Source organism: Drosophila obscura, unplaced genomic scaffold, assembly GCF_018151105.1.
Source record: "Drosophila obscura isolate BZ-5 IFL unplaced genomic scaffold, ASM1815110v1 contig_37, whole genome shotgun sequence".
Lineage (NCBI taxonomy): Eukaryota > Metazoa > Arthropoda > Insecta > Diptera > Drosophilidae > Drosophila > Drosophila obscura.
Window position 1 is genome coordinate 2,163,416 of NW_024542825.1, and position 270,972 is coordinate 2,434,387.

The 270,972-nt window shown below is 47.0% G+C and overlaps 40 protein-coding genes and 1 non-coding gene across 52 annotated transcripts in view; 19 read left to right on the forward strand and 22 right to left on the reverse strand.

Annotated features, from left to right (window-relative positions):
• Positions 1-2,761: 2,761 nt before the first annotated feature.
• Positions 2,762-3,363, reverse strand: LOC111073495. Its single transcript, XM_022365824.2, has one exon. It carries the CDS (start codon positions 3,248-3,250, stop codon positions 2,828-2,830), a length of 423 nt encoding a protein of 140 aa, XP_022221516.2. The 5' UTR covers positions 3,251-3,363; the 3' UTR covers positions 2,762-2,827.
• Positions 3,364-14,021: 10,658 nt separating this feature from the next.
• Positions 14,022-26,758, forward strand: LOC111073494 (homeobox protein goosecoid). The gene is made up of 3 exons (XM_022365823.2): positions 14,022-14,959; positions 15,669-16,048; positions 26,370-26,758. The coding sequence occupies exons 1-3, from the start codon at positions 14,263-14,265 to the stop codon at positions 26,658-26,660; spliced, it is 1,368 nt and encodes a 455-aa protein (XP_022221515.2). The 5' UTR covers positions 14,022-14,262; the 3' UTR covers positions 26,661-26,758.
• A 4,664-nt stretch (positions 26,759-31,422) lies between these two features.
• On the reverse strand, positions 31,423-36,189 carry LOC111073515. Its single transcript, XM_022365850.2, has 4 exons — positions 35,380-36,189; positions 32,931-34,635; positions 31,599-32,868; positions 31,423-31,547 (listed from the first exon to the last, which is right to left on the reverse strand). Exons 1-4 carry the CDS (start codon positions 35,831-35,833, stop codon positions 31,506-31,508), a joined length of 3,471 nt encoding a protein of 1,156 aa, XP_022221542.2. The 5' UTR covers positions 35,834-36,189; the 3' UTR covers positions 31,423-31,505.
• A 6,756-nt stretch (positions 36,190-42,945) lies between these two features.
• LOC111073479 (mastermind-like domain-containing protein 1) lies at positions 42,946-45,206 on the reverse strand. Its single transcript, XM_022365791.2, has 3 exons — positions 44,920-45,206; positions 44,583-44,851; positions 42,946-44,503 (listed from the first exon to the last, which is right to left on the reverse strand). Exons 1-3 carry the CDS (start codon positions 44,958-44,960, stop codon positions 43,596-43,598), a joined length of 1,218 nt encoding a protein of 405 aa, XP_022221483.2. The 5' UTR covers positions 44,961-45,206; the 3' UTR covers positions 42,946-43,595.
• Positions 45,207-46,359: 1,153 nt separating this feature from the next.
• Positions 46,360-47,295, forward strand: LOC111073510 (the record flags this gene model as incomplete). Its single annotated transcript, XM_022365844.2, has 3 exons — positions 46,360-46,521; positions 46,587-46,916; positions 46,984-47,295. Coding segments are annotated over 3 exons (750 nt in total), but the record flags the coding sequence as incomplete, so codon positions are not given.
• A 336-nt stretch (positions 47,296-47,631) lies between these two features.
• Positions 47,632-48,492, reverse strand: LOC111081252. The gene is made up of 3 exons (XM_022377257.2): positions 48,288-48,492; positions 47,910-48,220; positions 47,632-47,848 (listed from the first exon to the last, which is right to left on the reverse strand). The coding sequence occupies exons 1-3, from the start codon at positions 48,343-48,345 to the stop codon at positions 47,756-47,758; spliced, it is 462 nt and encodes a 153-aa protein (XP_022232949.1). The 5' UTR covers positions 48,346-48,492; the 3' UTR covers positions 47,632-47,755.
• A 215-nt stretch (positions 48,493-48,707) lies between these two features.
• LOC111081250 (inositol polyphosphate multikinase IPK2) lies at positions 48,708-50,070 on the forward strand. The gene has a single exon (XM_022377256.2). The coding sequence runs from the start codon at positions 48,913-48,915 to the stop codon at positions 49,912-49,914; it is 1,002 nt and encodes a 333-aa protein (XP_022232948.2). The 5' UTR covers positions 48,708-48,912; the 3' UTR covers positions 49,915-50,070.
• LOC111081249 (splicing factor 3B subunit 1) lies at positions 50,071-54,476 on the reverse strand. Its single transcript, XM_022377255.2, has 3 exons — positions 54,367-54,476; positions 53,495-54,189; positions 50,071-53,432 (listed from the first exon to the last, which is right to left on the reverse strand). Exons 1-3 carry the CDS (start codon positions 54,461-54,463, stop codon positions 50,130-50,132), a joined length of 4,095 nt encoding a protein of 1,364 aa, XP_022232947.2. The 5' UTR covers positions 54,464-54,476; the 3' UTR covers positions 50,071-50,129.
• Positions 54,477-54,984: 508 nt separating this feature from the next.
• Positions 54,985-56,799, forward strand: LOC111081262 (protein Notchless). Its single transcript, XM_022377270.2, has 4 exons — positions 54,985-56,012; positions 56,082-56,432; positions 56,493-56,619; positions 56,691-56,799. The coding sequence occupies exons 1-4, from the start codon at positions 55,034-55,036 to the stop codon at positions 56,701-56,703; spliced, it is 1,470 nt and encodes a 489-aa protein (XP_022232962.2). The 5' UTR covers positions 54,985-55,033; the 3' UTR covers positions 56,704-56,799.
• On the reverse strand, positions 56,648-58,981 carry LOC111081261 (pseudouridine-metabolizing bifunctional protein C1861.05). Its single transcript, XM_022377269.2, has 2 exons — positions 58,946-58,981; positions 56,648-58,883 (listed from the first exon to the last, which is right to left on the reverse strand). Exons 1-2 carry the CDS (start codon positions 58,964-58,966, stop codon positions 56,790-56,792), a joined length of 2,115 nt encoding a protein of 704 aa, XP_022232961.2. The 5' UTR covers positions 58,967-58,981; the 3' UTR covers positions 56,648-56,789.
• On the reverse strand, positions 58,952-60,892 carry LOC121404728 (nuclear pore complex protein Nup98-Nup96-like). Its single transcript, XM_041594878.1, has 5 exons — positions 60,792-60,892; positions 60,233-60,555; positions 59,880-60,193; positions 59,507-59,734; positions 58,952-59,434 (listed from the first exon to the last, which is right to left on the reverse strand). Exons 2-5 carry the CDS (start codon positions 60,451-60,453, stop codon positions 59,046-59,048), a joined length of 1,152 nt encoding a protein of 383 aa, XP_041450812.1. The 5' UTR covers positions 60,454-60,555; positions 60,792-60,892; the 3' UTR covers positions 58,952-59,045.
• Positions 60,893-61,879: 987 nt separating this feature from the next.
• LOC111081265 lies at positions 61,880-63,174 on the forward strand. The gene is made up of 3 exons (XM_022377274.2): positions 61,880-62,468; positions 62,536-62,828; positions 62,888-63,174. The coding sequence occupies exons 1-3, from the start codon at positions 62,399-62,401 to the stop codon at positions 63,059-63,061; spliced, it is 537 nt and encodes a 178-aa protein (XP_022232966.2). The 5' UTR covers positions 61,880-62,398; the 3' UTR covers positions 63,062-63,174.
• A 566-nt stretch (positions 63,175-63,740) lies between these two features.
• On the forward strand, positions 63,741-66,660 carry LOC111081259 (pollen-specific leucine-rich repeat extensin-like protein 1). 2 transcript variants are annotated; one of them, XM_041594808.1, is made up of 2 exons: positions 63,741-63,851; positions 63,924-66,660. In XM_041594808.1, the coding sequence occupies exon 2, from the start codon at positions 63,948-63,950 to the stop codon at positions 66,456-66,458; it is 2,511 nt and encodes an 836-aa protein (XP_041450742.1). In that variant the 5' UTR covers positions 63,741-63,851; positions 63,924-63,947; the 3' UTR covers positions 66,459-66,660. The 2 variants fall into 2 exon arrangements, with proteins under 2 accessions (XP_041450742.1, XP_041450741.1); XM_041594807.1 differs by having other exon boundaries at positions 63,927-66,660.
• On the reverse strand, positions 66,577-67,365 carry LOC111081263 (translocator protein). Its single transcript, XM_022377271.2, has 2 exons — positions 66,954-67,365; positions 66,577-66,891 (listed from the first exon to the last, which is right to left on the reverse strand). The coding sequence occupies exons 1-2, from the start codon at positions 67,296-67,298 to the stop codon at positions 66,676-66,678; spliced, it is 561 nt and encodes a 186-aa protein (XP_022232963.2). The 5' UTR covers positions 67,299-67,365; the 3' UTR covers positions 66,577-66,675.
• A 200-nt stretch (positions 67,366-67,565) lies between these two features.
• LOC111081253 (intraflagellar transport protein 140 homolog) lies at positions 67,566-73,313 on the forward strand. Its single transcript, XM_022377258.2, has 6 exons — positions 67,566-68,278; positions 68,333-68,931; positions 68,986-69,146; positions 69,211-71,393; positions 71,457-72,567; positions 72,627-73,313. Exons 1-6 carry the CDS (start codon positions 68,132-68,134, stop codon positions 72,953-72,955), a joined length of 4,530 nt encoding a protein of 1,509 aa, XP_022232950.2. The 5' UTR covers positions 67,566-68,131; the 3' UTR covers positions 72,956-73,313.
• A 1,717-nt stretch (positions 73,314-75,030) lies between these two features.
• On the forward strand, positions 75,031-80,083 carry LOC111080014 (DNA-binding protein D-ETS-6). Its single transcript, XM_022375378.2, has 3 exons — positions 75,031-76,273; positions 79,240-79,480; positions 79,551-80,083. Exons 1-3 carry the CDS (start codon positions 75,520-75,522, stop codon positions 80,071-80,073), a joined length of 1,518 nt encoding a protein of 505 aa, XP_022231070.2. The 5' UTR covers positions 75,031-75,519; the 3' UTR covers positions 80,074-80,083.
• Positions 77,957-78,773, forward strand: LOC111081256. Its single transcript, XM_022377264.2, has one exon. The coding sequence runs from the start codon at positions 78,388-78,390 to the stop codon at positions 78,712-78,714; it is 327 nt and encodes a 108-aa protein (XP_022232956.2). The 5' UTR covers positions 77,957-78,387; the 3' UTR covers positions 78,715-78,773.
• Positions 80,084-80,442: 359 nt separating the features above from the next.
• On the reverse strand, positions 80,443-82,606 carry LOC111080015 (neuronal acetylcholine receptor subunit alpha-5). 4 transcript variants are annotated; one of them, XM_022375381.2, is made up of 5 exons: positions 82,579-82,606; positions 81,994-82,143; positions 81,710-81,927; positions 81,016-81,646; positions 80,443-80,930 (listed from the first exon to the last, which is right to left on the reverse strand). In XM_022375381.2, exons 1-5 carry the CDS (start codon positions 82,589-82,591, stop codon positions 80,551-80,553), a joined length of 1,392 nt encoding a protein of 463 aa, XP_022231073.2. In that variant the 5' UTR covers positions 82,592-82,606; the 3' UTR covers positions 80,443-80,550. The 4 variants fall into 4 exon arrangements, with proteins under 4 accessions (XP_022231073.2, XP_022231075.2, XP_022231074.2 ...); XM_022375383.2 differs by lacking the exon at positions 82,579-82,606 and adding an exon at positions 82,461-82,554 and having other exon boundaries at positions 81,994-82,154; XM_022375382.2 differs by lacking the exon at positions 82,579-82,606 and adding an exon at positions 82,365-82,551 and having other exon boundaries at positions 81,994-82,154.
• A 483-nt stretch (positions 82,607-83,089) lies between these two features.
• Positions 83,090-84,855, forward strand: LOC111080017 (minor histocompatibility antigen H13). The gene is made up of 3 exons (XM_022375385.2): positions 83,090-83,369; positions 83,436-84,286; positions 84,352-84,855. The coding sequence occupies exons 1-3, from the start codon at positions 83,163-83,165 to the stop codon at positions 84,461-84,463; spliced, it is 1,170 nt and encodes a 389-aa protein (XP_022231077.2). The 5' UTR covers positions 83,090-83,162; the 3' UTR covers positions 84,464-84,855.
• On the reverse strand, positions 84,834-86,240 carry LOC111080018 (oocyte zinc finger protein XlCOF6.1-like). Its single transcript, XM_041594802.1, has one exon. The coding sequence runs from the start codon at positions 86,186-86,188 to the stop codon at positions 85,106-85,108; it is 1,083 nt and encodes a 360-aa protein (XP_041450736.1). The 5' UTR covers positions 86,189-86,240; the 3' UTR covers positions 84,834-85,105.
• Positions 86,241-87,196: 956 nt separating this feature from the next.
• On the reverse strand, positions 87,197-88,920 carry LOC111080012 (gastrula zinc finger protein XlCGF52.1-like). Its single transcript, XM_022375376.2, has 2 exons — positions 88,863-88,920; positions 87,197-88,791 (listed from the first exon to the last, which is right to left on the reverse strand). Coding segments are annotated over exons 1-2 (1,254 nt in total). The 5' UTR covers positions 88,865-88,920; the 3' UTR covers positions 87,197-87,539.
• Positions 88,921-89,810: 890 nt separating this feature from the next.
• On the forward strand, positions 89,811-90,857 carry LOC111080010 (SUMO-conjugating enzyme UBC9-B). The gene is made up of 2 exons (XM_022375375.2): positions 89,811-89,956; positions 90,034-90,857. The coding sequence occupies exon 2, from the start codon at positions 90,126-90,128 to the stop codon at positions 90,603-90,605; it is 480 nt and encodes a 159-aa protein (XP_022231067.1). The 5' UTR covers positions 89,811-89,956; positions 90,034-90,125; the 3' UTR covers positions 90,606-90,857.
• Positions 90,858-92,453: 1,596 nt separating this feature from the next.
• Positions 92,454-171,687, reverse strand: LOC111080009 (zinc finger protein ush). Of its 4 annotated transcripts, none has more exons than XM_022375369.2 (8): positions 116,577-116,730; positions 115,387-115,431; positions 95,881-96,923; positions 95,384-95,820; positions 95,059-95,316; positions 93,569-94,991; positions 93,343-93,479; positions 92,454-93,267 (listed from the first exon to the last, which is right to left on the reverse strand). In XM_022375369.2, exons 1-8 carry the CDS (start codon positions 116,644-116,646, stop codon positions 92,790-92,792), a joined length of 3,891 nt encoding a protein of 1,296 aa, XP_022231061.2. In that variant the 5' UTR covers positions 116,647-116,730; the 3' UTR covers positions 92,454-92,789. The 4 variants fall into 4 exon arrangements, with proteins under 4 accessions (XP_022231061.2, XP_022231063.2, XP_041450743.1 ...); XM_022375371.2 differs by lacking the exon at positions 116,577-116,730 and adding an exon at positions 170,368-171,687 and having other exon boundaries at positions 92,455-93,267; XM_041594809.1 differs by lacking the exon at positions 116,577-116,730 and adding an exon at positions 149,536-149,724 and having other exon boundaries at positions 92,455-93,267.
• Trnae-cuc lies at positions 125,328-125,399 on the reverse strand. The gene has a single exon. It is a non-coding gene; the product is annotated as a tRNA-Glu (tRNA).
• A 3,139-nt stretch (positions 171,688-174,826) lies between the features above and the next one.
• Positions 174,827-176,445, reverse strand: LOC111075002 (protein arginine N-methyltransferase 1-B-like). The gene is made up of 2 exons (XM_022368043.2): positions 175,905-176,445; positions 174,827-175,837 (listed from the first exon to the last, which is right to left on the reverse strand). Exons 1-2 carry the CDS (start codon positions 176,297-176,299, stop codon positions 175,105-175,107), a joined length of 1,128 nt encoding a protein of 375 aa, XP_022223735.2. The 5' UTR covers positions 176,300-176,445; the 3' UTR covers positions 174,827-175,104.
• A 9,367-nt stretch (positions 176,446-185,812) lies between these two features.
• LOC111074993 (Krueppel-like factor 1) lies at positions 185,813-189,494 on the forward strand. Its single transcript, XM_022368032.2, has 2 exons — positions 185,813-186,192; positions 187,548-189,494. Exons 1-2 carry the CDS (start codon positions 186,109-186,111, stop codon positions 188,856-188,858), a joined length of 1,395 nt encoding a protein of 464 aa, XP_022223724.2. The 5' UTR covers positions 185,813-186,108; the 3' UTR covers positions 188,859-189,494.
• Positions 189,495-189,561: 67 nt separating this feature from the next.
• LOC111074990 (mediator of RNA polymerase II transcription subunit 15) lies at positions 189,562-192,947 on the reverse strand. The gene is made up of 5 exons (XM_022368028.2): positions 192,784-192,947; positions 191,949-192,726; positions 191,137-191,893; positions 190,936-191,078; positions 189,562-190,871 (listed from the first exon to the last, which is right to left on the reverse strand). Exons 1-5 carry the CDS (start codon positions 192,834-192,836, stop codon positions 190,305-190,307), a joined length of 2,298 nt encoding a protein of 765 aa, XP_022223720.2. The 5' UTR covers positions 192,837-192,947; the 3' UTR covers positions 189,562-190,304.
• Positions 192,948-193,369: 422 nt separating this feature from the next.
• LOC111074988 lies at positions 193,370-208,521 on the forward strand. Of its 2 annotated transcripts, none has more exons than XM_022368025.2 (2): positions 193,370-194,291; positions 201,867-208,521. In XM_022368025.2, the coding sequence occupies exon 2, from the start codon at positions 201,878-201,880 to the stop codon at positions 206,966-206,968; it is 5,091 nt and encodes a 1,696-aa protein (XP_022223717.2). In that variant the 5' UTR covers positions 193,370-194,291; positions 201,867-201,877; the 3' UTR covers positions 206,969-208,521. The 2 variants fall into 2 exon arrangements, with proteins under 2 accessions (XP_022223717.2, XP_022223716.2); XM_022368024.2 differs by having other exon boundaries at positions 201,870-208,521.
• A 1,230-nt stretch (positions 208,522-209,751) lies between these two features.
• LOC111074991 lies at positions 209,752-213,136 on the reverse strand. Of its 2 annotated transcripts, none has more exons than XM_022368029.2 (7): positions 212,767-213,136; positions 212,330-212,467; positions 211,895-212,262; positions 211,698-211,825; positions 211,234-211,620; positions 211,015-211,177; positions 209,752-210,930 (listed from the first exon to the last, which is right to left on the reverse strand). In XM_022368029.2, the coding sequence occupies exons 1-7, from the start codon at positions 212,791-212,793 to the stop codon at positions 210,093-210,095; spliced, it is 2,049 nt and encodes a 682-aa protein (XP_022223721.2). In that variant the 5' UTR covers positions 212,794-213,136; the 3' UTR covers positions 209,752-210,092. The 2 variants fall into 2 exon arrangements, with proteins under 2 accessions (XP_022223721.2, XP_022223722.2); XM_022368030.2 differs by having other exon boundaries at positions 211,234-211,602; positions 212,767-213,135.
• On the forward strand, positions 212,739-214,306 carry LOC111081512. The gene is made up of 2 exons (XM_022377593.2): positions 212,739-212,980; positions 213,055-214,306. The coding sequence occupies exon 2, from the start codon at positions 213,318-213,320 to the stop codon at positions 214,173-214,175; it is 858 nt and encodes a 285-aa protein (XP_022233285.2). The 5' UTR covers positions 212,739-212,980; positions 213,055-213,317; the 3' UTR covers positions 214,176-214,306.
• Positions 214,307-214,483: 177 nt separating this feature from the next.
• Positions 214,484-216,023, reverse strand: LOC111074994 (dnaJ homolog shv). Its single transcript, XM_022368033.2, has 2 exons — positions 214,873-216,023; positions 214,484-214,807 (listed from the first exon to the last, which is right to left on the reverse strand). Exons 1-2 carry the CDS (start codon positions 215,882-215,884, stop codon positions 214,752-214,754), a joined length of 1,068 nt encoding a protein of 355 aa, XP_022223725.1. The 5' UTR covers positions 215,885-216,023; the 3' UTR covers positions 214,484-214,751.
• A 771-nt stretch (positions 216,024-216,794) lies between these two features.
• On the forward strand, positions 216,795-220,574 carry LOC111074992 (protein croquemort). Of its 2 annotated transcripts, XM_041594800.1 has the most exons (6): positions 216,795-217,008; positions 217,095-217,232; positions 218,514-218,724; positions 218,786-219,888; positions 219,951-220,041; positions 220,111-220,574. In XM_041594800.1, the coding sequence occupies exons 3-6, from the start codon at positions 218,596-218,598 to the stop codon at positions 220,255-220,257; spliced, it is 1,470 nt and encodes a 489-aa protein (XP_041450734.1). In that variant the 5' UTR covers positions 216,795-217,008; positions 217,095-217,232; positions 218,514-218,595; the 3' UTR covers positions 220,258-220,574. The 2 variants fall into 2 exon arrangements, with proteins under 2 accessions (XP_041450734.1, XP_022223723.2); XM_022368031.2 differs by lacking the exons at positions 216,795-217,008; positions 217,095-217,232 and adding an exon at positions 218,025-218,120.
• Positions 220,575-220,744: 170 nt separating this feature from the next.
• LOC111074989 (protein expanded) lies at positions 220,745-242,615 on the reverse strand. The gene is made up of 7 exons (XM_022368027.2): positions 241,635-242,615; positions 233,933-234,070; positions 233,699-233,847; positions 226,682-226,761; positions 224,729-226,616; positions 222,900-224,666; positions 220,745-222,816 (listed from the first exon to the last, which is right to left on the reverse strand). The coding sequence occupies exons 2-7, from the start codon at positions 234,022-234,024 to the stop codon at positions 222,161-222,163; spliced, it is 4,632 nt and encodes a 1,543-aa protein (XP_022223719.2). The 5' UTR covers positions 234,025-234,070; positions 241,635-242,615; the 3' UTR covers positions 220,745-222,160.
• A 10,353-nt stretch (positions 242,616-252,968) lies between these two features.
• On the forward strand, positions 252,969-254,952 carry LOC111074987 (tetratricopeptide repeat protein 8). Its single transcript, XM_041594828.1, has 4 exons — positions 252,969-253,290; positions 253,331-253,512; positions 253,579-254,633; positions 254,700-254,952. Exons 1-4 carry the CDS (start codon positions 253,115-253,117, stop codon positions 254,916-254,918), a joined length of 1,632 nt encoding a protein of 543 aa, XP_041450762.1. The 5' UTR covers positions 252,969-253,114; the 3' UTR covers positions 254,919-254,952.
• A 47-nt stretch (positions 254,953-254,999) lies between these two features.
• Positions 255,000-255,614, reverse strand: LOC111075007 (ADP-ribosylation factor-like protein 16). Its single transcript, XM_022368048.2, has one exon. It carries the CDS (start codon positions 255,605-255,607, stop codon positions 255,020-255,022), a length of 588 nt encoding a protein of 195 aa, XP_022223740.2. The 5' UTR covers positions 255,608-255,614; the 3' UTR covers positions 255,000-255,019.
• A 654-nt stretch (positions 255,615-256,268) lies between these two features.
• On the forward strand, positions 256,269-256,845 carry LOC111074995. Its single transcript, XM_022368035.2, has one exon. The coding sequence runs from the start codon at positions 256,355-256,357 to the stop codon at positions 256,796-256,798; it is 444 nt and encodes a 147-aa protein (XP_022223727.2). The 5' UTR covers positions 256,269-256,354; the 3' UTR covers positions 256,799-256,845.
• A 3-nt stretch (positions 256,846-256,848) lies between these two features.
• LOC111074996 (60S acidic ribosomal protein P1) lies at positions 256,849-257,616 on the reverse strand. The gene is made up of 2 exons (XM_022368036.2): positions 257,419-257,616; positions 256,849-257,263 (listed from the first exon to the last, which is right to left on the reverse strand). The coding sequence occupies exons 1-2, from the start codon at positions 257,488-257,490 to the stop codon at positions 256,997-256,999; spliced, it is 339 nt and encodes a 112-aa protein (XP_022223728.2). The 5' UTR covers positions 257,491-257,616; the 3' UTR covers positions 256,849-256,996.
• Positions 257,617-257,984: 368 nt separating this feature from the next.
• LOC111075012 (ribonuclease H2 subunit A) lies at positions 257,985-259,110 on the forward strand. The gene has a single exon (XM_022368055.2). The coding sequence runs from the start codon at positions 258,027-258,029 to the stop codon at positions 259,056-259,058; it is 1,032 nt and encodes a 343-aa protein (XP_022223747.1). The 5' UTR covers positions 257,985-258,026; the 3' UTR covers positions 259,059-259,110.
• On the reverse strand, positions 259,095-262,642 carry LOC111075011 (F-box-like/WD repeat-containing protein ebi). Its single transcript, XM_022368054.2, has 3 exons — positions 262,209-262,642; positions 260,950-262,133; positions 259,095-260,893 (listed from the first exon to the last, which is right to left on the reverse strand). Exons 1-3 carry the CDS (start codon positions 262,264-262,266, stop codon positions 260,048-260,050), a joined length of 2,088 nt encoding a protein of 695 aa, XP_022223746.2. The 5' UTR covers positions 262,267-262,642; the 3' UTR covers positions 259,095-260,047.
• A 329-nt stretch (positions 262,643-262,971) lies between these two features.
• LOC111075010 (AP-2 complex subunit alpha) lies at positions 262,972-268,598 on the forward strand. 2 transcript variants are annotated; one of them, XM_022368052.2, is made up of 8 exons: positions 262,972-263,313; positions 263,905-264,212; positions 264,845-265,056; positions 265,133-266,178; positions 266,240-267,164; positions 267,249-267,532; positions 267,604-267,808; positions 267,880-268,598. In XM_022368052.2, the coding sequence occupies exons 2-8, from the start codon at positions 264,149-264,151 to the stop codon at positions 267,955-267,957; spliced, it is 2,814 nt and encodes a 937-aa protein (XP_022223744.1). In that variant the 5' UTR covers positions 262,972-263,313; positions 263,905-264,148; the 3' UTR covers positions 267,958-268,598. The 2 variants fall into 2 exon arrangements, with proteins under 2 accessions (XP_022223744.1, XP_022223745.1); XM_022368053.2 differs by having other exon boundaries at positions 262,972-263,292.
• A 1,537-nt stretch (positions 268,599-270,135) lies between these two features.
• The window catches only part of LOC111075009 (DNA-directed RNA polymerase I subunit RPA2), a 5,945-nt gene continuing 5,108 nt past the window's right edge, over positions 270,136-270,972 (reverse strand). The window contains exon 4 of the mRNA XM_022368050.2: positions 270,136-270,972. This exon is cut by the window's right edge and continues 1,210 nt beyond it. Coding sequence (XP_022223742.2) covers positions 270,383-270,972 — 590 coding nt within the window. The 3' untranslated portion in view covers positions 270,136-270,382.

Sequence of the window (270,972 nt, forward strand, 5' to 3'; positions counted from 1 at the left end):
GTAATTCATGTTTAATAAATATTTATTTATATATGTACATATTTCTCTCTCTCACACTGCACGGTTAATCTTGCAAGACCTCCTTCTCGTGTGTTTAGAATTAATCTACAAATTGCGCTGCTGATCCGGTAAAGAAAAGGCAACCCAAGGGCACTGATATTGCAGTCTCTCCCATTGGGAAGTCGCAACTGCCTTAAACACCGTATCCTTGATGATAGATTAAAAGATGATATATGATCAAAAGCCTTCAAAGTATGCCCCAACTGTTCCGCCGAACAACACACCAAATATCAACCCCCCAATTCCACTTCTGTTTTCCATGAGATCTTTTCAAACTTCTCCATCATCTCCCACACTCTCTCTCTCTCTCTCCATTTACACCTTGCTACCTATTAGCGTTCCTTGTTAGCCGCCATTCTCTGTGGATTCTGTGACAGCAGCTGCCTGCCCTCTCCCTCTCCTCCCACAATGCGATATACTCGCATCTATGCACTCATATATTTATGCTGCCACATATCGTACGAATACGAATACAAATACGACTACGACTACGAATTCGAGTATGTGGCCGTGTGGCTCTTAGTTTATTTATTTATTTATTTTTTGTTTTTTTGTCAAATGCCGCCTGCGGTGTTTCCATGTTGCTTCTGTTTCTGTTTTGGGTCTTGGACTCCAATTCCGATTTCGGTTCCTTTTCCTCCCTGCTGTTGGGATGCCAGTGCTGCAGTGCTGCAGTGTGGTGCAGTGTGGTGCAGTGGTGCACTTGTCCAGCGTCCCAGTCCAAGAGCTTTGTTTCTGTGTGTGTGTGTGTGTGTTTGGCCCCTTTTTCACGGTGTTTTTGCGCGGTGTGTGTTTACTTGGTCCCCCCAATCTGCAATATGTTTATGCATTTCTTGCGGTCGCTTTGGCGGCCCAACAATGGCTTCTAGCCTTTTGCCTCTGGAATGTGGCTCCATTAAATTGTGCGGCCTAATACACGATTTGTTGGCTGCACCACCACCACCACCACCACCACCACCACCACCACCACAGTTGTTGTGCTGTTGTTGCTGCTGTTGCTGCTGCTGTTGTTGCTGCTGTTGCTGCTGCTGTTGTTGCTGCTGTTGTTGTTGCTGCTGTTGTTGCTGCTGCTGTTGTTCTTGCTGCCGTTTTGTTTGTTGTCGCTGTTGATTAGCAATTTAATTGATTTGTAGGCAACAATTTGTCTGCCACTTCAGTGGCTTTACAGTGTGGCCTCCAAAGCTCCAAACCGGCTGCCACACATGCCTCATAAAATATTCATATCCCAAGATGTTGTTGGGGGTGTTGCGCATAGCTCACATTACGCTCCAAACGTTCGGTTCGTTTTGTCTCGATATTCCACGCCACAATCTCATGCAAATCTCTCGGCAATAAAACATGGCGGCAGTGCACACCGAGACAGACAGCCAGACAGCCAGAGAGAGATGGAGAGACACGTTGAAGCATGCAACAGGTGTGCAGGCGGGGCCCTTTTGGTTCGTCACAAGCTATGTGCAAAAAAAGGTAAGGCAGCCGCATTGTATTCACATCAAAATGTATCCCTTTGGCAGCGTAGTTCTAGGAGTCAATGATTTTAGTCGCATAGCTTGATGTCGAGCCATTCGAGGGTTTTTTGCAGCATTCGCGCACTCACAGCAGCGTGAAACGCACCTCTAAAAGGCACTAAGCATTCTCTCACTCTCTCACTCTCTCTTTCGCTCGGTTCTCTTGGGTTTTTGCTTTGTTTTTGCGCTTCTGCTGCTCATCTCGCTGGCTGGCTGGCTGTCTGCTGGTTATTAGCCACACATTCAACAGATACACCCATTTAATTAGAGGCTTCTGCTTCACACACTCTGCTCGTTGACGTCGGCGTGGCATGCCACAGGGCAGCCATTTTGTGCTGCTTTACTGCGGCTTCTGTTGTCGCTCTCCTCTGCCTTTTTGTTCTGCTTTTTGTGGGTGGAGCAATACTTTCTTTTCTTTCTAGTGAAAATCTCAATTCCGATTTGACTAAAGTTTTTTTTTTATCGCTGAATGTGAATGTGCCCCAACCCCTGCGCCTGCGCCTGCCCCAGCCACTGCCCCATGCCACTGTTCCCATTCCCGTTCCAGTTCCCGTTGCTGACTGCATCTCTGCAGCTTATTAGCTGCCGCCGCCGCGCTTTGCTTTGGCTCTAGCTCTGACTTTGGCTTCGCTACGGCTGCAGGTGGCCGGCCGCCATTTGGGCCATGATTTATGCAGTGGCAAGGCATTAGAAAGGTCGTTCGCTTGCTCGCAGTTGTCGTCGCTTGTCGTCCGTCGTGATCCAATGGCCGTGACCAAAGAGTAGGAGGCGCAATCCGCAATCCAACGACTGCGACTGCTGCTGCTGCTGGAGAGGATTACACAGCCAAAACCCATTTGCACTGTCCTCTCAGCGTCTGCGGACGTCAGCGATGTCTTAATTAGGTTTTCGCCCGAAAAAAAAATGCCAAGACCACGCCCACACACTCCGCTGACCCACTAATGTTGCCTTTGTGGCACTCGGCTTTGTTAGTCATGCCCCAATTTTGTGGCATTTCTTGCAGCGGATCATAAATGGCCACACATTTGTCTTGGCCACGTTAATGTGCGTCTCCCTTTCGGCCCAAACGAGAACATCTTCATTAGCGTGTGAGTGAGAGAGTCAGAGAGCGAGAGAGGGGGAGCTGGCGAGTGGAGTTCCTGGAAGAAAGTACAGTTGTGCCTGCGACTGACACACTCCCGGGGCAGCTTGCTGTATGCGGTTTTCGGGGGCAGCCTTTACTGGGCGTGTAAAAAATGGTTACAAAAATTCTTAGCCTAAACTTAATCTAAGGTCGAGTCCGGTATGGCAGTCGCTGCGGCGGCAGCTCGTCGTTGTTTCAGCTCCTGCTGATGCCTGAGTGTCACCTCCAGAAATTTCAAATACTCCTCGTCAATGGGTGTCGCCGTCGCCGTGGCCTGCTCCTCCTCGGCTTCGGAGGCGGAGCTCTCCTCGCAATCCGCCGGCTGCGCATGTTGCTCATGTTGCTGGCACAGACGCTGCACCTGCATGTGGTGCCACTGGAAGAGTCGCCTGTACGTGTTGCTCCACATCTCGGCCGCTGCTGCCGTGCCCTGTTCGATGCCTCCTCCCATGATTGATGCCGCCGCTTGTCTGGCTGCGGCCTGTTTCTGTTTTTGCTTGCGTCCGCGTCGGCTGCGCTGGCTGCTGCGTGATCGGCTTCTCTTCCTGACCATCTCCTGCATGGACGCTGCTTCGTTAATCCTGCCAAAGCATTCGTTGCACAAATTTTATTTCTATTTTTCCGACAATCAAAAACAAAGCAAAACAATAATAAACAGCGCTGCCAGAGCGCAGTGAAACAGCTGACGTGTAAGGCGTTGCCAGAGAGGGCGACAGAGCAAACACACAGATGGCGCTGTGGAAACTATGCAGACCAAGTGAACAGTAGAGGGCGCCACTTTGACGGCCTCAGAGCTGCTAAATGGCGGCAAGATGGCGCATTTAATTTGTGTTGGTGTAGAGTCGTATGTAGAAAACGTGTAGAATTTACAAGAATGTTTTAAAAACCAGAAACAAAATTTAAAATTTAAAAATATCAAAAAATAATTTACAATAAAAAAATTAATAAAAAAAAATAATAATATGAAAAATAAATAATAATAAAAATAAATTAAAATCATTACTACAAAATAATTTTAAAAATTTAATTACATTTTTATTTTTATTAGCAGTAGCAGAATGATTATGGTAAAACTTTTGGGTTTAAATTGGGGGTATCAAGAAGCGGAAAAAACTCATTTAGAAGCCATAAAACTGCTAATGAAAACATGAGCAACCACAAAGCATCCAAAATAGCTTAAAAATAAAATAATTTTACATCAAATAATAATAATAATTATTGTTATATTTTCATTGAAATGAGCCAATCAATCCAAATGCTCGCGACAACCCCTTTTCAGCGACCATCGCTATGCCTCAATGACTTCAATTTACTTTTGCTGCTTTCCGAGCACTCCTTGGCACTCTTTGGCACTCTTTGGCAAAAGGGCAAACTCCAAATCCAAAGCCAAAGCCAATCCCAATGCCAGAACCAGAGCTACAGCTAGAGCCAGAGCCAAAGTCCAACGTGCATCAAAATGTTTTGTTTTTCTTGCAAATTCAAATCCCGTGCTTATAAATTTCGGTCGATCGGTCTCAAAGGAGCAGAAGGAGTATAGCTGTAGCCGCAGGACCTTCCCAAAGCGAAATGGGAACTGGAAAACTGGACTATGGATTAGGGCGGATCAATTTGGTTTGTGGTGCGAATGCAAATTGGCCAGCGGTACGGTTTAAATGAGGCTCAACAAAAGGCGGAAGCAGTGCATTGAGTGCATCCCATCCTGCTGTGCCGGAACAACAAATGAACAAGGAACAGAGCGAGAGCAGCAGCGGATCGATGTCCATCATTTACCTGCATGGAAATTGGGTTTACACCTTCTATGGCCAATATGTTCATAAAACAATTTAGAGATTTACAAGGGGATCAACTTGAATGTGGTTCAGCGGCAGCAGGACACGCTCCCTGTATCTCTCTCTCTCTGGCTGTATCCTTTGTATCTCCATCTCCATCTGCATATTGTAGCTCTCTGCTCGCTGCTCCGACGAGTGGGTGGGTGTGGGTGTGTTTGTGTTGCGGTTTAAGTGAGACGCAAAAAAAAGGCGCGTGGTTATGGATATCATCATCAATCCTCAATCCTCCCTACCTCCCATCAGAGTGGTAGAGCACTTCATATGTGTTTTCTTTGCGTTCGAGGGGTGGGTGGGGGGTATGGGTCCTTCAGGGGCATTTTCATTCTCGATAAAGTAATATGCGCTCTCTGATAATATGAAAAAATATCCTACGGCCAGGATTTGCACGCACTTATTCCCTTTTAATGGACTTGGACACACACACAGCGCAACAGCCTGGGATTTATTTTGCATATTTTTTTTGTTGTTTTGTTTTGCGTATGTTGGCCCCAAAAAAACAGGTTTTTCACTTCTTAATATATAACTACTTTATTTTGGGGCAGCTCCTGGCTGTCTTTTATTTCATGCCAACAGTAGGCCCCACCATCCTGATTCTGTCATTACCAAGATGATTTTTGGGAAGATTTCTGTGATAGTTTGGAGCAAGTATGGATGGAACTTGATAGCTAAATAGATCAACTAGATATAATTTGAAGGATACTACGAGATAATACCGAAAATACCAGGAAAATACCAGAAAATACTGGAAAATACCAAAAAGTACTGGAAATAATACCAGAAAATACTAAAACTAGATTTAGACGCATACAAAGATAATGCTAGACACATACTTTAAAAAAGTCCAAAAAGATTTAAGGAAAAATAAGATAAAATAGTCTAAAAAACTAGAAAAAAATACCACAAAAATACTATAAATATACCAGAACTAGACATATGCATAACCTACTTTTTGGGCGCACTACTGAATCCCACAAGCCCAGAAGAGCCGCCTCGCACCACGGGGCGCAGAAGGATTGGTCCTCACTTGAGCGACATTAGGGACAATTTGCATTTTGCTGGCCATGCAAATGGATCGTGAAGACAGGACGACAATCAGTAGAAGTGCAGCACACACAGGTACATACATACATCAGCACACCGCCCGCTCTCTCTGCGGGATATCTGCGTGGGATTATAATTCTTAAGCACGGGATCAGAGCAAAGCAAAGCAAAGCCCCTTTTGCGGCGGCAAAAGGGTGCACGGATGCGGCAGAACAATGGGCTGGGATGGGTCGCGGTGCCGCGGCAAGAGGCAGGGATGCAGGAGGCAGGACAAGTTAGTAACTCTCATTACTTTAAATGGATTTCAATTAAGTTGCAAATTGATCTCGCAAACAATTGAGTCCCGTCGAGGCGTTTGAGTGGGTGCTTTAGCTCAGCCCAAAAATGGGTTGGGAGAATGCGAAGGAGGCTGGCAGGAGGTTCAGGGTACGGCGCGAGTCCTAAGCCCAACAAAAGGGCTGTAACTGTATGTATGGCCTGCCTGCTGCCGTTGATCGCTGCTGCTGCTGCTGCTGCTCCTTGTCGCTTTTTGGTGGCTGCTTTAGGACCTGCTGCTGTTGCTGCTGCTGCTGCTCTTTTCCATTCATCTGCTGCTCGGGATTCCATCTGTAAGCGATACGCGGCGAGTGGCAGCTGCTGCCCCCGCGCGCACCCACCCGCTTGCTCCATTTTCTCAATGACTGGCAGTTTTCCCAGTGCCAGTGCCAGTACCAGTGCCAGTGCCAGTGCCAGCCAAGTGGCATAGGTCCTGCCGCTGACAGGATAACGAGATTTTTCAAGTGGCCCTCCACTTCACACCCTTTTCTGATGCGCGATACGCGGCTGCCCGGCCGGGGGCGGAGGCAGGGGCAGACCGCACAAATCAATCTAATTCCAGTTCCAAGTTCCACTTTCGTGTCCTTTGTCGTCGTCCTGTCCAGGGCTTGGCCAGAGTCTTAGCAGATTTCTCTCGCAATTAGTTGGCAGGAAATGCAAGGGAAAATGCGGCGTAAAAAACGATTTTCCAAGAGCTTGAACACAAACAGAAGGATCGCAAAGGATCAGAGAGAGGATCACAGGTTGCAAAAAAATATTAAAAGATCTGAGGATTGCAGGAGGAGGAGGAGGAGGAGGAGTAGGAGGATCACAGGTCCCTCAGAGTCGAAGCAATCAAATGCGCATCAGCAATCATCGCCAAAAGAGAGAGAGGGAACGAGAGAGAAAGAGTGAGAGAGAGAGAGAGAGAGAGACTGAGAGTGAGAGCAGAGTATCCTTTTCTTTTCTCTCTGGCGAGGCGTGTGAAGAGGGACACAAAAAAAAAAGTGAGCAGAAAAAAACAAGGGACATGCTGGAGGAGGTGGGGGGGTTGGTTGGTTGCTCTCTCTCTCGCTTTCTTCTGTTTTGCCATAGAACATGGCTTATCCCCGGCTGAGCCTTGTTGCAACGATTTGTTGCATTGGTCAATTGAATGGCGGCCAAGGCAGTGGCCGTGGCAGTGGCAGTGGCAGGGGAGAAACGATCAACGACAGCAGGATCCAGATTCCAGTAGGCCGGAGAACCTTTGTTTAGGCTGTGTTTTTTAGGGGCCCCGGCAAATACACAGAACACGGGGATAACAGCAGGAAAAACACACACACACACACACACAGCAAAAGAAAGAGAGAAAGGAGAAGAGAAAAACAAATAGAGCCACACACGAGGCAGAAGGCAGCAAGCAGCAGCAGCAGCAGAGCCTTTTGGACCGAAACGGGAGCTGCTACTGCCTCGCCTGCTATATGCCAGATATTCCTGGGGCATTTCTTTGCTTCCCTCCTTCAAACAATCCTTTCATTACTCGTCCGTTTCTGTCGTGTGTTTGTTTGCCAATTTGTGTTTGGCTTTGTCTGAGAGGTGACGGAAAATGTCGAAACAAGAGGCAAAACAGCAGCAGCAGAAACAGCAGGAAGAGCGGCAACCCAGGAGCAGCAGCAGGACCTACACAGAGTCCTGGGCCTTGATTCTGATTTGTGAGATTTGTCAAGAAAGAGTTACAGCAAACAGCAGGCCAGAAAGGGACAAAAAAACGGCAGAAAAAACAGAGACAGAAAGCAATGGCAAGAGACAGGACAGGGGGGCAGACAGAGAAAGAAAGCAGCGCAAAAAGAGACAGAGAAAAAGCAGGGGAAAATGAGAGAAAGAGAGGGAGAGAGAGAGAGAGAGAGCTTGAGAGTCTCGTCGCTCATTCTAATTAATTGAGTCGAAGTAATTTTCGGGTAAAGTGGCCAAAAGTTATGCCTTTTCAATTTTCTTTTTGTTTGGTGCGTAGCAATGTGTTTTCCCTTCCATTTCCACTCGACAAATATTTGTGTGGCCGTTCGGCGGCGGCAAGTCCTTACTGCTGCTGCTGCTGCTTGCTTGCCACACAAAACATCCTTCGGGGCACATAATTTAAATTTTTAATTACGCATCAAATCAACACGCAAAAATTATGACAGGCCAGGCACACCCCCACGCCCAACACAGCCCAGAAAAGCCCCGGATACTGAAACCGCCCATGAAAAACCACACAAACAAGAGCCCAGCACATGCTGAAAGATGTTTCCCATTAGCTACCACCACCCCTTGTGCCCCTTGTGCACATTGTTGCATGCCCATTGGAAGGGGGATTACTTACAATGCGAACTTTGGTAGATAGAACTTTGCAGATAGATAAATTTGGAATGACTTTAGCTCATACATGAGAATGTTGTCAAATGCTTTTTGTAGACAGTGTAAAATATTGATAGTGTGCGAGTAGCACATGATTCAGTTGAGAGAGATGAGATAATTTTTTGCTTAGTGTGCACTCATGCAGGGCTCAAGGTTTCAATGGGGAAACTAAAATCAGTATTACATATACATAAATTGATATAGAAAGATATACGTTATTCTCTGAATTTTTAAAGATATATTTTCTCTTGAAAATATAATTATAATCTATTTTCCCCTTTTTGTTTTTGTTAAAAATACTTTATATTTTAAATATTTTAAATAATTACCTAATTGAACCTATAGCATAAAGCCCCAAAGAATATAGTATATAAAAAAAAGGACAAAAATTGGGGAAATTATATGCACACATATTTATTTGATTTATCTCAAAATATTCAATTGGTTTTTATAAACCCTTAAAAGGGCTTAAATTATATTATTACTTACCCCTATCGCACTTCCTTTAGTGAGCTTCCAATGCACCGAATCACTAAAGTCAGCTCCCAGATATTACCGATTTTGGAGCATTCGAAAAATCTATGGAGAAACAAAAACTAAAATGTACCTTAAGTTTTCAATAGGCAAACTAAAATCAATCAATAGAGCTAAAAACTGTAACAAATCGATGCTCCAAAATAATTCAAACTTGTAAATTAATTCCAGGAATACAGCTTAACAAGCTTTTCAGACATTTACAGTGTTTACCATAAATGAAGTCGCTTTTTCTTAAATATGAAGCGCATAATCGATGCAAAACCGTCTCTAAAATTTAGAAGTTTCCCTCAGAGTCACAGATTTAATTAAACCCATGCATTTATACAGTCTTTTCAATCAATATTTCTCTGAATAAAATATCTAATCATCGCACATTAATCGCTTAGATCCTTTAAAGGAAGAACAACATAATCAGGCCCTGTTCCCCCCTGTAGATAATTTCGCTTGTGGCTCTCTGACCTGTCTCTGAATGATTTCTCACTTTTGTGTGCGGGTTTTGTGTTTTGATCTGTCATCTTTTATGGCTCTGGGAGCCCCCTTTCTTCCCCTTCCCAAAGCGTATCCCTAGTTCTGGAATCCTTGAATTCTGCCTCAAAAGCCGTTGCACAAATACAGAGAGCGGGAGAAGGAAAGAGAATTGCTGACCAAAGTGTGGCGTTGTTTACGCAAATATAAGCCCAGGGCCCAACACAGGGAATTCATCCATAGATCCCATACATTCAGATTTCAGCAGGGATTCGAAGGCAGATATGTGGAAAAGTGCAGCTGCTGCCGCTGCTGCTGTTTCTCTCTTTAGTTTGCTCTCCCTCTTGCTCTACCTCACTCGCTCCTCAGCTCTCCCTCTATGCCTCTCTCTCTCTAGCTCATTCTCACTCCCCTTTATTTTGATCGTTTTGGTCGACCATTTTGGTATTTGGCCCTCACGCCCCGCTTCCTTTTTCCACCGTCATTCATCCATCGGTTTTATTGCACCTTTTGTTCGTGTCTTCTTTCTCTCTCTTTGTCTCTCTCTCTAGCCGTCTCTCTCTGTGCCTCGTAATCGAAGCAATTTGCACGCTTTACGCATATCGCAAGATTAAACTTATCCCCGAATATCCCTGAATATCCCTGGAATCCTCGTCGAATCCCTGATCCCCTGACATGATCCCTTGATGCTTGCTTCGTTCTCCACTGTTGCTGCCCACAGAATGAGGCAACATTGTGCCGTGGCATAAAACGATATTTGGATTAAACATTTAATTGAGGATTCAGCCAGCAGCGGCGGCAGCAGCCAGAAACCGGTGTGACCATACGATCTCTCCAGCCTCTGGGTCTATCAGGGGGGTTGCTGCTGGCAAGGATTACCACCGTATGGTTGGAATGGTGTATGTTGAATGCCACATGCCTTGCCCCGCGGCTTCATTAACATATCAATGTCAGCGGCAGGCTCTCCTGCTGCTGCTGCTGCTGCTGCTGCCTCTGCCTCATGGAATCCTTGAATCGCAATCTGATTTCTGGGTTCCGGATTCCGGGAGCTGATTTCTGATTTCGATTTCTGGCTTCTTGTGGAAATTCGCTTAAATTTTTAACAAGACAAATACCCAAAGCACATGCCGCACTCTCACACTCTCTCTCTCTTGCCCCCCGCCACACCACTCTTCTGCTCTTCTAGGAAGCAAACAGAAAGAGAAGGCAACAAAAGCGCCAGAGAAAAGAGAGAGAGAGAGAGAGAGATGGAGCAAAGGAAAAGGAAACTTTTCTAATTTTGCACAACTGTGGAAAATGTGGCCCGCAGGGCGTGGAATGAAATGCGGTGGCGAGAGAAAATCGTGTGGCATGGAGGGAAAATCGAATAAAAATCGACAACAACAAAAAAAAAAAAACTGAAGAATGAAGAAAAAGTTGAAGAGCTGCTCCTGCCCCTGCCCCTGCCCCATCCCACACTGCCCCACGCGGCACCACACTTCCGTGGTTGTGGTTCAAATGGAAAAGTAGAAAAACCTTTTATTCCACAATGTTTGCTTAGTCCTTTTGCCAATTGAACTTTTTCCCGAATCGAAGAGCCAATCGACGAAAGAATCGAAGCAAGAAAAGGCCAGAGAGGGGGAGAGAGGGGGAGGGAGCAAGGGCAGAGTTGAAACACAATACTTAAACGCGAAAGTTAATTTAATTTTTTATTTAAAATTCAATCTACAAACTAAAACAAAAAGTGCACACAACAAAAACCCCCAACCCAGCCCTCCCAACCAGCAAAAAGTGTGCAAAAAATCAGTGCAGAAAGAGAGAAGTAAAGAACAAAAATACTGAATGCTGTAGGAAGTAGGAAGTAGTGCAGGATACATGTAGGAGGTCGAGAAGCTGGCCCACGTGGAGCACAACTTTAAAGCTTAGTCGAGACGTAAAGATTTGTTTGAATACTTCCCTAGAGATCATTCTCTACAAATCATTCCCTAAAGATCGTTCTCTAGAGATTGTTCTCATAGTAATTTATTAATAGAATTTGTTTGAATAGCTCTCTAGAGATCATTCTCTTTAGATTGCTCTCATAGTAAATTAATATAGAAATGTATTACAAAAATCATCCTTGAACAGAGTTCTGTGGCTTAGAAATTCCAATCATAATTGAAAGTCGAATAGATTTTCATTACCAATGATATAAGTGTGATGATGAGACCTATATTATAATTTCATATATTTAAGCTGGTATATTTATACTGAAAAAACTCTTTTCCCTTTTCACACCAACTTTAATGATTCAATACCTTAAAATATTGAAATAAGGTATTAATTCCCCAAGGAAACTCTACAAAAATTATTGAATCATTTTTAAAATTTTTTGGACTTCTTGCAAATTCTAAAATATCGTATGATTATTCATATTTCTTGCCATGTTATTATCCTTTTATTTCAGGTCTTAGAACGGTTTTAGCTTCAAAAATAATTTTGTAATTCTTCGGCTTGTACTCTTTTCGTACTCTCTCTCTCATGCTATGTGGAATCCGCACATCTTATGATAGCTTTCCCATATTCACTTATTCTGCAGCATAATTTCAACTAATCGTAACAAATATCGTCTGACTTTATCCCACAGTATCCAATGGTTTCCTTAGCTTCCAGGCAGCTTTCCATCCTGTTTTCTTTCGCTTTTCCCGTCGGGAATTATTCCACGCTACATGTAAGAAGTTCAGTGCAAGGGCAAATAGTGGACACACAAAGGGGTAGGATCAGGGGGGGGATACAAGGTCCAATGCATGTCCTGGCGCTGCTGCTGCTGTGCCCTGGTTTTGTTCTTGGCTGCTGGCTGCTTAATTATTCAATAATTTCTAAAAGCATTTGGCAACAGTGGACGACATCAGGCCATCATCATCCTTTCATCCTTTTACGTGGAGCTCATGTGGGGCTCACCTCACTCGCTGTGGCCCCTGTAATCAGTAGGATAACACACACACACACACACACACACACATGCAGATCCCCCATCTCTCATTCCCACGATGCTCTTTTTCACTCCTTCCTCAATCCAATCTGTGACATTTGTTGTTGTGGGTTGGGGCAGGGGGCCAAACTGTACGCTTCATTCGCTTCATACATTTCCTGGGTATGTGTGTGTGGGTGTGCCAGAGTTGCCACCTCACCCTTGGAGCTGTTGCATTTATCATTAGCCGAAAGCTTAGCTTTTGTTTTGCCTGCATTTTCGAAAAGCTGGCGACGACAACGTCGACAACGACGTTGACGATGACGACCCTAGGGGCGCCATTGGGGATTTTGCACTTTTGTGCCCTTTGTTTGATGTGGAAACTTTAGATTAAAATATTTTCATATGCACAAATACACAGCACACACACACCAGAGCAAGAGAGTCACAGAGCAAGAGAATGCGAGCAAGAGAGTCGCCAAAAAGATGATTAGGGCGAGGGAGTGGACGTAGACTTACAGCACCCACACTTCTTCGTCTTGCCTTTGCCTTTCCCTCCCTCCTTCCTTTCTTCGCTTGCCTGCTCACGAAGTGTCTCGCTGTTCCCAGAGCTTCGCTTCGCTTCGGCTTCGGTTTTGCGCCGCTCGAGGATTGAGCGCATAATGATGTTTATGTGTTGCCAAAAACATAAAAGCATTAATTTAGTCATTATCTTCTTAAGATATGGCGCGCTATATCAGAGGGTAGAGCAGCAGCAGCAGAGCAGAGCAAAAGCAGCAGCAGCAGGAGAGCAGAGCAGAGGCGTTGCTCCACTCCTCCTTCGCTTCAAGCTTATTCTCCCTCATTCTCCTGATTTTCCACATTATCAAAGGCAACATTTTTATGCATCAAGCACCCACTGAACAGGATGAGCAAACGGCATGGACACTATATAGCCATCACACTCTATCGCACTCTCTCACTCTCTCGCACTCTCTCACTCTCGCGCACACACTCACATGACAGTCCACCGCTGTGCGGAAGAGTGGGTGGCCGCGGGGTCTGTCAGTGATGACTTTATCTGTATAAATAACTGTCAAAAGCAAAAAGCAAAAAAAAAAGAAGAGAATAAAAGAAAGAAGAGAAAAGAAAGGAAACAGCAGCAGCAGCAGCGACGCCCGCACCAGGCTACAAAAGAAGAGCAGTGTGTGTGGGGGGTTGGGGATTGGGAGTGGGAGTGGGGTTGCATGCGACAGCTGAGAATTATCTCCGCGCCAAGCGCCATCTTTTGGCCCCCCTCTGTCAAGGCAACGGTAAACGGGTAAATGAGTAAAGAGAGCAGCAAGCAGCAGCACAAACAACCACCACCACCACCGCTACGAGAGAGTGAGAGAGGGAGAGAGCGAGCGCGCTCTGCTCTCTCATTTCAATATGGTTTTTCGACATGGAAAGCCAAAGCCCAAAACAAGTGGGAGGCGTGGCCTGTGCTCTGCTCTCATTGGCTGTGGAAGGCACGAAAATGTCTGGCTGCCAGAGAGACAGACGACCGCAACTGCACGAGTGTGCATGTGTGTGTGTGTGTGTGTGTGTGTGTGTGTGTGAGTTGCTCTGCTTGACTGCTGCTGTGTGCTGTCGTTGCGCGCAACGTCACAGACGACGACTCATAACGGTTTCGCACTTCGAGCGGACAAGAAGGGTTCCCACAGAGCACAGCATCCGCATCCGCATTCGCATTCGCATCCGCTTTAAACAGAATCCGCATTTTCGCGTGTGTGGGTTTTCCCAGTGACAAAGAGAGATCGAGATCTTCTGTGTGTGTACACCCTCCCCACCCCCCACCGAAAAGTGCTTGTTCTAGTGTAATTAATTTTTGCTGCTGCAGACCGTAACGGAAAATCCATCAAAATTCTGTCCTCACTGTGGACCCCAGCGTCGGCTTCGCAACTGGCGGGCGGCGGCAGCGGCGCAACCAACGGCGGAGGCAGTGGCAGTGGCAGCAGCAGCACCACCATCGATCCTCATCATCATCATCACAGCGTTGTGGCCTCCTCGAAGGCCAAGTTCAAGATCACCGTCGTGTCCACGCCCAGCCCCTCGCCACCGCCCACTCCCCCCACACACGGCGGGATGGTGGAGACGAATTCACCGCCGGCGGGCTACACCCTCAAGCGGTGTCCCAGCGATCTGTCGGACGTACAGCAGCCGCCGCGCCAGATCTCTCGCTCCCCGGGGAATGTCAGCAGCAATGCCGCCTATCACCTGACCACCGCCATGCTCCTCAACTCGCAGCAGTGCGGTTACCTCGGCCAGCGGCTGCAATCGGTGCTCCAGCAGCAACAGCAGCAGCAGCACCAGAACCTCCATCAAACGCAGTCGCAGTCGCAGACGCCATCCTCGGACGATGGCAGCCAGTCGGGCGTCACCATACTGGATGAGGAGCGGACGCGCGGGCTGCCAGTGGGCGCCACGGCAGCGTCCGCGGCGGCAGCCTCCCTCTTCACCATCGACAGCATTTTGGGCTCGCGCAGCGTCAATGCCCAGCAGCAGGGCAGCTCCTCCTCGCACTCCCACTCCAGCAGCGGTGGCTGCCACAACAACAACCACCACAACAATCACAGCGGCAGCAATGGTTTGGGTTTGGGAGCTCTCAAGCGGAGCACCGAATCGCCCGCCTCACCCAACTCCAATTCGAGTTCGAGTGCCGCCGCCAGCCCGATACGACCGCAGCGGGTTCCTGCCATGTTGCAGCATCCTGGCCTGCATTTGGGGCACCTGGCGGCGGCGGCAGCAAGCGGTTTTGCGGCCTCGCCATCGGATTTTCTAGGTAAGCTTCCCCTTTGAATCACCCCCCGCCCTCCCCCATGCCACAGCACCACGTCTATTGGCATTGATGCGGCTTCCGCTTGAGCCGGGAAAACACCTTAAGGGAAAAGCCACTCAGCCACTCAGAGCAAAAAAAAAAAGAAAACCCTCCTTATGGGTGGGTGGGTAATGGTGGGGGTGAATCCTGCTGAATCGTGAATGGCATTATTCATAATTAGGCAATGATCCGGAAAAGATGATTCCGCATTCCGTGTTCCGAGAGAGGATTTGCATTGGCAGATTGTTGCCTCTCAGATTCCCGGGGATCGGGGATTGAGGCTGTGGGCTGGGGGGGGTGTGGCGTGGGAGCTGCGACTTATGTCAGAGAGTGGATCTGCTTCTCGTATGCCCAGCGTATGATTATTTTTATGCACGAGTCTCTTGTAAATCATTCAAAGGACTCTGTGCCCCGCAGGACATGAATATTAACAAACAAAAAAAAAGGGAAAATGGGTGGGAAACCTTTTCTTTTGCTTTTTTTTTGTGGGGTAACCGGAAACGGAAGCCACACACGCAACATGGCCGTCGTCGTCGTCGTTTGGTTATGCGCATTTTTAAGGATTGAAGGATGCTCCTCGATCTCTCCCATTTCTCGTGATGGTTTTTCCTGTGCTGGTTTTTTTTTTGTGCTGGCAAAATAATGAATTTTCGTATTTGTTTTCTTTTTGCAGTGGCATACCCCAATTTCTATCCAAATTATATGCATGCCGCAGCCGTTGCCCACGTTGCCGCCGCCCAGATGCAGGCGCATGTCAGTGGACACGGCGCTGCGGCCGCTGCTGCTGCCGCTGGTCTTGCCGGCCATGGCCATCACCCGCACCACCATTCGCATCACTCGCATCCGCACCACATGGGCCACCATCACGGCCAGCACCATCTGAGCCACCTGGGGCACGGGCCGCCGCCCAAGCGCAAGCGTCGGCATCGCACCATCTTCACGGAGGAGCAGCTGGAGCAACTGGAGGCCACGTTCGACAAGACCCACTATCCGGATGTGGTGCTGCGCGAGCAACTGGCTCTCAAAGTGGATCTCAAGGAGGAGCGTGTTGAGGTGAGTCTTTAAAGCTGAATTTTGCCATCTCAAGTGGGGCATTACACAAATGGCAGTGCATAGAGGGGGGAAGAAGGGGAAATTCCTAAGGAATGTCTCGCTAAAAAATGTCTTGCTGAGAAAACTTATAAGTGCGGCTATTAGCGGACTTTTGAGGAAGGTATGGGATGGATTATGGGCTACAAATCTAGAAATAACTTTCTCTAGGCAGCCAATGTCGAGGCAATGGAGTTAGTTTGCTATGAAAGAATACTTCTATATGTATATGTAAGATATTATAGTAATTTCTTGTCGAAACACAGCTGCTAACATCCCATCTTTAATGTATTCTTAGCAAGGGTGTTTGGGTAATTAAACTTTTTGTATATAAAGAAAATAGTATTTAAATTTTAATCTGGATTTAGAAGAGTTTTATGATTTATGAGTTTACAAAAAAAAAATGATGCGTGAATTCTTAGGAATTCTGATAATTCGCAACTGATTTTACATGATATTCCAAGTATACTTATTTTCTTATTATTTATTTATTTATTTTCTCTAACTTTATTTGCCTCTGTGTTCTTTTGAAGGCACCTTTAGTAGTCACTATTAATTTTGCGCCATAAATATCCTTAGCCCTGTCGATTCACAGTCATTTCTATATGTTTTTTTCTCTAGTTTTTCTGATGGAAATTCTGCCATTTCTGCCTATCAAATTTGCATAAAATTCGTTCATTTTTCTGTTTAATCAAATTTGCTTTTGCCAGTGCCGCCTCTCCTCCTTTTTCCTTCGGATCTCGGTGCTTCTCTTGTGCGCCTTTGTCTGCTTCTGCAACATATTTATTCTCTGGCATTCACTCATCTCTCGCTGGGTCTCCAATTTCACGCTCATTTTAATTCCCCGCGTGAAACCAATTGAATGCTGCCCCTGCCACACATCCTCACATCCATCTGCATCGCAATCTCTCTCTCTCTCTCGCTCTCTGCTTTTCTGTGAATATCTCGTATCTCTCTGGTATATATCTCCCCTGATATCAGCAGTTCCCTTGTGAAATATTTCGTGTTTATTTAGTTGTCAGAAGGCGGCAGCGGGGCAACATTTGCGGGGCTTCCTTCGACACACACACAGGAAAACCAAAACAATGCCAAGGAATCACTTAATTTGGGTAATGGGAACACACACACACACACAGAGAGCGAGGAGAGAGGAGAGGAGGTCCTTGCAACAGGATAAACGCTGGATGGGATTGTTGGACGCAGCCCAGGCGGGCCCGAGCCCTCGTATTTTCCGAGGTTATGCCGTATCATTGCCAATGTAAATACCGCGGATTCTGTCTCCCTCTCTCTCTCTCTCTCTCTCTCGCTCTTTCTCTGAGGAAAAGCCTACCCCCGGGGGCATGCTTAGGCGGAACATCCCCCTTCGTTTTTGGCAGGAGGCAAATCTGTGCTCTTGCTGCATGTTGCTTGCTGCGGCAATTTGTGTGTGTGTGTGTGTGTGTGTGATTCAAAGTCCATTAGTGTCGAGGGTCGGCGGCGGTTGGGAAACCCAACAAAATAGCAAACAAACAAACAAAACGACGACGAAAAGTTGACAATTTAATTTGTAAGTAATTTTATGGGACCAGATAATAGAGACCCACCCCCCACCCACCCCAACCACCCTTCCCCGCGCGTTATACGATTTTTTGTCGCAGTTAATTTTCGTGTGGAAAAGTGTCTTTGATTTGATAAGGATTTATGCCGCTTCTCCGCCCACACTCCGTTGTGCTGCTGCTGCTGTTTTGTGTTACCCAGGAAATATGTTTGGTTGCGGGTCAAAGTTTTTGTTTAATCTACGTAAAGGGTAGCCCTTGCTGCTTCCTGCTGCCTGGCTGCCTGCTGCTCCCTCACCTGCAGCGGCAGGAAGCAGGAGGGAAGGCTTACAAGTGCGACATTTGTTGACATTTGCGTGTGCCGTGCAGCAGCAGGGAGTGGGGTGCCTGTTTAGACTTGAGCTTAAGACAACTTAGGCAACATTCTACACCCCTCCCAGCCCAGCCAAAAGGATAATGGATAATGAGCAGGAAAGTATATCCTGGGGACAAATTGACACGACGCCTGCCATTAGGCGACAAATTTAACCCGCGGCACTGCGGACACAGACACAGATTCCTAAGCGGATTAGGACGCAGGTTGTTGCTTAGAGAGAGGTGGAGATATCTAGACGTTAGAGGGGGAGCGGGAGGGCATAGATTTCTCTCTTAACTAATTGAAATCGCTAGAAGCACAAAACTTGCTGCCTCATTGGGGAGGGGGGGGAGGCAGCGGCAGCAGGGCGCTGGGGGAGGAGGAGGCGACTAATTAACATACAACACACAAACAAAAGAGAGACTTCAAATCTGTCTCTGACAGCAGAGAGAGAGAGAGAAGAGAAGCCAAACGAAATCCATAACCAAATCTTGTGCTCAGTCATCGTCGCGTCATTGACTTAAGCAGCATAATCAACTTGAGAGATACAGCTGCCACAGTGCCACCACACAGTGCTTCGCCTGCTCCATCTGCTGCCCCATCTCCTGCCCCATCTCCTGCCCCATCTTGCTGCTGGTGCTGGCCAGCTACTGTTTAGCATATTTGCATGCCAAGTGTTGCCACTCGAAAAAAAAGCGTCTCTGTGCACCCTGCCTCTGCCTCTACTGCCTCCTCTTCTCTCTCACTCTACGCCCATGCTTTTGGGGGTACCGTCTCTGTCTCTCTAAGACCCCAAGCGAACCCACCATAAGTGGCAATAATTATTGAAAATCTTGGCCAACACAAACAGCAGCAATAACAAAGAGAAAACAGACAACAAATACAACAAAAACAAAACTATGCCCACCTTATATGGAAAATGAAGGGCTATATGACATGGATGATCAATTATGGCTGCTGCGGATTTAGGCAATGAAATTCATATTTTAAAACGGAAAAAAAAAGTATTTGATATATTTTTGGGCATATGATATTTGTGTTCAATTTGTGTTTGCAATGCAATCTTTTAATTTGGAAACTGTGCATAACAATTTTCATCAACATATTTCATCTGTGCGCCAAGTTACGATGGAACATTTTCAGCAAAACTTATTTCCTGTGCCACCTCCTCATCACAGAATTACGGCATAAAAAGTTTCATGAATAAATCTCCAACCAAAACCAAGTTCCCATAGACTTCTGCCATGCCCTCTAGAGAGCGAGAGAGAGCCTTGACGGCTTCCCATCGAACGAGAGACGATCATCATCATCATCGCGGTAGCAGCATTTAAATGATCTGCTTATTTTGACTTCATCATTTACAATTATTATTTTTATTTAGACACTCGAGATCGACAGAGAGACGAGCTACGAGACCCTACCGGTCGGGTAAAACAGTAGCTCACACACACACACGTATCTGTCTCTCTCTCACTCACTCATTAACATACTCTCGCACTCTTTTAATCACTCACACTCTTTTGCACATTCACGAGAGCAAACAAACGGGATTCCAATGCGACCCGCAAACAAAAGCCTTTTCCAGACATGCTGCTGTCTCGCTTTGTCTTTGGCTGCGGTCGCGTTGCTATCTCACTCTCATTTAAATTTATGCTCTCAGCATAGCTGCAAGGTATGCTAATGCTAGGTGAGGTTTGCCCAATGATCGTACATAATGCTGCTTACCTATATGTATGTATGTATTTTTCCATTTCATTTCGTTTCTTAGTTTCGAACAGAAAGTACATAAAATTAGCTCCATCTCTCTTGGTCTGGCCTAACCTGCTACTTAGCATTCCTTGTGCTCATCGCTCCCACTCCCACTCCCTCTCCCTGTTTTTTTTTTATTTTGCTTATCGACGTCGTCGTCTGTGGTGCGTGCAAGTCAAATACGCCTAATCCCGCAGCTCAAGTGATTGAGGTGATTCCGTTTTTCTGATCGGCTACTGCTTCGGCTACTACTCCGCCACCCGCTGCTCTACCACTTATAATACTTCTTCGTCTGCACAGTCTCGGGCCGAATCAACAACAACTTTGGGAGGGAGAGCGAGACAGAGGCCGTCTTCAAGCGCTGGGCAAATATTTGTCTTTGTTCGTCGCCAAGAAATTAGTAATCATCTCCAGGCTTGGCATAATTTGTGCTGCTACTGCTGCTGCTGCTGCTGCTCTCTCGAGTCTCGCTCTCTGTCCTTCCTCTCTATAAATATTGATGTTACCCTCTCCCTCGCACTGGCTCTCAAATGGGAAAGGAAAGGGTCACAGCACACAAGTGCTGGCAAGAAGAAGAAGATGAGGCAGCCCAGCAGAAGAATGTGCCCACTCATCGCGCCTTCTCCTACTCTTCTACTCTCCTACTCACCACTCTGCTTCCATTGTGAACTCTGATCTTTATTGTGTGGCCAGGACTGTAAAAGGTCTTGTCACCACTTCTCTCTCTCTCTCTCTCTCTCTCTCTTGCGCCGGACCCTTTTTAAGGATGAGATGATCTGTTTGCCGCTTTTGATGTTGCACAATTGAGAGTGAGTGGCTTGCAGGGCCACCTGCGTGGCAATTAACTAAAATATTATTATTGTCTCTCTCTCCTTAGACATAATAATAAACACGCCCCCGCAATGAAACGGCAATGAGCTGGAATCAGCAGATTTTCGTTAATTTTTCCGAGAGTGAATTCTCCTCTGTGTCAGCATAGGTCGCCCCAGGGCACAGGGAACAGCGGGGTATATGTACATCCCATCCATCAGGCAGAAAACATGTGTTATGGGGTCAGAAACCACCACCACCACCACCACCCACTCAAATGCCACACCACTCACCACCCCACTCATCCACTCAAACGCTGCCCACTTTTCTGCCCGCAAAATCTCACACCCCCTCCCTCGCACGCTCTGATTGTGTGGCGGCTGTTGTTGTTATAATTTTTCATAATTTTCCATTATTCAAACACTTGAGGATGTGCGGATGAGGAGGGTTACCGTTGCCACAACTCTCTCTGGGGGATACTTTTTCTGCCCGCAAAGTGCGTTTCTTGCCCCTGGCAGGGGTGGTGGTGTGTGCTGCCCCCTGTTTGCTTTACAGTTTTGACTGTCGAAGCGTATAACCTTCGACAAATATTATCACTGGAAGAGAAAATTGCCCTCGAAGCTGCATAAATTTACGCCAAAGCAACAAAAAAAAAAAACCTCACTTAGAGTGAAGTAGGGCGAAGGATAATCAGGGGGTGGGCGGTGGGGTCGCAGGAACAGGTGCACCAAGGTGGCCTCCAAGCCACTAAGCTCTTAAAAGGTCCAGCATTTGGAGCGTGTCAGCGATTAGAAGCAACAAAATCTTACAATTTATTTAAATTTCTTCTACATATTTTTTTTTGGTTGAAAATTTATTAATTTTGATGGTTTTTCTTGAGCGGAAACTCTGACATTTTGAGAGGCTTTTTAAATGTATTTATGAGAGAGATTTTGTAAGATTGATTCAAAGAGACAGAAAAACATGCACGCATCCGCGAGCAGAAATTGGACGCCTCCTTCGCAATCGTTAGCAATATTAGACTATTTAAATTAACACAATTATAATATAACACAATGCGATGGTCGGCAATACATACATCTAGCGAAGAGCTCTCAATGTTTCTATGGATTCACATGATCCAGCCGTTCTTCCTTTACTTGCTCTCCACCCGGCGAGGAGTCCTAAGGCACATTTGCAGCACCCAAACGCACTTGCTGCTAAAAAAACGCATTCGTTGATTCTTTCTAACACTTTAACACTTCTATGCCATCTACGCACAGTTTTTGATTTATTATTAACTATTACACAGTTTAATCACAAGAAAAAAAAGTTCACGAGCACTTTTCACGCAAAACATTCCCGCCGCTGTGTCTGTTTTCCCACTCTTTTTTTGGACTAACGCGTTCTTCTAATCCCTTTGGCGTGGGTGGTATTTTTTGAAGCTTACGCTAACGCGATCGTTCTGTTTTTTTTTTTATCTGCTGAAGAGAGAGTCGCTTGTCAGCTGTCATTTTAAAGCTGAGAGAATTTACGTTGCTCTCTTTCTCAGCAAGTAAGTGCCAACACGTATGTAAGAGCAGCGGCGGCGGCGGCGGCGGTGCATGGTTGCGCTTTGCTTTAATTAGTGCACATGCACTTAACCCTTCACTGGCACGCACTCCTCGTACCCCTGCTCTCCTCTCCGCTCCTTACCATTGCTGCGACAAAGGCAAAGGGAATGTGCGTAACGAGCAATTTTCATGGCTGCGCGATTTTAATCCAACAACAGTCGCTGAAGGGTGGAATGGAGGGAGGGCGAGATGTGGATTGATGGCATGGCATGGCAAGCGCAGGAGGCACCACTCTTTGGTTGGTGACGAAGTTTCCGACCGACTTGTGTTGCCAATTTTCACTAATTAGAGCCGTCGGACTGGCAAAAGGCAGCCGCCATTTTGTGTTGCCTCCAGCAGCGTGCGAGAGGGGGCCTTTCCTCACCGCACAAACACTCTTCGTGTAGAGTGTGCATCTCTCCCACCCACGCACGCACTCGCTCTCTCTCTCTCTGTCTCTTGCGCTCTCCCTTTTTGGCTGCAGTAATTTTTAGTATTTTTTGCCATTTGCGATATTTTTGGCGCTGGGGACATTTTTGTGGCTGTAAAAACATACTGGAAATATTAGGCAGAGAGAGAGAGAGAGAGAGCGAGCGTGTGTAGCAGGTGCAGCTGCAGCGATTAACGAAGCGCAAAGTTATCATAGCATCATGCAACTCAGTAACTACATTGTTGCAACATTTCATGCCGGACTGCATCATTTTTGGGTTTGTAATCCAACAGTCAGCAACGGCACTGCTGACTCTTGCTGTCTCCCTTCCACGCTGCAATAACACAGATGATGGACGATGGTCAGGAGTCCCACCGTCTATCTGCTCTCCTCTCCTCTCGCCGATCTCTTTTCGTTTCTCTGTTAACTCCCCCCTGTGGGCGCAAGCGTCTGGCCGAGGGACGAGCGTAAAGCGCTTTTGTAGTTAATTAAAAATCAACTGCCGTCGGTCTGTTTGTTCAATGGATTTCATGCACGTTTCCAATGTCTGTGCCCACACACACACACACACTGCCCCATGCCCCATGCCCCATGCCCCCCTTCACCAAGCAACACTAAAGCTACCGCACAGAGCAGCTTGCCACACGGCAGGATTTCAGGCCGTATCAGCGATTTATGCGCTTTTGGATGAAAAATCTGTGGAAATATTTGCCGTGGCTCTGCCGCTGTGGCGTGTAACGGTGGCACACGCCTCCAAGGCGTGCCAAGTCCCTGGCGCCATTTTGTTGCCCATCAATCAGCCACAGTCGCAGTGGCAGCCCCCTCCCCACCCACCGCACCGCACCGCAACGCTCCTGTCTCCATCTTTTTTGCGGCTTTGTTTATTTAATTTTCACCGAAAAATTTTCACTGCGATTTTTGGCACAGCAGCACGAAAGCGGTAAAAAAGGCGCCCGCGGCCCGTTGCCAAAATTGTTGTGCGTTAGTCAGATTTTAAACGGATGGAGAGGCGCACACACACACACACACACACACACTCTCCTGAGGGGGTGGGGGATCACCACTCTACGGTCGAGTGGGCGGCCGTATGTTGGCCGTACAAATTACGGGATTAGCAGTGAGAGCGCGCGCGTTTTTTGCCGCACACGCCATAAAAGCCCGCATCCCGCAGTGCCCCTTGGGCTATATAGTTCCACCGGATTAGGGTTCAATGCGGTTGGTTGGCTAACAATTTAATTAAAATATGCAACTTTAATAATGCGCAAATCCCAAAAATGCAATCAACCAGACTTTTGGGGGGCGGCAAAAAACGCCTGTGCGGTTTTTTCAGACCGTTTTTTTTTTCTCTTTTGACGTATTTTTAGATTTTATGGATTAAAATGGTTGCATAGCTAATTAGTCGGGCATTGTATACATACATACATACATATATGTATGTGTTGACATAATTAAGCTGACTAAATCACAAATTCATTGGCTGCAGCCATGCCCCAAAACCCTGCCCTGCCCTGCCCAGCGCCTACAGGCGCACAAAACGCGCGCGTTTTCAGTGTATGTTTTGTTGTTTTAATAACTTAAGCTCATAAAATTATGAAAATTATGAAAATAAATAACTAAAACACACACACACAAAAACATGCAGAATTAAAAGAGTAGATGTGCTAGCGGGGGGTACGAGTACTGTCAAAAATCTAATTAAATTAGAGTGGAAAAAAAAAATGTGATATATATTTGAAATATATAAAACGACAACTACCTGACATCTGCAACGAGGCGGAAACGGACATCAAACAATGAGCGTTAATCAGGGCTGCCAACTGGCTTCAAAGGTTGCCACGGGAATGGCAGCGTCGCCATTTTGTGGCACAAACCATTTCATCATCAACCATCCATCCATCCTAAGCAAATAAGCCAGCGAGGAAGAGCGAGAGAGGAGCGACCTCCTGCCTGGTTCTGGTGCTTGGAGCAGCTGCAGAAATTTACACAAATTTTATGCAAACTTAAATGAAAATGAGCTCAAGAGAACAGTGGGAGGGGCAGTGGGAGGGGAATCTGTAGTTAAGTTTAGCCGCCACAGACGCCACTTCAGTGTCATTGGCCCTTGCCGCTTGCCACATCCGTTTCCGGCTTTGCTGCTTTGCTGCTTTGCTGCTTTTCCGCTTCCCTTTCGTTGTTATTTCAACAAATTCAGTCGATTTGCTGCATAAACATTTCCATTTCCATTTCCCTGCCACACAAAAAAAGTTTTCCCCTGGAATGATAACATTGTGGAAAATCAACTTCTCTCCGAGCGACTGCTAATTGTTCTAATTAAACTTTTGCCCTGGCCCACGCAATTTTCACGTCGGCAAAATTGAGTTTTTGCCCAACAATATTCACAGTATTTATTCAACAAATAATCAACAAACAAACAAACAAACAAACAGACAAATAAACAAATAGGGGTTGCAAAATGTTTTACCATTGCATTCGGATTGGGCAAAACGGACAGAGGCAGAGCAGGAGAGCAGCAGAGCAGTAGAGTGAGCGAGCGAGGGAGAGTGGGGGCAAAGGGCTGGGTGGTAAGCGTAGAAAAGAGAGAGAAGACCCCGCCTACGGTTGGACAGGAGATTGGGCTGTGGGAGTGAGTGGGGGAGTGGGTGCGGGTGTTGGTGTGTGTGTTGGTAGGGGGGCTAATGACAAGACACAGTTGATGATGATATAGCGCTGTCCACAAGGGTGATTACACAACACAGATACCATCCCCAACATCCCCTCATACCCACTCTCTCTCGCTCTCACTCTCTCCTGGGTGGAAGTTAACCCCTAAGCCACTTCGCAGCCGCCTTTTGTTTTAATTAACTAAGTAGCAGGAGGCCGGTAAATGGGTGGAAGGTGGGGGCGGAAATGGATGTAAGAGGGGGCAGGAAGTGGGATGTAAGAGGTGGCGGAAAAGGGATGTAAGAGGTGGCGGAAAATGGATGAGTGGGTGGGCTAAGAGTGTAGCGAAAGAAACATTCCCGGGGGTTTGTGGGTGTGGCCAAAGCCTAATTAAAAAGCGCCCCAAAAAAAAAGCGAAAACCAGCAAAATGCAGAAACTAAAGACAAAGTAAAGAAAAAGCGTAAGCGAGACTGAGAGAAATGCTCTGTTCATTATACCCATTGCTACTCATTGTTTTTACTCACAGAAAAAATATATAAAATTTATTTGGATGTTTAATTCAAAAAAGAAGTTATGAGAAGCTCCCTTCCCACTTTCCCTACAGCCCCAACAATTCCCCTTTTTGCTACCCTAAATATGAAGAAGTTTTCTACTGCTTTTCGCTTGCCTAAAAACCTGAATGAGAAATAAACACCCTCTCCCAGCACTCTCAGCACCCTGTCCATTTGACTTGACTTTTCCACGCCAGAAAGACCCTCTTCTCTTCCCACATTTTCCTTTTGCTCCACACAATTAATTACAATTACAATAAGTCATCTAATTAAGCGCCTGACTGAGGGTGGGTGGGGGTTTGGCTCTGGCCCTGGCCCTGGCCCTGGCCCTGGCAACTGTCCAAAGATAAAAACCCCTCTTCCGTGGGGAAGCCATAGAAAAGATGGAGAGCGAAAAAATTACTTAAAATATTTATGGAAAAAGAATCCACCGAACGGTGGAAGGTGGGAAGGGGCAGAGCAGAGGCAGAAGGAGAGCAGAAATTACGAGCAAAACGGATGAAAGTGTTTTTGAAGCCCCGCGCTCAGTCAAAAGTAACCATGGCAGCGAATCCACCTCCACCCAAGCCCACCCAAGCCACCCAATCCACCCACTGAATTCCATCAACTAAATCCACGTTTTTCTCGCTCTTGTTTCTTGCAGGTGTGGTTCAAGAATCGTCGGGCCAAGTGGCGCAAACAGAAACGGGAGGAGCAGGAGCGCCTACGCAAGCTGCAGGAGGAGCAATGTGGCAGCACCACCAACAATACCACAGGCAGTGGTGGCACCGCCAACAGCAGCAGCACCACTGGCTCGCCGCCTGGTGGCCCCAAGCAGCAGCAGCAGCAGCAGCATCCCGGCGTCGAGCACTATGCCGCCCAAATGGTGCACATCAAAAGCGATCCCAATGGCTACAGCGATGCGGACGAGTCCTCCGATCTGGAGGTGGCCTAAATCGTGGCCAAACACCCACAACACCCACTGTACATATAGATATAGCTCTAAGATCTAGTAATATGTTGCTAGTGCTTTTGTTTTGTATATAGAAAAATGTGAAGATTTTTTAAGTATTTTTTGTTACTAAGTTCTTAAGCGAAAAAAAACGAGAAAGCGAAGTGGTTGGAGTATTAGCAAAGTATCCTAAAATATATATATATATATAGTAAAATCTGTACAGTCACTAAATTATATAGAATATATATATAAATATATGTAGATGTCTGAGTGTGAGATTGGTGTTTACCGCGAATGAATGGATTTTGTCGTAATTGTTTGCTGTGTCCTGTAATTGCATCTAAAGATTAAAAAAAAAAACTCTCGATAAAAATAAAGAAAAAACACCACGATAAACGATTACATGATATACATAAATAATGAAAATGGAAGCAAGTGTAATAATTCCTCCAACGATTAATTCTAATGTTAAACCTAACTTATTGAAACACACACACACACACACACACGAACACACACAACCTAAAGAGAAAAACCTAAAATAAATCCCCCAGAAAACTCGCCAAAAATTCAAAAAGAAAAATGATTGTTAAAGTTTATTTTGTTTTGGGGTTTTGGCAAAAACTTTCATCGATAAGTGGGAAGACCCAGAGAGAGGTTTTCACACCTGCTGAGGTTTCAGAGCATCAGGGCAGCCAGGTAATAGGAGACACCCAGAGCGAAGAATGGTCATCCTTCGATGGACACTTCAATGGTTTCGCCTCCAATCAATTTGCAGACAAGCCAAAAACACACACACAAAGCAAATGGAAATGATGGAAGGGCAGCTGGCAAAATTCTATTTGTGTCTTCTCTTGGGGGCGAAAATGGTAGCTGTATATGTGTATCTGCATGTCGTCTCTTGGCATTTGTTGGAAATTTTCATTTGGGAGCAAAATAAAAGAGATTCAACACTTTCTTACACTTGGGGAAAAGTTGAAGAGATTTTGGTAACCTCTTTTTCGTCAGAAGAGTTTTAGTGCCTCATCAATAAAATGAACCGCTGCCAGATTGGGATCCATGGATCACGGAACTTCTAGGCCTCTACATGGGATTAGTGCCAAGAAGGGAAACACTCAGGGAAGTCAACTGAGCCTGTCCAAACTGAATGGCATCAAGCAGATGCATAATTCACGTTAGATTGATGGAATTTTTACGATTTTTTGGAGACTTTCTTTAGCAACATTTCCCTCGAAATACCATACGTCTATAATTTTCTGTCAGTGCACTAGTTCCACTTGGTTGACTTGTTACAGCAGCTTGTCCACACCCCTTTGCAATCGCACTGACAAAATTGTCCTGTGGCCAAATGCTTTGGACTCTGTGTCGTTGTGTCCTTTTTTACTTGTTTTTCACTCAATTTTTGTTCTGTGTGTTGTTTGTATTTTATTTTTGGCAAAGTTTCCATCTTGTTATTTTCCTTTTGGCCATTGCAGTGGAGTACAAAAGAGCCCAAAGAGCGAGCCCAATCGATGGTCAAAAATTCAAATTCAAATTTATTCTCTATCCTGCGACTTGAGTCTGAGGCTGTGGGGGCTCTCTCCTTTTTCTCTATCTACAATATCGCCTGCTGTTTGCCACCATTTTCTCTTTTGGCCAGTTGCTGTTTTGTGCCCTGTCATTGCCCTGTTTCGCTGTGTATTTGCATAGGCCTATGCCTAAATATACCCTCGCCGTCCTATCCTATCCACTCTTTATGCCCTTCCTTCTGATATGATCTCGAATTACTACCCGCAATCTGCAATACCCGAATCATCGAATCCCGGGGATCGGGCCTATGTTCGTCCTCTGTTTGCGCTCCGTTAATAGTTCGTGTAAAAATCTACAAATATTTGCACTCTATTAATTTTTCTGATTTCTTTTCTTTCTTTCCTTCTTTTTTTTTTTTTGGTGTGTTCCCATTCTCGTATTTCTTTTGTTTTTCTAGTGCACGCTTCGCATAATTTTATTTTTTTTTTATGTCGTTCAACACGAAATTTAATATAGACTTCCCCCCCTCCCATCCATCCATTTGACTCTTCCCCTGACTTTCCTCTTATTTACACGCAGCACAAACAGAGCAAAAGTTGTTCTCGCTCTTTTTAAAATAAAAATTATACATTTAAGCGTTAAGTACAGTGTGGCACATAGCTGTAAGGTCGAGAAAACAACTCGAAAAAATGTAGAAAAATGTAGAAAAATGTGTGTGTTGCAAGGGAAAATGGTTTCCATATATTTTTGTGTGTTCTCATCCCACTGACTTTTCCATATAACTCTGTCACTCTGTCACTTAGCTTATACGCTTGAAACGCACTGTATACATATGTAATGTATATGAATACACTTTTTTCATACATACATACATATATATATTTTTTTTACAACCGCTTTTTGACGCGTGTGTGTATGTGTGTGTGTGTGTGTAGCACATGCAATATTTACCCATTAAATTTGCCTTTAATTAAATGAACTCCCCCCTTCCGCTTCGCTGCTACAGCTCCTCACCCTTTTACACCTTTTTTTTTCTGACTTTTTTCGGTTCCAAAAAGGGAAATGGCGTCGGAGCAGGAGAGGCAGAGTAGGGGGGCCCACATTTCGTTTGTTGAAATAAAAATATTGTTAATTGCAATTTATTCACATGAACACCTCCTCTGGGATCGAAACGGAAACGGAAATGGCAGCAGCAACAAGCAACAGCAGCAGCAGGCGGCTGAGGAGAGGAGAGCAATGGGGAAACGGAAGGAGTAATTTGCAGTCACATTCGATTTTAATATTTCATTATTTAATATTGTCCCCGGCCGGAGGTGGGGCATCGAATGCATATGCATAATGAATAACTCATTGGGAATCCAATGAGAAGACTCATGAATGCTGCTCTACCCCCACCCCCTTCCCAGCCATGACTAATGTGAAATTATTTGGGGAAATGTATTACGTATAGAGATGGAATTATGATGGATATTTCTGCTTTTTTCATATATTGTTTGTTTGTTACACGTTATGTTGGCGCGGAAATATGTCACACAATGCCACAAACAAGGTGATCCAAAATGCAGACAAATTTTATCTAGCCCTAATCTTGGCTGCGAGGTTATCCAGAGGCCTTCCAACTAGAACCCCACACAGCAGAGCGGCATAATCCTTAGCAATATGGGTACGGTACGATACGGTTTCCAGGGTACTCGGACACCTCAACACTCAAATTAAAGACTATCTGGGCTGGGCGCAGGGCTGACGTTGACCCATGCTATTGGGCCCCGAGGGCACGAACCTGGTCTGGTCGTAGATTAGCAGGCGGAGCAGGTGAGTTTAATCCATAAAATGTGCGATTATTGCGTTTATGCGGCCCGCGGCGTATTCGATATAAAATATAAACAAACGTTAGAGAAATTACAGCACAAAAGCCGAGCAAGGAGCAGGCAGCAGGCAGCAGGCAGGACGCCGTGTCCTTATGCCAAACGTACGACACACACACACACACATGTACCGTGTGCTCTGCCCTTCTGTGCTCTCTCATGTCTTCCCTTATTTGACTATCGATTAAAGTTTGTGGTCCTTGTGCACACAGTCGCCGGGGGGGGGGGGCGGTCGAGTGCTCGCAATAATACCGAAGAAAAGATTTTCGATTAATTTTAAATGTGACAGGACAAGCAGAAGGAGCGGGCGCCAGCAGCAGGTTGGTTGGTAATGGGAATGGGAATGGAATTGGCAGACAACCCCTTGGAATGCAGCAATCCCATAGCGAAATATCCACTGCGCCTCGGTGCGTCCTCCTCATAACGTGAGGATTATCCAATGGCAACCAGTCGGATGTCGGATGTCAACCCCCGTCCGGGGATAATGAAGTTTTTTTTTTTTTTGGGCCAGTGTCTGGGGCGTGGTATCTCTGCGGCCAGTCCACGTACACCCACCCACCCGCTGGGGCATCCACCTCAGCCGTCAATTAGCTCATTGTCATCGCAAAATGGCTGACAGCAGGCAGCAGGACACAGGAGGATGTGGATATGCCCACGCAGAGGCAGCAGCATTAGGTGGCCCTTGGCCTCTGAAAATCCACAAGGAGCTTGCCAAGGTGTTAAGCCAGCTGAGCCGCGGCCCACACGCCTGGGCGCGGCACACCCTACCTACTCCTGCAGCTTTCCTTTCCGTAGTGCTCTTCGTCGTGAATTCCGACTCGAGCAGGATGCAGCTTTGCAGAGTCCGCCGGAAGAGTCTTAGGCATTCAAGGGACCATAACTTGATTAAATCACTTCCGGATTTAAGCTTAAATGGAATGGTTTTTGATTGATAAAAAAACATCAACGATCCCATGGACATCTCAAGAGTCAGTCAGCCGCGCCTCAATTGCAGTGTGGGTTAAACAAAAATGTGGCAGGTCCGTACGGAAGAGTAGAAAAAATATATATTTATAATATAATAAAGAAATATATTTCGGTGATAATTTCTGTGGCATGCACAACTTAAATATTAATTTAAATGCGAGAAAATATAAAATATATAATGCCTATATCCGAGTGTATCAGCCACATTGCCCCCCCCCCTGCCGCGCCCCGCCCCCCGCCGCCCCGGCCGGCGCCCCGAGCCAGGCTGGCCAAGGCCCCCGAGCTCATGGGGCCCCCGGGCGGGTGTCGGGGGTTGCCGCAACAACCCGTGCGCTCGGGTGAGCGTGGGGTCGCCAACACTACTATATAACTACTTATTTATTGTACGGGACCATAATCCAATAAAACAAAAAAAAATTGTATATGGAAGATAGTTTTGGTTAATTTAAGGACCAACTTTCTGACTGATCATCGCTCTCTCCCTTGCTCTCATCCACGAATGATTCTAATGGATGAAAATCAAATACTTTTTATCGTTGGCAGTCATCTGAAAGCACAAATTGATAATTTTTGGATGCGGTATAAACCTTTAGCTTACCTCGTCTACTAAGCCATTAGGTGAATGGTTAATCTGCATCTCCAATGGACCTTGAGTTGAGGGATCTCTCACCGATTTTAGTATGTCCAGTGAACTTTTCACGAAGCCAGGAAACGAGTAGCAGTATTCATTTCCCAAATTAATATGTTTAAGTTTTCGACACTCTCGAAAGATGTCAAGCAGATGCCCAGAAATATTTAAAAATGTATGTTGCGAAGTGATTTCCAGACTCTCGAGATTAGTCATTTTAGGCAGGAGCGAGTAGATTTCCTCATCTTTGAATGCACACTTTAGGCTTGTGATTGAATCCACCTGCACGAGTTGGAGGGCCTCTTCAAGGCCGATGGAAGTGTTCTCCACAACCAAATTCTTTAATTTGGTTGAATGCTTCAGTGAAAGTGCCCGGAAGAGCCTTTCTAGAGAACCTTCTTCGGGGCTAGAGGAGATTGTCAGCTCTTCGAGGTGCAAGGATTCGGCCAATCCCTCAATGCCCTGGGTATCTTTGATTGGGAGCTTCAGGGACTTTAGTTTCGGAATTCGAAGAACAAGACTTAATGCGGTAGCTGATTCCTGATCGACTGCCGGACCATCGATAGTCAATTTCTGAATATTTGATTCGCCAGAAGATGCAAAAGCAGTGAGCAGATCTACCAGAGAGGCTTCACCTTTGCCAGTTCTTATGCCCAGATGCTCGATGCAGTTTCGCTGTGACAATACATCGACACCCTCTGTGCTGCAGAATGCGCACTCGAGTCGCTTCAGGGAACTTATAGCGCATACTTCCTTTACCTCTAGGGGGGTGAGACTTTCGCCCCTCACAGCCAGATGTTCTAGTGTGGGGCACTCTCTGGCGGCGAGCATGCCAAGAAGGTTCTTCAGGGAGCCCACTCGATGGGAGCCAACAACCAGCACTGCCAGCTGGGGAAGCTGAGCCAGCTGTTCTATTTCCATGTCCTGAACTTGGGGGGATAGCCCGCAGGCCAGGGATCGGAGAGACTTCATTCTACTCACTTCCCTCAGCTCTTCATTGCACATTTCGTAAGGATTGTCCAATCTGAGTTCCTGCAGAGTCTGGCCTTGATACGTGGCCAGCTGTCCGAAGAAATTAAGCATGGCGCCATCTTCGAAGACGCCAGAAATAATAACTTGCCGCAAATTCTGCAGGCTAGCCAGGGGACTTAGTCCCATGCCGTTGGGTAAGCCATTGCCTAACCTGACATTAAATGGAGAAACACTCAATTTCCCAGTGAACTTATCGAACGTGATTTTTCTAAGGGATAAATGGAGAGAATAGAATAGAATTTGCGTTCGAATTAAGATTTTTTTACAAACCTGCTGCCAGTTCTCTCTTCAAAAACATTGAAATCGCTTAAATGGAGTAAATGCTGGAAACTTTGTCTATCGGAGAGACAGCCCGTGAAGCACTTCCAGGAAGTAATCTTGGCCAATTCCGTAGTCTCACTCAAGTCCAGCGAGCTGTCGCGTATGCACAGACTCTGTAGATCGTGTTTAGTTCTCAACGCTAGGGCGGCAAAGAATTCTCTCAATGAGCCAGCTGCATGGTATCCTTTTATTTCCATATGGCTTACAGATTCAAGGCGGGCTAAAGATTCGATCGCGAGGTTATTTCGTTTAAAAAAATCCATTTCTACGTGCAGCTTATTGCTTTCCCGATTGAACGATATTCTCTCGTTCTCGATGTATATATCTATCGTATCTTGGCAGCCCTGCAACATTTCGATGACGATTTTAGACGATTTTTCGTCGACGTGGCCGGAGTGGTCTGGCTTACACTCTATATGAATTTCAGCTAACTTTTTGCAGGACTTTGTAACTGTAAGGACACCAGGCAATATCTTGTCTAACATTTCACTGGCATAAAGGTACAACTTTTCGAGTTTGGTTAGTTGGGACAGAAGCTGAATGTCCAGAGGATCAGCCAACTGACACTCCAAAGTTCGCAAAGAACTCAGGCGGGCCAGCTCCTTTGCCTCCACGGAAGTAATTACTTTCTTCAAACACAATTTATGTAGTGTCTGCGACTCCCTCGAAGCCAGAGCCGACAGGAGGCACCTGAGGGATCCTGGGCATGAGGGCACAGCTGTAATGGTCAATGCTTCGAGCACGGGTAGCTGCGCCAGGAGCTCAGCATTTTGTGTTTCGAAAAATCCACAATTCAATCGCTTCAGAGATACGATTTCAGATACTGCGGCGCTTTCCTCTGCCGTGATATTTCCCAACGATAAGTCAGTCAATGTGGGTGCGTTCCTGAATCCATTGAGAACCGGCTTAAGTGAAACAACTTGGGGCGATCTGTAAATCTTAAGCAAAGTAAAACCTGTCAGAGTCAAAAGGGGACTGAAGTCGCAGGCATTCGCATTCGCATTCGCATTCTCCTCTCTCATATCAAGCGTAAGTTCTCCACTTGGTCCGTATGTAATTGACGAATTGTTTAGCTCAATCCTCATTTTCCCCTTGGACTTCACTAGAAGGCTGAGAACTTGCTCCGATATTGCCCTAGAATCGTGTTTGGACAGTATCTTCAAGTGGCTGAGATGGGGCAGTTGGCACAACTGGCCAATGCTCTGGGGATCGTCAAATCCACACTCCACTTGAGTTAATGTATCAATCTGGGCCATGGCCTGCGTTTCATTGTGGTCCAGTGGTGCTTCGTATATGGACAAGCCACTAAGGACTTTGCTCTGATTGGCGGCCAATCCTTGCAGCAAAGGCTGAAGAGTGCCCTTCTCGTGCACGCCTGATATTTCCATGATTTCCAGTCTGGGAATCTTAGCCAAGGGCCTGTATTCGCTTGCATCGCAGTCGGGTCTCATTTTGAAGGCGAGTTCTTCCAGCTGTTCGCAATGCTCAGCTATCGCGGCCAGCCGCTTTCCGCCCGTTTCATTATTCATAAACGACAAAATGCGCAAGTTTTTGTTCATGCGGCAGATCTCAATCAAATCATCAATATCCATCCGAATATCTAAATAAAGTTTCTCGAGGCTTTTAAGTCTTCCCAGGCCCTCTAGGGTGTAGCCTGAAAATAAACAAATTTTTTTGTTACAAATGTAAACGAGAAGGAACGTGTGAGTCGCTTCTGGGGACGCGACTCTACTATTACCGTACTTAGTCAGTATACACATTTTTGAGCGAATGATTTTTTAGAAATTAAAAAAAAAAAAAAAAATTTTACATATTACATTTTCCATTCATATTCTACATCTCCAATGTATAGGGTTATACGCATACTCTAACGCGGTAGAGTTGTGCGAGCGAGAAGGAAAAGGGGTTGCACGGTGCGTGGCAGGAGGGGGCAGAGGAAGCAACTGAAAATTAATTTGTTCAGGCAAAAGATCTATCGATCAATTTGGCGCAGTAGGTCTGGGCAAGTAAGCGGGGGAACCAACAGAAAAGTTTCTTCATATCTGGCTATAATTGTGCCTGCCATCAGATTTTCAGTCCTTTGGGGGGCGGAAGGGGGTATGTCATTCTGAAATACACTTTTTAGGTGTGATATCGTAGTCTGGAAACCAAATTTGGTTGCCCTAGCTCTTATAGTCTTTGGTCCAGGCGTCAGGGCAGCGGACAGACAGACATCACATATCGACTCGGCTTTTGATGCTGATCAAGAATATATATACTTTATGGGGAAACGTTTCCTTCTTTGCGTTGCACACTTCTAATTTTACCACAAATCTAATATACCCCTTAAATCTTTTTTGAGTACGGGTATAACAATGTAGAGTCTTAGAATCTAGAGTCTTGTACGAATAATACTCACCCCGCACATCAATACACAACCTTTTCAGATTTGGCTTGTTTTGGAGTTGACCTATCACGGTTTGAAACGTTTCCAAGTGATCCCTGTGGAATGATTCGGGAGCGTAAAGCAATAAGATACCGGTCGAACGCCTGATGGCGTGGCTGAGGAAGGCCCAATAGGTTTCCTTGTCTTTTGCTGACTTTGCCTTCAGCCGGTTATACAACTTTTCAAAGTCGATGTGAATTATGCTGATCTTAAGGGACACAAACTTCGAAATCTTATTAAATAGATGCAGATCCCATTCAGAGAGCATATGGAGAATAGGCTCGCAGCAAGCGGTAAAGCTAATGAGATCATCATACTTGATGTCGTCAGTGGCATCTGGTCGGTCTCTCTCGCAGTTCTTTTTTATGTACTTAAATATTTCATAGAAGCACTCGATTGGCAATATTAAAATGCTAACTTGGCTCATTTTAATTTAATCACAGCGTTTGATTTGTTACAATAACAAAATATTATTTTTTTCCATTCAGGCGGTTATTAATATTTTATCTTTGTATTCGTTTTTTTGTTTCGCTGGAAAAGCTTTTACTTGTTTAGTGAGTGATTCATGCATATGCACGATTCGATTTTTTCAAATTTAATTTATTATATTATAATTTAGAATTAAAATTTATTAGTTAAATGTCGTATTAATTGCATGTTATATTAATATAACAAACAAAAAAATAATAAATTAATAATTGCACTTCAATGAACGGTTTTACATATAAAAACTATTCGGATAATTTACACGACTCTCTAGCACATCAACGCTCTGCTCTCTGGAATGGAACTGCAGTTTCTGCTGCCAGCGCAAAAAAACTGTCCTTTGGGCTTATAGAAGCTTTCTATACTCTCTTTCTTGCGTGCAAAGATAGTCTTTATCTGTATGCTTATCTTATCACACTTTCGGCCGACAAGGGCCGCGACTCTACTTTTATACACGGTATGCAGTCAGTATATACATATGTATGTATGTACACATACATATGTATGTGAGCTTATGATTGATGTAACCTTTACAATCTATATATTTTGAAGCACCGCATGCTCTTTGTACTCATTGTACATGCAACGACACGAGCAATTTCGGGAGCAATGACTTCAACGAAATCGAAAGGGAACGTTGTGAGTCGCGCGCATATGTCGCGGCTCTACTTTTATATCCGGTACTCAGACAGTATAGCTTATGATCTTTGTAGAATTTTAAAATATTCGATCTGTTCACCTCCGCCAGAGGGCTCACACTGCACGAGGCAGAGTATGTGAGCGAGGGAATGAATGAGTAAGCGCTGCTGCGCTGGAAATGTTATAGTCGTTGAGAACTAGGCGAATGACACGACTGACGGACAGACAGTTTTTTTTTAATTTTTAAGTTTTTCATTTTTGCTTTTCTCATTTTTTATTTTTTTTTTTATTTTTTATTAGAATATATAAAAATTACACCCATACCTAAGAGATACAGAGATGTTACAGATATTACAAATTTTCGCCCCATATCCCTGACACCGTTCCTGGCCAAAACTGGTAACGGTATCATAAACAACGAGAAGGAACGTGTGAGTCGCTTCTGGGGACGCGACTCTTACGACCCGTACTCAGTCAGCATATACATTTTTAAGCATATAATTATTTACAACTTAAAAAAAAAAATTTTTTTTGCTACATCTGTTATCTACATCTACATATATTATGTATATTATACATCTAACATGTATATTCTACATGTACCATTTAGATTCTACATCTCCTCCGCTAGGGTTGCTCGCGCACTGAACGCGGCAGAGTGTGCGAGCGAGAAGGAAAATGAGTTGCGTTGTCGTGGGCGGGAGGGGGAGGGGAAGCAACTGAAAATTAATTTCTTCATTCTGGCTATAATTATGATCCGATCTGATTCAGATTCGGCAATCTGGTAGATATGGGCATTCTCTACGATACTGCGGTTTTAGTTTTATCGTATCTTTAAAACTGTGCCTGCCACATATTTTCGTCCTTTGTGTGGGCGGAAGGGGGCGGGGCGAAATCTTGAAATACACTTGTAGCAGTGTGATATCACATGAGTCTGGAAACCAAATTTGGTTTCTCTAGCTCTTATAGTCTCTGAGATCCAGGCGCTCATCAAGACGGACGGACGGACAGACGGACGGACAGACGGACATGGCTATATAGGCTCGGCTATTGATGCTGATCAAGAATATATATACTTTATGGGGTCGGAAACGTTTCCTTCTCTGCGTTGCACACATCCACTTTTACCACAAATCTAATAGGAGGATTACGCATCATGTGCAATAGCATTGATGCATTTAGAACTCTGAGAAAATTCTTCGATGATGAAAGCACGAACATTCCGTCATACACTTACCAGCTTGGGTCCGAACGCGGCTACAGGGTCGTCATTCGCGATCTTCATCACTCCACTGGCACAGCTTACATTACAGAACTACTAACAGCATCAGGTCACGCTGTGAAGTTCATAAATGTGCTCAAGCGGAGACACACTGGTCAGGCAATGAACCTGTTTGAGGTTGAGTTGGTTCCCAAGGAGAATAATGTGGAGATTCTTAAGCTGACCAATATGGGCGGACAACGGGTACGCGTCGAAGTTAAAAGACGATCCAATGTTGTCGTCCAATGCCATAGATGCCAGCGTATAGGGCATACGCAAGCATATTGCAGGAGTGAGTTTGTCTGCGTAAAGTGCGGACTGGGTCATAAAACGGTTTTATGTGAGAAATCTGCCCTTGTGCCTGCCAAATGTGCAAACTGCAAAGGCGCCCATGCGGCCAGCTACAGAGGTTGCATTGCCTTCAAAAATGCAGAAAGCAGAAGAGCGCCAACTGAGGTACAGCGCGCCAATAAGCTGCTGGCTGGACTAGGCATGCCGGTGCTACCTCTGCCCTCAACTCGCCACAGAAGCCGACAACGCCAGCCTAGTGGCCATCGCCAAAAAAGTCGCCAGCGCTCTGAAGCAGGGCCTGCTCCAACTGTCAACCAGCATAGCTATGCAGATGTGGCCAGAGGAAGTCGCCAAGTAAATGTAGCAGCAATCCAACAGCAGCAACGTCGATCCCGCTCCAGAGCACAACATGTATCCATTGCCCGTAGACAGCAGTCAGTCAATAGACAGCAGTCGACTAATCGTAGCCAAAGCAGAGCAAACCATGCTAATTTAAACACCATCAGCCATAAATTGGATCAGCTTATCTCACTCCTTCTTGCAAAACATCAAGGGCAAAATAGATCCCCCTCTGTCTCTCTGCAACCTAGATCCAATTTGGAAGCAAGAATGGCATCGCTGGAGAACATGCTAAGCGTTCTCATTGCTCGCCTTCCTGCCGAGTTACGAGTCAATGACCCTCAAAATGCCTAACAAGACCCAGGAAATTAGGATAGCGTTCTGGAATGCAGCAGGCCTGTCCAATAAACACATGGAAGTCGAAGCCTTTCTATCCAATCAGCGTATTGATATACTTTTGTTGTGCGAAACACATATAAATACTAACACAGATATCAATATAGACGGATACCATCTTTACACCGCTAATCACCCATCAAATCGCCGGCAAGGTGGAGCAGCTGTTCTCGTAAGGAAGTGATTGCACTCCAGCTTGCTCCCTTGCTCGGAAGATCGTCTCCAGATAGCTGCCATCTCACTGCCCAGACCAAAGGGTGGCCCACTGAGAGTTGCTGCCATATATTGCCCACCCACATACGAGTGGACTGAGGTCCAGTTCAAAGAGCTGTTTGATTCTTTGGGTAGAGTTTTTATTATTGCTGGTGATTGGAACGCCAAAAGCCAATGGTGGGAGGAATGCTTGGTCCTGCAGGCGTGGCACTGTGCTTTCTGAGAAGCGTTCAGGGTAGTGGTCGAAATATCCTGGCCACTGGATCCCCAACTCACCTTTTCCCAACAATCGGAGGCATACACCATCTGCAATTGACTTTGGGGCTGTACCAAGGTATTCGCTCCAACCTTCTTCAAATCGTCTGCGGCTCCAGAACGAGGATCCGACCACGTCACTCAAAAAATCATCAGACTCCTCCAAAGACCTGAAGCTGGAAAAGGAAAAGTTTTATTAGCAAAAAGTGCCAATATCAGAAGGTACCAAAACTCACTTGATCAATACCCCTTAACTCTTTTTTGAGTACGGGTATAAAAAAAAACTGGAAAAATACATGCATATATCCGTGCAAAAAGATGTGCTACCCTACAGGTCATAAGCATATCAAAGATTGAATCAGCAGCGGTGTGCATAAATGATGTAAACATCATTCGCGTCGGTGGATTTTAGCAATGCGTACAACTGTGTCAACATAAATTTCTTAAAAAAAGTTTATGGAAAATGAAATGATTCATGATACCTTATAAGCTGATAGGCTTCCTCGCATGATTAGGTTCCTCAAACAGGTGGATTACCTTATAAGCTGATAGGCTTCCTCATTTGTCCTTAATTAAGTGATTTGTATAATAACTAATTTGATTTTCACATACCCAAAAACACTTTTAGATAAACAACACACTGAAATATATGTACGTATGAACAAACCTGAAGAAAAATCAATTTTATTTGCTTAAGATGCAATCACGCTAGCTCTTAAAATAATTCTTTCTACATGCAATAGCCACGAAGAGCCACAGCCAAAATGAAAGCCTGCTGCGAGCCATAACGAATCGAGCACTTAATAGGGAGCTTCTGTATTTTCGTGCAAATGCTATTTATAAGCATTAGTGATCGTAACTTGATTGGATTAGTAAGCCGTAAATGACCAACCTTCGCCAACAGCCTAATGTTGCTCCATTCCCATCTCTTGTTAGAATACATGTATGTCGGTAAGACAGTACTTCTTTTTATTTGCAACAGCTGCTTGCAAAATAATAAGTTACTGTATACAATATCAAAGCTAGTAACAAAGGCAGTAGTGATAACTTGTTAATCTAAGAGAGAAAATGTCGATTCAATGAAATATGTATCAGTGGAAAGCAGGATGATCTCAGTCCGATTGATGAGACATCGGAAGGAAAATAAACAACTTGCTGATCAGACATGAGCTGATGAGAGAACTGCTGAAGAAACAACAGCCCAGTGCTGAATTGGAGCTACAGCCAAGTGTTGACTTGGATCTATATACCGGAGGAGTCTTGGAGCTACAGACCAGATGAATTGGCTGCTCAGTGCCACAGGTCTTATGCCTCAAACCTGCCTTGTTCAAGTTGTTGGTGTTCGTGGTGGCGCGGGTACGTCTGTATTGGCCTAGCAAGGTGCAGGAGGAGTTAATTGTGAAGCAGGATAATCTCAGTCCGATTGATGAGACAACGGAAAAAATAAACAACTTGCTGATCAGACATGAGCTGATGAGAGAACTGCTGAAGAAACAACAGCCCAGTGCTGAATTGGAGCTACAGCCAAGTGTTGACTTGGATCTATATACCGGAGGAGTCTTGGAGCTACAGACCACAGGAATTGGCTGCTCAGTGCCACAGGTCATTGTCAGTAACCCTTTGGAGCTCCCGCGTAGCGGCAGTTCGCCGTATTAATGAACTAAATGTGCCACCGAAAGAAGGACGTACGCGAGTACGGTCTCAGGCTGCGGTAAAAGTTTAGCCGTGGTGCAGATGACCGCACCACAGATGCAACAGCAACACCAGCAGAAGCAGGCGCTGCCACCAAACGATTCCTACGAGTTTTTCTTGGTTATTAAGGCAGAAAGGCATAATATCAGATAACAAAATGGAAGTGAATGCCATTTTTATTTTCAGCTACCCAAAACGAGGCAAAACCCCAGCTGAGATATGTAACAAGCGGCGAACAAATTTCGACTGAACAATGAAATCAGTCGGGTCGAGCCTTTTATAGCTTTTGGTTTGGGGCGCCCAGCTGTCGCTGTCAGTGCTGACAGAATAACAGTGTAAATAAAAAGCTAGATTTGAAAAAAAAATATGCCAAAAATGGCTAAAGCCGAAAACTAATAAGCTACAAATTAAGCTTAGCCCCTACAGATGGTTAGTGCCTAAATACACCAAAAAACAAAGAAACCTAATACAATTGTCAACTTAAAAATTTTTCTCTAGGCAGCTAAATTTTTCACTTTTGATATTAAATTTAAATAAAATCACTTATTTTAGGGATTTTGCTTATTCAAATTTTTTATGCAACCAAACAATAGGGCGTTAGACCTACCAAACTTGTTCATTTATGAACAAGGTTGCTATACATTTAATGCTTAAACAAGCCTCATTTAAAATAAAAAAAAAGCTAAATTTCATTTTAAAAATTCTAAATTTAGCCTGAAATAAGTAAAATGGCAGCACTGGTCCCCGTCTCACTAGAATTGGACCAGACTTGAAAAAACATGCAGTGCGAGCGAGAGAAATATATACACATACAAATGCACCTTGAATCGACTGTGTGTGCTGGCGTACCAGCACTAACACAACTTTATCGTTCTATCTCTGTCTTGCCTTAGCTGCTGCGGTGCGCTGTCGTTGATCTGGTGGCAGCGCAGCAGCAGAGATTTCATACTTTCAGTCAGCTGTGCGTCTGGTGTGTCATGCTGACTCTGTCTTGCACACGTGCGGTACACGAACTGCGACAGTATGTAACGAATATTATAGTCCCGATAGAAGCAATATGTAAATATAAATATTATAATATACAAATAGATAAAAAGTTTATAAATATATACATATTTACTACGTAAATACATATACATATGTATGTATGCACCTTTAAATCAAAACTAATTTTTTCGATGATTTTTGCAATATATATATATTTTTTTTTTTTGTATAATTCATCCCTTATTATTTCTATCTATGACAATTAATAAACTTTCAATAACTTGGCAACTTATTTGTTTTTTTTTAGTACTGGTGAGCGATACATGATACTATACATTCCTTACTATCGCGCCTTTATAAATATAATCGGCTCAGATCTTTCCCGACATTGGCTTCGAAGTTCCAAGCTTCACGTCGTAAAACCGAAGCTGAATTGATCTAAGTTCATAATTTTGTATTATCTTATCTAACCGATACGTACACCAAAGTTTTCCAAAAGCTATGCAGCACGTATAAATACAATGGAGCGTACTATTTTTACGCTCTACGTATTTCTGAAAGTAAATGTAAACATCAAAATCACTTATCATTTGCATTCCCTTAGAACTATCGCATGAAATCCTCCATCACAAATGCCTGATCAAGTTTCGCTACCTCCGCTTTGGGGATTTCTACTGGAGCAACATCACTTAAAGCCACTCACACCACACCCCTTGCAGCGCTGCCACCCTCTGCGAGCCCACTTGCAGCTTTCCGCTTTGCTCCTCCCGTAAGCTTTGCTACGCTAAGCACAGAAGAGACTCCAGAGAGGAGGGTTTCAGGGTCTCTTCCCACAGCTAAGACTGCTTAGGGCCTGCAGTAGAGTGGCGCAGGGAGCCCCACTAATAATGGTAAATGGAAATTACTGGCAACAGAGCAATGAATGTGTTGCAGGGGGGGGACAGCACAGAGGAGCGGAGCGGAGCGGCACGGCAATTGTTAAAAAGCAAAGCAAATGTTATTGCCGAACAAACAGCAAGTGAAACCCGAAATCCATTCAAATCGCACAATTAGTTTGCCTCTAATCCGAGCCACAAATATAAGGTGGAGGAGTCGCTCTGGTTTTGGGCTGCGGCAAGGGGCGGGGGTTGGGGTTTGTGGTTGTTCCATTGTTTGGCACACACAAACGCATGTGCCGCATGTAGGGGAATCCATAGAAGCTACCATAGTAGAGCCTGCCCCCCGAAAAAGGTAGTCAAGGACTCTCGTCTCGAAATATTTCACGTTCTGTTTCTTTTATATTTCAGGACGGAGGGGGGGAAACAAAGGCGATAAGCAGGTGATGTACACTCCAAAAAAACCTTGCCCAAATATTGATACATACAAATATTATTTTTGCTACAAAAATTTTCAGCTTCATAAGGTTTTTTCGTTGATTTTCTGTGAGTGTACCTCCTCCACTTTCTGTTGGTTCGGGAACTTAGCTATCGACTTATGCGACTAGAACATTGACTAGAAAACAAGAATATATAACTAGAACTAGAGCGGCTCTCACTGCTCTCTCTCTGCTCCACTCTCGAACGGTAAGATTAAGTTTAAGTTTAGGTTTTAGATTAGATTTAGCTATGCATTTGATTCGCCTAAATTGGATTCACAGGATATCGCTGGCCCCCGCCTCATGCTGATGCTGATGATGATGATGTTGTTGATGATGTTGGTGCTGATGATGATGATGATGATGCTGATGCAGCTGCTCAACCAGATCGGCTATGCCCTCCACACCAACGCTCAGCGAGGGCAGCGTCTTGTCCAGCACCAGCAGCGATGGCGGCGGCGATGAACCCTTGGGCATGGAATCACCGTCACTGACTTGGTGGTGGGAGAGCAGCGAGCAGGAGAGGCCGCCACCGAACGAGGCCATGCCCAGGCCACTATTCGAACTAATTCCGTCGAGGCACAGCGATTGCAGGCCATTGGAATCGCCGGAGCTGAGGTGGTGTGGCGGCGCGTGACTCACATAGGGCGCGATCTGTGGCAGCGGCAGCGGCGACTGCTCCATGCTGAGTATGCAGTCCGCCTTGAAGCTGTCGATGGTGAACTGATCCACGCTGAGGAACTTCATCTCGTCGTAGGCGGAGGACCCGTCAGCCATGTCCAGGTCCAGGGAGCAGCCAGCAAACTCCAGTCCTTCGTCCTGCTCCTGCTGCTGTTGCTGTTGAGAATTCTGATGCTGCTGCTGCTGCTGTTGGTGCTCATGATGATGATGATGATGTTGATGTTGATGCTGCTGAGGCGGGTGCTGATGCTGCTGCTGCTGCTCGGAGTCCATCTGCGGATGCGTTTGCGTCTGTTGCTGCTGCGGCGGATATGTGGACCACTCCATGGACAAGCCACTGCCGCCACGTTCCAGGCCCAGGTGATCGATATTCAGATTGAGGAATATATTGGGCGAGAGCCGTGACGGCGACAGGGCGCCCGTGCCATAGGGCGCCTTCAGCTCGTTGTCCAGCGAATTGGATGACTGCGGCGGTGTGTCCGGCAGCAGAGTACCACCAGCACCTACACAGCGAGAGAGAGAGAGCGGAAAGAGATTAATAGCTGGAGTATAAACGAAGAATCTTAGGGGATTGATGCCCACCCAATGCACTGTCCAATTGACCCAGAACCGCCGCACTGTCATCGTAGGCCACATCCAGATCCAGTGAACCTTCTTTGTAGTCGCCCAGGCTGCCGCCGATCTTCTCCTGCTTGCGCCACTTGGCCCTGCGATTCTGGAACCACACCTGCACACGCGCCTCCGTCAGATCGATGCGCACCGCCAGCTCCTCGCGAAAGAACACATCCGGATAGTGGGTGCGCTGAAAGGCGCGCTCCAGCTCCTGCAGTTGCAACGTATTGAAGGTGGTTCTATGGATCAACGACAGTTAGAAGAGAGGATTGAATTCGCTCTGTAGATCAGCTGGTGAGTGCCCTACCTGTATCTCCTCTGCTTGCGCTTCATTGTGCCTTTTTCCATGCGAATCCTGAGTGGGTTCGGTATGTGGAGAATTCTACGAGTGTCTGCCGTGGCTCGACCGTGTGTCTCCCCTGGCTCCTTCGCCTCCTGCTATTGTGCCTGTGTCCGCTGGTTCGGTGGGTCGGTCTTCAAGCGAGTCTTGACATAGTCGCAATGTGTCTGTTTTTTTTCGTATTCTATTTTTTAACGATTTTCGTCGACACTTTGAGGGCTTCCCGCTACCTTTTGCCACCTCTCTCGCACCCACTCGCTTTTCCGCCTCAACAAATTCCGCAGCGGAAAAACTGTACAACAATAACAACAAGAGAGAAGTTTTCCCAAGAGATAATATCTCTAGGAAGATGGAAGCACGAGTAACGGAAGCTGCTGCTGCCTGCCTGCCTGCCCTGCCTGCAGCTCCTCCTCCACTTTACAGTTTGAGAGTAGGCGGCTGTCAAACTGTATGTGTGTGTGTGCGTGTCAAACTGTAGGCCCGAGCGACGTTCTTACCACGACGACGCGTATTCAACTGAGCGGGATAGCCGGAATGGAGTCCAATGCGTGCCGCTCGACGTCGGAGGGGAAGCCCTAAAAGTGGGTACCCATTCGCCTGTGCACCCTACGCCCCACGCGGACTGTCTGACCCGTGGCAGCCGTGGTAGTTGCCAGAAGAAGTCGCTCTAGCCGGACCCTGCACCTGCATAGACCAGTGAGACAGCAGACAGTGCAGAGATAGACAGGCGGAGAGAGTAAGTGAGCTCATAGCTGGAAGATGACGACACAAGCAGGAACCAAAGCATCTCCCACATGGGGAGGAATATTTAAGGGTAAGGCTGGGATTTAGGGGTAAGTAAAAGACAGAAAGAATTCTATTTGTGCTAGGAATAAAATCATTTGGGATATTTCTAAGCTGAGAGAGAACTTAAAGCGCAGAAAGCTGAATGTCTTAGGGATCACTGAGTGGCCGGGAAAATCCTCCACAATTTGAATACAAAAATTCACAGGGAAATTCTACCTAAAACCGCACACCCCCTCCACTCATATTTCGTAGTCGATTTGTAGCCACCCCACCACCCTGGCACTCTCGCGGCGACAAGTGTTGGGTGGGGTTGGTTGGAGAGTGCGAACCGACAGCCGACCTTTTGCCTGGGCATACGTACATATGTCTGGGTCAGTGGGCTTCCTTTAGCGCCACCCCCACTCCACACGCCACACGCCACAGCACTTGAGGCCTTAAAGCCATTTTGGCCATTGAATGGCAGTGGAGTATAAATAGCCAAAGGATTCAACCCCATCAGCCGCCCAGTGACCACTCTCGAGTCCCAGTCCCAGTCCCACGCCCGACTCCAGTCCATTGTTATAGTGTCAACAGTTGTGTTGGGTCATTGTTACGCCGTCCAGGTGACGGGACCATAATGGATGCTTCGCTTGCGACACACACCCACAAAAGGTAATCCGAGAGCCATTCCATTCCGTGCCATTCGCCATTGTCCAGTGGCATATAAAAGAGCAGGGATTCCTTGCTGGGAGCCGCACAAGGAGTTCAGCTCTGCACAGGCACGGATCCAGCAGGATGCTCTGGGTGAGTCCCGAGGCGACAGCTCACAGCTGAAGAAAGATTTGCTTGAGGGGTTTTGTCTTTCGCAGTTTCCCGTTTCGATAGCGGCGCTGGCGCTGCTCTGCCTGGCCAGTGGTGGTGGAGGAGTCGGAATCGGAGTCGCAGGCAGTCGCTATGGCAGCGACGATGGTGGCGGCTACGAGGATATGGAGGAACAGGAGCAGCCGGATCGCAGTACTTCCAAGATGCTCAGCGCCCTGTTCGGATTCGGCCAGGCAACGCCCCATCCCACAGAGACAGCGGCGGCCATGCCCCATCAGCTGCAGCTGCCGGCAATGTACTACGACGATTTCTACGAGGATCTGCTGACCACCAAGCGCAACGATGTCCATCATGCCGGCTGCGATTGCAAAGTTACGGTTTGTTGCGCGCCCCGAATCATCCAGCGCGCGGATAATCACAGTCTCTGTCCGTCCCCTGCTCTAGAACGTACTGCTCGACCTGGGCACCATGCACTTTCCGCGCTATCTGATGAACGCCGTGTGCGAGTCGCGTCCCGCACAGGATGCCAAGTGCACACACGGCTCCAATTGCAGGCCACTGGAGTACAAGGTGAAGGTGCTGACCCAGGCCACGGTGCCGGATCGTGCCGCTGCCTGGATGAACAAGGAGAGGAGTGCGGCTCAGATGTGGCAGTTCGAGACGGTCACCGTCACCGCCGGCTGCTTCTGTGCCAAGTTGTGAGTTGTCTGACGGATTAGTCGTATATTAATTAAAGCGCCAAAAAGACGCCCATAGTTGTCTTTATTGCTTGGGTTGGAGATTCGAAAGGGGAAACAGATTTTTATAGCTATAATAAGGCATTTTCTCGGGTTCTATCTAAGATATGCTAGTGTTTGTCTCATTACTATATGATATGGGGTCAAAAAGTGTATCAGAAATCGTAAAAAACTGCTCAAAATACATGAGAAGTGTGGTTAAATGTGGATTATAAGGGAATCCCATTCAAGATTAGCTTCGCTTGAACTTTATAAAATACTTATTGAGCTTATTCGAACTTTTCTTTGCTGCTTTTCTTACTCGTTAAGAACGCAAGGGTTTTTGTATAAAATGTGTAAAATATTCCATGGGGAAATTGATTCCCCCTTTTGAGTCAAAGGCACTTTTAAAATCTACTACATAAATGGACGGCAAACGTTTACAGTTCTACCTGCAGTTCTAACGTATGTGGAGGTTGAATAAGCGATTCCTTGTTCAGCTAAGAGCGTGAAATGTGCCAAGAACCCAGGCCCAGCAGCGTCATGAGCAGGGTCAGACCCACGGCTTGTCGTTGTCCAGCCGGAGCGCCACTCTGCAAGTAAGATGGGTTAGATTGGAGGCACTAGCCAAGCCTCTACGGAGAGTACACTCACAATCACAAAATAGTTGCAGCGATCGCCCGGACAGCACTCGTTGCACGCCCAATCCTCGTACCAGATGTGGGTGCAGTAGAGCTGCATGTAGCGCTTCCGCTTGGACTGGCACTGCTCCTTGGTCATGCAGCGCTTGGACACATAATATTGCTTGAGTGCGCCCTCGGAGAAGTATGGCTGGCTGCCCCAGCGAATCTCTGTGCCACAGACATTCTCATAGGATTCGCAGGTCTTGATCGTGTTGAGGCACTTTTCCGTGTTGCCCGTCTGATTGGAGCACACATAGCACTCCAGGCCAGCCACAAAACTCACTAGATATTGTCCGGGGTATTATAAAGCATTAATTGAGGTGTGGCCCGTAAAACTCGAAAGACTCACCTTGCGTGCACAGATAAACAGCTGCTAGGGCCAGCACGGCAATCTCCCAGGATTTCATTATGGGCCGTCGTGCAATCTCAGTCGCAGTGGAGTGGATAAACAGCAGCAGCAGCAGCAGATAACAAATGCGGTAAATAAAGATGAATAATTGACAAACAAAACCACTCCCAAAGCATCAGCAACAAATTAGAAGACGCGTGAGTTTTACAACCCTAGCTGTTTGCACTGTTTGAAAGTTTCGCAACACTGCAACAGTGAAATAGTGCTGGCAATCACAAAAGAAACATTGCACTGAAAAATGGCTAAATATTTATATTAAGTAAATGCAATTTATACCCTATATTATATAGTTAGTAGTTGAGACCATACTTAGCGAGCATTATGCATATAAACCCTATCGATCTGGATGTTTATTAATCCATAATTTTGAAGACACGCTATTTCTGACTGGAAAAAGCCAAATCTAACAGGAAAAAATCCAATCGGCCATCACCGATTCAGCGTTAACCGCGCAACCATTTTAATCTTTTCCTGCGCAAAATTTCTGAACATTCTGTTTGCTGCTGCTGTTGCTTCTGTCTGCCACCCATCGCCTGGACAGACAACCCCAGATACCACACAAAACATGGCCAGAAAGGATCAGGAAGCTGTGCAGCTGCCCAGGCCAGCGCTGCCCGTGGGATTTCGCCAATTTGCCACACAGGTGGCCGGACACACATTTGAGGCGACGAATGCCGCCGCCGTGGGTCTGCTGCAGGACTCTGTTGCAGGATGCGTGCTGAAGCCGCTGGGCAAGCCCGAGTGTGAAGTGCGGGAACTCAACTTTTATGAGTCATTGGCATCGGCGGCGGCGGCGGCGTCGGTGACGGGAGCCATGGCCGAAGCGCCAGGTGATAATGACCTTGCCGCCCTCGGTCGTCACGTCCCGCGTTTTTACGGCCATCTCAAACTGGTTGTGAATCAGCGCGAGCACACATTTGTCAGGCTGGAAGACCTCACGCGCGGCATGCAGCAGCCGTGCGTCATGGACGTGAAGATGGGTCGCCGCACCTGGGATCCCCTGTCCTCGCCGCACAAGCGCCAGGTGGAGGAGCAAAAGTATGTGATATGCAAGCAGAAGCTTGGCCTCTGCCTGCCCGGTTTCCTGGTCTACCTGCCAGCGGAGGTGCCCGGCCAGACGGTGCTCATGCGGCATGGCAAGGACTACGGCAAGAGCCTGGATGTGGCCGGCTTCCGGCAGACCATGGGCATCTTCTTCAATGCCAGCACCAGTGACTCCAAGACGCGAGCTGCCGGCTCGGAGATTCTGCTGCGTGAGGTGCTGCGACAGCTGCAGGAGATCCTCGCCTGGTTCAAGCGCCAGCGTTTACTTCACTTCTATGCCAGCTCCCTGCTCATCTGCTACGACTATGCACGACTCGGCGCCCAGCCGCCACCGTCCCCGCCTTTGCTCAATGGCCATCATCATGGCCATAATCATTGCTCCGACGATCCCTCCGAGTGGATACGCGTGCGTATGATTGACTTTGCTCACGTGTATCCGGCGGAGGATGGCCAGCCCGATGAGAACTACATGTTCGGACTGCAGAGCCTCATCGAGGTGGTCCAATCCATACTCTACCGATAGCCAAGTAGAGACCAAGACCAAGGAGCCGCAGCCTCCACCAAACTACTCCACACATTTGTATTATTGCGTAAGCCAAAAGATTAGTCCACACAGTAGGACCCTAAAGAAGGGAATATGGGAGCTACTCCAAAACGTAGAATAAAACCCGGTTTTGTACAATTTGTGTATATATTTTGTTTGTGTGTCTGCCGATCCTAGTGCTAGCCGGGCATACCTTAGAGCATGTAATCCATTTCGTAACGCTCGTACTGATTCTTCGGATCGTTGGTGATCCTTGGATAGCCCGCAATGAGGGCATCCTGCCCGCCGATATACAGCGAATTGTAGATCTTCCAGTAGACATCGCGCACCTTGCGTGCGGGATGGAAGAGCCCCTGGAGCGTGTACTGCAGTATCTTGATGGAGCCCAGCGACACCCTCAGTCCGTCCACCGAGTCCATGAAGGCCTGCACCAGATGCGGCGACGTCTCGAAGATATTCGGCCACACATAGTTCAGCAGATGCGTGAGGGCGTCCTCGCAGCCAAAGCCATAGACCCCCAGGGACATGTGCTTGATGGCCGAGCAGGCTGTCTGGCGATGCACCAGATCGCGGTCCATCAGTGCATCCTCCAGCAGCGGACAGACGGCGTATATGTAGTCCTTGCCCATCTCCCCAATGTACTCGAAGAGGAAGGCCAGCGACTTGAGCACACCGTTCTGCACGTTCAGCTCGGGCACTCGGTACTCGTTCATCAAGGCGGGCAGGACAGTGAAGGGGCGACAGGTCTCGGCCACAATGGCAATGGCCACGGTGGTGCACACACGATTCTGTCGCTCCTGCACCTTCAGATTGTTCAGCAGCGTGGCCAGCACATCGTGTGGGCCGATGGCCTTGGCAATGTAACCAAAAGTGTTGACTGTCGCCCGCCGAATGGCCTTCTTGTGGGCCTTGAGCAGCTCCAGCAGCTCGAAGCAGATGCGCATCCACTCGCGGGCCGACACATACTCGGGTCCGCGATCGGCAATGCGACCGACCAGATCGATGCAGTTCTCCTGCACCTTCTCGTGTCGATTCTTCAGGATGGGTGTAAGGCGGGGCAGGAGATCCTTGATGGGCGGCGTCATCTTGGTCATGCCAATGACATTTACGATGGCCTTCAGTGCGCCCAGGATGCTGCCCAACACCTCCGGATACTCCTCGCCCAGATACTCGTACAAAACGACACCGAGATGGCCCATCAGCTTCTCCTCCTGGCAGGTCTTCATCACCACAGCGATCCGCGAGATGAGATCCGCTGCCTGCTGGCGCACCTTCGCCGATTTGTTGTTCAGTCGCCACAGAATGGTGCCGCAGATCTGCGGCAGATACGGCTTGACGCGCTTGCCCAGCTGATTGACAATGGTGCCGAAGCCATTCAGCATGACCACATCCTCGGTGGTCTGCTCCTGGAAGGCGTACAGAATGCCGTCGATGAGCTGCTCCTCGAGGCGCGAATCAATGTCCGCTGCACCCAGATTGCCCATGATCTTCTCCACCGTTTCCATAACCATTTTGCGGTATTGCTCGTTTTCGTCCTTTAGGTCATCCACCACGCGATTGATGATCTCGGAGGCGCCCACCTTGTTGGCTATCTCGACGGTGGTGTCCACCAGCTGGCGATAGTTGCGTCTGTCCAGGGCCATGCGATGGTTCCAGAAGAACTTGAAAAAGTGCGGCAGGATCTCCTCCTTGATGTACTGCGGCTCCACGCCGTCGGTGGCGCAGCACTGCTTCACCACCTTGAGGACGATCTTCTTCATCTCCTCGTCGGGCGACTGAAACTCTCGAATGAGAATCAGCATCACCTCGCGCGTATAGTAGTTGGCGTACTCGGCGTCCATCAGCGGAATCAGGTAGCCAATGGCCTTCAGGAAGGCGGCCAATCCCTTGCCGCGATGCGTGCGGATGCCCTTCCACAGGGGCTTCAGCACCGAATCGAACGACTCAATGCCGTAGGGCGTGGCAGCCTCTGCGAGCGCCGCAATGGCCAAAGCGGTGATGGTGCGCACCTTCTGCTGCTCATCCACCAGCCCGTGCTCGATGATCTCCACGAGAGCTTTGAGATGCGGCAGAATGGCGCAGCCCATGAGGATTGCAATCTGCTGGACAATCTTGATGCCCGTGTGGCGGGCCTGCCACGATTTCTTGGACTTGCAAACGGCCTTCAAGAAGGGCAGCAGCGAGGGTATGCCCAGAGCCGAAGCCACCACCGCAAAGGCACGCGCTGTCGTATTTCTCACGTACTCGTCAATGTTGTCAATGTCCGGACGCATTGTGGAGATCATGGTGGCCAGGCCGGCGGCCTTGGCCAGATTGGAGATGATCTCGCGGCCCTCAATGCGGGCATAGTGATCCTCGTCGATCAGCAGCGGCTCAATCACAACCAGAATCTTGTGCACATACGGACGCACCAGATCGTCCAGCTTGTACAGCACACGATCAATGACTTTCACCAGCAAGTGACGCTCCTGATCCTCCAGCGTGGGCGACATGAGCAGCGGCAGGATCTGATTGAAGAGCGGCCCCGCACCGAATTCGCGCGCCTTGTCCGTAATCTGGCGCAGGGCGGACTTGCGCATGGGCGGCGATCCGTTCTTGATGGTCAGCAGCAGCTTCATAATTTTGCGCTCCTTCAGCTCCTCGGGCGACAGCGAGTCCTCGTTGACGTCCACCAGCAGCTTGTCGAAATACTGCGCATCTTCGGGCTTCATAAAGGGCAGATTCTGCCCCTTTGGCTGATTATCCATGAATTTGGCATTCTTGTCCTCCACCTGAATGAAGAAGCCCGCCGGGGTGCCAGCGATGGGCGTGGGTGTGGCCATCAGCTTGCGGCCGGGCGTCCGCACTGGCACATAGCCGGCGGGTGGCGGCAGTATCTTGTAGCCGGGCGGGAACATCTGATCGAGCTCCTCGTCGGTGTAGGGCCTGTTCCGCTCGTCGATCTCCTTCTCCCAGCGATAGGCCTGCAGCTGTTCGGGCGTCATGGCGGCCAGCGCACCAGCTGTGGGCGTGGCCATGGCCATGGCCTTCACACCCACCGGAGTGCTGCCGCCGGGTGTGAGCATCGGTGTGGCATGGCCGGGTGTGGCATGCGGCGTCATGCTGGGCGTCATGTTCGGTGTCATGGCGCTGGCATTTGTCGGCGTTATAGCGGGCGTGGCATTCGATGGGGTCTCGTCCCATCTGGAGCGACGCTTCGAGGCGCCCGGAGTCGACTCAATGGAGATGCTCTCGCCGCCGGCACCGCTGCCCGTGCGATCTGGCTTGGGGGTCTCGGCCCAGCCACTGTGTCCGGGCGTCTCGCGCTCCGTTTTTGGCGTCTCATCCCAGCGGTTGCGTCGCGCCGACTTCTCGTGGCCAGGTGTCTCATGTCCCGGTGTCATGGCATGTGCCGGTGTGGCATCCCAGATGCGTGTGCCCAGTCCCGGTGTGGCGCCGGGCGTCTCGCTACCCTTGTGGCCGGGAGTCTCATCCCAGCGATGATCTCCGGGTGTTTTCTGCAACGAAAACAGAGATTGAAAAGTGCTCTAAATGGATGCTGCATCCCAGCTATACTCACATCCTCCCAGGTGGGTGTGGCTGCACTGCTTGGTGTGGCCGCCACCTTGGCCGGTATGAAGCTATCGCTGACCGTCTGATCCCAGCGGCCACGCTTCCGTGAGCTGCTATCTTTGGAGGAGCTGTCGCCGTTCGACGATGATGATTGCGATGATGCGGAAGATTTCACCAGCGTACCGTCCTTGGATTTCTCCATGATGCGGCGCCGCAGCTCGGTCTCCTCGCCCTTGAGCATCTGCTCCCGCATGATGTCTGTGTAGGTACGGGAGCCCACATCCGGGGTCTTGCCGCCATCGGCAAAGGGATCGGCGCGCTCTGGCGAGATGATAATGCGACGCCGCTTCTGCCTGTACTCATCCTCACGATCGGCAATGGTCGGATGCCGTCGATCCGCAAATGGATCCACATCCTCCTTGCCCTGGGTGACATCCTTCAGCACCGAAATGGGCGCCGTGTATGTGGTGCGTTTCTGTGGCACTGGGAAGCCATCGTCCTCGTCCTCATCGCCCTCGTCATTGGCGGCGATCGATGTGTTGTAGCCCTCATAGCGGCCCTTGCCCTTGGCCGCCTCCTCGTCGTACAAATCGGTGTCGAAGAATCCGCCGCTGTCCAACAGTCCCACGCCCTCCGCTGCTGCAGTGGTCTTGGCCAGCTCCGTTTTCTTCTCCTGTATAACAGAGATTTGCGCCTCGATGTCTGAAATGGGTCACAAAGAATGTTGATGAAATAATTGATTTTCGTATGAGGGGAGGGAGGGCAAACCAAACCGGGTGCACTTTTGTGGGCCGTTTTAGGGGCTCCGCACGCAGGATTCTAGTGTTCCCATCTTCTATGACCTGCAGGAGAGCTAATTAGTTGCTTGCTTTGGCTCACCTTCATGTGTTCGCGGAATATTTTCCATTTTTAACAACAAATTGTAAAGACGCGTACATGCAGGGTGAAGATTTATCGAAACATACCGATTTACCATAAATCAGTGATGAGAGAAAAAACTTAGCCCACTAAACCCCCCTCTATTTAAACAGGCTAACAACTAGAGTTAAATCGCGGGAAATAACACTGTTGTACATATTTCTTGTCCATCCATCCTTTTGAAGTACAATACAAGATATCTTTCACCTGAACTGGGCATATATTTTTAAAGTTTCCAAATTCTCGTGAGGTATATTTAAATACCCACTGGTCGACAATGGGCTAATCGTTCCTTGTTCATAATTGAAAACCATATTTCTCGATTTTGATAGTCCGTTTAATATATCAAGCTAGATAGGACCCTCAGAACTGAAAACATAATTTTATTCGATGGATGAATCAATTTTTCACAAAACTGACTAAGTTTAAGAACTTCTTTTCATTGGATTGTTTATAAAATATGCCTTAAGCAGAAAAGGTTGTAAGTGTGTATGGGAAATATAAGGGAAATTTTTTCGATGAAAATCCGTCACGATTGCCGATTGCCGATGAATGGATTGGTTTGGGTTTTTTTTCGCGTTTATCCACACTAGTCCGCGGCACGTGTTTTATTGTTGTTATTCGTAAAATGTTTGCTAAAAAACCGAAAATAAGCGTGGAAGTGGACACGGAGGTGGAGGCCACACCACAGACAATACAGGCACGTCTGATATCCGACACAGGCGAGGAGGCAGGACCGCCCATAGACCTGCCGGCGGGCATAACGACGCAACAATTGGGTCTCATCTGCAATGCGCTTCTGAAGAACGAGGAGGCGACACCTTATCTGTTCTTTGTGGGCGAGGATGAGATCAAGAAGAGCCTCGAGGACACCCTCGACCTGGGCACAGTGGACACAGAGAATGTGATTGACATTGTCTACCAGCCACAGGCCGTGTTCAAGGTTCGTCCAGTCACCCGATGCACCAGCTCCATGCCCGGCCATGCCGAGGCGGTGGTCTCGCTAAACTTCAGTCCGGATGGCGCTCATCTGGCCAGCGGCAGCGGTGACACCACAGTCCGCCTGTGGGATCTGACCACGGAGACGCCACACTTCACGTGCAGCGGCCACAAGCAATGGGTGCTGTGCGTCGCCTGGGCACCGGATGGCAAGCGCCTGGCCAGTGCCTGCAAGGCGGGCAAAATCATCATCTGGGATCCGGAGACGGGCCAGCAGGTGGGACGCACACTGGCAGGCCACAGGAAGCACATCAATTGCCTCGCCTGGGAGCCATTCCATCAGAATCCCGAATGCCGCAAGCTCGCATCCGCCAGCAGCGACGGCGACTGCCGCATCTGGGATGTGAAACTGGGCTCGTGTCTGCTCAACATTGCCGGACACACGAATGCCGTGACTGCGGTACGCTGGGGCGGCGCTGGGCTCATCTACACCTCGTCCAAGGATCGCAGCATCAAGATGTGGCGCGCTGCCGATGGCATCTTGTGCCGCACCTTCACCGGCCATGCCCATTGGGTGAACAATATTGCCCTGAGCACGGACTATGTGCTGCGCACGGGACCCTTCCACCCGGTCAAGGATCGCACCAAGTCCTACCTGAGCATGACACGTAAGAAATATCCCTTCAGACTCTCCATTCTGCAGCATTTTTTATGGCCTTTCCTCTTTTAATATACAGCGGAGGAGCTGCAGGCCTCGGCCCTGAAACGCTACCAGGCTGTGTGTCCCGATGAGGTGGAGTCCCTGGTATCCTGCTCGGATGACAACACCCTCTATCTGTGGCGCAACAACACAAACAAGTGCGTGGAGCGCATGACTGGCCACCAGAATGTCGTCAACGATGTCAAGTACTCGCCGGATGTGAAGCTCATTGCCTCGGCCTCCTTCGACAAGTCTGTGCGCCTGTGGCGTGCCTCCGATGGCCAGTACATGGCCACATTCCGCGGTCATGTGCAGGCCGTCTATACCATAGCCTGGTCAGCGGATTCCCGTCTGATATGCTCCGGCAGCAGAGATTCCACACTGAAGGGTAGGGCAGAGCTCCTAGAGGTGGCTTGGCTGTCAGTTTTCACCCTTCTCTTTCTTGCAGTTTGGAGCGTACAAACGAAAAAGCTGGCCCAGGAGCTGCCTGGACATGCGGACGAGGTTTTCGGCGTAGACTGGGCGCCGGATGGCTCTCGGGTGGCCTCTGGCGGCAAGGATAAGGTGATCAAGCTGTAAGTTTAATTAATCCAATTAATTTCTGGGCTACAAACATTCAACAATTCTTTTTAATTTCCACTTGCAGCTGGGCCTACTAGGAGCATCGCATCGTCTGTTGTACACTTTAGGAAACTACTTGGGGAGGGAGAGAAATAAAGCTAAGGTCCTGAGTATAAATGCGCCTCTAAATGCTCTGCTGCTGCAGCGTCTTCAGTGTCTGCTTGTAGCGATCCTCGAAGGCATTCGCATTGCTGAAGTATGTCGCTGGCACTGCCGATTCGGATTGCAGGGCCCGCTCGGCCGCCACAAAGCCCGCTGCCACGCACTCGTCCAGGATGCGTCCCTGCAGCAGGGCAGTGATGAAGCCAGCACAAAAGCTGTCCCCAGCGCCCGATACATTCACAATGTTGGGCACTATGGGTGCAGCATAGAAGCGGGTGGTGTGTGGCGGCACCTTGGACGCTGTCGCATCGAGCAGGCAACTCGCATCCGTTTCGGCATCCGACCGACAGCTGAGCAGCACCCCATGATCACCCAGCGTGGCAATGATGCAGTTGAAGCGCGATTCAATCTTTTGCAGCAGCTCCTTGGTCTGCTGCAGCAGCTGCACACGATCCACTTTGGTGTCGGGCTGCCAGTCGACCGTTTGGCCAGTGATTGCCTCCACAATGGTCTTCAGTTCGTGCAGATTGGGTTTGATCAGGCGAATGTGCTGCGTGAGGTCGGATGGCAGGTGGAAGGGCTTCCCGGCGATGAACATGTCGGTGGGTTCAAAGAAAACAGGCAGCTGATACTGCTGCGCCTGCTGCAGAATGCACTCCATGGCCTGCTCCGATATGTTGCTGTCCATGATGAGCAGCGGAGCGTCGCGGAAGAGATGCTGGTGCGCCCGAAGCGTCTCCGGGGTGATGGAGCACTGGTGGATCTCCATGTTGCCCAGTATCAGTTTGCAGTCGCCAAACTTGTCGAAGATCAGCGAGCACAGCGAGGTGGCCTGACTCTCGTCCTGGATCATGCCACGCTGCAGCGGCTTGGGCATCAGATGGAGCAACGTTTGGCCCATCTGGTCCTTGCCGACGGCGGATATGAGATTCACATTGCCGTACAGCTTGTAGATGCCCTCGGCTATGTTGCGTCCCACGCCGCCAGCCGCCTGCTTGGCCACCGCCGAGTAGGTGGCTCCGTCCAGTTTCATGTCCCGCTTCTGATCGTCCACCGTGAAGGAGAGATCCAGAATGGAGGCGCCCACAACGAGGGGTTTCTTTAGATGATCTTTGCCCTCGCTCTGCCTCCTGGCTGGACCGCCCGCCAAGGCGGCTGCAATCTGGGCCGCCACCTTGGCGTTGTTCTTGATCAGCGCAATGTTTGCCTGCAGACTGCTGCCCCGGGTGATCTTTGCTATGGCCGCCAGCAGGAATGGCGTCACCTCCTTGCCCGACACGCCCTGAGTCAGCGCCTGAACAACAGCAGCTTTGATGGCAGCCTCCATCTGGCTCTTGTCTGCCGCAAATTCCTCCGGAATGGGCACTCCGATTAGCACCCCCGACTGCAGTTTTAGCTCCCGCCAGGAGCGGAGCAGATCGGCGGCCTCCTGGGGCGTGGCTAGATCGTAGGCAGCCTTGCAGCCACTATCACGGGTGTAAAAGTCCGGAAAGACGCCGCCGGGACTGTCGTAGCTGGCCACGCACACGCCCTGCGTCTCCAAATACTCGAGGGTGCGCGGAATATCCAGTATGGACTTGACGCCGCTGCAAACCACAGCCACCGGCGTGCGTCCCAGTTCGGTTAGGTCCGCAGAGACATCCATGGAGACGTGGCCCTCACGATGAACGCCACCAATGCCGCCGGTGGCAAACACCTTGATGCCCACACGATGGGCGACTATCATTGTGGCAGCCACCGTTGTGCCGCCGCTTTGTGCCCTGGCCACGACGTAGGGCAGGTCGCGGCGAGAGCATTTGATCACCTCATCCCGCGGTTTCTTGGCCAGTGCCGTGAGTTCCTCCTGTGTCAGGCCCACCCGGATGCAGCCATCAATGATGCCGATGGTGGCGGGAATGGCTCCGTGTTGGCGCACCTGTTCCTCCACCTGCAGCGCCGTTGTCACGTTTTCTGGCATCGGCATTCCGTGTGTTATGATCGTCGACTCCAGAGCCACCACTGGCTGGTCATGCCGCAGGGCATACTGTATCTCTGGATGCAGCACAATGTGCTGGTAATGCTTGGTACGAACGAATTTGGCGGCGGGAAGGAGATATCTTCGTAAAAACATTGAGCCCTTGAAATAGAAATGATTACTATTGCACGACAGTACAGTATGACCAAATAATCAGCAAACACCAAACCGGGGCTAGGCCGCATAAAAATACCGAAAATACCAAAAAGCAGTTTTCTGTCAAAGGACGAATTGGCGAAGAAGAAGAGTGCGCGCGCGGATGTGTCACTGGACGAGGAACCGGCCGCGGAACCTTGTGCCGCATATCCTCGGGTACACGCTGGGCCGCAACGAATGGAGCGTCATCTTGTCATCGTCCTCGTCCAGGCCGTACTTGGAGAAGTGCTTCACACAAAACACCCAACTGCCAGTCTCTGGGCGATACTCGACGAAGCGCGTATCGTTTGCATAGCAGGCGCAACGCAGATGTCCCTCCCAATTCATTTCGATCAGACGCTGCGCATCCTTCACAACAAGCACAGGCTGGGTCTGGGTCTTGTTCACGGGCCATACCTGCTCGAGGGTGACTTGTGCCTCACGATTCAGGCCTTGGTTGATAGGCGGCCTCTTCTCATCGTCAGGATAAATGATGATCCCCTTGTTACGGAAGTAAACTGCAGAGAGAGAGCGAGAATAGTTCTTGGCGGATGATGCTTGTCTGGCCTGGCTCCTCCCCAATCACTTACCAATCTCATCCAGATTCAGTCCAGCCACGTCCATTTCCATGGCAAAGAACACAGTGCCATAGCCCTCGCGTCCAATGGTGAAATTGGGCACCACACAGGACCCATCCTCGGCCAGGTAGGACTTGAGATCATCCAGCGAGGGTATCGTGTAGTAGCCCACGCGTCGCAACACTATCCCTGTGGGATGTGGCGCATAGTCTGACGCCCCATAGCGCCTCAATGGCCAGTCTGGAGCGATTCACTACAGTCTCCTGCGAGAGGGCCGCCTGCTGCTGCTGCTGCGATGCGAAGGTATCCCGCTTGGCAATGGCGCTGGTTTGCGACTTATCCGTATCCTGCCGATGTTGGTCTCTGCTGTCCCTGGAAGAGAAACCGCTGCTGCTGCTACTGCTCGCCGTCTCTGTGGGACTTTCGGACTTTTGGTGGTGACGTCCCAAAGCCGCTTGGAGCCTTTGGCGACCGTTGCTGTTCACCGAAGATTTGGAGTTTGGGATATCGGCGGCCTTGTCCTTTTTTTTCTCTCTTGTTTTCCTGTTGGTGAACCAGGTATAGAACCTATCACACCACTTTTCCTCTTGCTCCAGCGGAAAAACCCTTCGCATGTTGGCTTCTAAATATCTGGCGTCTCCCAGCGTCATGTGAATGTTATTATGTACAAAGTACTCTCCCACAAGCGTTACGAGCTTCCTCTGTTGCGTCCCTTTGAGCTTTACGTTTTTGCGCTTCTTTTTTAGCAGCGCCTGGCCCGCATTTCCACTGTTTAGGAGGATGCCGTACACGTTTATAACCGTAGTCACTGTGGACGGGCATGATGCGGCGTCCTGTTGCGAAATGTGGTCGGACTCATCCGAATCTCCACTGCTCGACGTCACATCGAAGTCGTCGTCGCTACTTACATTCTTGGTCATGGTCAACATGGTCGTTACCTGTGGCGGCGGCCTGGTCATCCAACCAAGACAACGTATATCCTTTTACTCATTATTACAGCTGTTGGTGCGTCGCGTCCACACACACACACGTATATGCTCAAAATGTGATGCCGGCTGTTGCTACAGGTAAGGTATTTACTGGTACTATATCGTTACTAACTAAGTTAACGGTACGTAGATACTACATGGTGCGTAGTTAGTTTAGGCGTTTAAGCGAGTTTCAGTGAGAGAGTTTAAGCCGATTTGGCGCGCGTCCGCGAACGCACACACACATACACACACGTAACTATGCTAATATGTCGGTCTGTTGCTCCACTTAACTGCAGGTAAGGTAACTACTGTTACTAGATACTTACTAACTAAGTTAACGTTACGTTACGTAGTTTCTTTACGTAGTTAGTTTCAGCGTTTAAGCTAGTTTAAGCGCTTTGGCGCGCCGCGTCATCACACACACACAACCCATATTATAACGGATCTTTCACTAGGGCTGGATCGTTGCCGAAACGATAGTATCGATATAAATTTAGAAATTAGATTTATATAAATTGCAATTGAGATGGATCTCATGAGATGAGCTAGTTATAGCTAGACTATAACTATAACTATAGCTTCTGATAAGGATTGGTAAGGACCTCAACTGGACGTAAACGTACAACAATCGATAGTATTGTGTTCGTATCGATAGCATAGCTAGGGCTGCAAAAACTGCAAAACGGACGCTACGCGACGCTACGAGAGCCCGCTACCCGGCTACCGGCTACTAGGACTTGCCACTGACAGGACTTCCAGGACTACACACTACACTGCACAGGACAAGATGGATACGAGCAAGGCTGGAGCCAGTGCCACTGCTGCGACCAGCAATGCGTCAGCCCAGTACCAGGAACAAGCTGTGGGCCCTGTGCGACCTAGCCGGATGAAGAAACTAGCATATCCGAAGAAGCCGGACCAATACACAAACCGCCGCCCCGTTTGTCCCATGTTTTACCTCTTCAAATCATTTAGTCAAGTGGAATTTAACACATTCGTGCGGTAAGTTGTTTGAACCTTATTATGTAAACAATCCAATGAAAAAGTGTTCTGAAAACTAGCAAATCCTGAACAAAATTAATTGAGGAGTCGGATAAAATTATGTGTGTAGGGCTGAGAGTCCCAACTAGCTAGTAATATTAAACGGAATATCAAAATCCAGGAATATCAATGTTGAATGTTTTGAAAAAAACATTCAATACTATCGTAAAAGTATCGGGCTCAAATAATAATTAAAAAACCATTGAAACCTTTTAGGAACTTGTCCACCTGTCGATTTGTTTACAAATTTGTCTTCGTATTTTATAGCAGATAATCCAAACATATCAAAAGCGCAACGACTGAAGCTCGATACTATCATGATAGTTTTCAAACCATCGATAGTAGAGGCTAGCAGCAAAATATCGATACTATCGATAGTTCCCTCTTTGGTTTGAGAAATTTTTTATAACAAAAATAGAAAATAATGCCCCAAAAGCGCTCAAAACCAAGCAACACATACTAACAAATCAATATCTGGACTCATAAACTAACTAAGAGACGTCAGCGCAGTTGCGGGACACGTACAAATCGAAATTCAGCCTCTTAAATTACGGCCCCGTCTGTGTGTGTGTGCTGTTTTCTCACACACAATTTGCGCTGAGGCAGCAGCTGTAATTCTTTGCAATTAGCAACAAAACAGTAGCACAGCAGCAACAACAGGGAATCGCATTTCCCAGCTCCAACGACGACGGCAGCACTGACATCCACAAAGCAAGCCCCAACTGGACTGCATGCCCGACTTTCTGCCCAAAAATTCTTTTCTTGTAGGGCATTTTCGTGATTTCTGCATCCGGTCACATTAATAAAAATTAGCGCGATTTTCTTTGAAAATATTTGTTTATTTTCTTTTGTTTCTCAAATTAAACTTGAATCACATTCCGAATCTGTTAAAATGCATTTCTACGAGAGCGCCTACGATCTCAAGTTCTTCAACTATACCGCTGACCAGATATCGTCCGAACGTAAGTGCAAGATTGGAGCAAGTCATGTTTGGCGTCCCTCAGGCCTTTCTTTTCCCTCTGCAAACAGGCGAGCATCTGGTGCAAAGCATCATTGGCAAGGCCATTGAAAATGCTATTAAAAAGATAGAAACGCCGGCCACCTCGGCACTGCTGAGCTCGCAGAAGGATGCGGTGATGTGTCGCGTGCAGGCTGTCTCCAAGAAGAGCATGAAATCTCTACGTGAGCTGGACAAGAAATACTTTCACATTCCGCCGCATGTGCTGCAGGCACAGGACTTTCACTTGGAGCATCAATACACTGCTCTGGATGAGGAGAAAAAGAACGCACAGCTGGAGCAGCTGAAGATGCGCTTTCGCGAGGTGAGCACGAGAATTTATCCGCTTATTTGTTTCTCTTAAACGAACTCGAATGATTTCAGAATCTGATCACGCTGGCCAAATTAGAGGCGGAGGGCAAGCACTATGCTTCTGTGGCACATATTGTGGAGCAGGAAGCGGACATGCACAAGCAGGTATACGAAGAATGTCCCTCCGTAAATGTCTACAAGCTGACCAAATTTGCCACACGCGTGGCCACCATCGACACCGTTTGAAATGGCTCTGAAATTTGATATAACATTTCCCTGTAATTTTTCTATTACACCACCCGAAATTGTATGAATTGTAAATAAGAATAATAGGAATAGAGGAGAATATTTGCAGGAGAGAAAATTGTCATGAGATGAGCCTTTAATTTGTACAGACTGAAGTCTTTCCGCACCAATGCATGCGGCATGCCACAGACAGACGCAGCGTGCTCCTGCGTCAGTACGGTGCCTGCAGTTTGGTAATGGTAATGTTTTTCGCAGTGAGAGAGTAGAGTGAGTGAGTGAGTTCGTTCGTTCGTTCTGCTGCTGCTGCAAGTGACAGAAGTTCGCCGTCTATTTTCGACACACACATTCGGGAGGGAGGTGTCCCATCCCGCCGCATATGCCACATCCCATGCACAGTTCAACAGCCGCTTTGGCAGCCACACGCCGAGCATTTTCCTGCATAAACTAAAACATCGGCCCACAGGCACGGCACACAGTGTGTGTGTGTGTGTGTGAAGGAAATGGTGAAGCTATTTATACATTTTGGGGGTACATTTTTCTTGTTTTCCTCTTGCGAAAATATGCAAAAAAAAAAAAAAAGAGAAAAGAAAAGCAAAGACGAGACCTGCGAATCTTTGCGCGTTATTAATAAAAGCAGCGCTGCCGCTGCCGCTGCCGCTGCTGCTTCGGTTGGCTCTTTCGAGTGGATGAATCGTCGTGGATCTTCTGGCTGTTGCCTGGCTGCTGCTGCATTCGTGATTTTGCCCGTGGAGTTGCACATCGTCTCTGTATCTCTTTGGTCCTAACTGAGGTAAGTTCTGTCGCCATTTTATGTAATATTTGTATGTAACCCTTTGCCTCTCTATCTATTCGACTCGTCCAGCAGTAATCTAAGGTATATATCGCCATGAATGTGGAGAAACTGAAGCGCCTGCAGGCCCAGGTGCGCATCGGTGGCAAGGGCACACCGAGGCGCAAGAAGAAGGTCATGCACCAGACGGCGGCCACCGATGACAAGAAGCTGCAGAGCTCACTGAAGAAGCTCTCGGTGAGCACCATACCCGGCATCGAGGAGGTCAACATCATCAAGGACGACCTGACCGTGATTCACTTCAACAATCCCAAGGCCCAGGCCTCACTCTCGGCCAACACTTTCGCCGTCACCGGCCATGGCGAGACCAAGAAGGTTGTCGAAATGCTGCCAGATATTCTGCCACAGTTGGGGCAGGAGACGATCGTCCAATTGCGCATGTATGCCAATGCCATGTCGAATAATGCCAAGCCAGAGGCAGCTACAGCTGCAGGAGATGGTAAACCCAGCACCGCCGACGAGGATGATGATGTGCCCTTGCTGGTGGAGGACTTTGATGAGGTGGCCAAGCTAGAAGCCACCAAGCAGGAGCAGGAACAGGCAAAGAAACCCGCACAGGAAAACAAACCGAAGGACAAGCAGGAGGCCAAGCAGCAGCAGCAGCCCAAGAAGGAGGATCGCAAGAAGCAGGAGCAGAAACAACAGAAACCAGCGGAGGCTGCCAAACCCAAGGAAAAACAAGACAACAAGAAGACACCAGCCAAGGCACAGACCCAGGCACAGGTACAGACACAGGATAAAGATGTAAAGAAGAACGAGCCACAGGCCAACAAAGAGAAACCCAACAAGAACAAAGCGGAGGCTAAGCCCCAGGCAGCGCCTCCTTCTGCTAAGGATAAGAAGCAGGATGCCCCGAAGCCAATAGGGGAACAGAAAATTGAACAACCAAAGCCAGCTGAAGCAAAGATTGAGCAGCCCAAGCCAACGGAGCAAAAGGTGGAGCAGCCAAAGCCAACTGAACAAAAGGTTGAGCAGCCAAAGCAGACGGAAGCAAAGATTGAACAGCCCAAGCCAACGGAGCAGAAGGTGGAGCAGCCCAAGCCAACGGAGCAGAAGGTGGAGCAGCCCAAGCCAACGGAGCAGAAGGTGGAGCAGCCCAAGCCAACGGAGCAAAAAGTTGAAGCCAAACCAGCAACCGCAACACCGCCAAAGACGACTGCTACAGAGGCACCAGCCAAGCCACGGACACCACCCGCTGTCCAAACTTTGGCACAGATTGTGGCCGCTGAGCCGACAAAGCAGCCGTCGCCTCCAGTCGAAGCAGCCGCTGCTCCAAAGATCGAGGAAAAGAAAGAGCCGCAAAAGAGCGAGCCTGCACCTGCACCTGCTCCTGCTCCACTGCAGCAGGCAGTGGCAGTGCCTGTGCCAGTCAAAGTGGAACCGACCATAGCTCCGCCGGTTACAACTGTGGAGACCGAGAAGAAGCCAGAGGCCAAGCAAGCCAGTCCCCAGAAGAGCGCACCCAAGAGCCCAGAAACCGAGAAGCCAAAGCAGGCCAGTCCACCAAAGAGTACAACAGAGAAGCAGCCCAAACAGGCAGCATCGCCACAGAAGCAAAAGACGCCGCCGCCAGCAAAACAAGTGACGCCACCCGCAGAAGCAAAGTCTGCCTCGGATGTGGTCCAAGTCAAGGCAGTCGAGCCACTGGCAGCTGCACCAACAGCCATCGCCATAGCGGCGACTGAGAAGAAACCAGAGCCACCAAAGGATGCCCCAAAGGCAGCGTCGCCAAAGCAAAAGACCCCGCCGCCAGCAGCCAAGCAAGTAACACCACCCGCTGAGCAGAAGGCAGCGGTTCAGAGCAAACCAGATGTGGCCACAGCTCCCGCACCACAAACTGCGGTGGCTGCCACTCCAACAGCTGCTGCACCAGCTCCTGCAACGGCTCCTGCAGCTGCTCCCACACCGTCTGCTGCAGTGGCTCCGCCGTCGCCAGAGGCACCCTCACCGATGGTTCCAGCTACACCACCATCGACGCCCTCCTCAGCTCCACCATCGGCAGCCGCTGTTACTCCACCATCGCCGGCCACAGTTACGCCCCCATCGCCGGTTGCAGTTGCTCCGCCACAGAAGCAGCAAGCGGCAGCAGCAGCCAATGGCAAGAAACAGGAAGCGGCCCAGAAGCCAAAACAGCAACCAGCCAAGCCACAGCCCCAGTCTCAAGGTCAGCCATCTCAGGGTCAGGGTCAGAAGCAGGCAGCTGGCAATAAACCACAACAACAGCATCAGCAGCAGCAAAAGCAGGCAGCTCCCAAGCCGACGGTGGCGCCCAAACCAGCACAGACCCCCGGTAAGCCAGCGGCCCCAAAGACTGCCAGTCCGGCCAACCAACAGCAGCAGCAGCAACAGGGCAAAGGTAACAAGGCGTCGCCTCCCAAGCAGGCAGCGCCGGCTGCAGCACAGCAACAGAAACCAACCAACAATGCGCCCTCCGCGAAGGCCACGCCCGTGCCAAAGGCAGCCGCAGCACCCAAAGCTGCCACCCCGAAGGCCGGTACCCCGCCCGCACCAACTGCCGCTGCTCCAGCACCAGGAGGCTCCAATTAGTGCATCATTTTCGCTTTCTTTCAATCGGCTCCCTTGCATTTTGAATTTACCGCGCATTTTTCACACACAATTAGAACAGTTATCAGTTATCGATATGCCAAGAAAAACAGCTAATGCATCCCTGGTACTAACAATTTCATTTATTTTTGTGCAATTACATTTTCAATAAAAACAATTACAAATCACAAACAACAATCCAGTGTGAAGCCACCACGACCTAGTTCGACTTGGCATGAGAAGAGGTCGTGGGCTTCTCCTCCTCCCCAGCATCCTTCTCGGGATTAAGCTTCCACATCGCGTAGTTCAGAGCCGTGGCGAAGCCCAGCCAGGCCACATAGGGGACAAAGAGCAATCCGGCGACCTTGTTGACACGGTAAAAGAGTATGCCACAAGCGCTGGCAGTGGTCGTCAGAGCGATGATATCAATAAGCCCCTGAAGCATGAAATGGATTAGAGATAAAACAACTTCAAAATGATAAATCTGATGACACTCACGCCCTTGATGTTGTGCTGGCCAAAGAAGATCGGTGTCCAGGCCCAGTTCAGAGCCAACTGGGTGCCATAGGCAATCAGGGGCAGGCGCGCCTCCTCGCCACCAAATCCGCCGCCATCCCGCCACACCAAGTAGGAGCCATAGCCCATGCCAGCGTACAGCGATGTCCACATCGGGGCAAAAACCCAGTTGGGCGGCCTGAACGATGGAAAGTTCAGGTTTACATACCAATTTTTGAGATTCCTCCGAGTCAGCTGCCCGTTAACAATGCCGCCCACATTGGGCAGGATTACGGCTCCAGCGATTCTCAGAATCTTTCCTGCGAGCGCTTCTTGATTATCGGCCATATCCAAAGAGTTCACAAAATGCGAATGATACGCAGTAGCAGCGCGAAAAGCGCTTGGAGTTGTTTGCCGGTGATTTCATTTGCACATACGTACATACATATCTATATATGGGTGACATACGTGCGTATGTACGTGAAACTATTTAGTGCCGCCTGTACACCCAGCAAACCAAAACCTCGAAAAATATATCGAAGAAAAAACGCTGCATTTGGATTCATTTTTAAATTAAAAATTGTAGTAATGGTTTGTAATCTAATGAGGTATACATTTTAGAATATAATTTTTGTTGTCCTCAATTCTTTCGTTTCTCTGCTTTCTATCCTGCGCATATTGCGAGACTCTCGCAAAAGTCTCGTTCGCTGGTTTGCTGGGTAATCACGCAATTGCACTAGTGTGTGCATTTGCTTGTAGTCTGAGTCAGCGAATATTAAAATGCAGGTACGGGCCGTTAATTCTCTCTCTTTGTTTGCATGACGTCTGGAAGCAGCTTTTGGTGCCAACTGAGGCACTGCCTTACCTTCACTTGGATATAACTTACGCTGAATAGTCATGGAATAGTCAACATGCATACAAGGGGTTTTATCATTAGCAAACAAATTCCAAGGTGATTAAATGCAACTACATAAATAATCCACTTATCTGGCCTCTCATTTATTTGTTTTGTTGGTACTTTTGCGCGCTCCTAAAAGTGCCAGCGACCCTGTCCTTTCCAGGGCTGGCAAATAACCGTTAGCCTGTTAAAATCAAATGCAACCATGGCAACCGTTGCCCAGCGGCGCCACTTTTCGTTTTGTTGTGGTTTTGTGTGCCGCAGTTGAGAGGAAAATTGCGAAATGACGCTGTACTTTGACACTAAAATTGAGTTCTTGGACTCGGATGCAGTGAGCACCATCAGCAGTTGGCATCCTAATGAGCCGCTCTTTGCCGTGGCCTCTTTCAGCCCGGATCGAGGCGGTTCCGTCACCATATTTGCAGATACCGTGAGTTTTTCCGTCTTTGCATAGTTTAGTATCTCATTTGAGACTTATTTTTAGGGTGAACCGCAAAGAGATGTAACCTATCCGGTGCATGCCACGTCGCAGGCCACAGCCCTGTGCTGGCATCCGGAGAAGGCGCTGCTGGCCAGCGGCTGGGAGCACGGTGACATACACGTTTGGTTTGCCGGCCATCGGGAGTTTGCCAGCGTCAATGCACCCCACAAGGCGGCCATTGTGCTGCTGCAATTCAGCGAGCAGGGCGGACGCATGGTCACGGCGGATGCCATGGGTCTAGTCACCGGCTGGCGCTGCGATGGACAGTATCAGTTCCTGACCATGTTCTCGCACGATCTGCGGGAGGTGCTGCTGTTGGTCTGCTTTCGACGCACCGTGGAGAGCGAGGTGCGTGAGGAGATGGCAAATCTGGCCAAGGCGGCGGTGGCCGGCGATGAGAATGCCTTGGACACGCTCACAAACTGGCGGCCACGCACCGCTGCCCGTGGCCTGACCCATTCGGGAGTTCGGGACAATCATTGCTTCTATGGCTGCACACAAGGAGGCGTGGTCTACTACATCAATCAGGGCGGCGCCTGCGTCGAGGTGATGAAGTGCGGCTCTCTGCCGCCCATAGTCCAGATGCTCTGGCATCCCAAAAAGTAAGAAAAATCCAAAGAAAAGTTGTGGGAAATCTCATCCGTTTGCTGTTTTAGGGATGCAGTCATCTGTCTGATGGAGGACTTGACTGTGGTTCTGTTCCTGGTCGAGTCCACGGGCATTCTCACGGAACTGGATCGAGTGAAGATGAGCGGACGTGGTGGCGGCAGGCAGGGTGGCATAGCCTGGTCAGGCAACAGTTTGGCCATCATCACAGGTGGGGAGGCATTACTTGGCATTTTCTGTTGTGCCCTTAAATAATCCACTCCTTCCCTTTGCAGGCGATCTCTTTGTGCGTATCTGGGACATTGAACGGAGCGACAACTATCTCTTAAGAATGGATCTGCCCAGCACTAGCCATTGGAACTCCACCCTCTCCAGCCTGGCCAATGCCACGAATACCACGAATACCACCAGCTCCTCGTCGCACAATCTCTTTAGACAGGACAGCAGCGAGGGCAGCAGCATACTGCCGCGCAAGCCCATCAAGTACGGGCAGCTGAACAGCGGCGAGATCTTTAGCTGCCTGGCGTACAGTGCCAGCTATCAGACTCTGTGCGCGGGCACCTCCCTGGGCAACCTGTACACCTGGAAGCGCAGTGGCAGTCGCCTGGTGACCGCGCCCGAGGATATCTGGCAGCTGACGAACATCTCTTCAGTGCGCGGCGCCGTCAGGAGCTGCGAGTGGGGATTCAATGAGCTGTCGAAGCCCTGCATGCTGGTCAACTGTCTGTCGAATGTGTACATGCTGAAGGAGCAGCCGCTGCTGGCGTTTCACACCCGCGAGCTGTGGGCGGTGCAGCGTTCGGCCAAGTCGGTGCAGCTGACGCACTGCAGCGGCCGGCAGACGAGTGTCCAGTCCGAGTTTGCAGTGACGGCTCTGGCCCTCAACGAGCTGAGTCTGGTGATGAGCAACGGGCGGAGCATCTCCTCGTACAGCCTCCAGAAGGTGGACAAGAGCTTGGATGAATTCGACGAGGTGCTGGAGGCGGTGCCAGTGGACGGAGGCGAACCTCCCGCATCCACAGCCTCTCCTGCCTCGCTGAGCGTGAAGCTGCTGCAAACCTTTCCCGCCGAGTGCCTGCTGCTGTGCCTCCAGAACCAGAACATCTTCTGCCTGGCGAGCAGCGACATTATGGTGTACTCCGTGGGCGGTGTGGTGCTGCATCGCATTCAGTCCAGCGATATTGAGGGAAAGATCATTGGCATGGACCTGAGTGGCTGCTACCTCTCCGTCTTCACCATGAACGGGTATGTGAAGGCGTACGATGTGTCGCGGCACGATCCGAAGCTGCTGTTTCCCAGCAAGTCGGGCCACGACATCTTCGATGACTTTGGTGAGTTCATTCTGGTGAAGTGCAACAGCCAGGGCAGCCACCTGGCCATGGTCATAGCCAACAGCAGCTTCATGCCTCGCTCCGCGCTCTTCTGCTGGGACTTTGAGCGCAACAATCTGTTCGAGTACGACCTGCAGGAGGAGACCAGTCTGCCGGTGCGGCTGTTCTGGGACACCGACGAGCCGCGTCTCCTCGCCATGGAGGTGAAGTCGATGATGCAAAAGCCCCAGCCAACGGCCAAGAACTCCAACGCCCATCAGCCGCCCATGCACTTTGTCCAGTCGCAGATCATGCTGATGTTCTACTCGGATCAGAGTCAGGGCTCAGGCCTGAATCTGCTCGAGTCGCAGCCCTTGGCCGCCGGCTGTCAGCTGCTGAACCTGTGCGTGCCCAGCGTCGTCCGCTTGAAGATCAATGTGGTGGAGGAGCAGCCGCTGCAGGACTTTGCCGATCTGCGGCAGTGCGATGCGGCCACCAGGAAGCTGGTCCTAAAATTCAGCCTGCACGTGGCGGAGGGGAACATGGATCTGGCCTACCGCAGCATTCGCTCCATCCAGTCGAAGGTCATTTGGACGAATCTGGCCAAGATGTGCGTCCACACGAACCGCCTGGACGTGGCCAAGGTGTGCATGGGCCACCTGGAGCAGGCACGTTCCGTTCGCGCCCTGCGCCAGGCCATGGAGGACGATGATCTCGAGACGGAGGCCAAAGTGGCCGTTCTGGCCATCGAACTGGGCATGATCGAGGAGGCCAAGGATCTGTACAGACGCTGCAAGCGATTCGATTTGCTCAACAAGCTGCTGCAGGCCACTGGGCGCTTGGACGAGGCGGTCCAAATGGCCGAAACGGAGGACAGGATTCACCTGAAGCACACGTACTACCAGAAGGCGCAGGAACTGCGCGAGAAGGGCGACATCAAGGGCGCCTTGGAGTACTTTGAGAAGACGCAGAATCCCGCGCAGAACATCACCCAGCTGCTGATTGAGAATCCTGGCGCCATGAAGCGCTACATTCAGACCACCAGCGATCCGAAGCTGTTGCGTTGGTGGGGCCAGTACATTGAGAGCTCCGGGGACATGGACGCCGCCTTGGCTGTCTACCACAAGGCAGAGGATTGGTTCTCCCAGGTGCCATCGAATCTAATCCACTTCGCCATCAACATCTTGCCCTAATTTCTGATTTCTTTGCAGGTGAAAATACTCTGCTATTTGGGAAAGATCTCCAAGGCGGACGCGATTGCCAGGCAGTCGGGAGATCGAGCCGCCTGCTACCATCTGGCGCGGCACTACGAGAACGTGGGCAAGTTCCAGGAGGCCATTATGTTCTTCACGCGCGCCCAGACCTTCAGCAATGCCATTCGCATCTGCAAGGAGAACGACTTCCAGGAGGAACTCTGGACGGTGGCCAGCTCCTCGCGACAGCGGGACAAGGCCATTGCGGCGGCCTACTTTGAGGAGTGCGGCAACTTCAAGCATGCCGTGGAGCTGTACCATCGGGCGGGCATGCTGCACAAGGCGCTGGAAATGGCCTTCGAGTCGCAGCAGCCGGAAATCCTGGAGATCATCGCCACGGAGCTCAGTCCGGACTCGGATACGGAGCTGATCAATCGCTGTGCGGATTTCTTTTGCAGCATCGAGCAGCACCAGAAGGCCGTACACCTGCTGGCCAAAACGAACCACCTGGAGCGTGCTGTCGGCATCTGCACGGAGAAGGGGGTGCCCGTGACGGAGGAGCTGGCCGAGATGCTCACCCCCGACAAGGGGGACTTTGAGGAGGCCACACGCACCTCCATCCTGGTGCAGCTGGGTGAGCTGCTCCAAGAGCAGGGCGACTACCACAGCGCCACGAAGAAATTCACCCAAGCGGGCGACAAGATGCGCGCCATGAAGAGTCTGCTCAAGTCGGGCAACACCGACAAGATTGTGTTCTTTGCGAACATGTCGCGCCAGCGAGAGGTGTACATTATGGCGGCCAACTACCTGCAGGCTCTGGACTGGCAGGGCGACGCCTCCATCCTCAAGCACATTGTCAGCTTCTACACCAAGGGCCAGGCCTTCGATTCGCTGGCCAATTTCTATGCCATTTGCGCCTCGATGGAGATTGAGGAGTATCAGGACTATGGCAAGGCACTGACTGCCATGCAGGAGGCCTCAAAGTGCCTGGAGAAACTGAGCCACGCCCAGCACGCGTACAACAATCTGCAGCGCACGGTGGGCGACGTCAAGCAGATCTTGGAGATCCAGCAAGCGCTTCGGGATGGCGACAATCAGTCGGTCATTGGCGCCTGTCGCAGCATGTTGAGTGGGTTATGCCTTGGCATTATCTTTGTAGACTTTCTATTGATATTCCTCCGCTTACAGTCAAGCCTGAGCTGCCGCCCATTCGTCACTCGCACATTCTGGCCATGCTGGTGCGTGCCCTCGTCTATGCCAAACAGTATCCGGAGGCGGGACGCGCCCTCAAAGAGCTGGCCGTAAAGGACAACTCTTGGAGCGCCTCGGGTCTGCTGGACCGCGGACTCGTCCAGAAGGTGGCCAAGGAGTGCGACCTGGACTTCAATTTGATTTGGAACTCGGGTCGTCAGGTGGCCACAGCCACCACAGCCACCAGCATGACTACCACAACGACCACAACCAGCGACGACGATGATGACGCCGACGACGAGGAGATAAGAGAGGAACTGCATTAGGAATCGTCCGCCCCCGCCAACTAGATCCGGCCAAGGGTCGAAACCCACAGAGAATCTACGAGTAAATGAATGGAATGAGCAATCCATACAATTTCGCAATATTGCTCACAGCAGCAGGCGGCGTTCCCTTCAGTTCCCCCCACCACCATGACGACCCATTAGAGGTTTTTATGAATGAACTATACGCGAGGGTCGAGTCTACGTAGTAAAAGCTCTCCTCCACACACACACACACACACACACACAACGTAGGCTTCAACGCGTCACTATAAAATAAATATAAACAATGCACAGGTCGGGCGAGGCGACTATAGGAATACCTGCTACAGAAGCTACAGAAGCTAAAAAGACCTACAGCTACAGCGTATGTTGCAGTGAAATTAAAGAGAAGTTACTCAACGTACTGCTGGCACTGAAAATGAAAGTATTATTCAATCGTTTGGCCTATAATCATAATAAAACCAAAGTTTACCAAAGATTTGTATCTTTGAAAGTGTGACTAACCCATAAGTTTTCGGCGAACATTACCTTGCTCAATTTGAGAATATCTTCAGCGGAATTGATTAAAAATTGGAACTGATTATGGGGTATTTTTTTCCAACCCAATTGATTGAAAATTGGAATTGCTTTTGGGGTCTGAGTCATCGAAAGTTACTATTTGGCACGTGAGAACTGTCTGGGATGTGGTCAAAGTATGCGGAAATTTTGCGTAAAGAGCATTGTACGATAAGATTAGCATACATATATGTATGAGGGAATCAATCAGCCCCAAATCAGTTTCATTTCAGACTCAATTGTTTTCCCACTAAAAATGAGAGCATAAGTACTTCATAATCTTTTGGTATGATTATTTATTTATTGTATGAAATTCAAGAGATTTTATAAGTGAGCCAAGTCGAACGACTGTTCTTAGTTAAGATTATGTTCATAAGTTAAATGCTTCTAAAATGCTCCAATAACCAGGTGCTCAAGCGGACAAACAGACCTGGTTGACTGGCCTGCTTAATGGCTTTTAAGATTAAGAATTCAAGCATTTGTGTCGCTATGTGAATGCACCTACTGTTGGCTGCATGAGACATACCCATTCGAATACTCGCGTTACAGGGCACGAATATAAACAGCAATATGATTGTTTGTATCGCTGGCGCCACCGAGCAAAAGAGATAGGGCAGCCGAGCGGAGCGGAGCGCGTAGGGGTGAGTGAGAGAGAGAGAGGAGCAATTGGCATTTTGGCATGAATCACTTACGCCAAAAGCGTCCTCTGCTATGAAATCAGAAGCGATTCCCGGAACAACGCACGGAATTCAAATAATCTGAATAATAGAGCAATTGTCCAACCACTGGCTCCCCAGGCAGCGTCGGTGTTCTTTGCTCCACAAAATGAAGGGGGTCGGGTCGTCGTCGCCTAATCCCGCGATTCCCATGAATGTGCCACGGGACCTGCCGTCCCACTGGCAATGGCCAAAAAGAGAGCAAACCGCATCGCACATCGAAGCCAAATTATGAGCAAGAGAGAGAGAAATGTTGTGTGAGTATTTGGGCAATAGGCCGCGGCGGCACGACTCATGCCAGTTTTCCCAGAATAATGACGCGACAAACAAACACACGTAGCGAGATGGAAAGAGAGAGAGATAGAAAGAGAGAGCGATCGCAGAAACGATGAATGAATTTTTGTATGCCGGCCACAGACGACCTTACACCCCCTCAGTCCGCTGCGAATCGCATTCCCCCTGGGGAACTCCATCGACGCTCACTCGCTGGCCGTATGACTCATCCTCCCCAGGCACTGGCCCACCGATCTTTTCACGACGTCATGCTTAAGGTTGTTATTTGCTGACGAGCCGAAGAGCGAGCGCCCGATAAGGCGTGAGAGAGCGGCGCAAAAGCTTCGCATACCCAATGGAGAATTGAGTGGGCAAACCAGTAACGGTTCTCGCGCAGGCACCGATCTCTGCCGATTGCTCACGGGGCCATTCGCCAGAGCTGAGGGAGAGCAGAGCGGCAAAAGCTTCTTGGCGGCGGCTCGACTTCGTCATGGCTTTATCACCGGCCAGTCGGTGCGATCATTAGCTCGTCATACCCCAATCGGTGCAGTCGCCTCTGCGGAACTCGGTCGCGCTCCCTCTGTGTGTGTGGTTCAAAGATCATCGTCGATCAATCGATCGATTCAGCGTATCCCAGCTCGATAGTCAACTGTTGAGGGGGGTCACAATAACGGTTATTAAAATTTTCCAAACGGAAAAATCCGCTTCCCCAGGCAAAAAGATTTAACGGCACGTGGTGGAAGGTGATTCCGTTTGTCGGGCAGCAGCAGCAGCAGGTGAAATACCGACCGTTGGTGATTCACCCAACGACCGACCGGACCCATTACGGACTACAATCCTAAATCCGTTTCGCTGCCAACCGGTTGACAATAAATACGTGTGTGTGTGTCGGTGTGTGTGTGTGTGTGCAAATAAGTGCAGTTCCAGGAATCCCCCTCACCCATATGATGTCTCACGACAGTAAAGTGCACAGCTGAGAATTGAGGCAGTCCTAACCCCCCCCCCTACCACAACCCATTAATGGCCATTGTGCAGAGCCACAGACAGAGCATACACGTTGCGAGGCCAGTGATTGGGCTCAGCCTTTATGCCATGCACCAGGATGTCCCACCGAAGAGCGTCGGAGCTACAACCGAATCGAAACTGGAAGAGTCATCGGAGAAGGCGGCGGCGACGGTGCAGGAGGGCAATGCAGGAGGAGCAGGAGCAGGCTATCAGCAGAGACGACGCCGGCGGCGACGCTACAGCAGCAGTTCAACAAGCGACTCCAACAGCTCCACGGACTCGGACTCCACCACGGACGACTCCGATACGGATACATCCACATCCTGCAGCAGCGGCAGCAGTAAAAGCAGCCACCGACTGCAGTCCGTGGCTGTGGCTGTGCCTGTGCCCCTGCCCGAGCCTCACACATCCCACCCGCCTCTACCTCTGCCAGTGCCTCTGCCCAGCCGCAGTGAAAGCAGAAAAGCATCCATCGAATCCAGTGACTCCGTTACGCCCGTCGAGGTGCCCGTGGATCCGCACGCCTGGTCCACCGAGGACATTGCCAGCTGGGTGAAGTGGCTGACGCGCAAGTTCAAGATCGATCCGGAGCCGGACATCGGACGCTTTCCCAAGGACGGCCAGGAGCTGTGCGAACTGAGTCGCGCCGACTTCTGGGTCTGTGCTGGCTCCCGTCGTGGCGGCACGCTGCTGGCCAAGCACTTTGCCCTCAGCCTGTACCATGCCACGGGCCGCGAGACGAGTCCCATGCTCAACGAGAACGAGCCAAGTGAGTAGCTGTATCTAATCTTGGGGCACATAAATCTGAGGCGTCCACAGATTGAGCTGAGTGAGCTGCGAGCTGCTTGGTAATTGGGTTCACGTGCTATTCCCAGTGGTGCCATTGTGAGAGGGGGGAAACAGGCAGCTCCATGTGTGGGTGGGTGGGTGTGAATGAGAATCCTTTGTGGTCAAGGCATCAATTGAATCCTTTTGACCTCTCCTGCTAAATGGCAACTGATTAAGATGCCAACTCGCTGATAGACGCGTTACTTATGTGCTTCATTGATTGTTTTTCTCCACCCGCCACCACACTCTTCCCTCTCTCCACTCTTGCTCGCCCGCTCGATGGTCTGATAAAGCGGAAAAGTTAACCAAAAAGGTGGCAGAAGGAAGGAAGCCCAACGAACAACCTTTTAATTACCTGACGGTGTCGCTGCCGCTGCCGCTGCTGGCTTTTCCACTCCAACTTTCTTTTGGAACTCCATAAACGTAAATCGCTGGGAAAATCCCCGCGCGACAGCAGCAAAGTATGCAACACTTTTCCAGTTATTAACAATTGAAGGAGCAGGAGGTGGAGAAGGAGAAGGAGTGGGGGGTGACTTAGCAGGCGGTCGCGTCAAGTGATGAACTTAATAATAAACGATGTAAATATGATAATTTTCTCGCAGGATGTGGCATCTAATAATAAAATCAAAATAATCCCACGGCAGCGACACAAAAGTCAAGTCACCAAGTCATGTCACTCATGAATGTAGCAATGTGGCACTGAGTCAGTGGCAGTGCGGCAGTGGCAGGAGCAAGAATGGGGATGGGGGCACCCAGGGACAACAGCACTGCGGGTGGTCAGCTTCAGGCACAGGAAAATATTCATTCGTTCGCATCCTTCCTGTGGCAGTGGAAAGCCTCCTCCGCCTGATTTGGGTCTGGCATATGCTGCTGATCCACAAGAGCCCAGCGGAGAAAGCGAGAGACAGGGAAGGCGGCGTCGATTTAATTGATTTGTTTTTTATGCCAAACGGGATTACGCGTCGCCGTGGCGCAGATTACAGTTGCAGTCTCTGAGTTCTTGCCACAATGCTGCCCCATACCCATGCTGGCTCCTGATTTCTATACACTTTTTGGCCAAGGGATATCATGAATTTGCGGGAAGCAAAGAAGGACTATATGTACTTCCTGGCATCATGATTAGGACTGAGATCTGTTTCTAATGAACCACAACGAACTACAAGGCTCGGATAAATTTATACTGACCAGAGGAAATATAATAAAAATAGATATTAGACTGTCAATGCAAATCCATCAACAAGGAAAATGTTATAGATATTTCACACAAAGATCTATCACTTATTTTTGAAAGCTTTCGAACCATTAACTATTTGGAGCCATGAAGATCGATTAAGTACAGTCTGTGGGGTATATGCCACAGGAGGTTTATTCCAGATACTGAATACAGAGGAAACATCGTTCGAAATACCAAAGCAACAGTTTCTAGCTAATCTATAATCTAAATTCCATCAAATTCCACACAAATATTCCCTCTGCAAGTGTATCAATCGCTTCGTTCCTCATAAATCTACCCTTGTGCCTTCTTGTGACCATTGTGTGTGTGTGTGTGTGATGCTTTTGTGTGTGCGTGTATTGTTTGTATTTCTCTGTGTATGTGTGTTGCCCTGGGTGTGTGCTGCTGGGTGGTGGGGTGGTGGGGTTGAGTGGCTGCACGTGGCCTCTGCGACTTGTGACTTTTCTCTGCCACCGCACCGAATGCCGAAGCAGCATTTACCACCAGCTGCGCAGGTGAAAGGCAGTCGAAATAGTAACGGTAGCAGTAGCCTCTCCTCTGCCTCTGGCAGGACAGCATCAGTCAAGTGATAAGAAGCTCCAGCCAGACAGCGTTTCAGTTGCCAAACGGCGTTTGCCCCAAACGGTTCGCCTGAACGCTGATAAAAAGAAATAAAATAAAAATTCCCCAAATCTTGGGGCTGCTGTTCGGAAAACTAATTTTGTTGGTGTTGAATTGCCAGGAAAAATTTATTTTGGGGACAAACTCGCGAGTCCCGCAAAAAATTAATGTGAAAATTGCAGGCAGCAGTTTCGCGTATTTCACAATCGAATCCGAGCGTCATGAGCGTCAGCGTCGATGTGGGCGTCATGTGGCGCCTATCGGAGGATTTCAACCGTCGCTTTGGTCTTCGCATGCAGCCCGCCCCGACGGCGGCGCATCATCCGCATCATGCGGCAGCGGTGGCGGTGCATCACTACCATCATCACCATCAGCACCATCTCGAGCACACACACGGCTCGATCATGTTTAACGGTGAGCGAAACGATTGCCAAAATTCGTTGGAATTTCCGCTCAACGAGCTGAATGAACGATTCCTCCTCAATGGCGGCGGCGGCAACCACTTGATCGCTGGCATTTCCGGTGAGCGGTGTCTGCGTTGCGCCTAGAGTATGAATGGAATGGTGTAGAGATGATGTTGTCTATGTGGGAATGGGAATTCTTGCTCTTGGACTGCTTTGCTTTTGCTTATGCTTTTGCTTGGGTTGGCCGTGAGTCATCCTGCCATGCCACTTGGTTATGGCGCTTTCGTGACATTCGTGGAGCCGGCACTTTGAAGGGATTTCCCCGTATAGAGCAGCCATGGGGTATAGGGTATGGGGTATGGGAATATCCCAAAATGGCAAGTCCAGGATTTATTTATGAAACCCCCCCACACAACGCCCCTTGTGGAATGAGTTTCTGTGAATCCGCGACAGGCTTATGGCCGTTGCTTTGGCACTCTTGCCACGTCCAACACAACAACGTCCGACAGCAACCAAAGAGTCATTCACCAGAAAATCTCGTTTGGGTTTGGCTGTGTGGGGATTTCTCGCGCGAATCTCTGCTGTGTTTCGCTCACTCTCTCTCTCGCTCTCTCGCTCTCTCTACTTGTGTATCTGTTGTTGGCTGATTCGCGTTGTCTCTCTTTTCAGATCCGTATCAACTGCTGAACGCTGCCTCGCACCGATTGGTCGCCCAGGGCTCCGGCGGGCAGATACAATTGTGGCAATTTCTGCTGGAGCTGCTCGCTGATTCGTCGAATGTCGCATACATCAGCTGGGAGGGCCAATCGGGCGAATTTCGGCTCATTGACCCGGACGAGGTGGCCAAGCGTTGGGGCGAGCGCAAGGCCAAGCCGAATATGAACTACGACAAGCTGAGCCGTGCCCTCAGGTGAGTGCCGTCGGAGTATATATCCATCAGGCAAATCCAAACCCTCAATCTCCCTACCCAATCTCCGCAGGTACTACTACGACAAGAACATCATGACCAAGGTCCATGGCAAGCGGTACGCCTACAAGTTCGATTTCCATGGTCTGATGGCCGCCTGTCAGGCACAGGCGCAGGGCGGAGATCCGGCCGCCAATATGCTAGGTTCCTACAATCATCATGCCGGCGGTGGCATGCCGCTGGCTCGACACCCGCCGCTGCACCATCACCACGCCCAGCATGCCCATCATCATCATCATCCGCACTCGCATCCACACGCGCACGGACATGTGCATGCCGGGCAGCCGCACTTCCTGCACCATCACACATCGCCCGCCTCAACGAGCTCCAGTCTGGGCTTCCCGTCGCCCTCGACGGTCTCCTCCCAGCCCTCGCCCAGCAATGGGCCGCCCTCCTCATCGACAACGTCGGCGTTTCCTGCACCATTCCACGGCGGGACAGAGGCAGCCAGAACAGGGACAGACCCAGGAACAGGCACGGCGACGACGGCCTCGACCTATGACCAGGGCAACCCATCCACGAATGCATTTAATTGAAGATGAAGATGCGCAGGGACCACCCATTGCGCAGAATGCCAACCCCAACCCCAACCCCACTCCGTTTGGCAGAGAGAGAGAGCATACCCAGTCCGGGAGTGGACCACACTCAAGGCAGAATAAAAGGCCGTAAAAAGGTACGACACGAGTAATTTCCGCATAATTCCAGATACTTTCGTGTTAATTGAGGAATTGTGATAGCCCAGAGCATCGCAGAGCAATATGAGAGTGGAGAGTGGAGAGAGAGAGAGAGAGGAGAGGAGAGGAGAGGAGAGGAGAGCAGGAGCCAATTTGTTACATCGTCTGTTATCCCCTCGCTTCTAGCAACCCAGTAGAGGCCACATCATTATATAATTCTAAGTTCACTAAGCACACAGATACATTTAGTAAATAAACAAATACAGATACATAGATATAGATATAGATACAGATACAATTAAGCAGTAATCCTGCAGGTGGGGATACTAGGCATGCTCCCTAGACACCGCACATAATGGCCAAAATGAGGAAGGTCAGGCTGAAAGCCACAAAACTGACGCGATCCACGGCCGTGGCCAGCAGTGCCCAATCGAATTGAATGGCCCGGGATGTGGGCACCTGCGCGGGGTTTATGTCCAGCGGATCATCATCGGCATTGTCATAGACATGCTCGTCCATTTCCTTGTTCGTCTCCGTCTGCTGCTCAGCCTCGCAGCTGAAGTGCGAGAGAAGCAGCCAGGAGCCGAATTTACCGTGCAGCAGCTTCTTGAGGCAGTCTGGCACGCGTCGCTTGTGCTTGGCCGTGGACAAGTAGAGCACACCCACCTCCACAATGGTGGAGAGGCTCAGTAGGAGCAGCGTGGCGCTATAAAAGACAACTACAAAATGCAGGGAGATGATGAGCACAATGAGCGAGTGAACTGGCTGCACATGGAGGGGGAGGGGGACTTGGCAGAGACTCACCCACAAGCGGCGTCTTATTGGCCAGCACGGGCAGCAGTTGGGCAAAGTACATGAGGAAGGAGGCAACCACGATCATGAGCAGGCCATTGACCATGATCTTCTCGCCGCCCATGTGGGGAGGCAGCCAAAAGGTGGACAGCGCGAGGATCACAAAGCAGGAGGCCGGCGTGTAGATGATGGCCGTGTACATGTTGGAACGTCGCTGCGCCGTCAGGGTGTACTCCAGATAGCTGTAGTAGTAATAGCGCACGAAATTCGTTTCCCCTTTGATGATCTGCCACTCGGCGGACTGCATCCCCTTGTTGTATTCTATCCCTTTCTCCGTTCTTTCGAAATCCGCATTGAGGTTGCTCACGCCCCAGGAGCCAATCTGCAGCTTGCACGTCTGCTCGTCGTACGGCCAGTTGATCATATTGAGATTGCAGTAGGCCGTGTAAACGGCCGGTGGCACCCACAGAAATTCGCCCTTGTGGGTGAGAATCACCTCAGTGTGCACCAGGAAGCCGTCATCATCGCTGGCCGCATTGAAGAGCGTGATCTGCGGTGTCCAAATCTCGGTGGCACGCAAATGGATACGCGTTATGTTCTCGTACTCCTCCGGCTGCCACGTGCGCCGCTCGTCCGTCCAACGCTGCAAAAATAAAGGGAATCAGCGATAAAGTTTTCAAACCCTCAATGGCCGGAGGATGCCTACGATACTCAGCCAGCAGTGTGTCGTCATTTTGCCATTCATCTCGTCAATGTCGATAAAGTTGATGTTCAGCACCATGTTGACCTCACTGGCCTCGCCCGCCTTGTCCAGCGGCTGTGTGTGCTTGTCGTAGTTAATGAACAGACCAGCGTGCAGACGGTCCAGGGTGCTGACGCTGCCATTGTCACTGCTGGTGCCGTTAATTGCAGTCGCATCTGCTGCTAAAGGAATTTTCGGAGTTGACTGCTTAAATAACTGGATAGCTAAAGAAACTTGGAGGCACTTACAAGTGGCGCCTGGCACGGAAACGGCAAGCAGCAGAAAACATAGCCCCAGCATCCCACGACCGGAAATCAGAGTCCTTATCTTTGGGAACGTCGTCATTGTTGTTCCCAGTTCGATTTTTAATGAATTATTTAATGCATTCGCCTCCGAGTCTGAAATGGAACTGAGAATTCAAGCATCAGCTCTCAGAGTTTAGCACACATGGTCGTTGTTGCTCTGATAAGTCAGAATGCGCCCAAATACAGCCGAGGCTAAGCAGCGGCAGAGCGGATAAGCGATAACGGCATCGGAAACTATGTGGGCTTTGCCTGATTGAATTGTTTTTGCCTGTAAGCAGAAGTTTTGCATTCACTTTTGCAGCAGATATGCGTACTGGGTTAAAAATGTAGGCGATTCTTATTCGCTTCTGTCCAAGTTGAATATTGGCGCCAGAATCTCAAACGTAACGTTAGGTACCGACTAATATTACCGACAATTCAAGTTCACAAAGTGAGAGCATATAAAAAATACTCCTCGGATATAATTCTTGTATAGCCTGTTTACACTACGGTTGAGTTATTGCGTTTTGGCCGTTTTTTTTTACATACATAGGTCTCGCATAGGAGCCTAGTGGTTGCAAAAAGTTGAGTTTTGGTAGCGTTTTACTTTTCGATTTTCCGAATATTTCAACCCTGTTCGCCTATCGTATGAACTTTTCAGAGGACAAAAGTTATATTTGTGCGATTCTGCTTCTGTCTAAATTAGAATATTGGCGCTATAATTTCAAGCGTAACGTTAGGTACACAACCAATTTTATTGACTGTAGTATCTGTAATTTCAAAATAAAACGCCGATAAGTTCCGCTTATCGCACAAAAGTACCGATATTTCTGTTTGCAGCTACCCTGCCTATCGATAAGTAGAATCAAAAGTCGCGGGTAAATGATAACGACGTAAAACAACTAAAAATCGTGTACATTTTCTGCAAACCTAACTCAAAAAGTACAGTTATATAAACTGTAAGTGAAGATATAGCTATATACCCGCCAAAACTATCACCTACAAATATATTATCAGTAAAATTTATATCGATATTTCGACACTTTCATTTTTGTCATCCCTAATATTGACGTGTACACTGGCCTGGCTGCGTGTCAATTTCAACCCCGTCGAATAAATAAAATATAGATACCATGGCGGACGAAGTGATTGACACTGTCAAGGAGACTATCAAGGGAATATTTGAGAATGTGAACGTGAAAAATGAAACGGCGCCCAATGAGAGGAAACCGTCCAGCCCTGAAGGAATTGCGGTGGCATACGGCAGCTTGGTGATTATGGCCATGTTGCCCATTATTTTTGGTTCGATACGTTCCGTGAAACTGCACAAGCTGAAAAAGGTAGGTCATCTGTTGCCCTGATTTAACATTGTTCTCACTGGTTTGGTTTCCATCGATTCGCCGCAGTCTACGGGGGAGAAAGCCGACACGATGACAAAGAAAGACGCCATGTACTTTCCACTGATTGCTTCGGCCGCCCTCTTCGGCCTGTATCTATTCTTCAAGATATTCCAAAAGGTGCACATCAACTTCTTGCTCACCGGCTACTTTTTTGTGCTGGGCGTGATTGCACTGGCGCACCTTCTCAGTCCAGTGATGAACTCGCTGATGCCCGCCGCCGTCCCAAAGGTGCCCTTCCACATACTGTTCACGAGGGGCGAGGGCAAGCAGAAGGAGGATCTCATTAACTATAAGTTTTCCACCCACGATATTGTGTGCCTGGTGATCTCATCGGTCATTGGCGTGTGGTATCTGCTGAAAAAGCACTGGATAGCCAACAATCTGTTCGGCCTGGCCTTCGCGATCAACGGCGTGGAGATGCTCCATTTAAACAACTTTGTGACCGGCGTCATCCTGCTGAGCGGCCTCTTCTTCTATGACATCTTCTGGGTGTTTGGCACCAATGTCATGGTGACGGTGGCCAAAAGCTTCGAGGCCCCCATCAAGCTAGTCTTCCCCCAGGATCTAATCGACAATGGTCTAAATGCTTCCAACTTTGCCATGCTGGGTCTGGGCGACATTGTCATTCCGGGCATCTTCATTGCCCTGCTCCTGCGGTTCGACGACAGCAAGAAGAGGAAGACGCGCATTTATTTCTACTCAACACTGGCGGCCTATTTCCTGGGTCTCATGGCCACGATCTTTGTGATGCATGTCTTCAAGCACGCCCAGCCGGCGTTGCTCTATCTGGTTCCCGCCTGCATGGGCACACCCCTACTGGTGGCTCTTATCCGAGGAGAGCTGAAGGTGCTTTTTGCGTAAGTTAATTACAGTAAAAAAAACTATTATATGTTCTCACTAATGGTGAATATCGTTTGTGCAGCTATGAAGATCATCCCGAGGAAAAGACCGAAACGAAGGAGAAGAAAGATAAGGAGGAGGGCAGCAGTAGCGGCAGCAGCAGCAAAAAGAAGGATTCCAAAAAGGCAAAGTAAAGCCACCAAGAGCAAGCAGCAAGCAGCACGCAGACAACCATACCGTTCCATCAACATATGTCTTCTTCAATTTGGCAAGCCATGTAATAATTTGTTATAGCTACCACTTCTCTATCCGATCCGATCCGATCCGTACTTCCTGCGACATTTCTATAAAAGACGATTTTGCTATATTGATTTAGTAATGTTCCTTCGCAAGGCACAACCACCTTATTAAGTTCGATTAGGTTTACGAAATATAGAGAATTAACTTACTTTTTCAAACTTTTTTACCAGAATCAACAAACGTTAATCTAGAATTTATTTATTTATGTACCTTTTGTAAAGGAACACGAAGAAATAAGAATGAAAAACACTTGAAATATATATTCAAATTTTTGTGACCCAATGAATGCATCTTGTCGTGCTATTTTGCTATATCTTCTACTGATCGTAGTTAAGCGGCCACCCCTTACTAACACGGAAATTCTCATCTCTTACAAGGAGCTGCCCACACTGGGAGAAAAAGAAAAAGCGCTTCCACACTATCGAAGTTGACGGTCGGATGCTCTTTCAGCAGGGTGTTAGGGTATATTATACTCTTCCGGAAACGTTTTTAGTTCTGTTTTCAGTTATTATAATTTTAATATAGAATAACCTTCATTAACATAAATAATTCATAAAAGCATTCTGAAACGTTCGCACCCCAGATTCAAATGATTCCGCTACCCTTCGGCCTTCAATTGGTTTGATCTTTCCTGTTGCATTGCGAATACAAATGTGACTGATGAGATGTTTATGTTGCTTAAATAACTTTGAGCAGTGCGTGCACAGGTAGGGTCGCTCCACAGATTCGTTCGCTTTCTTTTGCTCTTCCTTTGATGCGGCCTCTTCTTCTGCAGGGTGAATATGGTGTATGTGAGCGATGAGATGTTTATTTTGCTTATATGACTTGGAGCAGTGAGAGCACTTGTAGGGTCGATCCTTTGAGTGCGTACTGACGTGTCTTTCTAGTTTGTATTTATGTATAAACGACTTTGAGCATTCCGAGCATTTGTGCGGTCGTTCCTCTGTGTGCATACGCATGTGTCTTTTAAGATTGGATTCTTCTGGGAAGGCTCTTGTGCATTGGGGGCATTGGTGGTTGGGTGTTTCACTCGTGTGGATGCGTATTATGTGCATTCGCAGATAGGCGGATTGTTTAAACGACCTGCAGCAATGGGAACACTTAAACGGTCGATCTGCCGTCTCACTACGGATGTGTAGTTGTAAATTCGATTTATGCTTAAATGACTTCGGGCAGTGACGACACTTGTACGGTCGCTCCCCCGCGTGAATACGGGTGTGTCCACATAGCTGCGATTTTCTTGCAAATGATTCTGTACAGAAGGAGCATTGGAAGCGACGTTTACAATCGTCCTGTTTCGCTTCATCAGTTTCAAATTGGTTCCGACTATCCGACTGTTTCCGATCCTCGTCTGCGTCTCTACCCTCCTCCATCAGCGTGAAAAATAGCTTATGGCTCCGCTCGCAGGTTTTCTTCAGTTTGAAGGCGCTCACTGCATCCTCCAGGCAATTCGGACATATTTTTTCAGATAGCGAATCCCCACGCCTAACCACGTACCCCGTACACTCCGATATCATGTCAGCAATGGAGATGCTGGCCCCCTTTTGTGTCTCATCAAATATGTTTGTGAATGCTCCAGAATGCTTCGTTCCCATGCAAACTCTGCATATTTTCTCCATTGTCCTGCAAGCAAATGAAGTAATGAATCCTACACATGTGAAATTTGCGAAATCAAACCCACAAGCATCAAAATGTTGTAGTTTCTCTGGGTTAAAATTATAAATTATTCCTTGGCGTGGTTTGTTTTTATGTTGAGAAAATGCAAACACACAATGTGCTGTTAAGCGCAAAACCCATCTAACCGAATGTAGAGTTGTCGCTTGTAACAATATTTCTGCAATATGCGTTGATAAAACGTTCATACAACGAAAGTGGCGCAGCTGAGTTTTCAGCGTACGTTCCCAGGTCTTCGGCTCTAGGCCGATCGCGTTCGGCTCTGGGATTGACCGCGTTCGGCTCATGACGTGACACGAGCCGACGGACAGCAAGCATGTACAAGTGTGTCTTGAAGCAGAGTACATAAATGTAAAAATGTAATAAAAATTTAAAAAAAAACAAGAAAATGTTTTTATTGCTCATTGACAAAAGCTGACTGATATGAAACGAAAAATTATAATTGATCGCTGACAAAAATGTAAAATAAAGGGGAAAATGTAAAAACTAGAATGCAATTAGCTAAAAGCAATGCGTATATTTTTATTGTTTACAAATTGAACAATTCAAACGAAAATTACGCGTTTTAAAAAGCAGGCTTCTCTGGCACACCGAGAAGTAAATACTCTGAATGCTCCAAATCAGAATCCAAGCCCACATAGCCACAATACCCTGCCGCTAAACTCCAAAGCGACAACTGACGAACGTACGAACTCAACTTTGTCAATAAATTTATGTTTTTCAGATTATATAAAACAAGTGATTTGAACTATACTGTATGGTTAGTGCTTTGAACTAATTTAATTTTACTAACACCTTTTCGAAATCTCTATGTACTTTATATATAAATAAAATAGTAAATAATATAATATAGTTATGAAATAATTTTATTTCATCTTCTGAAAATAAAAATATACAAACTTAGAATTGTTCAACAACTTTAAAAATTAAATAGCTTTAAATTATGCCTACAAATGTTTCATTTAATTTTTAAGTAAATTAAAAATATTTATATGTGCATTTTTCGTATTTTAGTATAAAAATGTTAATGTAGCATAAAGTGGCAATAGAATGATAAAGGACGAATATCAATCCATTCGCCCTTGAATCGCTAGGGTGTTTCCATGCCATCACGTCTTAATTCAGTGATAATGAACAATGCAACAACATTGACAACTAAAGTTTTTTCCACATTAACATAACATATTTATATTAAAATAGGAAAAACGAAAAATGCGCATATGTAGGAATATGTGCTGACCAACATTCAAGTTTTGTTTATTCTTACATTTAATCGAAATTTATTTGACTAACGTATCAGTTACTAATCATTATGTTCTTTTGTGATGCCGTTGCATCAGGCTTCGTAGTGGAAACACTAAATGATGGTTCGCTATTGCCTGTGTGAGCACGTAATATGTGGTTTTTGAGATGGGCTAATTGATTATATGTCGTGCTGCATTGAGAGCAGTGGTAGGGCCGTTCACCCGTGTGCATGCGGATGTGATTTCGGAGAGTTCCGGACCGAGTAAAAGACTTGTCGCAGTGAGAACACGTGAACCTTCGCTCCCCAGTGTGAGTACGTATGTGTTCGATGAGATGGAATTTTTGAATAAATGTCTTGGGGCAGTCAGAACACTTATATGGTCGCTCCTTCGTATGAAGGGGGATGTGCATATCGAGGGACTCTTGCTCTTTAAATGACTTCGAGCAGTGAGAACATCTATATGGTTCATCAGCTCTGTGCGAAAGGGCGTGCGAGTAAAGATTGGAGCTCTTAAGATAGGACTTGGGGCACAGCGCACACTTAAATGGTCGCTCTCCAGTGTGCGTATGGATATGCTCCTTGAGATAGTATTTATCTGAAAAGGATTTTGTGCAGTAAGAGCATTTAAAGGGTCGTTCACCCGAGTGCGAACGAATGTGAATCTGGAGAGTTTGTTGCAAGCGAAATGTCTTTAGGCAATCGAGGCATTTGAAGGGTTTTTCACCCGTGTGCGTACGGGTATGAATCTTAAGACTGCATATTGTTGTGAATGACTTTGGGCAGTCGGTGCACTGGAAGGGTCGTTCACCCGTGTGCGTACGGGTGTGGATTTTAAGACAGTATGTTGTTGCGAAGGACTTTGGGCAATCGGTGCACTTGAAGGGTCGCGGTCGCTCAACAGTGTGCATGCGGGTGTGATTCGTTAGAAATTCCTGCAACCTAAATGATTTTGAGCAGTAGGAACATTGGAAGGGTAGCTCGCCGGTATGCTCACGGATGTGCGCATCGCCTTTCACATTATCAGAGATTTTTTCTCCTCTACCCTCCTCCCTCAGCGGGAAATACAGTTCATGGCTCTGCACGCAGGTTTTCTTGAGATTGAAGGCGCTCACTGCATCCTCCAGGCAGGACGGACATATGTTTTCTGGTAGTGAATCACCACGCCTAACCACGTACCCCGTACACTCCGATATCATGTCAGAAACGGAGATGCTGGCTCCTTTTTGTGTCTCATCAAAAATGTTTGTGAATGCTCCAGAATGCTCCGTTCCCATGCAAACTCTGCATATGTTCTCCATTGTCCTGCAAGCAAATGAATCTTATTAAACGGGATTCCGCAATGCAAATATAATTAATTGGAATATCAAACACACATGCAAACGAATCGAGAAATTGTCGGAGTCCAATGATTTGTTTTGTTTTGTTTTTGTTCTGCGAAAATGAATGAACAAAATGTGTCCCCCTCTCTATGTTACACACCTTGTCACTTCTGTTGTTTATCCACTCACCTCGTTGTGCTCATACACCGATGTAGATTTGTGGTTATGGTGTAGTAACCATGTAAAAAACTTTTTGAATTAAACCATATTTTATAAACAAGGGGTTGATAAGGAGTACTTGATTAATCATTTAGAAAATGCCTAATTTATTTAATAAAAATTTTCAATTTTTACATTCTGTAATAAATGCAAAAACTAGTCACTTTGCACAAAATATCATGGTGTGGCAGCCCGCAGCATCTACGAATTGCACGAGTCTGGCAACGCCAGCATGTATGGTATGTTTTTTTATAGACTTAAATGTGACCGGAGTTCACACCTACGTTTTACGCTTTGGCCGTTTTTAGTTTGAACCTTATTATAAAAACAATGCAATTAAAAGCAGTTTTGAAACCTAGCAAATCTTGTACAAAATTGATTGAGGAATTGGATAAAATCATTTTTTTAGGGCTGAGAAGGCCAACTATCTAGTAATATAGTACTGAATATCAAAATTGACGAATTTCATATCACAGAATATCATGGTATGCCAGCCCGCAGCAACTACGAATTGCACGTATCTGGCAACGCCACAAAAACGACGTCACATTCGTTTTATGTTGTTTTTGTTTGAACCTTAATATGTAAATAATCCAAAAAAAAGACTTCTAAAAACTTGGTAGTCTTGTAGAAAATTGATTTATCTATCGGATAAAATTATTTGTTTAGGGCTGAGAGGGCCAACCATCTAGTAGTATTAAACTGAATATAAAAATCGAGGAATATAAACGCATCTTGTCGTGTCCGTCAGTATATTTACGTTAAGGCGGTATATTGATCGACAAAATCCGCGGTCACACTGTCTGGCTCGCGTCCGAGAAAAAATTGCGCTAGAATTTGCAAAACTAAAAGATTTTTTTTTTGCCGGAAAAAAGGCATAGAATTTTGCAATCTGAGCATCGTCGGTTGACGAACAAAGAGGCGACTTGGTAAGCATCAAAATAAATAAGTTAGGGGCCGCGTGGGAAAACATTTTAAACCCTTTTTCGTTGACTTTTTTTGGCAGACGCGTAGCAGCGTGTACAGCATAGTGATAAAGAAGAGGAGGAAAAGACATTTTCCAACAACAATTGCAGCACAGACTAGGCTGAATACAAGATGTCTGGCATTGCTATAACACGATTGGGCGAGGAGCGCAAGGCCTGGCGTAAGGACCATCCATACGGATTTGTTGCTCGCCCCGCCAAGAATCCCGATGGCACCCTCAACCTAATGATTTGGGAGTGCGCCATTCCCGGAAAGAAGTCCACCCCCTGGGAGGGGGGCCTCTACAAGCTTCGCATGATTTTCAAGGATGACTATCCAACCTCTCCGCCGAAATGCAAATTTGAGCCACCTCTCTTCCATCCTAACGTGTATCCGTCGGGCACTGTCTGCCTCTCGCTGCTGGATGAGGAGAAGGACTGGCGCCCGGCCATCACCATTAAGCAAATTCTTCTGGGCATCCAGGATCTGCTCAATGAGCCGAACATCAAGGATCCGGCCCAGGCCGAGGCTTACACTATTTACTGCCAGAACCGCCTGGAGTATGAGAAACGTGTGCGTGCACAGGCCCGTGCCATGGCCGCTACCGAGTAATCCCCTCTTCAACCCACACATAGACATTAAAAACCGATCACCAACAAACAAACAAACCAACACACACACACCAACAAAAACAAAAACATCTAGAATGGCAGCATTTTCGAGAATGCTCTAATATCTTTTTACTTCTACTAAGTCTATCTAAATAAACAATTACTTATGTATGTATGTGAACCACGATGTAATATCGGATTTGCACTGAAATTATAATTTTATTAAAATTGCTTCAGTGCATACACACAAGTACATTGGCCCATATGCTCTGTTTTTGTTGTTTCTGTACACACTTCAATAGGTTTATAGGCAACATGTCTGTACATGTCTGGATGATTCATTTCGTAGTTGCTACGTGGCAGCGATATATATGTATGTATGAATGCGCGAGTGCATGCATACACGTATACATATATATGTACATATGTATGCATGTGAGTTCTCCACTGGCTTTTAGATCGAGTATTACAATGGATAACGTGGCTTTTTGGTGACTTTGATCGGGCTTTCCATATTCGATCGATATTGAGCAACCGACATACAAACATATGTATGCACATAATCCTGGCTGCTGGTGGTCATCGAATTTTGGCATTTGCACTGAAGCAAATTGCAGAAAGCCAAATTCAGACATGAACCGACATGTCCAAAGTTTGTTCATCAATGTATGTGCATATGTATGTTTGTGTGTACCAACATATGTATGTACATGTGTATGTACCTATTGAAACTAGAATTTTAGTGCTTTGCGAAAATTCGGGACGCTAAATCTTCTGAAATCGGGCTTCTATCAGCCAAGGACCCATTTTTCCAGGATCGTGAGGTTTTAGACTGTCGATCGGCATTTGAAATTCCAATTACAAAACTGAGCTCAAATTTTGGCTGATGCTTTTGATGAAATCATGATTTTTTGCAAAACCGTGAAAAAGAAATGTGGTTAGAATTACATACATATGGTGCCATATGGTTGACACGATTGTTCCAAACACGCAACAACATGCCACGCCATGATCCGCCCATAAATATTCTAAACATAACCAAAGAAAAACCGCAAAACGAAAATCGACTTCAAATGGGCGAAAACGAGAGATTTTACCAGGAGCACAGAAATTGCAAGAAAGCTCTTGCCACCTAAAAGTATGCAATGCATTTTGTAGAACTCGCTAAAATCTCGGAATTTAGAGCCACCAAATTCCAGGTCGTTGTTGTAATTAATTTTTTTGCGTAATCTCCTCCATTTTTTGGAGTTTCGATTTCTGTTATCTGTAAATGGATGGAGTTTTTATCAATTATATATTACGAAAATCATTAAATAATGGCAGAACGTTATCGTATCTGTACTTAATTTCCAACTCAACGTACCGAAAACTCTCAAACCGATTTCCAAGTTTCAAGATAAATGTTTTTGTTGTTGTTTTGAATAAATTAATTACTTTTATTGTCGCACACACTTAATAAATAATGTATTCAGTTAAATTACACAGTTTGAATTGCTCGCTTCTACAGGGGGGGGAATGCGAAGAAGCATTTATAGTACATACAATCGAATATTGGATCTATATAGGATTATTCTTCTTCAACTTCTTATTCTTCGCACCATCAGCGGTTCTCTAGGTTCGCCTCTGAATTCCGTCTACCGAAAACTTGTAGTTTCTTGCACTCAATTATATATATATATATATATATGTATATATATGTATGTATATGTATGTAGTTTCTTCTCTAAGTGGTAAGCTTTGGCATGCATTATATGTCATGATTTCCCCACTTAATGGGGTTGTGGGTATGGGTGTGGGGGTTATGCGTATGTTTATGTATCTATATATTCATTTATATATATATATATATCTGTATGTATGTATATATGTTGTGTATATTTATGTTTATGTATTATATGTATAACTATTTTCTATATATCGGTAGATCGTAGGAGTCAGTCCTGACGTGGCATCGCAGGAGTGGAGGAGTGTTGCAGCGACAGGGAGATTCTCCAGGAATACTGTCGTCGTCGTTGAGGCTACGGTTTACAAGTTACGCGGATTTACGGATTTATGGATTTACGGATTATGTTTATGGATTATACAGTTTAGAGTTTATTCGATTTGGATTCTCTGCTCAGAAGCACTTGTAATACCATTCGAGCTGCTTGCGCTGCGCCTCCCACATCTGCCGCTGCTGGCTCTCTCAAATGGCCGCCTCCTGCAGGTTCTCCTTGTTCTTCTGCATCAGCATCAGTTCGCTGGGCGACTGCAGCGGCTGCCCACCCATGCCCATGCCAACGCCCAAGCCCACACCCACACCCACGCCCACGCCCACTCCGGGACTGGGACTGTCGTTGAGCTCGGGCCGCGCGGGCTTGCTCTTGCAGTAGAACTGCTTGTGGGCCAGGAAGGTCTTCACATAGTTGAAGGATATGTCGCACACGGAGCAGTACTTCTTCATGGCCTCGGCTGCAGCGGCCGCCAGGGGCGAGGCAACGGGCGGTGGCGGTGGCAGGGGCAGGGCCAGGGCCAGCGGTGTGGGCGACATGGCCTCCATGCCCATCTCCATTGGCTCGGCCTTGATGTGCGGCAATGGCGTGCCAATGGGCGAGTTGTTGTTCTCGTGCACGAGCGCCAGCGTCGGTGGATTGTCCAGTCCGGGCTCTGATTTGATGTGGAAGCTGCAACAAGGGAGAGGAGAAGAGAGGAACATGAAGCACCATTAAAGCGAGAGATGCAATCCTCCAAAGACTTACCCGAGTGCCTCGCCATTGGACGCTTCGTGCGCATTCGGCGTGGAGCTGGGCAGCAGCGGCTCCTGTTCACGCGACTCGGGGGATATCGAGGGCGAATTGATGGCCACATGCGGATGCAGCAGTTTCATGTGACGCAGCTGCAAGAGAAAATCCCAGTGGATTAGTGGCTGCCTTCAGCACTGAGGAGGAGGAGGAGGAGGAGGAGGAGGAGTGTGCAAGTACCCACCACATTGCCCTTGTAGGTGGAGGCATAATTGCAGTAATCGCAGTTGAACAGCTGCGCCGGATGCTCCATCGGTGGCTCCTGCTGCGGCACTGTGGCCGCCGCTGCTGCCACTGTGGGTGGCAGCTCCTGCGACACAGCGGCATGCCCCGAGTTATCCTCCTCGAAGATGCAGGTCATGTAGTGCTCCTCGTTGACGTCGCTCGTCTTCTTGTCGAAGTGCGTGCGGATGTGGGTGCGCATGCCGCGCAGCGTGTTCCCCTTGTACTGGCAGATGCTGCAGCGGAAGGCCTTCACCGTGCCGTGCATCTCCATGTGCTTGCGGGCCAGTGCGGCCGTGGGACTCACCACGCCACACACCGGACACTTGTTCACGCTGTTCATGCCCGAGGAGGCACCCCCCCCCGCTGACGACGACGACGACTGGAGGCTGGAGGGCGCCGTCAGTGGCGTGGCAGCAGCGGGTGGCGCCGGACAGGGGTGTCCGTGCTCGTGCAGGGTCTTGCACTTGCCGCACTTGGTGGCCTCCTTGGTGGCCTCGGCGAGCGCAGTGGCGGCCTGGGCGCCACCCTTGGGACAGTAGTAGTTCTGGTGGGCGCGCAGATTGTCCAGCGAGGTGTACTTGATGCCGCAGGCGGCGCAAATGAGCTGCTGATAGGCCACGGGCGTAGTCTCCACGGCGGAGGCGACACCACCGCCGCCACCACCGCCACCGCCACCATTGCCGGCTGTGGCATTCGACGGCGAGACGGCGCACTTGGAGTCGTTGCCCTCGTTGCCGCTGGGCTCCAGGTTGCGGGCCGAGCAGTAGTGCTGCTTGTGGGCCAGATAGTTCTCGTACTTGCAGAAGACGATGTTGCACTCCTTGCACTTGGAGACGCCCTGCTTCACGTAGATCTGCGGCTGCTGCTGTTGCTGTTGCTGCTGGCTGCCCGCATTGGAGCCAGCCGCCACGGCGGAGGAGGAGGCACTGCCTCCTGCCGCCACGGCTGCCGCAGCGGCTGCCGCCAGCTTGAGCGCCAGCTCCGGATTGGTCTTCGCCAGCAGCGACTCCGACAGGCCAAAGTCCGCCGGCAGCATCGAGCGTATGTCCAGCAGATGGGCTGGATTCATGCCGGGCGGCGACATGGAGGAGGCACTGCCCGCACCCGAGCTCCGGGGACTCGCCCGTCGCTTGGGCGAGGGACTCATCGAGGGACTGCTCGGCAGGGAGGGCGCACAGACAATCTGCTCGGGCGTCACACTGCCGCCCGCTCTGCCGCCGCAGCCAGACTCCACATTCTCCTTGCCCGCCCCCAGCAGCACCTCCTCCACATCCAGCAGCGCAGCGGCAGCGGCGGCAGCAGCGGAACGAATGTGCCGCTGGCGCTGCTGCAAGATGGAGATGGGCGAGCGCCGAAACGAAAGATCGAGGGGCGCCGATTCACTGTAGGACAGAGGGGAAGATCTTCGGTTAGCGGGTGGATAACATGGCCATTCAACTGTCTACTCACCGACTGCCGCCTGCCTCCTTCCTCTTGGGCTCTGGCGGACTGCTGCTCTTGGACTCCTCGGCAGCGCCAGTGCGCTCGGCTGTCGGCCGATCTGCCGCCGGCGGCTCCAGGGCGGGCAGGTGCAGCGAATTGACAAAGTGATTCATATTGCCGGCGAGCGCATTGCTGATGAGCGCAGTGGCCAGCGGCTTGATGGCGCCATTGTCCACGGTGAAGCAGGTGGACTCCAGATTCACGATACCCGACGCGGGTGAGGGCCTAAACAAGGGAGAGAAGTGGAAAGGTGAGAAAGGGGAAACGCGGGCGACGCTGAGATGTCGCTTACAGTGGTCCTGGAATGATGCTCGCCGCTCGGATCAGGCTGCAGGGCACAATGATGATGGGATGCGTGGGTAGCGCCAGGAATGGCTGTGGCGTGGGTGCCTGCAACGAGGCAGCGGCCGCTGCTGCTGCCGCCGCCGCCGCTGCTGCTGCCGCCGCTGCCACCATGGCCGGGGTGGGTGTCTTGTTGCGCGTCTGTGGACTGAGCTTGCCAGGCGCCGCCGCGGACGCCGCAGCGCTGCCTGCCGAAGCCGCTCCTCCCCCTGATTCTCGAGCGGCGGCGGCGGCGGCTGCTCCCTCGGCTGCTGCTGCTGCTGCACCGCCCTTGGGTGTGACACGGCCGTCGGAGCGACGGGAGCTGCAGTAGTGCTGCTTGTGGGCGCGGTAGGTCTTGATGTTGTTGAATCGGATATCACAGTCGCTGCAGTAGCGGTCCGTTTGCTGCTGGGGGGTAGGATTAGTGGAAAATGTCTCGTGTGGCTTCCACTTCGCACAACTCACTTGACTAGAAGCCTCCTCGAGGGTTGCGCTGCTGCTGCTGCCGCCTCCGCCTCCGCTTCCGCCTGCCGTGCCGGGCTGTACTCCATTGGCCGTGAGCCCGATGGGCAGACTGCCGAGGGAGCCCAGGCTGCTCAGACTGGGCGCCGGCGAGGTCTGGTGCATGCGCATGTGCCTGTTGAGGGACACCTTCTTGTCGGCACTGTACGAGCACTGGGCGCACGCGTACTGCTTGCCGATGCGCGCCACCTTTGCCGGCGGCTCCGAGCCACTGCTGCCAGTTCCTGCGCCGCCGCCGCCGCCAGAGACTCCTCCCGTGGCGCACTTGTCGCCGCTGGCCGACTTGTCTGCATTGGCTCCGTCCGCTCCGTCCTCCGTGTCCTTGATGCGATGCGAGCAGTAGTAGGCCTGATGCGCCTCCAGCGTCGAGGGCGAGCTGAAGGCTATGCCGCAGGGCAGGCACATGAAACGCGCCGGCTTCAGCAGCGGCTCCACGATATCGGGCTGCGACTGCGGCTCGGGCTTGATGTGGGGCGGCGGTGCCAGCAGACGCTTGTCCGACAGATGCAGCTCCTTGGCGTCGGGCTTCAGGGCGGGATCCGAGGCGAGCAGCGCATTGAGGCGCAGTTTGGGTAGCCTCGGTGTGGGCGTGGGCGTGGGCGTTGGCGAGGGACTCGGCGATGGCGACTCTGACGCTGATGGGGGTGTCGCTGGCTGCTCCAGCTTTGGCACCAGAATGCCGCTGGGCGTAGGACTGCGTGGCGGTGTACTGGGACTACTGATGGGCGCTGCCTCTGCCTGCTGCCGTTCCTCCTCCAACTGGCTGTGCTCCATTTCTGTTTCCCCCAAATCCTGAGTCTCTTCTGGCTGGATGCTGTCCCTATCCTCTGCATCTGCATCGGCATCGGCATCGGCATCGCCATCTGCATCGCTGTTGTTGTTGTTGTCCTGCAGATCCATTGGATCGTCCTCCTGCTGCTGCTGCTGCTGCTGCTGTTGCTGCTGCTTTTCTTCGCCCAGTTCCTGAGCGGTTAAATCTTTGGAATCTGCAGGGGGCGAAACAGAAGGGGAGAGAGGGATTCATTAGAGCGGGTTAAGTGGCATTCCGGGAAGCCTCCAATGGAGGAGGCGGCAGGCTTAGGCAATTATTATCAAACAAATTGTCAGTGTCGCGGAGTCGGAGCTGCAAGAGCTGTGAAAACAATGCGACAAGAGGAACGAACCCCCACCCCCCACAGCACACAGCAGCAGCAGCCCCTGCTCCTGTTCCTGCCACTGCCCCTAACTTCCATCTCTGGCAGACAAGCGTCTGTGCAGTGGATCTTCGGCCTCTGGTCTACGTTTATCCACGCTGGCCATCTCTTCGTATACGCGGAAAACGCGGCTGTGGCGGAAAAGCGGCTGCAACAGCCGTTGCCTGACTGCCTGACTGCCACATGGTGGCCTTTGCCGCTGATGATTAGGGCCTCAGGATCCGCCGAACATCCACTGACATCTGATTTGTTTCTGCCGCAAGTCGCAGCAGCGGCAGCGGCGGCAGCAGAAATATTATAACGACCCATTGGTCGATGCTGGCCGAGATTGTGGGCATCTGTGTGCCACAACTGCAACAGAATGCAACTTGCAACATGGACAGGGACATGGGACATGCGACATGGATGTGGATGTGGATGTGGCTGTGGCACACACATGGAATGGCCAGGCCAGTCAGCCTGAGCCTGGGCCATAGATGAAGGCTCTGGATAAGGACGAGTTTGCATCGCTTCGCCAGAAATTCGACATCTTTTGGACTCTTGCTGTTGCTGCTCGTGCGGGCCCCACTGCTCTCTCGCTCTCTGCCACAATCCCCGCGAGGGAGCAGCAGCAGCAGCAAAAGCTGCGCGTTGACCTGTCAATTGCTGGCTATTGAAATGTCAGCCCATCTCTCAGCGAAAGAGAAAGAGAGAGAGAGAGAGAGAGAGCAAAGCCACAGAAGAAGAGAGTCCCAGACCGAGGCACAAGTTCGTCGCCAGAGTCTTTTGAATGCCATGCCACTGACGCACTTGCAACTGACCGCAAAGCAAAAAAACAAAACAAAAAACAAAAACAAAAAAACAGTTTGCCGAAATGTTGTATTGACGGGCCGCCCTAATTGCCGCCGTCGATTCTTCACGAATTCACACAATTCTGCACGTGAGCAATCGGTTTAGAAGAATCAACTCCCAGGGAGAGGAAGCGCAGAGAGAGGGACACACAGAGTCAGGGGCAGCGGGGCAGTGGCAGGGGCACAAGGGAGACCCTTGTGCAAGGCATTCCGAGGCATTCTGCTTATTTGTAAGATATTTATTGCCTTCGATTGGGTTGCGATAAGCCGCACACGTAAAGTGTTTTGTCCGCAGCGCAGCAGCAGCAGCAGCTCGCAAAGCCCCACTGAAGGAGAGAGATGGCCGAGCGCCGATAGAGCGCAACAAACGGGAGAAGACGCTAACAATGGTTTGGTTTCGGTTTTGGTTTTGGTTTGGTTTGGGCCTCTACCTTCGACTTCTCCTGACTCTGACGCTGCCTCTGAACTCTTCTGCTGCTCCTCCAGATCCAACTTCCCAGCTGAAGCTCTGCCCCCTAGCGACAGCTGCCGCCTGTGCGCCTCTGCTGCTGCTGCTGCTGCTGCTGCTGAGGATTAGGCCCAAGTTGCAGCAACAGTGCAGCAGATTTGCTCCAACGATTGTCTCTCGAGAGTGCCATCACCCAGGCCTCAGTCCCCCAGTTACCTTTATGCCCCAGCGCTTACGAGTACTTCGCTTTGCAGCTCATCATCGTTGCATTGCATTGCATTGCATTGTGGCTGAATTCAACAAGTTCTGGGCATGCCCCAAAATAAAATATATATTTGTGGGATTGAAAGGGAAAATGATGGTAGGTACATTTGTGGTCACTTGAGGAACCTTTTAGTTATAGTTCCTCACAGTTCCTAAGTAAATGAGAAATAAAAGTATATCGGAAAAGAAATTCAACACTAGACTTCAAGTGTTTTACCAACAAAAAAATAGTGTTAAATTTGTAAAAGCTACTGACAAAAAGTTATACAACACACGGGCACGGGCAGTTGAACGAGGATAATGAGAGAGTAAATTAAATATAAATACGTGTGCACGCACACATAGACATTCAAATAGCAGAAGCAGGCAGAGCTTACTACCGTAATATTCATAGTCAAAAACGAGAAGGAATGTGTGAGTCGCTTCTGTGGACGCGACTCTACTTTTATACGCGTACTCAGTCAGTATATAAATTTGTGAGCTCATGATTTATGTAGAACTTTAAAATTTTTTACTACATCTGTCATCTACATCTAACATGTTTATTCTACATCTGAAATCTAGATTCTACATCTTCTCTGCGAAAAGTCGCGCACTGCATAGGGCAGAGTGTGTGCGAGCGAGAAAGAGAATGAGTGGCGTGGTCTCGAGCTGGAGGAGGTGGGGGAAGCAACAGAAAATTAATTTCTTTATACTGGCTATAATACTGACAGACAGACATAGACGCGGCTATTGATGCTGATCAGGAATATATGTACCCTATGGGGTCGGAAACGTGTCATTCTCTCTCGACTTTTACCACAAATCGAATACCCCTAACCCTTAGTCCTTAACTCTTTTTGAGTACGGTATAATGATTAATAAATTAATTAATTAATTAAATAATTAAATTAATAAATAACCTTTCACGCCGTTGAAATCTTTTCGAAAGGAATCATTTATGGATTGCCGCTTTTATCACTAGTTGACGCTCTTTCTTTGTTCAATCCAATAATTTTTCATTTGCAATAATTTGTACATATAATTTACCTCATTTGGAATCGCATGAGTACTAAGGAATATTGAACATACAGGAATATACAGTACATTGGAAATTTCCTTACTTTCTGAATATTATCTACCAAGATATACATACAAACACATATTCAAATCTCTTTGCTCCATCTGCTATCCTAAGAGAAATTCCCATTTAAATCCCACACAACGGAATCAGCCACAATCGAAGGAGCTAGCTTTAACTTTAATTTGTATATTGTCTATATCCCCCCTGTCGTGTCCAACCCCCACATCCCTCTGCTAGTGCGTGGCGGAATGCCAAGGCTACGACCAGAATTCGATTTCGAATCTGGAAACATATTCAAAGGAACTGTGAAACTGAGGCCTCGCGGCTTACGGCTTACGGCTTACGGCTCTCGCGGTCTCTGATCGGCAGGGCGATCGTTTGTTTAGCCATTTCGTAACGTTACGCCGCCCCACACCAACTGCCCCACCCCCCCCTCTGCCACTTGCCCCTCACACACACATAGAGAGAGAGAGAGAGGAAGGGAGAGAGAGAGGAAGGGAGAGAGACTTACAGTGTGGCCAACGCCAACAATTGTTTATCAATTTGTTAAATCAGCTTCGCCGCCGTTTCTCCACACTGCGACTCTGCGACTTGGCCAGTGCTCCACTCTGCTCCCTCTCTCTCTCTCTGCCTCTCTCCCTCTCTGTCCTCTTTGTGGTTGCAACTGCGATCGATCCTCGCCGATAAGCGACACAAACACACAGAGGAAGACTGCGCAGAGAGTGGTGCAGTAGGGGCAGGGGGATCTCTGTGGCACTTTATCAGCCGGCAGATGATTGTTGCCGGTTTCTCACTTTTGGACGCTCCACTCTGCCACTCCGCCACACTGCCACTCGGCGGCTGCGGTGGGCGTTGTTGCCAGCCATAAACAATCGAACAATTTGGTGTGCCCCGATCTTGGCCAGAAACAGCTTCAACTGGCAACGGGCAGCAGGCACAGGGGGCAACACAGAGGGCAGGGGGGGGGTGGGTGCAGGTGCATGGTGCATGCTGCATGCTGCATGGATCCCGGGACCCTTTTGTTTCATTTGTCGCTGGGTTCTCAGCCATCGGACCGCCGTCGCTGCTAATCGTTTGGGGTCAGAAAACCCAACGACTGAACCCCGCGTAGCACCCAAAGGCGAAGCTCATTTCGGACTCGATGCCAGATCTCCGCAGAGATGCGCCGCTTGGTGGCAACCTTGGGGAAAACACACACTCGGCTCGGGTGTCTAGGCTGGGTCTAAGACCAAGAGCAACGTCGCCAGGGCGTCTGGCCAGGCAAAAGTTAGCCAAGTTAGCTGCCAGCAGAAGGTGCACTCTGGCTGTGCCGCTGCGGGGGCGTCTGCGTTATGGCAAGGGGGAATAATTTCTGGGTTTCTGTTGGGTTTCTGGAAGGCATTTTCAGGGAGGCATTTCTAGCACTTTAATGGGAGAAATTAGAGCTGGAAAGTGGAGCAATTATGGGAAAACAGTCGCTATTTAAATGGGGCAACAGAAATGAACAGAAAATAAGAAATTAAAAAATTAATGCTTAAAGAATATTATTTTAATATTATTAATTTTTTCAAATGATTGTTGGACTCCACAGAAATTAAATAATGTGAAATATATAACCTTCTATTGCGATTGAAATAGGGGAAAGCCTTTCAGTATTTTGCACATTGCCTGCCACTAATAAACGTTTTTAAATATATTAAATATTTTAAATATATTTAAATATTAAACCCTCCGCCAGATGCATTTTAATGTAAACGCTCCTTAAATGAGAATCCTACAATTCGAAGCAGTTTAAGCACACAATAAGTCTACGTCCGATTTTATTCCTTCCCCAATTTCCTATACCCCCCCTCTTTAGAGAACATCCCCCCTGAAGTTCCCATGCTCTGGCGAAAGATTCTTTTCCCCACTTCTTTCAGTATAATTAAACAAATTTTTGCAAGGCCAATCGAAGATCGGGGATTCTTTTTTTTCGGGGCCAGAGAGAGAAGCAGCAGAAATTGAAAAACGTGAGCAAGCAGCCCCAAAAGAGAGATAGAGAGACTGCCAGAGAAACGGAGGGGGAGAAAGATGGAGAGAGAGAGAGATTCAGACTGCAGACTGCAGCTGGGAGTCTCTACTCTGATAAGAGAAATCTTCATTTTCGCGCGAAAATTTTGCCACCTTTCGTGGGTTTACCGGGAGGAGACGGGCAGACTGGCAGACTGGGAGGCTGGGAGGGAGAATGGCGAAGACCTGGCACGGGCAATCAACGCCATCTCTCAGTGTCTCAGAGTCTCAGAGCCAGAGCCTTGGGTATGGGGCTATGGGGCTGGGGCCATGGGTCTCGTCTGTCTGTCTGTCTGCGGCGCTTATCAATTGTTATTAATCAAGGAAAAGGCCCCTCGCGACTGAAACAAGCGGAATCCACCAAATGCAAAGAGCGCAAAGTTCGCAAATTTCATTTCACTTCACACTTTCGGCCAAGAAAGAAACAGGAGGAGGATCATGGGGAGGAGCATAAGAGGGGGAGCAGAAAGGATGACCAGGAGGCTCTGGGCTCTGATTCTGACTCTGAGCAGATCTGTTCGCAGGTCTCGAGGGCCGTGCAAATAATCAACATTCTCATATCTTCGGGCGGGGGGGGCTCCCCTTCCGAAATGCTATTCGTGATTTACTTGCCAAATGCTGGCTCTTCTTTTCTTTCATATGATTTGGACCTTCCACTTCCACTTCACTTCCACTTCCCTTCCTTCTACTCTTCCACTCCAAAGATACTTTAATCTGCTATTTCTTGCTCAAGCTGCTGGTTTAATATTGTGTGTAATTCTGCCATTAGATGAATTTCCCCTTCTTGTTTCTCTACTGAAAGGTATGCTGCTGTATCATCCTATAGAATTTTACCTGTAGCAAAATTGGAGTTACATGTCAAGTAAACCAGCATTACTTGGTGCATTATAAAATGGGGCACAATTACTAAAAAGAATCGTACCGTTGGCATTCTTTTATTTATAAGTAGCTTTTTTTTTTAAGATTAAATGGCACTAAAAATGTTATGTATAAAAATAAAACCATTTCATACAAATACAAAAATGCCAAAGTTGAAAAAAAACATTAAAAAAGATAGAAAACTTCAACTTTGAGTCGCTATTTCTTCAGATATATCCATTCTACTACCACGAATCAAAAATCCTGTGAAAGGTACTATAATTTTCTTGTCAACGTATTAATTTTTGGGCATATCCACGCTGCAGGTTCTGAGTAAAAATTATGAGAGTGCAAACAGTCATCGAATTGCGGTTTTTGAATTTTAAAAAGAGATTTTGGGGTTTTTTTACGAGTATATTGCAAATTCTAAATATGAGGAAGTGATCTACCTAAATTTTGTCTCATGCAAAGTACATTCAAAAGTTTCTCATTTGTCGCACAGTGTAATTTTCTACATTAGTTCTCTTTTCAGGATCGAAATGTACTTTTTTTAAGTTATTTTTATCTGCAAATTTTCTTATTTTTATTTCTGTATGATTTCTTTCTCTAAATGTGATTCATATAAAGTTTCTTCCTTTAGAGGATCTTCGACTGTTGACTCCAGGAGAATCCCAAATAGATTCTATTCCCAGATGTAAGCTTCCTGTTTCTTCTCTCCCCTCTTTCTTTCATGTATCCTTTTCTGTAAGTTCCACTGTAATTTCTTCTCCTGGTTTCCTTCTAGTTTTTCTTTTATTTTTTTTATTTTTCTAGATCTGGTTCCTCTTCTTCTTTAGTATATATTTCCTGCATGGAAACCTAGTGGCGAGTGTTCTAATGTCGACTTGAGGCTCTGTTCTGTCTGAGAACCCTTCTTGCTTCTGCCCTTCTCTTCAAGGCTCAGTCATGCTCGGTACACCCACCCACCCCTCCTTTGCCCCATCGAAAGCCTCAACAGAAGTTCGATTTTATGGCCAAAAACTAATTTAGTTCACTTGGGGTTCAACAGAGTTGCTGAGATGTCAATGTGGTGCAGCAGATAGATAGCAGGCCGCAGAGAACAGTGCCTCCTATACGTATGTACGTATGTATATAGACCACAGCCTATGCGGCACTGGTACTGTATCTTCGATCTATAGAAAAAACCACAACACAGCCCACAAAACATCCACAGAGCAGACGGAGACTGAGACTGAGACGGAGACAGAGACAAAGACAGAGGGCAGGCAGGCAGCAATTCCTCGAAATCGCCGTCGAAGTCAAAGTCTCTTTTTGATGTCTTAATTAAAAAACGTGCAAATGATACAAGGGACAAGGGGCAACAGCAGGCAGCAGTCAGCAGTCAGCAGCCAGCAGGAGGGCAGCAGAGGCAGGCCAGAGGGTGGTGCAGGCTGATCGTCTGGCTGCCCCACTCTTCTGCAGCAGAGTTCAATGTTGAGCAATTGATGCAACTGTTGAGATGTGTTCCAGCTGCTGCTGTTGTTGCTGCTGCCTCTGCTGCTGCTGCTGCTGCTGCTGTTGCATGGCATGCTGATAAGAAATAAGAGAGGGGCTAGGGGTAGGGGGGCTTGGTAGTAGGGAAATTGTCGCAGTACTTGAAAATTTCGTGTGAGCACGCTCAGCGTCGATTGTTGCGGTCGTTTGGGGCTCTCTGTGATCGCTTGATCAGCAGCAGCAGCAGCAACAGTTGTCGTCAGCAGCACAACAGGAGAGCAAGGGAGTAACCGAATCAGGGAATACACTTTAAGCACAATATTTACTTGTGCATTTGTGGGAATTAATTAATTCAAATTAAATATATAAAATAGAAAATCGGTTTACTAAAAAATTAAATATATAAAATAGAAAATCTCTGGTTTATTTTTCTATTTTATATATTTAAGTTTAAATAATTAAATTAAATAATTAATAATAATAATAATTAATAATTTAATAATTAAATAATTAAATATATAAAATAGAAAATCTCTGGTTTATTTTTTTATTTATATATTTAATTTTAAATAATTAAATCCTACAAATATACAAGTAAATTTTGGTTAATTTTTGGTTGGTTTTTATTTTGGAAATTTAACAACAAATTTTTTTAAAAAACTCTAATGATGTATTCCTAATAATACCACAAATTTAATATGACCCAAAATAAATAAATGTAATGATTCTTCCTCTACTGTTTTGTTCCTGAAAATGCGCCTCATTTTCTCAGCTCATCCTTCCCTTTTTTTTTAGGCTTCCTTCTCTCTGGCAGCCCTGATGCCATTGAAGTATCCAAATCATCGCCCAATTGCCTGCTTCTTTGCATTGACAAACTTCTGCTGATAGTCCGCATATTCTCTCCACCCCAAAGAGCATTCCCAAAGGCAAACCACCAACACTTTTGCATGCCAGCGCAGTCTGGAGTTTTTTTTTTTTTTGGCTGCCAGCAGATCAATTGCGATCTTCAGTCGCGGCTATAGCTTTGGGTTTGAGTATTTTGCAGCTCCACGCTGCCTGTGCTGTGCTCCCACAATCTGCCAGCGTGGCTCTGGCTGCCGTGCCGCAGCGGCAACTGTTGCACAAATTTAAATTGACCCAAGTGCAAGTTTGAATGTTGCTAATCTGTAATCAATGCAGCAGCAACAGCAGCAGCAAACAGCAACAGCAGTGCAACACAGCAGCAGCACCAGCAGCAGCAGCATCACATGGCTAGGGGAAAGAGCATGTGGCGCAGAGGGAGAGAGAGAGAGAGAGGAGGGGACAACTGTTGCAGGCTGGTGTTGCAGGCAACATGGTTTTTCCTGCCAAGCTCATAATTTGCGTTTATTAAACAAGTCCCTGGCATTTGCATAAATGTCGCTTCTGCTCGATTAAAATCATCAGATGATGATTGGACGGGGTATGGGGTATGGGGATGGGATGACATGGTACCAGCAGCAGCAGCAGCAACAGCAACAACAGCAGCAATCCTACTTGCAACATCTGCAACATGGCACTGCAGCAACATTTTGCAATTGCTGCATACAAATCACGCTTCCCGCAGATCAATCAAAAACAACTGACAACTGCCCTCCGAAAGGTTGCCACAATTCAATTGAGTTCGAGCTGCCCCCCCACTAGCCCACTACCCACCCCCTCTTACCGTACCATCTTTGATTCCATTTCCTTGTGCTTTTGCTACCGCCCCCCTTCCCCCTCCAGTTTCTCTGTCTCTTTTCTCATAGACACGACAGCAACATGTTGCCGTCTGCTCCTCCGTTTTACTGTTACACTCAATTCGTGAGGGCGGCCCAGCCACGCCTCTGCGCCCATCAGCACCACCGCCAGCCCCTCCCACTGGCAGCCCAGTCCAAAAATCGTGTCTGGCATTGTGTTAACTTCATTGCTCTCCCTATTTCTGTTGCTTTCTTTGGCATACCCTTTGGGGAGAGGGCTGGGATTGGGTCTTTGGGACTTGAAGGTGATTTGCTGTGTGTGCAAAGCAAAGACAATTTTTTCCATTTACTATTCTTTGTAGATAAATGTAGATATTCTGGAACAGCATCTGAATTCAAGTACTATAAAGCCTTTCCCAGTATCTGCTGTCTGTTTTCATTCTAAGTTTTTTTATTGTATTCACATGAATTAAGGAACCATTCATAGCTAAGATCAAAGAATGGCAATGGCGCACACCTTGCTAAAATTATGAAAAATAGTTCCATCGAATAGTATTTTGCTCTCATTCTCTTCGTTAGACAGAAGGCAATAACAAAGCGCTCCCAGGTAACTTTTTGACTCACATTTGACATTTGGTAAGTGCTGTATAATCATTTCTACCATTTGCAATTTAATTTTTAGTGTACTTACACTAAAAAATAAAAATAAAGCACACCTATTACTTTGTCCATAAGGTAGTAAATAAATAATAAATTAAATAATTAATAATAATAAAATAAATAAATTCAAGAATATTAAATACAATACATAAATCCATGGGTAGCTGCTGCAGCGAAATCTGCTTGCTGGGGATCGGAGAACTAATCAATAACACGATTAATATAAGCAAGAAATATTTAAAAAATTTCCCATATTAAAATGTTTGCAGAGTTTGGATTAAAAGCCAATACAAAGAAACTTGTAAAATAAAAAATGCAAAATGTTTCCATATTACAAAAAAAAAACAATAAATTAAAAATCGGAATACTACAGCAATGTCATACATAGCCATATAACGATCTGTCGATCTGTACAGGGTAAACTAAACTTCAAAACTTCGTTCATTGCTGCCCCTCTCAGTGTTCCGTCTGTCTGCTTGTCTTTGCTTTATTTGGTTGCTCCCTTTCCCTGTTGCTCTGATTGCAATGTTGCCTGGCTGAGGCTGATGTGCTGATGACTTTTGATGTGTTCATCAGCCAATCACGACACGAAACAACAACAGGAATCAGCAGGAGCAACAGCAACAACAGCAACAGCAGGAATCAGCATTCCCCCTGCAGGAGGAAGGGTTTAACATTTCTTTCGTTCAACAGTAAATTAAAGAGGCGCGAAAATTGCCTGCAAGCTGTGTGAATGGGAATTGCGAGACTCCAGGGAATCGTGGAATGGGAATGGGAATGCGAATAAAATTGCCGCAGCAACAAAAAAAAAAAATAAAGACAAAGGACCCCACAGTCAGCGAGCCAGAGGTAAGACAGAGAGAGAGGTAGAGAGGCAGGGGGCAAGCCTAAACAGGCGTCCGAGTTGCTAACAAGATGCGCGCAGTCAGCGACAAACGGCAACAGCAACAGCAACAGACACAGCAGCAGCAGCAGCAGCAACAGCAACAGCAGCAGCAACAAGCAGTTAACAGAGAGCGAGAGAACAAAGCCAAAAGGCCGACACGCAAAAGGAGTCCAAGCATCCACAAGAGGAGTCGGACTCGGAGTCGGAGTCCAAGCAGCAGCCAAAAAGGAGCAGCCCAGGGAACCGAAACCCCAGCATCATCATCGACTGACTAACAAAGCGGCAAGCCAGACACATCATTACCTACCAATTAGGCCCCAAAAAGTGTGTGCGTCTGTGTGGCAGCAGGGGGAGAGCAGCCAGGGAGGCAGGCAGGCAGCAGGACAAACACGAAGGCCCCAAAAGCCAGAGGATTGGAGGCTGCTTGCTGCCTGCTGCCTGCTCATTTGGTGGCACAATAAACGTTTACAACGTTGCGAATGAGTTGGGTTTTGGCGGGGCATGCGGCAGCAGGAGGCAGGAGGCAGGAGGCAGCCAAGTGACTGACAGGCAGCAAATAAGCCATAAATGCAGGGAGGCCAAAAGCACAAAGCAGCAGCAGAAGCAGCAGCAGAAGCAGCAGCAGCAGCAGCAGAAGGAGAGAAGCAGAGGGAGAAGGAGAGACGTGGGCTACCTGGGGGTACTGGCATGGGCTACCTGCGCCTTGCTGTGGGGGGCTTTCTGGTGGCTGCTGCTGCTGCTGCTGCTGGGATGATGAAGTGCAAAGTGCCTGCTAACAGCTTGTAATGAGGCGGCAACCAAAAGGCATGCTCTTTTATGCAAAAAAAAAAAAAGGAATACAAATAAAGAGAGAGGGAGAGTGGGGGTGTGGCAGGGGCAGGGATAGAGCACACACCACTGACTCGACAATATCCTTGTGGGGGGGGGGCTGCTTCAATTTCAATTCGCTTGCTGATTGAATTTCGCACTGGATTTGTACAAATAAAAGCCAAACAAACAAGCCAACAAAACCCAAACAGGCAATCATTGAGGGAAACAAGCAACATGATTGGTTGATTGGGATGATGGCTACAGTCCACACCATCCATCCAGCCATGGGGAGAGCAGAGCAGAGCCATAACCCATTGACGAGGGTCATTCGTGCGTGATTTAAGCCCCCAGGCAGCGGCTAAGCCAACTGCAAACAGCAATGAGAGCGGGAGAAAGTGTGAAAAGCAGAAGAGGGAAATATGGAAGAAATAGTAGCAAGGGTAGAGGTTGAGGGAAAGCAGAGCAAAGTTAGATGACAAGCGGAAGAGCTGGCAAGGCATCCACGGGCAAGGGTTTGCCGCCCGTGGATTCTCTGTGGGCTGAGCAGGAGAGAGAGAGACCGAACTAATTGATTAAACATTGACAGAAATGTGTGCCTTATTTTTATAGAAAAGGATCAATCAGTAGCAAACCACACAGCACGAATGAATAGGGACAAGTGAAGGATGTCCAAATGCCAAGGAAATGGCAAAGCCTGAAAGGAGGCAGAACTCCTTCAATCAAAACTTTTCAGATGTTCCCATTCAGGGAAGTTGAGGCTGAAATATGCCGGCAGGTTTCAGGGAAATTCCCTTCTTCAATCACACATTTATGGAGAGTTTTATATTGTGTTAATCATACATAAATAATCAGTAATAGAGTGATGGAAGCTGAAGCGGAATTATCTCAGATGATTGAAGGACAGCTGAGGAAATGTAACCCATCCACCCTCGCATATTTATAGTTCATTTCTATAATAGTTATCCCTAGAATAGACTGCAAAATAAAGGATCTCAAAGCAGTTCAGGAAATGATCAAGTCATAAGTTCTAAAGGCGTTAAGGCTGCGCCACTTAAAAGGGTCTGAGTCATCAGAGCCCCTCAAAAATAATCCATATACCCTGTAGCATATAGGCGTATGAGTATACCCTTAATATGCCTGTTTCATCACCCATTATAAGGTGTAGATTTGACTACTAATTAAAAGCTGAATAGCTGGCGCCTAATAAGTGAAATTTTTAATCTTTGAAGTTGTGAAATTTTCGCTGTTATTTGAGTTCAATTTTTCTATGATTTAAATCAAATTAATACAGAAATATTTAGCACGCTTTCCTCTGTTTAGTTAGCAGAGTTTCCATTGGTATTTGAGTTCAATTTTTCTATGATTTAAATCAAACTAATACACAAATATTTATGCCGCTTTCCTCTGTTTTCTTAGTAGAGTTTCTTCTTTATTCTCTGGACTATTCTACAAATAAAAAATATATATATCCCTCTTATTGCATTGCCTTTTCCAACCATGAATATCTAAGATTTCCCTAAAGTTTAAAAGTGGCAACCGAAGGCCTCCCAAAAGCTGCACAGATAGTTAGATATTCCATGCAGCAAATAAAATGTATACTATTTTAACAATAAATTACGGCCTGAAACCCCCTACGGATATCCCACCCCCCCCGAATATCGACAGAGAAAGGGAGCAGCCGTGGCCTTGGCAGTAACACAGCCTCGTAATCCTTTTTGTGGCGCGGCATTTATGAAATGTATTCTCTCTCCTTATCGCTGGCCACAGATCACAGCTGGTGGCTCCTGGTACTCCTCTTCCTCCTTCCTCCGTTACTCTGGCCTAAGTCCTGACCCTGGACCTGGCCCTGGCCCTGTACTCTGCCCCCCACTTGCCTCGCCAGATGACGCTGGGCGATGGGCGCTGCTGATGATGATGAGTTCGACTTGGGGCGGGCCTTTGGTCATAAAATGTTCGGGCCGCACACAAATTCAAGTTCTTCCTTTTTTTAGGGGGGGGGGCACTGGGCGCCTTCGTCCTTGTCCTTGCGGTTGCGCACACAAAAGGAGGAGGAGGAGGAGTGGGTGGGTGGGTTGGGTGGTTGTTCTCTCTCACACTTTTTGTGTCGTGCCGTGGTTTGTGTGTGGCCATAACACCAAAACGCAATCCTTTGGATAAATTTTCTTATCTTTCGTCGACCAGACGACGATATTATTTTTAATACAACACAACCAAAAATTTGTATGCGTGTGTGTGGCTCGTATATGTATGTGAGTGTATGCGTGTGTGTGTGTGTGATTTATGTTGTAATTTTTTTATGTATATGGCAGGCATTATACGACTCTTTATCATCATTCTTTGTGGCACACAGGAGCAGCAGCAGCAGGCAGAGCAAAGGGTGCAGCACTTTCTTGCACGAAATTTGAATTTGAAATGTGACTCAAGAATTTTGGGAGCTATAGCTATGATGACCCCTTCTTTGGGGACTTTATGGTGTTGTTTTTTTTTTAAGTTTCAAACTATAAACGGAAGGAATTTGAAGAATACTGGATGGATAAATAATGCGGGTCTATTTTTTGGAGTGAAGAAGAGAACCAATTAGAGATCTGTTACAGTCCTGAACAGCAAAGAGTAAGATATCTCTTTTGATTGCTGCTTAGAGAGAATAATCTGCAGAAAGAAGTCAACACTTTGATTCCCAGATATTTCGTTCTGCGAATAAGCCCAAAGGTGCAATGACTTTAGTCAAACCAATTTAAACTGCAGCTCCCTTTAGAAGATTATTTACTTTACATTATGTATATCTGTTCATAGTTTTTCCCCAAGACTGGCAGCTTAAGAGTTCAGAGTTTCAGCAGTTTGTATATAAAAATAAAAATATTCTATCATCATAATTAGCATATAGATATATTATTCCACCTCCTTCTTATTTGCCACAGTTATTTTCAATTATATTTCCCTCAAATCAAACCTCTCATGTGGGCCCCCACTGCGTATGCGTAATATTTTCTACCCGAAAAAAAGCGACGCCACAGAGGGGTTAAGGGGTTGCGGTGGGCTGCGGTGGGCCATAGGGGTACGAGATATGGTAAGAGGCATGTTGATGGAACGCTAATGATAACGCAGGTGAGTCGTGAGCGCCGTGTAATGGTTTTTTTTTCCTCCCCCCGCCACATTGCAGCAGTTGCCTGCCTGCCTGCTGCCCGCAGCAAATGCAACGTTGCCCCCCCCCGCTCGAAAAAAAAGAGAAAACTTTGTGGGTACCGCACACACCGCACCCCTCTGATACCCACCCGTTTCGTAAAGCTCTTGAAGCTTGAACCTTGTCAAATGATTAATTACATGCCGAAAAGCTATCTAACAATTTGACTTGATGTCGGAGTGTGGTGCTGCGTGTGGGGTTTCTCTCTCTCTCTCTCACTCACTCTCTGGGTGGATTGTGCAGAGGATTGTCATTAAGCCAACGGGCAGGCAACCACAGGGGCAGGGAGGCGCTAGGGAGACATAATAAAAAATTATGCCATAGATAAAATGCCATTAGAGAAGCAGAGAAAGAGCGAGAGATAGAGCGAGCGAGTGAGAGGGAGACACACACATGCCATGTGTGGAGTGGGGCTAGCGGGTCACCACTTAGCGCCATTAGAAGGCAGCCAACAAACCGCAGGGCGGGGGCAAACAACAAGGAGGAGCAGGCAGGCAGGCAGGCAGAGGCAACCAACCAAAAAGCCAGGCCAGGACGGGCTGTGGCTTGCTGCAAGTATGCAATTCTGCAAGATAAGCCAAAGCATTCATGAATTTCATAGATAAAAACCCCCAGTGTACACACACACACACACATAAGCATACACACACACAGAGAGAGAGAGGGAGACACAAAGATACGACTAGAGGCAAGGACAGGCGCACAGGGAATACAGGAAGGACAGGGACAGGGACAGGCGCTTACAGTACATTGCACAGCAGCAGCATCATCAGTGGCAAGAAGAGCAGCAACAGCAACAACAGCAGCAACAGCAAGAGGAGCAGCAGCAGCAGCAGAGGAGGAGGAGCAGCAGCAGCAGCAACAGCAAAAGGAGGAGGAGAGAGCAGCAGCAGCAGCAGCCACAGCAAATGAAGAGCGCCAAAAGTGAGCAACGTCATCATCATCATCATCATCATCAGCAGTAGATGCAGCAGCAGCAGCAGCAGAGGCAGAGACAAGTGTAGCAAGTGTGGCAGCAGCAGCAGTGGCAAGCAGAGTGCCATCAATAGCAAGCCACAAAACAAAAACAAACACAAAACATCAGAGGCCAAGCAGCAGAGCCAAAAGATATCAGGAAGATGGAATACCCTGTGCCAGGAGTGGCAGGAAATATCCTACAGAATTCAATGAAGGATCCAATGACGGGAATCATTGAAGAGTCACACGAAAGCACGATCAATCACATGATCAATCTTCACAGGAAAGAGACAAGAAGCAGCAAAGGCATACGCATATGGTATGCCCTGCCAAGAACTAGTACAAATTTCATTAGAAGAATCTAAAAGTTGCACCAAGAGTAATCAACAAAAAATAAAGGAAATAGTAGCATTGATAGGGGAAATGATATCCAATGCACAATCCATCCTAAAATAGGCACACAAAGGCAGGGAATAATCCACAGAAATTATATAAATATGTACGATCCTTTCAGTGTTCAAAGGCAGGGAATAATCCACAGAAATCGAAGAAATATGTATGATCCTTTCAGTGTTCTCTGGATACCAGATACCAGCAAAGATACAAAGCAGCAGCCATAAATTAAACCACAAAACCAAACCAAAGATCAACTGCCACTAAAGTTAATGCCAATCCATGGAGCCAAGCTAACTAAATGCAAGTGTACGAGTGCAGAGCTCGCGTATCTATTGGACACAAAGTGTGGCACAGCCAGAGCACAGTTGCAGGATGGAGTGCGAGTGCGAGTGCCAGGGCCAGTGCCAGTGCGGTAGGTGGGTGGGTGGCAGGAGGGCGAGGGCCCCCAAGGAATGTGCCACACTTTTTCTCTGGCTCTTTCTCACTCTCTCTCCCTCTCTCTCTCTCTCTCTGTGTCTATCGGTGTGTTCCTGGGTGCCGGGTTCGCTTGGCCGTCGCCGTCGCCATGGAGTGTCAACAGCCAGATAAAGATTAGCCCAACAGACAAACGCCCACTTTTTTTTTAGGCAAACTGTTACGCCCACTGGCCACTCGACTCTCTGGGCCTCCTGCCTCTCCTATCCCCTATCTGGTGTGAGAGCGAGTGTGTGCGGCTGCTGCTGCCGCTGCTGCTGTGGAATATCTTTCACTGACGCAGCACAAAAACGGGCCACGTGGAAGGGCTGCGATAGGAGCGAGAGAGGCTGCTGCTGCTGGATGGACAGTGGGGCGGGGGCGAGGCGAGGCGCGGAGAGAGGCGCTTCAATTGCCCGCCCGTTTTTCGGCGGGGAAAGGATTATTAATGATGAATGCTTGAGATGGCAGCGAAATGGTGTGGAATGTTGCAGGTTAGATCAAAAAAGCGACAGGAACGGTTTAAGCAGAAAGACAGCGGGCTAGAAAGGGTGCATGGTAGTTGATAAATGATTCCCCAAAAATGAATCAAATATGGAGGTTTTTATAGGAATTCAAGGAGATATGTATCTACAGTAATCTCTCTTACCAAAAGATAGCAATTTGCAGTTCCCCAATAATCCCTAGAAACATCTAGAAATTCTATTTCGCAATTAATTTTATTCACAAATATTCAACTTCCCACAGAAGTTCGCCCCATAAGATCTACGAAGATCTGGCAGCTGAATTTCTATAGAAATTCGAAGCATTAAAGTTGCAGGAAAACACCCACAAGAAACCAATGAAAGTTTAAAAATTCGAAGCCATGGAATTTGTTAGCTTTATTCTCCAGAAAACAGTAGCCAGAAAATATAGAAATTTATAGATACTCGTTTAAACAATAGTCCCAGCTCCCATGCTTATGAACGCTTACTAAGTATTAAGCGTGCCCAAAGGATGAAATATTCAAAAGATCTCAAGACTAAAGGACTATTTCCATGAGAGTATCGTTCCACAGGAAAATTTATATTTTATTTATATTCCCTGTTATCAGAAATAGTGTCACCCGCAGTCCGCTCCTGTCCAAAATAGAGCACACGGGAAGGCACAGCAGGCGGCGAAGGCAGAGAAAGGCAGCGAATACGGTAGCAAACAGAGGGTTGAGATGGGATGGGATGGGATGGGATGGGATGGGGTGGTGTCATGGGTTCATGGCAGACATCGTCGTCTCAATGACGTTGACATTGCCTGATGATTATGAAGTGATATGAAATTGATGCCAATGATGCCCCAGGCCAGGCCACCAGAAGAGTCAAGTCAAAATACATATCCCGGGGTGGTGGGGGGAAGCAAAAGAAGGATGGCTGAGTGAAAGGCCACGAGCAGTACCCAGGGAAAGGGGTGACAACAAACAGAGAGAGAGAGAGAGAGAGCGAGAGAGGGAGAGAGCGAGAGAGCGAGAGAGGGAGAGAGAACTTGACCCGTTGTCATTTCCTGCAGTCCATCGTCGAAGTGACTGAAACGACGAGGGTTGTGTGTGGCTTGTGGCAACCTGCCCTCCCTTTTTGGCTGCTATTCCGTTTCCATTTTGGGTGGAAGGGTTCATTTGGAGGCTTAGGGTTTCTGAGGTTTTCCCGCTGAGGTCCTGCTGAAGGTGTCAAAAATCACCAAAAACCGCAGAGAGCCACTGCTCTATGGAGGGGGTAGAACAGGGGTAGTGGCAGTGGCAGGGGTAGCTACGCAGTGTCACTGCACTGATAACAACAACCAGAAAAAAGTTGTATTAAATTAGAGAGCTTTCTCCTGTGTTCATCTTTTTTGGGATTAAATTTTTATTGGCAAAATATCAGCAGCCCGCAGAATGCCAGGGAAAAGCGATGCTGGAGGGGGCGGGGGAGGAGGAGCAGGGGGTGGGTCTACACATCGAGGAAATTTATTATTGGGGCATTAACGGGTTATGTCTGATGGAGAGCGTGCGGGGGGGGGGCAGAGACAGTGTCTGTTTCCCTGCATTCGAACAGATAAGAATTTATTTTTTGGCTTTGGCCCATTTCGTTTAAGCTTAAACTTATCGCGGATTGAACAGTGGACAGCGGGGCTGGCGGCACATCGAAGGGGTTGGGTGGGAATGCAGGGTATAGAGGATAAAGGATAGGATGGATAGGAGTTTAACTTGCTGCAGGATGTTGCTGCTTCAAGGGCTTGGTACGTACCTCTGCTGTCAACGGTCATCTCTTCTGTGGTATCGGAACAATCACCTGAAACAGGGAGAGCACAATGTTAGAGATTGTTAGAGACACAGAAAGAAGTTGGTGACATAAATGGAGGAGTTACAAATATTATAGATACATTTCTTTAGGGAAAAAATTAAAAGATTTCAAGGCAATATATTTGAGCACAGAGAATGGGTAGGAGGTGACCAGAACCAGCACAGGAGAACAATTAGAGCTGCTAATTTCAGAGTTAAATATCGTAGAACTGCAAATCTTACAAATACACATCTAAGGGATAAAAAGCGATTGATAAATTTCATAGAAATATCTATAGGGTGGAGCCAATATCCAAGGCAATAATTTAGGGGTATATATTTCCCACGCTTAGAGCATTTACTCATAGATAAGGGCCATTAATGAGGGCAGAAATTATGAAGCAAATTTAAATTTTGCCTGGCAGATACTTAAAAGGGATCTTTTCCTCCGAAAATGAATTGTTTGGAATACTTTTTGATGGTAATCTTTCCTAACCAAATTTAGTATGTTGAAAAATGTGGAAAAATGCATGCAGACCTTTGGTGCATATAAATATATACATACATATCTGGTAAGAGATAATGGCTTCAGGGAAGGGAAGGGAAGGGCTTATGGGAAGCCTCAGAATGCTGCTTAGATCTTTCCCAATCAAAGAAAAATGTCTTGCAAATATAGTTAGCCCTTAAAAGTAATAGTAACTGATTATTTTCAGTAGATTGCTCGCAGATATTACTCTCAGCTGCTATGCTACTACGTTCCCCGCCCTCTGCACACCCTTCCATAATAGTTAAAAGATAATCCCCTGTGTGTGTGCTAAAGGGGATAACGATTACCCGCCCTATAGGCGATCATCATAATTGCTGTTCGAGTGAAACACTGTTTGTTTTCTGTGCTTGTCCTGTCCCCACCAGAAGCCGCCCCACCCCGCCCATTTTCTGTTCTGTTTCTAGTATCTTTGTATCTTTGTATCTCTGTTGTGTGTTTGTATGTGTGTGTTTGGGGGGCTACGCACAGTAGTCCCGTCCGTCGCCGAGGTTTGCCGGTGTTCAAGCGCGTCTCCAGTCCCATTACACAGCACTACACACCGCAGTACACTAGCCTACACACAGCACACACACACACACACCCCCTCCCCTTCCACACTCCCCACTCCCCACTCTGTACTGTGTACCCGTTGACTCGTCTTCGTCTTTCGTTTTGTGTGCTGTTTTTTTTCTCTCTCATTTTTTTGATTATATTTCGCTGATTATTCACTTCAAGGAATTATAATAACAATAATAACAACAATCCGCAGAATTCCTTCGTTTTTATTTCTCCTTCTTCCTCTGCCTCTTCTGCCTCTTCATCCTCTTCTGCCTCTTCATCCTCCTCTGCCTCTTCATCCTCCTCTGCCTCTTCTCATTCGCTTGCCACAGATTGCAGATAGCAAAGCACACACACACACACACATATGGCTCTCTCTCTCTGTGGAGCTCTCTGGCCATGGAATGAATGTGAAGCCACACAGCGCAGATAGTCGACTGATAAGCAACTGAAAGCTGGCTGGAATGGACTCGGACGCTTGGACTCACAGCCCAGCCGGACACACTCGCCTGAGCCCCACAGCTCCAACGTGGGGCAAAGCCAAGCCAAGCCAAGCCAAGGCAAGGCAGGGCAGGGCAACCTGAGGCCCCAACCCTTTCTCTCTCTCTCTCCCCTCAACGTGTGCGTCGAGGAGTCGTCTGAAGTCCAAGTGTTCGACAGCAATTGGCGGGATTTCATTCTCTTACCGCACACCCACACATCGGCAGGGCTTACAGGTTGCTCCGACTTTTTTGGCTACCACTCAAAGGGGAGCTTCTTCTTGGTGGGAAATCATCTTTTATATGTTCCCGTTTAGTGGGTCATTTGTTGGGGACTTGAGAGGGGGCTGGGACTGCTGCCAGAGTCAGAGTTTAAAGTTTAAGCTTGGCTCTGACTGTGGCTTTCATTTTTATAGTTTTCCGATCTTTCCATCCCAGTCGATGATTCATCTTTGCATGGGCTCGATCTTTATCATTTGTTGGTTGCATCTCCTTTTGATTTTAATCTTTATGTTACTTGTTCTGTTTTCTAGGATTTCTTTATAGATTTTTGTAGTTTTATGGGGCAGTTCTGCCTCCGATTTAGCCCCACTAGCCACATAGATTTCTGCGACTATACATCTTATGGGTGTATCTATGCTAAAGGTATCTGCAACTGTCTGCTAGCCCTAGTATCACTTTAGCTAATGCCCAGCGCTATTTGGTTCATGTTTAAGGTAATTTAATGGCTTCCATTTCATTGTTTCTGCGCTGTTCGTTCTGGCCTGTTGTTCAGCTTACATCTGTGTACTCATAAACTTGCTTTAATTTCCGCTTAACTTTGTTTACATATGTACTATACAAAGATCCCTTCCGTTCCAGTGAATCATTGCTCCAGCACTACTTTTACACTGAAAATAGTCCCAGTCCCATGCCAGCTTTTTGCTGGATTTCTTCTGCCTTTCTACCATGCCCAACCTCATCAGCATCTTTACGCTTTTATCCAGCTTTAACCTGCAGTTTAACAGCCACTTCTCTCACCTCTTGTGCTGCTGCTTAGCATTGTTGTTGTTGTTGTTATTTCCCAGGGTAGCGGCTAATCCGAGGTTTATTTTTTCTTTGTTTTTTTTTTTTTTGTTACTTTTTGGCTTCACTTTTGATCACACACATGTTGTTGTTGTTGTTTTTTTTTGTCGTGTGTTAGCATTTCATTCACTTGCCATTATTCACTTGGATATTCATTCGCACTCACTTGCGACTCGTTTCGCACTCACAACTAACACTCGTATTATTCAAATTTTCGTATTTAATATGAGGAACGTGATGATATCTCTATCTTTTGCCCTGTGTGTGTCGTGTGTCGAGTGTCCGCTTGCTGCTCGGTCCGCGTTCTATGGCAAACTGAAACTCGGGGCACGGCACCAGGCAGCAGGCAGTGGCAGCAGCAGCAGCGGTTCAGTGTCAGGCGCTGCTGGGGCGGCCGGCACGGCGGTGAGTAATGAAATTTTCGTGTGCGCCTGTATCTGTATCTGTGTGTGTGTGTACGAGAGTATCTGTGTGAGAGATATAAGAGAGATACCGAGAGTTGGCCGAATCGAATGACGACGACGACGACGACGAACCGAGCGACCGGCAACGGGCGCTGACGAGGCACAGCTGATGTTTGTTGATGCCGGGATGTGGCTGTGGCTGTGGCTCTGTGTCTGCTGTTCTGCTGTCTGTGGATATATATATTGTATCTTGTGGATGTGGACGTTGAGGAGGTTTATCTTTCATTTGCCAGTGTCTGCCAGAACGTCTATCTGCTGCCCTATCTCTGCCTTCAGTCGCACTCAAGAGTCTCTCTCTCTCTCTTTGTGGCTCTGTTTCTCTTTGGATTTGGATTCGTATCTGCATCCGAAACACTCGCAGTCGCAGTCGCAGTTTGCCCGGCTCCTCGGTTCGCTGCCAACTGAAATAAGATATCTTCCACACACACACAGCCGCTGCTGCTCCCAGCTCTCTGCTCACAGCTCTGCTGCCTCTGCTGTGCTGCCTCTGCTGTGGTCGACTTCCTTCGTCGTCGGTTCGAAATTATTCGAAACAAAAACTGATAAAGCACTGATAAGGAGAGCGCGGTGCGGCGCGCAGTTAGATAACATCGCGAGCAGCGAACAGCGAGCGAGCGAATGAGTTGGGAAGGCGAGCCAGGCCAGGCCAGGCCAAGCCAAGCCAAGCCAAACCAACCAACCAGCAGCGGCAACAAACGGATACACACACATGCACACAGTTGCAGATACAGATACAAAGATACATTTGGCTGCGGAGGGGTGTGTTGTGCTGTGCTGTGCTGTGTGTTGGCTGTGCGAGGAGATGCTTGCGAGCGATATCGCGTCTACGGCTAATGGAATTCTGATTATTGCTTAGTGATAAGCGTTTTGTGTTTAATTGTATCTGTGTATCTGTATCTGAGAAATGCACATGAAGCGAAACAGAGAACGGTGCACAGCGCATGGGAGGCAAGCAGTGCGGAGGGGGCAGCAAGGGGAAGGAAGGCAGCACAGTGGAAGTGGAGTTACGGCTACAGTGGAATGGATCTGTTATCATTCGTTGGACTTATTCCACCTGCTGCAATCCCCCCCTCCCTCCATCCAGCACATCCACTTCCACTTCCACATCCCCCCCTCCAGCTATATCTCTTCTGTATCGGTATCTCCACATCTGCATCATCTCATTCTCTCTCTCTCTCTCTCTCTCTCTTTAGTTGTTGTTTTTTTTTTTGGGCTCTCGGGGGCTTTTGTTCAGCTTTTCCTTCATTCCTCTCTGGCTTATAATCGCGCAGCGTTGATCTATCTTTATGTCTGCCCTCCCAGCCACTCTTTTCCTTCCCCCCCCCAACTCCTTGCTCTTGCTGCTGCTCCTCCTCTGATGCTTATCGGCGTTTGGTTTATTTCCATTTCCCTGGCAACTTTTTTTTTCTGCAGATGCAAAAACGTTTTCTTCTTTCTCAAGCGATAAGCATCTAATGGCAGCGCGCTCTCCCCCCCTATCTGTCTCCTCTCTCTCTCTTTAATCAGCTGTTGTGTCTGCATGTTGCGCATGCGTTGTGGCAAGCGTTAAATCCACCCAAAAACCCCCCACCCCGTCGTACTCCCTGCCATCTGTGGCTGCACCCTCCTTCCTGCTGCTGCTGCTGTCTGCCTCTGCCTCTGGCTCTGCCTCTCTATGACGATTATCTCGTTTGCCATTGTTGACTTTTAATTAGATTCATTAAACGTGCCGCTTGCCGTTTGCCGCTTGCCACCAGCCACGCACCCAACCCCCCCCTGCTGCCATGTGACACCCCTTCATTGCACATCATTGCATACGTTGCGACTTTGGTGTACCCTAGGGTATATACATATATATATTAGGGGGATATTGATTGGATTGTTACCTAGTTGCATGTGAAATATATTTAAATTAAATTAATTATTATTAATTAATATAATATAATATAATAATTAATAATAATTATTATTTAAATTATCTAGAAATTGGAGAAATTTAATTCTTAAAAATTTTTTATTTCAAATATTTCCTTTAGAGTTTGGCAGTAAAATTATGAGCATGATTATTTCGAATATTCTTGTGAAGATTTATACATAAATTCATACTATATAGAAACTGAGTAAATTATATCTTGATGTCCCATCAAGTGTGGCTTGGCAGTATCTTGAATTTAGGGTTCATTTTTTGCCATAGCCCACAACTGATGATCCTTCTACAAGGTTATAGCTACACCCACTCATCTTACTTTCATATGTGTCTGTTTGTACATTTTCCCTTTCCCAGTTACACTTCTCTGCCCCCCCAAGGGGTATCGCCATATTCGCTACACCTTTTTATTTTCAAATGACTTTCGCCTTTCCTTGCCTCTCCCTGTGTGTGTGTGTGTGTGTGTTGGTTTTCCCCTGTTTGTGTGTGTTAGAATATCGCATATTTTTCACATTTTGTGGGTGTTGGTTTTTCCTCTTTTTTTTTACCCCCCGCTTTTTTTTTTTTTTTTTTTGTTTCTGTTCCGCGCTTACGAGTATGCAGCGCGATAAACACTTCATGCGTGAATATCTGCAAAAGGTTCTTTTTTTTCTGTTTCTGTGTTGTTTTTGTTTTTGTTGATAAATGTGCCTGCCCCTCGCTGCGGCAACAAACAGTTGTTGTTCTTGCCGTTGGAGGTTGTTGCGGGTTGTTCCTGGTTGTTGGTGGCTTGTTGCTGGGGTGTTGAACTGCCGCTAAACACTTGGTGTGGCAAGGTTCGAACCGAAGGTTCAATGAGTAGAAAGGTAAAGGGTAAAGGTGAGAAATGGTAAAAGTGAGTGGAAATAAACAAGGATTCCTTCTGCCTTACCTTCTCTTGTATACACCCTGCCGCCTGAGCCACACTTTTTCGGCCAATCTCTGCCTCTCTCTTTGTCTTTGGCTTAATCTCTGCTCCATCTCTATCTCTCTGCCTGTGTCTCTGTCTTAACAATTGTTTTGCAATTATGTTGCCACAAGTATCTTACACATGTCTCTCCGATGCGTGCGTCTGTAGCTGCCTGTGTGTGTGTGTGTGTTTGTATCTATGTGTGTCATTGTTGTTACGTGCTCATTTATTGACATAAATATGAACAAATGCGACAGATCAACGTCTGCTGATTACAGCAAACAGAAACAAACACACAGAAAACCCAGCAGCAGCAGCAACAGCAACAAAAATCGTTTTCAAGAAAATATGCTAAAAATAAAGAGAAAAACCAGCAACAAACAGAAAAAAATATGAAAGAAAACGCTTGAGCTTCGATAAACAAAACGAAGCTGCCGGTTACCCTTCAAGGCTGATCGTAAACATGATTGGGATAACTAACTAATAAGTAACTATGCGTACGTTTTTGCTTTTAAAAATTTAGTTGGCTTTTTTCTAGAATAAAAGGCGACCACTAAAGGTTTGCTCATAACAGATTGTTCCAATGGCAGTTGTAAATATGTATGATATAGTATATCGATCTCTCCGAGCAATTATTTGTATTATTCCGTACATTGTTTTAGTTATGCCCTGTGAAGAAAAGGGACTTGCTTTCACAGAAATAAACTCAGAGACAGCCGTATACTCGTACCTCGATTTTTTTCCTAACCAAACATTGATACAAAAATCAAAAGCTCTTCCTTCTCTGCATTGCAAAATTGTTCTAAAAACTCATAAAATATACACACTTCCGGGGTACAGGCTATCAAAAATGTAATTCTTCCAAAAGTCAATGCTGCGGGGTATCAAAATGTTTGCTGCAATTGCATATGACGCAGCACAGTACTCCCCCCTGTACTGCTCCATGCTCACACCCGCACACCAGACAGGCAGCGACGTCGACCTCGATGGCTCTCCGAACTCCGCGAGCATAGACGAAGCCACAACCGAAGCCACAGTCGAAGCTGAAGCTGAAGCTGAAGCCAAGCAGCGAGCCAGCGCGCCAGCGCGCAGATGCAACCGAAGCGATAAGATCCTGACGCTGATAAGGCCCAAAAGCAGCCACAGCAAGCGCACAGTTGTTGCTGTTTTTTTTTTGGGTTATTTCTACTTCTACTCGGGAATTGCTTTGTTTTGTTGCTTTGTTGCTGGTATACCCTGGTAATTGATGACAACGATGGTATATGGGTTTTATGGGGAGATATGCAATAGGAGCAGAACCCATTACAGAACCCACTGGGAAAGGCGAGAGCTACGGCAGATTTGAATGGTATGCTCTTATATGTAGTTATATTTCCTTTGAGTGCATTCGTTTACATAATCCCCAACATATTAATCGATAGACATTCATGCCCCTTTCACGTATCTACCGAATATCATTCCAGTCGCATGGTTATTAAAGTTACTCAGCTGTAACTATACTCAAATCGGAAGGAACTAATTTGGAGGTGAGGAACATCTGTGGGATGAAGGTTCTAGATATGGTGTTCACATTGGGTATGGGTCACATTTTGGGAGTATTTTACATTACGTATTTATTTACCCATATCATTAAATATTTAAAAATTATCCATATTGGATTGGATTTATATTAATTATATAAATAATAAATATAAATTTTATATCTCTTTTTCGAGCAATAAAAAAGAATTCCCTTTTAGCAGTAGTATTCATAAAATGTTAATCTAATTCCGAAATTGTTGCTGTATTGATCGGTTTTCAATATCATTATATAACAGTATATCCCAGGTATCCTTTAGTCGGAATATTGAACTCCTTTATCGCTTTTACTTGTTGTTTTACTCACACACTCCCCAGCGCTCTCTCTCTCTCTCTCCTTCTCTCTCACTCACTCTCTTTATCTGTCTGTCTCTTTCGTCGCTTTATTTCATTTCGTTCGCTTTTCGGTTAGATGGATCGTTAAGATTAGTCGCTGTTGTTGTTGCTGTTGTTGTTGCTGCTGTTGTTGTGATTGTGGCAAAGCATAAAGTAACAACACCAACAAAAACCAGCAACAACAACAACAATGAAAAAACATTTATCATTGAAATAAATCTACTCAACTTTTTGTTTTGTTGTTGTTTGTTGTTGCTGTTGTTTCTGCTTCTTCATGCCACAAAACTCCAAAAAACGAAACAAGAGAGAAGGCAACAATGAAGCGATTCGACTACAAAGATATCCTGCAATCTGTTTTTGGATTTCAGCATTTTGGCTTAATTTTATTTTATGGCTAGATAAAAGGTGTAAAATGTTGCAGTTTAATATATAAAATATTCTATATTCTGGAAATTAAAAAAAAAAGTAGGATCTACTCATTGAAATTTAATTATTCTGGCTTAATTTTTGTATGGCCAGGGCCATATACTATTCTCATTATCTCTAAGACAATATTCGCATAGATTTCGGTTTTATGTGTAGAAGCTAAAATGCTATCCGATTGTCTGCTTAAATTCGATTTCTGGGTAGATAATACATAGTTCTATTTACACATGTGAAAATTTTCAGATTAATATCTTTAATATTGCTGATTTTATTTTTTTAAATTTTATTTTGAATCATCGGAAAGTCACCTCATCGAAATAGGGTTACCAAAAGGTTTCCAATAGCCCTCGAGATGTTCATGCTGAAAAACATTGCCATACACAGAACTTTAGCTCTATGAAGTCTCCCAAGTTATTTTTTCTCGAACACAACATTCCCTTTGTACTCTACGATTAATGGGCATACAAATTGTTGCTGTAACTCGAAACGCGCACATTGAAGTCAGGTCTCAAAAATTGTATGAACGGCGGGAGTCTCATTCCACAGAAGAGGGGAGACGAAACGCCACTCATTCCCCCCCCCGCCCGAAGAGTGGAGTACGAGGGTCAGTGTTATATAATCAATGGAGCTGCTGAGCAGCGGCAGCAGAGTTGCTCAACACTCATTTCCTCTGAAAAACTGCTCAACCTTGAGTTTCCCCGCTTCGCTCTCACGCGGCAGCAGCAGCAGCAGGTGTTGAGCCGCTGACAGTGGCTGCCCCCCCCCCCCCCCCCCTGCTTATGAGGCGACTCCCCTGGGACCAGACAGGGCAGGGTGCCCTGCGCATATTTATGAAGTCTGACAGATAAGCCCCCAACAGAGCAGAAACGATGACTTCATTGTAGCGAAATTAAATCAATTAACATAAGCAAAAAGGTGTGAGAGCGAGAGTCAGTCAACCCACCTGCGTCTCTGTCTCTGTGTGGTGTGCCGTGCCCCACTTATCGCTGGCTGCCACCTTGCCACAGGAACAGAACCACAGGCCGCAGCTATAGATCCCACTCTCAATTGGCTTCTTCTTCTTGTTCGTTTGGTTGGCCTGGCCTTCTCTCTCGCTGCTAATCTAGCAATCAATCAAAGTGATTTAAATTTCATGCCGCGTATCTGCTGTTGCTGCTGCTGCTGCAGACCAGACAAGACCCACGATGGCATGGCATGCTAGTAGGGTACAGTACAGCCATGAGTGGAGGCAGAAAATATATTTCTGAAAATGCCGATTAAGAACTCAACTCTCGGCTGCTAGCTCAGGCTCAGGCGGCGGCTCAACTCAGTGTTGAGGTTGCAGGAATTATCGCTGGCAAACAGACGCCACAGACGGGTGGAAGGGGACAGGGTAGGGTAGGGGGTACAAGGAGTATGACAAAATGAAATGTCATATGATGATTCGTAAAATGAACATTAACCCTTTCCAAGAGCGGATAAATAGAAAGGGGAGTCACATTGACACTTTTAATATTAATGTTGATATTGTTATATAAGCTAGATATCTTCTAGCACAGGTGCCGTCAATATCTATATGTTTGTTTTATTTTGGAAACATTAAAAATAGATTTTCTTTGGTCATTGATCACGAAAAAGAAAAAAAAGAAACTTTTAACAGTTTCCCATACCGGGAATTGAACCCGGGCCTCCCGGGTGAGAGCCGGGTATCCTAACCACTAGACAATATGGGAGATGATAAATGTCCAGTCGAATTTCTTGAAAGACCGCTTGAAGAAATTCGGATTTATTTATAAAAAAAAAACAAACAAAAATATGTTTTGTGCAAACATGTGTATGTTTTAATATCAATAAATATTATTTCATATTAAAACCTATAATCGAAATTAAAAATATAAAAAAGTCATGAGGTTGAATAAAAATTTTAGTGGCTTCTTAAAAATTTAGAAGTGTTTTTTTAATGTTTAATGGATTAAAATAGATATAAATCCATAAAAATCAGCCAAATAACAAGATAAATTTAGGATTAAAATTATCAGTAATTCAGATACGTTTCTCTTGTGTCTCTTTTGTCCACGAATCTGTCCATCACAGAAAAATTCTGATATTCCTTTAGTTCTTGAAACGCTCTATACGAGTAGCTACCATATGCTGACGGAGCATCATTTAATTTAGAGAACCTCATGCTGGGCATGAGATGAAATTGATAGATAAACCAACTCATGTTGGATAATCTTTGACAGATTGATTTCATCCCTCATTTGACATACGTCTTTGATCTTTAGCGTTTCTGATTTGAATTATTCAATTATGCTCGTATGCAGATTGTATTTTCATCCCCACTTGATTTCAATCCAGCACATTGAACATTGAATGGGAAATGTGTCTCTTTTTTCTATCACTCTTTTGGAACTTCGTTTAGCATTAGTTTCCTGATAGTTCCACAAATTTATAAGAGTTTCGTTCCCATAAAACATGCTGCAAATGACTAAAAATAATCCCATACTCCTCAGGGATCATCTGAATCCCTCTCCACTCTCTGTTTCCTCTCCACTCTGCCTACCTTTAGTGACTCATCGATTATCCTACCAAAGATCTATCTTTAATCTAGAGGCAGCTTCTTCTACTTCTCCCAGCATTTGATCTACTATAAAACCCATACGGATACCCAATGGTTTTGCCCGTTTTATTGACCTCCTTTCTGAAGGCCTCTTCTACTGGTTGTTGGTGCCAGTGCCACCATTCGCGGCATTCGACTCTGCTAAGTGGTCATAAAATATGCTTAATGCATCATCAGGAAGCCGCCGCCACTGGGCCAGCCACTCTATGCGGGTGCCAACACTTGCAACCCCCCTGCCTGCCTGTGTGCCGCCTGCCTGCCTGCTGCCCCGTTCTAACTCATTCCCTTTTGCCCTTCTGGGGCGGCTCTTGCTCTCCTTTTCGGCCATCGTAAAAATTCCTTATCGCCTCAGAGCCGGAGCCGAAGCCGTAGACGGAGCCTCCACAGTCCGTTTGTTCGTTCGTTCGTTCAGTCATCCGTTGGTAAGTGCGAGATTAAAATATTGGATAAAGGCAGCAGCAGAAATGCACAGACCGAGTAGCGATAACAGAAATGGGAATGGAAATGGAAACCGTATCGTATCGTACATTCGTCCGTTGAGTTGAGTTGAGTTGAGGAGTTGCTGGAGGTTTCGTTTCGTTTCGTTCGCTTTCAAAATTATTTCCACGTTATCGACAACAACGGAGAGACTGAGAATGAGGCTGCCTGCTGCCTGGTTCTGTTTTGAATACGGCGCCCTCTACTCCCTTCGGACTATTCCCTCCTCGCCCTCTAACCACGCTGTCGCTGCCTTGGGCGCTCTCTCGCTCTCTCTCTCTCTCTCTCTTACTCGTAAGTGAGTGATAAACACGAGTTATCGCATCAATTAGTTCGGCGTCAAGTTGACGTCGTTAAAGGCAGCCCAGCAAAAACAAAAGCCACAAAGCGGAGACGCAGACTTCGGATCTCTCTCTATCTCTCTCTCTCTCCTGCTCTTACTGGGATTTAAATGAGCGAGCAGAGAAGGCGAAAGTCAAGCCATAATAAAAACCCCGCGCCCGTTCGTTCGTTCTTTTTTTTGTTTTCTGTGAGTTTCCTTTGGCGACATTCGTAATGTGAGAGAGATGACGCGGGCGCGACGGCTGACAAAAGTGACAATGATCCTATAACCGATATTGAGACAATCCCTGCCTCCCTCCCTCTAACCACTCTGACCCTGTCTGTCTGCCTGTCGCCTGTACGCAAATTGAGCTCAAAAGTGGCTTGTAAAACAGTAAACGGTTTTAGGGAAGGGTCGGCTCGGCTCGGCTCGGGGTCGGGAGTCAGTCGCCAGTCGCCAGTCATCAAATGAGCAAATGACGAGACTGCAAAGGAAACCAAAACCGAGACAGACTCGGACGGACTCGGACGCGCACCACGTAGGAGGGCTGGCTGTGCCTCAGGTAGAGAGATGCAGATACAGCACACGCCACAGCCACAGCCAAAGCAAAAGCCAAAGCTAATTGCTCTCCTGTATCTGTGTCTGTCCGTTGTACCCTGTCCTCTGTCCTGCCCACAGAATGTGCGCTGCGTCCTTTGACGTTCGCCTGTCAACGGCTTCCACAGTGCGTCAAAAGATCTCGAGTGGATAACGGGGGCCTCGAGACCGAGCAGCGAGACGACGACGACGACGACGATGTCGCCCGCTATCGCAGCCGGAAGTGCCATCATAAAAGGAAGGTGCAATAAAAATATTTTACACGCCTCTCGCCCGCTCTTCTCCTACCATTCTCTTCCTCGCACGGTATTCCTGCTCTCTCTCACACTCATCAGAATACCTCTTTTGGGTGCCTGACTACTTGATCAGCGCCTCAATTGGCAATCAGAAGTGGGAGGATATGGAATACCAAAGCATGTGACGAATTGGGAATACACTTACTTACAGATTAGGAATGGAGACTACAGTCTTAAGGAATGCTCACTGAAGGATTTGGAATTTTGAACGATATTGTAACGGATTTGCAAAGATTATAAAAGATCTAAAAAACGAATTTTTCCAAATGTTCTCAATTTTTAAATCTTCCTAACGATCTTTAGTGGACAGAATTAAATTTATTGAATGAAAAAGATAATAAATTATCTTATTTATCAGGGTGACGAATTTGATTAAAATCGAATAACAAATATTAATTTTGTTACTCCCTACTCAAAGAATACGAAATTATTAGGGATAGAGAGCGTGGGGATTATTCTATATCTTTATGAATCAATGTGGCGTCTGCTCTACCAAATATTATATCATAGAACATAGATATATCATTATTTTCAGTAATTTTTTCAGCATTATGTTACCTATAGTTCTGATCTTAGAGCAGACTCCTTCAACTTAATTTTAGGACTGAAATGTTGGCTAAATATATATATGGCTATTAATATTATTCTAGGCAGCAAAAATCACAAAATCAAACTAAGAGAATGAGAGCAAAAGCTTACGCCTTGATTGAATTTCCCTGGCTCCAACCTCTGCCCCCAGCTGTTGTACCCTTTCTGCCAGTGAGTGCCCAAACAATGTCTGTCTCAATCTGAGAGTGAACCTTCCTGCCCCTGCCTGATTCATTCCCGATTGTGCCATGCCAAGCCACACATATGCAGGGGGGGCCACAGTGTGTGTGTGTGTGTGTGTGTGTGTGTGGATAGATGACAACGTGCGACAGGGGAGACAAGGAGACGATGGCGAAGGCAGCAGGCATCAGGCATCAGGCATCATCGGAAACGCTGCTCTGTATGGGCTCTTATCAGTTGGCATTCCTTTTCCCAGTTCCACTTCTCTCTCCGAGTCTCAGAGTCTCAGTTTCAGTCTCTCCTGTGTGCCCCATCCTGCCCCCTGCAGCAGGCGGGCGCAACGGCAGAGTGAGTCACGCTCCGAAAGTGTTTTTGGGGTCGCACCATAAAAATCATAACCGTTTATATTCGCATGTGTGTGTGTGTGTGTGTGGCACCACCACCTACCCCGTCGTCATAAGTGCTTAGCCCCGAAGCGAGCCTTCGTTCTCCAGTCATCATCATCATCAGCCTCATCATCATTGTCATTGTCCTGCGCTCCTTGGGCACACGCATCCATCCTCATCCTAAAGATCTGTATCGCCCAGAAAGTTCTGGTCGAATAAAAAAGGCATTTGTCGTGGGCCAGGCAGAGCGAATGTTCGTCCGTTCCAGCGGGTCAAGGTTCAACTTTCCCCCTCCCCCAGGATCATAACAATTTTCGTAAATTACAAATTACTTACAGCAGCCAGCAGGGGAGGAGGCGGAGCAGCAGCAGCCAGGCAGGGGAGGAGGAGGAGCAGCAGCAGCCAGGCAGGGGAGGAGGAGGAGAAGGTCCATCGCATAAATAAAAGTCATGTTCATTAAAGCACGCACCAAAAACGCATGAAGGAGGCGGGCGGCGCTTATCCTTTATCCTGTTGCTGCTGCTGCTGCTGTGTGTGGCTGTGTGTGTGTCCTGTGACTGGGCCACAATGATAAATCCTCCAGAACTGCAGCCAAATGACAAACTGCAAGGCAGAATCAGAGTAGCGGCGGCAGCAGCCAGAGGAAGCGGAGGCACGCAGGACAACGCTGCAGCTGATAAGCAATGCTCACAGAGAGAGAGAGAGAGAGCGAGAGGGAGGGAGTGTCAGGGGGTAACAGGGAGATGTGTACGAGTGTGTGGCTTCAGAGTCTCCGAAAGCATTTGTCCCAGTGTAGCGGGCGGGAGCCATTAAATTGACAAAATACCAACACAGCAGCAGCAGTGGCAGCAGCAGCAGCCGAGGCCGAGGCGGGGTGGCAAGGATTGCCACCAGAGGAACAGCAGCAGCAGGAGGAGGAGTCGGGGGGATCTGGCTCTGGCTCTGGCCACGAAAAAGGACATTCCTCAAATGCTCTCCCGAAAGCGAAACAGAGCGAGAGATATGGGCAATGGAACGGAGCAACCCAACGCCATATTTTATATTTTACATTCTTATCGCAAAACTCTCACTCAGCCATTCAGGGGGAGGGTGGACGATACGGGGGCAGAGGGACACCAGCCACCCACTCAAAGAGTGCGAGAGAGAGAGAGAGAGAAAAAAGAGGAATCAACTCGCCGAGGAGCGAGTGGGAAAACTGATAACACCCGGCGCTAATGGGACCAAACAATGCCAAATGGAGCAGCGCGCGCAGTCAATGCAGGCAGGCAGGACCCGGACCCCCCACCCCCAGCCCCCTACCAACCAGCAAGGACATACACAACAACAATAGAAGGAGGAGCAGCCGTCACCCCCCCCTTCCCATCCACACCAGAAAAGTGGGGCTGGGCCCACGTCTTATCTATGGCCATCAATCAGGCGAGCAGCGAGCGGCGATAAGCAAAAAGATTTTAAATGGAGTGTGCACTCCCCCCGCACACCACTCTCCGAAAAGGAAGAGCGAGACAGATACAGAGACAGGAAGAGACTAAAAGAGAGTAAGCAAAAGAGACAGACACACGGCATAGAGGACACACAAGCGTGTGGCCGTAGCCGTATTAACAATTCGAGGCAGGAACCAGGACTCATCTTCTGCACTGAAATAAATGTAAGGAATGGAAGTGGGTAAACACTGGCTGGTCAATGCTTGAGTGGATGCATAACAATGGCAGCCCTGGAAGTCAGTATTACTTCTCTGCTGTTCAATGGTAGCCCTGAGGGGCTATGCTTACCTTGATGTACAAATGTACATCATGTACCAGTAAAAAATAAAAGAATACCCCGAGAAGGGTAGCACTGGTCAGGTTTGGGATATACATTTCATATACATACATATGTTCGTATGTACAAAGAAAAGATTACCGCTAGAGAGACCAGAAATATGAGAGTCTGAGTCTGAAGTCTGAAGAGAGTCTGAACAAAACCTGCAGATTGTGGGCTATGGAATATATTTTTATATAGACAAAAATTGAACTTTACGAAACGAATTTTGAGCTCATAATCATCATGCAGACATTTTTGAATGTACCTACTAGATATATACGATATTCAATCAATCGTTTTGGATTTCTTAGCATTATTTTGATGCTTGATTGAATGTGAGAATCCGTATCAATTTAACATAGAGGAGAAACGTCTTTGAAATATCAGTTTACACGCTCTATTTGGACAGGAACACAGAGAGACTTTAGGGCTTTTAATAGATCGTAAATCCACCATAAACAGAGAGCAAATCATGGATGCCAATCAACAATAAATGTTTATAATTAAATATTAAATATTTCAGTACTAAAATTGATCTGTAAAAAATCAAGATGATTTTGCTCCTTTTTTGTCAGTGTCCTAAATGGGTGTTGGGTGGGTGGTGTGTGGGTTTGGCTGCAGTGAGAGGTTTTTGTCCTGCGACGAGTGCTGGCAGAGATAAGCGAAACGACGCGATGCGATGCGAGGCAAGGCGAGGCGAGGCAAGGCGAAGCTCGAAGCTCACTCTGAATGCAGACGACAAAAATGGCCAACAGGAGAGGCATGCGGCAGGCACTACTATTATAGTTCCTGGGCAGCAGCAGCAGCAGGTGCTGCTATCACCTGTTCCACACACCCCGCCTCATCTCTCTGCCCGCTCCCTCCCTTGTGCTTTCCACTCTGTTATGGAATTCCATTTTCTGCTCTCTGCTCGCGGGCTCATGGAATATTTTCACTTGCCGTTGTCGCTGCTGGCCTTATCATTCAACCAGCTCTGGAGCAGTCGCCTGCCTGCCTGCCTGCCTGCAAGGATATGAAGCAAGGGGCACGGTACGACAGTGGCAGGACATGCCACCAGAAGGCAGCAGCAGCAGCAGCAGCAGAGTGTTGCTTATCGCCGCACGCACACACACACACACACATACAGCAGTGGGGGAGGGGGGGCAGCCAGAGCCAGAGATGGAGGATGGATGCCGGATTGAGGTTTTAACCCCGTAGAACGAACCAAGCGGAGCAGAAATCCATTCCGAGAGGCAAAAACAATGACAACCGGTTGACAGGACAGAACCCTCGCCCCTGCCACTGCCCCTGCCACTGCCGCACCCCCCTCATGCCTGATAATGCAAGCGCCTTTTCAGTGTTGGAAAATGTTGCACCATTTTTGCATTCAATGAATGCAAAAAATTGTTAAATGAAATCATTCGCTTTCACCCAGAGAGAAAGGGAGCCAGAGAGAATGAAACTCTTTTATGCCTCTGAAAACTACCAATTGATTTGCCAGCCACGCCCCCTGGCCCTGGCCCTGGCCCTGTTATCAGCAGTTCCCTACAACCCACCCCCTGCCACTACCCGTGCCCCTACCCCACCCTACTCCCATCTGAGGCTAGTCCTGGAAAGGCCTTTACTTAATTAACTGAAGTGAAAATGCCGCCTGCTGCATGCCCCATGATAAACAAACATTTTTCGGTGGCTGAATGGATGGACGTGGCGCAGCAGTGAAAGGGGGAGAGTGGGGCATGGGGCATGGGGCATAAGGGGCAGGGTAGTGTGCTGCTTATCGCCCGTGTGGAATGTGCCAAGCCATTCTTCGCTGAGGAGGAGCAGGAGCAGCAGGGGGGCACAGGCGACAGGAGCAGAGGCAGAGGCAGAGGCAGCAGCAGCGATAAGAGGCATGGAGCAGCCCGGAGTCAGAGGAGGAAGTGGGAACTAGCAGAGCAGCAGCCAGCAGTCAGAGAAGGAAGTGGGAGCCAGCAGCAGCAGCAGCAGCAGCAGGAACCAGCACCCATAGTCCTTGCTCTATTTTCAGGGTGGCAGCAGCAGGTCCAGCTCCAGCTCCAGGGCCAGTCCAGATATCCTTCTCATTGCGTGTGTGCGATACACAAAACACACACAATCAACAGAGAGAGAGGGACAGGAAGTCAAAGTGTGGGAGCAGGTTGAAAGTGAGATTCGCAGGTGCGATAGAGGGTAGAGCTGAGAAGAGCAGAGCAGAGCAGAGGGTGGGTACATTTTAGGGGAGAAGCTTCCTCTCTGCCTCTAGGGGCAGCATTTTGGCTATCAACTGTGAGCGATAAGTCACTTCATGTGTGCCCTTTCCTAGCCATCATCCAGCAGCCTTCCATAAACTACGAAAATTCTTGAACTTCTGCTAGCAAGGATTCCTTTACTCCTCCCTTTTTTTGGGCAGAATATTGACAGATTGGGCTTCAATTTTGTGAGCAATATTTGGGAGTATCCCTCGTGGAGTTTGAACTGCACAAACTTCACTTTCAATGCTGAATTTTTCCATAGAAAATGAGGATGGGTGCAGCCAATATTGCTGCCATTTTTGTGGTTCCCTAAGCTGCCTTTCAAGCCTTCCAATGGAACCCAAAAAGGAGTGATTAACTCGCTGCAGGACCTCCCTCATGTATTTCCCCTTTTTTTTGGGTCTGCCCAATCCCCTTGGCATCCTGCAACCCCCTCTAGTCCCCCTTCTATTCCAGCCATTCATTGAAATTATCTATCAAAACAAGAGAGCAACAACAACAACAACAACAACATTCTCTCCTCCACATCCTTCATTATCTCACACTCTCTCTTTGTCTCTCTTTGTCTCTCCCTATTGCCGTCTCTCTCTGCACACACACTTCCCGTCACTCCGTTAAACGGCGTTTGTGTGTGTTTCCTTGTGTGTGGCTGAACAGGAGCCCAGCAGGCGGCTGCCAGTTGCCGCAGATACATTTGTATCTGGCAGATGCAAAGCTCTGCCTGCTGGCTGGCTGCTGCTGCTGCTTGTTGCTCTTGCCACGCGCGCCGTGTCGCGTCTCGTTGCGCGTTTCGGATGCTTGGGAAATACTTCGCTTGACCCAGATTACATAATCAAACAGAGAGAGAGAGAGGGAGAGAGGGAGAAAGAGAGAGGTGAATAGAGAGAGAGAGAGAGAGAAGCTGATACACGTGTGGGTTGATAGTACGACGATTCGCTTGCCTAGTTGCCCCTTGTTGCAATGATATGAACTCTGCATAACTCTCCAGAGAAACGGAATGCGGTGTGGAGTGTAGGGTGGGGTGCGGGGGGGCATAACTCTCCAGAGAGAGAGAGTGGGATAGAGCGAGGGGGGATAAGCAGAGCGCATGATAGAGCACGTGCAGCATACGCCGGAGATTAGCCCATGCCCCCCCCCCCTCTGCAGCAGCAGCGCCTTATCTTAACCCTAAGCTTATGGGATGTATCAAGAACCTTATCAAAACTTGCAGCTGCAACAGAATCAACACAAGAAGAAGAGGCAGCAGCAGAATCCCAAGAAGTGGCAGCAGCTACAGCCAGAGGCAGGAAGGTAAATGGTAGCTAATTAGACAGCCAGCACACAAAGAGAGAGAGAGAGAGAGAGACACGGAGAGTGTCCCACTAATCGCCATCGATTTGGTATCCCTGCTGCCACTGCCCCTTTGCCGCAGCAGCACTGCCAACTTTTAATGATGATTGCCACTGATTGATAACATTTTGATTGCCAGTCGCTTGCATCACCAAAAATCAAACAAAACAAATACAAATACAGAATACAGAATAAACTCGTGGCTCGGCTGCTCGCTGATATTTCGAGCACTTTTTTTGTGGTTTTATTTTTGAGACTCTCTGGCATTGCTCTCTGTGGCTGTGGTGGGGCTGTGGTCGATGCCAATTGCTGATAGGCTGCTTTGCTCTCGATGGATTCTTTGATGATAAGGCAGGGGGCCCTAGTCCCATCCAGCCCCCCTCCTGGTGACCAGTATTTACATATGCTGGGCAAAGAAGCATCAATCGATTCGACAGAATATGGCAGCAAATGATTGCAAGATTTGCTGCATGAATAACAGAACTGAATGACTCGTTGGAAGAGAATTTCGGAAAAGAATCTGCATAATTATCATGCACCTAAATCATACCCCTAAATCTAATTATTTCTTCCCATATTTTATTTAGTTTAGAGAAAGAAAAACTCTTGGAAGATCTTTCACAGCCTTTAATAATATTATATTTATATATAAATATATTTATATATGTATATATATATGTATGTATGTATGTACATATATATTTATTATTTATATTATTTAAATTTCCCCCCCCCTTCCAACCGGTTCCTGGGGGGGGGGGGGGTAGAGGTATTGAGTATCGATGCTAAATATTGATGAGGCATGTGAGAGGGAGAGGAGAGAGATGCTGCCAATGGTTAATGGGAATCCAGTTGGTGGCGCCCCATGACTAAATAACTAAATGTGAGTGAGGCACAAGCGAGTAGCAAACAGAGTCATAAACTTCTGGTTTATGACCGTACTACACACACACACACACAAGCACATCCGTGCGGCACACACACACCTATACACCTATGTATACGATGGCTGTATAGGTAGCACCATATATCGTCTGTCTATCGAATGGATGGAGCAGCCCAGGCACTGGGGTATCGGGTGGCTATCGCTGGTTTAGGATCTCTCTCTAACTCCCGCTACCCCCTCACCCCACCCCTCTCTCTCACTCACTCTCTTTTTCGATGGAAAGCCAAAACGAGTTATCGCTTAGTTGGCATCGCTCCCCCTGTGCCCCTGCCACATGCCCCCTGTTCTATGTGCCACCAGCAGGATATTTGCCAATAAAGGCAAAAACGAAAACTTTTTATAGACACGCACGCACACAGTGCCACCATTTGGGGCAGGCAGGCAGGCAGGCAGACCTTATCAATCAATCTTAATTAATCACAAGCAAAGATCACATAAAACAGAAAAGCAAACCAGAGAGAGAGAGGGGCAGACAGCAGGAGGGTGTGTGTGTGTGTGTGGCATGCCACACACAGGTGCCTAAGCCCAAAAAACAAAACAGAAAAAAAAACTAAACTTTCGTCATCGTCAGCAACAAATCGATGAGCAAACAAAAATCCATTCGGATTCCATTTGGGTTTCATTTTCAGCTTTAGTTTTTCGTTTTTTGTTTTTTTTTGTACCTCGAAGCAAAGCAAAGTTTGTTCTCGTTAACGTCCGATAAGCGGCAGAGAAATCGCCAGGCGGAGAACAAAGCATTAGAGAAATTTTTTGGGGAAAAGAGACGACTTATGGATACCCCCCAAAAAGGTGGCTGTATGGCTTATGGCTGTAGCTGTTGGAGAATCTTGGGTGGAAATATGCCAAAATATTAATAGGGAATCGAATTATATAATTATATATATTTAATATTTAATTTAATATATGATACCTTGCTACCAAGAAAGAAAATAATTGCAAAATATGCAACTTTAACTAGTCTTCGCTGAATGTCCATGCATGCAGTGAAATTCTATGAAAATCAAAAGCACTTTTACTTGAAATAATTACTTGAAAATCTACAGCAAAATCTGAAATGCATATGTATCTGCAACATTTGATGTATTTCCTTATGAAATGGAACAGAAACTAAGGGGAAACAAATAAAAATATAAAGATAAAGATATAAAGATATTTCATAAGTTTTTTGTTTACTCTGAACTAAATAAAACATACGACGAAATAATGAGATTTAGGGGCATGATAATTATGAAGATTATTTTCCGAAATTCTCTTCCCACGAATATTTCAGTTCTATCATTCATGCAGCAAATCTTGCAATACAAATATGTACATATGTATGTATGTACATATGTATGTCTTATCTACATACATATATTTAAATGTATATTACTACATATTTGCCTTTTTTATATAATTTTTATAATATCCTTGTTATTTTTTTTTAGATTCTGTAACCATAGCAAATCGTTTCTGCATTAGTGCTGGGTATTAAAAAATGTTGGCAAGTTATTCACAAATTATCATAATATCTCGATAGCATCTATCCCATATATTGTGGTATCCAAAGTGCATATGGAAACTGCTTTCTAGACAAACAGAAAACAAACGGAAAATGCATATGGGAGTAGAAGAAGCTTTGGAAATGTTTGAAATTATTGTTGGGTGACTCTCTCCCTCTCGCTCTCGCACTCTCTCTTTTGCCTTATCAATTGTGGCACATCTGGCAGATACATACATACATACATTGTATACATACATATTTACATACAATATATACATATTTACATACAAATGAATGTATGGCAGACAGCAACAAAACAGAAATGAATGAATCGCTAACTGAATAAAAGTTGTTCCGATATTGATTCGTTTCTCTTTTACCTATACCTTTCCCACCATATCTCTCTCTCTCTCTCTCTCTCCCTCTCTCTCTCTGTGTCGCTGTCTCTGGAATGAAACAAAAGGCAAAAAAAAACAAAACCAAACGAAACAACGATACGATACGATACGTGTATTCATTCCTTCTTCTGTCTTTCTGCCACACCTGCCCCAGTTTCTGGGCGAGCCACAAACCGCCACAAAAACGGACTTTTTATCAACTGCCGCCGCCGTCGTCGTCGTCATCGTCGTCGACGACGACGTTGCTTGCGATAATGAAGACGCCACCGCCATCAGGCAGGCGGCAGGGCAGGGCAGGGCAGGGCAGCCAGGGTCTGGTGGCAGCAACATCAACGGATTCCCTCAAACAAAAGACGCCGCCGCCACCGTCGCTCGCTCGCTGCTGTTGCTGCCTCAAGCGCCACTCGAGCGCCACTTAGATGAGATGTCTTGATGTCTTGCCCCTTATCCCCCACATAACCCTAACCTCTCATGGCCCATTCTTTTCTCTTATCGCTATCAAAAAATAAGGAGAAGAGGAACAGGAGAAGTGTAGCAAGAAATAATTTTCATTAAAATGATTTATGGAAATGCAAAGCGCACCAAATGCTGACCAAAAGAGCAATCGGGCATCGGTTTGTGGGGGGAGGGGAATGAATGGGAAGGCAGGTGACAAATGGTGGCATTTAGAGCAACGAATCAGAGTGTGGAGAAGCAGAGAGAGAAGGGGCATAGAGAAGGGGCAGGGAGAAGGGCCAGAGAGAAGGGGCAGAGATCTAGCAATCATAATTAATTATAGTTTAGTTTATTAACTACGAAAGTTGCGTGGGGGGGGCAGAAAATCTAGAGAGGCATTGAGAGACAGATGAATGGAAAGAGAGCGAGATAAAGTTGACAAATTTTGCTTTTAAGGGAAGCTAATGAGGGTGCAGGAGGAGGAGCAGCAGCAGCAGCAGCAACAGAAGGAGTGATAGTAGAAGGAGAATTATAGTAGAGAGGGCTTATGGGGAGGGCGCTGCTTATTACGCCATAAAAGCGGCACAAAATCTGCCGATTCAGCTCTGACAACAAATCAAAACCCCCACGAACGAAGGCCAAGGATCTCCAAGGGGCCACAACAATATTTTTGCTGTTTCAGCCAAAGTTGAGAGAGCATTAAGAAGGCAGGAGGAATGGGATGGGATGGGATGGGCTGTCTGAGCTACTCAATGTCTGCCCAAATATATTAAAATTGAATAATTCTTGTACTTATCGCAGCTCTAAAATCGCACTTAAATGTGCATAAACAAGGGAGAGAGAAAGTGATAGGAATGGAATTGAAAGGGAAGGAGTAGTAAATACATAAAGTACATAAATGGAAATAGTAATAAAACTGAGCATCAGGAATAAAAGATTTTTTAAATAAAAAAAAAATTTTTTTAAATATAGACAAAAAATATTTACAAATTCTTAAAGCAAATTAAAAGAATTTTTCTTTGAAATTGCCATTGAATCTATTCGGAGTTTCCATTGTGACTCCTTTGAATCTTCAATGAATTTACAGAAATATTATTTAATATTATTTTCAATTAAAAAACGTATTCATTTCTCTTCAAAATATTAATCCAAAATTCTACTATTATTCTTTTACCAACGCTAATCATAACAAACACACCATATGAAGTCCCTCTCCCCGCCCCAAAAGTTCTGTTCAGTTCAAGGCTAAACTCAGTCCAAACGGCTCTTCTTGTGCTCTCCCTCGCTCGCTCTCACTCACACTAAGCTCAAGGATGCTAACGTGGACAGCAGACAGCACCTGGCTGTGGTTCCTTCTGCCGTGGCGGCCGTTAGCCTTGTTTGTGTTTTTGTTGAGTTTCGCGACCGGCATCGAACAGGCGCCCAGAAGCATAGAACGAGAACAAAGAGAGAGTGCGAGAGAGTGCGAGAGAGAGAGCGAACCAAAAACGAAGCAATCCGAAAAAAGGCAAACAACAAAAAGACGATGCAAAAGGAGCAAAAACGAAAGCAAGGAGTGTTTTGTGTGTGTTTGTTTGTTTGTTTGTGTATTTGTATTGTGTGTGTGTGTGTGTGTGTGTGAAGTGTACGCAAAATAAAAACAGCCTCAAAGATAAACAACAACATAACAGCCAAACAAACACAATAAAAACACAAACAGACAGCCGTCACAAGCCGGCAAAAGAGAGAGAGACAGCGAGAACAACAACATAAAAAGTGTTTGAGAGAGTAAGAGTGTGATATGGGGTGACTGAGAGAGAGAGAGCATGCCAGACAGGAGCAGCAGGAGCAGGCAGCAGGAGCACCATGCGGTGGCAGTGGCAGAAGGCAATCAAAACGTATTAACAAACAAAACAAAAAGAAATACAAGAACAAACACAAATGCAAATACAAATAAAAATACAAATAAAAACACAAACAAACACCCACACAAATGGAGAAAGAGAGAGAGAGAGCGGGGCAGATGGAAGCAGAGGCAGGCCCAAAATCCACAACAAATACGAGTACGGAGAGCATTGTGGGTACTCCTGAAATATGTTTGGAATTTACATGCAATTTTAGTGGCAATTTTAGTGGATCAGCTGTTGGCCCTAAGAAAAGTCTGCAGGGGCTAAAACCCAAAAACAACAAATATTTTGCATTTAAATATGTAGGTATATATTAATAGGATGTATATATAAGTTACTGAATTAAATTATTTATAAAAAATTTTGAAATATTTTGAATTTAAAAATATGTTTTATTTTTTTTAATATATTTTTAAGTAAAATAGTTATTAAAAATTAAAATATGAGTATTTTTTAATATATTTTAAAAAATTAATAAAAAATTATTACCTAAAATTATGATTTTTTAATCGTAAAAATGTAATATATAACATTGATCACTGAACCTAACTACAAATACCTTCCGGGAATACCCTTACTGGTTTTATTTTCCCTAAATAAAAAAGAAATAACCCCGAAAAAGGTGTCCAGCGAGAGAGGGCGGCATAACAGGAGCCCACGAGAGAGAGAGAGAGCGAGCATGAGCTTTGGCAAAGTTTCCATTTGAGCTTCGTGTATTGTTATTTTATTTTGGTTGTTATTTTGTTGTTTGTTCTCCTTCTCCCCTGTTCCCCTGCATTTTGAACACCTGAAATGCTTCGTGCGCTTCTGATAAGAAGAATTTTGCGCCCAGCTGCAAGGGGGGCAATTCCACGTACAGCTGATAAATCATTAAGAAGTGCTACGTACCGGGGGGGGCTATGGCAGATTAAGAGCAACTTGGGACTTCCTTTAAGCCCCCCCCCCCTCGTAACTCCTGGCAGAAGTCACGCCGACTAAGCAAAAGTATTTTAATACTTTCTCAGGCAGTGACTCTCGCCAACTTAATCAGAATCTGTAGCCATTCGCATGATTCATGACTCGAAAAATGCTGCTAAAATGTTGAATATTTCCAAACACCAAGAAATCCAACAAAAAAAACTCTTTTCTCTTTTCCGAAGAGCCAACAAAATTTTATGAAACGTAAAGCGAGCGATAAGAATGCAGAGTGGAGAGAGAGAGAGAGAGAACGAGTACTATAACTGAGAGAAACCAAAGGAAAAGTTATGGCTTAATGATGATAGAACTTGTTCTACAAAGTCGGGAAACCCACAAGAGCTGGAATAATCGAGATCTGTAATGCAGATTCGTGCTTAAATCACGTACGACAGTCGCAAAAAATAAAAATGTTTTAAGGGATCGTTAAGTTAATGACTTTTTGAGAAAATACACAGATAAAGGCGATAAGCGAGAAACATATTTTATACAAATACTAGATAACATTTTTGCTACATTTTTTTTAGAATTCTGAAAGTTTTATGGCAGCAATAAATCCCGGGAAGAAAAGCTTGGCATATAATAGAGAATAAATTATAATTATAAATTATATTATTTGAAGGGAAACTTTAGCCATAATATGATTTTATATTGATTCACAAAACTCAGTAAAATTTCCATTTATTTCTTAGGAAAATCTTGGCCGCTTTTCGCATTTAAATCAACGATTTTTTCCCCCAGATAAACATCCTTAATTGGCTTTACATTTTTCAGCGCAATTTTCTTCAAGTGTATCGATTGCATCCTTCTTCAAGGAAAGCTCAAACACAAGCACACACTCAGTTAAACACACACAACAAGAAGGCAGGCAGGCAGGGCAGGGCAGGCAGGGCAGGCAGGCAGGATGCAGGCAGGAGAGTCAGCTATTATGCATTGTCATTACGAGTTGATTACGAAGTTTTAGAGACGAGGATGCATGCAGCAGCAGCAACAGCAGCAGCAGGAAAGAGAGGAGCAGTATCAGTATAAGAGGCAGCAGGATGGGGCATGTTTGTTGCTGCTGCTGCTGCTGCTGCTGCTGTTGCAAGGCAGGCAAAAATGATACATTTTAATGCGAATCTTGATAGTGCCACAGAGATTGCTGCTTCGTATAAAAAGGGAGAGGAAACAAAACTTACAGCAGAGCAGAGCAGAGCTCGGGTAGAAGTGTAGCAAGTGGAAGCTGGAAGATGCACATGGTCTGGCGGCTGTGTGCACACACTGCCACTGAGTGAGGCAGATAAGCGTTTGCCCCACCCCTGCCACTACCCCCACTGCCCCGGCTGGCTGCTCATTCGTGTGACAGCTGAAGAAGTTGTAAGCAAAACTGAAGGAGCGCTCCTCCTTCGCAGGCAGCAGGCAGCAGGCGGCAGGCGGCTAAGGAAATGTCTGCAATCACTTGAATATTGCATTAACAGGCACGTAAAGCACTCGCACACACATACACACACACACAGATTCGCGCTATAAAGACGTTGCAAAGTTTTTGGTTCTTTCCACCACACAGCCCCCCACAAAAAGTTGGCAAACGCTGCGTATACGTAATGTAATATTGCTCATACGCCATGCCACGCGCTCCCTTACACGCCACTCTTTGGGTGTGTGTGTGTGTGTGTGTGTGCAACGTGATTTCCTGAAGGAAGATACGGAAAGTAGGATGCAAAATGCTTGCAACTAACTGATAATTCGCTGTGGCACAAGAAGCTGCTGCTAAGCTGCAGCCCTGCTAACGTTAACGCAGCTTTTTGGTGCTTTTTTGGGATTGAAATCTGATAACAAGTCATGGGCAAAAATGTTTGTAAAATATTTAGACATTTTATGGGTTTATCAATAGAGGAAGAAACTCCATTGGCAGATGGAAAATGGATCCATAAAGGGGGCCAAATATGTGCTATATTCGTTGAAGAGCAATATGCTAAGCAGATAGTTTTGAAGTATTAGAAAGGGATAATGTGAGGTTATATTAGCCAAGCAAATTGAAATGGAAAATATCATCACGCTCTTAAGTAGAGTAGAGCAAAGGAATAGGAAAATTACAAGAATAACGGACAGCCCAGATTAGTTAAGAGTAAACACAACCAGCAGAGGATCAGATCACGAAGATCCATCACGCAGTCAGTTCATGCACAATGCCAATTGACCAAAATACACTGAGAATAATCTTAGCACACGACACACATGTTTATATGATTATTGGATTAATATTCCCCGATTTTTTAAATCAAATATTTAGCTTATAATACGTGTTGAATAATGTTAATTCACATACCAAACGGACAACCAAACGGAAATGGACAGGGCAGCAGCAGTAGCAGTAACCGATGGAGAACAAACATTAAATAATATTTTTCCGTTTTTAAGCTCATTAATATCGCTCACCGAATTCACTTTACTGCCTATTTTTTATCCATTTTTGTTCAGGTTGGTAATCACCTGATGAGATCGGGGATAGGGGGATAGCACACACAGTAGAGAGAGGGTGGAGAGAGATGGCTATAAATGGCTGGAGGGGGTGGGGGGTGGGGGGATGGCTACTAGCCAACATTTCATGCTAAACAAAGTCGAAGCTGTGCACAAATCATTAAATGAGATCTAGAGTGAAGCTCGTTACGTGGTCCAACTAATTACACAATGTGGGGGGGCGGGGGGTGCATATGCACATATGCTCATAGATATCTACCCCTCCCCACACCCCTTACCCCTTACCACTGCCCCATCATGGAGTGTAAGCCTCTACGTTCGATTGTAATTACTGGATGGATGATATCTGTGGCACATTTTATTGAAATTCAATTTACAAACAACAAAACAATTGCAGGCAATTGTTGATCAAATTGCAATTTAGAAACGAATATTCATAATTTTTCAAAATACCCAGCGACGGGTTATATAGGGGGGGATGGTACGGGTACCGGGCACTGGGCCTACCCACTGCCATGGCCATAAAGCCCACTGATGTGTAAACTGAAAAACCTTTGATAATATTGTCAGCGTTTTCAATTTGCGCATAACACAAAAACAAATCCCAATGCAAACACACACACAAACAAAAACACACGTCAACAGCAGCCAGCAGCCAGCACCCAGCAGCAGCCACGCCCCCACATATTCTGCCGATTGCAAAATGCTAAAAATAAAAATACAAAAAATAGGGAAAAAAAAATAGCAAAAAAAAAAAAGGAAAAAAACAAAGCGAGGCGCAACAGTTTTGTGGCAGCCAAGAGGGTGAGGGGAGGGAGCGGAAAAGAGTGCGCTGAGGGGCAGCTTCATTTGAGTTGTCAACACGAAAAAGAAATAAAAGAAAAGAGCTGCAGGCTCTTTTGGCTCACGACAAGGAGAATACCCTGCATGCAGCCAGAGATATATGTAAATGAAAATAAGAATAAACTGGAAAGAGAGAGCGGCAGAGCCATATTTTTTTCTGACTGTCTCTCTCTCTCTCCCAGTATGGCTTAGTATTTTTCTTTTCGCTTGGGAGTACTGGAATCGGAACCTTACACCAATATATGTACATATATCTATCGCAATCACTTTCACACGTTTCTTACGTGCACATGTCCACTTCTATAGCCCCAATATACCCCTCATCCCTCTCCAATTACAGGTCCAAACCAGCAGCAATCGTGTGCAGCCGCAGAAGAAGAAAAAGCCAACAAATAAAAGTGCGAAAATGCAATATGGTACACCAGGTACCAGGTACCAGGAATGGACTGTATAAATGCAAATATTTGTAACCTGCAGCTCCACTGGGGAGGGGAAATGTCGTCGCGATTTCAATTTAAATGCACAATCGATAAGGAGAAATTGTGGCCGAGCCCGCCACTTGATGGATTCTTGGGCATTAAATTTGATCATTTCCAAAACCATTTTGTTGACTCACGAGACGCCGCCGACCCGCAGAGACTGCGTTGCCGTCGCCCCGAAAAATGATGATGATCGAACCGACAAGAGAGAGAGAGAGAGAGAGAAAGCACTTAAGAAGAGTCTTAAGAGAGAGGGAGATCCTCACCTCTGGGGGAAAGAGCGAGAGAGGGAGAGCCTCACCTGTGGGAAAGCGAGATAGAGCAGAGCAGAGCAGAGCACTCGTAGAACAGTCGATAAAAAAAGTGAGATAAAGCCACAGCCCGAACCCGTACCCAGGCGGTCCCAAAACTCGAGTGGAAGTGGAATTCAGGCCCCCAGCAGCAGCCAACGATGTGGCCCCGTGGGCCGAGGCTGTAAAACCAGATTGGGGCGGCGCACCAGCACCAGCACCGGCACCGGCACACAACCCGACAACGCCAGCCCACCAATCAGCGCTGGCCCTCAGCATGGAGAGGTGCCACAAGAGCGGGGGGCGAAGCCCCCCTCCCTTCACGAGGTCTGATTCAAAATGGTTGCAGAGACGGCGCAGCGCAGTGCAGAGCGCGCGGCAGATGTCGGTGGCAGATAGTGTAAAGTGCGTCGATCAGACAAGAGACCACAGCTATAGCTATAGCTACAGCTACGGCCAGGACGGCGAGGACAGTGTTGGTCAACGGGAAGCGGAAGAGAGAGAGAGGAGAGAGAGAGAGAGAGAGACGCTATCTGGTCCTTTGGGGGGGTTTCAGAGCAAGTTTCTCCACTACTCTCGGGAGGGGAAACTGGTTTCTCTCTGTGTGTGTCTGTGTGTGTCTGTTGCTGTTTCTCTGGCAATTTGCATTTTCTTTCCACCTTTCGCCTTTGGCTTGTGTGGAATGCCACACAGCCCACACACACACACATAGAGTTACTCGTAACACTCACGACACTCGGGACACACACTCATGTGGCGCACTGGCACCTCTTGGGCACCTCATGGGAGAGAGATGACCACAGAGTGTGGTGATGGTGCTGCTGCTGTTACTGCTGCTGCATGCTGGGATGCTGGCCAATTATCGCATTGGCAAATCAACGTTCAGTTAAGGCGACCATCAACCAGAGGGACATCTCGCTAAAGCGGACCAGGGAATGGAAATGGCCAAAGATTGTGGGGATTGTGCATATTCCAGCTTAAAAGTGAATGCAAATCGGGCAATATAAACAGAGACTAAGCAAAAAAATCACTTAAAAGAGTTAAATCTTATGGAGTTAAACACAACGTTGGTTGAAATAATCCCAAACTGCATGAAACATCAGATTTTCCAGACATCTATTGATCACTTATCGTTACAAATATAAGAACATTTATTCACCTTGCCACATGTTTCTGCCACTGAATGTGTATGTGATTTTGTCACAATTTCTGAAACATATATATAACTACTAGTACAAAACTTTTTTAAATGAATTCTTGTGTTATGTATTTCAGCGAAAAAAAATGACAGAAAAAGATGAAAAATATTTGGGCATATTTTTAAATTGAATTCTTAGCTGAGAATATTTTTTAGGGCTCTAAAACTCTTGTACATTATATTCTTTGGTATTTTCTTTGGTGCCATAAATAACTCTTACTCCCCTTCTATCTCTCTCTCAATCTACCTCAGCGTGGCTTAGCAGTTAAGGCTAAAAAATACACTAGCACTTATTATAATTTAATAAACAATTTAGATCATTCTGTTGTATATTTTTTAGCCATTTTAGGAGCTGCTGGATCCAAAAGTTCTCCTCCTACTAAAGCATAGTTGGCATCACTTATAATTTCCACTTATACATATAGCTCTTTTGTTCCATAGAATCTTCTAGAGTATCTACCCTCCAATCGTTCCACTAATCGCCCACACAACGCCCCTGGGCACATTTGCTTATCGTTTATTAAAAATCAATTAATGCGATCATCAAAAACTCAAAAAACTGGTCCACTTAGAGCGCCGCCAGAGATCACCCGCCGAACAGAGAGAGAGGCAGAGGCACAGACCGAGACCAGCCACAGATCCAGCGAAAGATTGTGCCAGCGATAAGGGGCGCTTCGATTCGATGACTTCATAATGCCACCAAAAATCCAAACGGCATCACACCTCAGATGAATATAAAAATCGGTGAGCACTTAAGCAGAGACATATCTGAATATCTGCATATAAAATTTGGTCATCTCGTCATCGTCTGCTCCCTAAATTATACAAAAACAAAATTCCTTCTCCCCAGAGAACCAAAAAAAGAAAAAAATGTGCCAGTAATTTGATCGAAATCGAAACGAAAGCCATGGGCCGTGGGCCATGGGCACACGCGACGTATGCGCAATTTTATCTGCTAAAACACCCGAAAAAAATTCAATAAAATTTAGAAATTTATGGAAATTGCCTTTTGGGCCAACGACAAGATAACAGCACAAAAACACAACAAAAATCCCACACACACACACAAAAACAAAAGCCACCCAAAACAAATTTAAAAGCTTAAAACTAAAATTTGTCGTTAATGCGACACTCGGATGGAGAGATACGAATCTCTCCAGAGAGAGGGGCGGCAGAGGAATTCCATCGGCTAATGCGAAAAAAAGATATACGACTTTTAGATGGGAATTGAGATTTGCATACCAATCTCAGCGCCTTTTTTTTAACCCATTTTTATCAGCACAAAAACATAAAAAAAAAAGCCGCAAAAATCAGGAAGAGACAGATACAATACCATGGCATTTTCCAGATGCTATCTATGGATGATTTTGGTCTGTCAGCAATTGGAAAAAAAACACAGTGCAAATATCCATAGATATAACAAAAGAACAAACATGAAAAATTAACATAAACTGGCGGATCCAGAGTTGGGAAATAGAAGGGAATGCTGCCAGAGAGACAGGAGCAGTTGGGTTTTTGGGGTTTAGGATTGTCCGGTTTTTATCAACACTCAACCAAAGGCGAACCGACGCGAAGACTATCATCACTCAGTGTCATTGGATGTGGCGTTGATGTTTTTTGTCGCTTCCGTTTTTCTCGCCATTTTACATTTGCAACATTAAACATTTTCACATCATTTTACAACACTTCTTTTTTGTTTTGTGTGTGTCCGTTTCACTCACTCCCTCTCTCCCTCTCTCTCTCTTTTTCTGATGTTCTTTTGTTGATACGAATATCCTCATCCTCAATATACACTTTCATTTGCTATAAAAAAGGGTGTAATTATTTGATGAAGGGTACATTGGCATTGCCATGACTTTTGCAGCATCAAAAGAAAGTACTTGTGATCATCAAATAAATGGAGAATAGATCATCAAGTATATGAGGAAAACAATGTAAAAATAAATATTTTACCATAAGCAGGGAAAGTATTTATCCCATAAAGCAAAAATCCTTAAGATCTTCCTTATTTACAGCACAAAAAATAAATAATTCAGTTGCATAAATATTAGTGAATTTCATGACGTTTAGGTAGCAGAACTTTTAATTAAGAAACATTATGTTCTCCATTTTTGCGTATCCAAAATTGTACATTTTTAAATTTCCAATACATGAAAATTAATGTAAATTGCAGTTCTACTACTCCACACAACAAACATCACATTTGATACTCCTCTTTCGGTAGTGTATTCTAATCATCGGCTTGTCTTCAACTCGGCATCCTTTTTACTGCGTTTTTGCTTTTATTTTTGTTGTTTTTTGTGTTTGCTTTTGTTTTTTACAATATTTGAAAACGGATTTCGCTGTGCAGTAGAGTCCATCCGTCCGTCCGTCCGTCCGTCCGTTCGTCCGTCTATCCGTTCGTTTCTTCTCGTATCTGCGGAGTGCTATCTGCATTCAGTTTTGCTCACTTTGCTCTCTCTCTCTCTCGCTCTGCGGTTTTTATGTCCGCCCACAAATTTATATGGTCCGCGATAAGTGCGATATTGCGAGTACATGGATACAGATACATGCAACAAATACGGCAATACGAGTACATACATATGTATATACAAAAGTACCTACAAAGTTACAAGAGGAAACAGCACAGAGAGAGAGGGAGCGAGAGCGAGGTTTTTATCGCCAGTGAAAAGACGCCCAGAAATGGGGTCTCTCGATAAAGGGCCTCCGCCTGCGCTTGGCCCCCCCCGGAAAATACCCGCATCCTCATCCACAAAGAGAGAGAAAACTCCGCGGAAAAAAAAACACTCAACCAAAAGTGGGGGGGGGAAAAGGCAGCAAACAAAATGGCGTTGCCGAGTGATGATTGGTGCCCCTATCCTCGCGTATCTATGGGCAATATCAGCGTCGACGCTCCACAGATAAGATAACAGGAAAACAGCCACAGCAGCAACCAAAAGAAAGAAGAGAAAGTAGAGGGGGGCCACTGCTGTGCACTGAAATAATTGCCCAAATGCACGCGACATTTTAATTAAAATATTAACTGCTGAGCCGCTGAATTTGCCAATGAATTATGAGTCGCATTTCGCTGTGGCCTCGTTCCCACTGAGCCACGATAAGAGGTACGGTACCCCAAAAGCCAAAACATAATTGCCATCGAGGATTTTGCCACATTTTTCGGGGGCCTTAAAAATGGTAGCCAGCATTAGAGAGAGGTCTTAACACTGGAAAGCCTAGGGCTGCAAATGTGTTGACAATTAATTCAAAATTAAAGATACCAAATGTTAAAGATAAAGCTGATATGGGGGGATATTTATGTCAATAAAAATATAGGTAGATAAAAATATAAAGATGGATGAGGGATGGACCTATACCTATTTGACACACAAAATATAGATAGAAATAATAAAAAATGGGCATACAAATTTGTTCACTTAAAGTTGTAAGTCAGTCTCTCCATTGTAATTATAATAAAATAAAATAAATATAAATTATAAATCTCTACATAAAAATTAGACCTATAATTAAAAATGGACAGCTTGCAATTCAAGGTTCTTGCCTGGGAACTTTTATTTCTTCATTTTGGTAATATTAGCTCGATTTTTTTTTTACATATTTCTATAGTGTTTCCAACATTCTTTAAATTCATAGTTTTATGCACACTTTTATTTTCTTATTTGTAAACTAAAACTCACCCAAAACGATACCATAAATTATTATATTCAATCACTAGATGTTTTATCTTAGGGTTCCAAAATGAGGATTGTAGGTTTTCATCTAAAACTCACCTAAAAAGATACAAAAAGAAGAAAATCCTTAGTTGGTATTTTATAACAAGCAAAAATTCGGAAATAATGTGCCAAGAGGCTCTTAAAATGTAGCACAAATCCATAGATCAAAAAGCACCCACTAAAAAACGCGCGACTGGTTTGTCGTAATAAACGTGTTACCAGAGCCCCCACTCTTCGTTATCATCTGGCACCAATCTACCAGCAATCTTACATCATTCTCATCTAGAACTGATTGTCAATTAACAGCAAATTATAGCATGTCTTCCGCGTTTACTGAAACACGTTAAAAAATTTAAAAAATAGTGGCAGAAAGTACGTACAAATAATATTCAGTAGATACAAATGTTTTTGGAATGCCATCGATTTTTATAATCAAATAAATAAAAAGGTATTCCACCTTCTACAAAAAAATAATAAAGAATAAACTAATTAAGACGTTTTTACATGCCATAATTTTAAGCCAATTTCCGCCCAAAACTGATTGACTTTGTAGGGTTAAGCGCCTGCCATTCCCTTTTCCCGAATTGTATTCCATAAGCAGCACAAATCAACACCCAAATAAAAAATACATCAAAAGGAGAAAGAACTTGAAATCCAATCAAAAATGGAGCCGAAAAAAACGAGCCAGCCCGAACCCAAATCGAACCCCGAAAAGTGGCTTAAAAATGGAAGTTGGCCACGGAAAATCCATGGCATCAATTTAATATGGCAGCAGGGCAGCAGGGGGTAGGGGTTGGGGGAGGCGTGCATTGAAGGCAAGTGGGAGTCAAAGGCAAAAGCCAAAATGATTTCAATGCAATTCGCACCTCATAAATCACGAAACGTGTCCCAAGCAAGCAGGCAGCGGGCAGCCGATTGGGGGGGGAGCAGTCGAAGCAGAGAAGTTTTGGCTCTGCACAGAGATAGCCCAGGAAATGCAGGAGAAGAGTTTGCAATGGAGTAGAGAAGGGGGGGGCATAGGTAATGCAGTTTTTTTTTTGTAGGCGTCGTGCATTTGCTGCTGCTGCCGCTGCTGCCGACGCTGCCGAAGCTGCTGCTGCTTTGATTCGATAGCAAACTCTGTCTGGGATGCAATTTGTTTCGCTCTGCGGTTGAGCCGCCGCACAGTAAAAAAAAATGACACTGCACTACAGAAGTGGGATTACTTTAGTAGAATTTATGAAATTTCGATAGCGAAAGAGAGGTCTTGTTTGTAGATCTCACATCGTATTTAATCACGAAAATTCCATAAAATTGTATTTCTTTCCTTATTTTTGTTATTTATTATTTATTTATTATTTATTATTTATTTATTTATTATTTATTTATTATTTATTTATTATTTATTTATTATATAAAACATTTAACAAATTAATTTCTGCGCAAAATGTTAATCCACAAGAACTTTAGGAAAAGTTCGTTAACCCTCTAGCTCTTTCCCAGTGAGATTTAACTAATATAATCGATCATTTTCTATTCCTTCGTAAACCGAAGCATTTTTTAATTATTTAATTTTGAAGTATAAGAAATCTAGAGTGGCTTAAAGTTCCTTGTTGAAATACAAATTTTGTTAATTTCTGAATATTAATTTGTTGCTCCAAAATTTCATACAAAAAATTTGTAAATTTTTAATTTAATTATTTTGGTAATTATTTTTTTATTTTTTACAGCACTGTTGTCTAGTGCAAGCGAAAATCTCCGCCACTCAGCCATTGGCGTATTTGTAACACTTTGCCTTGAGGCTCTCCCTCTCTCTCACTCTGTCCCTTCCCTGCCATCTCTCATTTCCTCACATCTCCCTTTTCTCATCTCTATCTCTGTCTCTCCCTCTGTTCTGTTTACAGATTCCCTGTGGAATGTGTGGCCATTAATTGAAAATGCTTCTCTTGGGCTTAGAAGCAAAGTGGCTAAGACTGCGACTGCAACTGCGACTGCAACTGAGGCTAAAATGAAAGATGGTGTCGAATCGTGCTCACAGATACACACACACACACACACACACACAGAGAGAGAGACCCAGAGAAGGAGACTATGATCCACACCAATCACGATGGCATGCAAACGCCTCCAGGGAGCGGAAGAAACGAACGAACGAAGGCACCTCCAGAGCACTTGGAGAATGGAGAACTCGTGCTCCTCTGGCGGCTAACTCTGTTGATGATCTACCGCAGATGATTCGCTTTGGCGAGCAACGAGCTAAACGAGCCGTGAAAGTGTTATAATGGGCAATGGGAATACCATTCGCCCCATCATTCGTCCCCATTATTCGCTCGCCCCATGATGCCTTCCCAACATCATCAATTCCCCCTCCCATCCCCCCCATCAGTTTCCAGTGCAGCAGCAGCAGCAGCATCTTGTGCAGCATCATCATCATCTCAGCCCCCTCTGCCTCATCCCCTTTCTGCGCTGCCTTCTTGTTTGACTTAAATGTTAGTTCTGGTTGTGGCTGCTCCACTGCGGGGCTCCATTGATATCATAATCATAATCGTAAATAGGCCACGCCCATATGTGGTATGCCACAAATGCATGACGCAGATTAGAGCAAAAAGATCAGCAGAAAGCCAAGCCAAGCCAGGCCAGGGTTTCTCTCGTCTCTCGTCGTTTCTGAACGTAAATCAAAACCAATTTTAATACAAATACCAAAAGCAAAAGAGGTAAAGGGGAAAAGATTCGTGAAAAATGTATCTACAAATTGTGTTGACTTCAACAGAATCCGGCATTAGCTCTGCAACTGCCACATCGACGACGACGACGATGACCCCCGTGAACCAGCACGCTCGCGCTCTGCGCTTTTTGTGGCAATAACGTGGCCACAACCAAAACCAAAACCAAACTATTTGGCCAAGACCGAAGAGCCACGCCACAGCCACAGCCGCAACCCCAAGGAGCGGGGCCCAAAAGGGTGAAGGCATCGGCAGTGCCAATGCCAGACAAAATTAACACCTTTTTGCCAGCTGCTGCTGCTGCTGACTGCTGACTGGTGCACGAGCTGATTTTGCATTTGAGATGGACAAACGGCACACAAAAACAAAAAAAGTAGAAGAAGGAGAAGGAGAAAGAGCGGAGACAGGAGCAACAGACGAAGGTGGAGCACAGCCGATTCCGATTCCCAGGAGGAGCATTCGGAGAGGAGCCTAATTGGCATGCTAAACAAGCTGCGTTCAACACGATCTACACAAACCTATCAGCAGCAGCAGTCGAACAGTCCAACAGTCCAACAGTCCCACACCAAAAACGAACTTAACGAAAAAAAATCCCCCCACACAACAGTGGTTCAAAAATGTGAGAATAAAGAAAGGCAGTAAAAGATCTATAAAGGTTAATAATAATAATAACATATATAATATAATAATATATATAATATAAGTAATATATATAATTTAATAATAATATTATAGAGGATATATACTACGTCAAATTTGCAGCAGAAAATTATAATAGATCAAAGAAATGATTCCAATAAATAATCCATTAAATTTAATGAGAAAAAAAAGAAAATAACTGCAAGCTCTAGAGAGAGATTCTGGGAAAAAATTATGTAACATTACAAAGTGTTTGACTTAAACTTAAATGTATAAAAAACTGTGAAGCTGAAGCTGGGTACCAGGTAATCCTGATAATGCAGCGCGTGTACCTCTACAGAAGACATTCCAACTGGTTTTCAGTTCCAGTGTTTTCTAAGCCTTTATTCATTCATTTACGTAGCAGAGTAATCTATTATTGGGGTATCAAATGGTCTCAAATATATCCCAAAAATAAACACAAAGATAAAGCACACATGCACAAAATCCCTAGCTTAAATATATATATATATAACTATTTATTTAACTATTATTCACACAAAATATTAAAGTTCTAAGTGACTCAAATTAACATTAAAGGCAAATACATATTTCCAATCTTAATCCCCCGAATTGTTTTGCCCAAAACTCCCTTAGAACGTCATTATTTCATATCAACTCTCGATAATTCTTATTAAATCTAGTTTCTGCCCCACTGTGGCCATGTCATTGCATTGCCTTGTTTGTTTTTAAAATGGCATCGATGGGAATGGGGGTTCCAAGTGCGACATTAGTTTCACACGAACGCCCACACATCCGTGGCTCAGATCAGAGGCTCAGCGCTGACTCTCGGGGCATGCCTCACAGAGGGTGGACGATGGCCATCGCAATGCGACCTCTCTCCCCACCCCTCCCCACCTGGAGAGCAGCAAAAATGAGAGTGAGCAGAGAGCAGAGAGCAACTCAAAAGTTTATCAATTTTTTGAGATTTGCTACGATCCTTTTGTGGCCACAACAACAACAATTGAATGGCCAACAATAACAGCTTATCCGCAGAGTGCATACAAATGAATAGCGGGGAGAATATGAATGCGGAGTCCCCCATCTATAATTTGAATAATAATAAAAATATTCAAATATCGAGGAAAAATAAAATAAAAGAATATTTAGAAATAGTTTGGAAATTCCAAGAATTCTGATAGGAAGCGTATGGTTATCCCTTAAGTAGAGTCCACTGATTGATGGCAGATGTGGTTTCCATATGGATAAAGCCTTAATGATAAAGTCAATAAAGAAGAGCAAAAAAGTTTGAATGGAAAACTAAGATTTAGATATATGTAGTTAGAGATCAAGAACTCTACCCCATATAGGGTCAGATCAATACAAGTCTTCTTAATAATTCTCAAAAAAATTCCCCTATCGCTTAGAAAACTTTTAATTAACTTTTTAAACCATATACCATACCATATAAATGAATAAACACCCCTTGAACTCTTCTATAAATGCTCAAAAATTGTTTAAAACTTCTTTAGATGCATGCAGCTCCGCTCTATACGATCGGATCGCATTGAAATTCCCCAAACCGAAAGTTTATACACTCCAGCACCCAATTGACAGTTTTGATGAGTCAGGCTTTCGTCGTCGCTTAGATATGGACACAGAAAGCAACAAAACGACGCCAAGGATGGGGGAATCGAGGAGGAGGCTCCATGGATGAGACATGCGGGACGGTCATCTCTCTCTCTCTCTCTCTCTCTCTGTGACTCTGAGTCTGTCTCTCTTGGCCAGCATTTGGGATAACAATTTTCAAGATATGCAACTCAAAAACCTTTTTTCTGCCTCACATTATGAGCACAGAGACGACCTGTGGTACGGGTACGGGTACGGGTATGGTTGGTTCTGTGGGCCCCTTGGAGCGTGGAACGTGGAGTGTTGTTATCGTTGCCGTCTGGTCGTCGTCGTCGTCGTCTCCCTGTTTTGTGCCTGCACTCAGAGGCAGGGGCTAATCTACATGGAGTTATCGGCCATGGAGGAGTCCACTCTGGAAACGCTGAGGGACATTGAGAATTAGCGACGCCAAGTGAATCATGGGGTCTGGCTGGGGCTCGGCTCCGGCTCTCCTCTGGTCTCTGGTCACTGGATAAGCCGATGTCGCTGCACTTATAAAATAATTATAAGAACGGAACGGAATGGGTGGGGGGAATGGGTCGAGAGATATGCATGTCCCACCTGTCCCCCCACCGCCCCTTTGGCTAGAGGAGGAGGCTAAGAATGCGGGCTTGGGGCTTTGTGTGGTCGGTGCCCAGTCGGCCCAATCTGCGACGAACAGAGAGAGGAGTAATCGGACCAAAATGCCTTTTGACTTTGAGTCGCGGCCTTATCGCTGACCTCAATCTGCCCAAAAAAAAAACACACACACACACACATAGGGAGAGCGGAAGAGCGGGCAGGAGAGTAAGTGAGGGAGGGAAACAAATAGGGAGCTTGACAACAACTGAAAACGAAAGCAAAAGCCAAAGCAAAAATAAATATGTACATACATACGCGTAATGACCGGCAAATACAAGACAAGGCGAATTAAATGTAAAGCCAAAAGCCCAATGCCCAAAGCAAATCTCTCTCAATAAAAAGGCAAACAAAAGCAAAAGCCAGAGCCAAAAGGCAAAAGCGACACTCAGAGAGAGAGCACGAAAAACCGTAACCGAAAATCACAAAAATCAAATTCCATTCCATTCCATCGCAATGTTCCACGTAAATCATAAATTGTCTTATCGCGCGTGGAGATCTACAAACGGATGCTCCCGAAGCAGAGCAGAGCAGAGCCAGAGCAGTGGCAGTCGTCGGGCAAACATAATTAAGAAACCGAAACCAAAATCGAAATCGAAACTCAAACGCAGTTGGGTTGACGGGGGGGAGTGATGGTGGGAGGACAAGCGAGATGGATGGATGGCCCTCTCCATGGCATGGCAGCAGCAGCTTCATATCTGAGAGAGCAAAGCCACAGAGAGAGTGAGAGAGAGAGAGAGAGCAGTAGTAGTGGCTCTTGTCTAGATGCTAGCTACGATAGCCACGATAAGCGGGTAAATGGAGAGCGACCTATGAAGGAGATGAGTTCAGAGTCTAAAGGGGGTGAAGGCGAACCATAGATACCCTCTACAGTAGAGGAGAGTAACAGGAGTTAAGTAGATCTGTGCTGAAAGGAGGCTAATCGAAGATTTATGGCATGCTACAGGGTATATTTGGTCAGGTTGGATTGTAGAATCATTTGAAATAATAGCAAATATCAAATACAGAAATTTTATATATATAAATATAAATAAATATAAATAAATAAATAAATAAATATAAAAAATATAAATAAATATAATAAATAAATATAATAAATAATAAATAAATATAAATAAATAATAAATAAATATAATAAATAAATAATAAATATAAATACATATAAATTTTATGCCCGCATTGTTGATCCCACAGTCACCAACTTTCCTGCCAAAATCAATGGACCCTCCCAACTCTTATTAGAATGTAGTGTGCGCCCCCACAGCAATTAGTGCAAGTGGGACAGGGAAAGAGCATCCACAGCTGCAGACCAATTGAGTGATGGAGCGAGCGGGCACTATACTATACTATACTATATATTTTGGGTTCATTCAATGTCGGCGACAAAATGTCTTTATTCATCTTCTATTTTTTTTTGCTTAATTTCTTTTCAAATCAAATTCATATTTTGCCCCAGCGACAAAAAAAAAAGGAAGGAAGGAGAGCCGAAAGGGAGTAGGAGGAGGAGGCGAAGGCGGAGTAGTGGTCGATGGCCTTATCAGTTGCTCAATAAATGACGCACAATGACAGGCCAGGCAGGAGGAAGCAGCAGCAAAAGAGGAGCAGGAGAAGACAGAGAATGATGAGCAAGATTTGCTGCTGTGGACAAGAGGAAGAGGGGGTGGGCCGAGATAGAGACAGAGACAGCGTTTGAGTTTGCTATCAACATTCTCATAAATCGATGGACAATCCAGCAGCAAGGGGGGGGTGAGAAGCGAGGCAGGCTGCGGGAGGACCTTATCTAAATGCCATTTAAGAGAGTAAGAGGCAGCAGAGCAGGTTACATGAAATATAAGGTAAGGCAATGCAAGAAAGGGTGATGGGTGTGCCCAGTGAAAATTATACACTAAATATTTATCCCTCAAAGGCAGCGCCTCACCTTGTATTTAGCACAACCTGCAGACACCTCTCTGGCAAAAAAAAACACACACAAAAAGAAACAGAAACAGAGAGCAAGGAACAGGATAAGCGACAGAAGAAGAAATACATTTGGTGGGTCCCATAATTAAAATGTTTTAATGGTCGAAGGACAGCCAACGAATGAGAGACAGAGACAAAGAGAGAGAGCGCAGAGCGCAGAGCAGGCAGAACACGTTGTTAACATTCATTTAAGCCCCGCACACCTCCTCCCACCCCTTTACACACCTGTACCTCTACCTGTGTACACCTCCTGCACGCTGCCACATAGCGGAGAGACGGCGGCAATTACGCTAAACTGAACAAACAGCAAAGCTGTAAACAAACACGCATCCATCAGCGCGCCAAGCCAAGCCCCTGCGCGTCTGCCTCTGCCAGGGGGAGAGGTGTAGAAGGGTGTGGAGTGTGGACGGTTGTCAGTGCAACAGGTACCTCGTGTTTTGCTTGCCACGCATGGAAACCCGTTTGCATGCTGCTGCCGCCGCCAAAAGTCAAGGCTCAAGGCAGCAGACAGGAGAGCAGAGGCAGCAGCCTCCTCCTAATGGCGCCTGTTGCCATGTAAATTATGCTTCCTCAACACTTCTGCTCAGCGAATGCCCTCACAAAGGTTTATGTTTTATTTGGGGTATATGGGCTCGGCCAGGTTGTTTGACATCTCATAAGAAACATCACAAGAAAGTCTCCTGAGAGATGAAGGAGCCAGTTTGAATCACTGGGAAGTAATGCTGCTTAAAATGTAGCTAATATTATTTCTATGAGATATTCAGGTGCATTTCATTGCCTTAAGTTTTCCCTATTAGTTTAAGCATGGCCCATAAAATTTATTCAGCTCTCTCCAGCTATTCCGCTTGTCTCTTCTTTCTTTTTAGGGCATTCCAACTTCGTCGCCACTCGCTGACATTGCGTTGCCCAGAGCCCAGAGTCTTTCTCTCCCGCTCAGTACCTTCGATTTCCCCAATTGGCTCCACATTGGCGACGCATTCGATAGCTCTTGAAGATACTCGTATTTTTGCGCGCGCTGCATACCTCTTTCCCTTGTTCCATCTTCCTTTCTCTCTATCACACTGTCTCCCTGTCTCTCGCTGATGTCCACGTGTGCGTATATCTCTGTATCATAATGGAAGACGAGACTGTGAGGCTGGCATTTAGATAAGACTGGCGGCGGCTGCGGCGGCGGCACCAGGCAAATGTCTCCTGTCCTCTGAAACACTGAAAACTGCGATCCCCGAACGCCAGGCCCCAGCTCCAGCTCCAGCTCCATCTCCATCTGCAGCCTTGCAATCAGCCCTCTGTGGCTGTGAATGCAAGTTGTGGGCCATTGAAATGATTAGGCTTAAAGTGCTCCAAGTCCCACTCATTCCATCCCATCCCATCCCATGAAGATCCACTGCCAGAGCCCGCAGCAGGAATCCAGATCTCGAACGGAAACTGTTATGGATTCCGGGCTGGATTCTTTGGGTTGTTTTTTTGTTTTGTTTTGTCAGTGAATTGAGGCGCCAAAATATCACATGATTGCTGGAGAAATCCATCCACTCATCAGACATCAGACATCAGGTGATATCTGAGCAACAAAACATAATGCCAAAAATCGAGCTAATGAGATTTTGTATACCCTGGTAATTGACAATTTGCAAGGGGGGTATGTAGGTACCCTCTGTAGGAAACAGCAGAAAATATGGTGCTTCCGATGGTTTATATAATGTTTATGGATTGTATTGGATTATATGGATTATATTTAAGTAAGTTTGACAATTTCTAGGTCTTCCAAATCTCTCAGCAATTTCTTAGTGTGTTTAGTTCTTTGATTACTAGGATTTTCCAGGTCTCTTTACGCTCCTCGAAGTTGTAAAAAAGATAAAACGGTCAAAGTTGGTAGAGTTATATGCCAAAAATGATCATAAACGGATATATGTAATTTGCATACAATTATGCCATAAAATCTCCAAATACTTTGCAGAAAAAAATCTAAATATATTTTTGGTACGGTTTTCCACCATTTTCCTTTAATTGAGTGCAAGGAATTCTAAGGGAAATTCTTAGATCACAATGAATCCTGTTTAACGGGTATCCCTTAGGTCGAATTATATTATCTTATATCTTTGCTAAATTTATCTTTTATGACTTTCTTTGCCGATGACGTGACTCTTATTTTTAGCCACAAATTCGTAGACAAGAATCGAGTGAATTATTCTTCTGCTGGCTCCGCAATCCAGCCCCAATCTTCCCCATCCCCCCCCCATTCCTCCTCTCCTGCACTCTTCTTCTGCTGCTTCTTTTGCAACATGAGTGATTCGTTTTTAATCTTTGATTCAGATACTCATTCGTATTTGTGTTCTTATTCGCTTGTTCTGCAGCTACCATTTATTCTATCATTGATTCTGAGGCGGAATGAGTTCTCTTTGGATTGTTGGGTTGGGCACCAAAAGACAAACAGCAGCAACAACAACAGCAAAAGATAAACCCCCACAAACAAAATGGAGACCAAAAGGGGGAGCAGGGTGGTTGGGGCACTGACATAAAGGAGCTACTACCCCTCACCAACCCCCCTCCACCATCGATAAATGCTCAACGTATCTCGCTTTGGGATCGGCGCAAAGCTAATGGCATAAATAGATTTCATATTGCCCTCCATTTGGGGGCACCCCCCAACCCTTCCGCTGCCCCCTCTCGAACTTAATTACACAGACATTGCGGGTAGCTGGAGCAGGAGGGGGTGGGGGGGCTGTACATGGCTGTTGCCTCCATTTCGATCAGTAAATAAAATCTAGAAATATATTTTTATGGATTTTTAATCGATTGCCGCCGACCGTTCTGTTTGTGGCACATTGCGTTGCCCTTTTTTTTTTGGGGGGGGCCGAGCACAACCATTTCGATTCGATTCCATCGATGCCATTTGATTGTCGTGGGTAAATAGAGATACATACAGGGGAGGGGGTGGGGTGCTGCTGGTACATGCTCTATAAGAAAGGGAATTGGCAGCAGCAGGTGGAGACAAACAGACAGACAGAGAGACATAGAAATTGTTTATCGGCTAATTAGTTTGCTTTTTGGTCTCTCTCTCTCTCTCTCTCTCTCTCGCTTTTTATCTGTATCTCTTTGGGCTTCTAGCTTCCAATGATTCCCTGCCATGAAGACATCCTAATTTGGGTTTATGCGTAGGTAGCAATACCCCCCCCACTCACCCATTCCCCCCAGTCACCATTCTCCTCTCTGTGTCGCTTATCTCTAATGACAAATGTTTGCTTAAAAAATCTTTTAATTGCACTTGTTTTAGGTTTTCAGGTTTTCAGGTTTTTCAGGCGTCCCTCCTGCTCGGTGCCTCTGATAAGCCACCAGCCAAATTAATCGCAGCACTTAAATTTTAATTTTCGAAATATTCTGTGTATCTATGTGTCTCTGCTTCGCTGTGTCTATGTGTCTGTGTGCCTGTGTGTGTGTGCCTTTTGGCCCGATTTTCGATACGATTCCGATTCGATTTCGATGGCAGCTCAAGTGTAGATGTCACTCCCTGTCTCTCGTGTCTGTCTCTATCTCCCTCCTTCATGGACATGTAAACTTAATCAATTTATCACCAGTTTCTACAGAGGGGCAGCAGGGGGTACAAGGCGAGCATAGATAGCTTGAGCTTGAGGCACATTCTGGTCTGTTCTGTTCTGCTCTGTTCTGCTCTGTACATTCTGTAATTAATAATTGATTGATGAGGCGAAATAAGCAAAACTCTTAGCTCTAGCAAAGCATACAGAAATTCCAAGAAGCATTCGTCAAGGAAAAAGACTAGTGGGGCGCATATGAATGAATGTGTGTACAGTATATTCCCCAGCAAAGGGTTTATTGAAGGAAGAGAGAGGATACATATACTAAGAACCACTGCAGCGTAATCGTATCAAGTCCAGGTTTTACGAAGGAAATTCTAAATATCACTGAATCTATGTGGAGTAAATCTTCCTAAATAAATTCGACGCTTAAAAATATTCGCTTGCTTTTCGCTGGTATAAATTATTCTCAAGTTCTGAGAATGGATGCAATGCTGTGCTCTAATACATAATTAAGACACCATGAGATAGTCATATATTTACCTAAGCGTTCTAACTATAATATAAACATTTTGTAGATATATTATGGTTATGGTTATATATTTACTCGTAATACTTATAAGTTTAAACTTGAGAGCGCCTTCATGTACGCTGAATTATTACATTTAATGAGCAATAAGTCAGCTTTCAATTTAAATTCATATACTTATTATAGTGTTTTCATATTTTCTATTTTTTATCTTTTTTTCTATTATTTTTTTAAGATTTATCAAAATTACTTTAGCTATCGAAATGAGTCAGTTGTCGAATACAGCCATACATGAAATAGAGCTTAATAGCTGATAAGACTAATTCTTTCTCTTTCGTAAATTCAAATCAGTCATCACATCACAAGGAAGCTCTAAAAAGCTATGGGGGAGTGACTCACACACTCACTCACGGATGATAAAAAGGAAATTATATTTTTGAAGGGAAATTTAAAGCACAAAGATTATACAGTAACGAATATATGTACATATATATCTATTTTTGTGTTGAAAAATGTTTGTTAATATTTCTATAATAAAAGAAAGGTTCCTAATTTATTATATCTTCCCTTCTTTTATGATGCAATGATCTTTAAGATCTTTAGAGAACAAAAGCCAGGGAACGATCAAAAAAAGATTTAACTATTAAAATGATCTCAAAAGTCCTAAATTTCTAGATTTTTTTAAAGTTAAATATAAAAACTAAAAACAAAATTTAAACTGATTTCTGTAGAGTATTTCATCATGCATCATCTCTCTCTCTCTCTCTCTCTCTCTCTCTGTAAGTATAATTCCTATAAATTCCTTATAAAAAGCGGGCAGCCTGACTCTGACTCTGACGGCAAAGAAAGGCATTTCCAGATCTTGATTAGACGTTAGATTTCCATTCCAACAGTTGACGAATCACCTGCGATAGCTGTGGCTCGCTGCCTGGCAGGAACCCCACCCATGTCACACTCTCTACCCCCCACCCCCCTTGCCACTCTTTGGGAGGGGATCTGGTTTTATTAGAGTTTTTTTGTTTTTAATCATGGCCTGCAATCGGTTTGAAGTTTGAAATTTGATGCCCAAAGCGCGATAATGGTTTGTAGTCATTTCCAAAAACATTCCCTAAAAAAAAATACTAAAAATAAAAAAGCCAACTAAAAATCGCCTGAAACAGCTGTCGATTGTCGGTTGGTTGTTTGTATCTGTATCTGGGTATCTGTGGATGTTTGTTGTATGATTTGTACAATGCTCTGGTGGGACTCTGGTCTGGTCTGGTCCCCGTCGCTCGTCGCTTGTTTTTTATCAGCTGATCTGATGGCTAGATTGTCGCGCTTTGCCTCAAAAAATGAGAGACCACAGAGAATAAAAATAAAACAAAAATAACAACAATAACAACAACAACAATGAAATTGTAGCAACAATTTTCTGCTGTTGTATTTTTTTTTTTTTTTTTCTTTTTTTTTCGTTTATAACAATTTGAAAAGATTTTCAGCTAAAGATAAAAATGTCAATGCTGGGGCTGATGTGGTTTGTCGGATGGATACGCAGATACACAGATACAAAACAACAAATGATAGCTAAAAAGCTAAAGCTATGACGAGAGCGAGAGCGAGAGCGATTATATATATACAACATAACTATAGCTGCTAGGGGTTATGTGTATGTATATATCTGCATGATCAATCTGTAAAGTTGAGCCCTGGATTTGTGGACTCTAATTAATTTCCATTCCGCACTTTGCATCTGATATCAGGTTCCATTCGGATCGCTTGCTGTCGCCGGTTGCCGCCTGCCTGCCCTGTCGCCGATTGATTGTCGCTCCCCCCAACTCCCCCCCCCCCCACACACACAACACCAAAAAATAAAAACACTTTGTATGCTATAAATCTCTGTCAGCGCCTCCAAAACAGAGAACGCAACGCAACGCCAAAGCCTGATAGAAACCCAATGTGATAGCCATCGCTCGGGGGGCTATAAGAAATGGAACTGATTTTCTGCTAGCATATACCATACGAGCATTATACAAAAAAGAAACCGACCGGGGAAACCGACGGGAAGTTTTGAGTTCTTATCAAAGTGCGGCATTCGTGCGGCGATCCAACGATAGGGAGAGAGGCAGCCAGGCAGCGGTGCCCAAGTAACAGATAGATTATAGCCGGGGGAGGGGTAGTATCGCTGGCAGAAATCTCAGTTTTTCAAATTTTCGGACACCTTATCGTTGGACGGGCATCTGGGCGGCGGCTGTTTCCAATTTCGAGTGGTGCCACCTCCTCCATGCCACTGAGGAGATGTGCGTTTGTCCAGTCCGCCGATAATGATATTCGTTATCCTTATCGCCTCCACACAAAGAGAGTGTGAGAGAGAGAGAGCGAGAGCGAGAGCGAGAGAGTGGCAATGGGTGCCCATTCCACAGTTAGATTTCTACTTGAGATTTTTCTGTTGATTTTCAATTTCAACTAAAAAAAAAAAGGGGGAGAAACGCTGGCCGAGATAATCATCAGCTCTGTCTCTCCTACTCTCTGCACTTCCTCCACCCACTTAATTAGTTTCTCTTCTTCTCTCTCTCTGTCTCTCTTTGTTTCTCTGCTCTTCCTTTTTCTGCTCAAATTCATTATCAATCGAGGAGGAGGTGGAGTAGGAGGAGGAGGAATGAGGAGGAGTGCGCTGGGATGTCCGGGGGTAGTGGTTGCTTATCGCGAAATAAAGTTCATGCCATGGTTTCTATTATCTATTCCCAGCGATCAGTGGCTTCCCATCCAGCATTCGTTTAATTGACCAACAGAACTTGGGCCCACTCTGACCACATCCATCCATCCCATCCCAAGCGATCCATCGATGCCTCGCCCTGCCCTCGCCCTGTCTCCTCCTTCCTTCGATCTTTGCTGTGTTGTTGTGCCTCTTCGTTGAATGGCTGTGGCTGTGGCCTGCGTCGTCGCCTGTTGTCGCTTCTGCATCTGCAATCTCTGATTAAGCCCCTGGATGCCCCCAATGCCCCCTTGCGGGCATTAGACCCCGCAAATCATCCAAGTATATGTATGTATGTACGTATATATTCTATATGTAAGCAAAGTCTTTGCTGTCTTTTGCTGATTATCTGCTGTTTGTGGCTGCTGCGGCTGCTGCTGGTGGCCATTGCCTGTCAAAGTGCAGACCTTGAAAAATATTAACGGAGAGAGAGCAAGAGATCAAGACAGACTAGAGATTGGCCATAGATTGAGGATAGAAGATTGATGGAAGCCGATGGTGGGCCGACAGCTACAGCAACAGCAAAAAGATCTTATCACGGGACACGCCCTCTGACCTTTAAGCAACTTTAAACCCAAAGATCTTTACTTGTCTTTGCTTAAACGATAAACTTAGAGGAAGAAGCATACTCATAGCAAAGGGAATATCTTCATGATTTATGGATCTATGAAATAAATCTTATCAGGAACTTCGGCATGTCTTCAGAGGAAGATCTCCTGGCTACAGGACACTTCAAACTAAGCTTCTCATCTTCCCCTCAATAAGATAATAATAATAATCGAATAATAATAATCATAATAATAATAATAATAATCATAATAAAAAAAAAAAAAAAATAATAATAATAATAATAATAATAATAATAATAATAATAATAATCATAATAATAATAATAATAATAATAATAATAATAATAATAATGAGCATATTCTTTCTCTGAGATTTCTCTAGTGTATTGTTGGAAGATCTTGTTAAATCAAACATTAATAAATATCCCCTGAAATATCCCTTAAAATTATTCCTTACTAACGTACAATTTGTTTGCGTTTTCCTCTACTATATTTATCAATAATGTAAATATTTTAATTCATGGTTAGCCGATAATTGTCAATTAAATAAATAATGTGTCTGAATAAGTGCCTCAACTTTCTGCGTTTCTAAAAGATCTCTTTTTTCTGCCTAAATGCCTTTCCTTATCATTACGCTCTTGCCATTCATTTTTGATCATTCTCAATTGTGTGCGTATTTCCCTTTTCTTTTTAAAAACCGATAAGAAAACGAAACAAAAGGCAGTACATCCATACATATGTACATATGTATAAAAATGCAAAATGCAATAAATATGTCACGAATCAAGAGTTTTGTTCGCTGACTAAGTCGTATCTCCTTCTATACTCTCTCCCTTCCTCCCTGCATAACAATCGTTTGCCACTTAATATGCAAATGTTCTGCTGGCCAAAAACAACGATAATAAATACAAAAGCAAAAAGCAACAACAAAAGCAGCAACATCCACAATATATCTACACCCTGACAAAAAAAAAAAAAGTACAAGTACAAATGAAAATAAAAACATTTTGTAATTTGTAATGCTTGTTAATAATGCAATATTATTTGTATATACCCTGGTTGTGGGAAGATAATAGTCTGTTGATTATGATGAGCAGATTGCAGATAGGAAAAAAAGGGAATATCTATGATGAATCAACGTTGAATCTACCCTTGAAATGCAATAATAAAGAAAATATAATAAAGAACCTCAACTGCCTCAACTTGTCGATCCATGTTCTGGATTTCTGCCTGGGATATGCTCCTGACTGAATATCTTTTTCTCTGCAGATCCAACCCTCAATTTTCAATATATTTTCCTGCAAATTTTCACACTATCTTCGTTTAGCTGCACACCGGACACATATCTCACAGGTTTTATCACTTATCAAATTAAAAACCACATCTAGGTGGAGAAAACATATTGAATAAATACATACAAAAATAATATATTGTCTCTCCCATCTTTGTGACGAAATTGGACCCATACTCAACCATGCTTGACCCATAATTTAGTTCCAAGTGTTTTTTTAAGCTCATAAAAATTTTATGGATATCTTAGGGGTATTTTTCCAACAGAAGCGATCTTTTTGCCAGGGTATCATAAGCGTCGTCAGACCACAAACACAAAACTTTTATTTCTATATTGTTGTTGTTGTTCTGGTTGTTGTTCTGGTTTTTGGTGTTGTTTTGTGATTTACTTTTGTTGGTGTTGGTGTTTTTTATCTGCTGATATTTCCTGGTACGCGATTCCAATGCACCAAAGCAAATCAACAAAACAGAGACAGAGGCAGAGAAACAAAGAGAGTAACATAGAGGGAGAGGGGGAACAGAGAGAGAGCGAGAGAGAGAGAGAGAGAGAGAGAGAGAGAGAGAGAGAGAGAGAGGGAGAGTGAGTGGAAAAGCTTATCGCAATTATTAAAATACAATGTCAAAATGGCCAAAGCTCGAGATTATCTTTGCCAATTGAAATGGACAGCAGAGCCACACTGCCACAGAGAGTGGGAGAGAGAGGGCCTTGGGTTGTGGCTTTGGCTTGCAGCAACCTGAGAGCAGAGCAGAGGATAGGAGAGAGCCAGCCCCGTGGCTTTATCGTTCTGCAGCAAAACTGCAAACTGCAAACTGCAATTGGAATACGCAGTTAGAGCCAGAGCTTCTCTTATCTGGCAAAGCGAAGCCAAAGCGAACCTCATCCAAACCTCATGACACGTACCCGCTGCCGCTGCCGATTCCAGATATGACAGAAAGAGGGAGCCCCAGTGCACCCAGCCCCAGACCCATCTCCAACACACAGAATAAAGCGTAGCGAACCGAAGCGAAGCTGTCCCAGGCCAGGACAGCCAGTGCCCGCTGCTTCGAGACGCCGCTTGTGGACTTCTGACTGCTGGCCAAAATTGTCACCCGCATGACGATTGGGGGGGGGACCGGGCCTCCGATGGGTTCCCTGGTGGTGTCTTGCTGCTGCTGCTGCTGCTGTTGGGAGAACAACCTGGCAACAGCTGGCAATTAACATAAAATTAGTGATAAGCGTAATTAAAAATTTATAAAAAATAACAAAACGAAACAAAAAAGTGTTTATCTATGTGGAGGAGTGGGGGGGAAGTGCACTCCCTCCGGGTAGCAGACTACAAAAGGAGTGGAGGGGAAAACGATGGCCAAAAGGCAGGTGGCAAATACTGAAGGAAGATGCGGGAAGGCGAAAATGTAAATACATTTTAAAAGTATATGGAAAATAATATATATGCATGGATAAAATAATAAATTAACTAAAGAAAAAACACTGTTAATAATTTTAAACAAATATTTCAAAATGTTTGGAGATTAATTTTTGTTTTGTTTTCTGCTTTAAATGTATAATCTAAAATGACTCAATATCATTATCCACAAAGATATACAACATATAAATTTTTTGTATGAAATGTTGTTTTTTACTGATGTTTTTTTTACTGCTGTTGAAATTATTCATTCAATTGATAAACAATTAATTCATCATCAAGTATTAAGTGTCTTCAAGTAGGCCGCTGGATGGATTCCTATTAATAATTGTACGTGACCAAAAGATGCAGACACACAGACTGACTGATAATATCAAATTTACTGAGAAGTCTTTAGGTAGTTATCAGTTTAGATACTGAAGCAATCATTCAGTTATCAGTTATGTATGTATAGCTATCAACTATATAATACAGAAAGATTATATATAAGATTATTCTTAAGAGTAATTTAATTAATTTTCATAATATACTTAAAAATGCGCAAAGAAATAATAATAAAATAATAATCCTAGCAGAGATCATAGGAGATCCTCATCTCATCGTTAGACATTATTGCCCTCTCACTGGTCACCCTGGGCAATGTCATCAGGGTATTTATCCAATTATATATTAAAGCATCCTGCTGCTTCCAGCATACCCCCTTTTCTCGTAGGGTATGCCAGAACATGGCGAACCCGAAAGGCGTTCGTTTCGTTGTCATCGCGATACCTAAAGCGGGGACTACGATAACGACTGCGAGACTCTGGCATTCCGATAGAAATGTCAGTTATTGAAGCTTATGTAAAAGCAACTACGAAAAGCCCTCAACAAAAGCAAACGCAAAATGCTGCTTTTTGGTTGTTGTTTGTGTTGTTGTTGCTATTATTGCAATTGTGATAAAAGTTTATCGAGTTGCGCTTTGAGTTCCACCACCCCGCCCCACAACGCGCGGTGGGAGGCGGGGCCGCACACACAAGTACTAGAGTGAAGGCAGCCACAGCACAGGCGATAGAAGTGAGTGTGCAAGTGTGCAAGAGATAAATATGCAAAGCAGAATAGTTAGGAGCTGACTGAGGGTACAATAGACAGGGGGAAAGAGTGTGGGAGAGGGAGAGAGAGAGAGCCGTAGAGTTGGCTCAGGGATAACCCATTGATAGTGCAGGTGCAACAACAGGAACAACAGAAACAGCCAACAGCTGCACAGATAAATGCCCTAATTTATCGGAACGCAAGTCGTGAAGTTTTTTGTTATCCACTCTGCCATACCATGCTATACCCTATAAAAAAGAGAGAGTGCGCGGCATAAGAGTTGATGGCATATGAGGCTTAATAAGAGCTCTCTTGAGCGGCTGTTCATGGAGTGGAGTAGGAGATTTAAGGGACAAATTTAATATACATATGTATTAGATTTGATACAGAATTCAGACAAAAAAACCTCAAAGATCCTGCTAATCCATTCTACTTTAGAGTGCAAAGTGCTATGTGTTAAAATACTTTTGATAGATATTTCCTGACTATAAAATTCAGGAATATTCTCCCATATAGAACTTTCGTAATAATAAAAAGAAATAATAATGAAATAATAGACAGCTGTGCAGCTGCTTGTTATATTCCCAAAATCATTGCCTAAGAGAATTGCTGGTAGCTCTCTTAATCTTTATCGTAGCTGTCGCACTCTTGTAACTCAAGAGAATGCCCAAAGAAATGATCCCCAACTCCCCCAGCTTTGTCTCGTAGAGTATCAAAACTCGCGTTGCAGCCACTGGGCGCTGGTTCTTGGATAGTTCCAAGTATAGGTTCCACTTTCATGAGACTCTCGTTCTGATATCATTTGTGGGTTGTGCTTTGGGTTGGGCCACCACCAGGCAGAGGCATGAGCAGTGCCAGTGCCAGTGCCAGTGGCAGAGTCAGCGAGCACAGAAACGTGCTTGAAGCGGCAGCAACAGCAACGGCCAACGATAAGGATTCCAAAATGGCAAATGGATAAAGAGCGGAAAGAGCATGGGGTGGTGGGGGGGACCCAGAGGTGAACTGTGAGGTGAGTTCGACACTGAGGGGGGTGGAGCGTGGCCTCAGCGGAGGTGTCCAGTGTCGCAGGTCCGGGGCACGTTTTATCGATTTCGGTTTCGAAATGCATTCATCGGGTGTCAAACGGTTCGGGGCCATAAATAAATATCAAATGGCAAAAAAAAAAAAAAAAGAATAAAACAAAACAACAAAACAGCGAAATGTAATTAGTTAATACTCTCCCCACACCCCAATCTCAATCTCTCCAGCGGTCTCTACCCTACACCCAAGACCCCGCCGCTATAAGGTGTGTCCGTCCGTCTGTCCGTCCCTCTGGCTGTACATCAGAGCAGCACGTACGACAAGTATCGATATCGATAACGGGTTGACAAAGAAATTTCATTTAAATACAACAAAAAAGAAACACAGAAACAGAGAAACAGAAACAGAGACACAAAAGTTGAATTCAATTTTCTGCGCTTTTTCTTGTCGTTTTCTTGTGGCATAGTTTTACATTCACTCTCTATAGATAATGCCCAGGTAATCGTAGGGTATAAAGGGTCGACTGTGCTCTAAGATCAAAATTTATTTGGTTTATATTTGGTTTGATTTTTAGGGCACTGTGGCGTGCAGTTTTGTGCAGATAAAAATTTGATTGTTGTGGAAACTATGCATTTATCAATTACCCAGCTATAGCTAACCAATATCTAGCTAACCAGAATTACAGACACAAATATGTATATATCCCAAAATGGAATTTATTCCTCTCCTCAAATCTCACAATTGGAGTACTTTGTTTTGTCACTTTCTACGTATTACAGGGCATTCCATAGTTGTGTATCTTTGTACTTTCTTGTCTCATTTTTGTCTTGGCATAATTTACCTTTCCCCCCGTTTTTTTGCACACCACCCGCACTCCCCGTCATTGTTTGTTCTTTCACATGTTCACATGAGGGGGGAACACATAAGAAAGAACAGATCTGCTGACCATGCAAAACATTTTGGAATGGGTCATGGGTGGGAGAACCCCCCCAAAAACTCCATCGCTCATCGCGGTAATTGGAAGACTGGCCCAGACGAGACTGCGCAAATATTTTAAGACTGAAAGATTTATGCATAGCTAGCACCCCTACCTTTATTCAACGGCTTCGGGTTTGATTGTTTGCGTCGTGACATTGTATGCGAACGGCGGCGGGGGGTCCAACGGCGGTCGTGCGAAGCGGCCTACTGCGTCTGCATCAGATCCGTTTCGTTTCCTTTTCCGTGGACATTTACCGGCGGTCGGTCAGTCGATTGGCGATCGGATGCACAACCGGAACACACACGTTCACACACTCACACACAGCGAGAGGGAAAAAATTCACACACTTGTTGGGTTGGGTTGGGGGGTGGGGCCACGGGCAGCACTCGCAAGTATCAATAATTTATAATGATTGCGATTATTTCTATAGCTACGAGCGATTAATAAGCTCTAATGAATTTTTAACGATCGACGCGTTTAGCGGGCGACAAAAAACGCGCGGATCGCGCACAGATCGCGTAACGTAACGTAAGTGGGAATGGGAATGTAATGGAATAGAATCGATATTGTAACGTAACGGAATGCAAATGGGGGATAATTATCAACCCAAATAACTTATTGGGTGAATGATGCTCGGGGTTTTACAGTAATTTTTTTTTTTTGCAATTGTTGCTATGCTTGTCGCGTGTTTTGCCAGTGCCTTGTCGGTGGGGGCGTGGCTTGTGGGCTTTTGAACGTCCGAACAGTGCAAGCTCCCAACTAAAACTGTAAGCAGGTTGGCGTCGCCAAATGCGTTGGGGCTTCGCTCCAAAATCAACGAAAGCTCGCACAAAGCGGAAAAACCGGTGGCCACAGAGAGAGAGAGCCCGCATGGAGAGCCAGAGCCGCAATGAGAGCAACGAATGCGCGCGCATTTGTCTCTCCCGCTCGAATTTCCATTTTGTTTTTACTTTATTTTTCATTGCCTCGCATGCCTTGCCGTCTGCTTCGTGGCGTGATAAGAATCAAAACAAAAACGCCGAAACATTTACGCACGTTTTCCCCCGGGAAGGAGGGCACCGCACCAGAGACCACACTCCACACTCTTTCTCACTCGCACGCGTTGCAACTGTGCCAGGCCATTTACTGTTGTTTCGGGACACAATTAACAGTTAGAGGCAAGCCGGAAAGAGCACTGCAAGCACTTTTGTTGTTCGTTTTCAATTTGTTTAATATTATTCACCCAACAAATGTATAAATTCCTCTTTGAGGCTTAAACTCTTCTTCAGCTGCTGTTTTATGCACTTTTTGTTGGTCAAACACTCAAATTAGCTAACACTTATATTGGCTCCACTCTCTGACATTATATCTGTTCTCTTTCTACAACAATTAATTGTTTAATTTCTCTACAATTGGTTTATTTTCAGCTTTTCTTTCTTCTCGTAACTTTTTGGCTCCAACTGCTGATAGGCTGACGCGTTAGTGCTAACGCATATATGAGCAATTGCCTAGAGTTGGCAGCTCTCTGAAACAGCTGACTCTGCTGAGTATACTTTTGGGCTGAGTTATAGATGGCGCTAGTCAATAGGCGCCTGAATTCAAATATAAATGCATTTTTCTCTAACAAAATGTTTCGTTCAAAGAATAAGTAAAAACCGCCCCCGTCATATTTATCTATTGTATATAAATAATAAGTATTTTTCGCATTCGCTGACAGAATTCCATTTCCTGTGCAAACATTTTGTTAGCTGCACTTCCGCATTTTCGGGTTTCTCTCTAATTTTTTCTGTCGCTTTACCTTTTTGTCTTTTCTTTTGTAATTTGCACCTATTGCCCATTGGCCCTTCCCTGCCCTGCCCGTATTTTAATGGCAATTTTACTTTTTTTTTTTTTGGTTGTTACCCGACTGCTTTGCATTGGACGCTCATAGATTTAAAAAATTGCGACAGCAACGGAAATGAAATGCTTCCTGTTGGCCTGCCAAAGGGGTAGGGGTGTGGGGGGCCCTGGAGAAATGGGTGTTCTATGCAAATGGGATGCATGGGCCATAAATATTGGAAAAGAAAACCAAACAAAAAACCAGTTAGCAGAGCATAATCCACGCTAACATATGGCCAAGTCGATTAGCAGCCGTTCTGCCTTGGGTCATTTGTGGTCTCTTCTCCTCCCCCTGCCGCTGTCCGCTGCGTTTCGTTAATCGCTAATGAAGTATACGCACCGTTGACCTTCGCTGCGTTCATTAAACCCCCCACTCAATGCCTGCTGGCTGCCTGCTGGCTGGCTGCCTGCCTGCCTGCCTTCTGCTCACTTTTTCGGCAATCCCTGATCATCGCTCTCTGCCGCTGAATGCATTTTCGGCAATCGCCCAACAAACCTATAAATAAAAGAATCACTAAAAACAGGTTAAAACCAAACCAAAAAAAATGAAGGTTATTCGTGCGCGTACCTTGGGGGGAGAGCGTAGGTTTTACAATACTATATACCCTAGCAAAAAAAAAACATTGTTCCCATCGGGTCGGGTATGTCAACAACAGATTTTGATAAATATTTGGATATAGCTATGAATGAATTACATATGTATGTACATACATATATGCAAATTATGCTTAGGTTAAGACGGTAGAGAGAGAGAGAGAGAGAGAAAATCCTTCCCACCCCAACTCACTTGGTCCTGCTACAGGACCGTTGTTTGCTTGCTTAGTTTTAATTTTAATTTATTTATTTTTATTTTTCGATCGATGCTTCCCTCTGATTCTGATTAAATCTTTCTAAGCCATGTAAAATAAGCTAACTATAAAAAAAATAAAATAAAATAAATAAAAACAAATGAATTATTGGTTGCATTATCTTAAATAAAGAAAATGCTTTCCACACAGCAATTGATTTTTTTGCGCATATTTTGTATGACAGCTGCATGATATAGTCATCCGAATTTGATTAAATTTGGCTATAGCATCTATCCACATATTTTACCACATTTTTTTAACGTTTAATTGATTTATCTGCACAAACAAAAAGTTTGTCTGCAAAAACTTTTCTTTTTTTTGACAGCTTTAGGATTTTAGGATTTAAAATACAAGACTGATATCTTCAAAATGGAGTGAAAGATCTGCACAGAAAGTGGAGTATATGGTACATAAATATATACATAAATATGTATGTATATGTAGCACACTTTCTGTGGTCGAAAGGATTGGAAATTAAAATGAAATAAGCAACCGCAGCTTATTGATACGATTTAAATTTAAAGTATAAGCCCAAAAAGCGCCCATAAATAGATATTTTGGATGGCTAAACATAGCACAATTTTCCCAGATTATCCCCCCATTTCAAAGACCTTTTTGCAGCGCATTTTACACACTTAATTCCACGATTATATACACCCCAACTGCCCGTGGGTCATAGCCCGCTCTAGATATCCAAGTGTTTCATTGACTTTAGCAAACAAAAGCTGCCCAAAATAATGATACATATACAATCTGTATGTGAGTATCTCTGTAGTAGCACTGTAGCTGTGTATCTGTGTATCTGTGTGTGACCGAATCGGCCTCCCTCTGTAATCATAGTGCATTACACTCCACGCTGGAGGCAAGCCGCAACGAGGCAACAGCAAAACATGACGAGCAGCGGTGAGGGGTGTGGAGGTGGTGGCGCATAAGCAACTTCCAGGTCAAGCAACTTCTCGCCGGCAAGGCCATGCCCGTGACTGAAATGGAAATGGAAATGACAGACGCCGTTGCTGCTGCTGCAAAAAAAAAAAAAACGAAAACGAAAACGAATATTTGAGGGATTTTTTGGCGGGTGGAAGCGCCGCATATCATTGACCCAAGGTGCAGTTACCTTGCTGGCTGTGGGTGCAATGATCCACACGATCCACAAGATCCACTGCGAGCGCCTGCAGCCCTGAAAGGCAGCGGCAATGGCAACGGCGACCTTTTATGTTTGTTTGCTCTTCTTTTTTGGCAGAGAGAGTGGGGAAAGACTCTCTTCGTGAATGACTCGTCGGTGGGTGTAGATTCCCTCAAAGAGAAGGAAGCCTAAAAGCCACAGCCTCCACGGCTTTGGGTCTCACTCTCCACTGCCCCTCCTGTCTTACCCTCCACTGGAGCATACCTTTCTCCCACACACACACACACACACACACACAGATACACAGCACAACTGATCTGAGATTTTTTTTGTTTTGGGGGTCTCCTTGCATAAATTAAAACAGCTGATGAAATTCGGCAAGTCTGTCGCATAAGCGGCATAAAAGCAGATAAAATTATTCATTTATTTTTAAAAAACGTTTCTTTGTTTTGCTGCTGAGCGACCTGCACTTGCCCACAAAACAAACATCTCTTGTGCCGTTATGGGAGCAACGTCAACAGCGCAGACAGCCAGAGACAGAGACGCGACGCGACGCGACGCAGCGTGGGCCACCGCCCACAAAAAGTTCGCTGCCTGCTGCGCTGCAGTTGATCAAAGTCCATGCGGCCCCCCTTTTTCGCCGCCAATGATCCGCGCTGTCCATCGGCTGTGTGGGGTATTTATAGCAGCAATAGAATTTGCTCTCCTCTCTGCACCTCACTCTCCCACCCCTCTCACTCCTCCCACGCCTCTCTGCCACACTCTTTCTTTGCCGCTCTGCCTCCCTCGCTTTGACTGCTCTCCGCTTAGCCCCCTGCTAATTGGTACTTGGGCTTTTTTTGGCTCTTGGGGGCCGCCGCCATTGCGGTAGGTTCGTCCCATGCGGCGTATACGTAATGACGAGTGACCCTGGGATATGTGGGCTGGCAGTGGCGGCTCTCTAAGCAAACAGTTTCTTTTTCTTATAATTAAATTAATTTTGCATTCATTTTTTGTATAACAAAAATATAAAAATGAAAAGTTAAACTTCTAAAGAGAATGGCAACTCCTCCATGGCAAGTCCCCATTCAGTACTCATCCTTGGGTCTTGGGCTTGTCGCTGTACTTCCCTTCCTTCGGCTATGTCTGCTCCTTGTTGACCGCCAAACATGCGAAAGATTTGCTTGTGCGACTTTATCTTGACCAGCCTGCTGCGGTAGCTCCAATCAATGTCAAAGTCCAGATGGTTGGCGCCACGCGACACGCCAAATGTGCCCGCGAATCTATCGCCCGGCTCTATGGGCAGATGCTGATCGATGTGAAAGACTGTCTGCCGCCAGTGGGTGCTGGGCGCACAGGGACTGGTGGACACCACCTCCTCGGCGGTACCGCCCGGAAAGCCAAAGTCAAAGTGCACCACAAACAGATCGATGATCTCCCGGCGCTGCGAGTGCAGCTTGAAGGGCACCGTGAAGCTCAGTTGCTCGCTGCTGATGGTGCGCACATCCATTTGCCATATCTGCTGCGGCTCCGAGATCAGTTGGTGTTGCAGCACGCGTTCGACTTTCGGCAGATGCTGGACACTGCATGCCGCACGGGACATATTCAGGCCGGCAAAGCGCGACCAGTAATGCCTGGGCGGATCCCTGTCCCTGTCCTCGGCCACCGATAGATACAGCCTGGCCGTGTCCGGAAAGATGTAGCCCTTCGACTTGAGCCACTTGTCGCGCGCATAGATGACCTCATCCAAGGCGGTGCTATACAACAGACAGGCGCTGCCAAGATAGAAGGAGCAGGAGGATTAAGAATCCAGTGGTGGTGTGCCATGGCACTAAAACTTACCCCATCCACTTGGCTACAATGACATCGATTGGGGGCAGCTTCAACTGCCGAATGTCGCCCTGAATCACCTCGATCACGTCGTCCAGGCCATTCTCGCGCACCAAGTGGCGTGCCACCTGCGCCACATCGCCCGAGTCGACGGCAAACACACGAGCGGCTCCCTGCCTGGCCACCAGCATGGAGAGCAGGGCGCTGCCACAGCCCACCTCCAGCACTGTGGCGCCGGCGAAAATGTGAGCATGCCGGGGCTCGCGAATTGCATCGCGAAAGGCCGTCATTACCACATCGTCCTGCATGATCGGCTGCTGCCCGTTCATAAACTCTATGAACGCACTGTGCGTAAAGGACATTTCCGAGAACTTCCTCAGGAACTGCTCCTCGTTGAGCTGCTCCATACTTAACTCTTTTCGTATTTGTTTACAATTGGGAGTGCAAAATGTAAACACAAAACTCCGACCCCGTCTATCGATTACAACGATCACTAGGCATGGTGCTGCCAACTTGGGCGATTCTCAGCATGTCCAAAGCGCGAAGTTCAAACGGGAAGTTCAAATTGCAGAATTTAATATTCAGAATTCCAAAGGAATGGGAATGCAATATATTGGAGATTAGTTTTTTTAATCTACATAAAAGTTCTGATTCTTTGATTCATTATCTCCTCGGATCCAAGCTTCAGTGAATGGGAATTCCCAACCTCTAACCTCTCCATTTAACAGAACTGCCTGGGGGGGACTTCCCTGCCCCTTTCTGACGCTCCACTTTCCATCTGTTAGCCCCCACACTGTGCTTATCTCCCGTCTATTTATAGCAAATTCGCCCGAAGTTGACCAGACAAAGGAGATGATGAAATTGTTTGCGATGTCGTTTGACGATTACCGCAAGTGCCATGGAAATTGGCTTGAAGAATTCGGTACTTCACACAGACCGAAACATGGGGGACGAATGCGAATTTTTTGGGGGGCGAACTTTGAGCGCAGTTTGCTTTCACGTGTGTCAGGGTCACCTTCGCCTTCACCTTCAAACTTCTGCACACAGCGATCGATCACAATGGTGGAGGGAACTCTGCGATCATTCGCCTTACGCATGATGCGATAGGTGAATCAAAGAGCAAGAGACAGAGAGAGAGAGAGACAGAAAGAGAGATAGAGGGAGAGAGAGGCAGAGGCAGAGTGACTCAAATGACATCATTCCAAAGTTCAAACTCGCCCAAGATTCGCTTTTGTAGCTGATCAAGTGTTGAGAGATCTCTGTAGATATTGCTGTGGCACGTAAGTTGGGTGGGTTCAAGGGTACATTGAAAAATACATTACAGATCTATGAGCAATAAGATATAAGATATAAATAAGATATTTATGAGACGTTTTAGGATCCATAAATCGAAATGTGTAATCGATACACAGCAAACGAAGACACAGGGGTAAAAGTGTCATCTCTAGACAAAGGACGTAACTGTACGAAAAACCTAAGAATAAAAGCTGTAGTCTGCTGCTGTTGTGAAGATATGGAACCCAAATTAAATTAAGGTTTTTCTTATTTATTTTATCTGATCTTGATCAGATAATTCTAAGAAAATTGAGTTCGCCTAAGGAGTTTGCTTAAGGAGTATTCCCATAAATTTCACTACAGCTAAAGCTAAATCTAAACTCTGTTTAGCGGGTATTTCCATGGTCGTATAATCGCACTGGCATATAATTTCCCTACTTGCTTTATTGTGTTGCTGATCTGACCGGCCTGCTTTACATTTTGCACTCATCCAATGAATGCTGACGACGCCTCGCTGCTCGTTGCGCCCCTTCACTTTCCACCCGTTTCAGCACTGCAAAATAATATTTTTTTTTTTGGTTCAACGTTTTCTGAATTTTTGCGCGTTGACCTTAAATGCAAGGCACAAACTGATGATGTGATGTTCACTTCCGTCGTTGTCCTTGCCAAAGTGCAAAAACCCTCAGACTGTGGGATGAACAAAATAAAAAAACATTTCAATAAAAAATAAAATAAAAATAAAAATATAATTCATGCCCCGTTTAAATGTTGTGATCTCAGATAACTCGGGATCTCGAGTATCCAATCATCCGATTTATGGCCCCAACACACACGATCAATAATTTGCAAAAATATGTTAATTATTTGGTGTTTGGTCCTCCTTCTGCTGACTATATCTACATATATACAAATATACATAGCATAGCTTCGATACAGTGAGGTTTCCCCCCTACCCATCTGACTTTTGTTTATTTGAACCGTGTCGCGAGTGGCTAAAAATAAATCAAATGTGGGCAAAAGCAGAGCGGGGGCAACAACAACAACAGCAACCACAAAACTCAATTTTTGTTGCGCTCGTGCTTCGATTAGGCCATCAAAAGCAAACAATCGGTGGAAGAAGAAGAGGCCGAGCAGGAGGCAGGCAGCAGAAAATGTGCTAAATACTGAAAATCATTGAGCACGCCACCCGGTCATGTCCACGACCTGATCGAACAAGAGAGAGAGTGTGCATGGGGTGTGGAAGAAAATTCCAAGTAATTTTCACCAGCTCGAAAGCAGAAAGCAGGTTGGCAGCTCCATTATCATACACGCATGACGAAATGCAATGCATGACGAGGGTGCGGCAGAGTAAAAAATATGTAAGGAATATTGTGGAAAATCTACTTATTTGTGGAGAGAGGAAGAGGAGCTTCCAAAAATTCAGTGCTGCACTCCTGCCCAAAAAAGCCAAAGCCAAAAGCAGGTTGGCAGCCCCCATGTCACATGTCATGCATGCATGTATGATGAAATGCGAAGAATGCGGAGAGAGGGGTGCACTCACTGCGTGGCGTGTCAGTGGCTACTCCTCTGTAATCGGTTGGCGATAAGACTCTAGACTGTGACTGCCCTCGACTGAAGAGGGGGAACCACTTTTCTTCCCTCCCCTGGCCCAACCCAACCCCAACGAATAACAAGTACAACAAACGCGCCCACTTAGTCAAACAGCCCAGCACAATGTCAACAAAAGCATGGAGAATGATTTGCAGAAAGGAAAAAGCTGAAGAAACCAGAGCCAGAAAGAGGGTCGAATCAAAGAGAGAGAGAGAGAGCAGCACGTTGCCCACTTGGGCTGTTTCCATTGTGACACACACACATAGGGTTTACGTACTCCTCAAGGGCAATCCATTAATCGCTTTTGTACCACCGGCCGTACCGCCTGAATCGAAGGAACCAAAACAAGCAGCGAGTACCAACGCCCCATAAACATGGTCTGGCTACGTCATGGTGCCAGACCAGACCAGCCCAGCCCAGACCAGCCCATGCCCATGCCCCATGCATACCGCACACAGACCCCCGCCCCATTTGGGAGTACGTTAGATAAACAGCATGCCCCGGATTTGACGCCAATTGCGATTTCTGTGCACGCGGCCATTGGCTGTCAATGAGTTCGATAAATAAATGGGGTATACAGAGGTATAATTATATGTATGTAAAGAGAGACAGAGAGAGATGCAAATAGATACTCGTATTTACATTTGGAGATTGCATAATATTTTTTACTAAAGTAAAACTTGTGGAAAGATTTGTCTATATACAAAGCTGTCTGGTGATCGTTTAATTTCAGTGATATTCAATAGCACTGAACTGGTTCTAATATTGGTATGCTTTGTGCAGACTGTACCTTAATGGATGACACCAAACATTTCTTTGGTAAAGGAGAAATTAAACTAGATAGATGAGCGATACGTTGGGCATATTTTCTTTAGCAATTAGCACTTCTATAACACTGAAGGGATTAGGCATATTTATTTTTACAAGCAAATATGTTTTGTGGGGACTGTAGCTTGTAGAAATGCAGACATACTCGTACGTGCCCCTTGGAGGAAGGAGAATTACAGGAGAATTTGGGGGAAGGCTAGTGGAAGGCCAGAAAGTATGACATGAAAGAGAGGTCTTAGTGCTATTCTACAACACTTAAAAAATCAAGGAACAAGTTGTTCTTCATGGTAATGTTTGCGATGACTGTACAAATATGAATGCGGTATTCGTTTTATGGAGAGGACACTCGAAGTTAGATTTGCATTTAATTCGTAAAAAAATATACAAATTTAATGTAGAAAATAGTAGCGGAGCGAAAAAGAGGGGTCCTTAAAGGTACAGTATCTTGGAAAAATTAAGCAGAAGCATTTAGTATACTACTGTTCTGTTGGGACTGTTTTCTTACGTATTTATTATTTAATCTTCAGAAATAGTTGAATGTACCTTTCACATTGCTTACCCAATTCATTCCCATTCTACTCGTAACTGTTTTGCGGGTATCGTTTTGCTGGTACTGTACCTAATCTGAATGATCTGTATACTGTTCGCTCAGTCAACTTTTTCTTATCAATGTGACTCATAGAAAAGTCTGACTTTGAACAATGTCGTGCCAGGTCACAGCTTCACTTCACATGAACATTCACACACAGGAAGCTCCAATCAAAACTGAATGGGAAGTCTCTGTAGATAACCCCAACTAAAAGCGAAAACTACACCCGCGCTTCATTCACAAAAATTTCCCACCCACTCCCAAGATGAGCCATGAAAAGATTACCCACCCCGCCGCTTGAATGACGAGAACCCACACGAATGCGAACACCTGCATTGCCAAAGTCATAGCCGGACCCGGACGCCCGGTCCAGCCCCCCTACATGCACCGCCGCATTGATAAACACCCCGCCATTGACGGCGCATGGGAAGCGGCTCCATGCCGCGGGTCGAGCCGTTGGTGGGGGCGTCTGGGTGGTGGTGGTGGTGGCTCTTATCGCCAACCGCAGCTGATAAGAGCCACGCCTCTCGCTCATGTTGTGACTGACCAACGAACGGACAAGTCTGATGAGATTGGCCATGCGGCGTACAGCTGGGTGTAATCGTGAGGCGAAAGCGACAGCAGTGATGTGCTGTGCTTATCAACGCCGCCCCCCCCTTGCCAGCACACACAGTAGGGTTGGGGATCCAAAAATGGACGGACCCAGCTGTCCGGGGGATATGTTCGCCGTAGCGAAAATCGTATTATCAATAACGCAGTTTTATTCGCGCTCTCTCTCTTGGTGGCGGGTGTTCACGTTGACTTCACGTGCCCCCAATCAGAGGCCCCAGCGACCTCGTCAACATCGGAATCGGAATCAGAATCGGAATCTACGTCGGCATACAAAAAACGCGTCTATCTACACTGGCGGCGCTCTGCCCCCCCCCCACGCTCCACGCTCCACGCCACACAATTGGACGGGTACGCTGGTACGGTGGTACGGTGGTGTTGGTGCTTATTCTAGATTTATTTCTGTTTGTGCCATATATACACTCGTTCAGTCGTATTTTTCACTTATTGATGATGTTGTTTGTTGATTCCCCCCATTGTGCTTGATGTGACGATGATGATGATGATGAAGATGCACTGAGCATCGATATGCCCCGAGGCAACTGTCCCATTAACGCCCATTCACCTGAACCGGTTCAGGGACAGTTTAGGGACAGGGGAAACGAACCTTCTGCCATATCCCATATCCCATACCATCCCGTTGCGCCACGGACAACAACTTTCAAGTTCAGATGGAACATTTGGCAAGCTAAGGAACTGGGCCAAGGTCGGGTGGTCCCCCCTCAAGCGGCCAGAACGAGAAACGAGAGAGCGCTAAAAACAAAAAAAAAAAAACAAAAACCATTCCACTGTGGATGGGGGAAACCTTCATATCATCGTAAATTTCCATTGGGGGAAACACCGCAGCAATCCCCAACTGAAGGCCCTTTGCTCTCATTGTTTACAGCATGACTCGGATTCTCGTTCCCTCGCTGCTCTGCTCTGTTCTGCCTTCTAGCAAAGATTTGGAAACATAGGTAGGTAGCCCCCGCACTGTTCCGGGCTTCCCTTTGCGTTACGCGTTATCCGGCACGTAGGCAGACAGCAGAACACCCATGATGGAACCTAAACACAATCTTAGGTATAGTACGCTCCAAGAGATGCTCCCCAGATCTGGTTTTTTTTTTTAGTTAGATCGCTTAAAGAAATTGCAATAAATAATGATCCAATTCTTCAAGAAAGAAGGCTAGAATTTCGTTTAGTGATGAAATTTTCTTAGTAAGTAAGTGATTCATAGGCAGTTATTATTATTTGAACCACTTAATATATACTAATTCCCGTCTACTACTTATTCCGACAATGGTTAACCAAATAACGAAAAGAAATTGCTGAGGAACCAAGCTACACTGTGTCCATACGGCGTTTGAGGCTGAAGAAGCCACGTTCAGATATTTCTTCAGTCCTGAATGAACAGATCGTGGACACCCATATGGGTTCAATATCGAAGTCTAACAAAGATTTCGGAAAGCTAAATGATCGGTTGAAGAAATTCCTACCAAATCAGATTTTAGCCACGTTTTCCAACACGTTTTCTAGGTTACTAGACCATGTTTCAATATAAATTATGTTGTGCAGAGCCCGGATTGATTGATCTTTTCTATCATCGATAACACACAGCGTTGCCTTCGATCGCTTTCGATAATTCTCTTCGATTGCCAAGTCGCCGCTTATTTATTTCCAATTAGCTTTCGATTTACGAATCAGCCACCTGGGCTCCGTAAACATTTGGCGCTGAAGAAGCCACAGAGGAGAGGCAAGTGGAGAAGGTAAGGTCTTTGGCTTTGTTGGTGGAGTTGCTTGGTCACGAGTCACATGACGTCATGGAGACTTTTGAGGATAGCGCGTGTGCTTAGAGGGTGATCAGAGACAAGTTAATTTTTTTTTTGGGGGGGGTTTTACCCCCGAGTCTCATTCGGGCGATGGCCAACAAAAATATCATAAAAATGTTTGCCAAAAGTGAATTGCAAAATCTGGCCGAAAGGAAAAACTATGGGATGTGGGAAAGCGGAAAGCGGAAAATGGGCCGCGCGTCTGTTGACGCTTTTGACGTTGTTGCCGTGTCGAATTATAGACACATTTCTCATGTTTATTCTATGCGGCACACTCGTTGACTGCATGATTCGACTCTTGGACTGTGTGACGGGGGGGTCTGACGTCAGGCGGCTCCTCCACCTGTGATTGACGCTCGCGCAACGCCCCCTCCGGTGTGTCCGGTGATTGAAAAAACAGACACATGGCCATGGCCGGGCTTATGATTGCTTGGAATTCCTCTATAATAAGCCATGAGGCGTCGGAAAGAGAGAGGGGCCTTGAACCCCGGGCAGAGTAGAGGGCCGAGAAACGCCAACGTCATTGTCGGGGCGACCAAGCTTCTTACGTTTGACCTTTGACGCGCAACAGGAGCAAAAATATAGTCCGTGTGACGTCACCAGACGCTACGTAATTTTACTACGTCAATGCGCAAGCTCCTTCTCTCTTTATCCCCAAAAGGGCGCTCGCTCTCGCCCACAACTATATCTGTCTCTCTCTCTCTTTAAGTCTGCTTTTCCGCTGGGTGTAGGGTGTGGGGTGTGTGACGGCCTACGTGCAATTGGGAATGTGCGTGGGCACGTGTTCTCAGAATCCGGATTTGGATTTGTATTCGGATCGGTGTGGGTGCTTGCGTCTGAGTGTGTGCGTGGGCGGCCTCCACTCCAGATGCATGTCAAGGAAGCTGAACTTGAACCTGGCCCCGGGAACTGACGTCCGGACACGGCAGAGTTCTTCTATCTAATTTTAGATACGTTTGCATGAATAACCTCCCTCCGATGACGATGATTAAATTAGAGAGATTTCCCTAATGGCATATTTATAGCTGGTAGGGGGGTAGGGGGGGTAGGTAAGGCGGCGTCTCCAACTGCGACGCAGTTTTTGCATTCCAAATGAGTGCTGTCGAGCGGTGCACTTGCAAGGGGACGAGCGGGTGTAACGGTACATCGGCCCATTTACACGCCCACATTCGAGAGAGTGGAGGCCATCATGCCATGAGACTGCGCTTCAGTTCCGCGCAAATTTACACACGAATTCCGTTTCCAATAACAAAAACACAACAGAAAAAAAAACGCAAGCACTACAAACACCCACACACGCATAAGCACACACACTTCCATACAGATAAAAGCACGCCACAGACACAGACTGCTGCTGGCCTCTCTTTCTTGCTCTATCCTACCCGTGCCACTCATTCCATCACAGCAAACGAACGCCTACCAAAGTATCAACAAATGTTCACGTGAACAGCCATGAGGTCAACGCGTGATACAGCCGCAACACACAGACACACACACACACATACAGAGCCACTGAGCCACCAGAGGCAAAACATGCTCAGAAAGTAAGAAGGTTATATACGTAACGGGTCGACTAGTTGATACCTGTTCCAGGCATTCTTCAATACTACCCAGAAAGTTATGCATGCTAGAATTAAAAAAAAATTGTTTACGTGTAGGTTATACGTTTGATGACAAATCTCACTTTTATTTGCGAATGAGCAGAACATGGTAATGGAACCAGGCCAGGCGTCTCAGTCTAGCACACCTTTGGTACCCTTCTGGCATGGCTTGCTAGTTGTTGTTGCGCAAGAGAGCCAACCAGCGCCACATTATAATAGTCACAGCTGTTTCTGCTGGCGCTCTCTCTCTCTCTGTCTCTGTCTTTGTCCACACTCTGGTTCTCTTTGTGTGTGTTCGCTGTACGAGCCCCTTTTTGCTTTGAAAACTTGTACAGGCGTTGCCAGGCCACTGTGTTAGATTTACTTAAAGTGTATATTTCAGAAAAATATATTAAATTGTTTATTTAGTTAGTTTGTGTTGCAGTTTACTTTTCCACGTGTGTGTTTAAAGTTTCACAAGAAAATGACTCATTTGAAATTTCATGCCATGTCTTAACATTTGCATAGCAGCTGGCAACGCTGACGATTCGCTCAACTGTTGATCTTCTCTCCCCAAATACTGCTCACCCCAAATACCTCTCATTCTACCGTACCGTTCTCTATCTCTTTGTGTTGTGTCCATTAATAAAATCTTGCGTTTTGCCAACCTCCCCACCCCTTCCCAGACGAGACAATCAATCCAGACATACAAATCTGACTTTGGCTATAATGCCCATGCAAATATATTCGACGAGGCCGAGATCTGTCTAATCGCATGCAAGGCGCGTCTGCCAATGGCTAAGACCCCGTCTCGACCGTGTTCGAGCCTGTTTTTTTTTTGTTGTTTTTTTTCGATTAATCACGAACTTCCGTAGCAACAACTGCGTCAGCGTCACAGCTTTCGGCGGCGGTCCGACTCCCAGTCATGGCTTTGTGTCTTTGGGGTGTGTCTGTGTGAGCTCCACAAGTTTTGTATATGCGAATGTGTCTGTGCTGTGCACGCGGCTTGTGCATGGACAGCCTATGAATAGACTGTGGTTGGGGCGGGGCCCCCCACCAAATGGAATGGAATCTTCTGACGGTCCCCCTCCTTAAACCATCCGACCATCGGAAAACAATTCTCAAGTAAACAGCTGATGACGTCCGTCCATGCGTAGGTTACGTGGTTGGGTTGCCGCCTCTCTACTTAAGAGATCTTCCATTCCTCTAAGCATACATACATACATACACACATAGTATGTATTTATGTATGGGATGGAAACACAACACAAGAGACCTGACCTTTTCAGAATGTCAGGCGGGGGTACATCCCCTCCCCAGAGAAGAGAGGAAAACTGGCATTTTGCTGCCCACGTTGCTGCTGCCTGATGGCCGTTGTCCGGGTAGCCGAGGTTCCATTCGGTTTCATTGCACTGGTTGCTCCACTCACGAAATGACGATGACGATTTTTTGTCCTCCCCCCACCCCCTCCCAACACACACACCTTCATGTCTGCCCACTTACAATACAAGTGATTACGTCGGCGCTTCCCTCGCACACACACACACACACACACACACACACAAACACACACTGAGCAGAGTCTCAGCGACAGCGACGCGGCAGCAGTGGGAGCTCTGTTGGGAGCCCGTTGACTGAATGCTGTTTCATTCGTCTTTTGAATTCTGAACGCAACGGTTCGCTTAGCTCCCGCTACCCGCTCCACACGGCCTGGCCGAAAAGCGCAGTCCATTGAAGAGTACAAAAAAAAAGAAACAGTTACAGAGTTGTGCAAAATCTCGGAGAAGAAATAAAAGATTAAACAAAGTGATAAGAGAAAGAGACAGAGAGACAGACAGTTAACTCCTACACACCCGGCTAAAAAAGACCAGGGGAGAGTGAAAGAGAAAAGTGCATCGCAAAGAGAGTGCAAAGTGCAAGAATAATCCACACAGAAAATGGATATGAATATGAATATGGATACCCTGCTGCTGCCATCGCCGCCAGCAACGCCCCCCCTCAGGGAAAATAAATTGGAAAATGTAAGTAAATCGGGTAATGTGACTCACTGGGTGGGGAGTGAGTGAGTGTGTTTGACCTACAATGCGATTGTGATTAGTGGAATAGTGAATGTGATTAGTGCCAAATGCATCCCGGACCCTGGGGCCTGAACAGAAATTCCCGCACATTTTGCGCCCCCTCCTACCAGGCACATAATCACGCAGGGGGGCCATGGGAGCAGACGAGACGCTCGTATGGTCTCGCTTGCACTTGTCGCGTTTCTAAAAACAAAAGTGTCCCATCTCTCTTCCACCCATGGCCAGGCCAGATCACGCAGCCAGCACGCGTTCACGTGAACACCGCATGCTCAAGCTTATGGGAAAGAAACAACGGGGGGGAATGGTTGTGGGGGCTGAACATTGGACCCCTAGCACACAGGCAAACAGTCTCGTCGTCGCCGAGAGAGGAGCGCACCACACACACTCACATACAGTGTTAGGCCAAAGAGAGGGCCAGCCAAGTCAAATCAAATAGCAGGTAGAGCAGTCCCAAATAACGGCCTCTATTTATGCTTTTCTATGCGTTCGTGCCTTACCTTATAATTAGCAGATTTGGGAGAGTCTTGTTTTGAGAGGGAGCTTTGCTTGTGTGTGTGTGTGTGTGTGAGAGCAAGCGAAGGTGAGTTTGCCAATTAGACGAAACGGCAAAGGAAAATACTACTACGAAGAAGAGGAAGACAGAGAGGCTAGGCAAACACACAGGGCCACAAGCAAACCCCGGGTCCCCATAAAAATATGTCACATTGCTGCTTATGCTGCCTCACTCACTTATCTGGCAAACAAACAGAGTCACACACACACTCACTAACACTCTGGCAAGCAACGTGCCGAGCCCATAAAAAGATTTCAACGAAGTTTATATAGCGCTCCCCTCCTCGCACCCACCACACGGCACTCGGCACACCTGCAGCACGTCATAACTGTAGTCAGTAGTAGTCTGGTCTGGTCTGGTCTGGCTGCACTGCTCCATTGCCTGCTTTTGGGCGGTCAATTCAAATTTCATTGAACCGCTGCCAAGCGGCTTTCCAAACAAAAAACCAGTGCAAAAAGCGCCAAAAAATACATAAATATACATCAAGCTTCTTGGCCAAAATGTGTGAGTGCAATGAACCCACACCCCCAACCCACCGCTGACAGGTTAAGGTTAACGGTGAACGGCCTTGCGTGATGCCTGCGTAATTAGTAAAAATTTTTCGACTTAAAAGTCATTGTGGGTCACAGCCCTGTGGAGCTGTCCGGTCTGGGAGGAAAAGTGAACGTGAATGTGAATGTACTCCGCTCTCAGGTTATTAAACTCCCACTAATCATCACTCTTTCCTTTTTGTGTATCTCTTCAGGTGGTCAAGGACGAGCAACAGGTGAACGAAAATCTGCTGAAGGCCAAGCTGAAACTGGTGGCCCAGAAGAGCCAGAAAAATGGCGGCGGCGGCATCATCACACCCAATCCCTCGGACACTGAGGATGAGGCACCCGAAATGGATGATGTCTTGCCCAGCAAGAAGCCACGTCTGGAACAGCCTGCGGTGACCATGACACCGCCGCCCGATCAGCAGAAGTCCGAGGAAGAGGACGAGTCCAAGAGCGATGATGAGCCCAAACGTGTCAGTGTCATCATGCGGGTCAACAGCTCGGGCGCCGTCTCCTCGTCCCAGGACGAGAACAGCTCCAGCTCCTGCTGCAGCTCCTCCTGCACCACCACCACCACCACAACCACGGGCAGCACCGTCAGTCCCGCCATGGAGGATGACTACCCCGAGGCTAATGTGTGGCGCAATCTCAAGTTCAAGATGAACCGCAAGCGGGCCGCCGAGGTGGCCTTGCCCCAGCCCCCAGCACCTGTCCAAGCACCAGCCCCAGCTCCAACTCCCGAACCAGCGGAAGAGCCGCAAACAGAGAAAACGGAACCCATTGCCATTCTGCCAGCCTCCAGCAGCATCTTTATCGCCACACCAGCCTCACCAACAATCGCCTGTGCATCGCAGCTGCTCCTGCTCAGCACAGTGGCCGCCCAGCAGTGCCCCAACCCATGTCCGGCGCCCAGTTCTTCGGAATCGCCGGCCGAAAAGCAACAGCGTATCACCGCCGCCCAGGCAGCGGCCACCCGAAGCCGCATCTACGAGTGCAGCTTCCCGGAGTGCGGCAAGAACTACTTCAAGAGCAGCCACCTGAAGGCCCACCAGCGCGTCCACACCGGCGAGCGTCCCTTCGTCTGCAAGTGGGACAACTGCGACAAGCGATTCTCCCGCTCCGATGAGCTCTCACGCCACAAGCGCACCCACACCGGCGAGAAGAAGTTCCAGTGCGGCGTCTGCCAGAAGAAGTTCATGCGCAGCGACCACCTCTCCAAGCACGTGAAGCGCCACAACAAGGACAAGGCCAACGGCGTCAACCGCAACGTCTCTCCGGCATCCTCCTCCTCCTCCTCCTCTTCGGCAGCCGTTGCCGCCCTCTGCGACCCAACGCTGCACCTGAGAGCCATTGCCCCAGCGGCGGCCATCTCCAGCTCAGTACAAACCACGCTGCCAGTCGCGCCATCCCCGCCAGCCACGCTTCAGGTGTACAGTGCCCAGGATCTGTTGCGACTTCAGCAGCAAGCGAGCGGCTTTAGCTTCAGCGGAGTGGGAACTCTGCTGCAGGCGCAGCGATAAAGGAGGACCAGCAGCAGCAACGCCAAAACCAATCTCATCCCACAACACAGTATCACCAGCTGGAGAGTAGACGGGCGAAAGCGATAAGAGAGAGAGAGAGAGCGGAGCCCAGCTGGGGTGTAGTTCGTAAGATATAGATTTAGGAGCTAGATCTTGTCATCGTTTTGTGCATATATCAAATTAATATTCAATAACCTTTGCTACGCTTCGATCTGGTACTGGATCCGGATACCCATGCGATCCGTTCCGATGGTCAGTGGCGGGTACGCGAAGGAGTCGTCCCACTTCTTTCTTTCCAAGGGCACAGAGCACACATCTTAGTTTAGCGATCTGCTGATTCTAATTCTGATTATACCTAGTGCATCTTTATACACATATACGCGTATATTTAGCGGCAACATCTGTGATATTTAAGTTTTTCTTAACTATTAACTATTTTCTATTGTAACAATATTGTAGTTATCAGCTCGTAGATCGTACTCGTAATTCTCCTAATCTTACACACACACACACACACAAAAAACAAACAACAAATTGTATTTATTGCTAAATGTGAAAAAGAACAACAACAACTACAACAACAAACAACAAACAAAACATAATGGATCCCCCAAAACGGACCAAATCTCAAAAAACAAAATGAAAATGAAAATATATATATTTTCCAAAATAATTTCAAATTCGAGTGTATTTACTTCATGGGTGGGATGGGTAATGGGAAGCAAAGAAATATAAAGCAGTTTGAAAGTGCAGTTTTCTGTGTGGCACAAAATTTCTATATGGGGGTATCCATGGATATGGATAGGAATTAGGAGGACTAGTAGGAGTCAAGACTTTGTTTTTATATCTCAAATATGGATTGGTTGGAGATTTAAATTGCGACATTAACTGAATGGCCACATCTTTAGGAGTAGATTCCAGATTCCATTTTTGTTTCTTTGGAAATGGAAATATAATTTAAATATAATCGTTTGCAGCAGACTCTTCTTGTTCATAATTCAAATGTTGGTACAAGTTTGAAGATAAACTCAAGGGTTAGCAAATAAATGAATAAGTGGGTGATTAGTATAATTAAACAATAATTATGCGTGTTGCTCCTACTCTCTAACTAGCCAGCATTTAAAAATAAACGAAGCCTGCGACTTTTATCTCATACTACAAAATATAAATAAGTAAAGATGCATTGGCAACTAATCCCATTCTAATTTTCATTCGATGCTTTAAAGTTTATGCGGTTTATTTTAGACGATATAGAATACTCTTACACTAACCACGAATATTTAATTGCCTTTGCCAGACAATTTGCTGCATTGGTTTATCTTGAATCAATTAAATTAGAATCCCCTCGAATCAAGTCTGAATATGTGATGACTTGATATAGATATATAGCCCATAGGATATAGAATAAGTTTCCCCGTAGGACCAAGTACATTCCAGATCCTTCATTTAAACACCCAAAAGTGCGGTAAATTCACAAACCTTGGGTTTGGCCTGCGGTGAGCAGGCCTGGCGCACGGCCATTTCCCAGGTGTCGAGTAGATGCGAGAGCGAGTAGTTTTTGGGTAGCTTGGAGATGCGTGCAATCAGAGCCTGCTGCACGGTCTGCAGGAAGGGCGTGGCCGAGTACTCCTGCTCGGTGAGGGAGCAGTCGGGCGCCTGCCACGGATACTCCTCCGGCACACAAACGCTCACTGGCGGCACACTGGGCAGTCGCTTGTCGTCCAGGCAGCATATCAAACGAATAGACTTATTGTTGATCTGCGACGTGGTGTCCAGCTTCACCTTGAACTTGGTGTCCAGGCGGGCAATCTCGCCCTGAAGCACATGCGGCACGTCCTGCTCAAAAGGCGAGGACTTCTCCTCAATGCGCGCTTTCTTAGCGGGCACCGGAGCCACGATATCTGTGCCGAATAGCAGCTCCAGCGTGGGTCGGAATGTGCGATGCAATGTGTGATTGGCTATGGGACTCTGCAGCGTGGTATTGATGACCTCCAGCAGCGGATTCGAGGATTTCTAGGGGCAAAAGTAAGGCATATTTGAGAGCAGAGCTATTTTGAGGGCATTTTGGATAGCTTACGCCAAACTGCTGGCCCGAAATCGAGATCAGATCCATCCGCTCCAGTGCCTTCTCGCACTTGAGCAGCGTCTCCAGTGGCACACGCTGCGTGGGATTGCACAGGATCTCCAGCAGCTTGCTCATTTTGGTCATCTTCTCCACATCTGCAGGGGGGAAAGATTGAGTTAAGTGTTCTCTCTTTCTATGATGATAGACACTCACTGGTTCCATCGTTGCTGATCTTTGCGAGCATGCGCTTGAGTGGCTCTATGTATTTGGTCAGCTGCTTGTACTTTTCCCTGTACAGCGCCTCCTCCTGGGGATTAAACGGACTGTTGCCAGTCACCTGGCCGGGCGTGTTGATGGAGGCATTGCTCGGCGACTGCTGGCGGATGTTGCGCTGTGGATTCTGCATCATCATTTGGGGACTGGACTGCGGCACCAGTGCCGGACTGGGTATCATCTGTGGCGTGGGCATTTGTGGCGTTGGCGGCTGTTGCGTCGGCGTCTGGTTTCCCACCACGAGCTGTTGTTGCTGCTGCTGCTGTTGCTGTTGTTGTTGTTGCTGCTGCTGCAGTTGTTGCAGCTGTGCCTGCTGCTGTTGCTGCAGCTGCTGGGCATCCGCTGGCGAGGGACTCGACCGCATAAAAGGCTGTCCGGGCTGCTGGCCGCCAACGACGCCACCACGATTGCCGGGAAACATTTGTCCTGCCTGTCCCATGGCCATGTTGGGCTTCTGCTGGATATTTGGTGGCATATTGACACCCATGCCTCCCATGGGATTCATGCCACCCTGCTGCACAGCATTGGGTGGCACCACCTGCTGCTGCTGCTGCTGCTGACCCGCCGGTCCGCCCACGCCGACATTATGCTGCGGCTGCTGCATATTGGGCGGCATTCCCTGCATGCCCTGGCCCATGCCCTGGGGTCCACCCATGCCGTTGCCCTGGCCCATGCGCATCATGGGACTCATGCCCATCTGGAAAGGTATTTAATTAGAGTTTTCCCATTGTAAAATCCTCTCCCGTACTCACAGCCATTTGGTTCTGCTGGATCTGCTGCATGGGCGCCATCTGTTGCATGGCATTCACATTCATCGGCCCTCCGCTCTGCATCTGATTGGGCACAGGCCCGGCACCGGCACCAGGAGGAGCATTTGCCCCACCCGCACCTCCTGCGGGACCGCTGTTCGGACCCGGACCCACCATTTGATTGGGCATGCCACCCATCTGCTGGCCGGCATTGCCCCCAATCTGGCCCTGTCCTTGGGCACCGCCTGCACCCATTACGTTCATCACGCCGGGCGCATTGCCGCCGCCGCCCATTTGCTGGACCTGCATCATCTGCTGTGGACCGCCAGCACCCGCACCCACGCCCATGGGCATCTGACCGCGTATATTGGGCATGGGCTGCATTTGCTGGCCGGGACGCTGCTGGTTGAGGGACTGCAGCAGATTTGAGGCAGTGCCGGGGCCACCGGGCACAGGAACGCCACCGGCCATGGGCATCATCTGGGGATTGCGGTTGCCCTGGCTGGCCAGATTCTGCAGCGCATTCAACGGATCCTGCATCATGTTCTGCTGGCCCATTTCCGCGTTTGGAGGCGGCGGCTGTTGCTGTTGTTGCTGCTGCTGCTGTTGTTGTTGTTGCTGCTGCTGTTGGGTCTTGCGCGACATGTCCTTGTAGTGCATAAAGAGCTTGGCCACCAGCCCCAGATACTCGTCCTTGCTGCGGGACTTGCGAAAGATGTGGTTCTCCATAACGCTGGCATTCTTCGTCTGATCCTGGGCATGCGGCGGCAACAAGTCGTGTCTGAAACGAAACTTAGTTGTCATTGGGGCACCTTGTTTGGCTTTTTGCGTTGCTTACATTTTGGAAATGACATTCTGGCGAAACTTCTGACTCTGCCAGTCTTCCGTCATGATTTTAGATCAGATTAAATCAATATAAATTGAGTTTTTTGCACAAATTTTCTTAAAATTTTCTTTGTTTTCAGCTTCTTCTTTCGCAGTATGACCGTTTAGTAGTTGCACAGAAAAACCACAGTACTGCCGGATCTGCCGGTTTTCAGTTTGATTGTCTGGCAGCACTCGTACGCTTTAACGTTATATTTGAACCAAGTGGGCTGCCAGATGTGCCAAAATAGGTCTCTCTCTGAGCCGCTCTAACGGTAAATATAGAACATGAACGCAGACTAGTTCAATTAGCACCCTTCCAAGCTTCTGCTTGCTGTTTCTCTTAACAATTCTACCTCGCAGCCCAACCCAACCACCTGTGTGACTTATTAACGCGCCCTCTCTCACCCATGCACACACAACACACAAACACACCAAGAGGCAGGCCTCTCTCTCTCTCTCTTTACTGCTCTTTCTCTGAGTAAACTTTCGTTTCGGCGCGTGCTAAGCCGATGGAGCTCAGTCGTTGGCGCTCATTAGCACTCACCGTGTTTTACCGTTGCTCTATTCGTATTCATACCTTCAACGAGAGCGGACTGTGTGTTTCGGACGCAACGCGCTGCTATTCTGTTCCGTTGGCGCGTCGTCGCTGGTGTCGTCGTCGTCGTCGTGTGTTTTGTTCGTTGCGTTGTTTATTAACTTTTTATGTACTATATTTACTACGTTTGCCATTCCACCTACCTACGTGTTCTGTTCTTTGCATTTTACGCGCCGCTTTTCGACACATTTCGCCACGCTCGCGGCTCCGCTGCTCCATTTGCCACCTGTACAAGACGGGGGGAGGTACGGAATTCGACCATACCCCACTACCATCATAACACCCCCCTTGAAGCGTGGTTGTCAATGCCGGCTCACTAAGTGTATTTGTGTGTGTGTGTGAGTTGTTGCATTTGGTGTATTTTTTGTGCTGACGTTTAAATATCATATCTAATACGTGCAAAAGAGAAAGAAAAGTGTTTTTCCATGAGTGTGGAAGAGGAGAGAATTCCATTGCGTTCTTATCAGCGAATATCGTGTATACGACGGGTGTTACCTTGAGGTGCAAAAAAAAAAGGTAGCAAAACAGCAGGGCGCTGCCTCCCACTACCCACAACCCACTCCCATTCGAATCCCCCTCTTAAGTGCGTGGCCGAATATTAATTGAAAGCATGTGAAATTAACAGCGCAAAAGCTATAGCCGAACAACCGTTACTATTCCAATTATATTGCAAGTTACAAGACGGGGAGGTACAAAAACAAAATAATCAAGCGAAACAGCAGAGACACAAAAAAAAAAATAACCCCACAACAACAACAACTGAAGCAGAAGCAGCAGCAGCAGGCAGAACGTTTAAGTGAGCAGCGACTGCGCTGCGCAGCGCTGCAGCAGAGGCCGAGGCAAAGGCAGCGAAAATAGCATGAAAATGTCGAAAAACTGTTGAGGTTCGTATATGTAAATGTGTGTGTGTGTTCATGTAAATGTATGTAAGCAAGTTACATGAGAAGTAGAGAGAGAGGGTGGGCTGGTGGCAAACAAACTAGACCACCCACCCGTGGAGTGGGACTGCCTTACCCACTTTTGAATATAGCTTGAAGTATGTAAGTATGTCGAGAGCGTCTCCCTGCTTCAGTGCATATATGAACGCTCGCTTCAAGCCTCACCTCCCAACCACCCCCCTCAAGCGCGCTCTGGCTATCACTCTGTCTCCCTCTCTCTCTCTCTATCACCGTACACCGTACACTATCTCTCTCTTGATGAGTGTGTGAGTGTGTGTGGCTTATGCCGCCGACTTGGGTGCTGCTCTACTTTATTCTGTTCTTTGGCATTTTTTTTTCAATTTTTTTTTTCCATTTTGCGGCAATAACAACAAAGTTGATTACAACGACAGCCCCAAAAAGCGCCACACAGACAGCGGGCAAAAGAACGGGGGCCGGGGAGGTGTCGACTGTGGGCTTACCCACTGTCCCTACTAAATATGCTACAGTACCTGTGGCACGTGGTGTGCGTTGATATACCCTCGAGGTAGTTGTTTTTAATGGGTAATTACATCAACAACAATAAAAGTGTGTTGACATTTTTTTCGTTTTTTGCCTTTTCACGTCTGTTTTGCTCTATACGCCATGGATGTGACATGTGTGTATGTGTGTGTGTGTGTGTGTGTGTGCTAGTAGGGGGTAGTATTAGTATTATTGGGGGCTGCCTGGAATGGGCTACGTGTTGGAAATTATCAAGCCGAGCTTGTCATCGCGCCAGCACGCACGAACATCAGAAACTACAACCACACTGACGACACACAAATGTATCTACATATTTGCATACAAATGTTTCTACATATACATACATACATACATACATATGTATGTATCAATGTAAACTGTAAAGTTTTGCCGGCGACAACGATCTCAGCGCACAATTTTGAATTCTGGTTCTGTGGGACGCGTCCGTTAAAGGGAATGAACTAAAATGAATGACAAGCGGCAGAAAGCCTATTGATTTTCAATCAATATTTTGTGTATATACACACATACATATGTACGTATGTACATGTATGTATGTGCGAGGTAACGGTGTTATTTGTAAATACAGTGAAAGCTCGACAATGCAAAACAGATGTTTCCGGGTGTACTGCACCAAGTATTTCCATTATTTGTCAACGTTCTAAATAAATAAGTTTCAAACCAAAGAAATTGTTCATAATAATGTTGAAATTTTTATTGTAGTTTTTCATTGTTTATGGAAATTTATGGATTGTAGAAATAGTGGTTCAAATTGTGGTTCCAAATGTGGTTTAATTATCTGAAAAAAAACTTCTTCTTTGTGTAACTTGTTGATAGTTTTTTTCAAAACAAAACCCTTTATTTTTTGTTTGTTTGGTGTGTGCAAAATTAGGCCAAAATTTTGCATATGTAATTAAAAATTGTTATCTTCGATTGCAGAACAACATTTTGGTTTTCCAATAACTGTGATTTCCGAATCTCGAGCGTACCCTGTACGTAAACAAAACAAAAAAAAAAAACTATGGGATGACACAAAGTTTCTTTTAGCTTTCTGTTATTTCTTTTCTTGTCTTTCTGCTCGTTCGCTTTGTTCGATTTTCTTGAATTTGTTTTGCATTTGAATTGGGAATTGCTATAGCTTCTTCCATCTGTCTCGCTCTCGCTCTCTTTCTCTCTGTCTCTCTCTGTCTCCTGCCCCCTGGCCATTTCTTCTTTCACGTTTCTTTTCACCTTTGGAGACACGACGCGACTTGAAATCGACTCGCTCACGCATGCATAATAATCACAGACATCGCCGGGGGGAGAGTGCATGCGAGTGTGTGTTTGTGCTTGTGTGTGCTCTCTGCCGCCATGGACGTTGACTGCTCTGCCAGCGTAATCGCTGCTGCTTTTTATTATCATTTGATTGCGCTCGCTGCCGTTGCCGCTGCCACTGCCACTGCTGGCTGATTGTTGTTGTGGTTGTTGTTGTTGCTGTTTGTCGCCTATTTTGCGTTTTTTGCCCTTTGCTGTTCATTGTTTATATCAATTCCCTTTTTGTGCTCGCTCTCTCTCCCTGTACACCTCTCTGTCCACCCCCCGTTGCCTACCTTTTTGTTTAGATGAATTTACTTAATTTGTTTTTGTGGTCGCTGCCTGTCCCTAGTCCTATTTAACCAACTCTCTCTCTCTCCCGCTCTCTCTGACTTCCCCTCGGGTGCTGTCACCTCCAGTTCGAACTGCAGCTGTAAGTTGGAGCAGCAGTGCAAAACCAACCAACCTTTGATGCACTTTTCCAATCATAGCTGGTTCGGTTATACCCTGTAAACAAAGGGAATGCTGGTTTTCAATAGACGTAAGAAAGAAAAATTATTTTTGTCTAAAGATAATTTAATTAAAAAATGGATAGCCATATCATAACATGAAGACTTAATCATATATCTAGCCTATATAAAATTAAATGGTATATATGTACATATGTATGTATGCTTGCAAAGGGTAACAAAACCTGCGACGCCGTGAAAGCTTTTGCTCCCTTTTTTATGTCTTTCACTCTGTTTGTTGTTATTTGTCACGCCTCTCGTCATCGAACCGTTAGAGAGGCAAAGCAGATACAACAATAACAACAATAATAAAAACAACAACAACAACATGCACAAGTACCGTTAATGGGAGCGTTGGAGCTGTCATGTTTGCTTACGAGCGGCGGCTTCATTTCCGCTCCAGCCAGGACATGGGTGTGAAACAGGGACGGGACCCTTCTGCCTGCCAGGAGCAGGAGCGCTGAGCGCTGGAGCTGTCACATGTCTGGACGTTGCTGCAGCAGCGCCTGCAGTGTGTATACCCTGTAGCTGGAGTGGCCTGGAGAGGGGTGTGCTCAAGCGGTCGATTGCAGAGGCTGACGATTGATTTTTAGCTGAAAGTAGCAAATAAAAGTTTTGGCTCAAGGCAAAGTGCTGTGGCAACAGCTGTTCCCTTTTTGAGTTGGAAAGTGAAAGCATGAAGTAAAAGTTGAAATAAAAGTACCAACCCTATTATATACGCCAGGCCTAAATTTGTACTTCAATTTGTGTAATTTAAGTTAATTTTGCCATTAAATTACATGAGTATCTTTTTTTGTGTAGCAAACATAAATTTTCTAGACTCTAGGGGAGGTGTTGCTGGATGGTGTTCTTCGGCCGACAGCTACATGTGCTGGTAATTTTTTAAAGCACAAATTATTAATTAAATTTAATAATAATAATAATCATAATTAATTAATAACCCCCTTGAATCATAAGTTTTGCTAAGAGTGTAGTGAAAACACTTTTTAATTGAAAAAAATAAATATACCCCATAGAGAATCTGCCATCTGAAGCTTAACTCCTGCAACCTGTGCCTGTGTCTTTTCCTACGCATTTTCCATTACTTATTAAAAACTATTCTATATTTTCGCTGCTTTGGGCAACCCTTTCCTTACACCCTGCACTACTTTTAATTTGTTTTTACACTATTTTAGGAATTGGAACTAATTAAAGGTTAGGGGCGCTGCTTTGTAATTATTCCCATTAATTATTCTTGTTTTAGGTGCTGCCCCCTGGCCACTGCTCCAATGGTTGAATTACTTCCCATTACAGGGTGTCTGCCTCCATCGTAATGCTTCTTGATGGCCATCCTGTCAATCCTTTGGCGTTATTTCTGTTCCCGTTTCTCCTTCACCACGGCAACCACTTGTTTTCCCAGGCATAACAGCAACAGACACACACACACACACACACACACACACACTGGCACTGACACAGCCCCCCATTGTGCCACCCCATTTTGGCACCCATACACCAACATTTTTATTGACTGTTTCCCAAACCCCCCTCCGCCCCTGCTGCAGGACACTGCCAGCACACTACCCGTTGTCCTCACTGCGTCGGCGTCGTCGTCGTCGTCGTTGGTCGTCGAAATAAAGTTTCGCTGCTGCTGCTGCTGCTGCTGCTGCTGCCACAAGTCGTCGGCATTCCGGCGCGTCTTCAACAGATGAAAAAGTTTTGTGCTGCAAAGTCGCACGCGCTCTGAGAACGCCTGAACGCCTCAACGCGCCTCTGCCTCACCAGGAGTTCTCCACATAAATAAATAGCGCCGCAATCCTCGAAAGTTTTATAATTAAAAAAAAATAATCCCAGAAGTGGATGCCCCCATTGTGCCGCAATATGTGTTAGTGGATGTGTCAGTGCCACAGTCTGCGTGTGTGTGTGTGTGCCACAGTCTGCGTGTGTGTTAGCCCGCCTTTTTGTAGCCAGCATATGGCAGCATAATTCACACGATTCTCGGTGAGATTTGCATTTGTTTTACATAAATATCCATTCCGATGGTCATTCCGATGCCTCATACCCCGATGCCTGCCCCCGTTTGCCCGTTGGCAATCGCCACAATGCCCCCAAACAATTTCATTTAATTCAATTGAAGGCAATCTCTGATTGCTGTCGCACCCCCCCGCCCCCCATCACCTATTAACATACACATCCAGGGCGTATACGCAATGTGTGTTGAGGGTTTTTTGGTTATTCGGATTCGGTTTTAGGATGGGCTTCGTTTGGGGGGTCTTGGGTTACGCGCGTAGCCTTGCTTTGCATTTCGTCTGGTAAACAGACGAAAACAACTTCTTCGATTACCATTTTTCCCTTTCGAATTTGTGGCTACACTCCACACCACACTCCACACCACACTCCACACCACACACACCCCAGCCACCCAGCCACCGCTCCGCTTGATTCCCGATGCCTGTTTGGGCGTTGTGCATTACGTTTCGGATATCAAATCGACGAGCTGCGATCTCATTTATGGTCCGGATGGTACATCAGGCTTCACGCCCAATTAGCCTAAAAGCCCAGGCCCTACTGTGGGTGCTGTGGGCTGTGGGGCATTGGTGGGTGGGATTAGGGAGGGAAGGTCGATTATCCATACAGCTGCTGGCTAATGGTCGTCGTGGGTTCATCAATGGGGTAAAATAACATTCGCATCGTCCAGCGAAAGTGTATTACCATAATGAATTCCAGTTGCGACACTCGTCGGGTTCTGTTCTGTGTGCTCCGTGTGCTCCGTGTGCTGCCCTCCGCTAGTAGTTTTCGCTCTCGATTCTCGATTTCCACACACACACAATGTGGCTGCCCCCGGATGCCGCACTCTGCCCCTTTGGCTGGCCCTGTCCCTGGGCCGCCACAACCAACTCACAGGTGGTCGCCATGAATGGACTGTGGATGGAACTTCCGCCGTTGCCACCACCACCGCCTGGATATTACGATTGCATTCCGGGAAAGTCCGGTAGGTGCATTGCACACACACCCCATGTCGTCCATTGGCTTCCGTGGCAATTATCTGTGACAATTATTGGTTTTTTTTTGTTGTTGTGTTGTTGTGTTTTTTTTCTCCCAACGTCCAGTCTGTGGCCCCTGTGTGTGGCCCCTGTTTGTGGCCCAGTTTTGTGGTGGGCGTTGACATTGAACAGGGCAGCAGTGCCCTCCATCCATCCCATCCCATCCAACCATCCATCCCCTATAGCTGTATAGCTATAGTAGAGCTATAGTACGGCGGGCGGCGTCAATCATTAATATTTCATGAACAGTCCACATTTCCATTTCACAAAGTCCGCGTTTGAAGTCCGTTCTGTTGTCGGTTGTCTGTTGTTGGGTTTCCCAGCGCTTTGCCACAGCCGCTGCCGCTCTAGCTGGACTACCCCTTCTGCATTTAGACATCAAAATAAACGCAGACCCAGCCCCAGCCCCAGCCCCAACCAACGGACTGACTGACTGACACACTTGCGCCGGCAAGGACCTCTCTGCGTGCGCGTACACGAAAGACCAACCACATTTAATGACCAACAAAAGCGAATTTGTGGCGCGGGTGCAGACAAATGAATGGGAATTTTCCATTTTTCATTTAAATGCCAGGCATAATTGCTTTTTCCTGCAGCCACGTGAATGAGTGCGCGGATGTTAGGGGGTTGGGCGGGGTTGGGGCGAGGGGGAGGTCACCCGACAATTGCGAATGCAATTTGAAACAAAAAGGGAAATCCACTCAAGAAATGCAACCGCACAGGATAAATGGGGGGAAATAACCTTGTGCCGATGGGAAGAGGGAAAATAATGAGGGAAACTTTTGACCTTCGCGTACGCTGTCCATTTCATTCACTATTCATATGCAGACGAGTACTCGCATTCGTAGTCGTATCTAAATGGTTGTATTTCACTTGGGGCTTAAAGAGATACTTAGAAGATTGTTTTGCTATCTTTTTGGTTAAGATACTGGGTATCTACACAAGTACATATATAATCTGCTGCCATGTCACACGGAATCAAGTGTATTTCTAGTTTTTTAATTCATTAAAATGGGAAAGGTGCAGAAATACGTTAACGCAGAAGCGTAAGAAATAATCTTGTATGCCAGATGATCCCTCGTATCAGTATTATGGGAAAATTGTAAGCCTTGCACTCAATCTCTCTGCAATATATTTCCCTCTTTCCCAGTGCGACTTAGCAGCAAGGGTTGGGTGGAGTTTCGCATACTAGAACAGAGCGCACGACTCTCTCTCCTTTCCTCGTCATTCTGTAGTCAGACTGAAGGATTCTACTCGTCTCTCTCACTCACACTCTCCCTCTCTCCTCCAGTGTGGCTTAGCGGTAAGGATACGGGAAGAGAGCGCTCAGTTGCAACCTCTTCTCTCTGCTCCCACTAATTTTATATACAAATATCACATATCTATTTTAAATTAAACCAATTTAAAAATCATTAAAATAATGCAGCATAATTTGTTCTTACCAAGACAAAACTGTAATTAAATATATTAATAAGATAGCCAAAAGCTGAAAAACTAAGCAATCCCAAGTACTTTTGGGTCTTTTACTTCTACATTCTATATGGCAACAATTCTATGCATTAATTAGCGAAAATCATTCTCTAAGGCACTTCATTAATCTGAATAAATTCGAAAACGTAGATCAAGAGATCAGTACGGAGCGATGACTGGAAAGCACAGCACAAAAAAATAAAAAAAATACAAAAAGCTGCTCCAGAAATGTTTTTTTAAATTTGGAAAAATATATATAAAGAATATTACAAAGAGTACATATGTACTCGTATAAGTCCGATTGTAGGAATGAATCATGGGGAATACACAGAAATCTTTGCTTAAAATAAAGATTTTTATATTTGTATTTTGAACCGCCTTAAAAGTTTAAACGTTTTTAAGCTAGAACAAATTTGCAAAAATTTTATAAATTTATTTTCGTTACCAAAATAAATATATAAATAAATAAAATAAATAAATATTATTGGTATGTCTTGGTATGGAATTTTCTGGAATTATTCTTTTGTATTTTTGAGGGAACTTTTTGAGCATTTGTTGGCAATTTTTTTTGCTGTAGGTTAGCTTAAATTAGATCTATTAGATATGCCTTGAGACGTCGGCTACGCCGATGGCCTTGACCTTTTTTTTCGCCTAAGATTATATTTCTTGAACATAAAACATTGGCCTTTGGCTTTTCTCTCCTTCTCTTTCTCCACTCGTGACAGCAGCCCTCAGCATGCAAGCGGCGATGGACACGGCCGCCATGGCCATTGCCGTGGGCGTGGGTGGTTCCTCCAGCTCCAGCTCTGGACCGGGGAGCAGCAGCAGCAGCGGCAGCAGCAGCAGCAGCGGCTATGGCAGTGCCACGACCACGCCCACAACGCCACTGGGCAGCGGTGGAGGAGGAGGCGGAGGAGGAGGAGGACACTATGAAGCCTCGCCAACATCAATGCCAATGGCGACGATAGCCACAGTGGCGCCGTTCTACAGCGAGGCACTCACCTCATTGGATGCACAGCAGCGGCAGCAGCAGCAGCAGCAACACCAGCAGCAACAGCAGCAGCAGCAGCAGCAGAATCAATCGCATTTTTATCACCAGAACTACGGCTATGGGAATAGTCTGTCCTTGAGCTCGCCTCTGGATGCGGCAGCCTACAATGCGTACAGTGGGGCGTACAATGCGTACGGCAGCGGGGCACCCACTGGGAGCAGCAGCAGCAGCAGCAGCTATCAGGGCGGGGCACGCTACGAGAAGCTGGCACCAAGTTCGGGCTCCAAGTACAGCGGCGGAAGTGCAGCCATCGGTGGAGGTGGAGCAGCAGCGGGCGGCGGAGTAGGAGTGGGAATGAAGCCACAGGCTGCTGCCACGCCCTTCTATGCGCAACCCTTGGGACAGGCAGGCAGCACCGCAGGCGGAGGCGGTGCAGCAGGCTACATGATGAACACGAATCATCCCTACGATCCGTACAAGTACAAGATGCCCGGCCAAGCGGCAGCGCCGCCGCAGACGCACCAAACGATGGTGCAAGCGTCCAACCAGACGACGGCAGCCGCGGTGCAGCCTCAGTACGGCCATGGACTGGCCATGAATCCCAGCCAGAAGCAGCAGCAGCAGCAGCACCAGCACCACCAGGCGCAGCAGCAGCAGCAGCAACAGTTCACGCAGCTGGAGGCCAACTATGCGGCCATCAAGCCGAGCAGTCGCTACCAGAGCATGCCACCGTCTCAAGTGCCGTACGGAACGCCGCCAGGGGCAGCCTCCGCCGCCGTAGTCATGCCAGGCAATGCCACAGCCACGCCCTACTACGACAAGTACGGCGTCATGGCCATGCCGGCCATGTACTCCGCCAACGGGGGGGGACTGCCGCCGATGTACACGCCGCCGGAACTGGATTCGGCGTACCGCAAGTCGGGCAGCAGCTGCCACTGGAGCGTGGACTACAATGCCGCCAATTGTCGATCTCTGGCGCCAGTGGCTCCAGCGCCCAGCAGCTCCTACCATCATCCGCATCCAGGCGGAGGCGGAGGAGCAGCGCCAGGAGCACTCGCCCTGCCACCCAGCAATGAGATCTACTTCGGAGCGGGAAAGTACGACAAGTACGGCAATCCGGCGACGCCGTATGCCAGCAATCCGTATCCCGCGGGCATGGGCCAGCCGCCGTATGGCGGCCCAGCCGCACGGAACATGTGGTCGGTGGCGGAGAATCCCGCTCAGCCCAATCCCCGCCAGAATTGCTGCTCGCAGGCGGCCTATCCGCAGCAGAGTTGCTACTATCCGAGGAGCAATGTGCCGCCAGGACCACCGCCACAGCAGCAGCAGCAGCAGCAACAGCAGCAGCCGCAGCCGCAGTACGCGGGCAGTGGCGCCACGAAGCTGAAGCATCCGCTGACCTCTGACCTCTACGCCAGCTACGACACAGCCCCACCGCCCACGCAGCTGGGCTACGGCTACGGAACGGGTCAGCAGGTGGGCGGCGGAGCCTCGGCCACCAACATCAGCCCCAATCAGCGATATGTGGCGGCGCCACCCCTGAACATGGGAATGGGCATGGGGATGGGAATGGGGATGAGCATGGGCATGGGAATGGGCATGGGCATGGGCATGGGAATGGATCCGAGCATCAGCATGAGCGGTGGAGGCGGCGGCGGCAACTACTACAACGATCTCAATCTAAATCTGAACAGCCTGGAGAGCTACGTGCCACAGGTGCCGCCGCCGCAGATGCAGCCACAGCAGACGCATCGCGGCCCCTACCAGGAGTACCGCAAGCGATCGGGCATGGTGTCCGCCTCCTCGTCGGCAGCGGGCAACTGCTACCTGGGACAGCAGGGAGGCAGTGCTGCGGGACCACTGGGCGGAGCACTGACCAATCTGGAGGCGCATGTGGACAGCTATGTGGGCTACAGTCTGCATGCCACAGCCTCCAATTCGCACTTCGGCATGGAGCCCGCAAAGACGTCCCCGCAGACGTGCAACATACGCGATTTTCTGGCCACGTGGAACGACGATGAGGATGAGGCCGCCGCGGAACCACAGGCCACAGCCACAGCCACAGCAGTGGCATTGGTGGCACCGACTGTGCCAACACCGAATTTCATGTACGAATCTCTGGCACCGAGTGGACCGCAGGCCACCGCTGTGACGGTGGATCATCAGGCGGCGGCTATCAATCTGCCGGACATCATTATCGACATTGAGAAGGCTTCGAATGGGACGGGCATCGTCGTGCCATCGGGCGTGGTGGACAGCTTTGGCAGCTTCGATGTGGAAAAGGAGCTGGACGAGTTGCGCCTCAAGACGAGCGTCTCCGCGGAGCAGTGTCCCGCGGAGAACGATGCCCTGGCGGAGATTCTACGCGTGGAACAGCCAACCGCTACCGCTGCTCCCGCTGCTGTTGCTCCTGCTGCTGTTGCTGTTGCCACTGTGGCAGCTCTAGAGCTAGCTCTGCCCAGTCCCATTCTGCAGAGCGAAGCAGGCAGCATCCAGGCAGCGGTGGAGACAGCCCCAGCCACACTGGACTTTGACACGAACAACAGCTCCAATTCGAATGAGTCGACCTTTGCCAAGGAGTACGAGACATTCATACACAAGATCGAGGGCAGCGAGAGCGAAACGGAGGAGACAAATAATGCCCAGGACAACGGCGAATATCGGGAGCATGCAAAGCGCTTCAAGTTCTACAAGAGAAAGCGCAAGAACACGGAACCACTGGAGCAGCAGCAGCAGCAACCAGGGGAAGAGCAACAGCAGCAACCAGGAGAAGAGCAACAGCAGCAGCAGCAGCAGCCGCAAGAGCTACATCCACAGCAGGAGCAGCAGCAGCAGGAGCCTGTTGCGCCCAGTCCAATGGCAGTTACGCTCTCCCCACAGAAGTTGCTCGCACGCCGGCGTCGCAATCGCATCAAGATGCTTAAGATCCTGGAATTCGAGAGTCCGAAACTCAAGTACCGCCACTACTTCAAGGCCCTGAAGCTGCTGCGCAGGCGCTACGCCAGCAGCAGAGCGCGCGAGCAGCGCAGTGCGCTGATGCGACGACACTTGGCACTGCGCAAGGAGCGTCGCCTGCCGCCCATCAAGCGACTGATCAGGAAATACGCCAAGGGATCGGCGGCCGCAGCGCAGCTGTACAATCCGCCGAGCCTCAAGGGTCTGAGTGTTTCCGCTCTGAACACGAAGGCCTTTAGGAGCAGCCTGATGCAGTCCTCGGGTCGGGAGACGGTCATCAAGAGCGGCTACGGCCTACAGAAGAAGACTGAAGAGGAGATCGAGGATAGGGATCTGCTGGCGGAGGAGGGGGCCGAAGAGGAGAACACCGTACAGTCCGTGGATCTGTTGCCCCATTTCAAGGGCTTCGATGACATTGAGAATACGAATCTGTCGCCGCAGGCCAAGCTGCGTGTGGAGCCCGAGGAGGCGGAGGAGCAGGTGCTGGCACAGTCATCCGTGGCGGAGGTATCCAAGGCCAAGGAGCGCGAGATTCAGGCCTGGCTAAGGAACAACAGCATGGATGAGGATGTGGAGGCGTTGTCTGTTCCGGAAGAGCCAAAAGCAATGCCACTTGCTGTTCCATCGCCAGCCCCATCCTCCGCTTCCTCGTCATCAGCGTCGAGCTCGAGCTCCAGCTCTAGTTCCAGCTCGGAGGATGACAAGGAGTCAACGAGCAGCAGCAGCAGCAGCAGCAGCCAGGAGGAGGACACCTCGTCCAGCAGCAGCAGCAGCAGCGGCAGTTGCACCTCCGTGGCAGAGGCCGCTGAAACGGCAGAGGAGAGCGACTTCAATGAGATGGCCGCCCTGGAGCGAGAGCTCTCCCAATCGCAGATCCTGGAACCAGCAGCGAAACCAGCGGCCGCTATCCTGGAGGCCCAGCAGCCAATGTCGCTGGAGGCGCCACAGCTGCGTGTGGCAGCCATCCACGAGGAGATATCCAACAATGATATTGCCAAGCTGAAGCAGATACTGGAGAGCGATGGCGAGGAGCAGGCCACAGTTCGTAGCCAGGATGAGAGCCCAAAACAAACACCAAACCAATCCCCCAAGAAGTTCCCCTTCTCCTGCAGCGTACCAAAGCTAAGTGACCTTAGTAAAATTGCCTTAAATAGTTCCTTAAAAACTAGAGAATTAGACATAAGACCAAACGGGGATCCAGTGGAATCCCTGCCAGCCTTTGAGGATCGTGAGGAATCCCAGCAGCCGCCTTTGGAGGCCACCGAAGCCCAGCAGCCCCCTTTGCAAGCCCTCGAATGCCAGCCACAGGCAGTGGAAGAGGATTCGCTGCCTGGCACACCGCGTGAACTGAGCGTTGAGGATGCCCTGGCGGAGATGTATCAACAAATAGGCGTGGCCTCCGACCCTGAGGACTTTGAGGGCGACAAGGATGCCGAGACAGAAGCGAATGCGAATGGACAGGACATGCTGCTGATCAATCTGGCAGAGATATTCGATACCAGCAGCGATCTGTATGTGGTGCAGTGCGACATGAACGAGAACATCCTGGGTGTGGTGGCCAGCGAGCAGGAAGAGGAGGCGCAACAGCAGCAGCAGCAGCAACAGCAGCAGAATCGCAGCCAGGAGGAGGCTCTGCAACTCATTCAACTGCTGGCCGATCCACAGCCCGAGCTGATACACCACGAGGAGATCATTCCCGACAGACAGACAGCAATGCGGCAGCGTCGTCGTGAGTTCCTGAAGTATCTGCATGGAAAGTATGCCCAGAGTCCCATCGGTAGGTTCTACCATGCCCAGCGGATAGTCAGGAAGTACAGGCGCAGGAGCGGGGCAGCAGCAGCAGGAAGGCAGCAGCGGGAGTCCAGCTTCTACCAAAGATAGAGAGAGAGGATCACATCAGATCACAGATCAGAGCAGAGATCGCTTTAGCCCTGGGAGCCATTGGGGCGTGACGGAAGCATCAGGCGTGCCTAAATGGATACTAATTTCGATCCACACACACACACACACACACACATATATAGTAATAGATACATATACGAGTATGTATCTGTTAGATACACACACATTTCTAGAATCTCAAGACTTGGTTATTTTTTTGGATTTGCCTTAGGGACCGATAGAACCGTTTACATTTGATAATACTAGTAGCAGAATAATAGAAGAAGAATATAATTTGTATAGAATATTAATATTAATAGGGATATTAGATATAGATACACACATATACATATATATATTTTTTGGATATCTGTGCAATATTTTTTACATGGAAAAATGTCGCGTTTCAAATGCATAATTATAATATCTGTATCTGAAGTGCGCGTATTCGAATCTCGATGTATTTTTTAGGATGAGTAAGCAAAGTTAATCGTCGGGCTTAGAGAATGAGAGCGGGTTATTCGGTTCTGGCTTCGCGTGCAATTAACAAGAGATATATATATATACATATATATATATCTGCTGTATTTTATCGGATAATGTATCAGGCATTTTAGCCACTCACTGAGCCACTGAGTGGTGAGCAATTTTAAAACGCTTTTTGACCTCCAGATTGAGGGACATGCTCGGTGCCCCTATCATGACCATAAATGGGCCCTGCACTTGCGTGTTTGCCAGAACAGAACCCGAACCCCAACCTTGCCCCTCCCAGCCCCGCAGCTTAGCTTCTGTTTTGTTATTCTGTTAGCAACCAAAAATATATATGCAGCTTAGACCAAAAACAAAAAAAACACAATGTAGCAAATGGAAACCATAAATCTGTTGGGTATCGTTTTCGAACTGTTAGATCTTAGCCCTTAAAGACTTGTTTTGTTTTTAGTGGAATTGTTTGTTGGGTTCCTAGTTTCAGGATCGTTAAGCTTTCAACTAAAACACTTTTACACACACACACACACATTTTTATTAGCCAGCAGTTTAGCATAGGCAGCCTCCAAAACCAGAAGAAGCATCTTTAAGTGCAACGAATCTGGTGGAAAAAATCGCATTCGGAACGCTCATTTACATAAGATGCGGATGTGGAAAGTAACTCTTCAAGGGCACTGTTGCACGCAGACGTGCATGCCAGACAGACAGAAAAAAAAAACAGACCGAAAGGCGCTGCTGCATGACACGTTTAAGCAGCGGAAATGTATAAAAGTCTGCACAGTCTTTATGTGGATATCGGCTGGCAAACTGCTGGCTCTAGTTATAGCATCTTAACACAACTATGCATCTATCTTATAGAGATAGATAGTATCTATTTATCGATTTGAAAAGTAATCCACCTAGATGTCTTTATCTCTCTCTTGTAACACATTCCAAAGGACCAAAACTTTACACCACTTATACAAAAGTACACATACCCAAAACTAACTAACTAAATAAATCGAACGTATATCTAGCCTCGTTTGTAAGTGCATTCTAGAAACTTTTTAATATACAATTAAAATCGATTTGTAAATGTATTTTATTCGTTTTTAAATAATACGCTTAATTTTAGTACAAAGCAAAACAAAGCAAAATCAAATGCAAAATGCAGAATGCTAGCCCACTAAATGTTATACTATTAATAATAATGCTATTTATTATGGAATAATTGTACATAGTCCCCCCGCCCCCCCCATTCGATCTAGATGTCCACCCTTTGCCACACACAGTCCCTTACACTTTGCTATATCCGTAGCTACATATACTATAGTATATCTGAGCGGGTTTTGCAAAATTTACTTTAGTCTTAAGATTTGTGACTTTATATAAATGTGAGTGTCTTTGAGCAAAAACAAAAACAACAAAAACAAAAGGAATTACGATAAATGATATACGAAAAATCCTAAAAAGAGAAATAAATGTTTTATGTAAATGTTAATGGAGTGCGTGATTTATTTCTGGTGGGGGATCTTGGGTTTCTTTAAAGGTTTAAGGGATCTGGCAGTGCAGTCTATCCCTTGCCACGGAAAATACAAATGGTAAACAAAATCCAAAGACGAAATAAATGTTTTATGTAAAAGTTGATGCAACGAATTGATTTGATCTTGGGGAGCTTTGCTCTACTCTTGAGGTTTGCATCTATTGAAGTACATTGAAGTGAAACAGCTGCACCCGAAGCGACCCCAAGCCAAAGCGTTCTACCCGCAAGCCAACCGAGAGGCGCTGCTGCATGACAAGCGCTACCTAATGTAATGTTCAGAAGCAGATAAAAAGGGGAAACACAGCACTCTTTATAGTGATATCTGATTGAATAATTGGGAAATAAAATAAATCCCAAGACTAAGACAATTTTGTATGTACAACGAGTATGAAACGAGTGGATTTCTATCTTGAGATTCTTACGCTAACTTGAGATATGCAACTATTAGAGCGTGACTTCGAATGAGACCTAGACGGATACCACACAGAAGCCTAAACAGTCGCTGCTGCAAAACGCGTAAATGCAGAAATTTATCAAATTGATCAACTGTTGTCTTTAGTAGCTATAAAATTATGAGGATGGATTTTACTTTCGTTTCACATGTTCCTTTTGAGACAACTTCAGTATTACAAATATCAGTAATTGCTTACTGCGATATTCCATCTTCAAGCGACATTGAATCCAAATGAATCCCAAGATGAAACGAATCAATTCGCTGCCTGTGAACTTTCCTCTAAAATCTCTACCGTACAATCCAAAAGATGATGCGCCTCGTTTCGAGCTTTGCTATTGTACAGAAATATTGCAATTTATTTTGTAGAATTAAAAAAGAACAGCACAGTTCACAAATCTAGAATTTGCAGGCTAAAAGTAAAAAACCAACTCTGGGGGTAGGCTCGAGTCAAGGATCGTTCCAGGATCGTTACCCATCGCTGCCATCGCTTATCCATCGCTTGAACTCTAACTTTGGTTTCGTTTCGTTTTTGTGCTCTCCTTCGAGGGCTCTTTGGTCTCTCTGTCTCTCTGCTGAAGGCTCTGCACTGCAGTCTCCATAGTAATATCAGCATGAATGCTTCTCCTCGCTCTCGCTGATCCTCCCTCTGCCGAGTGGGTGCCCTACTCGTAGCTGTCGAAGTAGCGCTTCTTCAGATCTGGCGGATACGTGACATAGATGTAGTGCTCGTTCTGGCCCAGCCCTGCCTCGTTCTGCACAATCTCCTGGTTGGAGGAGGAGGCGCGCAGCGATTGCTGCGATGAGCCCACATGCCGGTGACGCGTCTCCAGTGGACGGGGATGCGTGTTGTAGTGGCGCTGCTGCTGCTGGGCCTCGCCTCCGATGCCAGAGGCTGAGGCACTGCTCACCACACTGGTGGCTATGGGTCGGCCAGAGCTACTTGTATAGTCGCGTCGGTCTAAAATGTCCTGTGGGTAGCCCAGGCTTGTCGAGTGGCGATGCTGCAGGTGCGGATGATGCTGCTGCTGCTGATGCTGCTGCTGATGCTGGAGCGGATGATGGTGCAGTGGCGTATTGGCGTTGGAGGAGGACGATACCACCACTTGGCGTACGCCCCCGGCTGTGGGTGTGCCCTGACCCTGACCCACCTGACCCACTTGACGCGGATCGGCGATGTAGTGACGCGGACTGTGCCGATGATATTGCACTGGTTCGGGGTACAAATCTCGAGCGGCTGCCGCCTGTTGCTGTTGCTGCTGCTGGTAGTAGTACTGCTGCTGTTCTCGTTGCTGCTGTTCCATCTCCAGCTCCAGCTGCTGGTCCGCACTCAGACCAGGTATCCCGCCGCCGTCCAGGTCGAGGTCGTGTCGCGTCGCATAATCGACATGGTAGTGATGGTGGGCACCGGGCATGTAGATGCTGCTGCTGCTGCTGCTGGTGTGTGTGCCGCCGATGCCGCCCGGCACGTAGTGATTGGCATTGATTGTCGTCTCTTCGGAGCTGAAACAAATGACTTGGGTTCGATCAATCTCAATGGGAGAGATGGCACAGCCTCGAGTTCGAGGCCCGCAGGGGGACACTTACTCGAAGAGTATCCAGATGATGTAGTAGCAGAAGCAAATGCCCGTCGACAGCACAAAGATGAGGATGACAATGAGGCCCCAGGGGAAGGCACGCGGCTCCAAGGGACCATCCTCCCAATAGCGATCGCAGGTGAGGTACCAGCACACGGCCTTGTTCATCTCCTCTGCGGAAAGTGTATATCGATTAAATGGATGCACATTTATGATCTGTAGCACCCACCTTCCATCTCCTTGAAGGCCTGATCGGACATCGACAGCAGGAGTCCGCCTATGCAGCTCCTCAGCAGGAGTTCGCAGCGCGTCTTCAGTTTGCTCAGCTCCTCGGGCTTGCAGTTGGCCCTGGCCTTTACGCCATTGCCGTTGCCCGAACCCTCCTCCATTTTGGCCGCATCCTGCTGGCCACTGGCCTCCGCATCGTCACCGCTCTGCTCCTCCTTCTCCTCCGTTTCGTTTAGCTTCGTCTCGGAGTCACCGTCCGCGGATTCGTCGCCGCCGCCGCGCTTCAGGCCCAGCTCCTTGAGTTTCTTCAGCAGCTTCTCCCCAGCGGACTTGGGCCTGGCCGCCGAACCATCCTCTCCTGCTGCTGGATCTGAGCGAAGAGGGTTGACTGACGAGTGCCAAAAAGGGTATGTGTTTTGGGTATGGGTATGGGGATGGGTGGATGGGTTGGGATCGAGTGCTCACCTGCGGGCGACTGCTGCTCCTTGCTACTGCTGCTGCTGCTGCTGCTGCTCGACGGCTGGATTGGCTTGTCTTGGAGTAATTGACGGTTTTGTACTTTGGCGGCACGCGAGGCACCCAATGTGGAAGTTCTGCATCGAGAACGGGCAATTAAATGTGAAATGATTGGCCCCAAAAAGGGGCAAAGCAGGGAAACCCACCTTGGTATTAAGCTCAAGTATGCGGCATTCGCTTTGGCCAACGCTGAGTTCTGGCCCAGGGAATCGCCCCAGACTTCAATGTCCGTGACAATGTGATCCCCGAACTTGAGGCTGGTGGCATCCTCCGTTTCGAACACCTCGCAGCGCATGATGTCACAGAAATCGGCCAGACAAATGGAGTCCATTGCCTCATTGATGATCGTCTTGTGGCGTGTGTCAAAGTGCAGATCCAGATGCCGTTCCTGGTAGAAGCTCTTGCCACACCGACGACACGTCCACTGGGTGGGACGATCGCGTTGCTTGGCATCTTGGCGCGGGGCAAAGACATCCCGAAACGGATGCAGCGGGCACTCAAGCGGGAGCTTCACCTAATCGAAATTAATGAATAATGTTGCAGGCAATGATGCGAGGGCGGGGGTGTGGGGATGCTCTCACCTGATGCTTATCCAATATGGGCGTCCATTTGGAGCGGACTATCTTGCGCACCAGCCGGCTGTTATCACGCGAGCAGAGAATCTTGATGACATTCGTGGGCGGCCATGGTATCAGCAGCAGAAAGTAGACCAGTGCAATCTGGGGAGAATCGGAATTGTGGATGGATGTGAAAGTGGACGATGAACTCGGGACGCATACGGGACACGCAACTTGCCGGCGAGCGACCCAGCACCCCAGCCCTCAACCCTCCCTTAGAGCCCACTTACCCTGTTTTTTTTTTTTTTTGGGTCACTTAAAGTAACAGGGACATAACCCCGCGGGCCGCAGAAAATCAATAAGAGAGTGGCAAAGGCAGGGGGGGCGGGTTTTGGTTGCGTCTTCACGGCAAATCCGCCGTCCGAAATGGGGACCATGGGACCATCGACTGAACAACTCACCTCGAAATGATGATATTTAGGCGACATTCATACTATGTATTTGTGGTCGCTTGCTGTGTGCTGTGGGTTGGGTTGGGTTGCAGCCGCAGGATTTAGGAATTCAGTTTGCTATATGTATATAAATCGTTTCAGTTTCTCAGGCGTTGCTTTTTTTCAGGTTATGTTTGGCAGCACACCCAATAAACGGAGCTTCCTCCGCTGGCTACACTTTAAGGTAGCTCAAGATATTCTATGCCTTGTGGAGTTTACAGAAAGCGTTTAACCTTTTTTATTTTAATTTCGGTTTAGCTATAAATAAAAAAAAAACCTCCTGATTCGAGCCTGTTCTACGTCCGCACTGGTGAAAATTTCTCTGCTCTCTGAAAGCTAAATTATTACTTCCTGTAGTTGCTCTCTTCCGTTCAGCGTTGTCCTGCGCCGCCTATCGCCCAGCTGTTGGCAGGGTTGCATTCGATTTAATACTAAAACAAAAGACGAATGTTGTGACTTGTGGCACATTCGCTTCCACATTCCACTTGTAAAACTTAACTCTCTCTGGGACTAACTAACACATGGGACGTCCGCGCACCATAGACTTAACCAACTTGGTGGTAATATACCCCGATAGGAGCTACTGCCGCTGCGTGATTTGCGATAGGACACTCGCTGGCTACAAGCTGAGCAACATCAAGCGTCATTACCAGCGGCTGCATCCGGAAGTCGTTTTGCCACAGCCCCAAGACACCACAGGGCCCATCGCAAAAACGAATAATTCAGTTACAGCGATAACAGGGATGGGACGAACACCGCTGATGGACGCGCGAGCGCTGGCCAACGTTCAGCCGGACGAAAGGCGCTGCCGTTGCCGGATCTGCGACAAGACACTCATCTTCTCGTCCGGTAATGTGCCGCGTCACTGCAAGAACTCTCACCCCCAGAACCTACCGGATCGGTCGCTGCGCAATCGTCCAGTCGAGAATAGAGATCCTACCATGGAAACGGACGACGAGGATGAGATCGCCTCCAGTAGCAGGCTCTCCAATGAACAGATCGAGAGCATCTTTATTGGCAAGTCAGAGGTATCAGATGTAGTGGATGTGGATGTGTCAGACGACGACCAACTGATCGATGCCGATGAGATGCGCTTCGCACAGTCACTTAACCAGTCGCAGCCGCCCATTGCAGCGCCCTTGACGACGAACAGCTCACCTTCTGCTACAGTGACTTCCACTGTAGCTCTCGCACCAACCACAAGCCGGTCTGGAGACGACGCCTTCTTTCTTCAATATGTGGGCAATAAGTTTGGGAATTATTCCACTCGCACCAAGAACACGGTTCAGTTCCAAATCAATCGCATCTTGTACAGGGCCGATATGGGCTGCTTCGAGAAAGGCGAATCGAAAAATTTAAATGTATCAGAAATAGACTAGAAATAAGCCGAATACATATCCTGTTGTTACATTTGATTCTACCCATATCATTGTAGCATTTATATATCTTATATATATACATAAGTAAATGTGTCTTAAAAATTGTGGATAACACAAATGTTCGCTTCGCTCTATGTCAGCAGTCAGCACAAAAAATTTGGTTGCTGTAGCTATTATAGCCTCTGAGAACTAGCAGCGGAAACGCTGCCTTCGGTCTACATATGTAACTCTAATGGAATCTAATATACTCCTAAACAAACTCATAAATTAGCGTGCATAAGAACTGAATACTGAATATAATTTAAGTCCGTTTCTGTTTTGTGTTTATTCTTTTTGTGGCTTGGTTTTTGTCCTGCAATTCCATTTTGTTGTTGTAGGGGCAGGAACTGCAAATAGTTTTCCATTTGCTATTTTACAAATTTCTAAACTAAAATTAAATTGGTTTATAGCACAACTTTCTGGAACAAAGTCATCGTTAAGGGGGCGTTTTTCGAACCGAAATCGCATAGTTTTAGACATTTAAATACTAGGGTACAGCCGGAGAGCGATCAGTCCAGCCCATCATTGGGGCGGGATTCACAGTCCATTGTAGACGCGATTGATGGGCGATTGGTCGAGTATTTTCTTGAGCGCTGCAATAGAATAGGAAGTGGGATTAATATGGGCTGACAGTTGGGGGGCATGCTCGACCACTCACCTTCCTTGTCCTCTTCCGTCAGATCCTTCTTGGGGAACTCCACATCGAAGGTGATGTACAGAAAGCCAAACAGGTTGTTGTTCTCAAAGTTGGGCATGCCCTCGCCCTTCTTGCGGATGCGTGCACCGGGCCATGTAATCTTCTCGCGCATTACCGACACCAGGTGGCCGTCCAAGTGCTTGATGTCCATGCTGAAGCCCATGAGGGCATCCTGCAGACTGATGGTCACGTTTGTGTACAGGTCGTCGCCCTTGCGCTGGAATCGCGGATGGGGCATCTGCTGGACACGCACCAGCAGGTCGCCGGGCTCGCCGTCAATGTGGGGCTCTCCCTCGGCCACGAAGCGCGTCTCCTGGCCATCGACCATGCCCTGCTCCACCTCGATCTCGAGCGTGCGCTCCTCGTTGACCAGTTTTATGTTGGGGCACTCGTCACAGACGGTCTGCTGGATCATCTGGAAGCGGCCAGGGCCCAGATTCCGGGTGACCATCTCCTGGCGGCAATTGCACTTGCGCGTGCCCGAGGCGGGCTTCATCACCGGCTTGTTCCGCACAATCTCCACAAAGTTGCCCGAGTAGAGCTCCTCCAGCGACACGTACATGCTCATGACGATGTCCGCGCCCCGCAACGCATCCTGCTGGTGCTGATCTCCATTACCGAAGGGGAAGCCAAAGTCGCCGAAGAAGCTGGCGAACGGATCGCCGCCATGGTCCATCATACCCTCCTTCTTCAGGCAGTCCTCGCCGCACCGGTCGTAGGTCTTCCGCTTGTCGGGGTTCGACAGCACCTCGTAGGCGGCGCCCAGGTCCTGGAACTTGCTCGACGCATTCGCATCGTCCTTGTTCTTATCCGGATGCAGTTCTTTGGCCAGCCTGCGGTACGCCTTTTTAATTTCGTTTGTGTTGGCGTTGCGCTGCACGTTCAGAATTTTGTAAAAGTCCCGTCCGGCGAGTGCCACGTCCACCAGGAGCACCGCCAGCTGCACCAGCAGCAAGCTTTTGATTAGCTGCATTCTGTTAGTTGTACTTATGTCGATTCCGATTAGTTTAATAAATGTAATTCATGCTATTTTGATAAAAACTTTGCTGGCAAAATTTTGTCGTCGACGCTAGCTACGTTTGTGTGTGTGCGTCGTGGTCGGCGTTGATTGGCTGTGGCACCGGGTTGCTAGGGTTGTCAATTGTTTTGACTGCGAGATTGCCAGCTGATATTTAACACTCTTAGCCCCATTGTCAATTCCATAGTATATACTGGTTTACGCACACACACACGTAACTATGCTCATATGTCGGGCTGTTGCTCCACTTAACTACAGGTTAGGTTACTACTGTTACTAGATAGTTAATAAGTTAACGTTACTTTACGTAGTTGCTGTACGTAGTTAGTTTCAGCATTTAAGCTAGCTTAAGCGCTTTGGCGCGCCGCGTCCACACTCACACAAACACACATATCATAACGGATCTTTCACTAGGGCTGGATTGTTGCCGAAACGATAATATCGATATAAATTTATAAATTATATTTATATAAATTGGAATTGAGATGTATCTCATGAGATCTGAAAAACACGATGGCTATAACTATAGAAGTCTTTCTATAACTATAGCTCCTGCTAAGGATTGGTAAGGACATAAACTGGACCTAGACGTACAACAATCGATAGTATTGTGTGGGCAAAGATTTGTATGGGAACAATTTCAGCAACATGGTGAAATGAATTGGCAGGATTGTTGTACAGCTTTGGCACGGACTGAGAAACAATCTGCATACCTTGGGAAAATGGATATTATAGAATAGAGATATTTTTTTGTAAGTAGTTGAGGAGGGAGAGGAGAATTCACAAACAGCATTATTTTCAGCGGTTTAACTGAAGATGATATACACTCAAATAGAGGGGGGCCAAGTGGGTTAAGTTCGATAAGTTTCGATAAACCCGCTAGATGTTAAGCCAAACAAATTGTTAATCCAATTAAACTTTTTCGAAAAAACAGTGGTCAGAGGGATTTGACAGTGACTGCAGTTCTTGCCATTAACTTTATTGAGATTTGCTCGGTTTTTGCCATTACCCAAGTGCCTTAGAGCCAGTGATTGCCATTTGTTTGCAGATACTGCGCCTGCCTTTGCCTAACCTAACAGGTACAAATTGTTTTGATTTGTTGCTTTCCCTTGAGTTAGTTGCATATTTAACGGTAATTTTGCAACACTATTGGCCATCCATTAAGCCACATTTGTTGGAAAATTAACTTGCATAATTAAAGCCAAGGTCAACAGCTATAACTACAACAGCAACAACAACAACAACATCATCTAAACAAAAGTCACGACCCGCCTTACCTTATTTTTGTGTGCGCGAAAAAAAGGTGAGTAATGCAATGCACTGGAATACTTATGTAGCAAGTAATAATACACATGTTAATTAGGTGTAGAGAGATTACCCCTTGGCAGTGATCTCGACCTGTTTCAGCAGCGAGGCCCTGAACAGCAATTGAGCTGGTTAGCCGGTCATTGATCAGAACAGAAGCTGTGCACAGCCACAGCCACAGAATCCAATTCAGTTCAGTTCTCCAAGCGGCCCGGTTATCGGCAACCGCTTTTCCATTATAGTTTTCCTTGTGTCTGCGGCTCGTTATCAGCCAAGAACAAAGAGAAGTACGAGTGCATAGTCCCAATAACCCGGTTTGAGTCACTCAGTTCGTGCACAAACAAAGGCAGCTAAAAGTGCGATATGCACTCGGACTTTTGATAAAAAACCAGGCCTCGTCTCTATTACATTTCTGTTTTCTCACAACTGGACATTAGAAGTTCCAAGTCATCTGAATATCTGGATTGGACTGTCTGCCGGTAGTATCTCCAGTAGCTTATCTTATCGATGCCATAAATAGGAACTCCTTGTGCTACGCAATTTCCCAGTAGCTGCACTCAAGCACTACACATGTAATTGTCCGATAAGAGCTACGGAAGCCAATCTCATATCCATTTGTATAATCCGTAGGAAGTTGCCCCCATAGGAAATGTAAATGTAAATCCTTGACCATCATTATCAGGCACACAAATCACAGATTAGCCAAAGCCAAAGATTAACCATTGAGCAGAATAGTAAACTTCAAGTGGAACAATTTAAAGCCACAATCAGTAGCGCTGGCAAACAGTTTCGCTTTGTCTGCGGCAGCGTGCGGTCCAGTCCGGTCACGTCCTTCTCCTCCGTTGCCTTAAAGTTGTGATAGCCCCACTCTTCAGTTGGACAGTTCGTAAGTTGCTATCCGATAGAACGCACCCCAAACGCTCTCGATTGGTGGCCAAGACATTTGCGGATGTCTGCACTTGAAACACACTCGAAACCGAGTTGACATGGACTGGCAGAGTAATCGGTTGGGGCTTGTCATAGTGGGTGCAACACATTCAAATGGGTTCGCGACTTAATCGTAGATGCTTATCGAATACTTAAGTATGGGCAAAAAAAAAAAAAACAGCGATAAGCCACCGGTTGGCCATTATTAATAGCTCTGCAGGGGTTAGCCAGGAATGGACTGAACGTCAATAAGCCAATAAAAATTCCCCTGATAGCCAGCCCCCCCGATACGTTTTATTGAAACAGATTATGCAAGCGAAAATAACTCAATGAAATTCCACTCACTTTCCAGATGCAACACAGCAGCGTTTAGGCAGCATACTTGTACTTTTAGCTTCTCCAACCGTAAGTCTTTGGGCATATAATCGCTCAACATGTGCTGCAAGTGCTGCGGGGAAACACAACGCAAGGCCTGGGTCTTTGGCCTGGGCTCGCTCTTCATGTTGCTGGGCATCCTTCTCGTCGTCTTTTGGCCCGGTCTGGCCGACAATCTAGTGGAGGATGTAAGTAGTTTCTTCACTTCTTTGATCCTTTCAATAACCTTTCTCCATCGTCGCCGCTTAGGGTCTCAAACTGAAGCCGGGCACCGACACCTACGACAGCTGGCTGGAGGCGCCGATTCCCATTTATCTTAGCTTCGTTTTGTTCAATTGGACGAATCCCGAAGAGATTCGCAATCCGAACGTGAAGCCCAACTTTGTGGAGATGGGTCCGTATGTGTTCCTCGAGAAGCACAAGAAGGAGAATTTCACCTTCTACGATAATGCCACGGTGGCCTACTACGAACGCCGCACCTGGTTCTTTGATGCGGAAAAGTCAAACGGCACGCTGGATGACATGGTGACGGCTGCGCATGCCATCACCGCCACGGTGGCCGACGAGATGCGGCATCAGAAAAAGATCGTGAAGAAGATCATTAACTTTATGCTAAACCACGAGGGCGGGGAGCTGTACACGACGAAGCCCGTGGGCGAGTGGATCTTCCATGGCTACCAGGACGATCTCACCGATTTCCTGAACCTGTTCAACACATCCGTAATCGACATTCCCTACAAGCGCTTTGGCTGGCTGGCGGATCGTAACGAATCGCTAACATACGATGGTCTCTTCACCATTCACACGGGCACCGACAACATCGCCAACGTGGGCAAGCTGACGCACTGGAACGGCAAGGAGGAGACCGGATTCTATGACATGCCCTGCGGCGTTGTAAACGGCACCACCGGGGATCTCTTTGCGCCCAAGATGAATGTCAAGGAAGAGATCACCATTTTTGCCACCGATGCCTGTCGCTTCATGAACCTCAGGCCGGCGGGCACCTTCGAGAATCACGGCCTGACTGCCACCCGCTGGGTGGGCACTGAGGAGACCCTCGACTCTGGCGAGAATTATCCGAATCAGGCCTGCTTCTGTGATCCCCGGCTGGAGGAGTGCCCCAAGACGGGTGTGGTCGAGTGCAAGGCCTGCCGCGACAAGGCGCCCATCTACTCCTCATTCCCGCACTTTTACCTGGCGGACAAGCATTATGTGGATGCGATTACTGGCATGAAGCCGGACAAAGCGAAGCACGAGTTCGTCATGGCCATAGAGCCCACAACGGGTGTGCCCGTCCAGGTGCACGCCCGCATTCAGATCAACATGATGATTGAGCCCGACGATGATTTCGAGTGAGTTTTATAGTCTGTAGATTTATCGTTCCATATTCTATATATATTATTTTGCATTGCAGCATCTATAGAGGAGTTCCGAAGGTGCTGATGCCCATGTTCTGGTTTGATCAGTACGCAGAGCTCTCGCCCGAGCTGGCAGCCAAGGCCAAGGTATAGATACATCGACATTGCCAACTAGTATTTCTCCCTCTCTTCAACTTTCAATTGCATCCCTTTCAGTTGGCCATAAATCTGTCCTCCTATGGCACTATCTTTGGCTATTCACTGGTGGCCTTTGCCAGTCTCTTCATCATCACAGGCGTCGCACTGACGCTGACCAAGCGTTGGGTGCGTCGCGCCGACGACGAGGACATGCTGACAAACTGAGTAGGATGGGGCCATAGCCGTAGTTGTTATTATTAATAGCCAAAGTGCCAATGACAAATTAACACTACTAGTTCATGCTGATAGTCGCATCGTTTGTTGTTACGCGCTATGTATTATTTAACTGTTAGCCGGTAGTTCGCCTTCAACATTCGTCGTGCATTTTGTGATAGCAAACCCTAATCCTTAATCCCTCTAACTTTTAATCTATATATACGTAACACCCACAAAAAACAGAGATTACCTTCCTACACTTTGAATTTTTCATTTTTTTTTATTTCGCAAACATAATTTTTACAACACGTTTTTGTTTTTTAATCAAGGACTTTTGTTTTATTTACTTATCGTATACAATTGTTGGATGTGCTTCAACGATTTTTAACGCTTTATAAATGCATTAATTGAATGCTGTTTTTTGTTGTTGTTTGTAAAAATAATAAATTAAAATAATTGTATATGTATAGATATATATATATAATGGTTTTATATATATATATATATATATGTAAGATATATATGGCAAAAATTTTTACATTTTCTCAAAAATCACATTACTCAATTTAGCCATAGACTTTTAGTCGAGAAAAATCTACGCAAATATTTGTGACATCCATCGAAAAACTCGAAATCATTTTTGCACACACACAAAACACACACATTCTCTCCAGAGGGGTTGGCTTGGTTAAACGACAAAAGATAATAATAATAAAAACACAAAAATGGATACAAAAAAATATATAGAACGTTATCAACTCTCTCTCGTTTTCACTCGCTAAATTCAGATACGGTGGGTGTGAGCGGGGGCGGTGTTGGTAATGGGCAAGTCTGGGCACTCTTGAAATTCTTTAGTTCCTTTCGTCCAGCGAATGTGCAATACGATACAATACAATATACGATATACGGATCATACGTATGGATCATTCGCTGGAACCGATTCGTTGTGGTGGTATAATGTGTGCGTGAGGGGGTGAGTGAGGGTGGGGCGATTCTACGTACTATAAAAATTTGCATAGTTTTTGTTTTGTTTTGTTGCATTCGATGTTGTTGTTGTTTGTTGTTCTTGTTGCTGACTAAAGTAGCATTAAAATGTAGTTAAGTTTAAAGTTAAAAAAATCAATCACAGTTGTTTGGGCGGAAGTAGTTGTAGTTAGTGTAAGTATTCGCATCTGGCCTAAGTTGCCGCTACTAAGACTATTCGTATTAAGCTTTAGTGTTTAGTGTAATTAAGTAGTTGTCGTATTTTATACTTGAGTATTGTTTCCGTTTCTCGTTTCTCCGTAGTTAATATAGTGGTGCTCCTACCTCTCTCTTTCTCGCTCTCTCTCTATCAATTCTCTCTGGTTTTTTGTTTTGTTTTTGTCATTCTCTGTATGGTTGTCTCTGTCCCTCTTCTCTAACTGTGACTAGACTGGGTTCTGTTATTTGAATGCGTTGTTCTTGAGGTTCTTACGTTACGTCGCGTTACGTTCGTGTTAAGCTGTTAAACTGTTACTGCACTGTTAAACTGTTACTGCACTGTTAAACTGTTACTGCACGTTAAACTGTTACTGCAATGTTACTTTTACTGCACTGTTACTTTTACTGCACTGTTACTGTTATGCTTCTGTTCTGCTGCTGTTTAGGGGTCTGTTTTGTGGTTCTAGATCTGTCCGAATTCTTCTGTCTACGCACCGCGTCCGAAACACTGTGATCGATCTCTCAACTCCAACTCTCAAACTCTCAACTCTCGACTCTCGATCTATGCAAATCTTTCCAATTGTAGCATGCCACCACACACACACACACACACACATCACAAATACACATATACAAACACATCAAACAGCAATTCGAACTAGAGAGAAGAGTGTCGTCTGGCCTTCGCTTCGCTTCGCTTTGCTTTCCTTCCCATTTCCGTTTCTCCGTTTTAGGTCTGCGAGTTGTTGTAGCTCTTGTGGTGCTTCATCACCACAGCGGGATCCATGACATAGTTGTTGGCCTCCGCCAGCTGCTGTACGGGCAGCGGCGGCAGCTTGTCCTGCGGATGCCGATGGCTGACCACTGCAGCAGAGTTTTGCTTTCGCGTTTTGCTCAGTGTTCCAGCGCCGCCGCCCGAATAGGGCGACGTGGAGTTGGAGTTGGCGTTTCCATTCGCATTGGCGCTGGCGCTGGAGGTGGAGGAGGAGGTTGCTGCTGCTGTTGCTCCTCCCACTTCGTTGGCATTCTTCGGATTGACCATCACCTTGGTCTGCTTGAGCAGCGATCGATCGTTGCACAGCGCCGAGATGAGTGGCAGATCCAAGTGCTTGCTCTTCTCCCGCAGCAGGGCAATGTCCAGTGCCTGGGCCTGTGCCTGTGCCTGGGCGTGACTCTGCGCTGCCATGGAGGCCTGCAGCTGGGCCAGAATGCTATTGCCAGCGCGATTCAGGCCCACGCCCATATCGGGCCTCGGCCGCTCTCCCGCCCACTGGGCGCCGCTGGAGGTTTTGGTCAGCGGACTGTTGGCATTGTGGGGATTCAGCGTGGGCGGCTTGCGTGGCGGCAGGATGCACGACGACGTGCTGGGACTGGGTTTCGAAGGAACTGAAACAGAGCAGAGAGTGTGGAATTAGCAAAGGGTTTGGGCTGGGGTTCGGTTTTGGGGCAGCACTGGCCTCTGCACTCACTTGGTGGCGGCTTCTCACTGGGCGCCGGCATGGGCGGCTTCTTGAGGCGCCTGTTCACATAGGGTGGCGGCGGTGGCGGCGGCAAGCGCCTCCCTTTGGGCATCGAGTCGAGCGAATTCAGAATATTGTCGTCTGATCGTGATCGTGCGAACATCGAGGAGGCGTTGGCGCTCGCATTGGCCGCAGCGGCAGCGGCCAGCGCCGCTGGATGCAGCGGTGGCGGCGGCGGTGGCTCGTACGAGGAGCACAGGCTGGCCATCGAGGGCGAATAGAGCGGCGAATATCCGGCGCCGGGCAGCTGGACGTACGTGTCCGACAGGTTCTGGGTGGAGGCGTAACGCGAGTGCGTGGACAGCGCCAGCGGCAGGTAGGGCGTGCTCCGGTAGATGGCCGGCGACACCTGCATGGCCAGGTATGGGTGGTGCGGCGGTGGTGGTGCCTGGGCCATGGCCGCCAGCAGGGATCCCTGCTTGGAGTCCAGATACTCCTGCTGGCTGACGGCCGGATCCTGTATCGGGTAGATCACGTAGTCCACGTCGCTGTACAGCTGTTGCTGATACAGTTCCAGCTGCTTCCGCGCCAGCTGACTCGTGTACAGATGATGCCCGGCCAGATGTGGATGTGGATGTGGATGCGGATGCTGCAGCTGGTGGGGATGGTGTGCTGGCGGTGGTGGTGGCGGCGGCTGGCGTGGCAGACTGGGCGGCGGCGGTGGCAGAAACTGGCGCGGCTTGATCACCGGCAGCAGGACGCACGCCTGCTGCGTCTGCTGGTGGTGCAGCGAGGCGGTGCTCTTGTGTAGGCCGTAAGGAACTATCGGTATGCCAATGGCCGCCGAGCCCGAGTGCCGATGGTGCGGATGGTGCGCCGGATGCTGGTGCGGATCCACCATCCGGTGGTGTGGATGCGCATGCGGATGCGTATGGTGGTGCAGGGACGCCTGTGAGCCGGAACCCGCGTAATTGGAGTTGTGCAGCGACTGCTGCGACAGCTGGTGGCTGCACACCGATCCGCTGGAGGACGCTGCCGAGGAGCAGTGGTGTGGCGCCGCATAGCTCGGCTTGGCCCCGTCGGGCAGGAGGCTGGTGTGCGCCTTCAGGATGCTGATCTGCGGTCGCGTCGTAATGAAGCGCGCCGTCGCCTCCTCGCACTTGAGAGAACTCAAAGATCCGGCCGTACTGGGCGCCGGATTGGCCGAGGAGGCCACCGAGATGAGCGACGTGGGTCGGGGCTTGCTGCTGCTGGGATATGGCGGTGGATCTCTGCGTCGCAGAGACGCCACCGATGGCGGCGGTGCTGTGGGCGGCGGCGGTGGCGCCGGACTGGGACTGGGCGGTGGCTCTGGCTTGGGCGGCGCTGCCACTACGATGGGCATGGGCTTGGGCTTGGCCACTGTCTTGGGCATGGGCGGCACTGGCGGTGGCGCCACTGGCGGTCCACACAGGCCCGTCTTCTCGTGCCGTGCACTGTACGGCGGTGGCGGTGCCGGCGGCAGCTCCTGCTCCTCGTCATCCGCCTCGCTGGTCGCCTCCAGGGGTATGGGCATCGTCACGTAGTCGCAGTCCGAGTGCAAAGTGCTGGACACGGTCTTGCGACTCGGGTAGGTGCCACGGCCCACGATGAGGTTCGTCAGCTCCTCGGCGGAGAGCAGCGAGTGCTTGTTGTCCGTGGGATCGCTGCCATCGCCGCGGAAGGAGCTGCCCGTGCTGATGTTCGAATCGGAGCGCAGCCGGAACTCTGCACGCTTCTTGCCGCCATCCACGAGGTCTGTTGCAAGAGAATTTTGTGATTAGAATTAAGTGGAGAGAATATTAATTGATAATGCTTACCCAGTACAAGGTCCGAGGGTCCCCCGTCCTCCATCTCCATGGACTCTGTGGGCTGGAACATGCCGTAGTGTGAGCTCTTCTCCGACTCGGCCATCTCCGAGGACTGGCCCGTCAGCTCGCTGCTGTGCATCGTATACACGCCGGAGGTCTCTGTGGGGGGCGCGCCATGCGCGAGCGTGTACACGCCCGAGGCGCCGGATACGCTCTCCGGAAAGTCCTCGGCGTTCGTTTCACTCAGCGCCGAGTTCTGCGCGGTGTGGCTGAAGCCCAGCTCCAGGCTGGACGATGTCGAGTGCACGGCTATGCTGCTGGCGGTTGTGGCTCCTGAGTCGCCCACGCCGCTCACGGGCGATGTCACCACCACAGTGCTGCACGTGGAGGAGCACTGGGAGCCAATGTTGTGCTGGGAACTGGGCGAATCCGTGGCCGTCGAAGAGTCGTTGGCGTTGGTGTTGCACAGAGAGGTTCTGGGCCCCGAGGAGGAATTGCTGCCCGATATGCCAGATGCTCCGTTGCCAGATGACGTATCCGTTGGGCGCACGCTCAGCGCCGCCAGCTGCTCTTCCAGATCTTTGAGGGACATCTGGCCCACGGACGAGGTCTGCCTGCTGACGCTGGGTCTGTCCAGAAGATGCGCCAGGGCCAGGCTCTCGGTGGAGGGCGCTGCCAGCGGTGCTGGCGGCGTGTTGATCATGATCTCCAGCTCATCCTCGGAGTGGACGCGATCGCTGACAATGCCCGAGGTGGTGTTGGAACTGGTGCTGGATATCACCGAGATGCGCTGCTCGTTCTTGCTCTTGTACGGCAGCAGCAGGCTCCGGGAGCAGGCGTAGCTGGCGTGCAGGCGATTCGATTCGGCCTCCTCCTCCTCCCGCTTGTGGGCATCCTTGAGGCGGGCCGCCAGCTTCATGCTCCACTGGTGCGTGTCCTTGCAGAGCGTCAGCAGCAGCTTGTTCTTCTCATCGGAGGCGGCGTACAGCGTGATGCGGCTCTCCCCCGAACGGATCTCGAACTTCTTTCGCTCGAACGACAGCTTCGTTATGTTGGGCCACAGGAAGGTGGTTGTGGTGGTGGTGCTGGTGGTGGAGGCCTCTGCTGCTGCTCCTGCTCCCTCTAGCCCGCCGAGGATCTTGATGCCTTTGGCATAGACCACGAACCAGGAGCTGCCTGCCCCCTGCTCGCTCTTGGCCAGCCGCATCCGGAATGTGTGCGCATTGATCGTCTCGTGCAGGCTGCACGCCTGCTGAATGTACAGCAGCTCCGCCTCGGATGCGGCCATGCCCAGGTGTTCCCGGTGGCATGCCCGCAGCGCACTCCTCGCCCAGGGCGTGTTCAGGCTGCCCGGCAGATAGTCCTCGATGCGGAAGTAGTCCGTGCCGGACACGGGCAGCGGCTGCGGCAGTGCAGGCGGAAGTGGCGGCAGCGGCAGCGAATCCCGCTTGGAGGTGGAGGTGGAGGTGGAGGCCACGTACGTGGAGAGGCGCAGCATCCGCTCATTGGCGCTGCTCAGCCGCTTGCTGATCTTCGGCAGCGTCATCGTTGTGGCGGCGGCTCTTGGGCATGTGGCGGTGCCGCCAGCCTCCTCGCTGGAGTCCTCCTTGTTGGCTGTCTGGGCTTGGCTTGGGGTTTGGCTTGGTGCTGGTGCTGTGGCTGGGGCTGGGGCTGGTGGGGCATCGCCCAGGTCCGCTTGCAGGGCAAGGCCGGCCAGAAAGACCAGCGCCTGCTCGGCATGCTCCCGTGGCAGCTGCTCCCGCTGCAGGATGTTGTGCCGCAGCTGCAGGTAGTAGTTGTGCCGCGACGTCTCATCTTTCAGCATGAACGGACTCTCGATGTAGAACTGCACGCGAAAGTGTAGCTCCAGGAGTGGCCGTCCATTGGCATCCAAACCCTAAAGCCGCAAAATTAAAGATAAGTCAAGGATTGGACTGATATCTGGGTGTTAATAATACTCACGTGGGTGTGCGAGGATCGCCAGCTCTTGGGTCCGTATTTGGAGAGCTTGCTCTCGGGGTCTGCGAACATGTACTCGCCATCTGCAAGAACGAATTGGGTAGAGGGTAAAGAATGGTTTAGCAAATAAATAATAATAAATAGTAAGTAAATAAATAAATAATATATAAATAAAGTAAATAAATAAATAAAATAATATTATAAATAAATAATAATAAAATAAATAAATAAATAAAAAAATAAATAAAATAAATAGTGAGAATTATTGAAGGTCCTAGAGATTGTGTGGGAATATACTTAGATACTTCCGAGGCAAACGCAACTCAACATCAAGATATCGGGATATAAATTCAAATTTAAATGATTTCAAAGCTATTTATGGAGACTCAGTATTCATTATAATCAGCAGAAATTACAAAATATATATATACAGTAATATAAAGGAAACTGAATCATTGGAATGTGCAGAGAAAGGATTGTTCCATTTTCTAGCAGACAAATCCTTAATTAAAGATCAGCCCAGTCCCTAAATGGTATATTGTCATTGCAACTACATATGTATGTATGTACATAAAATATGCGATAATGGGCAGCAGCTTTAATTTCTTTAAGGGGAAAATCAAATGGCAGTTGGATCTACGAGTAAGTAGTTTGTCTAGAGATTTTTTTGAGATGTAATAATTCTATACTATTAAATACGAATACGAATAGATCATTAAAGATCACTTAATGGCCATAAAAATACAGATAAAGGAGTAGTGTAGATTATATTTTCTTTTATTTTTTTTATTTCCATTTATTTTCTTTTCTTTCCTGTAAAGGCAATAAATACTCGAAATACTCGTAAGTAAAGAGGATTTTTTATTGAATTACTATCCGCATGAGTCTCACACGAGCACACACAGCTTCAGTCGAATGCTCATAATAATTTTGAAAGCAAAAGTTTTTCGTTTGTAAAGTAAAGATCCATTCATTCCATAAAGTTTTGAGAAATGCCAAGATTTTTTTCTATGAGAAAAAAGGAAGTACAATTCGTTGGCTCTGGCCATGGCCTCAATCTGCGAGTGTTCATTCCTTTAATGAAGAGCAGGAGCAGGAGCAGGAGAAGGAAGTTCGACTAAACTACTAATCAATGGGAGAGGTAAAAGCTTGTTTAAATCAGAACTTCCGATAGTCCCAAGACCAGTTCAGTTCGCAGTTCCTTTTTTCTCTCGATAAGAAAGCAGGAAAGGAAGGCAGCAGCCAGCAGCCAGCAGGCAGCAGCCAGCAGGAAGTTCCCCTCAATGAAGATCAGAGCTGCCCCAATCCCCCGTTTCCCCATTTTTGATGCGGTTAAGGAACTTTTTGGCGCGAATCTGCCAAGGTCGCTAATCAAAATTTTAAATGAACTTTCGGCTATGGCCCAAGACAGAGAGAGAGAGAGAGAGAGAGAGATACAGACTTGTGTCAGTTTGTCAGGCAATAAACAAGCAGCCCATTGACATCAACAAGAGTTGGACTCAAGACTCGAGAGACTCAAGAGATGCGAGATGCGAGCTGCGAGATGGAAGATGGAAGATGGAAGATGATGATGATGATGACGACACGTCAGGCTGTCAGGGGAGAGTAAGAAGGGTATGGGCCCCAAGGGCAGGCAGGCAGGCAGGCAACAGGCAGCCTCCAATCCAGTAACAAAATCAACACACACTTCATCGAACGAAAAATTGGAATTCCTGCATACGAAATGAAGAGCAGCAGCAGCAGCAACAACAGCAGCAAGATGGAAAATAATAATTATGAAAAGAGGCAGCAGCAGCAAGCAGCAGCAACCGTAGGAGCAGTGCTGGAGTGGCATGCCATGGAATGGAAGCAGCAGCAGCAACAATATCATAATAATCATCAGCGGAGCGGCCGAATAAGTGCCTATCAATGACGATGTCTTCGTGGAGTTGTGGCTGTAGCTGCAAGATTGCGGAGATGGCAGCGGGGAGGCGTACAAAATTCAAGTTGGGAGTAGAGGAGTCAGTGCCACAGCGAGAGAGCAAGCGAGCGAGCGAGTGGCTGCTGCATACCAAGCCCAAAACGCAGCAACGAAAAAAAGAAAAAAAGCCAAACCAAGAGAGGAGGAAAAAAAAACAGGTAGAAAGACAGGTAAGCGGCAGCAGCAGCAGCACTGGCACTGGCAGTGGCAGCAGCAGAGACAGCAGCAGCAGAGGCAGCAGCGAATGGCAGCTGAAACCCAAGCAAGTCCCACAGAGTCCCCCGACAGTCTCCCGAGCGATTTCTTTTCGCATTCAAATTTCACTCAGGCTCCAGTTTTCAGAGGCCCTCCACGCAAATGGGGGGGCTATACAAAGCTCCTTCTACTACGTCTAAGAAGGCTGCGTGGAGGCTTCTTGGAGGCTGCTTGGAGGCTTCTTAGAGGCTTCTTCTGCCCCTTTGAGTGGCACAGGTGTGAAGGCCTCGTCTTGTCTAAGGCCAGCCACGGCAGCTGATGGATCCTCACGCAATCCAGAATCTCTTTGGAGTTTCCAGAGTGGCACCCTTTTTGGTGAAGCGTTGGAGCCCAGCGGCAGAAACCTAATAATTAACATATTTTCCATCGCATTCCACAGCGCTCACAATTAACACGCACGCACACACCACAGACAGACAGACGGACAGACAGAGTGAGCGAGAGGGTGAGAGGCAGAGAGACTCTTGTGGCAGGGGCAGGGGCAGGGGCAACGAAATAAATCTTCAATTTGAAACACATGCAACACAAATTACAGCCTCGATGTAGCAGAAGGGGCAGGCAGCCAGGCAGCAGCAGCAGCAGCAGCAGCAGCAGAGGCTCATCAACCAGAGGAATTCCACAGCAGATCGGTGAGTTTTGGTTTGGTTCGGGTTCGGCTCTGGGTCTGGGTCTGGTCCGAAGTCAAAGTCGAACCTCAAGAGACAGCTGCGCCCAATGCCAATGCCAAGGCCTGTGCCTTGTTGCCTTGCTGCCTGCCTGCCCTGCCGCTGCCGCTGCCTGCTGCCTGGCATTCTTCAGATTCAGATTTATTTTCCAAAAGGGTTTCCAGCTTGCAGTTTCAGAGTTTGAGTGTAGCCCCCATAATAACCAAAGAGAGAGAGAGAGAGAGAGAGCAGAGTTCTCTCAGTAGAAAGAGGCAGAGTCGACGAGGAGATGATCTCTAATGGCAGAACAGAGGAGAAAGGTTGAGCGAGAATCTTTAATTCAGGGACACAGAAGACAACTCTTAGATCAATCAGAGATCAATCTACAAAGCTACTTCTGGACGTGCTATTTTATGGACAGAATGGGCTGAAGTCTAGCAAAAATAATCCATGTGAGGCATTTCTTGTGTCGGATATAAAATCAGATATATGAACGCCTTGAAGAGTAATGGAAATATGAAATTACAAATCAAAGATCCACCGAAAATTCAATTTAAAAAAATAGAGTACCTTTTATGCCTCTTTTGGCCATAGAATTCAGCTATAGGCATTTGGCTATAAATATTCTGTACTTAAGTGAAGATCCATAGAAAAATGAGATTCTGGAACTGGATTATAGGCTATTGCAGAGGGGCTGTAGCGTGTGCAGCACAACAAATAAATCAAGCAATGGGACAGTCATGATCTGCCCCTAAAAGCATTAAAGCATAAAGCATTCTGAAAGAGCAGCAAAGCCATAATATTATGGGATAATTCTTGTGTTTAAAGGACAGTCAATATAGCTATAGGTACTCTGTACTGTACATAGATTATGATAAACATAAAATACAGAACAGATCTAACATGATCCTACCTCCAGAGTATTTACAAGTACAACTTTTAAATCCAAGCAGTTGTCTGATAATTTTACTGGTTATAGGGACAGGTAGCCCAATGGGGCTATAGGGTAACTATAGTGCCATAGAAATTTTCTAGAGAAGTCAACGATGTTCCAAAGGTCAACAGAAGAAATAAATCTTAAAAAAAAACTATAACTTCGCCTCTCGAAAATAATTTCTTGGGTCTAATGCACTCCCTATAACCACGCTACAGGGTATGTCCTCAAAAGATAAATGTGTGTGTGTGTGTGTGTGTATCGAAAAACAGGCTAAAGGAAAAGAGAAAAAAAATGAGAGAACGAAACGAAAGAACGAATGAAAAAAAAAAACATAAAACCAAAAGAATTTTAATTTCCGATGTTATCAGATGCACGCAGCCCGAGAAGAACCGGAGGAGGAGGAGGAGGAGGAGGAGGAGGAGGAGGAGGGGTGAGGAGCAGCAGGAGGCGGAGAGGCAGCTGTAGCAGAGGGACAAGGACAGGGGCAGGGGGCATGCTGTGGCAGTGACTGAGGCTGAGGTTGAGGCAAGGCCGCGAGTCGCCAGCGTCCATCACATCACAACCCATCCCATCGCATCGCATCGCATCCCATCCAGCAAAGATGCAGCAGACGAAGACGAACAAGCCCCAACGCCATATAATAATGATTATGAGCCATTAACATTAAATGGAAAAGAAAATGTTGGTCTACAGATTACAGAGCCGAAGAGGAGCAGGAGGAGGAGCAGTAGGAGGAGGAGGTGGAGTAGGAGCCAAAAGGTTCGGTTCAATCGGTGGCATGGAGGCTGGTGGCAGGGGGCCTGGGTATCATGGAATGCGGCAGCGGCCGCCACGGAATCCAGGCAATGCGACAGCCTAAAAATAACACCAAACAGGAGTTGGAGGATGGTGGGGCAGGGCAGGACAGGGCCGGAGAAGCAGTCCAAGTACGAGTACGAGTCCCGTCCTCTGCTGAATGACAATGTTGCCAAATTGCCATCGGATGCTGCTGCTGTTGCTGCTGCTTGCTGCTTGCTGCCTGCTGCCTGCTGCCTGCCACTGCAGTATGTGCTGCCTGCCACTTAAAGAGCCATCCAATGAAGGAGCGGAAATTTGCATAAAGATGAAATTTATTGACGTTGCCGTGGCCATAAAATTGAAATTCATTTCTCGGTCTACCCCCCAACCCTGTTGGTAACGAAAAGGGTCTGGGCCAAAACAAAAAAAAAAAAAAAAAAAAAACAGAAACGAAAGACTCAAGAAACGAACGAAAGAACTGACATTCCACGGGGCTATCTATTCCACAGAGCCAGAGAGCGAGAGAGAGAGAGAGAGTAAGTGAGAGAGGGAGGGCGAGGGGTATTCCTCTCGCTCGCTCTCTCTTGAGAGCGCGGCGTGAAATGGTGGACGGACGAGGCAAGCTCCAACCGCATGCCACTCACAGATACAAATACACACACTCTCAGATACAGATACATGGACAAAAATCCTTGGCCACACACACACACACACACACACACACACACATGGACACTGGGATGCAGAATGCAGAATGCAAACTGCCAATTTCATAGTTGAGCCAGAGGAATCCTCCGCTGGTTCTCCTTTCCTCCGCCTCCTTCTCCTTCTCCTGCTGCCTGTTTCTTCTGCTGCTGCTGCTGCTGCCTCTTCCGTCCGTTCTTCTGCCACATCTTTTGCTTCTTCTTCTTCTACTTCTCCTTCAAAGACGAGGACGTTGGCATGCCCATCCTCTATGCTGCAACCCCTGCTCCAAGTTGCAGCTCCAGCAGCGACTCCAACTTCAAACTGCATACCAAATTCTTTGCTGAAGATGTTGGAGGCAACTTCCCTCCCTGCTTGCTCCTCTTACCATCTCTCTTGCTCGCTCCCTCTCTCTCGCTCTCTCGCTCTCTCTCTCTCTCTTTCTCTTGGTCTTTCTGTGCCTCTTGCCACGAAATTGATGCCAACCAGATTCGAAAATTTACGTGTTGTGTTCTTGGGGCTTTTTGCTCTAACCAAAGCAATTGAAGGGTATATGGAAATTCTGTTAAGATTTGAACAGGAAAATTAAGCAAGAAATTTGGAAGAGTTTGAGAGTCAAAATTTGATTTATTTTCGCTTATAGTTTTCTCTGATATTCATTCTTTTTTTTTTTGTATCTCTCAGCACCCATTTCTTCTCCCTTTTCTAACTCCTCATCGTTGCCTTTTCCATCTGCCATCTTTATCTTCATTTTGAGAGCATTTTCGCATTCGACTTTCGATCACATCAAAAGGAACTCCTCTCCTCCTCCTTTCTCGTTTGCTCTTCTTCTCTTCTCTCTTTGCAGAACGCATATATAGCTGGGGGAGCAGGGAGAGAGAGGGGAAGGCGAATGCCAAAGACGATGTCTGCTGCCCTGCTATGCTCCTCAGCCTCTGCGGACCAGACCAGGCTTTGGCTCTTTGGCTCTGACTGTGGCTGTGGCTCTGGTTCTCCATCCTCGAAGAGCTGTTCTCCTCCTCTGTTGCCGCATGCCTCATGCCGCATGCTGCTGCTGCTGCTGCCGCTGCCGCTGCCTGTCGTTCGATTCGTTTGTGTTAATGCAACGCGCGACGGCTACCTGAATTACTGAACACGCGTCTTGTGTCTGTTCCCCAGCTGCCCCCCCCAAAGTCTCCCCTGCCGGTCGCGGTCCCGATCCCGTCCCTGATTCCCGATCTCCCCAATGGGTTCCCCGGGTTGTTCCTGCTTTTGGTTCTGAAATTGTTTGTTCGCCATGAAGGCGACGCGTTCCTCTTCTGGCTTTTTGTTCATTTTATGTGCCATTTTTTCTTTTTCTTTTTTTTTGTGTGTTGTGCTGTTGCTCTGTTGTGTTGGTATTTTTATGTGTTTTGGCAGATCGAAGGAGCAGCAGCAGCAGCAGTCTCTCCTGCTCTGCTCTGCTCTGCTCTCTGTTCCACACACTCTCTCCATTCCATACACTCCAGATCTGCAGCCAGAAGACACTGCCTGCAGACTGCATACTGAGGAATGAAGGCTGCAGAACATCTAAAGAACTGAGGACGACTGAGGTCCAGAAGCTGACGATGACGATGACGATGATGATGAGCAGCTTTTAAAAGCAGACTGGTTTATGTTTATTAGTTGTATTTTTCATGCCTTATCGCCTGGCCATTTGGCTACTCTAAACTCTAGTTGCCATCCGCTGCATGAATCCCATCATCTATTGGCATGGGTATATCTATATAGAAGGTTTATCTCACCTATGAGCACTGCCAGACCGAACAGCTCGGTGTCCAGCATACCCTGCGTGGCAAAGTGCAGACATGTCTGCGTGTAGACCTCTCGTACACGGCTCTTGGCATCGACTAGGAAGTACAGGGTTTTCGGCTGCTGCTGTTGCCCCAGAAGTCTGCAAAAAAAATATAAAAAAATATATATATAAATATATTTATGATAGATTTATGGCTGGTGGGCATGGGGTTGGGGAGACTCACCTCAGGGCCAGGAATCGCGAGCCTGGTGACAGTTGCTCGGCTGAGGACGCGCATACTTCCAGGGGCGCGCTGACGGTGCAAAATGCTCGCATGCTGCATCATTTTCCGTATACAGCGCGCACGTTCGAAATACGTTTGCTAAAAACAAAACAAAAAAACAGAGAGATTAGAGAATAAATTTGTGAATTTTTAATTATACCCGTACTCAAAAAAGAGTTAATGGGTATATTAGAGTTGTGGTAAAAGTGGATGGGTGTAACGCAGAAAAGGAAACGTTTCTGACCCCATAAAGTATATATATTCTTGATCAGCATCAATAGCCGAGTCGATAGAGCCATGTCTGTCTGTCCGTCTAAAAAATCATAAGCTCAAAAATGTATATACTGACTGACTGGTATAAGTAAAGTCGCGTCCCCAGAAGCGACTCACACGTTCCTTCTCGATTTTTTTTTTTTTTTAGATTAAATTCTATTAAAAATTAAAATATTGTGAATGTTCTGGTACAAAAAGAACTTACTGAAAATTCCAACTATTTAAATCTTAGTGGTAGTAATTTCTTGCAACTCTCTCTCTGGGTATTTTCTTTTAAAATTAAAAGTGAATTACACTAGAAGAAAAATCTCGAATGTCTCACTGCGAGAGAGCAGCCTATCGGCACGACAAGCAAAGAGATGCCATTCGGCTATGGACACAAGGGGGGGTTTTTTATGCTGCATATATATGCATTCTATAATCTTGGATAATCTTTACCAATTTATCTTGTAAGACAGCTTTAATAATTTTACTTTTCGTTGCACTAAATACCATTTAAGAGATTCGAATCATGAAAAATCTCTCTCCCCATTTTATGGCAGAACTAATCGCAAAGAAATACCAAACGAAAGGCATTCCATAGATATATCTACCATCGCATAGCGATCAGATCAGCTTAGGAGTTTATAAGGCGCATTCTTTCGGGCCAAAATGGAGGCCGCTGGAGCCGCCCCAGACGATGGCGGCGATGGAGGCGCCCGCTGCTGCTGCTGCTGCTGCTGCTCTTGTGGCCGGTCCGCTCTTTGACTGCCGAACAATTTCACCAATCAATAACGAAAGACTTAGGCGACAAACTTGATTAGCGAGCTGTGGCCAGTGCGTGCGTGGCAGCCACCGCTCCTCTCTCGCTCTCGCTCTGTCGCTCTGTCGCTGTGTGGAACAGCAACACCCCATCCCATCCCATCCCAACCCATCCCATCCCCACATCCCCAAGATGCGTTGCGCATAAAATTATTAAAATTCAGTTAAAGAAAGTTCCATGGCCAAGCGAAGACCAGCGAACGACCGAAAAACTGGCCTCGTGATGAAAGAAAAGTATTTTATGCATAAATTAAAATCAAATCGAATCAAATCAACTTCTTTTTTTTTTTGTTTCTTTGTAGCGACGCCACAGCCAGAGACTATAGTTTCTTTCTACCAAAACATTTTTGTATGGCGCAGAGAGAGAAAGAGAGGGAGAGGGAGAGGGAGAGAGACAGAGACGCATAAATTTCAATATTGGCGCATTTTCTGTGTCTAATAAATTTCAAATGTTCCATAAATTTATTCAGAGTCAAGTCGGCACTCTGGGAGAGAGAGAGAGAGAGAGACAGACGCAGACAGACAGAGAACCGCCCTGACTTCCAATAAATATATGATCGGCATCCAGCACATCCACCACCGGCAGGCCAGCACAACCTCCGTTTCCATTTCCATTCCAAAAAAAAAACGATCATCAATCAAAGCCTGCATTTGACATAAATTAGAAACCAAAGAGAATATTCCACTGGGAATACAAATCCGATCCAATCCCCAAGCCTCCCCTACCTACCAAAAATCCAACAACAACAACAACAACAAAAAACAGAGCTCTTGAAAAGCAATTATATCTTAAGCCGATTTCTATGAGCGATCCACAGAACTGGCTCTGGCTCGGGCGGTGGCTTTATGGCTGATTACGAAACGAGAATTGGAATTCCAGATCTTTAATATGCTACGAGATTGACTTATTACTGAGGAATTTATGGGAGAGAGACAACAAAAAGTAAGCCACCAAGGAGTTTATTATGCGATCACTGCGGCAACTGCTCGCAAGTAAGTGAGTGATCATATAAGCAAGAGATTGTTTACTCTGTGCTAAAAAAGTGAACATAGCTGATCACAGAATCTTGGGCACTGAGTGAGTGATCTTATAAGCAATAGGAATGAACATTAATGATCGTGGAAGTGATCTTTCAACTGCAATTAGTAAACTACTATAATAATAAGAGATCCTCAGAGTTTGGTGTGAGAAATGATCATAAAAGAAATTATCATAGATAATTAAAAAAGTGATCTTTCCTTTTTTTTTTTTTTGACTAAACAAACTCCACAGGTAAACCTCAATCATTGTGTGTGTTTTCTTGCACAAATAACCATGAATTTGATTAAAGTAATTAGAGGAATGTGCCTCACAGATTCTTCAGGAAATGATCTCTAATGAGAAAGATCGATTAAACAGCAGAAAGAGATTGCTGTGAGATTTCTCCGGAAGTGATTGGACCAGTGGATCATTGCTTGCCATGACTGATCGCTGGCATCAATCAATGAGAACTTGTCGTGGAATATTTCTAACCATGCGAATTACCCGTGCAACCCTGTGTAATTCCCATAGTCACCCCCCATAAGGAATGTCCATTATATAATCCAAACGCAATGCCAAAAAATATGCCATGCCAATCCCCTCAAGATCACCACACGGAACATCATTGAGCAGTAGGCGATCTGGTTGGATGGGGATGAGTCAGTAGCCCCCCCCCTAAACCCCCACCGCACCATCATTTGAGCCGGCAAGCAGAGGCAGGCAACGTGTTTTTTTTTTAATTTAAAATGCAAACAAATTAAAAGCATTTAACAATTTCAATCATAGCAACAAATTATCCGCATTCCAATGGCTAATGAGAGCGGGAAGGAGAAGCCAAGAAAAGACGTTGTTGCTAATTATTAAAGTCAACGCAGGAGAAGGCGGCTTATGAGAAAGGGGGGAGGGGGGGGGGGGCCTATCAGGTGTTTGTGGGGCAATTAAAAAATGCGGCAAAAGAAGCGAAGAAGCCAAGTGGAGCGATAGAAAGACACAGAGAGCGAGAAGGGAGGGACAGGCAGGCGGAGGCAGAGGCAGTGGCAGAGGCAGACACGCTAATCAGCAATTAGCAAATGGCAATAAATACCAAAAACCCAGATGATAAAGTATCTGGAAAGCGGGAGGGGTACGTGTACGGGTACATACACTCGTGGAATGCAGAGAGAGCGGGTGAGAGAGAGAGAGAGAGGCATACCAATAAATATCCCACGGGCTCTGGTGCGAAATGTGTGTGTGTGTGTGTGTTGGTGTGTTGGTGTGTTGGTGTGTGTCTCTTGGCGCCAGGCAGCGAAATAAATGCTTTTTCTGCTGTCACAGCTAAACCCCAAAGAGTAAAAGAGACAAAGAGAGACATTGCGCATACGCCACGTTTTGCAGCGACAGCACAACGTCTCCACCCCTCTTGAGACCCCCCCATCGATTGCATTGCATGCCATTGCACTGAGCTCATTCTGTATGGGGCGTGTGTGTGTGTGTGTCTGTGTGTATGTTTTGTCCCCAAGTCGAACGAACATTCGATCAGAGATCGGAGATCGAAGAGCACGGGCCGAGGGCTCTACGATATAAACGATTTAACCGCATGTGCAGTCTGTTCTCGCTCCACTGCTCCACCGCTCCCCTTTTTTCTTTTTTTCTTTTTTTCATTGAAATGCTGAATCGGAAACAGCAAATATCCATATGGATTTCATTGCGGAATTCCACTGCCACAGCCACTGCTCCCGCCGATCCATAAACATTCGAGTGTAAACGATCGTTAAAATCTGCAGAGTATATGGAATGCCACTCGATCCGAGGAGATGCTACCAATAAAGATCATAGATATGATCACACGACAGTAAGTATTAGAGGATCGTGATCTTTGCAACAGCAACAACAATACCAACAACAACAACAACAAAAACACATTTCGCGCGATCTGATCAATAAACAACTGAAAATAAACGATCGTAAAGTCGAGCGAAGGCAAAGGAATGCGACAATAAAATATGTGTGGAATAAATGAAGAAAAATAGTAGATGCCAATGGAAGATCTGTGAGATTAGCACAGGCTTTTGAGGAGCGTGTTTCAAAGGAAATCAAATGATTATTCGTGATCAGCAATTCGTAGGCAGTTATCGTTACAATCGAAGGATGAAGGGAATAGCTTATAGATGATCCTTAAGGATCGTAAAGATCAATGAGGAAGGAATCTTAAGGCGAAAAAAAGTAGACAGATGATCAAAATATATCAAACTATCTTACAGATAAATAAACTATGAAAATAAATTATGGGAGGTGTTCAGTGTTCAGTGTAGATCATAAATAGATTATCTGCGGAAAGTGTGAGAATCTATATTTGGCAACAATAAGCATACAAATAACAGATCTGTCGTTCGTGATCCAATTGATCTACACTGATCTTTCCATACAATATATCGCTAGCTGTGCCCAATGTAGGTATAGTTCCAATAGAGGCAGGCAGTGCTCATGGCATGAGAGACACTCCCCTCACACGCTTTAATCACAAAACAGATTCCAGAGCAGAGCCGAGCACAGCTGAACAGAGTGGAGGAACTCTTAACTGGATTCGAATTCTATTGAAAGTGTTTGGAGCCCCCAGTCTCTCTCATTCTCTTTTCTCTCTCTCTCTCTGGCAGATCTAGCAGCAGCAGCTATTCTCTGGCAGCTAATGAATGACGACGAGCGGTAACTTTTGACGTGGAATATTTTGCTCATGAGTCCGCCAGACAGAACAGACCAGACCAGACCGGACCGGGACTGTAAGCGAACTCTGGGATCCAAAGCGGATTGCACGTATACGTGCGTCTGGGGCTGTTTTTTTTTTTAATTACCGATAGATAGAGCAACGATTGAACGGCATAGAATTGGCGTCAGTAAATAGTTCAGTTGCTTCGTTCCCGTCCAGGTTTGCCTTAGTTTGGTGGCATTTTCACACGCTGATCGTGTCCAGCGCCAGCGCCAGCGGATGCGCGTCATTGCGACCCACAAGTGTCATTCCACACAGGGGTGTGGCTCAGGCAAATGAGGCTTTGAGGCTTTGAGTCTTCGTGGCTTTGTGGCTTTGGCTTTGGACTTTAAAGCTGGGGCCTTTTATTATGCCTGTGATTATGAGCCATCAAATCGCGCAAATAACTCGGCGTCTTCTTGCCAAACAAACAGACAAAATCGAAAGAAGAAACAAAAACAAAACATGGAGAAAACGAAGAGGCAGTCGCCGCCAAAGAAACTCAAAAAAAAAAGAGCCAAAGGCAAAGCCAAACAGCGGCAAATTCCGGCCAAAAATTCCACTTGTTGTGCCAGTTATGGCTCAAACACACACAAACACACACACACACACATACAATTTGGTGTGTCTTTGAAATGCGCGAAATGTCCCCCCAATGCGATAAGTCTGCCGCTCATCATGAGCAAGACTATAATGATGATGATGAGCAAGTGGCAGACATTTAGTTAGAGAGAGAAAGAGAAACGAGGGGGTAGACAAGTGAAGCTCTGGGGCCAAAGAAAACAGCGCACACGTCTGCGAGGCACAGGCACACCTAACGCAGTTGGAGATGGAGGTGGGGGTGGAGGCGATAGAGCGATGGCGATGCCGATGGCCTCCGCAATGAGAGCAGAGCCCAGCCAAGCACTTGGGGCAGGCAGCAGCACACGGCAACGTGTGCCGCATGCCAAATGGAAGGCGTGCGAAACTATGCTCATACCCTGGGAAAACTAAAAGGCCTACGGAGGAGTGTATAGGCTGTGGGTATTAGGTAATATATTAAGTGTGATTTATTTTATTTTCTTTCTTTGAAAACTTGGCAAACATAAAGTCAATGACTGAGTCAATATACTGATGTCAAATACCCAATTAAAGTATTCTGAATTAAAAATAATGCACCGAAATCTCTTCTCTCAGAATATTTCATTGAGATTCCTATCATGTATTATCGCCTGATTGAAGTATCGCCTGATTGAAGTATCGCCTGATTGAAGTATCGCCTGATTGAAGAATTGCTTTTCCTCAAACTCTTTCTCCTCCTGTGTGTATTTTTCCCAGTTTCATTTTTACAGGTCATCCAGCAGTCGATCTTCTGCTTTACTCTTATCAGTATGTAGAGGGCGGTTAAGCCAAAACTATTGCGTTTGGATCTCTCTCAGCCTCGACTCGGCGACTCGACACCGATTGTCATTCAAAATTTGTTTAATTTGTTGTACATTTTAATTGCTTGAATTGTTGAAAACAAAAAACAACACAAACATACGCATATATTGAGTGCGTGAAGGAATTTCGGTTTACGAAATTATTATTATTATTATTTCAAGTATTATTTTTCGTGGCTGTCGCTGTTGTCGATTTCAATGCAATGCCCATTGCCCATTGCCTGAGGTCAAGTGTGATGGAGAGATATAGATACGAGATACGCGTGTAGTCGATGGAGATGTCTCAGCATACTAGACTCAATCGGAAACCACAAAACAATGACAACAGCAGAGCTATGACAACCCCAGAGATACATACGTACCATACACGTGTGTACAGATACAGATACAGCAACAGCAACAGCTACATGTGTATTATTTTTATTGATATACAGTTACTCATATCACTTTTGGTGGCAGAATCGTTTAACGATTAACCGCTTACCGCTTAGCGCTTATTTGTCCCCCCCCACCCATTTCCATTTGCTTATCTTTGCATTGGAGATGTCTGAACGGAAAATGGTTTATGGATTAACGATTATTTGTTCACAGATATCTGATTTCTGGTTCCTGCTGGCGCTAACGCTTTCTGCCATACAACACCTGGGGAGGCACAGTTCCGAGATTCGAATCTACTTACGATTTTCCACCTAATCGACTCTCAGTTCCGCTACCGATCGGTTTGCACTTTATCAACAGTGTCCAGCCAGCCCCATCCACCAACCTGTGCCGATAAGCAGGGTTATTAACCCTCTAACTTTTATAGGAGTTTTCTGCCAGGGATCTACCAAATTACCTTAGATGCAGTTCAAAGATGATCATCTATAATATATTAACTTCCATATCCAACCCCCCTCTCATATCGTTTGATGGCACTAATTCCACACAAATTTCGTTCCTCTTTTTAATTCATCAAATTCTATGCCAATTTCCGTCTGCCCCCCTTTTGGGGCGCATCAAAATTCACACCCATAACCTGCGCGATATCTGATATTTGGGGTACGGTACGAAATGGGTTAATTGCACACAATGCAAAGGTAAAAGAAAGAACAACAATAACAACAACAGTTTGGCAATCGTCGCTTGGACGTTGGCGATTTTATGGTTCAGTTCGGCTCTTGGGGCTGCAGAGATAAGAGAATTTGTTTTGTTTGCTTTATGAGTGGGTCGCGGGAGTCATTAAAATTCCAGAGAAATGAGCCCACATTCGGGAGAGAGACCCTTGGTCCACGCGTGTTCCACTGTACCGTTATTAAAGGAGGGATTCTTTATCGTCCATCTCTGTGTCGGAGATTTGTTATTCCTCCTTGCGACTTGCTATAACTGCACCTATATCTCTACCCCACTCCCACTGCTGCTTTGTTGCTATCGTTCTCCCTGTCTTACCTTATGCACGGCCGATGACAACGTTTGCCGCTGCAGTTGTTGTCGGCATATTGTCTCTGGTTTTTCGTTGTTGTTTCTCTGCTGTTATTTGTTGCTGTTTTTCCTTCGATCTGCTGCCGCGTAATCCACAAAAATTGAGAGTTTAAGTTTTATCTTTTGCTTTCTTTGACTCTTTCTCCAGCTGCCAGCTGCTTCTTCTTATACTTTTCTTCACTGATTTGTTCACACTTTTGCGTTTTGTTTGCTGTTGTTGCTTCAAATGCCACCAAACTGTGTTTTATTTTTGCTTTTGCTGCTGCTGCTGGCTGCCTGACCTCTTCAAATCGCGCGCTGCGACTGCGCAGTCAACGCATTCCAGGCCGCACTTGTGGGCGCCGAAGAGAGTGAGAGAGGGAGAGAGGGGGAGCACGAGCACACTACGTTTTAATCAAAATTCACATACACATACGCGCGCGATCACACACACACACACGCACACAACTAACTCAACTGGCAAGCAGGGTGAGAGAGAGTGGGAAAGAGAGCGATCGCGGACGTCAGCTCTCTCGCTCAAGTCGGTTACGTTTTTGTTGTTGTTGCGCGAAAGAATGCCGTTTGCTTGGTTGTGCTGTTGCTTTTTCTGTTGCTGGGGCTCGATTTTGACCAGCGCCAACTTTTGGATTGGATTTTATTGGATTGTGGTGGGGATTGTATTGTAGGATTGTAGTGTAGTGGATTGTATTGTATGGGATTTGATTTGATTTGATTTAATTTAGTCGTGAGTCCGCGCGATGTCTGGAATTTTTCGAAAACAAAACACTCGTTTACACACACCAACAAAAATCGGTAGCAAAAGCTTTTCTCTTGTAATTCAAACTCGTAAACGTATCCGAATCTGAGTCCGAGTTCCGTTCCCCAAATTCCCCAAAATCGTAACCGAAACGCGAAACACACACTGCACTCGAGACTCGACTCGACTCGACTCTGTTTCTGCTCTGATCGTGGGGCGAAAACCGAACTCCACTTGGAGCTGTTGCAGAGAGCTCTGTATCTGTATCTGCGCGCACCTTTCTTATTCAAAACATTCAACGTTGAATTCCTCGAATTTGATATTCCGTTTAATATTACTAGCTAGTTGGCCCTCTCAGCCCGAAACAAATAATTTTATCCGATAGATACATACATTTTCTACAAGATTGGCAAGTTTTCAGAAGTCCTTTTTATTGGATTATTTACATATTAAGGTTAAAACAAAAACAACATAAAACGAATGTGTCGTCGTTTTGTGGCGTTGCCAGACTGGTGCAATTCGTAGTTGCTGCGGGCTGCCAAACCCCGATAATTTGGGATATAAAATTTGTCAATTTTGATATTCCGTACAATATTACTATCCAGTTGGCCCTCTCAGCCCTACAAAAATAATTTTATCCTATTCCTCAATGAATTTTCTTTAGAATTGGCTAGTTTTCAGAACTATTTTTTATTGGATTGTTTACATATTAAGGTTCAAACAAAAGCGGCCAAAGCATAAAACGTAAATGTTGACTAAATGTGACGTCAGTGTTGCTGGTCAACCAAGTTTCTTTTATGCGTATGTACTTTTGTATACCTTATTTCTTTTAATTGATGTTAAATGTTTTGTTCCAAGCTCCAAGCTATGATTTTATCCTAGATTGACATGTTTTTTACATATTAATGCACATGTTTGTGTTTTATATATACATTTATCCCGGTTCTGATACCTATTATTGGAACCCGTCAGCTGCCAAATTTCGTTAATATCTGGAAAACTGAGACTGAGTAGTTTCTGCATTAATTGGAGCCTGAAATTACAAACAATATCTCAAGTCCATAATATCCATTTTCCCAAGGTATTCAGACTTGTTGCTCATTCCGTGCCAAAGTTGCACAACAATGCTGCTACTTTATTTCCCCATGTTGCTGAAAAGCGTATGGAATAAAGATTCAATGTTGCGTCATTCTATACGCGTTCCCGTAAGATACATTTGATTTTGTATGGGAAAAATTTCAGCAACATGCTGCCACACCACGAAAATGAGTGGAAAGTCTCCACAAAAACACTCTCTTCTCCACGAATTGAGAGCAAATTTTGAAAACTCTCCACGAATTGAGAGCGAATTTTGCAAAGTCGGAGTTGGATTCGAGTTGCGTTGGGTTTGAGCGTGATTCGTTTAGTATCAAAGAGAGCGCTTCGTGAGAGCTGAATGAAGCTTTCGTCAAAATTTCGAATGAAACCATGGTACGAAGATAATAGGTTTGTTTGCTCTCACTCTCTCCGTTTCTGGATCGTGGATCGTTTCGTTTCGTCAAATGTGTGCCTGTGAGCGCAAGGTATAATAATTTAGCGTGGCAAAAACTCAGCTAGAGGCCTCTAATGTCGTAAGTTTATGTACATCAAGCATTGGGATGGATATAATAATTTCATGTTTGTTGCATCAACCGCTGGAAAATTTAACATCACTTCGAAAATAATTCAAAAATGTTTTTTAAATGTTTATTAAATAATTAAAAGTCCGAGCGAGCGAGCTGATTGTTAAGAAAAACTGAACGAAGACCGTTGCAAGAGTCTCACTGAACGAAAACAAGAGAGAGAGACAGAGAGAGAGAGAGCCAACGCTCTGTCTTTTTGTTTGTTTGTGTGTGTGTATCTCCCACTGAGATTTGAGATTGGAATGCGACGTTTTCATGATAGTTAGTGGCTCCAACAGTTGGTTGGGGACAGAAAATACCACACAGACACACATACACACACACAGTTACAGTTACATCTATGGACCCTCGAAAAAGAAAAGAAAGAAAAACATTTGCAAAGCCAAAAACAAAAGGCAGCAGCAGTAAAAATGAAAAAAATGGGTAAAAGAAAAACAAACTTCAAAGGAGAATCACAGTAGCAACAAATGCAAGAGAGTACATCTGTGTGTGTGTGTGTGTGTGTGTGTGTGTGTGTGTGAGAAATTCCAATGTTTTATCTCAGCTGCAGGCTGGCTGAGGAGGGCGGAGAAGATCAGCCCAGGAGCAGCAGCGAGGCAGAAGAATGCAAGAATGCAAGTGAAATAAATATGTGGGGTGGGCATTGACTTGGTGGGCTCTTGGGATAGTAACCTATTGGCCACGCTCACGGTATGCACAAGAGCGAAAAATATTGGCAAAGAGTAATGCCACACCTTGTCGCAAATGTACCTTTGAGTGCCTGAATGCATTCATTCCTCGAGCATAATGTGAGCTTGATTTGCTGGATTCTTTTTACCTATCTCTCTCTCGCGCACCTCTTCTGCACTCCCTCTCCCTCTAACCAGCTACATACTCACTCGAAATTATTCTTTTCGTAAGTTTTGTTTTCCTTTTTCTTTTCTGTTCCTCCTTCTACCGCTTCTTATGCTGCTGCTGCTGGTGTTGTTGTTGCTTCAAATATGCGCCTCACACCGCACCCCATAGTGGGCTGTAGATGTGGTGGAGCCCGAGCCCGAGTCCGAATCCGAGTCTCCTCGATGCTGGGGCTCAGCACGTTCTTGACGGGTCGGGGGTCGTCATAACTTGTTGACTGAAGCCAAAAGCGGGGAGCGGAGCAGCGGGTGCAGACAGTGGTTGGGCTTAGGGGAGTGGCGGGGGCCAGGTGGCAGAAGGAGAGTCGGGGGAACGATGGGAACTCTCTGCCGCAGCCTTCGATTTCTTCGAGTGTATTTGCTATGCGTTTTTTTTTGTATATGTATTTTTTGGGTGTTGTTTTGCTTGGTATCCCAAAGTATAGCTCTTAGTCCATTATATATCTATATTAAAAAAAAAAAAACCAGCCTGAAGGCCTCGCTGTTCTGGCTATAATCAAATTGTACCATAGGATTAATCTTAGGCTACAATTTGGTAAATAAATAAATAATAAATAAATATATCTTTATATTCCCCCATTTCTATATTATGTTTCCACATTCTATATTACTTATATTCTTTGTATATTATCTCGCTTATCTATATTCAATGATACTGCTATACAAATACATACTATCAGTTATCTTGATGTTGCCTCGATTGGATATATAGTTCTTCATTATTCATCATTCTGGATAATAGTTACAGAGATGATAAATCCTGTTTTGACATAATTATCTACCCTATGGTTAGGGTACTTCCACCTCCGACTCTGCTGTATGCCCCCTTTTGATTCTTGTTTTTCGTTATTCTTTCGTCTTCGGCCGATCGCTTGGTTTGCTGTTGGCTCTGGCTCTGGCTCTGGCTCCAGCTCTGTCGCTGACTCTCTAAGACCGGTTGTTGTTGCTGTGGCTGTAAGCCTGCCTTTTGGGCGCTACGTTCTTGGTCAACATTGTGTGTGAGTTGGTATGCACACACACACACACACACACACACACACTCAACACACACACTCACAGATATACAGATACATGCGAGTGGAGTTTGGAGCCTGGTCGAGGCCGAAGTTTCAGCTCCAAGAAGAGGTACAACAACAACAAAAAAATGAAGAAACATTTTTTTATGCAATTCCTTGAAGTCGATTTCTGCCTGCCTGGCCTCCAGTGTCTCCCCAGAATCTCTTTTGCGGAATTGGCGCGCAATTTTTTGTGTTTTTTTTTGGTTTTTGTTTTTGCGGCACCAACTCCATTCTGATCCCAACCGAAGTGATCTTTGAGCGCAGCAGCAGCTGCCATTGATCCTCTTTCTATTCAAAATTCCTCGTGTTTCGCGGGACTCCTTTTTTTATTTTGGGGTTCTGTTGTTCTGTTTTCTCCTTCTTGGCCAAAGCCAAAAGTCGTCGTCGTTGTTGTTGATGATGATATGGCGAGGAGGAGGGCCTGGAATTTATTGAATAAGTTGGCATATGACGCGGGTCCGCAGTCCCCAGTCCCCAGTCCGCACTCCCCGTAGTACTGCTGTGTATTGATGTGTGTGTGTGTATGTGTGTGTGTTTCGTTACGCTTCATTGCTGTCGATCGACAGCCCGACGATATAGCCCGATTGTCGCATACTTTCTACCCTTTCCAGTGGGGAGCATCACAACTACCAGAGGACACACACAGAGAGCAGAGAGTTCCTTTCAAGTTACAATCGGAAGTTTATTGGAGATCGCTGATCTTCGAGTATATCTGTGAAAGATTTCACACTCCAAGAAGATTCCTACAGGTAGGAGTCCCACGAGGTACTCCTGAGCTTAGATCAGTAGCATAATGTGCTTTATAACTGATTGCATTGATCTGTAATCTCATAGAAGTTTGCAGGTTTTGCTAAAACAAGGGAAGATCATTTAAAAGTAGAATTTCCAAGCAGAAGTGAGTAATTAATCGTTGATCGACACCTCCCAGAGCTGCAATCAGCACAGATCCAGAGTTCATTGGAATCCCTAGCTAGCCTCTCTGCAGAAATATGCAGACATGTCTCGTCCCCTTGCTAATGTCTATAACTCATACAATTCCTATGTCATATACCTTATCAATCAATCAATCAATCCATCAGCGTGGCGTGGCGTTGAGTGTATTGAAAGGTTCGTTGAGTTGTTGATTGAGTTTCCATTTCATTTCGTTTCGTTTCGATTCGTTTTGCTTTGTATTCTTTTTATTATGGCCAAATATTTCTGCTGGGCGACGAGCCAGCCAGGCCAGCCAGGCCAGTCATGCCCCTTGAGCCACGATAATGTTAATGGGGGGGCCCCACTATGCCCTGCTCTGCTCTCCTCTACACCCCTCCATCATCATTCCTTCAGTCTGTCGCCGGTCCGAGGTATTTTTATGACTTTTGTTACACTAACTTACTTCCTATTCGAATCGGAGGGCAATGCGACAACGATGGCGACGACGGCGACTGGACGCTATGGCATTTGGGTTTTTTTTATTGTTGTTGTCTGAATGTAAATGAGAAGGGTATGAGAGGGGTATGAGAGCGAGAGAGAGAGGAAGTGAGAGCGAGGGGCACCACCTGAATGGGCGTCATTCCACAGTTGATTGGCTCGCTCTGAGGTTAGGCTCTGACTGTGACTCTGACCCAAAAGAATCTCTTCGCTTGGGAGACCTTTGGCTTGGATCAATGTTTCGATGGTGGAATGCTGGCACTGCCATGCCCACTGGAGGGGGGGACACAGCTGCAATTAGGGAGGATCTAAGGCTGATCCAGCAAAGCTGAAGCTTAACTTTAACCTTTGGCCTGCGTGGGACGGTTTCTATGGTTTGTGGCAGGAATGCTGCTGCTGCTGCTGCTGCCATTCCAATTGGTAGCTGGAGCCGCACTGGAAGCTGCCTCTAATCTGCCTACCCTACTTTCACTCCATTTCCAGTCGTCGAGACTCTTTGGCATCTCGACGCCAGATTCGATTCGATTCGATTCAATTTATTCGAGGCTGAACTTTTTTCTCTCCCTCTGTATCTCTCTTTCTATCGCTGAGAGAGACAGAGAGGGGGGAGAGAGAGAGAGGGAGGGAGAGGGGAGAGTATCGACTAAACTGCAATGAAATTTCAGGCCTGGCAATCGATTTTGCTGCGGTTGCCGCTGCTGCTGCTGCTGCTGCTTGGGATTTGCCTTTTTTGGGCCTTGGAATGTTGCATGCTGCTCCTGCTCCTTCTGCCGCTGCCACTGCCACTGCCCCCAACTCCAGCCTAAGCCCCCAAGCAACATGCAACAGCAATAGCAACAACAACAACAACAAGAACAGCACCAACAATGTGTTCTAAATAAATTCCAGGGAAATGAAATTCAGGGAGCCCCCCGACGGGTAGAGGCCGCCGAGGGAGAGCCAGGAGTGTGCTCTGCGGAAAGGCAGATGTATCTTGCAGATACAAATTCTGTACGCTGTGCGCAACGTGATTGCAATCTTTAGCATCGTCATCATCATCATCAACAGCAGCAGCAGCAGCAACAACAACAAAAGCAACAACAACAAAAGCAACAACTACAACAAGCAGGGAAATGATCGACAGGTACAGTACTCCTTAGCAGGTAATGGATGAGGCATAAATAGTGAACATGGTGCATGCAGATCGTTGGGTAATGCTGCTAATACTCGCAGGGAAAATATAGAAATTGAAGCCTCTTTAAGAGTTACAAAATTCAACAAAATTAAAGCTTACAAAGCAGTCAAAGGAGATTTCTATGCGAGAGTTTCAAAATAATACTGAAACAGTTTTGGTTCACCCATCAACTGTAGACTGAACTTCTACCTCGACCGAACCGAGAAGCGATGCTGCATGACCGCCGCATGAACCAAGCAATTTTCTGCTCTTGAGTTTTTGGCCCAGGAAACAGACTAAAGTTGACGAATTCTCTATCTATTATTTAGCCAAGAATTTGCGTTGCTAAGAAAACCAGTTAAATGTGGCTTTAGTAGACTTATCTGACTTATTTGCCTGGCATTTCCTTTAGCCCATTACTCCCACGCATACCCTAGAAATGCCGGCTAACAGCCATAACAACAACAAAAGCAACAACAAGACGAAAGAAAAACGAATCAAAAAGAAGAGGAGCAACACGAGGCACGAGATGCGCAGGCTGTGGCTGTGGCTGTGGCAAGGCTCCCAAGGCCCCAAAAACGCAACAGAGGAAGACGCAGCAGAGTCGCGCGTGCGCAGCCTCAACGGATGTCTAAGCCATGTTGTTGCTCTTTTTCTTCTCTCTCTCTCTCTCTCTCTCTGTGTGTTGGCCTGTTACCTGTTTTGGCCTTTCTTGTGTGCTTTGCCTTCTTTTTGGCCAGAGCCAGAGCTCTTGCACCTCCAGGCAGGAGAGGGCAGGAGCGGGGAGCGGGGCCTGTGGCTGCAGCTAAAAATCAAAAAAATCAACCAATGTTCGTACAGTAGCTGCCTTGCGTCTGCGTCTGCGTCTGCCTTTTGCTCTTCTTTTTTTTTATGCTTTTAATGAGCTTTTATATGGGGCTGAAGGATCAGGGCAAGCAAGCGGCAGAGGGGGGTTGGGGGTGCAGGCATTGAGCCAAACCAAGCGAATGCATCTCCATGTCAGAGGAGGATGATGATGATCATGCTGATGATGCTTTTTGCTTTTGCGGTTTACCCATAACCCCACACACACACACACACACACACACACACACACACACACACATCTTTAAGCGATTTCTAGGCCTCTCAATGGAATGGAAATACTCGCACTCGCACTCGCACTTAAGGTATTTGGTTCCCATGGGCTGCCACAGTGCGGCAGGTGGTGTGGGGGGGGATAGGTGTTGGATGATTGTTATGGTAACACAGTTTCTGGCCGCAGCCATAGAGACAACCGCAAGGAACACTTGTTCCAACAGAAATACTCACAATACTCGTGAGTGTAGGGGAATTCAGAGCACAACAATATTTACCATGAAGTTTCGATCTTCAACGCAGTTCTGATAAGCTGCAATTTTAAAGATAACTTTAAGGTAACCACTCAGCAATTAGCGTACAGATTTTAGTAGAATTTTTGTAGAAATTATTTTAATAAAAGGTTCCCCAGATAACATTCCTAAAGCTATGATCTCCAGCAGAGATCTAGTTGGTGGCTTAATAAATTTCTAGCCTCAAATCCAGTCCATAAACTGTCTCTCTCTCCTTCTATTTTCAGCATGGATAATCTTTATTTATTTATTTATGAAGATTAACTTTAATTCATTATGAAATAATATTTAAATTAATTGTATAAAGCGCTAGCATCGGCGCCTTCGGCTCAAGCAGAAGAATTTATGCACAGCTAATTTATGTATTAAGAGTTTTCCATGTGCATAAAGATATTATATTTTCAAATCAAGTCATATAGTCAAACTATTAGCTCAATTTATGATCATTTAAAATTCTGCATTATGCACAAAGCAAAACAAAGTCATTCCCTCATTATGCTACATAATCCACATATAAATAGAGAATCTGTTCCAAGTTTCCCCGACCTAGAAGCGCATGCTCTGGAAAGCCCAGAGTTCCACAGAACAAAACTTCATCTCCACTCGAAATCAGTTCGTGTGGCAAAAGTATTTCCCAGGGAGCGTCTGAACTGTGGCATACCTTTCCCCCCCCCCCCCCACCCCAACCCATCCCACCCAACAGCAATTCAGCGCCGAAGCGACGCACAGCTCAATCTGCAGCTGTCAGGTGTGGCCGGCTAATTGAGAGAGTCGCGTTACGAGATCATCTTGACACTTTTCGAGGCAGCAGCAGAGGCAGTAGGCACCTGCCGGACGCCATGGATCGGCTGATGATTAACTAGTCACTCCAATTGAGAGGCAGCTTGAAGATGGGGAAGGGACAGGGGACAGGGGACAGGGACAGCGGCAACTATGAGGTATGTCGTCTGTGATAAAAAAGAAAGAAAAAAAAATACACCGACAAGTGGCCGCTGGCAAGTGCTGACGCATTTTGGCCCAAAGGCTGATAAGCCCCCCCCCAAGAGTCAAAACGTAAATTCAATGCCAAAAAGCGAAAAACTCTCTCGAAACGGAAACGGGCCTAACGCAGAACAAAAAAAAAAAAAAAAAAAAAAAACAAAAAAAACACAGCAGAAACGAGCAAATACAAGATACAGATAAAGATAGAGCCCACAGATACAGATACAGATACACACAGGCAAAAGATACAGATACAGCGATCGTATGGGTTTCTTTTTTTTTTTTTGGCACAAATGGAAATTAAGGTCCCAAGCAGCGTATTACTTATTCAAATTTCGATTAGCATCTCGAACCGTGGGAGCAAACCCTTCCCCCGAGCTAGAACTAGAAACGTACCCACCCCCCACCCCACCCACCTGCTGGACTGAACTGTTAAATATTTGACTTTTGCATGCCATCGCCATGAGTTCAACGTCGCGTCGTACATCAAGTCTCGTTGTGTCTGTGGCTCTGCCTCTGGCTCTGGCTCTGTGTTGGTTGCCTGTTGTTGCCGCTCATTTAATTTTCAAACATTTATCAACAAATATTTGGCGCTTATCATTTGTTCGACTCAAACACAGCGGCGAGGAGAGTAGAGGGGGCAGGGTAAAGGCAGCCTGTGGTTGCTCCACTCCTAACCAGAAGCTGCCATCAACAACATCAACAGCATCAGCAGATTTACTGACCCGAACACCTGACAACCTCCAACCCACGCCCCGCCCCCGCCCCGCCCCGCCCATCTATGTATCTGTAGAGTCTCTCCAGCTGCCATGGCTGGATTTTTGCACAACATTTTGTGTGGATTTCTAGCTGTTGGACTTTCTGCTGATGCTGCTAATTATTGTGGGGGCGAGCTCATAATGGTTATGGGTCGATGATTGGGGGGGGGCAGTGCGGTGAGTCTTTCCTTGAGCAATGGCTTTGGGAATTGTTCTCTGTGGATTGTTGAACCTATAACCTTGAACATAGCCCAAAGGCACAGCATATCAACCAGATTTTATGCACTCAATCAGCTGCCTGACATTTTAATTCGTGAATTTTTTGAGTGCTATAAGAATAATTCCTATAAAACCTATAATTCCTATAATTCAATGCCTTGGAATTCATACAAAGAATCTATTTTAAATTCGGCTATGAGCCGTACCACTAACCATACAGTATACTGTATGGTTAGTGGCCGTACTTAACCCTTCCACTCAAACGACCGAGGGGCGCTGCCACATGACGCGTGACAGGCGCCTAAAGGATAGCTACTAGAATAATTAATAAGGAAAATTGGCCCTTAAAATAAAAACTAAGCAACTAAATAACCAATATTAACACTAATTGCTATTTAAAGAGTTTACTTTTGTTATTCGCCTGTAACAAAGAGCATGGGAGTTAGTGGTGGTCTGGCTATAATTTTGTAGACATTTCTACGAATTTGAAGCAAAGAAATTCCCCAAGCTCTAGGCGGCATCTATTTCTTTTGGGGGTAAGGTAAGGTAACATTATTCCGTGGTGTCTTTTCCCAGGGGCAAGCGCAGAGCCAAAGCAATTCGTGTGTGTGTGTTTTGGTTGGCCATGGGTTGCCATGGCACCGGAAGACCCTTTGGCATGGCATACACTCGTATGCAGGTATGTACCTGCCACAGTCCACAGATACTCGAAGGAATCCACAAATTAAATCTTACCAAAGAAGGAGCCCAGCAGAGCCACAAATTATGGGCATAGAAAAATTAGATGGCATGCAAGAAGACGAACTAAAACAAATGCCAGAAGCAGCACCAGTGGTGGATCTCCTCTAACCGAAACAGAAGGTAAGGGTAACCGCAGGAAGCGGCAACAGCATTCCTGCTCAAACTCAAGAAAGAGGAGAGTGTGAGGGGTGGGTAGGGGAAATGGGGCGGTGCCCCGAGGGCAGAGGAATGACACGCATCCGGTTTTGAAATTCCACAGAGCCAGGCCAAGACGCACCAGCAGAGAACCCAAAAAAACAAAAAAAAATAAAAATAAAAATAAAAAAAAAAACATCGAGGAATTCAGACACTTGAAGTCGCCAGCAGACAGCCACAGCACAGCCACAGAACAGAACAGGAAGAGCAACCAACTCCATCTTTAGCAGCAGAGGGAGCAGGAGGCGTCCCGTTGCCCCCCTCCCGTCCCGATGGCGACACTGGAGCTGGACTACTTCAGGGCCGTGTCCCTCTACCGGCGTCGCTCATACGAGCAGTGTGCGGAGCTGTGCAACGCCCTGTTGCAGGCCGGTCACGACAACAATGTCCAAATGTTTGCCACCAAAGAGGGGGCCCAGGAGGAGCACCAGCCGCCGCAGCAGCCGCAGCAGGCGGAGCTCGAAGGGCAGCAGCAGCAGCAGCAACAGCCGCAGATTCGGTAGCAATTTGCAACGCATTGGCCCCAGGCAGCAGCAGCAGAAGGCCGTCGCCGCATCCATCATGATGCCCACTTGGCTGATGGAGGGCGTGTGGCAATTAAAGATGCGAGCCCTGACGCAACGCGTCTACCTGGACGACCTCGAGGTGGACGATGCCGGCGAGGAAGAGGGTGAGTCGGCCGTCTTCTAATCCCCACTGCGATGCCATTCAATCCCAATTCTATTTGCAACCGCAGCCCACGAGGAGGTGGAGTTCGAGCGGATTGCCACGGCCGCCCGTCCTGGCAGCAGCATCAAGACCGCTTTCCAGCCGCGTCCGAGCACCAGCCAGCGGCTGGCGCAGCGCAGCAGTCGTGGAGCCGGCATGGCCCACTCCAGCGATGGGCGGCTGAACAGCTCCAGGCCGGGATCGGCGGCTGTGGCGCGTCCGGGCACGAGTCTCAGCCGTCCAGGCTCGTCGCTGGGCGCCAGACCCGCCTCCCGCTGTGGCACCGCCTCGCGGGTGCGGGCCACATCGGCGGCGGCCTTTAATGTGGGCGACGCCACCTCGAAGCTGTACCAGGCCTCCCGCCTCAATCCCACCATCTACGCGGAGCGGGAGACGCTGGTGAAGGCGCTGTTCCAGTTCCTCTACTACCACGAGGCGGATGTGCAGAAGGCGCACTCCCTCTGCCAGGCGGTGCTCGAGGTGCAGCGCCAGCGACCCACTGCCTCCGGATCGGAGGCAGCAGGCACGGACTGGTGGTGGCAGCAGCAGCTGGGCCGCTGTCTCCTGGCCCTCCACTATCCCCGGCGGGCGGAGCCCTGCCTGCAGCAGTCGCTGGCCGCCTTTCCCCATCCGGACACGTATCTGCTGCTGTCGCGTCTCTACCAGCGGCTCAAGCAGCCCGAACGCGCCTTGGTCTTGATCGGCGAAGTGGTGGATCTGCGACCCTTCGATGTCACCTATCGGCTGGAGCAGGCGCGCATCCACCAGGCCATGGAGCGGCAGGAGGATTCGCTGCAACTGTACCGCCTGGTGGCCCGGCTGCAGCCCATCAATGTGGAGGCGCTGGCCAGCATTGCCGTGGGCTACTTCTACGACAACAATCCGGAACTGGCGCTCATGTACTACCGCCGCATCCTCTCGCTGGGCGCCCACTCGGCGGAGCTCTACTGCAACATAGCCCTGTGCTGCCTCTACGGCGGACAGATCGATCTGGTGCTGCCCTGTTTTCAGCGTGCCTTGGCCATGGCCACACAACCCGAGCAGAAGGCGGATGTCTGGTACAATCTGAGCTTTGTGGCAGTGGTGAGTCTCACCGCATAAGTATCCAAACGTCACTTAGATCCGATCCACCATTAAATCTAATTGTAGACCTCGGGCGACTTCAATCTGACGCGTCGCTGCCTGCAGCTCTGCCTCACCTCGGATGCACGCAATGGCGCGGCGCTCAACAATCTGGCCGTGCTGGCGGCCCAGGGTGGCGACATTATGGGGGCCAAGTCCTACCTGAATGCCGCCAAAGATATGATGCCCGATGCCGAGGAAGTGACCAGCAATCTGCACTTTATGGATCTGCACTACAAACTTTAGTACAGTAAAAACCGGCACTCTGTTTCAATATAAATACATATATGTATATTAATTATTATGCACCAAATAATCGGGATTTATTTTGATTTGAGCTTCGTCGCCTACGGCCTTTGCAGCCAATCGTAGATGGGATCCAGGCCCACCTTGGTCACCGCACTGGCCTCCACAATGGTCACCTGCTGGCGTATCTGCTTCTGCAGCTTGGACATTTGCAGCATGAGCAATGCCTCATTGCGCATCTGCCGATAGGAGTAATCCATTTTGGCCAGCACCAGCAGGATCTTCACCTTCTGCAGGCGGGGCTCCGTGAGAATGGAGTAGAAGAGCACGCCAGCAGCCGATATCTGGCAGAGATTGGAGGTGTCCACCACATAGATCAGCTTCTTCACGTCCTCAAAGTACTGCCGCCACAGCGGTGCCATGCTGCCGCCAATCTCCAGGATCTGAATGGACTTGGGCAGATGCTTACCGCCGTGGTTGTGGTGGTGGTGTGCCTGTGTGGCTCCATCCGCTGGCGGGGGCTTTGGCTTGTCGCTATTCGGCGATTTGGTGGGAAAATGAATGCGATAGATGCCCGTTCCAATGGTGGGCATCGAGTAGCTTGTCTCGTCAATCGAGTCTGGCTCCTGCAGGGCCTTCAGCAGGTGGGTCTTGCCCGAACGCTTGGGACCCAGACAAATGCAGGACATTATTCGTTTCGTTCTGCTATTGATCAAACATTCTTTGCCGTGGTAACGGGAAATTAATTTAAAATTCAAATTCTTGCGCCCTCTGTCGGGCACTTTTTTAACTAACTTGGCAGTTAAAAACCAGCACAAAATGTACTGTGGTACGCAATCTCTGGTCACACTGTCAAAATACCATTTTTAAATGACCGCCAAAATCCATTTAGCGCACAAAAAATTCGGAAATTGTGCGATAACCACATTGAATCTAAAAACATGTTGCTGGCATCATCAAACTGTTGCCAAAGTCCTAAAAGCATGCTGCTAACAACTTAACATGTTGCCAAAGTACTTGCACTGACAATTGTAGAGTTCCATAAACAGGCGCAACGGTATTTCATATGGCGCCACTGAGCAATCTAGTATTTATTGGTATTTTATGGACAGATGGTAATTTTGATTCTATCGTTATCGGCGCTGTCACGCTGATTCGTAAGCATTTCATTTGAATATTTTTTATATGAATATTTACGCTAATCGAATACTTTCATTACACTTTTTGCAACATAAACAACAGTTTTGTTATGCTTCTTTATTAAATCTTATTTTATAAAAATTATGATATCCCAACTAGCTGGGATTTATAAGTATATTTACGGTATATTATCAAACTAGAAGGTATATTTGGGTATTTTTTTTATGGTCAGACCGTATACGATAAATCCGGCACTGTCATCGTAAACAAAATTTGTATTTTTATATTTGCGTAAAATGGATGAACTTTGCTCAAAACCGAAACCGGCACAAGTTCCTCGAGAGGAAGTCAAACAAACAGGATTCGAGAAACAGTTTTCAGTGCCTGTGAATGGCGTACCCACGGAAATCGTCTACCATCGCTTCGGGCGCAAGCGGCTGCTGGTCATCACGCAGCTGGGCAAGATTGCCGGCACCTACAATGTGAGCTTCGACATTAGCAACAATCCCACAATGCTCAAGCCGGTGCACAGTCCAGAGTTCCACGTTTCGGTGCCAATAACCATCCACTGCTGTCTGGGAGCCAACACGGCCGAAATCGACTGTGCCATACAGTTCCTGGTGAACAACACCAAGCTCTGGGAATCGCCAACGGATTTCGTCATTTGCCTGGGCCTGAAGGACATCGATGGCGACAGTCTGCGCGCCCTGGCCAAGGTGCTGAACGAGATTGTCCTTTAGTATTGTACATACAAACATTATTATAACCCAATAAACGTCATAGACCAGAATCACTTTTCGCAAACGTTTATATTTCGTCGAATTTGTACATTAAAACGTGTACGAAGGTCGGAAACAAAACATCACTTCATAGGGTAAAAAGCACAAACACGGCGGATGTTATGTCGGTATGGATGTGGTTCATAAGCAGATGGATGCTTAATCGAACAGGCCGAATCCCATGTCGTCGTCGGACACATCGGACTCTTCCTCCTTCTTCTCCTCCTTCTTCTTGGACTCGGCGGCTGGGGCATCGGCGGCAGCGGGGGCAGCAGCACCACCAGCTGGGGCAGCACCAACTCCGGAGCCGATGTTGGTGATCAGATCCTTGACGTTGACGCCCTCCAGAGCCTTGGCGAAGAGACCGGGCCAGTAGGGCTCGACCTCAACGTTGGCGGCCTTCAGGATGGTGGAGATTTTCTCACCCTACGGCAATGGATATGAATAAATATCATTAGTATGGGGCGTGGAACAGCACAATGTATCACAGGATGAACAAAACTTTCACAAATCCACTAGGATGGCGCCAATCACAAAAGATTTGTTTTCCGTTCACATTGACTTTGATATCGCGAACTTACGGTGACGGCAACATCGTCATCAACCAGGATGAGGGAAGCGTAAACGCAGGCGAGCTCAGCTTTTGTCGACATTACGATATTGGTGATAAATTAATGATTGTGCAAGTTGCCAAAAATTAATTTATTTATAATAAATGGCCTTAGCTCGATTGAGAACAAGCACGCTGGGGAAAAGTCCAAACCGGAAAGAGGGGATGCGAGCAGTGTGACCGCGCATTTTTCGATCAAATATATCTGTTCATTTGCTCAGAAATATACCGTTTGCCCCTCATAAGTGTACCGTAACATATACATCAATTGATGAAAAATACTATATTAAATACCATGCCATACAATATCATGAACGAACTTAACCCACTTAACACCCCTCTATTCAAAAAGTTGAGCACCCTTTGTTGATCCGCGGAAAATAATACTGTTTCTAAAGGCTCCTTGTAGCTCCATCATCCTCTTTACTTACAAAAAAAAAATGACCACCGATATCTTTCACCTGCAATGTGTAAAATATGTTAAAGTTACATGCATTTTGTGAAAATATTAAATACCCCCCTAGTCGATAATGGGTTAATCGGCCCCGTCCAAATTCGTAAACAAAAAAGGCGCGCAGAATGTCGGACCCGGAAGATGTAAAAATTAAGAAGGAAAACAAAACTATAGCCGATGGCGATCCATCCGAGGATGAGGAGATGAAGGACATAGGCAGCATCACGTCGCTCAAGTCGCTGGGTCCGTTCATCGCGTCGCGGGAGAACAGCCAGAATACGGTGTACCTCAGCGATGTGCCGGCCGTGTGCAAGGAGAAACCCTGCATGCTGGGCGTTGACGAGGCGGGCAGAGGTCCCGTGCTGGGTCCCATGGTCTACGGCATCTCCTACTGCCCGCTGGAGAGCAAGCAGGCGCTGGTCGATCTCGGATGTGCAGACTCCAAGCAGCTGACGGAGGAGAAGCGTGACCTGATCTTCAACGAGCTAAACACACTCGAGTATGCCAACAGCTGCGTGGGCTGGGCCGTGGAGATCATCTCGCCGAATGTGATCAGCACGAGCATGTACCGGCGCGCCAAGTGCTCGCTGAACGAAGTCTCCATGGAATCGGCCATGGGTCTGATACAGCGGGCCATCGATGCGGGCGTGAACATAGCCGAGGTGTATGTGGACACGGTGGGGCCGCCGGAGAAGTACCAGGAGAAGCTGCTGCGACGCTTTCCCAGCTTCAAGATCACCGTGGCCAAGAAGGCCGATTCCACCTACCCGATTGTCTCGGCGGCCAGTATTTGCGCCAAGGTTACACGCGATCATGCCCTCAAGGTGTGGCGCTTTCCCGAGGGTCTGGTCATCAAGGACAACGCCTTTGGCAGCGGCTATCCCGGGGATCCGGTCACGAAACGCTTTCTCACCGAACACATCGATCTGGTGTTTGGCTTTCCCCGGCTCGTGCGCTTCAGCTGGTCAACGGCTGAGAATGCGCTGGCGGACAAGGCCTACGACATGGAATTTGATGAGCCGGACTCGGAGAAGCCCAAATATGCGGGCACCAAGCTCACAAAGTTCTTCAAGGGCACCACCAAAGAGGGCGAGGTGATACGCGAGGAATGTCGCTTCTTCAAGCAACGTCACCTGTCCAATGTCGTGGAATTTTAGTGCATAATCCATGATCCCTGATGCGAGATAATATTAAATATAGCTTTAGCTTTAATGAATCTTATTTTTCGCCAATCTTCTTTATAAATCTTAGGCTTACGTTCGTGTTTACAGGCTACGTGGGGGAGGGCTGGGGTTAGGGCTGGGGATTGTGGGATGCAGTTACACTGTTCTGAATGTATGCGTGAATCGGGGGGGTCTGATCTCTCCATCCATCCATCCGTCTGTCTGTTGTTCAGCCATCCAGCCATCCGATTTGATTTTTTGGGGAAATACTCGTACTCGTATGATTAAAAGTCTTAAGTGTAAAAGGGCAGCATGAAGTTAGGAGGAGAGACTGTAAAAGGTGGTGAAGGACTGTGGGTAGGGAAGGGAGAGGGGGCTGGGCACGGGGACATCGTCATCGCTCATATCCGTTCATCGATCGATCGATACAATAACAAAATGCATAAAGTTATACTAAACGATTTCTGTATAAAAAATGGGAATCTTAGAATCATAGAGCTTACAATTAAGATTAAAAAGAAAACGAGCAGAGAGCGCTCTCCCCGCCCACACAACGAATGGGGGTGTCGCACCACGCCAGCGTCGAGGGGTCTCACGACATGGGGGAGAGCGCAGAGCTGCTCGTCGTTTGTGTGACTCGGGACTAAGCGTACGAAAGACATTGGACAAAAGCATAGGGGGACAGGGTATGGGGCATCGCATTCGTTCCCAATCTCATGGACATCTCTCTGAAGGTACAAATGAAATGGATATTGCTTCATGGGAACGAGAGAGAGTCCCATCCAAGAGATTGAGAAACCGAGAAACGTGTAACGAGATGCTGCGTTTAACAGATCGTTTTGAAGGTTTGTATGTGTGTGTGTGTGTGTGTGTGTGTGTTTGTGTTTACATAGAAGCGTTCTTTAATAGACAAAACTCAGGATCTCCTGGACGCGTGCTGGCGGCGCTGATGATATGTCCACAACGCCATTGGGCGCCGAGGATCAGAACTTCCGCAGATCGAGCACAAAGACACTGCCGTCGGAGGCACTGGCGCCCACCTTGGTGCCCTTGGAGTTCCAGCAGACCTCAAAGATGCCGCCAGTGCCCTTGTAGCTGTGCACCAGCTGTCCGGTTTGCGTGCTCCAGATGTGCACGCACTTGTCGAAGCTGCCCGAGGCAAGGTGCTTGCCATCGGGACTGAAGGCCACCGAGTAGACGGGCTCCGTGTGCTTGGTGAGCGTGTGGATGCAGCTACCCCGCTCCACGTCCCACAGCCGCACCGTGGAGTCAAAGGAGGCCGAGGCGAGAATAAGATTCGTATTCGGATTGTTTGTGCCCGGCCCCGTGGGCGACCACTTTATCGTGTAGATCTCCTTGGAATGCGCCTGCAGGTCGTGACAGCAGCGATCCCGATTCATGCTCCAGATCTTCAGCGTCATATCGTCCGAGCAGGAGGCCAGCAGCTGACCCTGCGGACACCACTTGATGGCGTTCACCTCGTTGGTGTGGCCCCGGAACGTCTTGATCGGCTCGTTCACGCCCAGCCGACACACGTGTATCCGTTGGTCCGTACTGCACGAGGCGAATGCCTGATTTGTCTGCCAATCGACGTCCAGGGCCGGGGCACTATGGAAGGCGAATTGTTGCGTGCACTGGCCCGTGGAGGCGTCCCATATGATTGTTGTTTTGTCCACGCCGGCGGAGAGAATGTAATTGCCGCTTTTGTTCCACTTGAGGGCGAATATGGGTCCCTTGTGCTGGCCCAGCGTCGAGGCCAGGCGGCCATCTGTCTTCCAGATGCGCGCATAGCCATCGTAGCTGCCTGTGGCCAGCAGCGAGCCATCGCACTGCAATCGAAATGGATTAGGAATCTGCCGAATCTACGACCGGGAAATCCACTTACATTCCAGTCCAGGGATGTGACATCCTTGTTGCTGGGCACCTCGGCTCCGCCCTTCTGGATGCAGTGCCGCAGCACCAGCTGATTGGAATTGGTGTTTGCATCGGACATGTCCCAGATGCGGGCAGTACTGTCGCCAGAGCCACTGGCCAGGAGGTCGCGACTGGGATTCCAGGCACAGATGAACACCTCGCTCTCGTGGCCGCGCAGCACGCGTGCCTTGGACTCGGGTATCTCGATGCTCTGGTCAATCTCCATGGCCTCGACGGGGGCGGGTGTGCCGCCCGTGGACGAGGAGATGGTCCCGCTCGGCGCTGAGCTCTGGGCTGTGGCTGTGCCCGCCGCCACATTGTTGGGCTGGGCTCCCACTCGGATTGTCACGGCTGCTGTGGATGCCTTGGCCCCCGCGGCGGCGGCTCCTCCTCCGGCGGCTGCCGCTGTGTCGGGATTGGAAGTCGAGACAGCGGCTCCGGCCGGTGCGGCACCGCTGGACGGCTGTTCGGCGCTGCTGGAGGTGTTGCTGTTGCCGTTGGTGGATGTGGATGAGGCGGCGTCGTCTGTGCTCGTCGCATTTGCATTGCCCGTATTGTTCACCGCCGTCGAATTGCCGGGCTCACTGGAGTTGGCCTTTTTGTTGGCTCCGCTGGCGGCTGTTGCGGAGGAATCGCCTGCCGCTGGGGCTGTGGCATTGGTGGAGCCGGCAGTGGCTGCCTGGGTTCCATTGCCGTTGCTCGCTCCGCTGGCAGCGTTATTGGCAGTGGCTGCGGCACTCCCACTGGAGTCCACCTCATTGGTGGACTCTGTGGGCGTGGTGGTGCCCGTGGCGCTGCTGGATGACTTTGTGGCTCCCGCATTGACCGTGCCCGGCTCCACCTTGATCTCGGCCTTCACACTGCTGTTGGCATTTGTGGCGGCCGGCGCAGTGGAGTCCACGCCCGGTTTGCCCGGCTCCGTTTTCACCACCGGCTTGGGCGGCTTCACCTCCGGCATCACAGCATCGATCAGGGACAGGCCCTCAATGGGACGCGCCACCTCGCCGTCTTCGCCGACGCTCCACTCCACCTCTGTGTAGAGGAGACCCTTCTGTAGGATGGTAAGCAGCGCGGCCGGCGGCACCAAGGCTCCATTGATGTTGCTCTGCGAGATGTGCGACTCGATGCCAAACACGTAGGAGGAGTGCAGAAAGCCTGCAAAACAAAGAATGAGCAATGACTAAGCGCTGGCAGCGGTGTGCGGTGGGGCAATGGCAAACCCCGACTCACCCGACTCCTGCAGATATCGGTAAACAAGGAAGTTTACCTCGTCGCTGGAAAAACTCATGGCTACCAGGTGCGCACTCTTCCAGTTTTTATTTTTTTGGATGCACTTCAGGTCCTAGGAGCACTCTATTCTATGGACGACTACGACGACGACCAATTATTGTGGCGGTGGCGGCGGCGGCAATGACGAGGGAGATAAGACGGCACTGCGTAACACATGCGTCTGCATTTAGCACGCGCTCTCTGCTCCTCTCCAGGATTCGGATGGGGGGCTGCTTGGTGTGGTGACGTCGCTATGTGGCTTCTGGTTTCGCTGGATCCGGCCTGTTGCTAAAATTCCCGATTCACTTTGCAAGGCAAGAGCATTTTACATATTTTTTTCACAAATAAAAACTACGCATCGCAGCCCTGAAACGCGCAAAAAAATGGCGGAGTTCAGGCATAGGGTCGCGAGAAAGAGGTGGCTCGATGCGGCTTTTTCTTCACTCCACACATGACGTCAGAAATGTAGTGCTGCCAAATAGTGAATATTCAAGTTATTAGCTCAGATGGTTGCATGCAACAAATATGTTGCGATTTTTCTCAAACATAACTACTTCACCTCAATTAAATTTCCAATAAAAATGTTCCAGAAACTCCCATAAAAAACAATTAACATTTGAATGTGTGACGTCACGGCGATTCGTATCTGCAGCCCTGGCTGCTCTTCGTCGGTATTTGCGGTATTTTGGCGTTTTGCCACACTATTCTGGACACTTGCGCCCGCTAGGTGGCTCCAGTCCGAGGCAGAGAGAGAAGAAAAATCAATAGAAATTTTCGTTTTAGTGATTTGCTCTGCATTTGGCAATAGTTTACAACAAAAAAGCAGCAAATATCAAAGTAAATCGCCAACCAGGTGGAGTTACATAAAGCCGAGTAATCGCGACAAACATTCCGCAGCCAACACCCAGAAAAAACGAAGCCGTGAGAGAGCCCAAGCCCGAAACGGAGCCAACTAATACAAAATTCCAGCACAACCAACGCCAGCCAGCCCAGCAACCAAAACCAAAAATTTTTCACTGCGGGCCGCCTCTCATCGGGATCGTGTGTACGTATTTAAGCATAAAAAGTAAGCAGCCAAAGCCCCATGGAAAAACACATACGCCCATTAATGTTTGTTTCGGTTTGTGCCAATAAAACGACTTCGTCATCTCGCGAAGAAAAAAAATGTGAAAAGTGACGTGACGTGAAAGCGAACAAGTGCACAAAGGCAGGCAACAAAGAGCCCCAAAACGGATCAGAAGCTAGAAGCCAGAAGCCGGTGGTTTCGGTGGTCGCAGTTCCCCCAAAATAAATGCAAACGCAAACGTTCTCGGTTCGGGAGTGCAGGCAGGCGATAAAAAGTGCGGTCCCGAGGTCATCTCATCATTGGTGAAGCTCTCTGAGTCTGAATCTTTATCAGTTGTGTTGCTGCTGCTCTGCTGTTGTGGCAGTGCCAAAGTTGCAAGAGTGCTTGCCAAAAGTGCGCGGGGGCGGCATCGACAGCGGGGCGGGCATCATTCCATCTCCCTCTACCCACTTACCACTCGCGGAAAGCCCTCAAATGTCAGGGTTCATATTACGATAAATGATTTGCAAGCAATTCTTTTTTGTTTTTTCGATACACCCCCTCCCTCCCACTGATCAGAGCCCCCTTTCCTAATATGTGACTCTCCAACAGGTCTGGTCTGACGAAGAATTTCTACAGAACGGCGGAACTACACTGAGCGAAAGAAGCGGCTATTTTGTTTGCAAGCAAATAAAGTGCCCCACTCCGTCGTCGTCGTTGTCGCTTTCGTTGTTGTTGCTGCTGTCGTCGAGTTCGAGCCGATAAGAGCGTCTCGAGACTCGGCCGCCTCCCAGGCAGAAATTTCTTGCGCCCCCCAGTTTGCATAAAACCAGCGAAAATTAACAAGCTAACTACAATGGCGCCGGTGCGGGGGGATGGCATGAGAGGCCTGGCAGTGTTTATATCCGATATAAGAAACTGTAAGTAACAAACAACAAAAATATATAAAAATAAACTCTCCTCTCCAGTAAATTGCCTTGCATTTACATTTAATTTATCAGTGAGCAGAGCCAGGCAGGGCAGCAGCCAGGCCAGCTAGCTTTTCTTATCCAAATTCATTCATAGGGGCGGAATCAGCGCCATTTCTTGATCAATTACTGAGAGGAGCAATACACACACATACACATACAGATATATACATATTTTTATTGTGTATGAGTGCAGAGTGCCGACAATTGTTGTTTGTTTGCTCCGTAACTCTGTCCGCATTATCGTCATGCTGCCGTTACTGGTTTCCTCTCTCCACACCACACACAGCATAGGGTCTCCAAGAGTCTCTCCACTTTTGGTGACTGGTACTAATTGGCGCCTATGTGACCACAAAGCGACACACACACAGTGAGAGAGAGCGGAGGAAGAGAGCTTCTGAGAGTGAGAGTCACACACACACACACACACATCAATCACTCTCCATTAATCGATCATATGTCTTCTGATATGGTAGAAAAGAAAGCTGAGCTTACGCCTGCTGCTGCTGCTGCTGCTGCTGAGATTCTCCTTTTATGACCTTGACCCACTTACCTTTCATTTTCTTGCTCCTGTCTGTCTCCAGGTAAAAGCAAAGAAGCGGAGGTCAAACGCATAAACAAGGAGTTGGCCAACATACGAAGCAAATTTAAAGGAGACAAAACTCTGGATGGCTACCAGAAGAAGAAATATGTCTGCAAGCTGCTATTCATCTTTCTGCTGGGCCATGACATTGACTTTGGCCACATGGAGGCGGTCAATCTGCTGTCCTCCAACAAATACTCAGAGAAGCAGATCGTAAGTGGGATGATAACCCCAGAGGATCCCCCCAAAAGAGGCATTCCAGTAATTTTTTTACTTTCTCCATTTTTAGGGATATTTATTCATTTCGGTGCTGGTGAACACAAACAGCGATTTGATCCGCCTCATCATTCAGTCGATCAAGAATGACTTGCAGTCGCGCAATCCGGTGCACGTGAACCTGGCGCTGCAGTGCATCGCCAACATTGGTAGCCGGGACATGGCCGAGTCCTTTTCGAATGAAATACCCAAGCTGCTCGTTTCCGGGGACACCATGGACGTGGTGAAGCAGTCGGCCGCATTGTGCCTGCTGCGGCTGTTCCGTTCCTCGCCCGATATTATACCCGGCGGCGAGTGGACCTCGCGCATCATTCACTTGCTTAATGACCAGCACATGGGCGTGGTGACGGCCGCCACATCGCTGATTGACGCCTTGGTCAAGCGCAATCCGGACGAGTACAAGGGCTGCGTGAATCTGGCCGTGTCGCGGCTCTCGAGGATCGTGACTGCTAGCTACACAGATTTGCAGGATTACACGTACTACTTTGTGCCGGCACCCTGGCTGTCCGTGAAGCTGCTGCGGCTGCTGCAGAACTACAATCCGGTGACCGAGGAGGCGGGCGTTCGGGCACGCCTCAACGAGACCCTCGAGACGATCCTCAACAAGGCGCAGGAGCCGCCCAAGAGCAAGAAGGTGCAGCATTCGAACGCCAAGAATGCCGTCCTGTTTGAGGCCATCAATCTGATCATTCACAGCGACAGCGAGCCCAATCTGCTGGTGCGCGCCTGCAACCAGTTGGGCCAGTTCCTCAGCAATCGGGAGACGAACTTGCGCTACCTGGCCCTCGAGTCGATGTGCCATTTGGCCACCTCGGAGTTCTCCCACGAGGAGGTCAAGAAGCACCAGGAGGTGGTCATACTCTCCATGAAGATGGAGAAGGATGTTTCCGTGCGCCAAATGGCCGTCGATCTGCTGTACGCCATGTGCGATCGCGGCAATGCCGAGGAAATTGTCCAGGAGATGCTCAACTACCTGGAGACGGCCGACTACTCCATACGCGAGGAGATGGTGCTCAAGGTGGCCATTCTTGCCGAGAAATACGCCACGGATTACACCTGGTAAGACCCCGACGCAGAAACTCTGCTGTAGAATCCCTTTCCTAACTCTATCCATTGGCAGGTACGTGGACGTGATCCTCAATCTCATACGCATTGCTGGCGACTATGTGTCGGAGGAGGTCTGGTACCGCGTCATCCAGATCGTCATCAATCGCGAGGAGGTGCAGGGCTATGCGGCCAAGACCGTGTTCGAGGCCCTGCAGGCACCGGCCTGTCACGAGAATATGGTCAAGGTGGGCGGCTACATCCTGGGGGAGTTTGGCAATCTGATCGCCGGAGACTCGCGCTCGGCACCGCTCGTGCAGTTTAAGCTGCTGCACTCCAAGTACCATCTGTGCTCGCCCATGACGCGGGCCCTGCTCCTGTCCACCTACATCAAGTTCATCAATCTGTTCCCGGAGATCCGCACCAACATCCAGGACGTGTTCAGGCAACACAGCAATCTGCGTTCGGCCGACGCGGAGCTGCAGCAGCGTGCCAGCGAGTATCTGCAGCTGAGCATTGTGGCCTCCACGGATGTGCTGGCCACTGTACTCGAGGAGATGCCCTCGTTCCCAGAGCGCGAGAGCTCCATTCTGGCCGTGCTCAAGAAGAAGAAGCCCGGTCGGGTGCCAGAGAACGAGATCCGGGAGTCGAAGAGCCCCGCTCCGACCTCCGGCTCGGTCATCCAGAACAACGTGCACGTGAACAACTCACACAGCAAACTGAACAACAGCAATGCCAACACGGATCTGCTCGGCCTGAGCACGCCGCCGGCCAACAACGTGGGAAGCAATAGCAACAGCACCCTCATCGATGTCCTGGGCGACATATACGGCAGCAACAACAACTCCAGTGCCGTCTACAACACCAAGAAGTTCTTGTTCAAGAACAATGGCGTGCTCTTCGAGAACGAGATGCTGCAGATTGGCGTGAAGAGCGAATTCAGACAGAACCTGGGACGGCTGGGCCTCTTCTATGGCAACAAGACACAGGTGCCCCTCTCGGTAAGTGTCCAACTCTGTCCAGCAGCAATCCCCTCTGCCTGCAGATTTTTATAATAATTTTTGTTTAATTTTCGGCTCGTTTAGAACTTCAATCCCGTGCTGCAATGGTCTGCCGAGGAGACGCTCAAGCTGAACGTACAGATGAAGGGTGTGGAGCCGACCCTGGAGGCCGGCGCACAAATCCAACAGCTGCTCACGGCGGAGTGCATCGAGGACTATGCCGATGCGCCAACCATTGAGATCAGTTTCCGCTACAACGGCACCCAGCAAAAGTTCAGCATTAAGCTGCCGCTGAGCGTGAACAAGTTCTTCGAGCCAACCGAAATGAATGCCGAGTCCTTCTTTGCCCGATGGAAGAACCTAAGCGGGTAACTACACTGCGCCGCCACTCTGCCGACTGAATGATTGCAATGCTTAATATGGATAACTTCTTTTGTAGGGAACAACAGCGATCACAGAAAGTGTTCAAGGCCGCACAGCCGCTGGATCTGCCTGGGGCACGGAATAAGCTGATGGGCTTTGGCATGCAGCTGCTCGATTCGGTGGATCCCAATCCCGATAATATGGTCTGTGCGGGCATTATACACACGCAATCACAGCAGGTGGGCTGCCTGATGCGACTAGAGCCGAATAAGCAGGCACAGGTAAGACCCAAGCCACTTTGACTTGCTGCCAAAACTAATTTGTATTTCTTTGCTTGCTGTTTTTTTATTAGATGTTCCGATTGACTGTGCGAGCCAGCAAGGAGACGGTGACACGAGAGATTTGCGATCTGTTGGCAGATCAGTTTTAAGCCACACAATCATGGGACAGAAGCGTTGTCCGAGGGGGGGAGAAGGAGGAGAGCTACGCTACGGCAAAAACCACTTTACAATGCACAATCCTAATCACCTAGAGAAATATCAAAGCAGCCAGCAGCAGCTGAACGAGATGTCGATGCCCTTTAGTTATGTACGCCGCCGCCACTCCCATGACCGACCTAACTACCTACCAACCACAGCAGCACTTCTCTTCTCTTCACACGTACCTTTTGTCAGTCAGTCTTCTTCTTCAGCAGCAGCAGCAGCAAGAGGGCCTCGACTTTACCTCTTGCTGGCAGTACTCTCTTTTTGTACCCCATGCGTATATTCTTTTTTGTATAATCCACTCCTAAGTCCTATATCTATACCTATACCTATACCTAAACCTAAACCTGTATCCCGAATCACAGAATCCGCATCAGAATTCTTTGTAAATGTTAAGCTCAAAAGTTCATAGTAGGAAAGAAAGAAACGAAAGAGACATAATTAGATTATGTTTAAAAGTGTATGACAAACATTATATATTGTTGCATCTTTTGGAGGCAGTAGCAATTGGATATTATATACCATACTATACACACACACACACACATTATATATAAACTATATATATACATGAACATTCATACAAAAAACCACATACATATACCTAGTATATACGTCGTTGTAATAAAAACAAAACAAAAACAAAAAACAGAAAACAAAAACGATGAAAGATATAAAGCTTGCAGCAGCGGAATTATAAAAGATACATATAAAGAATGCAAATGACAAATATGCAAATCGTTATCTAAATATTTATACATATTGATTATTGCAATTGCATTAACGAAATTTCATGTTTAGTGTTTTTTGATTGAGAGATCCCGATCGCGGATGCAAGAGTAACGGCGGATCAAGGCGGATCAGGTGGATCAGATGGATCATTGGATGGAAATCTCATTAAATAATAGACAAATAATTAGAGGACGAAGAGGCAGATACTTTTTTGATTGAGTAAACCATTGTTGAGCAAAAAAAGATTTAACGAAAATTCGGACACGAAACGAAAATCCAAAAAAGAAACATTCAAAACAAAAAACAAAGCAAAACAAAACAAAACAAACAAAATATTATACATATACTTATAGAAGAATTTTTCGATTGATCCTGTGTGTATTATTTCGTTTCGTATGTGTACCATAGATAACTGATAAACAAAAAAGAAAAACTACATGTTGTGCCGCCTCCGGTACACCCATCCATGGTGGGTGCGTGGCGGGTGCGATTTATATAGCACCAAGTATTAAAAACTAATCCCGATGCAGATACAGCAAGCGAAGCCATAATATCTGTTGCAGTGGCAGAGGCCGAGAAGCAAAGAAGAACAAAGAATTGTAAACTAAATATACATTATATAGATACTGAATACTGAAATACCGATCGATAATGGCAATTGTCAACTGTCGCCCCTCAACCCCACACTTATATCCCCCATACGCCCCCCCGTCCCATATTATGTATACCAACTAGACTCCTCTCAGACTCTCGTTTTCATCTGATTTGCATGCCCTGCGTGGATACCGTGCGTGCGTGTTTTCTATAAAGTGCAATAGTTAAATTGTTACACAAAAATTCCACAACAATTCCATGGAACAACCAACCAACACACACACACACAGACACACACACACACAATCCAACAGACAGACACCACACAGATAAAGCGACTATGAAAACCACAACAACAACAACAACAACCAAAAAAACTACATATAGCAAATGCAGGAATTTATCTGTAAACGTAAACAAATATGTATTTAAATAAATAAATAAATATAAATTGAAACCACTCAGAGAGCAGGGTTCATTGGAATTGGATATGCGCTGGCATGGCTGTGGGAAGTGGCAATAAATATTTTTTGTATGAACTAACCAGAGTCTGAATATACTTATAGAACAGCTCTGAAAATCATAGCGAGCATGTGGAATGAATCAACAACCAAACTTATTTGAAATTCAATTTTTTTTGTATTTCCAATTCTAGGCATGGGCATGAGGACTACTCAGCAACAACTTAAACTAAATAATTATCATATATCCCCATAGGAGCGATAAAAGTGTGGGAATAAATGAGGCTTAGCTCTTAGTTCTCTCTTCCTTTAAAAATTCCCAAACAAATTCATAAAAGTTATCTGACATTATCTAAAATGGATTGTTCATATTTTTGCAATAGACCCCTAGAAATCCCCACAAATTTTGAGCATTAAATACGATCCATTTAGAGCAGATTTAATATCCGAATAATTAGTTAATCAGCAAACAACTTTTGATTGGTTGATTTCTTGTCAACTTTAATGGGGGAGATAAGTATTACGTATTAAAAACGGGATACATATGATCTAAAGTCTAGCTGTAACAATATGTTGGGCGCGCGTCTCATATCATGTTTAGCTTGAATCTCGCATTGATGTTCACCGAACTCAGCTCGGTGACCAGGAACTTGAAGGAGAAGGGAATTTCGATCATGGACACCGAACTGCTGTCCCCGCACAGGCGACACGTCTGCGGCTTGGAGGACAGACCCCCGCGCTCATTCCGCTTCACAATTTGCTGCAGTGGCGACAGAATGGAGCCGCACTTGTGGCACACCAGCGTGTGCGTCTTGTCCGAGTTGTGGAAGAGCCGATCCTGCAGCAGGAAGGCGGCTCCATGGGATATCAGAGCGTCGCGCTCCATCTCTCCGAAACGCACACCACCGCCTCGCTTGCGTCCCTTGATGGGCTGCTGGGTTCGGGCCTCGACGGTGCCCGTGGAGCGCACTTGCCACTTGTCAAAGACCATGTGCCGCAGCCGCTGATAGTGCACCACGCCAAAGAAGATGTCCGCCGTCATCTCGCGCCCGTCCACGCCCGAGTACAGGCGCTCCGTGCCATAGTAGTTGTAGCCGCCGCTCTCCAGCATCTTGCCAAAGTAATCGATGGCCGTGTTCTTCTCCGAGAAGCGGAAGGGCGTGGCATCGTAGACGT

What these genes read in the sequence shown, in the direction of transcription:
- LOC111073495 (XM_022365824.2), bottom strand. Translation starts at nt 3,250, where the DNA reads ATGCAGGAGATGGTCAGGAAGAGAAGCCGATCACGCAGCAGCCAGCGC.
- LOC111073494 (XM_022365823.2), top strand. Translation starts at nt 14,263, where the DNA reads ATGGTGGAGACGAATTCACCGCCGGCGGGCTACACCCTCAAGCGGTGT. An exon ending in CTCGCCATCGGATTTTCTAG is followed by an intron (nt 14,960 to 15,668) that starts GTAAGCTTCCCC and finishes TTCTTTTTGCAG; the next exon opens with TGGCATACCCCAATTTCTAT. An exon ending in TCAAGGAGGAGCGTGTTGAG is followed by an intron (nt 16,049 to 26,369) that starts GTGAGTCTTTAA and finishes TGTTTCTTGCAG; the next exon opens with GTGTGGTTCAAGAATCGTCG.
- LOC111073515 (XM_022365850.2), bottom strand. Translation starts at nt 35,833, where the DNA reads ATGAGCCAAGTTAGCATTTTAATATTGCCAATCGAGTGCTTCTATGAA. An exon ending in GTTGTGTATTGATGTGCGGG is followed by an intron (nt 34,636 to 35,379) that starts GTGAGTATTATT and finishes GTTTATTTTCAG; the next exon opens with GCTACACCCTAGAGGGCCTG. An exon ending in GAAGAGAGAACTGGCAGCAG is followed by an intron (nt 32,869 to 32,930) that starts GTTTGTAAAAAA and finishes TTTATCCCTTAG; the next exon opens with AAAAATCACGTTCGATAAGT.
- LOC111073479 (XM_022365791.2), bottom strand. Translation starts at nt 44,960, where the DNA reads ATGGAAAAAGGCACAATGAAGCGCAAGCAGAGGAGATACAG. An exon ending in CGCAAGCAGAGGAGATACAG is followed by an intron (nt 44,852 to 44,919) that starts GTAGGGCACTCA and finishes GTTGATCCATAG; the next exon opens with AACCACCTTCAATACGTTGC. An exon ending in TCAATTGGACAGTGCATTGG is followed by an intron (nt 44,504 to 44,582) that starts GTGGGCATCAAT and finishes CTCGCTGTGTAG; the next exon opens with GTGCTGGTGGTACTCTGCTG.
- LOC111081252 (XM_022377257.2), bottom strand. Translation starts at nt 48,345, where the DNA reads ATGAAATCCTGGGAGATTGCCGTGCTGGCCCTAGCAGCTGTTTATCTG. An exon ending in TGTTTATCTGTGCACGCAAG is followed by an intron (nt 48,221 to 48,287) that starts GTGAGTCTTTCG and finishes GACAATATCTAG; the next exon opens with TGAGTTTTGTGGCTGGCCTG. An exon ending in GCTGCAACTATTTTGTGATT is followed by an intron (nt 47,849 to 47,909) that starts GTGAGTGTACTC and finishes TCTTACTTGCAG; the next exon opens with AGTGGCGCTCCGGCTGGACA.
- LOC111081250 (XM_022377256.2), top strand. Translation starts at nt 48,913, where the DNA reads ATGGCCAGAAAGGATCAGGAAGCTGTGCAGCTGCCCAGGCCAGCGCTG.
- LOC111081249 (XM_022377255.2), bottom strand. Translation starts at nt 54,463, where the DNA reads ATGGTAAATCGGTATGTTTCGATAAATCTTCACCCTGCATGTACGCGT. An exon ending in TATTCCGCGAACACATGAAG is followed by an intron (nt 54,190 to 54,366) that starts GTGAGCCAAAGC and finishes GACCCATTTCAG; the next exon opens with ACATCGAGGCGCAAATCTCT. An exon ending in CCACACCCACCTGGGAGGAT is followed by an intron (nt 53,433 to 53,494) that starts GTGAGTATAGCT and finishes TTTTCGTTGCAG; the next exon opens with AAAACACCCGGAGATCATCG.
- LOC111081262 (XM_022377270.2), top strand. Translation starts at nt 55,034, where the DNA reads ATGTTTGCTAAAAAACCGAAAATAAGCGTGGAAGTGGACACGGAGGTG. An exon ending in GTCCTACCTGAGCATGACAC is followed by an intron (nt 56,013 to 56,081) that starts GTAAGAAATATC and finishes TTTAATATACAG; the next exon opens with CGGAGGAGCTGCAGGCCTCG. An exon ending in CAGAGATTCCACACTGAAGG is followed by an intron (nt 56,433 to 56,492) that starts GTAGGGCAGAGC and finishes TCTTTCTTGCAG; the next exon opens with TTTGGAGCGTACAAACGAAA.
- LOC111081261 (XM_022377269.2), bottom strand. Translation starts at nt 58,966, where the DNA reads ATGCGGCCTAGCCCCGGTTTG. An exon ending in TGCGGCCTAGCCCCGGTTTG is followed by an intron (nt 58,884 to 58,945) that starts GTGTTTGCTGAT and finishes TTCTATTTCAAG; the next exon opens with GGCTCAATGTTTTTACGAAG.
- LOC121404728 (XM_041594878.1), bottom strand. Translation starts at nt 60,453, where the DNA reads ATGACCAGGCCGCCGCCACAGGTAACGACCATGTTGACCATGACCAAG. An exon ending in GGCCAGGCGCTGCTAAAAAA is followed by an intron (nt 60,194 to 60,232) that starts GAAGCGCAAAAA and finishes GACGCAACAGAG; the next exon opens with GAAGCTCGTAACGCTTGTGG. An exon ending in ACTGAATCTGGATGAGATTG is followed by an intron (nt 59,435 to 59,506) that starts GTAAGTGATTGG and finishes CTCTCTCTGCAG; the next exon opens with TTTACTTCCGTAACAAGGGG.
- LOC111081265 (XM_022377274.2), top strand. Translation starts at nt 62,399, where the DNA reads ATGCATTTCTACGAGAGCGCCTACGATCTCAAGTTCTTCAACTATACC. An exon ending in TGACCAGATATCGTCCGAAC is followed by an intron (nt 62,469 to 62,535) that starts GTAAGTGCAAGA and finishes CTCTGCAAACAG; the next exon opens with GCGAGCATCTGGTGCAAAGC. An exon ending in TGAAGATGCGCTTTCGCGAG is followed by an intron (nt 62,829 to 62,887) that starts GTGAGCACGAGA and finishes GAATGATTTCAG; the next exon opens with AATCTGATCACGCTGGCCAA.
- LOC111081259 (XM_041594808.1), top strand. Translation starts at nt 63,948, where the DNA reads ATGAATGTGGAGAAACTGAAGCGCCTGCAGGCCCAGGTGCGCATCGGT.
- LOC111081263 (XM_022377271.2), bottom strand. Translation starts at nt 67,298, where the DNA reads ATGGCCGATAATCAAGAAGCGCTCGCAGGAAAGATTCTGAGAATCGCT. An exon ending in GCCAGCACAACATCAAGGGC is followed by an intron (nt 66,892 to 66,953) that starts GTGAGTGTCATC and finishes TTCATGCTTCAG; the next exon opens with GGGCTTATTGATATCATCGC.
- LOC111081253 (XM_022377258.2), top strand. Translation starts at nt 68,132, where the DNA reads ATGACGCTGTACTTTGACACTAAAATTGAGTTCTTGGACTCGGATGCA. An exon ending in ATGCTCTGGCATCCCAAAAA is followed by an intron (nt 68,932 to 68,985) that starts GTAAGAAAAATC and finishes TTGCTGTTTTAG; the next exon opens with GGATGCAGTCATCTGTCTGA. An exon ending in CAGAGGATTGGTTCTCCCAG is followed by an intron (nt 71,394 to 71,456) that starts GTGCCATCGAAT and finishes ATTTCTTTGCAG; the next exon opens with GTGAAAATACTCTGCTATTT.
- LOC111080014 (XM_022375378.2), top strand. Translation starts at nt 75,520, where the DNA reads ATGGCCATTGTGCAGAGCCACAGACAGAGCATACACGTTGCGAGGCCA. An exon ending in GCTCAACGAGAACGAGCCAA is followed by an intron (nt 76,274 to 79,239) that starts GTGAGTAGCTGT and finishes CTCTCTTTTCAG; the next exon opens with ATCCGTATCAACTGCTGAAC. An exon ending in AAGCTGAGCCGTGCCCTCAG is followed by an intron (nt 79,481 to 79,550) that starts GTGAGTGCCGTC and finishes CAATCTCCGCAG; the next exon opens with GTACTACTACGACAAGAACA.
- LOC111081256 (XM_022377264.2), top strand. Translation starts at nt 78,388, where the DNA reads ATGAGCGTCAGCGTCGATGTGGGCGTCATGTGGCGCCTATCGGAGGAT.
- LOC111080015 (XM_022375381.2), bottom strand. An exon ending in TTCCGTGCCAGGCGCCACTT is followed by an intron (nt 81,928 to 81,993) that starts GTAAGTGCCTCC and finishes AAATTCCTTTAG; the next exon opens with CAGCAGATGCGACTGCAATT. An exon ending in CAATAAGACGCCGCTTGTGG is followed by an intron (nt 80,931 to 81,015) that starts GTGAGTCTCTGC and finishes TGCATTTTGTAG; the next exon opens with TTGTCTTTTATAGCGCCACG.
- LOC111080017 (XM_022375385.2), top strand. Translation starts at nt 83,163, where the DNA reads ATGGCGGACGAAGTGATTGACACTGTCAAGGAGACTATCAAGGGAATA. An exon ending in AACTGCACAAGCTGAAAAAG is followed by an intron (nt 83,370 to 83,435) that starts GTAGGTCATCTG and finishes GATTCGCCGCAG; the next exon opens with TCTACGGGGGAGAAAGCCGA. An exon ending in GAGCTGAAGGTGCTTTTTGC is followed by an intron (nt 84,287 to 84,351) that starts GTAAGTTAATTA and finishes TCGTTTGTGCAG; the next exon opens with CTATGAAGATCATCCCGAGG.
- LOC111080018 (XM_041594802.1), bottom strand. Translation starts at nt 86,188, where the DNA reads ATGGAGAAAATATGCAGAGTTTGCATGGGAACGAAGCATTCTGGAGCA.
- LOC111080010 (XM_022375375.2), top strand. Translation starts at nt 90,126, where the DNA reads ATGTCTGGCATTGCTATAACACGATTGGGCGAGGAGCGCAAGGCCTGG.
- LOC111080009 (XM_022375369.2), bottom strand. Translation starts at nt 116,646, where the DNA reads ATGAGAGAGAAAAAAAACAGCACACAAAACGAAAGACGAAGACGAGTC. An exon ending in TCGAGGAGGCTTCTAGTCAA is followed by an intron (nt 95,821 to 95,880) that starts GTGAGTTGTGCG and finishes ACCCCCCAGCAG; the next exon opens with CAAACGGACCGCTACTGCAG. An exon ending in CCACCTACAAGGGCAATGTG is followed by an intron (nt 93,480 to 93,568) that starts GTGGGTACTTGC and finishes TTTCTCTTGCAG; the next exon opens with CTGCGTCACATGAAACTGCT.
- LOC111075002 (XM_022368043.2), bottom strand. Translation starts at nt 176,299, where the DNA reads ATGGAGCAGCTCAACGAGGAGCAGTTCCTGAGGAAGTTCTCGGAAATG. An exon ending in ATTGTAGCCAAGTGGATGGG is followed by an intron (nt 175,838 to 175,904) that starts GTAAGTTTTAGT and finishes CTATCTTGGCAG; the next exon opens with CGCCTGTCTGTTGTATAGCA.
- LOC111074993 (XM_022368032.2), top strand. Translation starts at nt 186,109, where the DNA reads ATGGATATGAATATGAATATGGATACCCTGCTGCTGCCATCGCCGCCA. An exon ending in GGGAAAATAAATTGGAAAAT is followed by an intron (nt 186,193 to 187,547) that starts GTAAGTAAATCG and finishes GTATCTCTTCAG; the next exon opens with GTGGTCAAGGACGAGCAACA.
- LOC111074990 (XM_022368028.2), bottom strand. Translation starts at nt 192,836, where the DNA reads ATGACGGAAGACTGGCAGAGTCAGAAGTTTCGCCAGAATGTCATTTCC. An exon ending in TCCAGCAGAACCAAATGGCT is followed by an intron (nt 191,894 to 191,948) that starts GTGAGTACGGGA and finishes ATACCTTTCCAG; the next exon opens with ATGGGCATGAGTCCCATGAT. An exon ending in TTTCGGGCCAGCAGTTTGGC is followed by an intron (nt 190,872 to 190,935) that starts GTAAGCTATCCA and finishes TTTTGCCCCTAG; the next exon opens with AAATCCTCGAATCCGCTGCT.
- LOC111074988 (XM_022368025.2), top strand. Translation starts at nt 201,878, where the DNA reads ATGCAAGCGGCGATGGACACGGCCGCCATGGCCATTGCCGTGGGCGTG.
- LOC111074991 (XM_022368029.2), bottom strand. Translation starts at nt 212,793, where the DNA reads ATGTCGCCTAAATATCATCATTTCGAG. An exon ending in CCATATTGGATAAGCATCAG is followed by an intron (nt 212,263 to 212,329) that starts GTGAGAGCATCC and finishes AATTTCGATTAG; the next exon opens with GTGAAGCTCCCGCTTGAGTG. An exon ending in ATCATCTGGATACTCTTCGA is followed by an intron (nt 210,931 to 211,014) that starts GTAAGTGTCCCC and finishes CATTTGTTTCAG; the next exon opens with CTCCGAAGAGACGACAATCA.
- LOC111081512 (XM_022377593.2), top strand. Translation starts at nt 213,318, where the DNA reads ATGGGACGTCCGCGCACCATAGACTTAACCAACTTGGTGGTAATATAC.
- LOC111074994 (XM_022368033.2), bottom strand. Translation starts at nt 215,884, where the DNA reads ATGCAGCTAATCAAAAGCTTGCTGCTGGTGCAGCTGGCGGTGCTCCTG. An exon ending in GACGGAAGAGGACAAGGAAG is followed by an intron (nt 214,808 to 214,872) that starts GTGAGTGGTCGA and finishes ATTCTATTGCAG; the next exon opens with CGCTCAAGAAAATACTCGAC.
- LOC111074992 (XM_041594800.1), top strand. Translation starts at nt 218,596, where the DNA reads ATGTGCTGCAAGTGCTGCGGGGAAACACAACGCAAGGCCTGGGTCTTT. An exon ending in CCGACAATCTAGTGGAGGAT is followed by an intron (nt 218,725 to 218,785) that starts GTAAGTAGTTTC and finishes GTCGCCGCTTAG; the next exon opens with GGTCTCAAACTGAAGCCGGG. An exon ending in AGCTGGCAGCCAAGGCCAAG is followed by an intron (nt 220,042 to 220,110) that starts GTATAGATACAT and finishes CATCCCTTTCAG; the next exon opens with TTGGCCATAAATCTGTCCTC.
- LOC111074989 (XM_022368027.2), bottom strand. Translation starts at nt 234,024, where the DNA reads ATGCGAGCATTTTGCACCGTCAGCGCGCCCCTGGAAGTATGCGCGTCC. An exon ending in ACCCTCGGACCTTGTACTGG is followed by an intron (nt 224,667 to 224,728) that starts GTAAGCATTATC and finishes CTCTTGCAACAG; the next exon opens with ACCTCGTGGATGGCGGCAAG. An exon ending in CAGTGAGAAGCCGCCACCAA is followed by an intron (nt 222,817 to 222,899) that starts GTGAGTGCAGAG and finishes GCTCTGTTTCAG; the next exon opens with TTCCTTCGAAACCCAGTCCC.
- LOC111074987 (XM_041594828.1), top strand. Translation starts at nt 253,115, where the DNA reads ATGGCGACACTGGAGCTGGACTACTTCAGGGCCGTGTCCCTCTACCGG. An exon ending in CAGCCGCCGCAGCAGCCGCA is followed by an intron (nt 253,291 to 253,330) that starts GCAGGCGGAGCT and finishes CAGCAGCAACAG; the next exon opens with CCGCAGATTCGGTAGCAATT. An exon ending in CGATGCCGGCGAGGAAGAGG is followed by an intron (nt 253,513 to 253,578) that starts GTGAGTCGGCCG and finishes TTGCAACCGCAG; the next exon opens with CCCACGAGGAGGTGGAGTTC.
- LOC111075007 (XM_022368048.2), bottom strand. Translation starts at nt 255,607, where the DNA reads ATGTCCTGCATTTGTCTGGGTCCCAAGCGTTCGGGCAAGACCCACCTG.
- LOC111074995 (XM_022368035.2), top strand. Translation starts at nt 256,355, where the DNA reads ATGGATGAACTTTGCTCAAAACCGAAACCGGCACAAGTTCCTCGAGAG.
- LOC111074996 (XM_022368036.2), bottom strand. Translation starts at nt 257,490, where the DNA reads ATGTCGACAAAAGCTGAGCTCGCCTGCGTTTACGCTTCCCTCATCCTG. An exon ending in ATGACGATGTTGCCGTCACC is followed by an intron (nt 257,264 to 257,418) that starts GTAAGTTCGCGA and finishes CCATTGCCGTAG; the next exon opens with GGTGAGAAAATCTCCACCAT.
- LOC111075012 (XM_022368055.2), top strand. Translation starts at nt 258,027, where the DNA reads ATGTCGGACCCGGAAGATGTAAAAATTAAGAAGGAAAACAAAACTATA.
- LOC111075011 (XM_022368054.2), bottom strand. Translation starts at nt 262,266, where the DNA reads ATGAGTTTTTCCAGCGACGAGGTAAACTTCCTTGTTTACCGATATCTG. An exon ending in CCGATATCTGCAGGAGTCGG is followed by an intron (nt 262,134 to 262,208) that starts GTGAGTCGGGGT and finishes TTTGTTTTGCAG; the next exon opens with GCTTTCTGCACTCCTCCTAC. An exon ending in TCACATCCCTGGACTGGAAT is followed by an intron (nt 260,894 to 260,949) that starts GTAAGTGGATTT and finishes TTTCGATTGCAG; the next exon opens with TGCGATGGCTCGCTGCTGGC.
- LOC111075010 (XM_022368052.2), top strand. Translation starts at nt 264,149, where the DNA reads ATGGCGCCGGTGCGGGGGGATGGCATGAGAGGCCTGGCAGTGTTTATA. An exon ending in TATATCCGATATAAGAAACT is followed by an intron (nt 264,213 to 264,844) that starts GTAAGTAACAAA and finishes GTCTGTCTCCAG; the next exon opens with GTAAAAGCAAAGAAGCGGAG. An exon ending in AATACTCAGAGAAGCAGATC is followed by an intron (nt 265,057 to 265,132) that starts GTAAGTGGGATG and finishes CTCCATTTTTAG; the next exon opens with GGATATTTATTCATTTCGGT.